At 36.5% G+C, this 249,088-nt stretch overlaps 1 long non-coding RNA gene across 3 annotated transcripts; it reads left to right on the forward strand.

Moving 5' to 3' along the window:
• Positions 1–26,553: 26,553 nt before the first annotated feature.
• LOC149551519 (uncharacterized) lies at positions 26,554–242,892 on the forward strand. 3 transcript variants are annotated; one of them, XR_016353303.1, is made up of 8 exons: positions 26,554–27,301; positions 27,897–27,956; positions 28,179–28,264; positions 28,357–28,419; positions 29,050–29,092; positions 29,301–29,480; positions 191,695–192,125; positions 242,615–242,892. It is a non-coding gene; the product is annotated as an uncharacterized LOC149551519 (long non-coding RNA). The 3 variants fall into 3 exon arrangements; XR_016353305.1 differs by lacking the exon at positions 242,615–242,892 and adding an exon at positions 241,689–241,876; XR_016353304.1 differs by having other exon boundaries at positions 26,563–27,301; positions 29,050–29,144.
• The last annotated feature ends 6,196 nt before the right edge of the window (positions 242,893–249,088 follow it).

Below are 249,088 nucleotides of genomic sequence, written 5' to 3' on the forward strand. Positions count from 1 at the left end.
CAATGGAGTACATCTCAGATGTGTTGACTCAAATCAAGCTGCAAATATCTTGCATGAGTTTCATGATGGTCATTTAGGAGGACATTATTCACCTAGAACAATAGCATACAAGATCCTCCAAGTTGGATACTATTGGCCTAATATTTTTAAGGACAGTCATGCATATGTTAGAAAATGTGCCAAATGTACTATGTTTGTAGGCAAAGAGAGGCTGCCAGCTTTTCCATTGTAGCCAATTAAGACAAAATAGCCCTTTCAAAAATGGGGTGTTGATTTTATAGGTCCTATTAATCCTCCATCAAGTGTAGGTCACAAGTGGATAATTACTGCCATTGATTATTTCACGCACTGGACTGAGGCACCAGTGTTAAAGGATGCAAATGAAACAACAGTCCTCAACTTTTATGATTACATTATGAACAGGTTTGGAGTGCCTAATTCAGTTATTTCTGATAACACACTTGCTTTCATTGGAATGAAAGTGACTAACTGAGAATTCAAACATGGCATATATCTCACAACTAGTTCTACTTATTACCCACAAGGTAATGGTTTAGCAAAAATTTTCAACAAGAATTTGATAAGAATCATCAAGTGAACTTTGCAAGAAAACCAAAGAGATTGGCATTCAAAATTGAAGGCTACCTTATGGGTTGATCAAATCACCCCAAAATAGATTATTAGAAACTCACCTTACCAGCTCGTCTATGGAAAAGAAGCTTGGTTATCAATTGCAACAAAAATACTCACTCTTGATCTTACTACTCAGCTGGTTTTGTTCAAAGAAGGTGATCCTATTCTCGTGTGGTGTGCTCAGCTAATAGAGTTGGAAGAAAGCAGGAAAAAGGCTATGCAAACCATGGAGTTTTAGTAAATGCAGATTAAGAAGAGCTTTGACAGAAAAGATCAAGCAAGAGAATTCAGTGTAGGTGACATGGTGTTGAAGTGGGATGTTCCCAAGAGCAGGCCAGGCCATCACAATAAGTTTGATCATATGTGGGCTGGGCTGTTTCAAATTGTTGAATGTAAAAAACATAATGCTTACTAGTTGGCCACAATAGAAGGAGATATATTATCGATCCCTATGAACGAGATCCACCTCAATCCTTGTTTCGAGGTATGAGCCTTAGTCCTACTTATATATACTAGGTTAGTTTCCTTGTTTTTCAATAAGTGCATATGCATTTTCGTTTAGTTTGGTTTTCCCTAAGTGTTGTCCAAGCACATATTTGTTTTGTTTTTTGTTCTAAGTTAGTGTCCTATTTTGTTTGGTAGTCTAGGTTAGTCTGGTTGCTAGTTTATATTATTAAGCAATCATTTATGCCCATTTTGTTTATGCATGCATAAATGCATGTGATTGAATGCATACTCATATCTAGTATACACATATACATATCATTATAAATAAATATGTCTAGCCATCATCCATACATACATGCATATCCATGCATCCACTACATACATGCATCCATTCAGCCCATATATTCATCCACACATCAACCAAATGGTCGACTATGATGATTTTAACTCCTAAAGTTGATAATTGAGTTTTGACATTTATGAACATATACATGGAGAAAAGCATCATAAATACCATGAAAAACACTTGGAAACAACATTACAATAGAGCTGGAAAGATAGTCATGATGAATACATTAAAGATGTTGACACCAACATTTTGTAAATGATATTATGGAAAAGATGCTTCCATGTGCTCAAGTTGCTTTATAATCAAGTGGATAGAATTACATTGGTACTGAGATTCATGGCTCAAGTAATCAAGATCATACAGACTATGAGAGAGGTGGGATTAGATGAGAAAATCCATGCAGGCTTACCACCTCCCATGGCAGAGAATTTTAAAGGAATTTCTGGCACCTCATTGCAAAAGTTTAGTAATTCTAAATAAAGTAGAAGGAAAGTATAAATAAATTTTAGTAGCATGTACCAAGTTTGCTAATCTAAATAAGCCACAATATTTGCTAGACCATGATGCCTTGAGCACTAGAGAGAGCAAGATTCTTGATGACAATGAAGAAAACATAGCCAATTTAGCAATTTTTTAAGTTTTGAAAAAGAAACTTGAGAAACTATTGACATACTTAAATAACAGGGCAAAGGTTTATCTCATATCACTTCCATCACAATAGTTATATGAACAACATGCAAGATCTATGCACAAGCATTTTCCATATATAATTGATACTAATTGCCTTCAAGGAATAGAGCCAATGCTACAAAATATGATGAAAAAGAAAAGCACTAGTTTGTCTTGTGCATTTACTCACATGTGCGGACCAATTGCTGGTACTTCAAAAGCTGTAAATAAATGTATGAATTCTACTATCAAAGTTGTGGTTCTAGCTAAACTATAGAGATACACAGATGATCATTCTGGTGCAAATCATGAAAAGGGATATGATGCTTAAATGACTAGATGCATATTTGCTCAGCCTTGTAAACATTTTGACATTGACTTCAACAACCTTCATCTTCAATCTAGTTTTGCTTTGGCTGATAAATTTCAGAGCTATGTCAATCATCTTTACAATGGCTGGATCAGGACAATAGTGTTAGATTTAAGAATAGGAGGGAAAGCAGTGGGATCTAGAACTACATTTCAAAGTCACAAACTTTCAAAACTCATACCTGCTAAACTAGTCCTCATCTAGAGCTTTTGAACTGGATCTATTGAGAGTGACTTTAGAGGTCTAGTGAAAAGTGTGCTTGGTACCGTATATCCTATTAAGGGGATTTACTTCTTGGATGCAAGTTCTGCAGTTATCCAATTTCCTAATGAGTAGATGGCAACTGAATTTCTTCATTTAATGGAAGCTAAGATGGAAGAAACATGAATTTTTTTATCATCTTAGAGCCTTTTAACTTCACTATTAGAAACTAAAAGTGTTAATTTTATAGGATATGATATGTATGAATAAATATTCAAGTATGCAAGTCTTCAATGTCCAAATTGCTCTTTGCAGAGTAGGCTAAAACATTGGAAATAAGATGGCAAAAAACAAAAAGTCTTATGGGAAGAGCTTGCAGCTTTTGAAAAGGAATTAAATATTAGTAATAAAAGAATAAATTCATAGTTCCATCAATCATTCAAGATGAACTGGAGTCTAATTCCTTTATGCATGTGGATCTTCCAAGATCGTATAGGTCATAACTTTGTTGTTCATGTCATTGGAGAAATATAAGAAGGGTCACCAAAAAGCATATACTCCCAGCTCATGCCAGGAAAAAATTGAGCTTTATCAAAGAAGCTCTAGCAAATATTCATGGCAGCTCCAAATTTCAAATGTAAATTGAAAACAAGTTACAATGCTTTCCTTTCTAACATAGTGAGTTTTGGAATTTGTGAAAAGATATGACAAGAAGAATACAGCTGACTAGCATAGTAAAATTTTGGCAAAACCCAGCCATAACAAATTTTAAAGGAAAGATTTAGCAAATAATTTCAGGACGGCATATATGGAAAACTAGAAAGGAAAAGAAAAACAATGACATGAGCTTTGCATTTTGCAACATATGTTTCAAAGTAATGCATAGTAAAACCCAGATAATGATCAATATTTAAAAAAAAAAAAAAAAAACCTAAACAATAGATTCAAAGAAGGAAAATCCTAATGGCAGCTTCAAAATAGTAAGATTCAACCAAAAAGCGACAACATACCTTCCAACATCTTTCATAATGGTGGTTTCCCTCTTCAAAAAACCAGTAAATCCATGAAATAATAGTATGCAGAGCACAGGAAAACCTAGAAAAAACAATGGCATCCACCAAAAAACCCTCATGCTTCCCTCTCAATATCTTGAGACTTCCAAAAGAAAAGTGAAAAATGACAACCCTTTAGGGTATTCACCATATATTATGCCCCTTTTTCATTTTGTATATTTTTTTGAAGTTCGCAGGTAGAGATATGGGATTTTAATCCCTTTTAAAAGTTTTATTGTTTTTATTGTGGAAGGGGGGATTTTGTTCATGTTTTATCCTTAGGGTAAATGGGTTATTTTTTTTATTTCTTTTTGCATGAGTATAATATTGTAAAGGAAAAATATTACAATGATAAATTATAAATCATTTAATGTTTTTTCTATTTGTAATGCAAAAGGAGAAATGAGTCATTATATCCCTATGTCATGGTCTTTACGTAAAAAATTAATTTGGAAATATGTGGAGGGAATATAGGGTTTTGAGGTCAAATTTGGCTTTGCCTTGATAGTTGAAAGATATTTCTTGGTTGTTAGAGCATTTTTAGAGGAGTTTTGAGTGAGTCATGAGGTTTTGTATGGGATAGTGGAGTTTTCTTAGGGGTAGGACTTAATTTTGTGAGTTATTGAGTCCTTGTTTTTATGCTCTCTTTCTACATTCGAACCAAGGGGTCTGAGATTGTATTTTGTGAGTATTTTGTACTCATTTTGGCAATTTTGATTATGTAGAGAAGTTGATGTGACTACTATTTTGAGTCCTTAACCTTTTTTGTAGAATTTGTAATTCAACTTGGGAAATTCAATACAGGTGATAGCATTTGTGTTCATGTTATTTTGGTGTTAATTTTTAAGCCTTCTTTCTTCCTAAAAGTTCTATGTGTGTATCAGAATGATTTGATTAAGTAATTTGTGAGTTGTTATTGTTCCTTATTAGTTTGTCTCATTTCAACACCTGGGTGTAGGAAAGTAAGTCTACCTGCAGGTTGTAGTTTGTGTTTTAAAAGGTAAAATTAGTTAAAGAGAGGCATCTGTATGTATTCCTCCTTTTCTTGATTTACTTTCAAAACCTTATTACAAATTATTTATGTAGGTCTTTACAAAAGGATGTGTTTTTTGCATGTAATCCAAGTAGCTATGCAATCTTCCTCTGTCAAGTGTGTTTGAGTTTTCATCATTATTTTGGTGTATCACCATCTCCTAGGTTAGGCTGTAGGTTTAGGTTCATTTTCAAAAAAATTGTCCCTTTTCCCTAAGTTTAAGTTAGGATCTTTGAAATATCACTGAATATCCAATAGGAGTCGGCCTAGAATCTAGAGGTCTCATTTCATTTACATGTCCCACAAAGTGAAGTGATTCCCATGTTAAGTTAGAATTACTGAACTTTCAAAATTTAGTATTGGGTACAAATTTTGATACTTAACAATAATTAGGGAGGATGATGAGTGGAAAACTACTTTCAAGAGAAATGAGGGACTATATGAGTGGCTTGTTATGTCATTTGGGCTATCTAACGTTCCTATCACCTTTACAAGGTTGATGAATTACAAGGAAGTTTATGGTGATATCCATAAATGGCATCCTGTTATTCAGTAAGAATAAGGAAGATCATCTCAAATATTTAGAAAATATCTTGAGTATATTGCATGAGCATAAATTGATGATTAACCTTGAGAAATGTCAATTCATGAACCAAGAACTAGTATACCTTATCTTTGTGATATCAAAAGACTATTTAAAGATGGATCCCTCTAAGATTGATGCTATATTGAATTGGACTAACTCGAGGACTATACAAGAAGTTAGAAATTTCCATTGGATGGCCAAATTTTACAAAAAAAATTATCAAGGATTTTAGTCATATTTGTGATCCAATTATAGAAACCATTAAGGAGGGAATAAAGGTGAAATTTACATGGACAAAAGAAGTACACTACAACTTTGAGTACCTAAAGAAAAAAGTGGACCAATACCTTATCCTAGTGTTACCTCATTTAAGAAGGTTTTTGCAATAGAGTGTGATGAACACAACATGGATGTATGTGCAATTTGGAGCCAAGAAGGAAAGCCAATGGTATTCTTTAGTGAAAGACAATAGTCCTATGATCTTGAACTATATGTAGTGGTTCAAGCCTTGAAAAGTGGAGATATTACTTACTACATAAATAATCCATTATTATACTGACAACTATGCATTAAGTTTCTTGAAGACATGACAAATTGAGTCACTAACATATGAAGTGGTTAGAGACTATACAAGCCTACATATTTACCACTAAGCACAAAAAGAACAAGAAAACAATATTGAAGATTCATTGAGATTAAGGGTATTGATTGTCTAAGAAGTCAAATTGTAGATTATAGGCATAGAATCACTCAAGGGGATGTGTGAGGACAACCAAGACTTCAAGGTAGTATATGAAACTTGTAATATACTTGAAAACTCATTTCATTTTGATTCCTTTGAATACACCTTGTAGAATTATTGATAAACAAATTTGTCACTATGAAGTTACAACTAAAAATGACCCTGTTCACCTTGTGAATAGTGACAAGTGTGCCAACAGTTGGAGAGATCACAATTGATCATTATCAAATTACAATCTTACTCTGTGTTTAAGAGGGTAAAATCCCTTGTAAGATATGGGTATTTGTGATTTCCAATAAAATGTATTCAAAATTGAATATTACAGAGAAAGCTACTGACGACAAATGCACCAAATGACTTCACAGCTTTCTTGAATTAACATAAATTGATAATAAAGATAACCAAGAACTACGCTTGAAGATAATCATTATTACCAAGTTGATTCATAATTCATAAACATATGCACAATAATGTGAAAACATTTAATACAAAAAGAATCAACAATTTGATGTCAAGACAATCTAGATTTTAGAAAAAGAACCCAAACACATTTCCCATTTTATTTTCTTATACCTAGAACATAAGAGAGATTTTTTTTATTTCAAAGACAAAATCTATACATACTTCCCAAAAACTGTCTTCCCATAATTTTTTTAGCATAAGTGTTCCCTTATTCCAAAGTCCCAAAAAATCCTTTTTACAAAGCTAAGATGATTCGTTATATAGGCATGGAGATTAAGAACTACTCTATGGTTAATAACTACCTCCCATTCTCATGTTTTCGGAGAGGTTAATTAACTTCTATAATATTAACCCAAAATGACAAAATTTATTGTCATAGAGATAGGAAATTACAACTTTAACATTACATGAAGGACGAGGTATCAAACATAGATAAATGACAAATCACAAACTTTTTGACTTAATGGAAGCTATGACTTCAATTATTCAAAATAGAAAAACTTGTTGATGAAAATGATTGACATTTTGTCATCTTTGACATTCTTAGAAATGTATCCATATATGCATTTCCCTGTTGAAATCATCCTTCATGAAATTTGTAGCCATCAAATCATACTCAAATTATTTATGCATTATGCTTTGGTAGATGTTCAAACTCTATTTAGAACCTCCTCCCATATTGTCACAAGCAAAGGGACTACACCTAAATATATATTATACTTGTCCCTTATATTTTCTTCAAAATTTATAAGTCTCCCTTGATAAATTTATTATGAACATACACGAGCATCAAATCAGATAAAAAGGTTGTTAAGGAATGGTTCACAACTATGTATTTGAATTCATATTGCATCAATGATAAAAATAAAAATAAAACATTTCTAAACTATGTACGCATGCTCTCAAGCATATTAGATTCATAAAAAAAATCTTCTCATCAACAATATTTTATGGAGGTCTCATACTTTGTCTTTGGCACTCTATCAAAATAAACATGACATTGGCCATAAAACTAATCACCTGTACATTGATTGCATATTGGACCACATAGGTAGTTCTTGATCTTGTCTATCTATTCCATAATCATTGCTAAACATTGATATATACTCATAATACTCTTTCACAAGTTTGATAATATGATTAAATGCAACATTCTAGAGTTTTTGTACATATAATGCCGATACATATCTTAGAATCACCATATGCCATGCAATGGGATGGTTGGAGGCATTTTCTCAACTACTTGGTATGCATCCTCAATGCAGTGTGCTAAGAAATTTATGAGCTTTGGTATTCTTCCTTGCCTCAACCTTCACAAACAACTATCAAATGCTTGGAACACTAAACTTCATTCCTAACCAAATTTATCAATCTCCTAACCAGAGTGATATGTGTGGATCAATAGTTTTCTTGCAATCATATAATCTACCTTCCCATAGTTATTGAGAAAAAATGTGGATTGAATGTGATACTTGGTTTATCACATGTCTATCTGAAAACTTTGAAGTCTTGATCATATTTCCACCTTTCAATTTTTACCCTTTATCAACCTTGGTAGAGAGGTTAATAACTGAATTTAGAACATGTATTTTGGATTCTAATCTTAACCTCTTTTTTATTTATTTTAGAGGTTAAGGTTAATGGTATGAAACACGTTGTTGGAGAGTTTATCTTAACTCACTCATTTTCAAATGAGAGGTTAAGATTTGGGCTCAAAATACATATTCCAAACCCTGAACCTTAACCTTTTTAAAGGTTAGTGGTTAATGATGAGGATGAAAACACATATTTTAGCACCTTCAATTAACTAAAGATATCTTGAGACTTGGGCACTAGAATACAAAAGTTTGAAGTGTTGAGAAGAGCTAGGGGTAAGCTGGTGACATTAAGACCATAAAATCATTAAAACTAAAATTGAATCTCGACTCTTTTAAGGATCAAAATGGGCATGTTTGTAACTTGTTTTGACTCAAAAAGGTGGAAATTTTGCAAATTTTTGGAGTTAAAAGAACTGAGGTAACAAGAATGAATTTTTCTTTAAGGATTGTTAACTTTGTATCCCTAATTATTCAATGAGGGAAAACATAATTAGATAAAATATTTATGGTGGTTTAGGATGTCACTTTGGGTTGAACAAGACCTTATATTTGGTTAGGATATTCTATTTTCAGCCCAAAATGTAAAATGACATCAAACATTTTATGGAATCTTGTACTATTTTTAAAAGCGCTAAAGGTAACTCAACTAATGCAGGGTTATGTAAATCCTTACCTATTCCAAATAGGCCATGGGATAGTCTAAGTATATATTTTGTATTGGGATTTTCAAGGAGAAAAATAAGGATTTGATAGTGTATTTATCACTATGGACATGTTTACTAAGATGGTCCATTTCATACCATAGAAAAACATAAATGATGTCAATTACATCAATGGTTTTTTTTCAAGCAAGTGGTCATAACACATGTGCTTCCCTTAAAACTTGTGTGAAATAGGGACTCTTAATTTGTTGGTCACTTTAGGAAGACCTTATGGGTGAGGCTAAGTACAAACATGGAATTTAGCTTGACATACCACCCTAAGATAGATGGCTAGCTTGAGGAGGTCAAAAAATATTTAGGAAATATTCTCAAATGCTTAACCAAGAAACATGGACATGCATGGGACATGGTGATTTCTCAAGCAAGGTGTGCATATAATGACCCTAAAAATATAAGTTCTAGTAAAGGACCATTTGAAATTGTCTATGAAAGTAATTTAAGAGGTGTTTTTAAAGACCCATGTATAGGTTAGACAAGAGAAGTGGTCATGCTCAATTTGGAGAGGCTATAAAGAAGATCTATGAACAGGTTGGAGAATTTTTTTTGTGAAATTCCAAAATGATTGAGGACAAAGCAGACCAAAGGAGAAGATATGTACAATTTCAAGTTGGTGATTCATTCATGGCTCATCTTATTAAGGATGAGTTACCTAAGGAAAGTTAAATAAGATTAAACATGAAAAGAATTAGTCCTTGTAAGGTGTTAAGAAAATATGGGTCAAATGATTACAAACTAGAGATACCTTCTAATATTCCCATTTCTCCTATCTTCAATGTATATAATATTACCCCATAGAAGAGTCCTTCTGATACAAGTAATAGTAATGAGGTAGAAACCAAGGAGGAGGAAGATTGGGTCAATCAAATGCTAACTAATGAAGCCCTAGGAATGGAATGCATCATAAATAGAAGAGAATCCAAAAAGACAAGGAGAAAAAACCTATCATGAACAACTAGTTAAGTGAAAATGGCTAATCAAAGAAGAAGCAACATGGATGTTAGAGGAAGACATAAGGAAGCAAGGGGAATATTTCCAAGAACTAGTCTCTAAGGGGGTAGAGACTTTTCCTTTTCGAGATAGTATGGTATGTTAGAATTCTTTAGAATAACTGAGAGCGGGGGGGGGGGGGGGTGAATCAGTTATCCAAGGTCCAAATGCCCTATTAATACTTTTTCACTACTTTTAATGAATCCATACACTTTTCATCCATCCAAACTTTAAATCAACCATATTAGCAAGTTACAGTAAATCAACATGCAAAGATAAAACATGCAAGATCAACACATGACACAATGATTTACGTGGAAACCCACTTTGGGAAAAACCACCACTAACATGCTACTTGATTCTCACTCTTCTGAAGTGATGCCCTGTTAAAAGCCTGCCCTATTAAAGGCTTACAACACACTGTTAAATGTGACCTTGTTAGAGGATTTTACCAAACTGTTAGGAATGGGCCTGGTTAAAGGACTTTAGAACATTCACTTGGAATGTCACCCTGTTAAAGAATTTATCTCATGGCTATTAAACCAACCTAAATTCATAGGATTTAAACTTTACTGTTACAATTGCTAGAAAGTAACGATAATGGTCTTTTGATCTGATATAACTTACAACATACTTTGCAGATTTCAGATCACACTTTCAATTCAATCCTAATGCTTGGCTTCAATCACTTCAGCTCTGACTGCTTGACTTCTTCTCAAGCTTTGTCTCCTTGAGTCTTCTAACTCATTGTACCAATGCATCCATATCAGGGGTCTTCTTACTGAAACAGAGTCACTATGCTCTCTTATCTCCTTAGCACCTCCTTCATCATTTCATGCTTTCATGCTTGACCACCTCTCTCTCTTTTTTTATTAACTTATGACTCCTTAAATAGAAATCTGATTTTCCTTTGTTGCTCATTTCTCCCTCTCTAATTTTAGGGTTTCGAATGGATTAGGTAAGATACAATGTATCTACCTCATATCTTGTTCTTATCTTCAAACTTTGTCAGTTGTATAATTAAAACATTTTACATGGTGTTTTGTGCCACCAGCTCATCATTCTTATCTTCCATTTTAATTCACAAACTTCTAGATAACAACCTTGTTGGCTTAGATCTGGTGAATCTTCGATTTTCAAAATAATGTAGCAACTCGGCATTATTGATTTACTAGTGCTCGACATCTCTGTGTTACTCGACACTATTGGTTTTACTGGTGCTTGGCATCTCTATGTTACTCAACACCTATCTCTGCTCAGCACTCAATATCACTCGGTACTTGAACTTGCTCAACACTTGAAGTTTACTCGGCACTTGAACTTGCTCGGCACTTGAAGTTTACTCGGCACTTGAACTTTCTCGGCACTTGAAGTTTACTCGGCACTTACTAAGAATTTGCTCGGCACATACTAGCTTGCTTGGCTCCTTCTCTCTAATGAACTTAGTTGAGCTTTACAAATGTCTTAGCTAAATCCTTACACCTTTGATATCTTTTAGTGTGCCCATTCTTTGTATCTTATAGTATGTCATCAAATACACTTTTTCATCAATGGCTTAGTTGATCCTTGTACTCCATTAAAAATCATAACTTCAACCTTTCTCTAGGTGTTCTAGTTCCATCTTATTGATTGCCTCCTCCTTGACAATCAACTAATTGATAGTATTTGGATCACTAAAGCAATTGTCATTCCTGCAAGTAGCAAGTTTGACATCAATGACAAAACAATGATTGAGAACATTCTTTACCAGTTCCATATATCATTCCAACAACTTTTCTTATGATCATTTCAATCATTTCCAACAATATCCCTCTTTGGTATTGATGGAAAATCAAACTGATCAATTGATCAACTTAGTTACCAATAAGATTGTATACGTTGTTTGCTATATTTCTTTGCTACTGCATCTTTTACTATTGATCTCATATATCTCCCTCTTTCATATATATTGATCAGGTTTTTGCACATTTCTCCCTCTTTGACATAAATGCCAAAGATGTAGCATCTTTATCATGCTAAATATGAGCTTTGGCTTCTTGTTGTTTTCTCCCTCTGTCACCATGCTTGTGACTGATTTGGATTTTCTGCTCCTACTTTCATCCTCTGCATCACTCTTCTGATATTTCAATGATTTGTTTCTGTTGATCCAGGGCAGCATCTTTGTTAGTTTAAATTGCTTGAGTTAGGGGTATTACCCCCAACTTGCCTCTAAGATATTCATAAGCATCATTGGGCAATGGTTTGGTGAAGATATCTGCAGTTTGTTCCTTTTTGTGAATGTATTCCAACTTCACTTGTTTGTCTTCTACCAATTCTCTAACATAATGATACTTGATTGCGATATGCTTGGTTTTTGCATGCATCACTGGATTTTTGGATATGTTTATAGCACTTGTATTATCACAATATAATATCACAGGTTTTGTTACCTCTTCTTTAATTCCTTTCAATAGATGTGTGAGCCATACAATGTTTGTGCAATTGACTGCAACTGCTACATATTCTGACTCTACAGTGGACTGGGATGTACATGTTTGTTTCTTGCTAGTCCAGGTACCTAGCCTTTTGCCTAGAAATAATGCACCTCCACTTGTGCTTTTTCTATCATCAATGTTGCCTCCCCAGTCTGCATCTGTATATGCATTGAGCTCAAATTTTTCATTCTTTTTGTATTATAGACCAAAGTTATCAGTTCCTTTAAGATATCTCATTATTCTTTTTACTGCTATGAGATGATTTTCTTTGGGATTAGCAGAGAATCTGGCTACTATTCCAACTGCTAATGCTATGTCTGGTCTACTATTTACAACATATTGTAGTTTTCCAATCATGGATCTGTACATTGTTTGATTGACTTCAGTTGATTCATCATTTTTGGACAGCTTATTTCCTATTGCCATTGGTGTGCTGACTGGTTTGGATTCCTCCAATCCAAACGTTTTAAGAATCTCTTTGATGTACTTTTATTGTGTCACAAATATACCATGTTTGAGTTGATGTACTTGCAATCCAACAAAGAATTTGATTTCTCCAAACATAGACATCTCAAATTCATGTTTCATTTTGTCAGCAAAGCCTTTGCAAAGCACTTCCTTTCCACCAAACACTATGTCATCCACAAAGATTTTAGATACAATAATGTCTTTATCTTCTTCTGCTTTGATGTACATGTTGTTGTTATCATCAATTCTTTCAAATCCAATTTGTACTAGATACTTGTGAAGTATCTCATACCATGCTCTAGGTGCTTGTTTCAAACCATAGAGTTCTTTATGTAGCTTACACACAATATCCTTGTTGTTTTCATCAAAAAATCCTTCTGGTTGTTCAATGTAGACTTCTTCTTCTAGTATACCATTTAAGAAAGCAGATTTTCTATCCATCTGATAGACTTTAAAATCTTTGTAGGCAGCATATGCAAGTAAAGTTCTTACACCTTCCATTCTAGCAATAGGGGCAAATTTTTCCCCATAGTCTATTCCTTCTTCTTGAGCATAACCCTTGCATACTAATCTAGCTTTGTTTCTGGTAATCTCACCATTCTCATCTAGCTTGTTTCTGAATACCCACTTGGTGCCAATCACATTCTTGTCAGTTGGTCTGGGAACCAAACTCCAGGTTTTGTTTTTCTTTATTTGATCAATTTCTTCTTCCATAGCTTTACACCAGTTATCATCTTGTAATGCACCGTATACTATCTTGGGTTCAGATTTGTTGATCAGACATGATTCATGTCTTAGTCTATTCCTTGTCATTGGTCTTGCATTTTTGTCACCAATTATCTATTCAGCAGGGTGATGTCTTTTTACATATTTGGATAATCTTGGCTCTGTCCTTGTCTCCATGTTTGATCTTTCAGATTTAGGATCACTATGCACTTCATTGTCAGGTTGTTCTTCATCATGTGTACTGTCTTCAGAATCATATTGTACATTTTCTTCATTCTGCAACTCGGCTTCTGAATGCAACTCAACATTCACTGGTTGTGACTCGGCTGAAACTGATACTTCTTGTTGATTTTCAATTTGATTGACATCATCCTCATTAATAGTCATTCCTTCATAAGAATACACAAAGGTTCTGTACTCTTCCATTTTCTTTGGTACTTCAGCTTGGACTTCTGTGTGCTCATCAAAATTTACATTTGCACTTTCCACAATTTTGTTAGTGTTAATAGTCAAACACTTATATGCCTTACTTCTAGTGGAGTAACCAAGAAATATACCTTCATCACTTTTTGCATTAAATTTTCCATTTCTAGCATCTTTAAGGATAAAGCATTTGCAACCAAACACTTTGAAATGTTTTACATTGGGTGAGTGACCATACCATAATTCAAAAGGTATTGTATATGTACCTTTCTTGACTTGTACTCGATTCAGTGTATGAACAACTACACTTACAGCTTCTCTCCAGTATTTTAGAGCAACAGTCTTTTCCATCATTAGTGTTCTGGCACAGTCAATCACAGATCTGTTTCTTCTTTCAGCAATTCAATTCTGTGGGGGGGTTCTAGGACCTAACATTTGTCTTTTGATTCCTTTATCATTACAGAATATCTCAAATTCATTTGATGTGAATTCACCACCTCTTTCTGATCTTAGGCATTTCAAGCTTTTTCCTGTTTTCTTTTCAACTCTAGCCACATACCACTTAAACATTTGAAAAGCATCAGATTTTTGTTTTAAGAACATAACAGTCATCATCTTGGAATAGTCATCAACAAACAACATTATGTATTTATCTCCTCTATAGCTTTGTACTTCCATTGGACCACATAAGTTAGTATGAACTAATTCAAGTACTTCTTTAGATGTATAGTTTTTGCTCTTGAAACTTGACTTAGTCATCTTTCCTAGCTGATATTGTTTGTACATGATATTATCAGGCTTCTTCAATTTTGGTAAACCTCTGACTTTCTTTATTTTACTTATGTTGACCAGATTGTCAAAGTTGACATGACATAATCTTCTATGCAATAACCATTCATAATAAAATTTTGCAGTAAAACAAGAAACATCATCCATATCAAGGTAAAACAGATTACTCTTTGTTTGATCTCCTTTTCCTATCAGTTTACCATCAATATCATAGATTTTTGCAGTTCTATTTCCAAATTCCACTTTGCATCCTATATTGCCTAACTGTGAGACACTTAGTAAATTGTATTTTAATCCTTCAACATAGTATGCATTATCACATGAAATTTGTTCTGTGAGCTTAATGGAACCTTTTCCTTTGATTTGACATGGAGCATCATTACCAAATCTAACACTATTTCCATCATACTGAGTAAAGTTAACAAACTTACTTTTATCTCCTGTCATGTGATGTGAGCATCCACTGTCTATGATCCACCTGTCATTCTTGTTCATACATGTTACCAATGTTGTGGGTTCTTCTTCATCAGATTGATCCTTCATGGCTACATAAACAACTTCATCATCATTTTCATTAGAATTTTCTTCAACAATGTAACACTTCTTACCTTTTTCTTTGTAATCTCTTTTGTCATCATCTCTTCTAAATTTGTTTTTGTTGCCTTCCTTGTAATCCTTTTTCTGTGTACATCTGGTAGCAATACGACCTACTTCATTGCAATTGAAACAAATGATAGGCATCTTACCTTTGAATTCCCCTTTACCTCTGTGAAATCTTCTAGCAAGCAATGCTTCCAATTGTTCCACATCTTCCTCATCAGTGCTGCTATCACTGGATACATACTTCATTTTTCTTCCTTTCTTTGATTTTACATGTTCAACATCTTTTAGTGATAACTTGGCCTTAAAGGAAGATTCAACATTCTCTAGTCTGTAGTTGTCAAAATTAGATAACTCAAATGCAGTGAGTCTACCTATTATACCTTCAAAACTTAGATTGTTTCCCAGTATACATCTTATCTCTTGTATTGTTGATACTCTAATAGCATAGATAGGAAGCAAGGTTCTTAAGAACTTACTATTAACAGTATCTTCATCTAATTGACCACTCAAGCATCTTATTGCACTTACCACTTCCTTTATTCTTGCACCATACTAAGCAACGTTCTCATTTTCCTCCATTTTCATGTCATCAAACTTTCCTCTGAGACTTTCTCTTTTTGCTCTTTGTACATTCTGATCTCCTCCATAGATGTCTGATAGGGCTTTCCACATTTTGAATGTAGTATCACATCTTTTGATATCATCAAATTCAGCATAGCTGAGTGCAGAGGAAATTTCTAGCATTGTCTGATTGTGTTCTTGCTTGTTTTTCATATCTTCTACAGTAGGAGCACCTGTTGGATCTACATCTTCAGTGACAATTGAATTTTGGGCATAATCTCCTATGGATCCAAGATGTAGCTTCATCAAGCTTTGCCATGCAACAAAGTTGTCTTTATTAAGCTTAGGAACTTCTCTCTTAGGCATTTTGATCTTTTCTGCTTATAGTTCCTTTAAACTGAGTCCGCAATAAGGCTCTGATACCAATTGTTAGAATTCTTTAGAATAACTAAGAGGGGGGGGGGGGGGGGGGGGTGAATTAGTTATCCAAGGTCCAAATGCCCTATTAATACTTTTTCACTACTTTTAATGAATCCATACACTTTTCATCCATCCAAACTTTAAATCAACCATATTAGCAAGTTACAGTAAATCAACATGCAAAGATAAAACATGCAAGATCAACACATGACACAATGATTTATGTGGAAACCCAATTTGGGAAAAACTACCAGTAACATGCTACTTGATTCTCACTCTTCTGAAGTGATGCCTTGTTAAAAGCCTGCCCTATTAAAGGCTTACAACACACTGTTAAATGTGACCTTGTTAGAGGATTTTACCAAACTGTTAGGAATGGGCCTGGTTAAAGGACTTTAGAACATTCACTTGGAATGTCACCCTGTTAAAGGATTTATCTCATGGCTATTAAACCAACCTAAATCCATAGGATTTAAACTTTACTGTTACAATTGCTAGAAAGTAACGATAATGGTCTTTTGATCTGATATAACTTACAACATACTTTGTAGATTTCAAATCACACTTTCAATTCAATCCTAATGCTTGGCTTCAATCACTTCAGCTCTGACTGCTTGACTTCTTCTCAAGCTTTGTCTCCTTGAGTCTTCTAACTCATTGTACCAATGCATCCATATTAGGGGTCTTCTTACTGAAACATAGTCACTATGCTCTCTTATCTCCTTAGCACCTCCTTCAGCATTTCATGCTTTCATGCTTGACCACCTCTCTCTCTCTTTTCATTAACTTATGACTCTTTAAATAGAAATATGATTTGCCTTTGCCGCTCATTTCTCCCTCTCCAATTTTAGGGTTTTGAATGGATTAGGTAGGATACAATGTATCTACCTCATATCTTGTTCTTATCTTCAAACTTCGTCAGTTGTATCCTTAAAACATTTTACATGGTGTTCTGTGCCACCAGCTCATCATTCTTATCTTCCATTTTAATTCACAAACTTCTAGATAACAACCTTGTCGGCTTAGATCTGGAAAATCTTCAATTTTCAAAATAATGCAGCAACTTGGCATTATTGATTTACTGGTTCTCGACATCTCTGTGTTACTCGGCACTATTAGTTTTACTGGTGCTCGACATCTCTATGTTACTCGGCACCTATCTCTACTCGGCACTCGATATCACTTGGCAATTGAACTTGCTCGGCACTTGAAGTTTACTCGGCACTTGAACTTGCTCAGCACTTGACGTTTACTCAACACTTGAACTTTCTCGGCAGTTGAAGTTTACTCGGCACTTGAACTTGCTCGGCACTTGAAGTTTACTCGACACTTACTAGGAATTTGCTTGGCACATACTAGCTTGCTCGGCTCCTTCTCTCTAATGAACTTAGTTGAGCTTTACAAATGTCTTAGCTAAAACCTTACATCTTTGATATGTTTTAGTGTGCCCATTCTCTGTATCTTATAGTATGTCATCAAATACACTTTTTCATCAATGGCTTAGTTGATCCTTGTACTTCATTACAACATCATAACTTCAACCTTTCTCTAGGTGTTCTAGTTACATCTTATTGATTGCCTCCTCCTTGACAATCAACTAATTGATAGTATTTGGATCACTAAAGCAATTGTCATTCCTGCAAGTAGCAAGTTTGAGATCAATGACAAAACAATGATTGAGAACATTCTTTACCAGTTCCATATATCATTCCAACAACTTTTCTTATGATCATTTCAATCATTTCCAACATGGTATAGAAGCACCCCATCAACATCAAGGTGGAACATTAAATATCATAGAATGCCATGAGAATAAAAGAGGTAATAGGAAACTATGAGAGGGAATAAGGTCTTATAGACCAAGTAGTTAACTTTTCAAAGTAACAAGGCCCTCCTGTAAGAATATTGTCATGATAGGCATAAATAATTCATCATGCTCAAACTTGGTCACACATCCTAAGTGGTATAGGAATTGGTTAGATAGGATTCTAAATTATTTTATTTCATTTGGGACAAGTTTGGGTGAAATTGAAGTCATATAATGCAAGTTTGTTAAAGTCGTCAAAAAATTTCTTGACAACTTTGACAAGTTTGAGAATACCAACATACAACTTCTTCCAATAGTCATGGAAGTTAAAAAATATGTTGGGTTACAAGTTGAGTTGGACCTATTTTTAAGACCTTGGTTGATTTGGCACCATACTTGAGAGATTGGTTGATGAATGAGAATAAATTTTACTAGTTTTTTCTATAATTCTTGATGTTCTAATTATTGCTTTCTAGTTTTCTAGATTCCTAACATCTTAGACCTATTTGGAGTGTATAGATGAATGAAAAGTTTGAGAATACCAACATACAACTTCTCCCAATAGTCATGGAAGTTAAAAAATATGTTGGGTTACAAGTTGAGTTGGACCTTTTTTTAAGACCTTGGTTGATTTGGCACCATACTTGAGAGATTGGTTGATGAATGAGAATAAATTTTACTAGTTTTTTCTATAATTCTTGATGTTCTAATTATTGCTTTCTAGTTTTCTAGATTCCTAACATCTTAGACCAAAAAGATAAGGAGAAAAAACCTATCATGAACACCTAGTTAAGTGAAAATGGCTAATCAAAGAAGAAGCAACATGGATGTTAGAGGAAGACATAAAGAAGCAAGGGGAATATTTCCAAGAACTAGTCTCTAAGGGGGTAGAGGCTTTTCCTTTTAGAGATAGTATGGTATAGGAGCACCCCATCAACATCAAGGTGGAACATGAAATATCATAGAATGCCATGAGAATACAAGATAATAGGAAACTATGAGAAGGAATAAGGTCTTATAGACCAAGTCGTTAACTTTTCAAAGTAACAAGGCCCTCCTATAAGAGTATTGTCATGATAGGCATAAATAATCCATCATGCTCAAACTTGGTCACACATCCTAAGTGGTATAGGTATTGGTTAGACATGATTCTAAATTATTTTATTTCATTTGGGACAAGTTTGGGTGAAATTGAAGTCATATAATGCAAGTTTGTTAAAGTTGTCAAAAAAAATTTCAACAACTTTGACAAGTTTGAGAATACCAACATACAACTTCTCCCAATAGTCATGGAAGTTAAAAAATATGTTGGGTTACAAGTTGAGTTGGACCTATTTTTAAGACCTTGGTTGATTTGGCACCATACTTGAGAGATTGGTTGATGAATGAGAATAAATTTTACTAGTTTTTTCTATAATTCTTGATGTTCTAATTATTGCTTTCTAGTTGTCTAGATTCCTAACATCTTAGACCTATTTGGAGTGTATAGATGAATGACTTATCTACCCTATAAAGTTTATTCTATTTCATTATGAAGATTTTTAAGGGAAAAAATATTATTTTTACAAGATTGGGTTTGAAACCCTTTTATAGGTTTGACGGGGTTTACACAATAAATTACCCCTTTCTTGTATTTTCACCATTGAATTTCAATGGTCCTTAGGAAAACACAATTAGAGGGCATGTAACATTAAAAAAAATTAATGTAGAAAACCAAGGGGAGATAGGGGAAAAAATGAGCCCTAGCCAAACATATTTATGTAACTAGCTATGGAATTGAGACACATGTGCTCATAGAGGAAAAGAGAGCATGGATGCACATAATTAAAGGTTGGAAAGGGTAATAATAAGTTTGTATATCACTTTTCCAAGAACTTTTTCATAGCTATGGAAGAAATTAAGTGGGTTTATTTTCTAAATGTGCCCAATGAGGTCTATTAGGCCTATTTTGAATTGGCCTAGGTTGACTGAGTCAAAAGTGGAACTTATATCCAATACTCTTGAATCTTGAAGTCCTTCCAAAATGGTACTTGAGTATGTAATTAGGTTGTAGGTTTGTTTGGAAGTAATTTGAATAATAAGAATTTTTTTTTACTAGGATGACTTGTAGGAATTAGGTCTCTTATAGGCCTAAAGTGTGTAGTCTAACTCTTGGAGGAAGAGCAAGGCTTGTAATATTGGTAGTTTACATCTAAATGAATAAGAATGGAGGCTTGAGTGTCTATCCATGCCGAATTAGTAATTTTTTATTTTTCCACTTAGTGAAGATAATTATGCATTCAAGGGGTGAAGACCTTTGGATATTGTCTCACAAATTTTTAAGAGGTTGAACATATAAAAGCCTCAGAGTCTACAATAGAGCTATATGAATTGATTGGCTTCTTAATTTTCTTGAAGAATAATAGGATTTTTATTTGTCATACTATAGGGTATGAATCTAGTTTTCTAGAGCATATTTGGGGGCACATTGTTAAAGTGCACATAATCTAGTTTATTGTCTCCTCATCGCATTTCAAAAACTAGGATTTTTTGGATGGTCCTTAAACTATATGGAAGGCTAAGTTAAGACCTTAAAAATATATTTAGATTACATGGTGGGAAGAAATAGAAAGATGCACATCTTTTCTTCACATACTTTAGTAGAAGAGTGGCAACTAAACATCACAGACTTGATAAGTCACACAAAGGACAACTTTAACATGGGCATTCATGTCTAGACTTCAACCCTTGTGATAGATCTTTATAGAGATCTTCTATTAATGTTGAGAACATGTTGCACAAATTTGTTGTTTATAAAGGAAAAAGAGCTCAAATTTTTTATCAGGTTCCATGGATCAAAGACAAAAATTGAGGGTATAATTTTTTCATTCAATATCTTGATCATAAGCCTAAAATTGAACATAATTTCGCAATAAACTTTGTTAATGAAACCTTGGGAACAAGTGATGACACACTCTTAATAAACATTTCAAAATATTTTATAGATGACACTAAAATGACATACTTCTCTTAATCCTTGACGATAGGGTTGTTGAATGACACCAAAGAAAATAGAGCTAGAATGTAGTAGATATCTTGAACATATTCTTTATATAGAGACAATTTATGAATCCCTCCAATGTATGGCTTTGGAAAATCCCAAGAATCAATGCCCTTCTAGTTTATTTTATAAAGATATTTGGCCACACATTCACAAGGACTTTTATAATGTTTACCAAGAAGGAGTTGAGACTTAATTTTTGTGTAAGACTATTAATCAAGGGATGACTAATTCAACTTCCAAAGGCAAGGATGAGGGCATTGTTAATGGATAGAGACCTATTAGAATCCTCTACACATCTAAAAATATTATTGCTAAAGTTTTATCAAGAAAAAATAAATATATAAAACCCAAGAAATTATATGACCTAAGAAAATTAGCTTCCTTGGAGGAAGATTCATTTTAGATAATATTGCACTTGCTTAGGAGAGTATTAACCTATATCAACAAACATCCCAACATGATTAAATTGTCAAATTGGAATTTGAAAAGGAATATGATCACATTTGGTAGTCCTTATTCTTAAGATGCTAAATTAGCTTCAGTTTGGCCACAAAATTTGTGAATCAAAATAAATTATGTTCTCTCTCCATCATTTTGTTGGAAAGTGATCACTTATGAAGTCTTTGATGTTTTCGTTGATGAAAACTAAGCCAGTTGGTGTGACCATTTGATCTAAGTTTTAGTTTTGGTTATGTTTTGCAAATAGAATGTGCCTAAGTATTATGTAGGAAATAATGAATAGTCAGAATGTTTTTTCAGAGAGGTTAGTAGAATAATTAGTAATGGCCACAATTTTGGATAATGGTAATATGAGGTTTGTATATGTTTCAGATATGTTTTCCTATGATCAAGTAGTGTTTGTAATAATTTATAGATGAAAAATGTGTTGATTGACAAAGATCATAATATTTGAAATCAATTTTGGTAGTTACACAAATTGTCTTAAGGATTTGAATTATTTTACATATTCAATGACTTGGCATTATAGGGATGACATCCTAGATGTTAACTCTTGGATATAAATTTTTAATAATTAGTTTTGGATATTCTTCCAAATGTTTTGTGAAGACAATCTTTATAATATGACTAGGAAATTAATTGAGAAAGGTATTAAATGATGTTGTTTCTCATATGAAAGTATGATTCCTAATTTATTGATGTTTCATGATAGTATTATTATGCAATATTGATGGTCAGGTATGAGCCTTGAAGATTGATTAGATTAGACATGAGCCTTAATAATTGATCATATTAGATGTAAGCTATATTATGTATTAAGTAGGCATTATGATGTTAGAATAATAATTATTTGCACTATAACTATTACTTCTTATATTTGGACAATGAGTCCTCATTGATCAATGAGCTCCTATTGTAATACAACTAACAAGGTTAAGGACTCTGAAAAGGTCAAGTCCTTTAACAAGGACTAATATACTAAATGTATATAATGAATCCTAATAGAGTCAAAAAATCCTATGAGAATAATTTTGGATTAGTACATAGTTGTAGGTATCATCCCCACAAGGGGTATCCCTTGGCCATATTTTCATATAAAAAATAATACAGTGTTATGAGTTCCCTAATGCTTTGTTCTCTACTTTCTTGCATTGTTCTTTTTGGATTTCTATGGTTAAGTTTTGATATTATTATTTGGAGTAAAAGTGTTGTAACATTGATTCACCCTACCGACACCCCCCACAAACACCACCCCCTCCCCGCCCCCCCAACACTCGCTCTCATTATTGCCTAATCCTAACAATTGGTATCAAATTCTAGTTCCTTTGAAAAAGTCTTACAACTTGAGAAGAGTCCTTATGGATATAGGTAGTTTGCAAATAAATGTTGAGGAAATACCTAAAGATTTGGATAATGATAATGAAGAAAATGAAATATTGAAATTGAAGCTTAAGGATGCACAAAATTACATCAAGAAAATCAAAGATTACATTGATATCTCAAGGGTAAAAAGGATAGAGTTGGCTAAATAGATCAAGGAACCCAACTTGGTAAATCAGAGTTGATTATAACTTGAAAAGGAGAATCAGACAGTCAAGCATGAATTTGAACTAGAATAACCTCAAATAACCAAAGAGATTGAAGAAGAAAAGTCACAAAGAGAGAGTGTACCATCTTGAAATGGAACCACAATTATTTATGATCTTTTAGCTCCTACCCTTTAGTGACTTTATGAACCATTGATGGATTTGTGCTTAATTAGCTCTTTCTCCCACTCAATCATGTTTCTTTGTTTTCATTTGTGTAGTTTTTGAGACCTCAAGGTGACCCATTCTCATGAAAAATCTAGAATGGGTTGACCCTATTCAACGTATTCAAATTTGAAAATTGAATGACCCTATTCACTTGCTTTATTTTTGTGCCTGAAAACTAGTATAAAAGGAAGACTAGATATCTCATTTTCACATCACAAGACATAAATACATGCGAAAGGAAACTCAATCTAGTATATTTCCTAAGTCATCTCAAGCATTCAAGATTCAAGGATCCTTTGTTAGCATTTCTTCTTCAAGATCTAGCATTTTATCAACCATCATGAGAGGAGATCTACACTATGACATTCATCTTCTTTTCTTTTGGTGCATAGTTATATCCATGACTTCATGATGTGGTTTTGGTAGATCCATTGTGGAGATTTCCTTCATCATTCATTGCAAATCTAACACCAACAACATTCAAACATTACAACATCCTTATTAACAAGGGTTTAATCAAGCAAGGTGAATATCTACATTTATCTTACTTTATTTCACGGTTTACATTTTATTTGACCAAGGAAAACCCTTTCCTATCAAGGAAAACCAAATTTTCTTATGTGTAGAGCAAGATATCAAGATTGTAACTTTAGATATGAAAACTACTTGCCAAGAGCTTCTGGGAGAATTTGGGTTAATTTTTATATAGTGCCTTGGGGACATGTCCAACTTTCTCTAAACCTTCTAGAAGGATTTATTTAGGTCAACCTATCCCTAGAGATCTAGTAAGATCGAGTTTTTTTTTTCATGATCACAGATGTGTAGTTAGAATTGCGATCACAGTTTTCGATCTATAATTTTTGAAATAAAAAGGCATATTCTCTTGATTATTTCAAGGTGATTTCTCAATCATTTCTTTTATCTCTTAGCATATATCTATTTCCATATCTACCATATTAGATTTAAGTTACAAAATTGCAAGTGAAGAAATGTCAGATAAAATTTAATAATGTGCATACACTTGATCATAAAAGTGAAAGAGAACAACTAGAAATGAAGCACAAAGAAAGGTTGCTAGAGAGTTCCTATATCCTTGTGGTTAGTGGAGTTCAACCATCGAACCAAATTTGATCTATGAAATGATAGGAAATAAGATAATAAATGCCCATGCAATAAAAAAAACAAACCCATACCCTTAGCAAGTGGCAACATAGGAAGAAAAAGTGTTTGCATTACATGTAAAACCCAAAAAATGTAGTTCGAAAATAAGTATTATGTCCTCAAGATTTCTCTTGATCACCAATAAAAAGTAACATAGGTGCAAAAGCACACAATAATCTTGCTAAAATGGTCGAAAATACACAACCTTTTGGCTTCATGCACATGCACACTTAACATTTCTTGCTACTTAGATTTAATATTGAAAGTGTGACAAAATTTGAGCCAAAAATCTCAGAAAAGATGATCAACATTTAAGTCCTTTGAAAATAAAGTAACTTGGACCCGCAACATAGAAAACATACAATCTATTAGCCAAGAGTATAACTATATTCAAGAAACAACAAAATGTTATCCTGATAGGAGCCACTGGGATAACATTTTACATCAATATGGGCCTAAAAACTTCTAGTGATAAGCAAAGCTACACTGATGGTGAAAACACACAATGTTTTTGCCTGCCTGGGAGAATGAAGAAAACACCATGCACTTGCTTCGTCGAAAACATACAAAACTTAGCCCATGAAATGTATCTCTAATTAATTATCTATATTGGGCTATAGGGTGGTGAAAATAGTCAACAATAGGTATGCCTAGGTAAATTATAAATTGACTTGCATTATTTATTTGCCATATCAACATTTGAACTATTACATAAATATGATTTGTCATCCATGTTGCTTTTGATGATTAGTGCATAGTTGGTGAGACAAAAATACTAAAGCTATTTGTTGAGCTTCTAGAACCTTATGGGTTAGAAGAGGAGGTTTTAGCACTTGGTTACAACCTTGTAGATATTAGTGTTTTTGTGTCTTTTGGGAAGCCCATTTATGTGGATTGGCATAGGAAACTTTGCTGTGAGTATTGCTAAATGCAATGACCTAGATGTTCATATGAGGGTTGTGGACGCTGAAACAAGGGAGGTAGTTGAAGGTAAGGTCTTGGGTTAGTAGTCCCAATAGAGTGATTAAGTCATTTTGAGCAATTATGGACATCGATGTTCATTTTTATCTCTTCTTTTAGGGAAGAAGCTATACTAGAATAGGGGATTTGGGACAGATGGTGGCAAAAAATTTATTCGTGACATGGTACACAAATGACATGATATTTGTGAGTGGCAGGAAAGTATGATCTTTAGATGTGGAAAACTATGGAGACTTGCTTAAAATGCATTCGACCTAGGCGTTTTGTAATAATTAAAATTTCTGAAGAGACCTTTTCTTCCAAAGAAATTTTCCTATTGGAATCCTCAAACCATATGGGTCTTGTAGTAATTGAAGAAACTAGAGGCAAAAAATTCATTAAGTTATATATTACAATATATTCGATTGACAATCCATAGTAGCAATAGTCACATATTGCTAGAGAAGCAAGAAGGAGAAGAATTGGAAATAATGTTCCTGTGGAGTAGGTTGGGGGAGATGACAATGTCGAATGCAACACCAACCCCTCTCATATTTACAAATTTTTGCTAATAATTCATAAATTTTCCCTTACTCTTTTTTCCAAAAGCCAATAGCAATATAGATAAGTGACATTTTTTAGAATTTTAAAAAATATAAATTTAAAAACTATAAGAATACATAAACGTTTGAAAAATTTATGTTTGGAAAAAACCAAAATGTTATTAGTTGAATTAATTAGCTTAATGCATCAAAATGTAAAGGAAAATAACATTAGTATATATTAATTTATTATATTATCTCAATCTTTACTTTTTACTATGATATCTAATATAGTAATTTTTTTTTCCCCAAAATTTCATATATCATATATTGATTTGTAGAGCATTTTATTTTTTAAATTTTGATTTAGAAATCTCATCGAATAGTTTTGATAATTTTTAAAATCATTTAAAACAAAATTGAATCAAATTATAAAACATGATAAACATAAAACATGATAAACAGTTTATGGAGCCGACTAAATAAAAACAAACACAATGTGCTAAAATTGGAGGCGATCAGACTTTTCATAGGCAGCAGGAGGGTTGGAGCGTAAATGGTAGCTAGGCTAGCCGTTGGGAGACTAAGTATTCTCTTTGAAAATTTGGTGCTTTTTAAAAATTCCGTTGGAGTGGAGTGGAGCGTAATGTTTTTTTTTTCCAAAATTGCCGTTGGGAGATTGATAGCAATAATATAGTTGGGAGATTCATGCCGTTGGGAGATTGATAGCAAACGAAATCGGAGAGGGCAGAGGACCGAGCTTTGTATTTGTATTGGAGGGTTCATACAAATCAGGAGATTCATATGGCCTTGAAGAGAAGGAAGCCTGAAAAGAGCGAAATGATATTACAGGAAGAGGCTCAAAGGTACCTTGATTCGTACCGTTGATTTTAGTTTTGATTTGAGAGCATTGAGGGATCTTGAATTGTATCTGGCTTTTTAGAAGCTTTTCGGACTCCTCATCCTTCTTTTTAATGGGCCTAGATGTAATTCGTACTCTATTTCTCGTATTTACAAAGCCCTGCACGGCGAACTCGTTTGAGAGAAGGGATAATCTCCGCAATTTTAAACTTCTCATTCTGGGATGAATTCCGTACTCTGTTTCTCACATTTACCACGCCGCCAACATGAAGCTCATGTCCAGCAGGAGGGCTCCTTCTGTCTTCTTGTAGGCATACTTGGACAGGAAGGGATAATTTCGATAATCGATCACTACAGTGCTTCTCTAAGCATCAGTGGTTTACTCTTCTCATGATTCAGGTACAGTAGCACTCTCTATTTAGTGATTTTGGATTTCGATTATTGGCTCATTATGTATTGCGTAATTTAGAATTAAGGTCACAGGGTATACGAAGATCATAGAAAGCACGCAAAACAATCTTCTTTATCTTTTTTCTTTTGCTTGTCTTTTTAACCATCACTCTGTTTTTATGCTTAGCAAGCTCCATTCTAATTGGTTGTGTCCGAAGTCCCTCTGTTTTGCTGAATTATGCTGGGTGTCTGGTATGGAATTGGGCATGTCTTTTTTCATAGGGCTTCTTGCTGTTTGTATTTGAAACTGTCTTGAGTTATTTTCCCTCTTGTATTATAGAGATTTAGTAAGTATTTTCTGGGCGTAGGGTTGGAGCTTGTTTGTTAGCTAGTTGTCTAGATTGAAGGTGGGCGTCGTCAAATGTTTTCTGCCAGGATTTCATTTGTAGATTTTTGCATCTGGGTTTATCTATTTTGAAGTGGGGTGTTCATGTTTTTGATCTTTCATAATAATAAGTAGTCCTGACAGAAATACTCTGAATCATTTCTTGATCACAGAATGATTTGTCATTTTCACGACTGAATTAATGTTTGTCTATCACAGATTCACAAGCCATGGCATGATGTTTCAAGGTGGGATCTGATTGGTGACAGTGTTGGTAAGGTATGGGCATCCTATGGAAAATGTATTGGATTATGTAGATTGTATTTATATTTTTATAATCATTGTGATGCACATAATGGGTTTTTGAATTTGACGAACACCATGATCACCACATCATAAATATGCTCAATAGAGGAGCTTATTACAATAGGCAATAGATGGAAACACAGTAATATTTCATGTTATAGATATTGTGGATTAATGAATTTTTATTTGATCCAGTCATTACCCAATCATTGCTTGGTTGATAGATAATGCTATCAATTCATGTCCCAAGTTAAGGCCTTATCTTTGACAAGGATTCACAGGTAAAGGTGACTATTCTATTGAGTCTTATTAGGAGAAAGCTTTTGATATGTTTCCGTTGTAAAGCTAAAGCCAGGGATTCATTTGGTTTCAGGGTACTAATAGTTGATAATATTCTGTGGGAGTTTTGAGCTTGCCATAAAGCAAGTCCCTAAAGGTATAATTCCCATACAATCAATTCTTTGATACTCCCACATGCTTACAGACTATACTATTTAGAAGATATGTATGCAATTACTTGTAAATCGATTATTATTTTAGCTTTTTTAAGACATTGGACTTAGTGCTCTAATTGCATAATTATAGTGTCTCTGTATTGGATCATATTACCAGATGTAACTTTTCTAAAGTCCAAGTCCAAGATATTTTGTGTCAAAGTTAGAGGAAGTAGTTATGATGAAATTAACATGATCTAAGTGGTAAAATGTGTGACAAATTCCAATTTTCAGCCCTAATGAAAAACATAATGTCAAATATGAATTAATCCAATGGAAACCCTTAGGCATCTATTTCATTATAACTAAAAGGGTAATAAAAGTATTTTGATACTTAGGAAAGTTTAACCTTGTTTCTGGAAACATTTTGTAATCATTATACATTGTTTTGCATTCTTTGATAACTATTCAAGCTTCATGGTGATTTAGTGTGAGCAAGGCAAGGTTATACTCTTTTTGAAGTACGGAAAGATGCAACTTGTAGTAGATATTTTTGAATTTATAAACTTTAATTTTATTAATGATGTGATAATTTTAATTTTTGTCCTTGTGGGTTGGTGGTGATATTATAGGTACATCTCTCATTGTAGCCGCATCTTGAAAGTATAGCTGGAGGCAAGTGATTAGAACTCTTTTGTACTTGCTTTTTTAAGTGGATGCTTTATAGGTAGTATAACCTCTACAATTATTATTTTTTACTGTTACTTCTGAAAAAATGATTTTCAGTGTCAAAATAAGAATCATATCTTTTGTGTTCGTTGTCTGAATGGTGATCCATTTCATTTGTATAAATTTATTGCGAGTACATTTTCAATGCATGCAGTTACCCTTGCATCATTTGGAATTCTCCTCGATTGGCCTGCTGTAACTGTTTCAATGGTGGTTGTTGCTTTTCCTAGTTGGCCATTTCTTTTCTTGCAGCAGGTCCTTTGGTTATGCCTTAGCCACCAGAAGCTAAAAATGAGTCTTTTTGGGTGAGGCAACAACTTCCACTTATGGGATGGTAAGCATTGCTGACTTCTGAAGAGTATATGTCTAATAAAGTTTTGAATTCTTTTTCATAGAGTTTTGCTTGCATAATCTCTTTACGATTCTTTATATCACGTAAAGCTGATATGCTTATTTTGTTTTCAACCATTTCACTACAAGTATTGCATATAAGCAATTTAAAACTCTAATTTTTACATTCTTTGGTGAGTTTTAAAGAAAGAACAGGGACTAAATATGAAATTCTTTTAAAATTTCAGTGAGGCATTAAAAAAAGTGAAAAATGTCAACAATTGTGGGGCTAAGTTTTTGTTGTTAATTGTTTAATCAAAGTAAGAAGGTAGAAAAGGGCAGGATGGGAGATTAACCAGAAACCATTACTGTTTTGGACACGAATAAGGTAGAAAGCAGATTTCTTGCCAAGATAATTGAGTGGGGAGCTGTAATCTCTTGCCTCAAGTTCTCATTATGAGGAATAGTAACATGAGTAAATGCCATTGTGTCAATGACAGTTCTTATCACATCATCTAAAACTGGCAGTATTATTACCTTGTCTTTTTTGACACGATTTTGAATATGGTCCTGGAGGGATGAAATAACATCCCAAACATTTATAGAATCAATTTGGGGGCCTAAATTAGTAAGGCAACATATTCTTAAATTCCCTTCTCTAAATATATGTTAGGCATCTTTTTAAAGTCTTATGAAGATACAATTGAGAATTAATGATATGAAGATAGATGCAATAAACAAATAAGACCTTCACCTAAACTCCTTTTTTCTCATTGGTTCAGTTAAAATATAGAACACCCTAACTCAGGGCTTTTTCCCAATTCAATCTTCCACTGAGCAGTAGTAAATGCTTGCATTTGCAGATAGCTAAGTCACCAACTTCTAGATATATCCCATGCTTGATAGCACAGTAAACTCGACCGAACAACAGATAATTTGCAATTGAAAATTCAGAAACAAGTCATGCAGGACATGGTAATTGGACACCAAACTCCTAGTATGAGCATGCGTCCAATGACAAGGGAAAACCAAGGCATGGTAGAAGATGAAGGATGGAGAACTTTTATGGAGAGAAGACAAAAGGATTGAGTGGATAGATGGTGCTGGGAGGAAGAGGATAGGAGAGAATTCTGAGAACTATGTTCTAATGGAAATAGATATCCATACTAGAGCTAGTGCAATCATGGATAGAAGATGGTAAGGAATACTTAGACGGGAGGACGAAACATTAAGAATATGAATGGTCAAGGAAGTAAGGTTTGGATTCTCCAAAGCATGCACCTATACTTTTTCCTTAATCTTCATCAAGATTAAATTCATTAAAGGTGAAAAAGAGGAAGCTATATGGAAAGGACATGGATGGAATGGATGACTAAATGATATTATGATGTGAATAGGATAGACATGTATTAATGCATGTATACATTTTTCTCCTTGCCTAATAATGATCATAGGATGGAAAAAGATTATGATAAAGAGATATGTATTGAGTACATAAAAAATATATGGTTGTATGCATGGATATTTTTCTTCAAACCTTATCAAGATCAAAGAAAAGGAGGGATGATTGAGCCATATAGGATGATTGAACTAAATGAATGATCAAATAATGACGAAGTGGGATGGAAGATATGCATAATTAAGATCATGTGGGTAATATATGGTTATATAGACATGAAATGCTTATTAAGACTGCTAGACTTGTCAAGATCAAAGGTGGACAAAGGGGATGGACTCAAATAAGATGGTGGATAAGTAGATTATATGAAATGATATGCTAGGACATGCATAGATAGGATGCGGCATGGATGAAGTTTGTCCCAAAGTGTAGAGTGCAAGAGGATTGGTGATGGAGACACGAAGTGTCTGGATTCATGGATATTATTCCCCTAAAGATGTGCTATAGTAGACCATGTCTATTGGACTTCTGATCATAAAATTCTGTAGAATGATGACAAGGGGGATGAAATGGCTGGGGAAAAGGAGATATATAAGGATTTATGCAAAGAATTGGATTTAATAATGTTGGTTGGGGATGAAGGACAAATGGGTAGTGGAAGACTTTTAGATTAATAGATGGACATATTGTCATGACCATGATTGACACGTATCTTGAGGGGAGATGGAGTGATGAAAAAGTGTTTCAAACTAGATAGAGAGGTGGATCTAGATTTTGGGATATAAGGATTGAAAATGGATTTGGAGGATGAGATAATTTTAGGTAGACGGTGAGAAGAATTAGGAGTCGAAGATGCAATTGGATTATATCAAGTTTGGATGCCAATTTCGATTTTGTGTTGTGACGCATCCTTCTATAAGTAATTTGGGATCCCACATCATTTTTAATTTTGGCTTTTGATTTTGAGCTTTCGTGTATTTTTCATTTTTTTCTTTTCTTTATGTGCCTTTTGTGGCCTCTTCCTTCTATTGCACTTTTTATTTTATGTTCATTTTAGATCATATTTTGATTTCTTCATCATTTTGAGTCAATATGTTGATGTTTTGATATATGTCATTTTTAAATTTATGCATTATCTATTTGGCATCCAAGTTGCTTCCATGAGCATTGGGATTTGTGGAAAAACTAAAAATGATATGGTCTTATACATTGGTCAATGTAGCCTTTGTTAATATTGATGTGTGATAAGAGGAAAATCAGAGTCTTTGTTTATATTGATGTATGGTAGGAGGAAAGGATTTTTTTCTAGGCATGATGGGTGATGGAATGTCAGAGCCAAGATGGATTGAAGGGTGAAGGAATTGATTATAAAATATCTGGATAGAAGAGATGGACTAGTATATGAAATTTAAAGGGCCGACTAGAGTTTGGGTTTCGATGTTGGGATTTGGGATGGATGGAAGGAGTGCAAATGCACCAAGAATGAGCTTGATATTGAAGGCCATGGTAATTTTAATTTAATTTGATTTGGTAATTTTAAGTTGATTTTGAGAATATAACATGGAAGCAAAGACAAGCTCATGACGTAATTTAGATTGGATGAAAGTTGAGGAACACAATTTGAAGGTTTCGAATTCATGAATACCTTGTAGGGGATTGGGATCATGCTATGGAGATGAAGACGTACATTGATCTTGAATTGGAGGGGGATCATGAGGAGCATAGGAGAATTGAGATCATGGCATTGGGATGAATGAATGCTTTGATCTCAACTAGGAATAGGATAATGTGGTGGAGTGTGAATATCTTGATATTACTGTAGAATAGAATTATAAGTGGAGATGGAAGGGATATCTTTCTCTTAAGGTGGTGGATTATCATTGGACATGATGGAAGTGACTTATTGATCTTGGTATGAAGTATTACAAAGTAATTGGAAAATATTTGCTTGTTATTAATAGTGATCAAGAGATCAATTTATGCAAGAGATTGGACGATGTTTCCTTGAGAAACAATTGTAAAGAATAGAAACATTTTATTCTAGAAACATAAAACTAAATATTAGAAACATTCTAATATTTACAGAAGATTACAATAGATAACCATTAGATACTAAACAAAGATACTAGAAACTATCTATTATCGTAATACCCTCTCTTAATGGTTTATCTATCCAAAGCACAAAGTTGTCAAAAAGCGTAAAAGGAAAATTCTATCTGCTTAGAGTGCTCCGTATTGTTCGTTGTGGGCTGTGAACTGGATTGCTTAGATAGGGTAGCTAAGTGCTTTCGACATTCAACCTTCATGTGCCCAAAATTGTGGCAATAGTTGCATTGAATGTTTTTCTTCCTAGATCCTTCTGAAGCTGGAGCACATGACCTCTGCTGAGAAGACTGTTGTGAACCAGAACCACCTTATCTTTGTTGTAATACTCGAAGATGTTTAGCATTCACTACTTCCACGTGCCATAATGGCAACTGTTGAACTTCTGATTTCCCTTGAGAAAAATATTAGTTAGAGATGCCATAGCACGTTTTTTGATGAAAAGGTGTGAAAAAATCTGTGAAGGCATGCTCTTCAAGGAAAAAAATAGAAGACGCAAAAAATTTGGAGGATAACCTAGAAGAGAGCTCAAAAAACCCAAAAAGAATATGTTGTTAGTTTTTGGATCTACTAGCTCAAAAATTGAGGCATAAAAATCGACGCACCTAGAAAAAACCATAGTTACACCGGGACAGCAAAACGGGTGGACAAGTTCCCTGTATGGGGGGACAGAGGGGCCTTAATTTGGGGACGGTTGGGGGATGGCAGGGGAATGGTGGCGGGGGACAGGGAGGGGGTTGTGTATACTATACATATGATACTTAAAATGCTAGTTATGAAAAGATGTATTGCAATATAAGATAAAAAGATGTAAACGAGTAAATACTTGAACATTGCATTGAATTGAAACATCGTACATTGAACATAAATAGTCAAATCGGAAAATAGTCAACACCAAGACACTCACGATCCTCGACGGAGGTGACAAAATCTGGTGGTGCTGTTGGGGACGGGGGAACGGAGTTCCCAAGTCCCCGATGCGTGCAAGTCTCCGGGACGTGGGGCAAAAAGAAGGGGTATGCGTCCTCGTGTTGCTATGGACAAAAAGACAACCCAGTTGAGATCTCAAAAAACCCACCAAGAATCTGTAAAAATTGTTTTGATCTAATACAGAAAATTAAGGTTTTGAACAAAAATGACCCTGATGCAAAAAAAACACAAGAAATGGTACAAATGTGCAGAAAAAATAGACAGATCTGGACAAAAATGGGTTGCAGAACCAAACCAGAAGTCGACGGATTATGATCTCTCAGAATAGAAACCCTAGTCAGATTATAGAGAGAGTTGGAAGCAAATATGCATGTAAATAATTTTGAAAATAAAAGATAGATAATTTCAACCAAGAAATTATAATAATTTTCAAAAAAATTTAGTGTATTGGCTTTGATACCATATTACAAAGTAATTGGAAAATACTTGCTTGTTACTAACAGAGTGATCAAGAGATCAATTTATACAAGAGACTAAACAATGTTTCCATAAGAACAATCGTAAAGAATAACAACATTGTATTCTAGAAACAAAAAGCAAAATATTAGAAACATTCTAATATTTAAAGAAGATTACAATAGATAACCATTAGATACTAAACAAAGATAATATAAACTATCTCTTATTGTAATAAGAAGATCATGACATGGAGGGGGGTTGTGTGATGTGTTAGAAATGAGAGTTTTATGAGGTGTAGGAAAAATTGTTCTTGATAAGGAAGGGATCATGAGATGGGATTGACAAGTTGTTTTTGTCATGATTTAGAGAGGGATAAGTCGATGGGGTGGGAGGGATGCCTCAATCTTTATTATGAGATAAAATGAACAATATACCTTGATCTTGACATGGAAGGGTATCTTTGGATCAAGTAGAAGGTATAGTTTTCTCTTTGTTTGGAGGATGATGTGTGCTAGCATGCTTTTACTTTGAGACTGAAAAATTTGAAGTTTATGAAATTTAATGGTTCAAAAGCATTAAAGTAATTATATTGAAGATAGAGGCAAGAGCCTACAACACAATGATAAATTGTGAGCCTCTCATCAGGGAGGTGTTGGGTTCGAATCTAATTGAGATTAACACATAATAATAATTAATCTTAACAATAATAATAAATGAATAATAAATAATCTAGGCTTCGGCTGATTACCTATCAAAAAATATATTACATTGAAGATAGGTTGGTACCTCTAAGGTGTTAGAGGATGGCATGGGCATGGAGTTGGATGTTGTGGGACTATTGGATGAGGGATATTGTCTCCTAATTTGTGATAGGTTACAATGTCATGGAATCTTGACTCCCATAAGTTCAAAGGATTTGTTCATCATTTCAGTCTTATGTTAGAAGGTTTGCAGGTTTAGATCAAGGGTTCATAGCATACTTGGTAGGATAAGTGTGGTCAATAGGGATGTGTTGGTATGGAGGGATATGCATCAATATAGATATAGCATTACTTTGGGTTGCTTGTTGTGTACTATTTGATAATTTGTGCTATTCATTGGTTGGCCAAAAGGAGTTGCATTATACATGTGGAAACTTGGAGAATGTTTACCAAAAATAGTGTTACGAAGATTATCAAGACTTCCATTATCATGATAGGGCTCATAGTCAACAAGATTATCGTCATCTTCAATATGATTAGGGTTTTCCAAAGTCACAAATCTTGGTCTTATTGGAACACAATATGGATATAAGTTTTTTGATTGGATGGCCATGGATGAAAGAGGGGGGTTATAGGTGATTGGGTTAAATAATATAATTTGAGGAATGGGGTCTGGCACAGATGCTTTAACTACCGTAACGATCTGGTCAAACCAGATCACAATGTTTGAATGTGGGTTTTGAATTGAGATTATATGATGTATTGGTTGGGGATTAGATAATGAGCTTTAGAAGATAAACAATATTGGAAGCTTGGAGGTCAAAAATCAAGGTCCTAAAATGATTTAGTTTATGGATTATCTCTAATGTTCCTGACCTTGGATAGGAGGAAAGGCATTCAATGTTTATGATCTTCTATACCTGGTATGCTTGTGCGACCTAATTGCTGCCAATGGGATCCTCACATTGCTGTATGGACGTACAGAGAATAAGCCCACTATACGCAACACTAACTGCTCGACACAACAAACTAACACACTCAATGATGATCTTGGTTGCCCTTCAAATTATGGCACGAGATTATAGTAACCTCCTTACGGCCAACACAATAGAACTAGCTCATGCCTTGCGTTGGTCTTCTTCATACTATGTCATGCCTTCAAGGATGCCGTGCAATGGACTTGGTTCTAGTCGAACAATGATATGCAACTGAAGTTCCTCTTAGCTAGGATGTATGATAATAATCGCACAATTGTCAACCCTCTGTCAACCTTGAATATCAGAGTATGCTGCAATGGTTATACACCAATTTCTAAAAGGAATTGCCAAAATTTCCACAAGTTGACACCAACAATAGAAATTTAGATTTGATTCAATAATGATAGCACTTCATATTATAATGATCTTGGACCGAGAGTAGACCACAGTAGGGTGAGGAGTTACTTCGATAGAAACTATGGATGCCAATCAAGGGGGTTCTTTCACATCCAAAATGGAAGAGTTCTGAACTCCAACTAATAGTTCTCACATAGAAAGAAAATATCAAATTCCCATACCTACACCAACTAATCCGAACTTATATATGGCTTCAGAGAGACTTCCCGAAGGATTACAAAGATTGTTGACACAACCAGCACAAGTTGACAATAAAAATAAACAAGTGCACGCAAGATAAAGTAAATTTAATGGCCCTACTTACAAAATTATAAAACTAAATTATTTAAGGACATTGAAGACATCACATTATGATTCTCTATACTTAAGATAGATTAATGTTCTGAAGAAAGGGTTGATATTTTATTTCAGGAACCTCATTAGAACCTCAACAAGTTGCTTGTAAAGAAAAAATAAACTATCTCTGTCCAAAACACTTTGTAGTCTACTAACCTTCTTGTCACTTATAGGGAATCTATTCATGCCATTTTTGTAATTCTTTTTTCACCTTCTTTAAAATATAAAACCCTTCTAGAGAAAGACCAAAGCTGTTTCTATTATTTCCATGGAGACTTGGAAGGAATTCCTAACATAAATAATTTTGGCTTTCCTCGAATCAAACAATTATGGTATAATCAAGGTGTTAGAACCTTTCAATTCTTCAATCTAGGAGATATGTTTTCTCTTGTGAGGTTTGACTTGACCTCTTTATCATGTTTTATGCTTTCAAAGTTTTTAGGCTTTGTCAATAATAAGTCTCCTCTCATGAAGGCCAAAAGTTACAAAATTAAAGTAAGAAGGTAGAAAAGGGCAAGATGGGAAAGTAACCAACTACCATTATTGTTCTTGACAAAAAAAGGTAGAGATCAGATTTCTTTCCAAGAATAATTGAGTAGGGAGTGATATTCTCTTGCCTTAATTCTCAATATGAGGAATACTAACACAAGTAAATTCCATTGTGTTAATGAAAATTCTTATCACACATGTAAAAAGGGCAGGATTATTACCTTGTCTTATTTTTGACACCATTTGGAATATGGTCAGGGAGGTAAGTACTAATATCCCAAACATTTATAGAATCAATTTAAGGGCCTAAATTACTAAGGTGACCTAGTCTCAAATTCCCTTCTCTAAATATATGTTAGATTCTTTTTAAAGTCTTATGAAATGAGAATTAATAATAATGAAGATAAATGCAATGAACAAATAAGACCTTCACCGAAACTCCTATTTTCTCTTTTGGTTCAGTTCAAGTACAGAGCATCCTAACTCCACTTGGTTTTCTCTTTTAATTAATTGATTGATATCCTCTCGCTAAGCTAGCGAAGTGCGAAGGTATTCTTTTTTCGTGTTTTTTGTTTGTTTGTGTGTTTTTGCAAATATATGTATATAGAAAATTGAAATACTGAAATATGAACTGATGAAACATACAATATGACAAGATGCAACTTGAACAAGATATAATTTAAGCTTGATCAATTCAATGCTCCAAATACATAAAGAATTATAATGATAATAGTGTGAACCTATAATTTATTTCTCATTGACCAAATATCACTTGTAGGCCTTGAACATTGAGCCGCAACAGTCTGAGGTTACACCAAAGGTGGCTCTCTACAACGTTGAATAAGTAGGACTTTAAACAGCCCGATCTACCTCCCAATTGTTCAAGAAATCACTAGTTTACATACCTAGTATTTTTTTCCAATTTAGTTCGCGAACAAGTTGTAGTAAGGGCTCGAATTTGTAGGTAGATAAGCCACCAACTTCCAGGCAGTTCGAGGTGATGCCAAAGATGGCTCTCTACAAAGTCAAATAAGTAGGACTTTAAACAGCCCGATCCACCTCCCAATTGGTAAAGAAATCACCAATTTACATTCCTAGTATTTTTTCCAATTCAATCTGCCAACAAGCTGTAGTAAGGGCTCGAATTTGTAGGTAGGTAAGCTACCAACTTCTAGATATATCCCTTGCTTGATAACTGTTAGATTAGGTGAAAAACTAATCTCCCAAGAACACTTGCATGCATAATCCTGTCACATGGAAAAAGCAAAGAATAGAAGCAAGAAAAAATTATGGAGGCCAAAAGGCCAGAGACATCTTATGGACATGCAAAGAGCAATCTCTATTATGATCCAATAAGTGAATGAAAAAATACAAAGAGGTGAATCCTTATAAAAGGAATCACGAAACCCTAAAAAGGAAACCCTAAGGAAAGAAAACTAGGTTTGCGCATTATAATTAATATAAAATATTAATTATGTGCACCTAAAAGCAAGCTTAAGAACTAGAGTAATAAACTACTTAATTAACTAAATCAAGATGATCTAATTAATAAGTGAAACAAAATAATTACTTTAACACCCCCCCTTAAGCGAAGCTCGGGAGGAAGCTAACCTAGCAAAGCTATGAAAGCAGGAAAATGGGTCCCGGCAACAAGGCTTGATCAGGTACCCAATACAAGGAAATCTCTATAAACCAGAGACAAAGGAGAAAACCCAATGGGAAAAACCCCTCTCCAAAAAGAGATAGCAAAGAAAGGAACAAGAAAGAGCATGAAGCATCTCTGAAGCATGAAGCTGCTAACACTGTCAGAAGAAACTGTTGGAACCCCCACTGAAATAGTGCATGACCAGGTAGAGAAGACAAAGTCTGAAGAGCTGATCAATCGAAGAGGTGACCTCCAAAAGTAGGAATGAATGAGTGTCTATATAGTAGATGAACCATCTCACCGAAATGCATAGGTGCCTAGCCACTGCATCCGCCTAGTACATAGGAACAAAAACTGAATACGTAGATCACTCAACCGAACCAAGGAAGCAATGGAGCCAACAGGTGAACACCCCCATAATGCTGAACAGGGAGAGGGGTGACAAGAACACTGAAATGCAATGCTAGAAACATCTGCAAGATGAAGAATCAGGAACACCAACAGTGCAATAGAAGTACAAGCACAAGATAAAGGGCGGTGTCACCGACACACAACATGGGCTAATGTCGTGGAAGAAACATTCACTTGACAAAAGTGGATGAGCACAAAATGGCAAAACATCATGACCCCCCATGACACTTTATAACTAAGTGCGAGTACAAATACAAGGTGTACAAGATCCCAGATATGCAAAAGCAGGTACTTTATCTCAGTGCGTTTACAGAAAAAACAATGCAATAAAAGAGAAGCATACAATGCTCAGAAGTCAAAAGGAAGAGTGAGCCAAAAGAACAGAAGAAGAGATCCCAGGACCTGTAGAATCTAAGTAATCCGCCAGAGTGCGAAAGTGCAAAACTTAGAGAAGAAAGAACCTGGAGCATAATCTGGATAAAAGACCTTTGCAACTGAATAATCACAGAACCAGCTTTCCAACAATATTTGGCGAGCCCAAAAAGGAATCCAGATGAGCGAGAAATGGCTCCCGAAAGGGAAAAAAAAATCACCGTTGATAGCAAAAAACACTGTCAAAACAATAGAGCCAAAAACCCTAACCTCCATAATCAAAAAGAGCTCGGAAAGAGCTTTCCGACGATATAAAGAAGTCTAAAAAAGATCCCCATATGCTCCAGATAGAGTGAAAATAGTGCGGGAGGGTTAGAAAGGCTCTACAAGAAGAATTTAGAGCCCCTAGGGCTTAAAAAATGGAGCCTCTGGCCGCATGGCATGTGTAGGGGGCTGGATCTGGGGTTCCCGGTCACCCATGTGACCACCGTGGGGCTTAAAAACCCGCCAGGCTGGCAGGGCAGAGCGGAGTGGGTCCGGGAGGCGGTGCATAGCGGCAGGCGGAGCGCGGGCCGCGGTGGGCGGTGTGCAGGGTGGCTCTGCAGCGGAGCGGAGCAGAGGCTGTGATGGGCGTAGCAACATCGGGCGGAGCGTGGGCGGCGGCGAGTCTCTTGCAGCGGTGGGCAGAGCGCGGGCGCGTTGGAGGCACTGCCGATGGCAGAGGAGCGCCGGTGGCGCCTTTCAAAATACACTGTCTGCGTTTAAAAAACCAAAAATCATTAAAAAAATGATTTTAAAAATATTTTTTTCTCGATTTTCGTGCCCGTACGACACTGAAAACCAATTTTTTTTTGCCTCAGAGCCACGTTGTCCAAAATGGACAAGTTTTATATGGATTCTAGGGTTTTTGGGCGCTCTGAACGCAACAGTGATGTCCGTTTGAGCCCAAAAGGACCAGAAACAAAGGTCCCTCCTAAATCCACATAAAAAGCTTCTGAAACCCTTGAAAACCTCCTGCTTCTAAAACATTTCAACAAAACACAAACAGTGAGCAGCAAGATGGCTCTGATACCATGTTAGATTAGGTGAAAAACTAATCTCCCAAGATCACTTGCATGCATAATCCTGTCACATGGAAAAAGCAAAGAACAGAAGCAAAAAAAAATTATGGAGGCCAAAAGGCCAGAGACATCTTATATACATGCAAAGAGAAATCTCTATTATGATCCAATAAGTGAATGAAAAAATACAAAGAGGTGAATCCTTATAAAAGTAATCACGAAACCCTAAAAAGGAAACCCTAAGGAAAGAAAACTAGGTTTGAGCATTATAATTAATATAAAATATTAATTATATGCACCTAAAAGCAAGCTTAAGAACTAGAGTAATAAACCATTTAATTAACTAAATCAAGATGATCTAATTAATAAGTGAAACAAAATAATTACTCTAACAACTTCACAGATTGCCAAGATCACCTGCATGCAAATAACTTGTTGAAGAGAAACCGAAAAAGAAGGAAAAAATAGAGCTTGGAAGAACTCAACAAGATGAGAGAAAAACTGTATTCCCTGATTGATGAATGAATGCTTGTAAAAAGAATTACAAGAGTTCAACCTTAAAGGTGAATGAAAGCCCTAAAGTCTAAAAAAGCTAGGTTGCATAATATAATTAATATAAAATATTAATTATATGCACCTAAAAGCAAGCTTAAGAACTAGAGTAATAAATCACTTAATCAACTAAATCAAGATGATCTAATTAATAAGTGAAACAAAATAATTACTCTAACACCCCCCCTTAAGCGAAGCTCGAGAGAAAGCTAACCTAGCAAAGCTATGAAAGCAGGAAAAAATGGGTCCCGACAACAAGGCCTGATCAGGTACCCAATACAAGGAAATCTTTGTAAACCGGAGACAAAGGAGAAAACCCAGTGGGAAAATCCCTCTCCAAAAAGAGATAGGAAAGAATGTTCCAGAAGATAGGAACAAAGAGAAGATCATGAAGAAAACCACTGAAGCAGAAGAAGCCGCAAACTCTGTCAGAAAGAAACTGCTGATCTGAAGATCCTCCACGGAAATAGAAGGCACGAACCGAGAGTGTCTATATGGTAGGTGATCCATCTCACCGAAATACATAGGTAGCCAGCCACTGCAATCGCCTAGTATATAGGATCAAATACTGAATACATAGCTCACTCCAACGAACCATCGAACCAAGGAAGCATTAGAACCAACAATATAAACCCCCCTTAATGCAGACGGAGTGAGGTGACAGGCAACTGAAAAGATGGGCCAAAAATCTCCTACAACATAGGAACCAAACACATCGAGAGTGAGGTACAGACACCTATAAAGGCACGTGTCACCGACATTGCATGAGGCAAAAAGAGGAAGAGGGCACAAAACTGGCAAACAACTATCCCCCCTCATGGCACTTTATAAAATAGTGCGAGTACAACAAACCACAATGATGAAAAGGATCCCGAAATGCAAGAGTGGCACTTTATCTCAGTGCGTTTGCATAAAGATGCTTACAATGAATATCAACAATGATCAAAACAGGAAAAAAGCTGATACAAAAGATAGTACAGCCCAAAAGAAGAGATCCCATGCTAAGAAAACGATCCCCGGACCTGAAATACCCAAGATATCCGTCATAGAGCAAAAATGCCAAAAACATGATAAAAAGAGCATGGGGCAGAATCTGGAAGAAATTACATCATTTCTGAAAAGTAGACAGAACCAGCTTTCCAAAAATATCACGTTTTCAAAAAACGGAGATGGGACGCACAAGAAACGCTTGCCGGAGTAAAAAATAGAACTTCAGACTTCAACTGCAAAAACAAGAAGCTAAACTGCATCAAAACCAAAAAACTCCTACACCACTGTCTCCGTCTCGGAATCGGCTTTACGGCGCTTCTTTCGGATCGGAAAAAGACCTCCGTATGCTCAAGATATGGCCAAAAAATCGCGAGTAGGTCAAAAAAGGACCTAGAGTGGTGGCAAGGGTGCTGAAATTGTTCAAGAAATCACTAGTTTACATACCTAGTATTTTTTTCCAATTTAGTTCGCGAACAAGTTGTAGTAAGGGCTCGAATTTTTAGGTAGATAAGCCACCAATTTCCAGGTAGTTCGAGGTGATGCTAAAGATGGCTCTCTACAACGTCAAATAAGTAGGACTTTAAACAGCCCGATCCACCTCCCAATTGGTAAAGAAATCACCAATTTACATTCCTAGTATTTTTTCCAATTCAATCCGCCAACAAGCTGTAGTAAGGGCTCGAATTTGTAGGTAGGTAAGTTGCCAACTTCCAGATATATCCCTTGCTTGATAACACAGTAAACTCCAATGCCTAGCAGATAACTAACAATTGAAAATGCACAGACAACTCACGTAGAGAAGGGTAATTGGATGCCAAACTCCTAGTGTGAGCATGGACCCAATTGCAAAACAAATTACCTTAAACTCCAACACCTACTGTCTCCCAAGCAATAGTATTGACAGTAATGGAAGACCTCAAGATGATTTTCAGAGCTTAATCGGCAATACCTCTGCTATCGATTAAGTGCACAATTTCAACTTCAAACCCTCAGCCATAATATCAGAAACAAAATAATAATTAAGAATGGTCAATTCTCAAAATGAGAGTCATATTTATGATCTCATTTTTGTAACTTAGCTTCAAAGCACCTTTTACTAAAGAGGCTTCAACTTCACACACCATTTTATAACCTATAATAAGGTAAAGTGCATTAACAATAATGAAGCCTCATAATAATGTAATAAAAAATAACTGCATCAATAAATAGCTCCAACCTTGACAGATGACTAAGTAGATAAATACCAACAATTGTGCCCAAACTACACTGGCAAAAAAAGAAACTAACCAAAATTAAATTAACTATAAATAGCAAATTTACAACTAAGACCATCAAATCTCACTGTCAACTCACGAGGCTCGCGATGATAAGATGCCCAACCTTGGCTACAGGAACCGACTAAATTGAGGACATTACTTAACATGACTAAAGGATTGCTAGGTTGAATGATCAATAGGTAGTTCGATGCAACGAGTAATTTTAATGGTAGATTACATATAAGTTATTGTAGCATAAGGCTATCTAAAATGACTTAGAAGATCGAACAACATAGCATTAGGTCAAATGAAAATGTTCTAATAGGATGAGATTTATGCATTTTAGAGAATTCCCAAAAGGCATAATCAAAGGATGGGTTAGATTAATGAATGGATGGCTAAGATTAAATGAGAATTAGTAAGGCCAAAGTTGTGGTCATGGGACAAGTGTCACATGATGTTAAAGGGCCAGGGTCAGTTAATCTAGACAACACTTAGTTAGATATGTGATGGGTGCAAGCTGAGATACTTGTCAAAAGAATGTGAATTTGTATTGAATGGGCAAAGACAAATGGGTAAAAGTGAACTATGAAATTAATTAAATAAATAATTATTTAGTCAATAGGCTGAAGTGATGGGAAAAATAATTTAAATTAATGAACATGTACACTATTAATGTCTTAGGAAATAACAACATAGTTGATAGATAAATTAAATAAATAAAGTCTATTAAATTAATGGCTTAAGATAGGTTAAACTTAGGTGGAGTTAGGTATGGACAACACTTGGATTAGGCATTGTTAACGATACAAAAACACTTGAGTTTGGGAAGGATACATCCCTAAAATGGTAATTGATCTACAATGCTCAAATGGGTCTTGAGCTGATTTGAGTTTCAATAAATGGATTGCATAGTGACAGTGGGCTAAGTTTAGAGATTGAATTGCATGCATTAGGATTGATTGCGATGGATTGGATCCATGATAAAAGGAATATTAAGATGGGAGAACGATACATAAAGGGTATGAATGGTGGACAAAGCATGCACATACATTTTTCCCTTTATCCCCATCAAGATCAAACTCGTTAAAGTTGACAAAGAGGAAGCTAGATGGAAATGATATGGATGGAATGGATGACTGAAGGATATTATGATGTGAATAGGATAGACGTGTATTTATTTATGTATTATGATGTGAATAGGATAGACGTGTATTTATTTATGTATACATTTACTTCTTGCCTAATAATGATCATAGGATGGAAAAAGATAAAGATAAAGAGATATGTATTGAGGACATAAAAATTATAAGGATGTATGCTTGGATTAAATGAATGACCAAATAATGAGGGTGTGGGATGGAAGATATGCGTAACTAAGATAAAGTGGGAATATATGGTATATAGACATGAAATGCCTATGAAGATCGCTAGACTTGTCAAGTCTAGAGGTGGAAAAAGGGGATGGACTGAAATAGGACGTTGGATAAGTAGATTGTATGAAATGGTATGGTAGGATGTGTGTAGGTAGGATGTGGCATGGATGAAGTCTGCCCCAAAGTGTAGAGTGCAAGAGGATTGGTGATGGAGACATGAAGTGTCTCTATTTATGGATATTATTCCCTTAAATACATGCTATACTACAGCATGTCTATTGGACTTATGATCATAAATGTTTTTAGAATGATGACAAGGAGGATGAAATGGATGGGGAAAAGGAGATGTATCAGGATTTAATCAAAGACGATGGTGGGGGTGAAGGAAAAATGGGTATTGGAAGAGTCAAGACCATGATTGGAACATACCTTGAGGGGAGGTGGAGACATGGAAAAATGTTTGTCAAATTAGATGGAGAGTTTGACTTGGATTTTGGGACATAAGGATCGAAAATGGATTTGGAGGATGAGGTAATTTTAGGTAGATGATAAGAAGCATTATGAGTGGACGATGCTATTGGATTAACAAGTTTGGATGCAAATTTGGATTTTGTGTTGTCTAATTTCTTCTATGAGTAATTTAGGATCCCATTTTATTTTTAATTTTGGCTTTTGATTCTTGGGCTTTTGTGTATTTTTCAATCTTTTCTTTTCTTTATGGGCTTTTGTGGCCTCTTCCTTCAATTGCGCTTTTTATTTTTATGTTTATTTTGGATAATATTTGGATTTGCTTGATAATTTTGAGTTGATATTTTGATCTTTTGATGTATGTCATTTTTAGTTCATGCATTGTTTATTTGGCATCCAAATTGCTTCCAAGAGTATTGAGATTTGTGGATAAAGTAAAAATGATATGGAGGTCTTATACATTGGTTAATGTAGCCTTGTTAATATTAATGTGTGATAGGAAGAAAATGGTAGTCTTTGTTTATATTGATTTATGGTAGGAGAAAAGGATTTTGTTCTAGGTATGATGGGTGATGAAATACAAGGACTTAAGATGGATTGAAGGGTAAAGGAATTGACTTTGAAATATCTCGGTGGAAGAGATGGACTAGAATATGAAATTTGAAGGGCCTAGTAGAAGTGGAAGGTGGGAGATGGGGATGTTCTAATTTCGATGTGGGCATTTGGGATTTCGGATGCATGGAAGAGGTGCAAATGCCCCAAGAATAATCTTATTAGCCGAGTACATGGTAATTTTAATTTAATTTGATTTGATAATTTTAACTTGATATGGAGAATATAACATGGAAGCAAAGATAGGCTCACGGAGTAATTTAGATTGGATGAAAGGTGAGGAACACATGAATACCTTGTAGAGGATTGGAATTATGGTATAGAGATGCAAATGTACAATAATCTTGAATTGAAGAGGGATCATGAGGAGCATTAGGAGGATTGAGATAATAGCATTGGAATGAATGGATGGTTTGATCTTCACTAGGAATAGGATAATGTGGTGGAGTGTGAATATCTTGATCTTGATTTAGAATAGGATCATTGGTTGAGATCGAAGACATCTTTCTCTTAAGGTGGTGGATTATCATTCGACATGATGGAAGTAACTTCATGATCTTGGTAAGGGGATCATGGCATGGAAGGTTGTTGTGTGCTGTGTTAGAAGGGACAATTTTATGAGTTGTAGGAACATCATTAGATTGAATCTGAGTGACAAATTGATCTTGATAAGGAAGGGGATTATTGGATGGAGTGGGAGGGATGCCTCAATCTTTATTATCATATAAAATGGACAATATACCTTTATCTTAACGTGGAAGGGTATCTTTGGATGGAGTAGAAGTATAGTTTACTCTCTGTTTCGAGTATTATATAGTAGCATGCTTCAAATTATGGGGTTGAAAATTTTGCAGTTGTATGTAATTTAATGGTTCAATAGGATTAGGGTAATTTAATTGAAGAGAGGTTGGAACCTCCAAGGTGTTAGAGGATGACATGGGCATGGATTTAGATGATGTGGGATTGTTGGATGAGGGGTCATGTCTCTTAACATATAGGTCGCAAACTTTTGGAATCTTGACTTCCACAAATTTAAAGGATTTGTTAACCATTTCTGTCTTATGTTTAAACAAGGGTTCATAGCATTCTTGGTAGGATAAGTGTGATCAATTGGGATGTGTTGGTACAGAGGGATATGCATCAATGTAGAAATAACATTACTGTGGGTTGATTATTGACGTGCTATTTGATAATTTGTGCTATTAATTGGTTTGCAGAAAAGAATTGTATTATAGAAGTGGAAACTTGGAGAATGTTTACCAAAATTAGCATTATGATGATTATGAAGACTTTTATTATCATCACATTGCTCATAGTCAATAAAATTATCATCATCTTCAATACGATTAGGGTTTTCCTTAGTCACAAATCTTGGTCTTATTGGACCAGAATATGGATACAAGTTTTTTGATTGGATGACATGGATGAAAGGGGATTATAGGAGATTACATTAAATGCTAGAATTTGAGTAATGGTGGTTGACATAGATACATTAACTACCATCACAATTTGGTCAAACCAGTTCATGATGTTTTAATGTGGGTTTTGAATTGAGATTAGATGATGCATTGGGTTGGGAATTAGATGATGAGCTTTGGAGCTTGTAGGTGGAAAATCGAGATCGTAAAATGAATTAGTTTATGGATTATTTCTAATGTTCCCGACCTTGGACAGGATGAAAGACATTCCATGTGTACGATCTTCTATGGTCGGAATGCTTGTGCAACTTTTTCCTTCTTGCCAATGGGATCCTCACTCTGTCATATGGACATATAGAGAAGAGGCCCACAGTACGCAACACCAACTACTTGACCCAACAACCTAACACACCCAACGATGATCTTGGTTCCCCTTAAAATTATGCCTGGTAGTACGATAAACTCCAATTTCCAACATATAATTGGCATTTGAAAATGTAACTTACGTAGAACAGGGTAATTGGAGGGCAAAATCCCAGTGTAAACATGCACTCAACTTTAAAACAAATTGGTTTAAAGTCCATTACCAAATCTCCCAAGCAACAATATTGACATTAATGGAAGACCTTAAGATGATTTTCAAAATTTAATCCACAATACCTCAGCCATGGATTGAATGCACAGTTTCAACTTTAAACCCCCACCAATAATATCAAAAAGAAAATAACAATTAAGGATGATCAATTCTCAAACGAGAGCCATCTTTATAATCTCATTTGTGTAACTTAGCTGCTACTTCACACCTTTCACTAAAGAGGCTTCAACTTGACAACGCCATTTTATAACATATAATTAGATAAAGTGCATTAACAGTAATGAAGCCTGTTAATAATGCAATAAATACAAACTCCATAAATAAATAGCTCTAACTTGTGCAGATGATTGAGTAGACTACAATAACTACGCCCACATTGCACTGCCAAAAATAGAAACTATTCAAAATTAGACTTCCTATAAATAGCAAGTGTACAACTGAGACCGTCAAATATCATTGCCACTTAACAAGGGTCACGATGATGAACTGACCAGCTTTGGCTATAGAAACCTGCTAAGTCAGGGACATTACATAACATGATTAGAGGATTGCTAGGTTGAATCATCAATACATAGGTGGATGTGATGAGTAATGTTAATGGTAAATTAGATAGAAACTATTGTAGCGATTAGAGGATTGCTAGGTTGAATCATCAATAAATAGGTGGATGTGATGAGTAATGTTAATGGTAAATTAGATAGAAACTATTGTAGCATAAGGCTATCTAAAATGACTTTTTTTTCTATTAGAGATAGTATATCAATTGGAATACAAAAGTGAAGTCGGAAACATCACAAAAGATGTCATGCAGTTCAATCTAGAATTATTGTGAGACTGGAGATAAAATAATTACAAGTATAGTAGATATACAGTATTGGCTTATAAATAAAGAAAAGTGATGTGTATGCTTAACAAAAATTAGTTCCAGCCATCAGTGTAGTTTCTCCTATAAATGAGGTTACCCCAACCATATTAATGGAAAGAATCTTCTTCTTGGGTACTGTTGATGTCAATCTCATGAGTATCACTGATCAAGTTTGTAGTAGTTTGAGTGTTCTGAATATTACTGTCACCTTCCACATTGTTAGGACTTGGTTCCTGTTGAGCACCATCATTGAGGGAACTGGTATCAGATTACATCGCCACAAAGTTGGAAAGTTGAATGTCCTCTTTGAAGATCAACATGTTGCCCAATATGATTAATGAAAGAAACCTTTCTCTTGGCACGTTTAGGATAACAATGACCTAAGACATTATGTGAAAGGGTGAGTTTCATAGAAATTCCAGTAAGGTCACGCTTTCTATGCTGAAAGATTTCGTCATTCCCTTGCTTCCAAACGAACTGCAATATTTCGTTAGTAAGAGAAAACCAAAAAGTATTGAGCTTAGCATCAAACTTATCAAGAAAACCAGCAAGGATTTCGTGCCAAGACAGACCAGATTTATGCTTCCAATTAACAGGGCTATGAAAAAACATAGATCATATCTTGCAAGCGAAAATTTAGATCAAGGATCCACAAGTTCAAAGGATTTGTTCATCGTTTTTGTCTTATGTTAGAAGGTTTGTAGGTTTAGATCAAGGGTTCATAGCATTCTTGGTAGGATAAGTGTGATCAATAGGGATGTGCTGGTATGGAGGGATATGCTTCAATGTAGATATAACATTACTTTGGGTTTCTTATTGATGTGCTATTCATTGGCTGGTTAAAAATAATTGCATTATACATGTGCAAACTTGGAGAATGTTTACCAAAATTAGTGTTATGAAGATTATCAAGACTTTCATTATCATCACAAGGCTGATAGTCAATAAAATTATCATCATCTTCAATACGATTAGGGTTTTCCTTAGTCACAAATCTTGGTCTTATTGGACCAGGATATGGATACAAGTTTTTTGATTGGATGGCATGGATGAAAGGGGATTATAGGAGATTGGATTAAATGATATAATTTGAGGAAAATGGGGTTTGACATAGATGCTTTAACTACCATAACAATTTGGTCAGACTAGTTCATGATTTTTTAATGTGGATTTTGAATTGAGATTAGAAGATGTATTGGGTTGGCAATTAGATGATGTGGTTTGGAAGATTAACAATAATGGAAGCTTGGAGGTCAAAACTCAAGATCTTGAAATGCTTTAGTTTATGGATTATCTCTAATGTTCCCTACCTTGGATAGGATGAAAGACATATTGGTTGTGGACGATCTTCTACACTAGTAATGCTTTTGTGACTTGTTTACTGCCATTGGGATCCTCAAACTTTCATATGGACATACAGAGAACAAGTCCACTGTACGCAACACCAACTATTCGACGTAACAACCTAACTCACACAACAATGATCTTGGATGCTCTTCAAATAATGACAGCAAAACTGTAGTAACTTTTGTATGGCTAATGCAATAGGACTAGTGCCCTGCCTGGCTATTCCTCTTCGTTTCGTGTTATGTCTCCAAAGATGTCATAGGGTGGACTTGGTTGTAGTTGCACTATGATGTGTCCTCGAGTATGCAGTTCAGTGTACGATATATACCACTAGGCCATACAACCATTGTTTGTCTTAGATATGGTGTACAATTATAGCCATACAACCACCAATCCTTCGTCAACCTTGAATATCAGGGTATGCCACAATGATTACACACCAATTACTAAATGGAACTGCCAAGATGTCACTAGTTCACATCAAAAATATAAATTTAGATTTGATTCAATAATGGTAACACTTCATATTACAATGCTCTTGGATTGAGAGCATAGCACAATAGGGTGATGAGTTACTGTGACGGAAATTGCCAATGGCAATCAGAGAGGGATTTTCACCTCCAAAATGGCAAAGTACTGAACTCCAACTGGTAGTTCAACATAGAAAAAAAATATCAAATTTGCATAGCTACACCAATTAATCCGACCTTATATATGGCTTAAGAGAAACTTCTCAAAGGATTACAAAAATTGACACAACCAACACACTGACAATAAAAATATAAAGGGCATAATAGATAATAAACTAAATTTCATGGCCATACACAAAATTATGAAATTAAATTATTTAATGACATCGTGTACATCACATTATGACTCTCAATACTTAAGATGGACTAATTTTATTCCGAAAGGGTTGATATTTTATTTCTACTTAAGATAGGCAAAGTTTATAATTAGGAACTAAACAGATTTTATAACATTGATATTCAAGGGATGAAGTGTGTGTATAAGGATGTAATGCTTATTGAGAAGAATAATGGGTAACTAACTTTGGATTAGAGGTAGATGTTTGTTGGAAGCAAATCAGGTTGACAAGGGGATTGGAGTAAGATGATGATGAAGGACAGGTATTAAATATTGCTCACATATGGTTTCTAGGATTTACAAGGTAAAGTAACGATATCCACCATATACTATAAGGGAATGTGAAGCCTAATCTCTAGATGAAAGGGAATATTTTTGAATAGTAGGGAGTAGATGCTAACCCCCTCTTGATGTGGAGACAACATGCAAACTAGGTTTCTTTAATCCACAACCACTATTGTCAAGCCCTTCTACACAAATTAGCCACTTTGATTGGATCTTCTATCAGTTCATCACGATTTGCTTTTGATCAACAAGTTACAATGATACATTCAACATCGGTGAAGGATATTTCAATAGGTTAGGCATGGATAGGAACTTAGTCTCAGATCATAGTTCATTTGGATCGAAGTTGGTAAGGTTTCAAAACCCACTCTTTGTTTCACGAGGATTTCAATTGGTAATATGCCTAATAGGGACTTATTCAATTAGCTCTCCAAAGCCACTTTTTTTCTCCTAGTTTGAAAACCCTTTAAACAACCTTACTAATAATCAGAGATTCAAATACCCTTTTTGGAGGACCTAACAAATTCCATAGTTTTATGCTTGGATCCCATGTTTGATCTGGTTGACCAGTACCATTTGTGAGTAGATCTAATAGGCCTAGCTTGATTCATTTACAAAGAAACTACGTGGAAATGCTTGAATCTCTTCAAACAAATGGTTGGGACAGTTTTGTTTTAACATAAAAGTAAGAATTCCATATGCACATATTACCCATCCATGCTTTCTTGAATTCTAAATGCACATTTTTATTACTTTACAAGCTAGTCACATTGAGATGGCTGGGTAGAGCTCAAATGTTCTTTCAAATGCACTTGAATGAAACCTTTTGCAACCTATTATACGTTCCCTCTTTTTGTGTTCACAAATGGCTAAGGAATTCCAATGTTGAAAACTGAAGGGAGGCATTTTATTGACCAAAGCTTGGTAAACAAAAGGTTTTAAACCCAATTTCAGTAAATTGAGGATATCTCCTCAAAACTATACTAAATCAATTCAAACTCAATTGAGGCTAAAGCTAACATAATTCTCTATGCATTCCAATCGGTCTCAAACTTCTACCAATCTGCAAAATGAAATGGCAAGCAAGTCAGCAATGTAAATTATAGGAAAACCAATGTATTTTAATTCATCAACAGGCAAACTCTTCAACAACTTCCCCAACTGATTCTTGAACTCCCATGACGTTAAAATGTTGTCAACCAACATTTTTGAAAACTTTTAAATTATGGTTGCAACTTTGACATTTTGGCATTACACCACTCCAAATTAATCACAAATTTCTCCAACACGACTAAAAACATCGTAAGGGCATACTTGGACACAACTAAACCTTCATTGACTTGTTGACAAGATTTGATCGTATTGGCTTGTACATGCCTAACGTATCAATGACCTTACAAAATGGGTCTTATTACATTGTGATAGCAACATACTTGGTCCATATGACCTTATGAGCTTTAGGAAAACTTGATTACATTCTTTTACCCATGGCATGCCATGGGCCTTCATGTTTCATCTCCATTGTCTTCGGATGCTCCTACACCAACTTTCCACCTTGAATTCTTTAGAATATAAAGCCTGCGCAATTTGAGAATATAACACTTCCAAGAGGCATGCCATCCATTCATCGTTTATCCTTTATACTCCTATAGAACATGCAGTTGAGGTCATTCTATAGGGCGATCAATTTTTTAGGTGGACCATTAAAAAAAAAAAAAAACCAAGATTAGATTATTTTTATCCTCAATTTTACTCTAAGGTGCAAGAGGACAACACATACGTGAGTGATTCTTGGGGATTAAATGTAGACCCTGTACTTGTCTTTGTCAAAATTGCTAATAAAGAATCCTTTTTTTTTTTGATTTATTTAAAGTTTTGATTTTATATGCTTTTTTTGTTTCTTTTGAGATATGGGAAATAAATCTACACATACAACTACCACATTTATTTGCTAGCAACTCCAACTGATTGCAATTTAACAATATTGTAATTAAAAATTGCATGAATTTATTAAATATTTACAGTGGGAACATGAATAGTTTGTCACAATCACCCAATAGCAACTATAACTTGTGAATATCGTGTATGCTCTTTGCAATAGTTCGCAAACTTCAAATGATGGATGATTGTGCAATTTTCTCAACATGGGCCAGCCAACACATAGTATAGACCCTAGAAATTCCCACTCAATGCTTAATTGCAAGCCTGCAATTGTGATCGAAAGTTCCCCAACTTGGATCGCAAGGCTTTGAAGATGATCACAAGCCCCAAAACAAGATCTGTGATCCTTGTAGAATGTCTGCAGGTTGTTTTGGGAGACCAATCAGTGCAACATGGATTAATGACAACCTCCTAGGTGCATTACAAATTCACCAAGAAATACAAACGTAGGTCTTCTAATTTCATGTACAATAAATAAATAACCTCCAAAATCAATCAATTTTCCTTGGCATCAATCCATTGCTCATGCACAATAAGGACAATAGAGAAGCAATGACAAATTGCTATACCTCAATAACAATTTACTAAAACTGAAAAATACTTGTAAAACAATTATTAGAATTAAAACCTAGTAATAACAAATGCAAAAAATATTCAATTTGGATGCCAAATCTTTAAACGAGAGCTATATTTATAGTCTCTTTTGTGCAACTTGGCGTCGACATCACACCTTTTACTAAAGAAGCTTCAACTATACAACATCACTTTATAACATAAAGTGCATAAAGCCTCAAAACTAAAGAAATTAATATCTTTTTGCCAAGGAAGGAATCCTAGTCTTTACCTTGTCCTCTCTCTTCTTGTTTGTTCTTGTTGTTTCTTGTTGTTTCTTGGACACCGTTTGGTGCTCTTGTTGTTGTCAGCTGTCTAGTTTTAAACTCTCAGTCCCATAGACCTTTTATGGTCTTTTGTTGGACATTAATAATTTTATCTTATCTATCTTATCACTCTGCCGTTAATTAATCTCATCCTGTGTAGAAGACTGAATAAATGTCAATAGCTATGGTGTCGACTCTACACTGCCAAAAATAGCAATTAGGCAAAAACAAACTTATTGTGAATAAAAAGTCTACAACTAAGACCCTCAAATCCACTATCAACTCACGAGGGTCGTGATGATGAGCTTACCAGCCCAACATCCTAGAACTTGTTAAATTGGGAACATTACAACCCTCCCTCCCAAGATTGCTTGTTCTCAAGGAATCATAGTCTGGGGTGCTGAACAATACCTTTAGGCTCCCAAGTGGCATCCTTTTCTGGTAGGCCTTGCCACTTGACCATAAACTCTCTGATAGTCCTTTGCAACTGTCTCTCCCTCGTGTCAAGAATCACCTTAGGGATCAACTCAAGTCTCCCCTCATCATCTAATGGTGGCAACACAGGGATGGGGTCACATATATGCTTAACACCTTCTTGAGGTGTGAAACATGAAACACATTATGCAACCTGCTATTCTCTGGTAGATCTAGCTCATAAGCCACCTTATCAACATGTCTCACTACAGGGAAGGTACCATAATACTGAGGCTTGAGCTTCTCAACTCTACTCTTCCTGATGGAAGGTTGTCTGTACGACTACTGCATCAAATAAACCGTATCGCCCACCTGAAAGGAGTGATATGTCTTCCTTTGATTTTGTGGTCTCTGAATATCATCTATTAGTGACCTCACAATGTATTGACTATCATGTAACATATCACTTATGTTGGGCACTTTGCTATAGCTGCACAACAAATCCATGAAGCTCGGAAGATCATATCCATAAAGTGTTCTGAAGGGCGACATTTGTATAGTCATATGGTGAGTGGAGTTATAACAATACCTGCATAAATGAATCCACTTCAGCCAAGTGCTTTGTTGAGAAGAAACATAGTTCCGTAGATAACCCTCAACCAATTTATTCACAACCTCAGTCTAACTGTCAGCTTGTGGGTAGTAATTGGTGCTCAAAGTCAACTCTATCTCACATAATGTTAAAACCACTTGCTAGAAGTGACTCATAAATTTTCTATTGCAGTAGCTCACTATGGTCTGGGGTAAACCATTCAACCTGAATACCTCTTAGAAGAACAATTCAACTAACTGCACAATTGAAAATGTAGTAGTGATAGGGAAAAAGTGAGCATAGTTAGTGAGCCGGTCAAGTACCACATAAATGCAATCCTTGACCTTGGCCGTAGGCAAGCCCATAATGAAGTTCATAGATATACTCTCGCACTTCCGCTCAAGAATAGAAAGGGGTTGTAGCAAGCCTGCAGGATAGGTGTGCTCCTATTATTCTGCTAACAAACAAAACATTCAAACATAACACCACACATCCCTTTTCAAGCATTTCGAAGTAAACCTCTCCCGAACTTCGCGACATGTCTTAAAGAATCCAGGATGACCAACCATAGGGGAATTATGGAAGGCCCAAAGAATGATCTCACAAACACTTGATTTTGGGACAAGGTAAATCCTCCCCTTGTAAATGATCAACTCATCTGCAAGGGTATAATTGTTGTCTTAAATACTGCCATTAAAAACACTAGTTGGGCACTGAGCCTTGGTATACTCAGCTATGATCAAATGCCTCCAATTCTATGCAATCTCAATAACCAAGCATAAGTAGGGTCTCCAAGAAAGGGCGTTAGCAACAACATTTTGTGTACCCTTCATTTAGGAAATGTCAAAATCATAAGATTGTAGCGTACTGACCCACTTTTGTTGTCTCTTATTTAGGTCACGATGTCGTAGGAAATGCTTCAGGCTATTATGATCAGTCTTAATATAAAATTTACCGCATGAACTTTGACAAAGGATGCATGAGGGCCAATATCTCCTTATGACAGACACTGCATGATCTCTTAGGACCTCCTAGTTTCTTGTTCTCGAAAGCTATGGGATGACGATCCTGGGACAATATTGCTCCAGTATACTCTCTTGATGCACCACAGTCTAAATCAAATGGCCTCGAGAAATCTAACAAAGCTAGAATAGGGCATGAATACATCATCACCTTGAACTTCTCAAAGCACTCCTATGCTTGAGGAGTTCATTGAAAGGCACCCTTACAAGTTAGATCTGTAAGGGGAATGACATGTCTCGAGACACTTGCCACGAAGCTATGGTAGAAAGCACAAATTCTAATGAACCCTCTCAACTGTGTCATGTTCTTTGGTGTAGGTCACTCTAAAATATAATAGATCTTATTAGGATCTATGTGAACATCCTCTGCCCTGATAGTATGACCCATATAAAGCAACTTTTTCATACCAAGTGCATACTTGATTCTTTATCATGTTTTGTGCCTTCAAAGTTGTTAGGCTCTGCCAATTACAAGTTTCCTCTCGTGAAGGCCAGAAGTTACAAAATCAAAGTAAGAAGGCAGAAAAGTTGGGATGGGAAATTAACTAGCAACAATTACTATTCTTGACAAAAAAAAGGTAAAAAGCAGATTTCTTGCAAGGAATAATTGAGTAGAAAGCTATAATATCTTGCCTCAAGTTCTCATTATGAGGAATACTAACACGAGTAAATTTCATTGTGTCAATGACAATTCTTATCACATCATCTAAAAAGGGCAGGATTATTACCTTATCTTATTTTTAACATGATTTGTAAAATGGTCAGGGATATGTGGAATAATATGCCAAACATTTATAGAAGTAAGTTAAGGGCCTAAATTACTAAGGTGACCTATTCACAAATTCCCTTCTCTAAATATATGTTAGATTTTCTTTTTAAAGTCTTATGAAGGTAAGATTGAGAATCAATAATAATGAAGATAAATGCAATAAACAAATAAGACCTTCACCTAAACTCCTTTTTTCTCTTTTGGTTTATTTAAAGTACAAATCATCTAACTCCACTTGGTTTTATCTTTTAATTAATGGATTGATATTGTCCAGCTAAGCTGACAAAGTGCAAAGATATTTTTTGTTATTTTTTTTCGTGTGCATTTTTGCAAATATGTGTGTAGAAAATTAAAATACTGAAATATGAACTTATGAAACGTACAATATGAAAAGATGGAATTTGAACAATATATAATTTAAACTTGACCAATTCAATGCTGCAAATACACAGAAAATTATAATGATACTAGTGTGAGCAGTATTGACAGTAATGGAAGACCTCAAGACGATTTTCAGAGTTTAATCCTGTAAGAATTTGGCTTAGGCCAGAATTCACCCAAGAACTAAAGAACTAAACACAAGCACACAGTAGACCAAAATAGACAGAGTATGATTAGAATGACGATATTCATTCAATAATTGGATGAGAGTACACTAGGAGTGCCTGAATATAAAGGCCTCAGGAGAGCTTCTAGAATGCATAGAAGTCAGCATCATGATATGTCATACAACCAGGCACATGTCCACCAAATATGGGTTATCCTCCATTAAGCACGGGATTAAGTGCGATGATGTGAGGATAAGCCTACAATGGTGTAGCACGCAAACCAGTGGTGTAGACAACATGTGCTAAATGAGGAGTGCAGATAACTGTGTTGTCAACATGACAACTCAGTGAATGATGCATACTCCTGTGTTGTAGACACCATGTGCATAATTAGAGTTGCGTAACTCAATGAGATTACACAAACTCCTAAGTGTCTCACCTAAAATAATAATAAAATAATGCAAAATAATTAAATAATGCATTAACCTAAGTAAAACTTAAGTAAGTGTAATAAGTAAATACTTATTTACACCAACACCCCCACTTAAGTGCAACTTAGGGGAATGCCCTTAAGCTTACGAAATCTAAGATGCAATGCAGAATGGGTCCTGGCTACTAGGCCATGTTAGGTACCCATGTACATAATGAAGATGGAATCTCCCATAAAGCAGGGGAAGAGGAAAAATCTCGTGGGAAAAACCCTCCCCCAAAAAGAGAGATAAAGAAGGATGCATCGATGGATGGAGTAATCAAGACCCCCCCATTATGACATACATCCAGTATATACATAAGAGAATGATGAGAAGAGGAAGAGATACAGGATGGGTTCCCCCCCCCAAAGAAGAATGCCGAACAGTGACCGCTCCGATGAAGAAACTGATCCAAGACTGCAGAATGGTGTTCCTCCCCTTAAGAAGAAACAATGCCAAGGGTACAAATGAGACGCTTCTGCTATGTATGGAAAGAATCCCATGGATAAGTGATGTCTCTGAAACCTACTCAATTGGTTGAAGAACCTGTCCCAAAGAACTGTCTGTCTCTGTAACTGATGAAGAACCCTGCTGCAACTGCTGATCATAAGTATCCACAATCACTTCAACCTATGAGGATCGATCATGTAGAGAATGAACAAGAGAGTCTGATGGAACCCTCGTGACAACTGAAGAAGGTAATTTTGCATCAAGAAGAAGAGGCAGATCATTAATACTGTCCCCCAAATCTATTACTAAACCTATATCTGGAAGATTGGATCTGGACCTATCACTGTGGTGATGTATGCATGTGGACTAAACTGATGAAGTGACCTCTCACTGTATTTGTCGATAGAACCCCACGTGTTTGAATCTGTTGAAGCACTATCGCTGGTGTCACTATCAGTTTCCACACTGTATGATGTGCGAAGAGGAGTAGAGGACAAGCTCGGAGAACTTTCTTCAAAATGTACATCCTTCTCCACAAATATCTGATGTGTCTCAGGATCTAGAAGTCTATATGCCTTCACAGTGTCTTCATAACCAATGAAGGTACAAGGCCGAGGTGACTGTGCCTTGCAACCCTTGGAAGATCTCTTTGCCCATGCAAGACAACCGAAGACTCTGAAATGTGCCACAATAGGTTTTTTGCTGCACCATGCCTCAAAAGGAGTTTTGCCATCTAAAGCTGGATGAGGAGAACGATTAAGAATGTGAGTGGCACTAGAGATTGCTTCGACTTCTAATGATGGATCTAGAGACTTGGCATGAATCATACAACTTGCCATAGACTTAAGAGTTCGAATCCTCAAAGCTGCAACATTTGTCTTATGAGGACTGAATGCTAAAGGAGTCTGAAGATCAATGCCCTCATGTCTACAAAAGTCCTTAAGTCTTCTGTTCACATCCATGTTTCCATTGTCCATGCGGAGTACTTTGATGGCTTTCCTGGATTTTCGTTCTACATGAGCCTTGAAGTCTAGAAATTTGTCCAACACTTCATTCTTGTTATGCAGAAAGTAGACCCAAGTAAACCTTGAAAAGTCATCAACAAAGGTAAGTATGTAGCGACCCTGGCTGAATGCTCTAGAAGAACACTTGTTGCTCTAGAAGACTTCCCTCTGTGTAACTTCCCCTCTAGATGCATATCCACTGAATCTGTTGAACATTCACCTTTAGAAAAGTTGATTCGAGGTAGACCTTTGACCATGTGGTATGTGCAAAGTTGCTGAAGGTAGCGGTAGTCAAGATGACCATACCGCTCATGCCATAATTCCATGTTTGGATTTGATTGAGTTAACAAGGTCTTTGAAGGAGACTTGGGCACAAAATGAGAGAAAGAGTACAACCTCTTGTGATCATTCACTTTCCCTACTGCAACCAAGGAATTATCTTGAAGACTGTGCACCTGAACTGAGTCTGGAAGGAACTCAACTCTATGTCCATCTCCGAGGTGAGTGATTTGGTAGATTGAGAGGAGATTCAAACTTAGGTTTGGAACATAGAGAACCTCTTGAAACTCTCCATTTTCCATCTCCACGTGTCCTTTTCCTTCAACTTCCATTTTGCTATCATTCCCCATGAAGATGTGCGGTACCTTGGACTGCTTCAATGAAGAAAAATCCTCCTTTGAAAAACCCATGTGATATGAGGCACCTGAGTCAAATATCCATTCCTTTGAAGAGTTTGCATTTTCCATGAATGCCTGTCCTTTGCCCTTAGAATCTGAAGATGATCCTTTCTCCTTGTAAGCATTAGGCAATGGAACATTATGTTTCTTCATGATGTTGGTCAACTAATCAATCTTTTTGAGATAACACTCATGCTCTTCATGACCCGATTTCTTGCAATAAGCGCACTTTTTCTTCTCCTTATTGTTGTCCCCCTCCTTGTTGGAATTCGAGGACTTGCCTTGTTGATTGGATTGTGGTGTTGTCTTTTCTGCATCCTCAGATTTATCTTTCTTCCATTTCTTCTTACCCTTTCCTTTATTTGAAGATTGTGTAGCTGAATGTTGAGAACCCTCATTGTTGGCCACCAATGCTTTGGACTGAGGTGTTTTGAGAATCCCCATTGATTTCAACTTCTTTTCTTCATCATCCAACATTTTAGCATATTCATCAAAAGTGACTTTCTTGTAGGCAAACCCTAAGGTAGTCTTAGAGGTGTTAAAAGAAGATACAAATGTGGAATACTCCGATGGCAGCTTGTTATGAATGAGATAGATCAGTCTGTCATCTTTGATAGAACTGCCACAATCAGTAAGCTTTGTCCTTAATTCATTCACCTTGATGATGAAGTCCTGTATTGAGTCATATGACTTAGGATCTAAGGAAACAAGCTCATCTTCAATTTTGAACACATCCTCTTCAGACACTTTACCATATAGGCATTCGAGGGTATCCCAAGCTTCCTTGGATGTAGTACATTTCTTGATTTGATACATGATGTTATCATCTACCCCCAAACATATATCACCTAGGGCTTTCCTATCCATGGCTATCCAATCTGAAATTTCACTTGTTGATACATTATCACCTGCTGGTTTAGAAAGATTACCATCTACATATTGTGAAACTCCATTATGCATTAAGTTATACAACATTTTGATTGACCACGAAGCATAGTTATGAGGAGTTAATTTAGGAAACTTAAAGTTGCCCATAATGCAGAAAATGAAAGAAAAGTGCAGAAAAGAGAGAACACAACACCAAGAACACCCCCTCTTTTCACTAAATCAAGAAACCCCCCCAAAATAGATGCTTTGGGCACTTTATCAGTATTGCGATCACAATGGGCCACTTGCCAATTTTGGCCTTCTTGGACTTTTGATTTTGCTTGTTACAACCTCTTAATAGAGTACAAATCTGAAACTTTACAATGTGCTACAATACTGAAGCATTACAAAGTAAAGAAAGGCCCTATTGCTGAAAGTGACAATTTTGTCCATACAACCCTACAATCTGATGCCAGATCTGGAAAGTAGACGAAAAAATACGCACTTTCAAAAGAAACAGAACTTGTTTTCGACATCAGATGTGCCCGTACGGAGCGTTTGAAGTTGCAAAATGCAGGATTATCTAGGTACATTTGCCAAAAAATGCAATTTCTGAACAATCCGTGCACCAAAACCAGAAAATAGCTACACCACTGAAAAATTTAGGAAATTGTACCCAATTTAAAAAAAAATTGCACCTAAATTGGAGTCTGGATGTGCGAGTTATAGCCTCTTGAAGTCGGACTACAAGAACCAAAATGAATCTGGAGAGGGGTTGCATCAGCGAAATAGGAGGCTAAATTTGATGGTCATACGACTGTCGCAGTAGTCATTATTTGCCCAGTTTTGACGTCCGGATGGGCGTCAATTTTAAGATAGCAAAAAGATGACGTCAGCAACTCCAAGGCTTGAGTTGACGTCAGTGGCTGATGTGGCGTGTCGTACCGTATGGAATTGTACGAAATTAGCAGACGTGTCCGGTGACTCAGCGATGACGTGTCGCTGACTGGCTGTCCACGTGTTAGATCTGACTGTGCAGGCTTAGTACACGTGTCAGATGTCTATTTGATCGGCAAGTACGCTGACTCTAACTGTATGTGGAGCTGATTGGGTGGGTGCGCAGGGTTTTTGACCTGCCGCGTGGGCAAGTTGAGAGGTGCCATGTGTCCTTTCGTAATTGGTCCACGTGGTTGTCATTGGAGTGAAGTTTGCGCTGCCGAATTCCTTCCTGGGTTGCCGGAGGTCAGGATTTTGACTCCCCGAAATTTGTGCTATTATCGCATATGCGTGGGTATAACAGTCTGCAGACTGTTTAAATAACAGTCGTCGCAGTGTTAAACGCAAACGGCCGCAGGTGTATTGGGCAATGCCTTCGGTGAAGGGAATAAGCCCGCTGGATGTTTGATGTTATGTAATTCTGATGCTAGAATTATGACAACAATCGTCGGGTAGGTTGGTCGCCGTCTTGTGTGCGCAGTTATGGTATATGCGTAGTGTGATTAAGGAGCCCGCCAATTAAAATATAAGCCCTGTGAAATTAATATAACACCCACCAAAAATACAAAGCCGAGCCGGGATGTCACTGCCCGGTTCGACAAAATTTTTTCTCTGCTAGGTAATTGAATAAATCCGAAAATAATAATTCTAAAATACCCAAAAAATTGCACAGAGAATTAATTCAGATTTGAAAAATAATTAAATAATCAGATTGATGATCATACCCGGACTGCAAATTGGGGCCTCAGGGTTCCGATTTGCAAATTTTTTTTGCCTCACGATCAACTTTCACCAAATATAGGCAAATTTATAGTCAATCTTCACCAAATCGACGCTCCGGACGCAACGGTGAGGTCAGATCTGGCTCTAGACGCTCCCAATTTCTGCGGATCCTCCGGATTCATGTCAAGGTGCTGAAGCATGAACAGTCTCGAACGGCTACGTGATGAGAATCCTCCTTGGCTCTGATACCATGTAAGAATTTGGCTTAGGCTAGAATTCACCCAAGAACTAAAGAACTCAACACAAGCACACAGTAGACCAAAATAGATAGAGTATGATCAGAATGATGATATTCATTCAATAACTGGATGAGAGTACACTAGGAGTGCCTGAATATAAAGGCCTCAGGAGAGCTTCTAGAATGCATAGAAGTCAACATCATGATATGTCATACAACCAGGCACATGTCCACCAGATATGGGTTATCCTCCATTAAGCACGGGATTAAGTGCGATGATGTGAGGATAAGCCTACAATGGTGTAGCACGCAAATCAGTGGTGTAGACAACATGTGCTAAGTGAGGAGTGCGGATAACTGTGTTGTCAACATGACAACTTAGTGAATGATGCATACTCCTGTGTTGTAGACACCATGTGCATAATTAGAGTTGCGTAACTCAATGAGGGTACACAAACTCCTAAGTGTCTCACCTAAAATAATAATAAAATAATTCAAAATAATTAAATAATGCATTAACCTAAGTAAAACTTAAGTAAGTGTAATAAGTAAATACTTATTTACACCAACAAATCCTCAATACCTCAGCTATCGATTAAATGCACAGTTTCAAGTTCAAAACCTCACTGGTAATATCAAAAAGAAAATAACAATTGAGCATGATCAATTCTCAAAATGAGAGTCATATTTATAATTTGATTTGTGCAACTTAGCTTGAACTTCACACCTTTCAGTAAAGAGGCTTCAACTTCACAACACCATTTTATAACCTATAATAAGATAAAGTGCATTAGAAATAATGAAGCCTCATAAGAATGCAATAATTAATAACTTCATCAATAAGTAGATCCAACCCGTGTAGATGATTAACTAGATGACAATCAACAACTGTGCCCAAACTGCCACAAAGAGAAACTAACCAAAACTAGACTAACTATAAATAACAAGTGTACAACCGAGACCCTCAAATTTCACTGTCAAGTCACGCGAGTCGCGATGATGAGCTGACCAACCCTGGCTATAGGAACTGGCTAAGTTGAGGACATTAGATAGCATGCTTAGAGGATTGCTAGGTTGAATCATTGATAGGTAGGTGGATGTGATGAGTAATGTTAATGGCAGATTACATATAAATTATTGTAGCATAAGACTATCTAAAATGACTTAGAAGATTGGACAGCATAGCATTAGGTTGAACGAAAATGTCCTACTAGGATGAGATGTATGCATTTTAGAGAATTTCCATAAGGCATAATGGATAGGTTAGATTGATGAATGGATGGCTAAGATTGAATGAGAATTAGTAAGGCCAAAGTTGTGGTCATGGGACAAGTGTCACATGATTAAAACATGCTAGGGTCAATTAATCTAGACAACATGTAGTTAAACCTATGATGGGGCAAGCCGAGATACTTATCAAAGGAATGTGAATTTTGATTGAATGTACAAGGGGTAAAAGTGAACTATGACATCGATTAAATAAATAATCATTTAATTAATAGGCTGAAGTGATAGGAAAAATAATTTAAATTAATGAATATACACAATTAAAGTCTTAGGAAAAGCAACATAGTTGATGGATAAATTAAATAAAGAAAGACTCTTAAATTAAAGGCTTGCGATAGGCTAAACTCAGGCGTAGTTAGTTATGGACAACACTTGGATTAGGCATATTTAATAAAATGAAAACACTTGAATTTGGGAAGGATACATCCGTATAATGGTAATTAATTTACAGTGGTCAAATGTATCTTGAGCTGATTTGAGTTTCAATAAATAGAATGCTTACTCGTGCTTTGCTAAATTTCAAGATTGAATTGGATGGATTAGGATTGATTGCATTGGATGGATTGGATCAAGAATAAATGGATTAAGATGGAATGAGATTCAATAGGATTGCATAGACAATATGATGACTAGAGCTTAGGATAGAGGAATAGATGAAAACCAATGACAAAGGAAAACCAAGCCATGGTAGAAGATGAAGGATGAAGAACTTGTGTGGATAGAAGACAAAAGGATTGATTAGATCGATGGTGCTGGGAGGAAGAGGATAGGAGGGAACTCTGAGAACTATGTTGTAAATGAAATAGATATCCCACACTAGAGGTAGTGCAATCATGAATAGCAAATGGTGCCATAGAGGTAGTGCAATCATGAATATCCTTTAATCTTCATTAAGTTTATACTCATTAAAGGTGCCATAGAGGAAGCTAGATGGAAATGATATGGATGACTAAAGGATATTATGATGTGAATAGGATAGACATGTATTTATTTATGTATACATTTTGATTCTTGCCTAATAATGATCATAGGATAAAGAGATATGTATTGAGGACATAACAATTATAAGGATGTATGCTTGGATATTTTCCTCCAAACCTTATCAATATCAAAGAAAGGGAGGGATGATTGATCTATATAGAATGATTGGACTTATTGATTGATCAAATAATGAGGGTGTGGGATGGAACATATGTGTAATATTTTGTATATAGACATGAAATGCTTATGAAGATCGCTACACTTGTCAAGTTCAGAGGTGGAAAAAGGGGATGGATTGAAATAGGACGTTGGATAAGTAGATTGTATGAAATGGTATGGTAGGATGTGCATAGATAGGATATGGCATGGATGAAGTCTGCCCCAAAGTGTAGAGTGCAAGAGGATTAGTGATGGAGACATGAAGTGTCTCTATTTATGGATATTATTCCCCTAGATACGAACTATAGTAGAGCATGTCTATTGGACTTATGATTATAAAACTTTGTAGAATGATGACAAGGAGGATGAAATGAATGGGGAAAGGAGATGTATTAGGATTTAATTAAAGAATTGGATTAAATGATGATGGTGGGGGGGTGAAGGACAAATGGGTATTGGAAGAGTCAAGACCATGATTGGAACATACCTTGAGGGGAGGTGGAGACATGGAAAAGTGTTTGTCAAATTAGACGGAGAGGTTGACCTAGATTTTAGGACATAAGGATTGGAAATGGATTTGGAGGATGAGGTAATTGTAATTGTAGGTAGATGATAAGAAGAATAGGAGTGGAAGATAGTATTGGATTAACAAGTTTGGATGCAAATTTGGATTTTTTGTTGTCTAATTTCTTCTATGAATAATTTGGGATCCCATTTTATTTTTTATTTTGGCTTTTGATTCTTGGACTTTTGTGTATTTTTCAATTTTTTGTTTTCTTTATGGGCTTTTGTGGCATCTTCCTTCAATTGTGCTTTTTATTTTTATGCTTATTTTGGATAATATTTGGATTTTCTTGATAATTTAGAGTTGATATGTTGATCTTTTGATGTATGTCATTTTTTAGTTCATGCATAGTTTATTTGGCATCCAAATTGCTTCCAAGAGTATTGAGATTTGTGGATAAAGTAAAAATGATATGGAGGTCTTATACATTGGTTAATATAGCCTTGTTAATATTAATTGGATAGGAGGAAAATGAGAGTCTTTGTTTGTGTTGATGTATGGTAGGAGGAAGGATTTTGTTTTAGGTGTGATGGGTGATGATGTGCCGGTAGTCAGGATGGATCGAAGGGTGTGGGAATTGACTTTGAAATATCTGGATGGAATAGATGGACTAGTATATGAAATTTGAAGGGCCTAATAGAAGTGGAAGGTGGGAGATGAGGATGTTTTGATTTTGATGTGGGCATTTGGGATTTGGGATGGATGGAAGGGGTGCAAATGCCCCAAGAATAATCTTAATAGCTGAATACATGGTAATTTTAATGGGAGGAAAATGGGAGTCTTTGTTTATGCTGATGTATGGTAGGAGGAAAGGATTTTGTTTTATGTATGATGGGTGATGACGCGCAGGGAGTCAGGATGGATCGAAGGGTGTGGCAATTGACTTTGAAATATCTGGATGGAATAGATGGACTAGTAAATGAAATTTTGAAGGGCCTAATAGAAGTTGAAGGTGGGAGATGGGAATGTTTTGATTTTGATGTGGGCATTTGGGATTTTGGTTGGATGGATGGAAGGGGTGCAAATGCCCCAAGAATAATCTTAATAGCTGAGTACAGGGTAATTTTAATTTAATTTGATTTGGTAATTTTAAGTTGACATGGAAGCAAAGATAGGCTGATGGAGTAATTTTGATTGGATGAAAGTTGAACACATTTTAGGCTTTGGTATTCATGAATACCTTGTAGAGGATTGGGTTCATGCTATGGAGATGAAAATGTTCAATAATCTTGAATTGAAGAGGGATCATGAGGAGCATTAGGAGGATTGGGATCATGGTATTGGGACGAATGGATGGTATGATCTTAACTAGTAATAGGATAATATGGTGGAGTGTGAATATCTTGATCTTGATTGAGAATAGGATCATTTGTTGAGCTCGACGAGATAACTTTCTCTTAAGGTGGTGGATTATCATTGGACATGATGGATGTAACTTCTTGATCTTGGTAAGGGGATCATGACATGGAAGGTTGTGGTGTGATGTTTTAGAAGAGAGAGTTTTATGAGGTGTTAGAATATCATTAGATTGGATGTGAGTGGAAAATTGATCTTGGTAAGGTAGGGGATCACGAGATGGGATAGAAAGGGTTTGTCATGATTTGGAGTGGGGTCATTGGATGGAGTGGGAGGAATGCCTCAATCTTATTATCAAATAAAATGGACAATATTCCTTGATCTTGATGTGGAAGGGTATCTTTGGATGAAGTAGAAGGTATAGTTTTCTCTTTGTTTCTCGTATTATGTATACCAGTATGCTTCGGACTATGGGATTGAAAAATTTGCAATTGTATGCAATTTAGTGGTTCAACAAGATTAAGGTAATTGCATTGAATAGAGGTTGGAACCTCCAAGGTGTTAGAGGATGGCATGGGCATGTGATAAGAGTTAATAATGGCCCATTTTATGGCACGTTTTAATCTCATTTTATATATTGGCCCATTCCATGCTTCTCTATTCCATTCCCATTCTATTCCATCTCATTTTACCATTTCATGTTGCATATGGTTTAATGTATGTAAGTAATATTTAATCAAGTTGTTAGATAGAATAATGTGTAAATAATGTTGATTGAATTTACTAATATCTAATTCATGTCAAAGTGTATATACTTTTCGACATGCCTCTGTCACATGAAGAAGATCAAGCATGACATTTATATCATGTGATTGCTCTTTCAAGCAAACATTCTCCAGCTAAGTGAACGATTTAGATGTTCGTGGTCGAGATAGGGGTTCTGCAACACAAGGACTCAACCTATCGACAACATGCACTCAGTTGAAGATCCGGAGTTGCCACAGTACTGATCAGACAGGGGTCTACAGGAAAAATCCCTAAAATTCCATGGGGGCATCCCTCGATTTGGAACAAACTTATAGAACTGGAATGAGGCCCCCAAGCCCATATAGTTGAGTTTAGTTGCTAGGGAATGGCCCTATTGCCATACAAAATAATGGCTAGTAAGGAATATATATATATATATATATATATATATATATATATATATATATATATATATATATATATATATATTTAATGATGAAATTAAGGGAGGAGAACCATTCAGTAATATTTCTAAATGAAACGGCTCAAGTATGTAACAAAATGCAAGCATATTCAGTAACAAATCATTGTCATTGAATTCAACCAAACCCAATGGTCTACTGTTGCAATATCAATCCATAAGATCTATTAGTTAATGGGAACATGAGACACATTACCATCTAGGCTTATGGCATCATGTTTTAAACTATTTTTGTGGCTTGCCTTCCATTCCATGCTGTTAGTTTGGTAAAGATATATGCTAATATGTAAAGTCACAGAATCCATTGGGAGTCAGTATTTTGTGATTCACATAAAATGATAGCCTTCGGAAACTACCAAGAAATAAATCTATGGTATACATAGATAGATCTACGTGGAGAAATCGATCAGCATTTTTCTATTCTTACCAATAGTTGCAAACAGTAAATGATGTGGCCTTTATTTTGTTACATTTGCTTGGCCATAAACTAATGGTGTAAATATTGTATATGCATTCCGTTACTATTCTTTGTAAAAAAATGACCTATTTATATGGTTGAATGTAATAGCAAGAGAGGACAAAGTTAATTATCTGCAATATATTCATTTCTGAGATTGCTTTAAGCAGGTCTGAACTATGTTACTCTGTAATAAATAAAAGCATCATTCTTGCATGGTCATACCAGTGTAGAAACCGTTTTCCTCTGTGCATCGTGCAAGCTAAGGAGTCAGGGCCTGCTCGTTGGCGAAGCACGATGGTATTTCTATTTAGTATGTGTTTTCTTAATATATTATTTAAGCATTTAATTTCGTAATTAGTCTATTTGATAAATTGGATTTCCACGTTTTTTTATCTGTTTATTGAATGTATTATTTCTATAACTATTAATGCTATTGCTATTTCTTTCATACTTATTATTTTTAAGATTTGATAGATTAATGTTTATTTTATGTTTCTAATGTTCTTGTCGCTAGGAAGTGACTGTTCCTGTTGCTTGGATTTACTTGGTTTTTCATAGATTTGCTTTGGTGTGTGGTATTCGAATTCATAATCCCTCATCTCACAATTAACAGCCCTTGATAGCATATTGCTCGGACACCTTTCGCAAGCTTACACTCTCGGATTGACACGTATAGACCAGCCGAACTTCTTAATTATTTGCCCCAGTGTTGGCCTATCAGCATGTGGTTTGATGATGTGAAATTGTTGGATCAGGGATCTTGTCTTCTAATATTTGATAGGTCACAATCTTGTGGAATCTTCACTTCCACAAGTACAAAATATTTGTTCATCATTTCTGTCTTATATTAGAAGGTTTGTCAGTTTAGATCAAGGGTTCATAACATTCTTGGTATGATAAGTGTGATTAATAGGGATGTGTTGGTATGGAGTGATATGCATCAATGTAGATATAACATTACTTTGGGTTGCTTATTTAGTGCTATTTGATAATCTGTGCTATTCATTAGTTGGCTAAAAAGAATTGTATTATACATGTGGAATCTTGGAGAATCTTTACCAAAATTAGTGTTAGGAAGATTATCAAGACTTTCATTATCATCACAGGGCTCATAGTGAATAATATTATCACCATCTTCAATACAATTAGGGTGTTTCTTAGTTGCAACGCTTGGTCTTATTGACTAGGATATGGATATAAGTTTTTTGATTGGATGGCATGGATGAAAGAGGATTAAAGGAGATTAGATGAAATGAGGGCTCATAGTTAATAAAATTATCACCATCTTCAATACAATTAGGGTTTTTCTTAGTCACAACTCTTGGTCTTATTGGACTAGGATATGGATATAAATTTTTTGATTGGATGGCATGGATGAAAGAGATTAGATTAAATGATGAAATTTGAGTAATGCGGTTTGACAGAGATGCTTTGACTACCATTAAAATTTGGTCCAACCAGTTCACGATGTTTTAATGTGGGTTATGAATTTAGATTAGATGATGTATTCTGTTGGGAAGTAGATGATGATCTTTGGAAGATTAAGAATAATTCATGCTTAGAGGTCAAAAATCAAGATCCTTAAATGATTTAATTTATGGATTATCTCTAATGTTCTTGACATTGAATAGGATGAAAGACATATTCCTTGTGGACGATCGTCTACACTCAGAATGCTTGTTTGACCTTCTGCTTGCTTCTAATGTGATCCTCAAACTGCCACATGGATATACAAAGAACAAGTCCACTGTACGTAACACCAACTACTCGACACAACAACATAACACACCGAATAGTGATCTTTGTTTCCCTTAAAATTATGCCTCGTAACTTGGTAAACTTCAATGCCCAACAGATAATTGGTGTTTTAGAATTGCAGAAACAACTCACTTAGAACAGGGAAATTAGAGGCCAAACTCCTAGGGTGAACATGCGCCCAATTGCAAAACAAATTGTTTTAAAGTCCAGTTCCAAATGTCTCCTAAGGAATAATATTGACATTAATGGAAGACCTTAAGATAATTTTCAGAATTTAATTCACAATACCTCAGTTGTGGATTAAATGCACAGTTTCAACTTTAAACCCTCACCAATAATATCAAAAGGAAAATAGCAATAAGGATGATCAATTCTCAAACGAGAGCCATATTTATAATCTCATTTGTGCAACTTAACTTCAATTTCACACCTTCAACAAAGAGGCTTCAGCCTCACAACACCATTTTATAACATATAATAAGATAAAGTGCATTAACAATAGTGAATCCTCTTAATAATGCAATAAATACTAACTCAATTAATAAATACCTCCAACTTGTGCAGATAACAACTACGTTAATACTGCACTACCAAAAATAGAAAACTAACCAAAATTAGACTTACTATAAATAGCAAGTCTACAACTGAGACCCTCAAATTTTATTGTCAACTCACAAGGGTCACGATGATGAGCAGACTGACCTTGGCTACAATATTGACTTATAAACAAAGAAAGTGTATGCACAACAAAAATTAGTTCCAATCATCATTGTAGTTTCTCCTATAAATGGGGTCATCGCAACCATGTCCATAGAAAGAATCTTATTCTTGGGTATTGTTGATGTTAGTTTCATGAGTGTCATTGATCACGTTTGATGGAGTAGTTTGAGTGTTCTGAATATTACTGTCACCTTCCATATTGTTAGGACTTGGTTCCTGCTAAGCACCATCATTGAGGGAACTGGTATCATATTCTGCCACCACGATGTTGGAAAGTTGAATGTCCTCTTTGAAGATTAACATGTTGTCTTCCTTGATTAATGAAAGAAATCTTTCTCTTGGCACCTCTAGGATGGCAATGACCTAAGACACTATGTGAGAGGGCGAGTTTCATAAAAAATCCAGTAAGTTGAATGTCCTCTTTGAAGATTAACATGTTGTCTTCCTTGATTAATGAAAGAAATCTTTCTCTTGGCACCTCCAGGATGACAATGACTTAAGACACTATGTGAGAGGGTGACTTTCATAAAAAATCCAGTAAGGTCCTATTGTCTATATTGAAAGATTTCCTCATTTCTTTACTTCCAGATGAACTAGAGTATTTGATAGTAAGAAAAAACCAAGAAGTATTAATCTTAGCATCAAAGTTATCAAGAAAACCAGCAAGGATTTTATGCCAAGATAGACAAGGTTTACTTCCAATTAACAGGGTTACCAAAAAAACATAGACCAGATCTTTCAAGTAAAAATTCAGATCAAGGGTGCACATGTTCAAAGGATTTGTTCATCATTTTTGTCTTATGTTAGATGGTTTGTAGGTTTAGATCAAGGGTTCAGAGCATTCTTGGTAGAATAAGTGGAATCGATGTAGTTATAACATTGCTTTGGGATATTGATGTGCTTTTTAATAATTTATGCTATTCATTACTTGGCTAAAGAGATTTTTTTTATCATTTTGGAAACTTGGAGAATGTTTAGCGAAAGTAGTGTTATAAAGTTTATCAAGACTTTCATTATCAGCACAGGGCTCATAGTCAATAAGATTGTCATCATCATCAATATGATTACGGTTTTCCTTAGTCGCAAATCTTGGTCTTATTGAACCAGGATATGGATATAAGTTTTTTGATTGGATGGCATGGATGAAATGAGATTATAGGAGATTGGATTAAATGATATAATTTGAGGAATGGGGTTTTACATAGATGCTTTAACTACCATGACAATTTGGTCAGACCAGTCTATGATGTTTTAATGTGGATTGTGAATTGAGATTAGATGATGTATTGGGTTGGGAATTAGATGATGAGCTTTGGAAGTTTAACAATAATGGACGCTTGGAGGTCAAAATCAAGATCCTTAAAATGATTTAATTTATGAATTATGTCCAATGTTCTCGACATTGAATAGGATGAAAGACATATTACTTGTGGACAATCTTCTACACTTAGAATGATTGTTTGACCTTCTGCTCACTTCCAGTGTGATCCTCAAATTGCCATATGTACGTATAGAGAACAAGTCCACTGTATGCAACACCAACTATTCAACACAACAAAATAGCACATCCAACGATGATCTTGGTTGCTTGTCAAATTATGGATGCATAACTGTAATAACCTCTATACGACTAATGCAATAGGACCAACTCTTGCTTTGCCTTTCTAGTCTTCTTTGTATCGTATTATGCCTTCGAAGATGTTGTAGGCCGAACTTGGTTGTAGCTAGACTATGATGTGTCCTCAAGGATGTAGCTCGGTGTACGATATGTAACACTAGGCCATACGACCAATGTTAATTTGAGCTAGGGTGTATGATTAGAGCCGTACAACTACTTATCCTCCGTCAACCTTGAATATAAAAGTATGCCACAATGATTATACACCAATTACTAAAATGGAACTGCCAAGATTTCACCAAGATCCAATGAGTGCTAAGTGTTCCATTTATTCTCATGAGAGATGGATTCATGTTGAATCACTACTAATGAAACATGGGTCAATGAGTTTGACTCAAAATCACCCAGTTAAATCTTGATAGCAATATCACAATTTGACTTGCTATGGAAACTATCTCCTACTTATCAAGATTTCACCAGTTCACACCAACAATAGAAATTTAGATTTGATTTAGTAATGATAGCACTTTAGATTACAATGATCTTTGATTGAGAGCATATCATAATAGGGTGAGGAGTTACTGGGACAAAAACTGTGGATGGCAATTAGAAACTGGTTTTCACCTCCAAAATGGCAAAGTATTGAACTCCAACTGGTAGTTTTCCCATAGAAAGAAAATATCAAATTTGTATAGCTACACCAGCTAATTCAACCTTATATATGGCTTCAGTGGAACTTCTCGAAGGATTACGAAAATTGTTGACGCAACCAACACATACCGAGAAAAAAATATAAAGGGCATGAGAGATAGTAAACTAAATTTATCGCCATATACACAAAATTATAAAACTAAATTATTTAATGATATCCACCATATACTATAAGGGAATGTGAAACCCAATCTCTAGATAAAAGGGAATATTTTCAAATAGTAGGGAGTAGATGCTAACCCCCTCTTGATGCAAAAGCAACACGGAAACTAGGTTTCTTTAACCCTCAACCACTCTTGTCAAGCCCTTCTACACAAACTAACCACTTTGGATGGATCTTATGTTAGTTCATCACCATTTCCTTTTGATCAACAAGTTACAATGATACATTCAACATTCAATGAAGGATATTTCACCCTACGGGTGTTAAACATTCACTAGACTTGTCCGTGACAAATAATGTTCTGAATAGGTTAGGAATGGATAGGAACTTAGTCTTAGATCAAAGTTCATTTGGATCCAAGTTGTCAAGGTTTCAAAATCCACCTTTTTGTTTCACAAGGATTTCACTTGACAGTATGCCTAATAGGGACTTAATTCGATTAGCCCTTCAAAGCCACATTTTTGCTCCTAGTTTGAAAACCCTTTAAACAACTTTACTAATAATCAGAGATTCAAATACCCTTTTTGGGGAGCTAACAAATTCCTCAGTTTTAGGCTTGGATCACACGTTTGACTTGGTCGACCACTACTGTTTGCAAGTAGACTTAATTGGCCTAGCATGGTTCATTTACAAAGAAACTACCTAAGAATGGTGTAATCTCTCCAAACCAATGGTTGGGATGTTTTTTTTTAACATATAGACAACAATTCCATAGACACATTTTACCCATCCATTCTTTCTTGCATTCTACATGCACAATTTTATTACTTTACAAGCTAGTCACATCGAGATGATTGGCTAGGGCTTGAATGTTCATTCAAATGCACTTGAATGAAACCTTTTGCAACCTATTATACATTCCCTCTTCTTGTGTTCCACAAATGGCTATGGAATTCCAACTTTGAAAACTGAAGAGGGGTCATTTTATTGACCAAAGCTTGGTAAACCAAGGGTTTTAGACCCAATTACAGTAAATTGAGGATATCTCCTCAAAACTATACTAAATCAATTCAAAACCCAATTCAGAAGAAAGCTAACTTAATTCTCTATGCATTCCAATCGGTCTCAAACTTCTACCCCTCCTTAAAATGAAATGGCTTCCAAGTGAACAACATAAATTATAGGAATACCAATGTGTTTTAATTCATCAATAGGCAAATTGTTCAACAACTTCCCCAATTGATTCTTGAACTCCCATGACGTTAAAATGTTGTCAACCAACATTTTTGGAAACTTTCAAATTATTGTTGCAATTTGACATTTTTCCATTATACCAGTCCAAATTTATCACAAATTGGTCCAGCACGACTAAAAGCATCGTAAGGATGTACTTGGACCACAACTAAACCTTTATGGACCCATTGACAAGATCTGATTTTATTGCCTTATACATGCCCAATGTATCAATGATCGTACAAAATGGGTCTTATTACATTGCAATAGCAACATATTGGGTCCATATGACCTTATGATGTTGAGGAAAACTTGATTACATTCTTTTAGCCATGGCATACCATGGGCCTTCACGTTTCATCTTCATCGTCTTGGGTTGCTCCTACACCAACTCTCCGCCTTGAACTCTTTAGAATATAAAATTTGCCCAATTTGATAATATTCCACTTCCAAGAGGCATGTCATCCATTCATCCTTTATCCTTCATACTCCACTAGAACATGGAGTTGATGTCATTCTGTAGGGTGATCAATTTTTTAGGCGGACCACTAAAAAAAAAAAGAAACAAGATGACATTATTTTTATCCTCAATTTCACACTAAGGTACAGGAGGACAACATATATGTGAGTGATTCTTGGGGATTAGATGTAGACCTTGAACTTGTCTTTGGCAAAATTGCTGTTAAAGAATACTTTTTGTTTTGTTGTTTTTTTGACTTATTTTGTGTTTTTACTTTATATGCTTTTTTTGTTTCTTTTGAGATATGGAAAATAAGTCCACATAGACAACTATCACAACTATTTGCTAGCAACTCCAACTGATTGCAATTTAAGAATATTGTAATTCAAAATTGCATGAAATCATTAAATATTTACAATGGGAACCTGAATAGTTTGTCACAGTCACCCAAAAGCAACTATAACTTGTCAATATCAGTGTGTATGCTCTTTGCTATAGTTTGCAACCTTCAAATGATGAACGATTGTGCAATTTTCTCAACATGGGCCACCCAACACAAAGTATAGACCTTAGAAATTCCCATGTAGCTCCGCAATGCTTAAACACAAGCCTAGAACCATAGTTGGAGCTTCCTCAAATTGGATCGCAGGGCTTTGATGATGAACGCAAGCCCCAAAAATGAGATCCCTGATTCTCATCAAATGTCCACAGCTGTTTTGGGAGACCAATTGCTGCCATAGGGATTAATGACAACCTCCTAGATGCACTACAAATTCACCAAGAAATACAAACATAGGTCTTCTAATTTCAGGTACAGTCTATAAATAATCTCCAAAATCAATCTGTTTTACATGGCATTAGTCTAGTGCTTAGGCACAATAAAGACAGAAGAGAAGCAGTGACAAATTGCTATACAATTATCAGAATTCAAACTATTAGTAACAACAAAAGAAAATAATACTCAATTGGATGCCAAATCTCAAAATGAGAGCCATATTTATAGTCTCTTTTGTGTAACTTGTCTTCGACATTACACGTTTCACTAAAGAAGCTTCAACTATACAAATCACTTTGTAAAATAAAGTGCATTAATGTTATGGAAATAGTGTCTGTCAAAGACTGTAGATTATACATGTATGTGTGTATGTCTTACATAAACTCACATACATATATAATCCCAATTTGATAATGCATCTGAAATTTGATCGAACACTAAATATCAAACTAAGATAAACTCTGTACATGTATATTTGCATTTGATTCCTTACATAATGCTCTTGTGATTGATCCAATGTATATCTCTTCTGTTTAACACTAGCTTATATATTTATTTAGATAATATCTATATTAAATACTTCGATCGATATCTTTTCGAGGCACCTATAGTAGTTGAAGGGTTAAAATGGAGAACTGGAGTTGTCAGCCACAAATATTTACTTTTGAACTGCAGTTGTCAGCCTAAGTAATATATGTCTAACTATAGTTGTCAGCAAGTATTTATTTCCGAAGAAAGATCATTGGAAACTGTCAAACTGTAGTTGGTATTTATCGAAGAAAAAAGATCAATGGAAAAGTAAAATTGTAGTTGGTATTTATCACCAAAGAAAGATCATTAGAAATTGTCAAACTGTAGTTGGTATTTATGCTGAATAACCATTGTATTTATCGCAAAAAGATGAATTGAAATGTCAAACTGCATCAAACTGCAGTTGTCACTAGCAAGTATTTATGACTGAATAAACATGGACACGGAATATTTGATGAACTTCTTCCACTATAGAGGATGCCTATCAGCGTAATAAACAGTCACAAATTAGTTAGTACCAACTAACTAATCTGATCGTGTGGACCATCAAATTAGTTAGGTAATACTAACTACTCAATTTGAAATCCCGTGACTTTTGATAGTGAAGGATCGTGACCTTTCTTGTATAGCGTCCATTGGAATCAATATATATGTACACCAATGCTTGTAGTATTGACATCGGAATAAATAAATGCTCAATACCTTCAGCGGCAGATCGACTTATATCATATTGCTCATTATTGTTTGTATCCAATCTGACATTATCATATTTATATTGCATATGCAATACATAGTAGCTAACATATTGCAGATTGAGTCACAAGGATAATTATATTGCAAATTGAGTTACAAGTTTGCAAATAGAGATCCTCGCTATTGCAGACTGGGGTTTCACATACAAAGCAAATCATTAATCTGAAGGTATAATATATTGAACATAACACTCATCATTAAAGAAGGTACATCTACTCTCTCTTACCTACAAGTAAAAGTACAAATTGGTTGATAATCCGTGATTAAAATTAAAAGAAACATACAGTCTGATAGAAGCTTAATTCATTTACAATTAATAATTATAAAGTGCATTAATAATTATAAAGCCTCATAACTAAAGCAATTAATATGACTTCACCATTAAAAATTCTCATCCTTTAGAAAACAATGAACAAATGTCAATCACCACTGTGTTGACTTTACATGCCAAAATACCAATTGGCCAAAACTAGACTTACTATAAATAAAAAGTCTACAACTAAGACCCTCAAATCCCACTATCAACTCACAAGGGTCGTGATGATGACTTGACCAACCCAACCTCCTAAAACTTGCTAAATTGGAAACATTACAATCCTCCCTCCCAAGATTGCTTGTCCTCAAGCAATCATAGTTTTGGGTACTAAACAATATCTTCAGGCTCCCAAGTGGCATCCTTTTCTTGTTGGCCTTGCCCCTTGACCATAATCTCTCTGATAGTCCTCGGCAACTATCTCTCCCTCATGTCAATAATCACCTTAGGGATAAACTGAAGTCTCCCCTCATCATGTAATGGTGGCAAGATAGGGATGGGATCTCATGTCGGACTAACACCTTCTTGAGGCGCAAAACATGAAACATATTAGACAACCTGCTATTATTTGGTAGATCTAGCTCATAAGCCACCTTACCGACATGCCTCACCACAAGGAAGGGACCATAATACTGAGGCTTGAGCTTCTCAACTCCAGTCTTCCTGATGGAAGGCTATTTGTACAACTACTACATCAAATCAACCATATCGCCCTCTTGAAAGGAGCGAGCTGTCATCCTCTAATTAGTATATTGCTTCTGCTGATTTTGTGCTCTTTGAATATCATCTCTAAGTTACCTCATAATGTCCCGACTTTCATGTAACATATCACTTGCACTAGGCACTCTGTTATTGCTGCACAACAAATTCATGAAGCTCAGAAGATCATAGCAATATAGAGCTTTGAAAGGCAACATTTGTATAGTCATATGGTCAGTGGAGTTGTAATAATACTCGCATAAATGAATCCACTCCAGCCAAGGCCTTTGCTGACAAGAAACATATTTCTGCAGATAGCCCTCAACCCATTTATTGACAATGTTAGTCTAGCCATCAGTTTGTGGGCAGTAACTGGTGCTTGGAGTCAAATCTATCTCACATAATTTGAAGATCTTGTGCCTGAAGTGACTCATATATCTGCTATCCCAGTCACTTACTATGGTTTGGGGTAAACCATTCAACTTGAGCTAATTGAACAATTGAATATGTAGTAGCGATAGGGAAAAAGTGAGGATAGTTAGTGAGTCAGTCCAGTACCACATAAATGCAATTCTTGACCTTGGCCTTAGGCAAGCCCATAATGAATTTCATAGATATACTCTTGCACTTTCGCTTAAGAATAGAAAGGGGATATACTCTTGCACTTTCGCTCAAGAATAGAAAGGTGTCCTGTGGGATACTTGTCCTCCTGTTTGTTCTACTGGCAAAAAGAACACTCTCGAATATAACACTGCACATCTCTCTTCAAGAATTTCCAAGTAAACCTCTCCTGAACCTACTTACATGTCTTAAAGAATGCAGGATGACCAACCATAGGAGAATCATGGAAGGCTCAGAGAATGATCTCACAGATACCTAATCTTGGGACAAGATAAATCCTTCCATTGTAAATGATCAACTCATCTTAATTAGGTCATGATGTCCTAGGAAATGCTTTAGGCTATTATGATCTATCTTAATATAAAATTTATCGCCTGAACTTGGTCATAGCATGCATAGTGGCCAACATCTCCTTATCATAGACACTGTATAATCTCTTAGGACCTCGTAGCCTTTTGCTCTTGAAATCTATGGGGTGACGATCCTGGGACAATATTTCTCCAATGTCCTCTTGAGGCATCATAGTGTAAATCAAATGGCTTCGAAAAATCTGGCAAAGCTAGAACAGGGCATGAAGTCATAATCACCTTGAGCTTCTCAAACCACTCCTATGCTTGAGGAGTCCATTGAAAGGAATCCTTACGAGTCAGATCCATAAGGGGTGCTGCATGTCTCGAGAAACTTGCCACAAAGCTACAATAGAAAGCACGAAGTCCAATGAACCCTCTCAACAATGTCATGTTCTCTGGTGTAGGCCAGTCTAAAATAGCACGAATCTTATTAGGATTCATGCAAACACCCTTTGCCTCAATAATATGACCCATATAAAGCAACTTTTCATACCAAGTGCGCACTTGAATCTTTATCATGTTTTATGCTTTCAAAGTCGTTAGGCTCTGTCAATAACAAGTCTCCTCTCATGACTCCACCTTTACTAATGTCCTCTTGAGGCATCATAGTGTAAATCAAATGGCTTCGAAAAATTTGGCAAAGCTAGAATAGGGCATGAAGTCATGATCACCTTGAACTTCTCAAAGCACTCCTATGCTTGAGGAGTCCATTGAAAGGAATCCTTACGAGTCAGATCCATAAGGGGAGCTGCATGTCTTGAGAAACTTGCCACGAAGCTGCAATAGAAAGCACGAAGTCCAATAAACCCTCTCAACAATGTCATGATCTATGGTGTGGGCTAGTCTAAAATAACACGAATCTTATTAGGATCCATGCAAACACCCTCTGCCTTGATAATATGACCCATATAAAGAAACTTTTCATACCAAGTGCACACTTGAATCTTTATCATGCTTTATGCTTTCAAAGTCGTTAGGCTTTGTCAATAACAAGTCTCCTCTCATGACTCCACCTTTATCATTACTGTTCTTGACAAAAAAATGTAGAACAAAGATTTCTTGCCAAGAATAATCGTGTAGAAAGCTATAATGTCTTGCCTCAAGTTCTCATTATGAGTAATACTAACATGAGTAAATGCCGTTGTGTTAATGACAAATCTTATCACATCATCTAAAAAGGGCAAGATTGTTACCTTGTCTTACTTTTTTACACGATTTAGAATATGGTCAGGGATGTGTGGAATAATATCCCAAACATTTATAGAATCAATTTAAGGGCCTATATTACCAAGGTGACCTATTCTTAAATTCCCTTCTCTAAATATATGTTAGATTTTATTTTTGAAGTCTTATGAAGATAAGATTGAGAATTAATAATAATGAAGATAAATGCAATAAACAAATAAGACCTTCACCTAAACTCCTTTTTTCTCTTTTGCTTGTTAAAGTACAGAGCATCCTAACTCTACTTGGTTTTCTCTTTTAATTAATGGATCGATTTCCTCTAGTGAAGTGGACAAAGTGCAAAGATATTTTTTTCATGGTTTATTTGTGTGTGCTTTTGCAAATATATGTATAGAGAAAATTAAAATAGTGAAATATGAACTGATGGAACATACAATATGACAAGATGGAACTTGAACAAGCTATTTGTTAAAACGTAGCTTCTGTAGAAGTGAAATATACATTAACATTACTCATAATTGAGTAATGTTAATGTATATTTCACTTCTACAGAAGCTACGTTTTAACAAATAGCTTTTTCAAGTTCCATCTTGTCATATTGTATGTTCCATCAGTTCATATTTCACTATTTTAATTTTCTCTATACATATATATATATATATATATAATATTCTCAATTATATATAATGTTAATGTATATTTCACTTCTATAGAAGCTACGTTTTAACAAATAGCTTGTTCAAGTTCCATCTTGTCATATTGTATGTTCCATCAGTTCATATTTCATTATTATTTTAATTTTCTCTATACATATATTTGCAAAAGCACACACAAAAAAACCATGAAAAAAATATCTTTGCACTTCATCTGCTTCACTAGAGGAAATTGATCCATTAATTAAAAGAGAAAACCAAGTAGAGTTAGGATACTTTGTACTTTAACAAGCAAAAGAGAAAAAGATCAGACTAGAAAAAGAGTAATGTATAATAAAGAGTTGCTTGATATATATATATATATATATATATATATATATACACTCATATATACTTTTACTATTTTATAAGAGTTGTTTGATATATATATATATATATATAATGTTCATTAGGCTCTTGTTGTTTATATTGGTAGTCTGCCGAAAGCTAGTAGAGGACAAACGTTAGTAATAATTAATGAGTAGTCATGTCCACGTATGGACGTGACCCTACATGGCCATTGGCCACGTAGAGTCGTGTCCCTACAGGGACATGATCTCTTATATTAATACTTAGTCATGCGGGTGCAGATCAATATCAATCACAAGGCAATATAAGATCTCAGCAGCATTTGATATCTTCAGCACTCAAACATATTAATACAGTCAAGTCTATTGTTGAGATAGTGCTGTTATTTCTGATCTTTATTATACATTTGGTGATTATACACAGCAGTTGCAGACATATAGATATTTCAGTCTGGTACATATTTAAGCATATCAAAGCTGCAATATTATTATATTAGATCTCTATTAGAGATCCTGTTCTTTTACATGGTATCAGAGCCACCCTGATAGAGAAATTCAGATTTATAATAACTTCTATATCAGAATCTATATAACCTTAAATCAAAATGGTGAATCATGTAAGACTAGAAGGTAGGCTTGAAGGAGCCTCAAATTTTGCATCATGGAAAATCAGAGTAATGATTGTACTATGTAATGGAGTTAGAAGAATTAATAGAGGAAAATAAATCTATGCTAGAAAATGATCCAGACAAAACTAATTGGAAAAGACGTAACAAAAAAGCCATGAAGATCATCATAGATTCAGTTAGAGATCACATTCTTCCATCCATAGCAAATCTTAAGACAATCTTTGAGATGTTCTCCGCTATAAAGAATATTTTCGAAATTAATAACACAAGCAGATTGGTAACATTGAAGCAAGATCTACTATACATCAAGAGGAAAAATGGAGAATCTATTACGTCCTATTTCCTAAGAATCTCATAATTGAAAGATCAACTTGCGACCATTGGAAATCAAGTAAATGACAAAGAACTCAGCATTATAGCCCTAAAAGGACTACCACTATCTTGGGAGACATTTATTCATGGACTAAGTTCTCGACTTGAACTTCCTAAGTTTGAAGTACTAAAAAAGGAATGCACTCAAGAAGAGTCAAGATTAATTACAAGAGGAATCATTTCAAATCAAGAGGGAGAAATTCAAGCTCTTCAAATCAGTACCAATAATAAGGGAAAAAGAAAGGGAATTCATCAAAACAACAAGGAATTCAACAAATCATACAAGAAAAGAGATTGGTCCAAAGTACAATGCTTCAAATGTGACAAATTCGGTCACACTCATCAATTCTGTTTGGAATTGGAGAAAATTCAAGCAGCCCTAGCGGATGTTAATGATGAAAAAGATGAAAATGTTGCATTTTAATTGTTGAACAAAGAGATAAAGTGGATAAATTTAAATAAATCCGGAAGTGAGGAATCAAAGGGAGAGTGATACATCTCCAAAGTTTGAATACATAAATGATGTATGGAATGTTGTACTCAGACCTAAAGATAAATCAGTTATCTATAAATTGAAGTTTTTCTCATCAATACAAGCATATTGAATCAAAGATATGGTATATCGAGATGTCCTCTAGTTGGTTTGCATAAGCACAAATGAGCAAACAATGAATATTCTTACTAAACCTCTTGCCAAGGTTAAATTGGAATATTTCAGAGGTAAAGTTGGTATGATCAAATTGTAATTTTTGAATATTGAACTTAAGTTTCAATTTTATATGTGTGTTTATGCTTCTAATTGAATAATTGCATCAGATATGTAATGAAAGATGACGATCTTTCATAGACATATATATTTAGAAGGTAATCATTGTAAGGTGACAATCTTACAAATGATAGACCTGCTATCATGACAGTTTATGTTATTGTTCCAGATACGCTGAAAGTCATTGATAACGAACGCACTATGATCATTCTTGTTGTTGATCCAGAATGCCGGAGATCATAATACATGTTATGATAGTGTTCATAACATTGTGACTATAGTTATTTGACAAATCACTATTTCAGAGTGTTAATGTCCGATAATCTGTTGATTGTATGGATATCATTAATCTTGATATCATGTTAAGAGTTCATGAGAAATTTATCACTTCTCCCTTGCTAGGAGGGAGTGTTAAAGCATAGCTTCTGTAGAAGTGAAATATACATTAACACACTCAAATATACTTTCACTATTTTATAAGAGTTTCTTCATATATATATAATGTTCATCCGGATCTTGTTTATATTGGTAATCTTCCGAAAGCTAGTCAAGGACAAATGTTAGTAATAACTAATGAGTAGTCATGTCCACATAGGGACATGGCCCTACGTGGCCATTGACCGTGTAGAGTCATGTACCTACGGGGACGTGATCTCTTATATTAATACCTAGTCATGCGGCTGCAGATCGATATCAATCACAAGGCAATGTACGATCTCAGCAGCATTCGATATCTTAAGCACTCAAACATATTTATACAGTCATGTCTATCGTTGAGATAGTATTGTTATTTCTGATCTTTATTATACATTTGGAGATTATACACAGCAGTTGCAGACATATAGATATTTAAATCTGATACATATTTAAGCATATCAAAGCTGCAATATTATTATATTAGATCTCTAACAGAGATCCTGTTTTTTTACACTATAATTTAAGCTTGATCAATTCAATGCTGGAAATACATAGAGAATTATAACAATAATAGTGTGAACCTAGAATTGATATCTAAATGAACAAAGTTGACCAAATATCACTAAATTGCAGGCCCTAAACATTGAGCCACAACAGTCCAAGCTGATGCCAATGATGGCTCTCTACAACATCAAATAAACTGGGCTTTACACAGCCCGATCCACCTCGCAATTGTTCAAGTAATCACCAGGTTACATGCCTAGTATTATTTCCAATTCAATCCGTCAATGAGCTGTAGTAAGGGATCAAATTTGAAGGTAGATAAGCTGTCAACTTCTAGATATATCCCTTGACTTGTAACACGATAAACTCCAATGCCTAGCAGATAACTGGCATTTGAAAATGCAGAAATAACTCACGCAGAGCAGGGTAATTGAACACCAAACTCCCAGTGTGAACATATGCTTAATTGGAAAACAAATTACCTAAAACTCGAACACCTAATGTCTCCCAAGCAGCAGTACTGACAGTAATGGAAGACCTGAAGACGATTTTCAGAGTTTAATCCTCAATACCTTAGCTATTGGTTAAGTGCACAATTTCAACTTCAAACCCTCACCAATAATATCAAAAAGAAGATAACAATTGAGCATGATCATTTCTCAAAATGAGAGTCATATTTATAATTTGGTTTGTCCATCTTTACTTCAAACTTCACACCTTTCAGTAAAGAGGCTTCAACTTCACAACACCATTTTATAACCTATAACAAGATAAAGTGCATTGACAATATTAAAGCCTCATAAGAATGCAATAAATAATAACTCCATCAATAAATAGATCCAACCCATGTAGATGATTAACTAGATGACAACCAACAACTGTGCCCAAACTGCACTGCCACAAATACAATGATGTTCTTTTACACTATATCCTAAGCTTGATCAATTCAATGCTGCAAATACACAGATAATTATAACGACAATAGTGTGAACCTAAAAGTGATATTTAAATGAACAAAGTTGACCAAATATCACTAAATTGCAGGCCCTAAACATTGAGCCACAACAGTCCAAGCTGACGCCAAAGATGGCTCTCTACAACATCAAATAAACTGCGCTTTACAAAGCCTGATCCACCTCCCAATTGTTCATGTAATCACCAGGTTACATTTGTAGTATTTTTTCCAATTCAATCCACCAACGAGCTGTAGTAAGGGATCAAATTTGCAGGTAGATAAGCTGCCAACATCTAGATATATCCCTTGACTTGTAACATGGTAAAGTCGAATGCCTAGCAGATAACTGGCGTTTGAAAATGCAGAATTAACTCATGCAGAGCAGGGTAATTGGATGCCAAACTCCCAGTGTGAACATATGCTAGAATGCAAAACAAATTACCTTAAACTCCAACACCTAATGTCTCCCAAGCAGCAGTATTGACAGTAATGGAAGACCTCAAGAGTTTTCAGAGTTTAATCCTCAATACCTCAGCTATCGATTAAGCTCACAATTTCAACTTCAAACCCTCACCGATAATATCAAGAGGAAGATAACAATTGAGCATGATCAATTCGCAAAATGAGAGTCATATTTATAATCTGATTTGTGCAACTTAGCTTCAACTTCACACCTTTCAGTAATGAGGCTTCAACTTCACAACACCATTTTATAACCTATAATAAGATAAAGTGCATTAACAATAGCGGAGCCTCATAAGAATGCAATAAATAATAACTCCATCAATAAATAGATCCAGCCCGTGAAGATGATTAACCTGTGAAGATGATTAACTAGATGATAACCAACAACTGTGCCCAAACTGCAATGCCACAAATAGAAACTAACCAAATTTAGACTAACTATAAATAGCAAGTGTACAACCGAGACCCTCAAATTTCACTTTCAAGTCACGAGGTTCGCGATGATGAGCTGACCAACCCTGGCTATAGGAATTGGCTAAATCAAGGACATTAGATAGCATGATTAGAGGATTGCTAGGTTGAATCATCAACAGGTATGTGGATGTGATGAGTAATGTTAATGGTAGATTACAAATAAATTATTGTAGCATAAGACTATCGAAAATGACTTAGAAGATTGGACAACATAGCATTAGGTTGAACGAAAATGTCCTACTAGGATGAGATGTATCCATTTTAGAGAATTTCCAAAAGGCATAATCAAATGATAGGTTAGATTGATGAATGAATGGCTAAGATTGAATGAGAATTAGTAAGTCCAAAGTTTTGGTAATGGGACAAGTGTCACATGGTGAAAAAGGGCTAGGTTCAATTAATCTAGACAACAATTAGTTAGACATGTGATGGGGCAAGCTGAGATACTGGTCAAAAGAATGTGAATTTGGATTGATTGTACAAGGATAAAGGGGTAAAAGTGAACTATGACATCAATTAAATAAATAATCATTTAATTAATAGGCTGAAGTGATAGGAAAGATAATTTAAATTACTGAATATGTACACAATTAATGTCTTAGGAAAAACAACATAGTTGATGGATAAATTAAATAAATAAAGACTATTAAATTAATGGCTTAAGATAGGCTAAACTCAGGTGCAATTAGGTATGGAGAACACTTGGATTAGGCATTGTTAATGAAATGAAAACACTTGAATTTGGGAAGGATACATCCCTATAATGGTAATTAATTTACAATGATTAAATAGAGCTTGAGCTGATTTGAATGTCAATAAATAGATTGCTTAGTGATGGTGGGATAAATTTCAAGATTGAATTGGATGGATTACGATTGATTGCATTGGATGGATTGGATCAAGGATAAATCGATTAAGAGAGTATGGGATTCAATAGGATTGCATGGACAATATGATGTTTAGAGCCTAGGATAGAGGAATAGATGAAAACCAATGACAAGGGAAAAAGAAAACCATGGATTAAATGACGATGGTGGGGGATGAAGGACAAATGGGTATTGGAAGAGTCAAGACCATGATTGAAACATACCTTAAGGGGAGGTGAAACTAAGAAAAGTGTTTGTCAAATTAGATGGAGAGGTGGATCTGGATTTTTGGACATAAGGACCGAAAATGGATTTGTAGGGTGAGGTAATTTTAGGTAGATGATAAGAAGAATTAGCAGTGGAAGATGCTATTGGATTAACAAGTTTGGATATTAATTTGTATTTTGTGTTGTCTCATTTTTTCTATGAGTAATTTGAGATCACACATTATTTTTAATTTTGGCTTTTGTGTATTTTTCAATTTTTTTCTTTTGTTTATGGGCTTTTGTGGCCTTTTCCTTCAATTATGCTTTTTGTAATGTTTATTGTGGATTGTATTTGGATTTTCTTGATAATTTTGAGTTGATATGTTGATCTTTTGATGTATGTCATTTTTTAATCCATGCATTATTTATTTGGCATCCAAATTGCTTCCAAGAGCATTGGGATTTTTGGATAAAGTAAATATGATATGGAGGTCTTATACATTGGTTAATGTAGCCTTTGTTAATGATGTGTAATAGGAGGACAATGATGGTCTTTGCTTATATTAATGTAGGGTAGGAGAAAAAGTTTTGTTCTAGTTATGAGGGGAGATGGAATACACGGAGCCAACATGGATCAAAGGGTGAAGGAATTGAGTCGGAAATGTTTGGATGGAAGAGATGAACTAGTATATGAAAATTGAATGGCTTAATAGATTTGGAAGGTGGGAGATGGTGAAGTTTGGATTTCGATGTGGGCATTTGGGATTTGGTATGGATGGAAGGGGAGTAAATGTGCCCTAAGAATGAACTTGATAGCCGAGGCCATGGTAATTTTAATTTAATTTGATTTGTTAATTTTAAGTTGAGTTGGAGAAAATGACATGGGAGAAAAGATAGGCTGATGGAGTAATTTATTAGTAGATGAAAGTTGAGGAACACAACTCTAATGTTTGGGATTCATGAATACCTTGCAAAGGATTGGGATCATGATATGGAGATGAAGATAAACATTGATCTTGAATTGGAGAGGGATCATGAGGAGGATTGAGATCATGACATTTGGTTTAATGGATGCTTTGATCTTGACTAGGAATACAGTAATATGCTGGAGTTTGAATATCTTGATCTTAATTTACAATATGATCATTGGTTGAGATGGAACACATATCTTTCTCTTAAGTTGTTGGATACTTCTTGATCTTGGTAAGGGGATCATGACATGTAAGGGGGTTGTGCGATGTGCGATCATTGGATGAAGTGGGAGGGATGCCTCAATCTTTATTATGAGATAATACAGACAATATACCTTGATCTTGATGTGGAAGGGTATCTTTGGATGAAGTAGAAGGTATAGTTATCTTTTTGTTTCGAGGATTATGTATACTACCATGCTATAGATTATGGGATTGAAAAATTTGCAATTGTATGCTATCTAATGTTTGAAGAGAGGTTGGAACCTCCAAGGTGTTAGAGGATGACATGGGTGTGTAGTTAGATGATGTGGGATTGTTGGACGAGGGATCTTGCCTCCTAATATTTGACAGGTCACAATCTTGTCATATCTTGACTTCTAAAATTTCAAAGAATTTCTTCATCATTTTTGTCTTATGTTAGAAGGTTTGTAGGTTTAGATCAAGGGTTCATAACATTCTTGGTAGGATAATGTGACCAATACATGTAGATATAACGCCAATGTAGATAGAGCATTACTTTGGGTTGTTTGTTGACGTGCTATTTGATAATTTGTGCTATTTATTGGCTGGCTAAAAAGAATTGTATTATACATGTGGAAACTTGGAGAGTGTTTACCAAAATTAGTGTTATGAAGATTATCAAGACTTTGAATATCATCACAGGGCTCATAGTCAATAAGATTATTATCATCTTCAATATGATTAGGGTTTTCATTAGTCACAAATCTTGGTCTTATTAGACCAGTATATGGATACAAGTTTTTTGATTGAATGGCATGGATTAAAGGGGATTATAGAAGGTTAGATTAAATGATATAATGTGAGTAATGGGGTTGACATAGATGCTTTAACTTCCATAACAATTTGGTCAAACTAGTTCACAATATTTTAATGTGGGTTTTGAATTGAGATTAGATGATGTATTGGGCTGGGAATTTGATGACGAGCTTTGGAAGATGTATAGTAATAGAAGCTTGGAGGTGAAAAATCAAGATCTTAAAATGATTAGTTTATGGATTATCTCTAATGTTCCCAACCTTGGCTAGGATGAAAGAAATTCCATATGTACGATCTTTTGCACCCGAAATACTTGTGCAAGCTTCTATTTGCTGCCAATGGTATCCTCACATTGCCGTATGCATGTACGAAGAATAGGCCTACTGTACACAACACCAACTACTCGACCCAACGACCTAACACAGCGAATGATGATCTTGGTTTCCTTTCAAGTTGTGCCTAGTAACACAGTAAACTCCTATGCCCAACAGATAATTGGCATTTGAAAATGTAGAAACAACTCAAGTAGAATAGGGTAATTGTCATGTCCCCTAATCATGATAGTGAAATAAAAGAGTTATAATATAAAATAATATATTTTGGCATAATAATAATACGCTACTTAGATAAATATTTAATATTGAATGAAATAATAATACTATATTATCTATCAATAATAATATATGATAATTGTACATATAAATATTATATAGGATCATAAATTTAATGTCATAATATCAAATGCAACATCTGAAAGGAGACTTATATAAAAATATAAATAAATAATATACAAGTCATTATTATATAATATGATATTACATTATAATTGTAATATTTAATAGAGAAATAAATTGTATATGATATGATTCACCTATTTAATAATATTTTAATATTAAAGTATTAATATAAGTAAATGATAAATATAACAAAACTAATAGACACATCCCCTCTAACAATGGAATATATAAATGAATACAAACACAAAGGAGAGAAATCATCGATTGTCGATGAAATAAAGTGGTAAATATTTAAAAGATTGGGGAGAAGGATATGACAATGGTATTAGAGCTGTGCATCTTGCCAGCCTGTGAAATTTCATAAGAAGTAGAAAAGTAGGGTATTTGTAGTTCTAGAAATTCTTGTTTTTGAAGGCACTGAGAAATAAGAAAAAAGTCCTTGAAAGGACGTGGATCACAATTATTCACCCTAAATCACTTTCTTGATGTTCGCCTTGGATGAACAAAACAGTTGATAGCAAAGGTTGTCGAACTTATAAGAACACCTTCAAAAATCGTGCATACCTAGTAGTTATGGTGGTTAATGAAATGAGATCGCATGAAGGCATAAAACTAAATAATCCTAATAGAAAAACCAAGGCCACTCACCACAATATCATTTCTTCTATTTTAGCATGGACGGTATAAAAATTAACAAAGACTAATTGTCTCGATTCTCTAACTAGTCAAAAAGGGATATTATAACATAATAGAAAAGAAAAATTTTGCTAAATGAGGAGATATCCTCACAGTCATCCTAATTAGTTGGACGCTACATCAAGCCTTCAACTAGAATATTAAGGAAAACAACTCCAATAATTCTAAGCATCTGAGTATGATAGACATCGCAACAATACTGTACAATATCGGGTGAAAATAATGTATCAAAATGTTATCATGTGGTGACCATAGAGTCTAGACTAAGATTCCATGATTATTAAGATATCCTTCTTAATAATAAACCAGCATTGTAGATTGTCTTTACTAGTGAGTGTCTAGCATGACTCTCTCTTTACATCTACTACTATCTACTGACATTATAAATCATAAAGGAGAGCAGTTTTTTTAAATTATCAATCCAATTTGAAGCATTTAATCAACCGATAGAAGCTCCAAGTTATGTATGCATGAGGAGTCAAAGGAAAAAATTATGGATGACGATTAGAGAGAAATTGGTTTTAAAGATGGTTAGTTCAATCAGTTATCACCAAATAATTATTAAAAGGCAGCAATTAGCATATAGTTCGAAGGAAAGATAAGAGAACCTGAACAAAAGATAGTAGTATATAAGGAGATAAACGTGGATTGATAACAAAGAGCCTAAGCTATATACTAGTGAATTAAGGCAGAGTAGAACCTTAGAGAAATGAAGCAAAACCTATAGTCAAGAAAAGACTCCACCCTTGTAGATGCACGTGGTAGGAAATATGCCGACAAAGGCATCATGGACACGAGACTCACACATAGAGGAGAATTGGTCAAAGGATATGATAGAAACTAGGTTCAAACAAATATAAATAAAGAATGAGAAGAGATAGCAAAAAGGAAGAAATGAATAAAAGATATAGTGAGTGGAAGAATGGAGGATTAAGGATAATGAACAAACAAAAAGAAGAAATAGCATTCAGGAATGAATATTCCCCTTGCGCTAAAAATGGAGACAACTCTTGCATAGAATGAGGGGTGAGTAAAGGAAAATATCCAAACATGCCATGATCACCGCAGGCAAGGTAAGAAAACGTAAGAATCAATTATTATATATAAATATTAAATTAGTGAACCAATCCATATAGAGGGAAATATAAATAGCTAAGGTGTACTAAAATTATATAGTAAGGAAAGGTGAGTTTTGTTTAAGGTATACGGTTAATAAATTGAGAAACATGAAAATACAAAAAACATTAGTAACATTAATAATACGAGGAAAAATATAATATGATAAATGTTATTAAAATGAGGAAATAATATAATGAATTTCTTATCAAATTCATTTAATTATTTGTTTGATTATTTTTGTTAATTATTCTAAATAAAATGACTCAATATAAATTGAATACACATGTTGAATGGGGAAAAGACTACGTAGCTAAGAGGGTAGGGCTGATCCCTGAGGCAAGAGGGGTATGTATTCCACTTTTGGGTTTAGGCTTATCGAGCTATGGGCCCCCACTACAATACCCGAGTACTCTAGTAAGGCAATCATTAAGAAGTAATGATTATAAAATGATTCCAAGATTATGTTAATCAATAAGAAACTAGGTGGGTAAGAGGGTAGGGCTAAGTCCTAAGGCAAGAGGGGTATATGCCAACTCTTGGGTTTAGGTTTATCGAGCTATGAGACCCCACCACAATGTTTCGAGGACTATGGTATGGTATAGCATCGAGGCATGGTGAGGGATGAAAGGTATCCATCTGAAAGGCGAGGACCAAGGTCTTGTCAAGCCTTTAATGTGATTTCCTTGTCCAATCCCCGAGTAACCTTGCCTATACATACAAATGTAATCGATGGGATATGAATATATACATATATGAAGAATTATTTTGATTAAATAATGCAATGATAATCTTTTAATTGATGAAAATAGGACAATATTATAAGCCCTTACAAGTAGGGACATTACAGTAGAGCTATTTTTCCTAATTAAAACTATTAGCTTCTTTGAAAGTATATGAATATGTACTAACTTGTATTCCTTGGTATAGGTATATGAATGTGTACTAATGATTTTGTGGTTGCAGGTTCACAATCTAGGAATTGCATAACATGTGTATTGTGTGTTTACATCGTGACTTCATTTGTCTGCATTGTGTATGCTTTGTGTCTTCATGCATTAATGTGTCTTCTTTGCGTATACTTCATGTTTTCATGCATTTATGTGCCTTCTTCATGTATGCTTCATGTTTGCAAGAACTCATGAACACTTTATTTTTTTTCATGCATTAAGATATAAAATTCATGTATGTCTTATGGATTCTCGCATCCTAGTGGATACCATATATGTTGACTTTGTAAGAAAACATAGGTGTAAGTGATTATTGCTTGAGGACAAGCAATTTGAGGAAGGGTGGATTGTCATGTCCCCTAATCATGATAGTGAAATAAAAGAGTTATAATATAAAATAATAAATTTTGGCATAATAATAATACATTACTTAGATAAATATAGTAATATTGAATGAAATAATAATACTATATTATCTATTAATAATAATATATCATAATTGTACATATAAATCTTTTAACATTAATAATATAAAGTGCATTAAGAATAATCAATCCTGCTAATAATGCAATAAATACTAACTCCATCAATAAATAGCTCCAACTTTTACATATGACATATGTATATGAGATAGTATATCAACTTGATTATAGAAGCAAAGTCAAAAAATCACAAAAGATGTCGTGTAGTTCACTCTAGAATTAGTTTCAGACTTGAGATAACATAATTACAAGTATATCAACTGTACAGTATTGACTTATAAAGAAAGAAAGTGTATGCACAACAAAAACTAGTTACAACCATCATTGTAGTTGCTCTTGTAAATGGGGTTACCCGAACCATCTTGATAGAAATAATCTTTTCTTGGTACCATTGATGTCAATTTCATGAGTTTCACTGATCAACTTTTTAGTAGTAGTTTGAGTGGTTTGAATATTACTGTCACCTTCCACATTGTTAGGACTTGGTTCCTACTGTGCACCATCATTCAGGGAACTGGTATTAGATTCTAGCGTGACAAAGTTGGAAAGCTGAATGCCCTTTTTGAAAATTAACATGTTGCCTTCCTTGATTAATGAAAGAAATCTTTGTCTTGGCACCTCCAGGATGGAAATGACTCGAGATATTATTTGAAAGAGGGTGAGTTTCATAGAAAACCAAGTAAGGTCCCGCTATTTATGGTGATAAATTTACTCATTCCTTTGCTTGTAGATGAACCACAATTATTCATTTGTAAGAGAAAACCAAAAAGTATTGAGCTTAGCATCAAACTTATCAACAAAACCAGCAAGGGTTTCATGCCAAGACAGATGTGGTTTATGCTTCCAATTAACAAGGTTACCAAAAAACATAGACTAGATCTTGCAAGCAAAACTGTATTCAAAGAAAAGATAGGAACCTTAGTCCACTGGTGACCTTTCTTGATTCTAGCTCTTGAAATGTTGTTTTTGATCAGCACTTTCCATGGTTGACTACCATTTAGGGCCTTAATAATCCACTTGGAAGCTAACACAATGCCTTGTAAATGAATATTCCTCATCCCAAGGCCCTCAAGCTTCTTTGGGAGGCAACACCACTACCATTTCACTCAATGTCTCTTTTAATTACCAATGCCATCTTGACCAAAGGAAGTCTATAAAGTTTTTTTTGCAATTTATTGTATTAATTATTGACAAACATCCAAGGTGAAGCATAGTAAACTGCATGAGAAGAAAGAGCCTTTTGAACTACTTGGGCTCTTCTAGCCAGAGAAAGCATGTGTCTACAACTTACCATGCTTGTTCTCAGTTTTTCTATATATCCAATTCCACACATCTTTAAGAGAGGGATTCGTAGAGAAAGGTATGCCTAAGTATCTCACAATCTTGTGAGGACCCACCGATTGCCAACCCATTCAGGAGGGAAATCATCCTATCCAATAATCAGAAATTTTTGCCCTAGAGGCTCTACAGAAGAAAAGGAGTCTATCTATCATGTTGTCAAAGTTATATTTATCAAGAGTAATAAACAAGGCAATGTCATAAGCAAACTGTTGTAGAATTAATTCATCATTGTTAGGAAGCTTGATACCTTTAAGAGGAGGGTCCAATTCATTTTCTTTGAGCATATAGAACATAGCATCTTCTGCCAAAACAAACAGAGAGGGGGCAATAGGGCATCCTTGTCAAATGGATCTTCCAAGAACAATAGACTATAGAGTTCACCATTGAACTCTATGATTGTAGAGGCATCCTTGAAGAGAATGTTCACCCGTTTGCAAAAGAAGGGAGGAAAACCCATGGTCTGCAACACTCCTACCACAAATTGCCATTCAATTCTGACATTGTCTATTTCAAAATTAAGGAGAATCATCTCAATGTTTTGACCACTATCTTTAGTCCATTGCATGGTCTCCCAATTGGTAATCAGATTTTCAAGAATGTATCTCCCTTTGATAAAACCATTCCGTGAAACTAAGAGAATCATTTTAGCATGTTGGCAATCATTTTAGCTAGGAGTTTGGCAATAATCTTGTACGAAAGATTTAGGAGAGTGATTTCTCTCCAATTTTTAACCTGAGATTTATCTCCTCCTTTGGTTAACATCTTGATCACTCTTCTATTGATATCTTTACCAAGGGAGCTCAATTCATTGGCCTCATCATATAACTGAAGCAATTCTATGTCAATCCAATCTTTGTTCTTCTTGTAAAACTCAGCAGGAATACCATCAATACCAGGTGACTTCCCATTAGCCATGGAGTTAATAATGTTCTTAATCTCCTGAATGTCAATGCTCTAGCTAAGAATTTCAGCTTGGTCTCTAATGACTTTGTTGGGGATGAACTTCAAGCAATTTCTAAAGTTCTCCAACTTGTCATGATCCATTTAAAAAGTTATAAGATCTTTTTAGTATTTATGAAATGCATGTAGTATCTCCTTGTTGTCTCTAGTAAGACCATTATCAATATGGATAGACTCAATGTTTTATTTAGAGTGTTTAGCTTTGATAAGGTTAAAGAAATATTTAGACCCTCTATCACCATCCTTCAGCCAATTGGCCTTAACTCGTACTTTTTACCTTCTAATTTCATAATTTTGGATTTTCCTCAATTTTTTAGGATTAATCAGATCAGTTTCAAGAGCAACATTATTTCCTTTATCTTGTAAATGTCTTTCAATTATACCCTATCCAATCTACAATAAATTCTTTTTCTATTGGCTTTTTAGTTTCACCAAGTGAACAAAATCCCTTCTAGTTCTTTCCTGCACTTCTCAAGAGGATGCTTGAATTTAAATCTTCTTTTGAATTCAGACCAAAAGAATAGTTCATTAGCTTTCCAGTCATGTCTTATTCCACCTCTCTTGTCTTGGCTATCTTCGATCATATTAAAATCACCCGTGAAGATCCAATTACTCTTTGGAAGGTTATCAACTAACCAGTCCCACAATCTAGATCTTTTCTATAGTTATTGGGAGCACAGATGTTGCATATGCTGACATTTACTTCCTTATCCTTAAAGGTAGCCCAAAGGACAAGGAGAAAAATTGTAGGAGACCAATCTGTCTACCAAATTGGGACCAATCAACAAAGCCACACCCCCCTTACCTCTTTGATGGCGAGAATATAAATAATTGGCTTTATCCCAAAGAAATTTGAGGGTATTAAAACAATGGTAGCCCAAGACTTTGATTTCTTGTAAGCATAATATCCTTATTATGCAACTTATTGCACTAGTTTCTCACAATGTATTTTCTATCAAGCATTACTCCTTTCACAATTCTTTCCTTTTATTAGTCTTTTTTAATTTTAATTTTTTGTTGTTATATTCTGTAAAAGCTTCCTCACCAAGAGGTTGAGGTATCGCAATATCGAGTGTCAAATCGTTCAATGTCATGGTCTTTGTGTAAATAAGCTTGGAGCTAGGGCAGGCATCATTAGGTTCTAGGGATGCATTGTTTAACTCAGTGTTCATCTTATTATTAATCTATTTCCTAGATAGATGCTGGATATTCAATCTAGGGGCATTATCATCATTGACTTTCTCTCTACTAACAGGGATATACTGTGGTTTAGAAACAAAAAGGTTGGGAGAACCTATTCCCTGATCATGACTGGCATGGAGAACAACATAATCATTCTCATATATAGGATTATTAAAAGTGACAAACTTTGCCGGAAGGCTATTTGGTGTACCTTCCCCAGAATTGGTAACACCATTCTACGTTTCAACATGAACCCTAGCTTGGGTAACACTATCGATCTTCTCTCCGACATTATTATTAGCATTTGGAATGTTAGTATAATTAGGGGGGCTAATTGTTTTGTGAATATTCTATAGTAAAGGACAATGTTTATGATTATGGCCATTCAATTTGTACAGTGAAAACAAACCCCCACAACTTTGAAAATTTCTAGCAATAACAATCTTCTTCAAATTTCAAAGAAATTTCATTAGGAAACACAATATCAGGGTTGAGAGACACGGGAGCCCTAGCATTGAGATGCGGTAGGGTAATTTTTTACTCCTCAACCTAGAGGACTCTCGCTAGTGGTTGGTTTCAACATATGTGAAATGAAAAACCAAAATTCAAGTTGAACGCCCTTAATTTCAACCCATAATAGAGAGGAGGACAAATGCACATGCTTGGGTTTTCTCTTGGGTGCCCAAGGAAAGGCCCTAAACAATTTTTGCGCTATATTCCATAATTCTTTCTTTAGCACTTTTTCTTGCATCACATGATTCTTCAGAAAAAAAACAAACATTTCTTTTTGAACCATTTGGCTAAAATTAAGCAAAATTTGTAATTTCTTTCCCCACACATTATTAAACCAATCATCCAAGATTTCACGAGCACACACAAAGAAAATAACAATATTTTAAAGTATTTCTTGTTGAACTTTAATAGCTTTTACCATGTCATCACTCAACTCAATGGTGAGGGTCTCCACAGCAGACAACGAGACCTTACCTTCCTTGTTGCCACCATGCTCCTTTCCTCCTGTGGGTTCATTTCCTTCTAGTCTATCTCCATTGGGACTGGTCTTTCCTCCTCTTGGTTCCAACTCTCGCCTTTGAAAGGTTCCACCAAAAGTAGCAGAGTCTGATAATTTTGGCAATGAAGCTTCTGCAACTACAACTTGATACGAAGGTTTCTGCACCATATTGTAATTAACATTGTTGATTTTGTTTCTGTTATTACTATCCTTCGGCCTTTGTTTGCCATCATTTTCCATTGGTAAGGCCATCAATCACACAAACCCAATACTTAGAGCAAACGACGCACCAAAAGACTCAATATCTAGGACAATCTAAGCACTCACATGCGAGACCAACACGGTAGATTGAAACTGTAACCCACAAAACAAAAAGGAAAACAAAAGCAAGGCCAAAAAAAAAATAGAAGCCACTAGAAACAACGAATGCAAATACTCAAAACCATGACACTGGACACTGCTCCATATAGTCGAAAGCACACCAAGAATCCACCAAGGCAATTTGAAGATTAGGTGCAATGGTGATGACAGTGCACCCACTTGCAGACCGCCCAAGTTCTCAATCTTGGTCTAATTTTTTATCTAAAATAACTTAGAAAATTGGACAACATAGCATTAGGTTAAATGAAAATGTCCTAATAGGATGAGATGTATTATTTTAGAGAATTCCCAAGAGCCATAATCAAGGGATAGGCTAGATTGATGAATGGATGGTTAATATTGAATGAGTTAGTAAAGTCAAAGTTTTGGTCATGCCACAAGTGTCACATGATGGAAAAGGGTTGAGATCAATTACTCTAGATGACACTTAGTTAGACATGTGATGGGAGAAACCTGAGACACTTGTCAAAAGAATATGAATTTAGATTGAATTGACAAGGATAAAGGGATGAAAGTGAATTATGGAATTTAATTAAATAAATAATCATTTAAATAATGGGCTGAAGTGATGGGAAATATAGTTTAATATAATGAATATTTACAGAATTAATGTCTTAGTAAATAACCACATAGTTGATGGATAAATTAAATAAATAAAGACTATTAAATTAATGGGCTTAAGATAGGCTAAACTTAGGTGCAGTTAGGTATGGACAACACTTGTATTATTCATTGTTAATGATACGAAAACACTTGAATTTGGGAAGGATACGTCCCTACAGTGGAAATTGATTTGCAAAGGTGAAACCGATCTTGAGGTAAATTTCAAGATAGAATTGCATGCATCAAGATTGATTGCATTGGATGGATTGGATGAAGGATAAATGGATTTAGATAGAATGGGATTCAATAGGATTAAATAAAGGATATGATGGCTGTAGCCTAAGATAGAGGAATAGATGAAAATCAATGACAAGCGAAAACCAAGACATGGTAGAAGTTGAAGGATGAAGAACTGGATAGGATTGAAGACATATGGATTGAGTGGATGGATGGGTGCTAGGGGGAAGAGGATAGGAGGTAACTCTGAGAACAATGTTGTAAAGGAAATAGATATCCCAGACTCGAGGTATGGATAAAGGAGATGCACTCAAATGGGACAGTGGATAAGTAGATAGTATGGAATTGTATAGTAGGACATGCATAGATAGGATGTGGCATGGATGAAGTATTCGTCAAAGTTTAGAGTGCAAGAGGATTGGTGATGGAGAGATGAAGTGTCTCGATTCATGGATATTATTCCCCTAAAGATGTGCTATAGTAGACCATGTCAATTGGAATTATAATCATAAAAATTAGTAGAATGATGGCAAGGGGGATGAAATGGATGGGGAAAAGGAGAAGTATAAGGATTTATGCAAATAATTGGATTAAATGACGATGGTGCGGGATGAAGGACAAATGGGTATGGGAAGACTTTTAGATGAATAGATGGAAATATTGTCAAGACCATGATTGACACATATGTTGAGGGGAGGTGGAGTTATGAAAAAGTGTTTGTCAAAATTAGATGCAAAGTTGAATATGGATTTTGAGACATAAAGATCGAAAATGGACTCGGAGGATGAGGTAATTTTAGGTTGATGAGAAGAATTAGTTGTGGAAGATGCTATTGGACTAGCAAGTTTGGATGCAAATTTAGATTTTGCGTTGTGACTCATTGCTTTAATATGTAATTTGGGATCCCACATTATTTTTAATATTGAGTTTTCATTCTTGGGATTTTGTGTATTTTAAATTTTTTTTCTTTGCTTTATGGGCCTTTGTGGCCTTGTGCTTCAATTGTTCTTTTATTTTTATGTTCATTTTGGGTCCATTTTGAATCTATATTTTGATCCTTTGATGTATGTCATTTTTAAATTTATGCATTATCTATTTGGCATCCAAATTGCTTCCCCGAGCATTGGGATTTGTGGACTAAGTAAAAATGATATGGAGGTTTTATACATTGGTTAATATAGCCTTTGTTAATAATGTGTAATAGGAGGAAAATGAGAGTCTTCGCTTATATTAATGTATGGTAGGAGAAAAGGATTTTGTTCTAGGTATGAGGGGAGATGGAATGCAGGGAGCCAAGATGGATCTAAGGGCTAAGGAATTGACTCAGAAATATCTGGATGGAAGAGATGAACTAGTATATGACAACTGAATGGTCTAATAGATTTGGAAGGTGGGAGATGGTGATGTTTGGATTTCGATGTGGGCATTTGGAATTTGTTATGGATGGAAGGGGAGCAAATGCCCCAAGAATGAGCTTGATAGCTGAGGCCATGGCAATTTTAATTTAATCTGATTTGGTAATTTTAAGTTGATTTGTAGAAAATGACATGGGAGCAAGGGTAGGCTCATGGAGTAATTTATTATTAAATGAAAGTTGAGGAACACAATTTGAATGTTTGGGATTCATGAATACCTTGCAAAGGATTGGGATCATGCTGTGGAGATGAAGATGTACATTGATCTTGAATTGGAGAGGGATCATGGGGAGGATAAAGAGGGTTTAGATCATGATATTGGGATGAATGGATGCTTTGATCTTGACTAGGAATTGGATAATGTGCTGGAGTTTGAATATTTTGATCTTAATTTACAATAGGATCATTGGTTGAGATGTAACAAATATTTTTCTCTTAAGGTGTTGGATTATCATTAGACATAATGGAAGTAATTTCCTGATCTTGGTAAGGGTATCATGACATGGAAGGGGGTTGTGGGATGTGCGATCATTGGATGGAGTGAGAGGGATGCCTCAATCTTTGTTATGAGATAAAAGGTATCTTTGGATGAAGTAGAAGATATAGTATGAAAGACATTCGGTGCATACGATGTTCTACAACTTGAATGCTTGTGTGACCTTGTCCTTGCTGCCAATAGGATCCTCATACTGCTGTTTGGACTTACAGACAACAGGTCCATTGCACACAACACCAACAACTTGACACAACAACAAAACACATGCAACAATGATCTGTGCTCCCTTCAAAAAATGGCATCGAAATTATATTAACCTCTTTATAGCCAATGCAATAGGACTATCTCGTGCGTCACTTGGTTGTTCTTATTTCTTGTGCTATGCGTCTAAGGGTGTCGTGCGATGGACTTGGTTCTAGCTGTATAATTATGTGTCCCCAAGGATGCCTTATGGTGGTTTCGGTCCCACCCACACAGTATGTACCGCTAGGCCATATGAAAAATGTTCTTGCTAGCTAGGGTGTACAATGATAGTCGGTCAACTGCTAACCCTCTGGTAACCTTGAATATTACAGTATGCCACAATGATTATAAAACAATTACTAAATGGAATTGCCAAGATTTCACAAGTTCAGACCAACAATTAAAATTTCAATTTGATTCAATAATGATAACACTTTAGATTAGAATGATCTCAGACTTAAAGCAGAGCACAATAGGGTGAGGAGTTACTCCCACCAAAACTACGAATGCCAATTAGAGATGGTCTTTCACCTCAAAAATCATTGAGAACTAAAGTGCAATTAGTAGTTCACACAGAGAAATAAAATATCAAACTCATATACCTACACCAACTAATCCCAGCTTATATATGGCTTGAAATAAACTTCCCGAATGATTACAAAAATTGTTGACACAACCATCACATGCTGAAAATAAAAATAAAAAGTGCACGATAGGTAATAAACTAACTTTCATGACATTGGGGACATCACTTTATGATTGTCTATACTTAAGATAGACTAATGTTCTTGAGAAAGGGTTTATATTTAATTTCTACTTAAGATAGTTTGTAAGTAGGAACTGAATAGATTTGATAACTTTGATATTATAGGGATGATGTCTGATTAAGGATTTGATGTGTATTGAGATGAATAATGGTTGCCTATCTCTGGATTAGAGGTAGATGTTTGTTGGAATTGAATCGGGTTGACAAGGGGATTGGATTAAGATGATGATGGACAATGGAGATTAAGTTTGCTAATAGATCTTTTCTAGGAATGACAAGGTGAAGTAATGATATCCACCATATACCATAAGGGAATGTGAAGCCTAATCTCTGGATGAAAGGGAATATTTTTGAATAGCAGGGAGTAGATGCTAACCCGCTCTTGTTGCAGAGGCAACATGAAAACTAGGTTTCTATAACCCACAAGCACTCTTGTCAAGCCCTTCTATACAAACTAACCACTTTGGACTGATCTTCTACCAATTCATCACCGTTTCCTTTTGATTAACAAGTTACAATGACACATCCAACATTCCATGAAGGATATTTCACTTTATAGGCCTCAAACATTCATTATACTTGTCCTTACAAGTATTGACAAATCATGATCTGAATAGGTTAGGCATGGATAGGTACTTAGTCTCACATCAAATTTCATTTGGATCCATTTGACAAGATTTCAAAACCTACAATTTGTTTCATGAAGATTTTACTTGGCAATAGGCCTAATAGAGACCTAATTCAAGTAACTCTTGAAAGCCACTTTTTAGCTGCTATTTTAAAAGCCCTTTAAACAACCTTACTAACAAATCATAGATTCAAATACCCTTTTGGGATACCTAATAGACTCCAAAGTTTTAGGCTTAGATCTCACCATCGACTTGGTCAACCGGTATTGTTTGCAAATAGACCTATAGGCATAGTTTGGTTCATTTACAAAGCAACTACGTTGAAACTGTGAATCTCTTCAAGGCAATGGTTGGGTTAGATCTGTTTCAACAGTAAAAGAACAATTCCATACACACATTTCTCTCATCCATGTGTTTTTGCATTCTACATGCACCTATGCATTACTTTTCAAGTTAATAATATTGAGATGTTTGGCTAGGGCTTGATTATGTTGTCAAATGCATTTGTCCAACACAAGTGATGACAAAAGTGATCCACTTCGACAAAGTATGCTAAGTAAAGTCCGTGTGGGTAGATGGACGCCAAGAAATAAGGAATGCAATTAGGCCAGTAAGAGGTTTTGGCCAAGTCAAAAAGGCGAAGTATGAAGCAAGATACCTATGACTACCTAGTCATGTAGAAGGAAGGAGTGTACTCAATGTTGCATTTAATGGTGATGGGGGAATAGATCAAGGAACTGTTGAAAGAATTCAAATTCAAATTTGAATTCTTTTGAACAAGAGAAAGTCATTGAGGAAACATGACACTCGTGAGTCCTATTCAAACATGCTATATGTCACAAGAATGATGCACTATTAAAACGAGAGCCGAGCTGGTAGGGGTGGAAATTCAAATTTTGAATTCACAGATTAGGGTTTCTAAGCAAAGTTAGAGGAAAGTATAAAGGGAGATAGAGTTGAAAGAGGTAAGGTTCGATTGCCAAGTGAATAGCTAGAGAGCTAGAAAAGCCAAGCTAAGGGGAATCTCAAAGTATGAAGGAGAGTAACAATAGAGAAGTCACCCTCAAAGAGATATCGTTTTGAGGGGAAGGAAGTAAGACCGAATAGCATAAGGTTTATCATATTTATAAGAAAGGAATGCCAAGCATGGAAGTGATCAAAGTTTGAAGTAGAGGAGCTAACGGAAGGCAAAGCACATTTCAATACTATTCAAAAGAGCTGAAGAAGGATCTATTTAAAGCTAAGTCAAGTAGCTAAGTTAGATCATTCTTTGTTGTTTACTAATCTTTGCTACAGTAAATCTTGTTGAGGTTGGACCCTAACAGATTCTTTGTACAATTCCCCTAATAGGATGAAAAATTGACTTGTGTTTTAAAGTCCTTTAACCAGGTTGCTCCTAACAAGGTAAGACTCTAATAGGTCTTATCAAAATCCCTTAACCAAGAGGTACCTAACAATTTCTTTATAATCTTCGAACAAAGATAGGCTCCTTACTGGGCACACTTCAAGAGTGCAAGCTTTGTGAGGATCGACTCACAGTCACAAACCGCTAGACAAGTGTGAATCGTGATAAAGAGTAAAAAGTTTGAATTAGAGAGTATACTGATTCAATCCCCACTAGTATATTGAGCTGTAGTAGGACCAAAAAACGGTATTAGAGCCTAGGTCCTCAGTAGACAAGAGTTTAAAAGATGTTCAAAAGAGATGCACTAAAGCTTTTCAAGGAAAACTACAGCTCATGGTGTAAAAAGATGCATCTACATTTGAGAACTCTTGGTAATGCTTACTCGACCCAAATAGAGGTCACATGTGTTGAACCAGTTGGGCAACTTAGCTTGGACCAGTTGAAGGAGAAAGAAACTCACACAACCACTATGGATACTCTAGCAGGCACACTGTCCTACTCTGAACACAAATATGTGGAAGATATGGAAACAACATATGAGATGTGGGAGAAGCTCAAAATCATCTATGGTGGAGATATGCATGTGAAGAAGGCAAGAGCTTAAAGACTAAGAGGAAAGTTTGGTGATACGAGGATGAAGGAAGGCGTAGACATTGAGACCTATGGGAAGTGAATGAAGGAAGTCAGGTTAGTCATTAGATTTGTTGGAGGTATAATGACTAAGGATGAGTGTGTGAGCAAGGTACTAAGAACCTTGGTACCCAAACACATAATACGAGTGTCAGCCATTCAAGAGCTGAGAACAATTGACTAGATGGATGGATCCCTTGATGCCCTGATAGGCCAGCTCATTGCATTTGAGCTTAGCAACTTTATTAATAGTCAACCACCCAAGGTTGAAACTGCATTCAAAGCCTCAGTTGCACCAACTGCAACACAAAAAGGATGGGAGGAAGCAAGTGCATCTAGATACAACAGAGAACTGGTGAGCCTATATGCTGAAGAAGTTGAACAAGTAGATCTCGAAGTTTTGTTTACAAAAATAATGGTCAAAGGCAAAGGGAAGTACAGAGGTAAGCTCCTATTGAAATGCTTTTACATAAAAAAGGTAGGACATTATGCATCTAGATGTCTAGAACCTGTTAGAAAGGAGACCAATGATTGGAGGGAGAATAACAATTGGAAAGGAACCAACAAAAGGTGGTCTAACTCTAGAGTAAAGGAGAGGAAGCGATGATGAATTGTTGAAGGTGTGACTGATGAAGAGTCAACCAGTAATGATGACAAGGACTAGGATACTTTATAAAGCCTCTTTAGAAGGATACTTTCGAGTATCTAAGATAAAGGTTACGAGTCTTACCCCTATCCAGCCTAAATTTAGTGTAGACAAGACGAGATCAATCCATGATCAAGAAACAAAGAAGTCTAAAGGTGAATTGATGAGAACAAGGGACTACTCCATTGAGGGGACAACTAAGAGAACAAAAGAAAAAAAATGATGGTCACCTTGAGCATTGTTGTCAAAGGGGGAGAAGTTGAGAAGACAAGAGAAGAAAAAGAAGATGAGAGGAGCCACAAAACGGTCTAGGCATGTAGATGCAATATTTTAGGGGAAGACACTGAATGAAGAAGCAGGGCACCAAAATAGAGAATGCACAAATGACTAAGTGTTGGCATCAATGCCAAAAGGGGAGATTGTTTGTATGTGTCTTGAAGACTGATTGGTAAACTAAGTTAACAAAGGTGTTGTCGTTGATGTCAACACACACAAAGATATCAAAACCAGTAGAGAGGAATGATTGGCAAGGAACGTTGATGTACAACTCTATACGGGTTATCAGAGAAAAGAAATGAGGGTCTAGCAGAGGCAGGGACAAAAGTGATCCACTTAAATGAAGTATGCTAGGTGAAGTCTATGTGAGAAGAAGGATGCTGAGAAAAAAGGAATGCAAATAGACCAATGACAAGGTTTGGCCAAGTCAATAAGGCGAATTATGAAGCAAGATACCCATGACTGTCTAGTCATGTAGAAGGAAGAAGTGCCTCAATGTTGCATGTAATAGTGATGGGGGAATAGACCGAGGAACTGTCAGAAGAATTCAAATTTGAATTCTTTCTAACAAGTGGAAGTCATCGAGGACACGACACCCATGAGTCCTATACAAACACGCTACATTTGACAAGAAGAACGCTCTATTGCAACGGGAGTCGAGCTATTAGTAGGGATGGGAATTCAAATTTTGAATTTGCAGATTAGGGCTTCCAAGCAAAAGTGAAGGAAAGTATAAAAGGAGACGAGTTGAAAGAGGTAAGGTTAGATTGCCAAGTTAATAGCTAGAGAGCTAGAAGAGTCGAGCTATGTGAAATCTCAAAGTGTGAAGGAGAATGACAAGAGGGGAAGCAAGTAAGCCCAAACAACAAAGGTTTATCATGTGCATAAGCAATGAATGCCAAACACACAAGTGATCAAAGTCTAAAGTAGCAGAACCAAGAGAAGGCAAAGCATAGCTCAAGATTTGTCAAAAGAGCTGATGAAGGATCTATTTCAAGCTTTAAGTGTAGTAGCTAAGTTGTTAGATCATTCCCCTGTTGTTTACTAATCTTCGCAATAGAAAATCATGTTGAGTGTGGACCTTAATCTTTGCCTAACAGGGAAAGATTGTAACAAGTCTTATCAAAATCCCTTAATCGAGTGACACCTAATAGTGTATTTGTAATCTTCTACCAAAGATAAGGTCTTCATCGGGCACACTTCAAGAGAGTGCAAGCTTTGTGAGGATTCACTCCCACTCTGTTGTCTTTAACATAGTTGGATTTCCACAAGATAAATACTGTGTTATGTGTTGGTATTCTTATGTTCTTTGCTTTTGCGTAATCTTGACCTATTAAGTTATAGCAATCACTAACCCATAGACGAGTGTGAAGTGTTTTAAAGAGTTAAATGTTTGAATTAGAGTGTATGCTAATTCACTACCCCCCTGCCAAGTATACTGACCTGTAGTAGGAGCAATATAAAACTAGAGAAAAGGCCATTTTATTGACCAAACTTTGGTGAACTAAGTGTTTTAGACCCAATTATAGTAAATTGACAATATCTACCTCAAAACTCCAGTAGATCAATCCAAACCAAAATCAAGAGAAAGCTAACTCAATTCTTTATGTATTCCAATTGGTCTCAAACTTCTACCAATCCCTACAATGAAATGGTAAAGAAGTGAACAATGCGAATGATAGGAAAACCGATGTATTTTAATTCATCAAAAGGAAAAATCTTCAACTACTTCCCGAACTGATTCTTTAACTCTCATGATGTATGTTGTCAATGTTAAGTAACATGGATCGTATTCTGCAAATGTACTAACATTGCCAATGTGATTGATGTCCTCTAAATGCAGATTTGAAGACTCATAAATATGAGAGGAGAAATGTCTCATGAAGAGACATGTCTCTATAGTTAATCGTCATTAGTTAATATAATATAAATAACCATATGTATAACTCATCTTTAAGCATATATGTAATATGTTATTATATTATTATATAATAATATATAATGTATAATATATATAATATATATTATATTATATATATTATATATATAAGATATTTATCTTAAAGATGATTTACCATCAACAAGGAATCTCATGATAAAATCAATCCGACAGAAGCTACAACATTAACAATTCCTCTTAGTTAGGGAGGACTTATAGAACACATTGTTCTCTCAAGAGTAAGAAGAGATATCATCTCAGTATGATATTCAATTTACTATGAGGCCAAATTTCTCAACTTTCATAACACACAATTGAAGCAATTTCCATAACTTTAAAAACAACACCTTAAGTGTGGTCTATATGGTGTCTGACAAGATCTGGCCTAAAGAACCACAAAAGTTGGTTATCATGGTTTCCGGCAAAATCCGGACCAAAGAACCATTATAATACCTCTACGATTTTTAAGATCGCCACCTTACAATGGTTACCTTTTGTCTTTTCGTTATCATGATTTCCAACACTTTTGGACAACAATTTAATGAAGTCTGTCATGATAACAGGTCTACCATTTATAAGGTCGTCGTCTTATAATGGTTAACTTTTGTTTATATATGTCGATGAAAAATCGTCACCTTTCATTACATATCATAACATCATGTAGTAACTTACATGATATCCACCATGAACTGCCATAGCTGCTACTAGAGGGTGGAACAAGGATTCTCAATTCAGACTTCTCTCTTATAGAGGAGAGCACATTATCACTCATCCACAAGGGATTGCATCTCAAAATTTCTCCTTCTGAACAATGATCTTGGGAAGTGAGGTCCTATAGTTACTTCGTCAGAAAATCTCTTCACCGAAGGATGCCTATCAAACTCACTCTGAATCTTATATTAATCTTTTGATTTTCTAGTGATAAGTCAATAATTCCTCATGATGCACTCAAGAGTAGGCCCATCAAAATCATGCAATCACACACATGTATTTTTAGACTCCCTCTGAGTATTAATCTTCTTAGCTCCTGCGTTGCCTTCGAAGAAGTGTCATACTCCCTCTTAATGTAGAAGGATACTCGTAATCCCAATTATTAAAGATATTCACTTCAACATCCTCACTTTATCTTGATCATGAAATGACTAATGAATTCTCATCTACACAATATTTGATATCATGTGTAAAGTACCAACCTTGTTCTCCTACAAGAACATCCTTAGAGGAGTACTTATTTGCCCATGAGGATCATGGAACATCTCCTTACATAAGATGGTTCAAGTGGGAATGAAACATTCGTTATTATTCCCCCACAATGTAAAATTTCCACTCTTATATCTTTGAACACTTTTGCATCACATCAAATTTGATTACTTCTTTCTAAGTTCCAACTTGCTCTTTTCGTCCATTGAAGCTCCAAGCATTCATTAAGATTTGTAGTAGAAGCAACATGTCCTTCCATTTTCTTAAGCTCATCCACAATTCTTAATCTCCCTCTTTTTCCTGCAAGACCATTTTCGGAAGAAAGATCAAGGAAAAATAGCTCCTACAACATAATTATATTTCTCATTAATATTATCATGATTCACATTGTAACTCATATTAATCGTTTTATAATTTCCAATATAGTACCGATTAAATAAATATAAAATTTAAATGAATATTTAAATATATACATATATTTAATATATATATTTTAATCTACACTTTAAACACATTATTTCCATAAATAGAAAGTACAAATAATAATTTGCATACCTTATCGGGCCCCATTGTCCATTACTGATGGGAACACAACCCAAGAACCAAATAGACACAACAGAAAAGGGAAAATTATATTAACTGAGAAAATAAGCTAGTACAAATAGTACAGGAAAATAAACTTCAAAACAGGCCCTAAGGGCTTACAATAGCATAAATCTGGAGATAATTTCTCCTTTCAGTCCCTCCTCTCAAACTCCACTCCGAACTGCCTTTTACAATGCCAGAAATCTCCTTAAATAGACCTCGGAGGGTTAAGGACTAGGAGTACATTCTAGAAAGTGCTAGTAGGCATCCACCGACCAAATAGAAGGTTCCAGAAGCTGCGTTAGAAGTCGGCACAAATCTAGAAGAATCCAGAAACGTAACCGAACTTCCGGGAGGCATAACTTTTGAACCGTAGCTCTGATTGACGAATCGTTTACATTTCCGGAAAGCTCTCGAAGCGCTCTATAGCCCTATGGACCAGCTTCGCTCGTCCCCCATTTTTCGGCCTTTTTCGAGGTCATTTAATGCCCCTAACCTGACTTTGAAGCATTCTTAGGAGGTCTCCAAAACTCGAAAAATTGCAATAACTTTCAAACCGTGGGCCTTTTGACCTGATTCTTTTTCTGGAATGCTCTGAATCACAATTACATTCATTTGGCCAATTTACACCTCCTAGTTCACCAAAATGATGGCTCAATTACATACTCCTATTTTTTTCGGGATTTACACGAACACTGATAGTGGAACTGTGAGAGTTGGAAACTTTATTTGACCCAAACGAGTATCCAAAAATGAAAACACATGAAACAGAAACTAAGTCTAAGTATTTTTTTTGGGTGACACAGGATTGCCCTTATACCTCTGGATGCTCCTGCATCAGACACCCAGGGTAGATTGAAAAGTGACCCTGTCACTTTATGAATGGTAGAGGAAATCCCAAATGGGAAACCTCAGTTGCTGAAATCCAAGTTGAGTCCTCGATCGGTCGTCCTTTCCATTTGACCAAATACTCTTCATACTGCCTATTTCTGGTACTCCTACCCACACGATGATCTAGAATGTCTTCGATCTCCTCCTTCTTAGAAGCAGGAATCGGACATGGCTCTAATACCAACTCCTCATCTGCACCATCATCATGATACTCTGTTAAATCTGCAATGTTGAAAATGGGAGAAATGTGAATACCATCTGGTAGCTCCACTTCATATGCATTTCCTGAGTCATGTTTCTTCAAAATTTTCCAGGGGCCAAATTTCTTCATTTTCAGCTTGTTGTAAGTACCGGCTGGAAATCTTTCTTTTCGTAAGTGCACCATGACTAGATCCCCTACTTGGAATTCCTTATGTCTTCTCTTTGGATCAACCCTAGCTTTATACTCTTGATTCATCTTGGTAATGTGTGCCTGAACCTGCTCATGTATACGCTTGATATGTTCAACAAATTCTTCTGCTTCAACACTTGTCCTCTCCCCTTGCTCTATCTTCCTCAATTCTGGTGCAGTCCTTGGGCTATTCCCATATACAATTTGGAATGGTGATTTTCCAGTACTCCTATTTATAGAGTTATTCTAAGCAAACTCTACTTGTGGTAGAATCAAATCCCATCCCTTGGGCTTATCCCCAACTAAACATCTCAGCAAATTGCCCAGACTTCTGTTTACCACTTCTATTTGGCCGTCAGTTTGTGGGTGATGCGGGGAATTGAATTTCAAGTCTGTTCTCAACTTTCTCCACAATGTCCTCCAGAAATACCCCACAAATTTAGTATCTCTGTCAGAAATTATGCTCCTTGGAAGACCATGTAGTCTTACCACCTCTTTGAAAAACAAGTCTACAATATGGACAGCATCATGAGTTTTGTGACATGGAATGAAATGTGCCATTTTGGAGAACCTATCAACCACCACGAATACTGAGTCATTACCCCTTTGTGTCCTTGGCAATTGAAGAACAAAATCCATACTTATGTCCTCCCATGGCCTTCATGGAATAGGCAATGGCTGATATAGGCCAGTATTATGACTAAACCCCTTGGCAACTTGACAAACCTGGCAACTCTGTACAAACTTCTTCACATCCTGTGAAATTTGAGGCCAAAAATAATGTTCTCTAAGAATGGCAATGGTTTTATCTCGACCAAAATGTCTTGCCATCCCTCCACTATGTTTCTCCTTAATCAAATTTTCCCTCATGGAACTCCTTGGAATGCACAATTGACTACCCTTGAACAACATGCTATCCTGAATCAAATAGTCTAACCACTTGGTTCTATCTACAGCAATAGGTTCTTTACAAGCTTTCCATGCTTCAGCAAAATCAGGATCCTCAGGGTACAAATTCTTGAGTTCATCAAACCCAACTACTTCAACCTGCATTACTGTAAGCAACAACTGTCTCCTACTTAGTGCATCTGCAATCTTGTTAGATTTTCCACTTCTATGCTTCAACACAAATGTATAACTCTGCAAGAATTCTACCCACTTCATATGCCTCTGATTCAATTTACCTTGGCTATTTAGGTACTGTAATGCCTGATGATCAGTATACAAAACAAATTCCTTTGGCAATAAATAATGCCTCCATTTCTTTAAGGCTTGAACTATTGCATAGAACTCTTGATCATAAATAGAATACTTCTTCTTTGCATCATTCAATTTTTCACTAAAATATGCAATAGGCTTACCTTCTTGGCTTAATACAGCTCCAATAGCGCTGCCATTGGCATCACAATCTACCTGGAAAACCTTTCTAAAATCTAGAAGTGCCAAGACAGGATGTTCCGTTACCTTCTTCTTCAGCAATTCAAAACTTCTCGCAGCTGCTGCAGTCCATTTGAACTCTTTTGTATCCCCTCTTATTGTATCAGTTAGAGGTGCACATATTGCACTGAAATTCTTAATAAACTTCCTGTAAAAACTAACCAGACCATGAAATGATCTTACCTCAGTAGCAGACCTCGTGGTGGGCCATTCCAAGATGGCTTTTACCTTCTTTGGATCCATTTTGAGACCTACAGGTGATATAACAAACCCCAAATAGACTAACTCCCTTTTTGCAAAGATACACTTCTTCAGATTAATTAACAGTTTCTCTTCCCTTAGCCTTTCAAGGACACTACGAATATGCAGTAAATGTTCTTCCAAAATCTTGCTGAAAATTAAAATATCATCCAAATAAACAATAACAAATTTTCCCAAGAACTTTTTAAGTACCTCATTCATGAGCCGCATGAAGGTGCTTGGGGCGTTTGTCAATCCAAAGGGCATGACTAACCACTCATAAAGCCCCTCCTTGGTCTTGAAGGCTTTTTTCCACCCATCTCCTTCTCGAATCTGTATCTGATGATAGCCACTCTTAAGATTTATCTTTGTGAAGTACTGAGCTCCACTCAAGCAGTCCATAAGATCATCCATCCTTGGCAAAGGAAACCGGTACTTGATAGTTATCCTATTTATAGCTTGAGAATCTGTACACATCCTCCACTCTCCATCCTTCTTTGGTGCGAGTACTGCAGGTACTGCACATGGACTCAGGGTCTCTCGAATCAAGCCTTTCCTCAACAACTCCTGAACCTGCCTATTTAGCTTCTCTGTTTCAGTAGGAGTCATCATGTGAGCAGCCTTGTTAGGCAAACTAGCTCCTGGAATCAGATCTATCTGATGACTGATTTGCCTTATTGGTGGCAATCCATCTGGAACATTATCAGAGATAATATCTCCAAACTCCCCTAGTAAATCTGAAACTTCAAGTGGTATTTCACTACTACCTTCTTTATCTTTCTTTATTTTCCAAGGAGGGTCTTTAGGAGTGGTTAGTCATGCCCTTTGGATTGACGAACGCCCCAAGCACCTTCATGCGGCTCATGAATGAGGTACTTAAGAAGTTCTTGGGAAAATTTGTTATTGTCTATTTGGATGATATTTTAATTTTTAGCTAGATTTTGGAAAAACATTTATTGCATATTCATAGTGTCCTTGAAAGGCTAAGGGAAGAGAAACTGTTAATTAATCTGAAAAAGTGTATCTTTGCAAACAGGGAGTTAGTCTATTTGGGGTTTGTTATATCACCTAAAGGTCTCAAAATGGATCCAGAGAAGGTAAAAGCCATCTTGGAATGGCCTACTCCAAGGTTTGCTACTGAGATAAGATCATTTCATGGTCTGGTTAGTTTTTACAGGAAGTTTATTAAGAATTTCAGTGGCATATGTGCACCCCTAATTGATACAATAAGAGGGGATAGAAAAAAGTTCAAATGGATTGCAGCAGCTACAAGAAGTTTTGAATTGCTGAAGAAGAAGGTGACAGAACAGACCGTGTTGGCACTTCCAGATTTTAGAAAGGTTTTCCAGGTGGATTGTGATGCCAGTGGCAGTGCTATTGGGGCTGTATTAAGCCAAGAAGTAATGCAGGTTGAAGTAGTTGGGTTTGATGAACTGAAGAATTTGTACCCCGAGGATCTTGATTTTGCTGAAGCATGGAAAGCTTGTAAAGAACCTGTTGCTGTAGATAGAACCAAGTGGGTAGACTATTTGTTTCAGGATGGCATGTTGTTCAAGGGTAGTCAATTGTGCATTCCAAGGAGTTCCATGAGGGAAAATCTGATTAAGGAGAAACACAGTGGAGGGATGGCAGGACATTTTGGTCGAGATAAGACCATTGCCATTCTTAGAGAACATTATTTTTGGCCTCAAATTTTACAGGATGTGAAAAAGTTTGTACAGAGTTGCCAAGTTTTTCAAGTTGCCAAGGGGTTTAGTCACAATACTGGCCTATATCAGCCATTGCCTGTTTCATCAAGGCCATGGGAGGACATAAGTATGGATTTTGTTCTTCGATTGCCAAGGACACAAAGGGGTAATGACTCAGTATTCGTGGTGGTTGATAGGTTCTCGAAAATGGCACATTTCATTCCATGCCACAAAACTCATGATGCTGTCCATATTGTAGACTTGTTTTTCAAAGAGGTGGTAAGACTACATGGACTTTCAAGGAGTATAGTTTCTGACAGAGATAATAAATTTGTGGGGTATTTCTGGAGGACATTGTGGAAAAAGTTGAGAATAGACTTGAAATTCAGTTCCACGCATCACCCACAAACTGACGGCCAAACAAAAGTGCTAAACAAAAGTCTGGGCAATTTGCTGAGATGTTTAGTTGGGGATAAGCCCAAGGGATGGGATTTGATTCTACCACAAGCAGAGTTTGCTTAGAATAACTCTATAAATAGGAGTACTGGAAAATCACCATTCCAAATTGTATATGGGAATAGCCCAAGGATTGCACCAGAACTGAGGAAAATAGAACAAGGGGAGAGGACAAGTGCTGAAGCTGAGGAATTTGCTAAACATATCAAGCGTCTACATGAGGAGGTTCAAGCACACATTACCAAGATGAATCAAGAGTATAAAGCTATGGCTGATCAAAGGGGAAGACATAAGGAATTCCAAGTAGGGGATCTAGTCATGGTGCACTTACGAAAAGAAAGATTTCCAGCCGGTACTTACAACAAGCTGAAAATGAAGAAATTTGGCCTTTGCAAAATTTTGAAGAAACATGACTCAGGAAATGCATATGAGGTGGAGCTGCCAGATGGTATTGACATTTCTCCCATTTTCAACATTGTAGATTTAACAGAGTATCATGATGATGGTGCAGATGAGGAACTGGTGTTAGAGCCATGTCCAATTCCTGCTTCTAAGAAGGGGGAGATAGAAGACATTCTAGATCATCGTGTGGGTAAGAGTACCAGAAACAGGCAGTATGAAGAGTATTTGGTCAAATGGAAAGGACGACCGATCGAGGACTCAACTTGGATTTCAGCAGCCAAGGTTTCCCATTTAGGATTTCCTCTACCATTCATAAAGTGACAGGGTCACTTTTCAATCTACCCTGGGTGTCTGATGTAGGAGCATCTAGAGGTATAAGGGCAATCCTGTGTCACCCAAAAAAAATGTACTTAGACTTAGTTTCTGTTTCATGTGTTTTCATTTTTGGACACCCATTTGGATCAAATAAAGGTTCCAACTCTCACAGTTCTACTATCAGTGTGCTAGAAAATCTCGAAAAAATAGGAACATGTAATTGGGTCATCATTTTGGTGAACTAGGAGGTGTAAATTGGCTAGATGAATGTAATTGTTATTTAGAGCATTCCAGAAAAAGAACCAAGTCAAAAGGCCCCACGGTTTGAAAGTTATTGCAGTTTTTCGAGTTTTGGAGACCTAAGAATGCTTCAAAGTCAGGTTAGGGGCATTAAATGACCTTGAAAAGGGCCGAAAAATGGGGGACGAGCGAAGCTAGTCCATAGGGCTATAGAGCGCTTCGAGAGCTTTCCGAAAATGTAAACGGTTCGTCAATCGGAGCTACGGTTCAAAAGTTATGCCTCCCGGAAGTTCGGTTATTATTTCTGGATTCTTCTAGATTTGCACCGACTTCTAACGCAGCTTCTGGAACCTTCTATTTGGTCGGTGGATGCCTACTAGCACTTTCTAGAATGTACTCCTAGTCCTTAACCCTCTCGGGTCTATTTAAGGAGATTTCTGGCATTGTAAAAGGCAGTTCGGAGTGGAGTTGGAGAGGAGGTACTGAAAGGAGAAATTATCTCCACATTTATGCTATTTTAAGCCCTTAGGGCATGTTTTGAAGTTTATTTTCTCTGTACTGAATGTACTAGCTTATTTTTCAGTTAATACAATTCCTCTTTTCTGTTGTGTCCATTCTGTTCTTGGGTTGTGTACCCATCAAGTATATCTCAGACCTTTTTTTTAATTGTTTTCTTAGGTAGGTGTGGCCGTCGGCTATCTTTGTAAATCCTCAGAAAGTTTCTCTGACAGGTATTTAAGCATGGCATGTAGGTAGTAGTATGTATGCGATTTGGTTTATTATTCTTTGTACTGCAAATTCCCGTTGGGATTCTTTGTTGTTTGCGATTTCAGAAGTGAAAGATCTTCCCTACTTGGCTTTCCAGTTTTGGTGGGATCCAAACTTCACCCTATTTTGTCTTTGTATTACTTGCTCGGATCTGGCGAATCCATGCACCATCATGTTTGCTGATTCACATATATATCTCTAGAGATTGGATTGAAACATTTGTATTGGCATCAATTGGTGTCTTCGATGAATGTATTATTCTGGCATCTGGTCGTAGTTAATTTTACATACACCGCATGACCCTTTGCAAACTCCGTGGCCAAAAACCCATATCGTATAGTTACACCATACGACGTATTCACCACTCCACTGTACGATTGCCCCACACATTGTACGACCATACCGTATGGCCATTATACACTCCCTCCGACTGTATGACTTTTATTCCCCACGTACGGACATCCAGTCCCTCCCACCGTACGGCTTCCATTCCTCCGTAGAGACATCTAGTCCCTCACACCGTACGACTTCCATTCCACTCTGTATGGACATCTAGAGGTTGCTTTCTTATTGCTCATATAGTATGGTTACTCATTGCGGTTGTTCGTATGTTGCATTTGCAGTTGCCCCACTTACAACGACCTCCAAGCACGTGTCACAACCTATACACCATACTCTCAGACTACCGTGCGGTAACTGAGAGACCCTACAATTGATTCCAATAGAAGAAATTCTCCTAGGCTTACTCAAAGTTTCCCCTCCGCTCAGTTAGGAACATTACATACTCCATTAGAAGATGGAGTTGAGTTCATTTTGTAGGGTGATCAATTTTTTAGGTGGAACTTTAAAAAGAAGAAAAAAAAGAAGGAAAAAGATAGCTATTTTTTATCCTCAATTTCACTCTAAGGTGCAAGAGGGAAACATATGTGAGTGAGTATTGGGGATTAAACAACACTTGCCTTGTTTTCAGTCCTGAATCCAATGTTTGGAGGTTTATTTTAAGCGCTATTTTCAAATGTGAGAAAAATACCAAAAAGGAATTTATAGAGGAAATCTTGATAGGAAAAATGATAAATTCAATAAATTTTTAGTTGATCATGTATTTTAAAAATATTTTCTAATAGATTTAAAAAAGTGCTAAAAATTGATTTTATAGGAAGGATTTATTTGTGTTTGAAAATTGATAAATATTGGTATATATGGAATGTGTGCATCAGAGTTTCTGGGATTTATTGGGAAATATCATTTGGACCATAAGATAGAGTTCAAATCAACTTTCCAGTGTCTTCTAAAATTTGAGAATCTGATACGTTATGCTAATGTTATCTATTGTTTTTGACTTTTGTTTAGCTTCTTCTTTAGAAGAATGTAGACACACTTAAGCAATATACATGCTACTGTTGGATATGTATGCCCGATTTTATTAAATGAAGTGCATTTTTGAAACGGAGGCAAACTGGTATAATGTTTATTTATCCAATTATTGAGTGATTACAAATGGAGTCCCCTTATATAGAAAAATAACGAAGAAAGAAAATACGAATAATCTAGCTAAGAAAATAAAATTTACCTAATAAATTAACTGATAAACTAAATATGCCTAAATGATCATTAATTACTTTATTATTCTCCCTTCATGGTTATTACTTTACTAGTTACTTGGACAAAAGATAAAACCTTTTAAGGCATTTTGCCATTCAAACATAGAAGGTAGATTACTCAGAATGCTCTGCTACATGAACCTTCTACTAAGATTCCTAGTTTGGGCTTTTGGTCAACAAATTGCTTTCTGTACATGACCAAGCCTCTCATATTCTTCTTGATGCCCTCCTGAAATGTGCATTGTCCTTTCTACCAAGTGGACATACACTTGCTTTTATTTTTTGTAGAAAATGCTTGTTGCGCACTGACCATGTCACTAGTGCTACCAAACTACTATCTCCACCTAGCTTATTTTAATAGCTTATTGCACAACCCATCGAACTTCAAGTCAAAATTAGTTGAGGTAATGTTGAATGTCTCAATAAAGTATTTTCAACTACGAAAGAATCTTTTTTTTTGTTTCAAATGATCAAAACCAAAATAACCTTAAACATATGGTCATTAGGTCAAACATAGTATAATGATCTTGGCATAGATCCCAAGATAAGTTTAGTTAGAATAAAAAATTTCTTTTTTTTGTAGAAAAATACTACAACCCTTGTTTCAAGAAGTTGATTAGAACAAGAAAACCCTAATTTTAATTTAAAATTGGAGAAAAGAAAAACCCCAAAATTATGCAAAAATGCTTCTAGGTTAAGGTAAGAATGACATGAGTTTATTTATTATGAGTGAAAGGATGTGCAAATGTGTTGAGAAGCCTCTATTTTATACAATTCCAAATAGGTAAAATCAAGGGCTTGTATAGATTGATCAAGGAATGATTAGTATTTAATGAGGATTAACATTAACCTCAACGTTGTAGTCATGTGAAAAGTGCCACATGATGGATAAATGCAAGCATTGGAGTAATATCCTTATATGAATGGGTAGGATTAACATGTTTAGATATGAAATGAATAAATGAGATGAAACATTAATTTAACGCTTAGAAAGTGTCTAAATGTAGTGAATCTAGACAAAACATAGGTATTTGAGGTCAGATAATTGTCACAGGATCATGAATTTAGGTTATAATCCTTTTGAACAAGTTTACATGATAAGATTGAATGGACAAGGGTAAAGGGCAAAAAGTGAATTTTGAAATTGATTAAATAAAAAATGATATTTATTTAATTGCATAGGACGGGCTAAAGTCGGGTGTGTCGGGCCATTGACATTTTTCAAGTGTCTGCATCTTGAAGTCTAGACATAGGCTTGCCAATGATCACAGTATAGGTCCGACTAGGTTTAGTTGCTGAACTCAAACACGTTAATGCCTTTTCCTCTATTTGTGGTAGTAGATACTTTTTGTGCACTGACCATGCCATTGGTGCTACCAAATTACTATATACACCTAGCTTGCTACAAGAGCTTATTCCACAAGTCATTAAACTTCAACATTAGTGGAGGTCATGTTGAGCATCTCAATAATATGTTTGTAGGGTCATGGTGGACTCTTCACTGGAATCACTACCATGCCCTCTTCTAGTTTGCAGAAATATCTTTCCATTTATGTTAAGGGACATAAAAATATCTTTCAAAAATAAATGTCAACTTTTATTTGATGTTTCATGGAGACTTCTAAGGTGCGCCCAAGTCTTCACAACAATCTTGCCAAATGGCACTTCAGGAAGCATTTCGTTAGTCGCTAAACTTATTCAACAAAACAATGGGACAAGTTCGCATACCTATAGAAAGTTGGTCTAGGAATTGATATTCAAAATTGAGAGTATCCTCTACTTCTAGATATTGTACTTTCTGTTTTTGAGCCATTGATTTCACTCCAAGATGTTGTTTGATGTCATCCATCCCATTTTCTTATACCGAAAAAATTAAGCAAACTCGAGATTCTAAATAATTTATCTTGTCAAAATCTGAAAAAACTTTGGTAATAGCTGGTACAAACTTCAAAAAATTTGAATTTCAGGTCAAAATAAGCCAACCAGCATGGCACTTATCCAAGACAATATATCAAAGACAATTTTAGTCAGAATACACTTCACTAGATCCCTTGTTTTGACATGTTGGGCAAACAAAGTTACACCCAAAAAACTATGCACAAATGCCTCTAGGTGTAGGTAAGAACCATGCTTTGTTTTCTATTAGAGACAGTTCATCAATTGGATACAAAAGAAGGCAGTGAAAAGCTACTACAACGTTATCGTCCAAAAAGTGTTGATCAAGTTTAGAGTATGAGCCCATCAAAACGAGGCAAATTGCCTTAGGTCTTGACTCGATCGAGTCCTAGCCAAGTCTTGGCTGACTCGCTGAGTCCTGATAGCCTGACTTGGCCGGTGGGCAGCGTTTGGAAAAGACAAAACCAATTTTTTGATTTTTTTTGGTATGTTAAGCATGAGTAAGACCTAAAAAGGTAATTCTATCACTTGCAAACACAAAGCATAGACAAACAAGAGTTGAGGGAAGAGTACTGGGGTTTTGGGAGATAGATTAGCAAATCGGTTGGCTCTTATCTATTGAATTCTGATTGTTTGTGCCACTTTGTTGCTTGCATATAAGCATTGAGAGGAGTCAAAAGAAGCATTTGGAGGAGGCTTCTTCAGACTTGGGTTATATTTCCATTTCTACGGCAAATTTGAAGAGGTAACCCAATTGGAGTATCTTGAGCCAACCATCTAGTGCTTAAGGATGCGAACACAATTGGAGTATGTTCGAGCATATACACTCAAAGAGGCATAATAGGCTGGTAGTAAAAACTTTGAATTATCTTGTTTTGTTCACTGCAACCCTCGCTTCTGCCACAAATGGATTTTGGGCACCGACACATCGCCCATTGTATTAGAGAAGGTTGATATACAAGCAGGGTGGAACAAAGAGGTTGATGATCTTGTCTTTAGTAATGAAGACTTAGAGTAGGTTGATCAAGTGGATCGAGAGGCAAAGGCAGTGGCGATGGAAAAGAAGGCTAGAGCACGAGGAGACCTAGTGTAGGACCCTGAGATCGAGAGTGATGGATTTGACTCTGATGATAAGGATTATGAAGATGAGTATGAGGATGATCATGATGACCATGTCACTAAGGTTCAACCTCAGACATAGGGAGAGAGGATGGCTCCTAAGGCTAAGAGCGATGGATCAAACTCTAATGATAAGGATTATGAGGATGAGTATGGGGATGAGGAGGATGATCATGATGAGCAGGTCACTGAGGCTCAATCTCAGACATAGGGAGAGAGGATGGATCTAGAGTCTTCCATGACCTAACTTAGACGTACTCATAGGACGACATAGGCTACCATGAACCTTTCTTTTGATATATGTTTTGAAGTTTCAATTCCATGGATATTGTAGACATTTGACTGTTACACTATATTTCAGATATTTATTATGTTATTCAGTTTAAGTAATTTCTTTTAAAAATTCGCATTTATATTTAGTGATCTATGAAAAGTTGTATATGTGTGCAAAGTAGCTTCTATGTATCTCAATTATTGTGTATTTGATGTTAATTGGCTAAATGATGCATGAAGAAAACTTAAAATCCTTAAAAATCTTTGAATGTTAGGTTTTTAAAAATTTGCTAAGTCCTTGCTGAGTCCAACCGTCGAGACCGACTTCAAGCCCAATTTGGGTCTAACCGAATTTGACCCGAGTCCAAGGCTGGTAACATTGATGGAAACATCCATCTGATATGAACATTATATTCTTTATACCAAAAAAAGAAATCAGCCTATGTTGTATAATCCCATCCATTATTGTTGCTTTTGACATTAGTAGTATTCCAGCTATCTCCAAATAAAGAATCTCCCTCCCGAGTACCACTGGCCTCGTCCCTTTGAATGCTATTGTAATGTTCTTGCAGGATCCCTATTTGAGTTTGGTTATGAACAATAGATTTGGTTTGCTCAATTTGCTGAAGTGGCTGAGTATTCGGATTCAACCTATCCCTCTCTTTCTCTTCAAGCACAAAATTGGAGAGTTGAATGGCATAAAACCATGTTTCCTTCTTTGAGTAGCTCTGAAAACCTCTCCCTTGAGACTTCAATGATAGCAGTGACTTGCGACATGATGTGAGAGTGGGCGAGTTCTAGAAAATCCTCAGTAAGATACCTTTTCCTTCCTTGCAAGTGTTCCTCATTCCTTTGTTTCTAGATAAACCATAGAATTTCACTAGTAAGAGCAAACCATAAAGCATTAAGTTTGAAATCAAATGCTTCCACAAAGCTAGCAAGGATCTCTTGCCTAGACAAACTAGGTTTATGGTTCCATCTTATATGATTGCCAAAGAAAAGAGCCTAGATATAATAGGGAAATTCTCATTCAAAAAAAAAATGCTCAAAATACTCTTTATATTGGAACATGGAACAAGAAACAAGCTTTTTACCATTGGAAGAAACAAAAGACACAACAACAAGGTTTTTTCAGAAAAAGCACCCACCTAAAGCAAACCTTTTTAGGTTCAACATGAGAATGCCAAAACAACTAAAAAATATATTGCCATCTAGAACTAGACAATCTAAAACCCTAGACCTGGTTGATTTTGATGCAGGAGCATCCAGTGATGTAAGGGCAATCTTGTATCACCCAAAAATATGCTTAGTTTCAATTTAATGTGTTTGTATTTTTGGATACCCATTCGGGCCTAATAGAGATTCCAACTCTCATATTCTTGTTATTACTTTTTTGGGTTAGTGTTTTTGAGGACCTCGGGACATGCGCCAGTGCAGAAAATGGATTATTTTGTAATAGAGCCATAATTATGATAAGTTAGATGGTGTAAGTTGTAGGGATGGTTGTAATTGTGATTTCAAGCACTCTAGATAAAGAATCAGGTTAGATGTTTTCATTGTTTGAAAGTTATTGTAGTTTTAAGCTGCTTGGAAACTTACGAATGTTTCAAAGTTAGATTTGAGGCATTAAATGGCCTCATACAGGCCTGAAAAATGGGGGCAAGCAAAGATGGCCTTTTGGCATAGAGAGTGCTCAGAGAGCTTTCTGGAAATGTAAACGGTTCGTCAACTAGAATCTTGGATCAAAAGTTATGCCTTCCGGAAGTTGAACTACCAATTCTAGAATCTTCTTATTTTGCACCGACTTTTGATGTGTCTTCTAGAACCTTTTATTTTGGTGATGGATGCCAAATGACATAATCTAAAGTGTTTTCTTAACCCTAAATATAATTGGGGATTTATAAGGTCAATGCTTGTGATGTAAAGGCAGTTCTAGTGGAGTTTGGGAGAAGGTATTGTGAGAAGTGTTTTTCCCAAAAATTGATAATATTGTAAGCCCGCACGACATGTAGTTGAGGTTTTTTTCTTTTTTTTTTGTAATGAATATAATAGAATATCATTTCTGATAATAAAATTCTCATTTTTTGTTGTGTTTATTTTGTCTTCAGTTATGCCCCATCAAGTGTATCAGAGTAGGAGTTCTTGAGTGTGTAGATAGATTGTCGATTGTGAGGCACTTCGCACCAGAATTGTGTGGTTGTGGGTTTTGAGAGAGTGAGAAAATGCCTCCACAAAGAGAACGTGGTGGAAGGGCTAGAGGTGTTCCCCTTGAGGTTCGAACTCTCCAAAGACAAGTTCAAGCTTTGCAAGAGATTTGTAGAGGGATGAATCTTGTTGTAAGAGATGAAAGTGAGGATGAAAATGAAGAAGCAAATGTTGTGTAGGAGGGTGACGAAGAAGGCAAAGTCCTGAACCAAGAGGAGGAAAATCTTTTTAAGGCCATTGCTAGGCTTGGAAAAAGACCTAAATTTGAGGTCTCCATGTTTTTGGGAAATTTGAACCTGGATTAGATCAATGAGTTGGAGGAATATTGAGTATGAGGATATTGAGGACCCTGATATGGTTAATTTTGAGAGACCCGACTGAAGGGTCATGCCAAAATTTAATGGCAAGAGATTCAATTAGAGAGGAATGGAAGAGGGAAGGAGAAAATCATGAGGTGAGATCACATGGTAGACAAACAAAAGAAGGTAGATTTAATCATCAAGTTAGCCAAAGAATCAACTATGGTATTTGATTCCCTGTAGTCACATGAAATATAATGTTTTAGTTTATTAATGTTAGTAGATTTCTATAATTCTTGAGTTTAAATGTTGTTATTTTAGGATTAGATTGTGTGTATATTTTTGCATCGACATCTTGTATCACACCCTATGATTTATCAGAAAGATATTAGAGAACATAAGAAGATTGTGCATTGTGGTAATAGATCATGAATTATAATAATAAAAAATTAATACATAGAAAATACCTGCACAATATAATCAAAAGCAATAACAATATTTTAAACTCAAAACCAAAAATTCAAAACTTGTTAATCAATACAAATTCGCATACTGTTATTATTCAAATAGGAATCCATCCATACCATATCAACAAAGGTGTCGCTAATCTCAAGAAAAAATGGAGTAAAGATAAAATAAAGTCAAGCTTGTGATTTTTTTCTTTTTTAAAAAAAATTGTTTTCTACCATAAAATATGTAGATTATAAAGAATAAATGTTAAAAATTTCAAAAAAATCTAATATATTGTCTATTTTAAAAAATTTGGTCCATAGTACAAATCAAATATATAATAGATATATAAGTAATAAGCAGATACATGGATGGGATATATAATAGATATATAGGTAATGCTTATTGCTTTTGATGGAATAAGCTTGAATGCACTATCCTCGATTTTATGACTCTTGCACTAAGAGACGACTAAGGATTTAGGTTTTTCACCTCTAACCACATCATTATTGAAGTTGCACAAACCATTAGAGCCCATCGAATCGGCATGGACATGCTAAAGTGATGCGGAGTAAGTAGCATATGGCGAAATTTTCCAAAACACCCTTTTCCTATTCCTCCCATTTTTCATCCTAACTTTGACCTTTATACATGCCACCATTAATGGCCCTACCCTCCATGTAATTTGTCTATATACAACCCCCATTCTCAAGTATTTCTAAGCTTATAAATAAATTGCAACCATTTTGCAGTTTCAATCGAGGAAAGAAAGCAAGGATGTTCTTTGCAGCTCAAGTTGGAAATTGTTAGAGCTAGAAGTTCCTCTTGATTGGGCTTGATTTGTTCAAGAAGATGCAAGGATTAAAGCAAGCAGGCAAATCTGTCCAGGAACACACAAAGGAGTTTTATCGAGTCATTATTAGGATGGGAAATGCATAAGCTAATAAGGAGAAGGTCGTCTATTACCTTAATGGGTTAAGACCTAGCATTTAGGAGGAGCTATGTTTGGTTAGAATGACCATTGTTGAAGAGACATACCAATTTGCCTTGTGAGTTAAGAAGTTAAATAAAAAGTTCAATGTAAAGTAAAGAGGGTAAGGTCAAGGAGGAAGGGGCAGTGGTAGGTCTTGTGGCAGCCAAAATGAGGAGCAGAAGAAAAGTAAAGATGTGGATACTAGACAAAACTAGAGGAATGAAGGTTTAAATCGCCCTTGTGATCAAAATTCTGGAGACAAAAGAGGAAGGTGAGGCTTCGGCAATACATGTTTTCACTGCAGAGAAGGCCATCGAGCCTATGAGTTTCCTCAATGCCAAGGAAGGGGGATAGTTGAATGTCAAGCAAGGGTTGAACATGTGGGGAATGATTGCTAAGTCATCAGATTCAGAGGGTGCAAAAAGAGGAGAGGTCCTAGTTAATAAAAGGGTCTTGTTGAGTGGTGCGAGTGAACTTGAACAAACGAGGAGTTTGTTTCATACTAGGTGCATGTGTGAGGGTAAATGTTGTGCTGTGATCAGTGATGGTGGGAGCATTGACAACTTGGTGTTAGAGGAGACAACTAAAAACTCAAGAGGGAGAAACATCCACACCCTTCTTGGATTGCCTAGGTGCAAGATGACCATAAGGTACTAGCTAGTGAACAATGTTTGGTGAAGTTCAAGATTGGGAGTTACCATGATGAGGTACTCTGTGACATCATACCAATGGATGTGTGTCATTTGTTTTTGGGAAGGCCATGGTAGTATGACTGGCAGTACATGATGGTCGTTCAAGCACCTATTTTCTAACAAAAGATGGAGTTTGTCACAAGCTCAAGCCCTTAATAAAGGAAGATGAAAAGGTATGCTATATTGCTAGGGTTTGTCTTGTTGATGGAAGAAAATTTCTGGGTGTCATGAAACATTAGCATGTGTGTTGGGCTTTAATTCCTAGAAACACATGTCAGTGCATAAAATGGGTTATTTTGTAATAGAGCCATAATTGATGAGTTAGAGGGTGTAAGTTGGAGGGATGGTTTTAATTGTAATTTCAAGCAATCTAGAAAAGAATCTGGTTATTGTAATTTTATGCTGACTAGAGACCTCCTAAAAGTTGAATTTGAGACACTAAACGACCTCATATGGGCCCAAAAAGTGGTTGACGAGTGAAGCTGGTTCATAGTGGCATATAGAGCACTAAGAGAGATCTCCAGAAATGTAAATGGTTTGTCAATTGGAGTCCCAAATCAAAAGATATGCCCCCTAGAAGTTGGACTACCATTTCTAGAATCTTCTAATTTTGCACTGACTTCTGACATGTCATCTAAAACCTTTTGTTTTGGCGGTGGATGCCAAATGACATAATCTAAAGTGTATTCCTAAACCTAAACATAATTCAGGTTACCTAGGGTCACTTCTTGCGATGTAAAGGCAATCTTGGTGAAGTTTAGGAGAATGTACTAAGAGAAAGGTTTTTCTCCAGAAATTGGTAATATTGTAAGCCCGTGGGACATGTAGTTGAGGCTGTTTTTTTGTTATTGTAATGAATGTAATATGATATTATTTTTGATAATAGAAGTCTCCTTTTCTGTTGTGTTCATTTTGTCTTGGGTTGTGCCCTCATTAGATTCTATCAAAGATATTCAACTTATAATTAAGCAACTTATAAATTTTCTTACAAGAGATGTCACCAAGAGGCTTACCATCTGTCCACCAAACCTGCTCCAAAAGCTGCTGAGAAATAATGTATTTACCAAGGAAGAACTTACCCACTGCCTTATTGATTAAAATGTAAGTCTTCTTATGAGAATTTGGAATGTTAAATTTATACCTCATCTCCTCCCAAGGACCTATCCGATTATCCATCACGATATCTTGCACACGAGAAATGCCTTTTTTGTGTCAAAGCTTAGCCGAGTAACACTGAGTTAGGGCTAGGGGTTTATTTTTAAGATATAGACCCCACTAAATAGATTTGTCTTTGACAGAGTCATAAGAAAGATTCTTACCCACAACATACCTTGTGCAAAATAAGTGTTTGGCCTAATCCCATGCTTTCTAGATAGAGTGGAACACTTTTGAGCATGCAAGCCTAACCTCAAAATCGCCAAAGACTATCCAAAAGAGGAACATCTCCACATTGGTTTCCCTTCTTGATTTTAGATCTAGTCAGAATGTTTCTAACGAACACATTCCTTGGTCATTGCCATCAAGGGCCTTAAGAATACATTTAGATGCCAGAGCAACTTCTTATTTTTAATATCTCTCATGCCAAGACCTCGTAACTCTTTGGGGTAACAGCACCATTCCCACATCACACTGTGTCTTTTGCTATTACCCAAACCATTAGAGCACAAAAAATTCCTTAGAATCCTTTCAATGTTGAGGCATAGTAGACAGTGTGAGATGGAAGTACATTTTGTATCTCCTATGTGTTTGCCATTTAAGGTGCTTGTTTTCAATTTTTTAATAAATCCAAGTCCACATATCTTTCAGAGGAAGTTCAGTAGAGAAGGGAAACCCCAAGTATCTCACAATATTGTGAGGTCCAATCCACTGCCACTCTTTCTCTCTAGCCCAAGTAGGAGGAGAGTCATCCCATCTAATGATGTAGAATTTTATGGGAGAGATCCTAGCACCAGAGGATTTGCAAAAGAACTAAAGTCTACTAATAACATTATTAAAGTTAGCCTCGGAGAGATCCACAAAAAGAGCAGTATCATGTGGAAATTGCTCCACAATGAGCATATCAAGATTAGGTAAGGAGATAGCCTTGATTGGTGAACCCAATTCCTTAGCCTTTAGAATAGGGTTTTAGATTTGAGTGTTGGGTTTTAGATTCCAATTTACAATCAATCGATTGGCGGTCGGCAAGTAGGGTGTGCTATTGTTACCTGTACTTGCTTGCAAATTGTCCTATCTTCAGTATGCTCCTTGTGTGTACCTTTTGCCTAATCTTGGTGTGTTTATGATAGTCATGTGTCCTTGCTTTGTGTGCATGAGGTGTGGTCTTTATTGCTTGTAGTGGGTTTTGTTTTCCAATATTTTCTGCAACCTGGGTTATGGCTCGCATTTTTGTGCCCTAAACTTCTTCATTAATTTTTGTTGTTTAGTCCATAGCCAATCTTGGCCTTAGTCTTGCTTGATTGATGGCTGCTGATGCTAGAAATGATGGAAATGAGACACAAGAGAAGAGTACGGTGGATTTAAAGGAACAAAAGGGAGCTGAGAATGTTAACCTTGAGAATCCCTCTTATAGTGTGGGGGTTGCAGACTCGATTCTTTTGTCTTTGCCTACAACTGCATGCTTTAATGGAGTTTTCACAAAGAGAGATGTGGGAGAAAACCGAGGGCGTGATGCCAATGGAGATCAACGTGGAGGAACCTTGTGTGGAAGAGGCGATAGCGGGGGAGCCAACGAAGGTAAGATCTCGTTGCCTTCTGTGAAGACCCTCAATATGGAGCCGAACGATGACATGGTAAAGAGCATTAGAAATGAACAAACTAGACTTATGAATGTTGCTATATTGTTTGTTTGTATGGATATTAAGTTTTTACGCCACAAAATATATGGATGATTGGATTAACAATGTTTGGGGAAAGAATCTTGGAATAATTGTTAATTTTAGTAGACTGATTCAGAAAGGGATGTTTGTTATTTTTCTGAAAAATCATGCTATGCAAGATAAAGTGTTAAAGAACGGAATTTGGAATGTTGGGCAAACAATTTTTAGGACCTTTCCTTGGTCGCCTACTAGTAAACATAAACAAGTCCATGCTAAATCTTCTTCTTGGGTTGAGCTACATGATATTCAACCGGAATCTTGGTCTTTTCTGCCCTTAATGCTGGAACCCCTTGGGTGTATCTTGCTGATTGCAGACTCTAAAGTGAACTTACTGCACCTCAATTCCCATGCCCTAATCTCTCTTAACCTAGATATAGTCTTTCTGGAAAAAATCTAGTTTATAATTGATGAAGCCGTCCACTGTTGGAAATTTTTTGAACTTAGTAATGGTGGTGCTTGTTTTCATTGCAAATGAATTGACATAATCGAAAGGACTGCCCATTGTTGAAAAATATTTAGAAATATTTTAACAATACGACTCAAAAAAACCCATCAAATCATGAGAATGTTGATAAGTCTGTTGATAACATGCATATCAATAAAGGAGTGGAGGAAAATAATAGTGATATTCTCTAAAGAAAATCTTAATGATGGGTTTGTTACTATATACAACCCTCTATATGATGATGCTGAAGTGTTTCTTGTTGCTCCCAAAATAAATGGTGTGTTTTGTATCCCTTTCAATTCTCGAGCACAATACATTGGTGTTGATAGAGAGAAATTTAACAATGATTATGCCTTGAAACTTACTGGCCAACAATTGACTTTGCAAAAATAAATTTAAATAGTAAGTTGGATTCAATACTAGGCCAATCTCCCTTAGGCCAAAGCAAGGTTTGTTCAAGTCCCATTGCTTCCCCAAATGCATAGTTTGTGACAATTATAGAACCCATGCCTCTCCCAAATCCTAGATGCAAAAAGATGGTTTCATTGAAGTCATTGGCAAGAAGAAGAAAAGGAAAACTATGAAAGGAACAATAGTGCAAAGGTCGGTGAAAGGAATAATAAGGCCTAGAGCAGTGATACTCCATATTGTTTTAATAGACTATTCAAGAACACTCCCCTGTGTTAAACGTGAATCTACACATCCATAATTAGATTCTTTGAGGGCTTCAAATGCCTGAGAGGTCGCAACAAGACCCATAATAAGAAAATTGTCTATCTTCAAGAAATCAAAGTTACTGGGTAGCATGCTTTCAATACCCTTAAGTTTCTTTGGGACAAGGCTAAATGTTTATTCTTTGGTCATCAAAGGGGGAAGTGTGGCCTAGCTGTGCTGATTGGCCCCATTTGGTGAGGAAAACTACCATATCATAATTCTTCCCCTTGCAATAGAGCTTTATGGGCTATCTGTAATGATAATGAGAAATTGGTGGGTGAACTTGTAATATATATGCTCATAATGATTACAGAGAGAGGGCAGGGCTCTGGGATTGGTTAGTCAATAATCTTCTGGGGGGAAATTGGATCTTTATAGGAGATTTTAACATGATAGAGAATAAGAAAGATAAGGCTGGTGGTTCCAGACATGGATGGAAAGACAATTAATTCTATTACTGGTTCAAATTCAAAAGAATATTCCAGGTTAAGGATGCTATGGATAACAGGAAAGAGGAACTGGAGGGAATTTGGTATACTTGGTGGAATAATCAAGCTTACAATAAGAGAATCTATTGTGGACTTAACAGGATTTACTTAAACCCTTTCATCTTTGATATTAAGAACCAGTCTGGGAAAGCTCCTATTGTGGTCTCCCTTGTCAGCATGTCAGATCATTCCCCTATCTTTGTTTGCATCAACTACTTTGCAGCCTCCTACAATGAACCCCCCATTAGGATGAAGTCCTTTAAGCTCAACACCTTCTTGCAAGATGCAGATATTGTGAACACCATGAAAATGGTATTTTCTTTAACTAAGTTGTGTAATAGTAACTCCTCTGCCAGGGCCAGTTGGAGGTATATGGTGGACAATTGTAGAAAGATCTTTCAACTTATAGGGTGCAAAGAAGCTAAGAATAGAAGGGGAGAGGGCAATTTATATAAAAAAAGTTTAATAAAGCTTAATAAAGTTGGGAAAGATATGCAAGACAAAGTTAAAAGACCTTGATCTTGAAAGGGAGTTGATTAATACGAAATGCAGCTTAGGAAGATCCAAAACTATAAAATTCAAGGGTAGAAGGTTATAGATAAGGCTATCTGGCTCAGCGAAGGAGACATTGGTATTAAATACTTATTTAATTTGATTAGGGCCAAGCATAATAGAGAACACATTGAAGGTATACTTACTGATAGTGGTCTCAATAGTAGCACTAAAGAGATTCTTGAAGCCTTCTACAAATTCTACACACATCTTTTCAGTTCTGAACATGGTGAGGACAACAGTGTTGCCCTGCCAAACTCAATCCCAAAAAAATTCTACAGACCAAATCAAAACTTTGAGTAAGGATATTGATTCTAAAGAAATCAAAGATACAATCAGCTCTTTAGCCAATGGATAGTTGCCAGGAGTGGATGGTATCCCAATTGATTTTTATAAGAAGAATAAGGAATGGGTGGCAGATGAGTTGCTATTGGTCTATGAGGAAGCCTTTGAAACTGGATCCCTTGGTAAAGATATTAACAAAGGTATCATCAAGTTGTTGCCAAAAGCGGGGGACAGGTCTCAGGTTAAAAATTGGAGACCAATTACTCTTTTGAACTTGCCTTATAAAATCTTAGCTAAAATCTTGGCTAGAAGAAATCTTAGTGTGCTCAACAACATTGTTTTTTTCACTCAGACAAGTTCATTAAAGGCAGATACATTTTGGAGAATCTTATTACTAGTTGGGAGGTTATGCAATGGATTAAGGATACTGGTCAAAATGCAGGTATGTCGCTTCTTGATTTTGAGAAGGCATATGATAGAATTGAATGGAAGTTCGTAACTGTCATTCTGGAAGCCCTGGGGCTTCCACCATCCTTTTGTAAATGGGTTAACAATCTGCTTGAGGATTCCTCAACAATTGCTGATGCTGGTGGAGTACTCTCAGAGTGTATCCCTTTGGGTAGATCGATCAGACAAGGATGCCCTTTTGCTCCTCCTTTATCTTTTCTCGCTGCAGATTCTATGAATTTATTCTTAAGGATAAGAACCATGCTTTTCTTAAAATCATAAAAGAAATTAACAAGTTGTCACGAGAATTGAACATAGGTGCCATTTTGTGAAGTGTAATTGTGGGTTTTTGAAACAAAGTTGTCATTTTGTGAATTATAAACACGGTCTTATGAAAAAAGGACAAGACTCCATAAGAAATGTAATTCTTGAAAGAAAGGCATTTTCTAATAGAAAACTAAACATAAGCACCATTTTGTGAAGTGTTAGCATGGTTCTATCTAGTAGAAGCATGGTCCTTTAAATTTTTTTCAGATTTTGCATTATAAAGGCAGAACAGGTCTAAACAAAGACACTTGAATATGAAACATAGACGCAAGAATATGAGCCATAGGTGCACAAGTAAGTTGGACTAGACATAGGTACAATATTTTGAAGGAAATATTCCGAAAACAGTGTAAGTTACAGTTTGAGAAGTGTTAGCACAAAAACAATGTTTGTAATGCTAAATAAAACATTGTGACTAGATTTCAACAAGAAAATCACAAAAAGGTCAAAGAGGGATCTAAATTCAATTAGGCATTCCAAAATGAAGGAAATAAAGATTGAAGATAAATAACATAGAAGATAAATGCAATAAACATATAATACCTTCAACTAAAATACTTTATTGCCCCTAGATTGAGTTGAAGCAAAGTGCATCGTACGTCCACTTGATTTTCTCTTTCGACTGATTGAATGTAGTTGCTTATGAGGCTAATATGATGATAGGATTGATATGATTAATTATCAAATAGATAGAATGAGGATGTTATCAAGATACAGTGAAGGAACATTAGATATCAAATTTTTCAACAAATGGCTATGAAAGAAGACTTAATCAGAAATTTGGATGACATAACCTTATGATTGAAAAGATGTGTAAATGGGGTGAGATGGCTTTATTTAACAATATTCTTGATAGGCGAAATCAAGGGCTAGAATAGATTGATGAATGTATGGTTAGGATTGAATGAGGATTAAGGTTAGGCTAAAAGTTGTGGTCATGTGACAAGTGGCACATGATGGATAAGGGCTAGGGTTAGGCTGTGCATTAGGTAAACATCTTTGTGTGAATGAATAGGAATAAGATGTTTATTAATGGAATGAATGGATGAATTTAAATTCTAGTTTGAATTTTGTGAACGGTCTAGATTCAATGAATCTTGACCATGCTTAGTTAGATGTGTGGAGGAGGCACGTTGGGACACTAGTCAAATACTATGAATTTGGATTGAATAGACAAGGATAAAGGAACGTATTAGATTTATTTAATAAATAAATATTTAATTAACAGGATGAAGTGATGGGAAAAAGTAAATAAAAATATTGAATATCTATGTAATTAACGAGTTATGAAATGGTATAATAAATAAAGACTTGATAAAATTAATTGCTTAGAATAGGCTAAAATTAGGTGTGGTTGGGTATGGACAATATTTGGATTAGGCATTGTTAACTATATAAAAGACACTTGGCCAAGGAAAGAGAAATATCTATAATGATAATTAAAGTACAATGGTCCAGTGGATAATCTGTAAGAATCCTTGCTGGTGGTAACTCTGGAAACTCAAATTTAGATGTTTGTCATTCCATCATACAGTTGTCCTACAAAGAGTTTGAACACTGCAAATGGTGTCTTGCAATCAGCTTTAACAATGAGTTGACATACAGTCGAACACTTCCCATGCATCTAGGAAAACAAATATCTATCTACAGAAAAGGGCATCTTTACAAACATTTGGCATGCAATCTAACTTGCACACTAACTTCATTTTGGAATTGATAAATAACAAGTATTAGCAAAGGCTCATACACATCTAATAAACCTAATAACTTAAAAAACCTATATGATATAGAAAATTATTTGGGTGCTGGAAAGTATCTTCAACATCTGGTATAATCTTCAGCTGAAAATGCTACTCCTTGAAATACTAACTGCAGACTTGAGATAGGCCCCGCCACCATATATGAATAACTTCAGATGTATAAGCATGAAACACTGTTACAGCAGTGAGATCACAGCACCATATCAGTGGACGCAGGTCTGTTGATGCCACCAATCAACACCAAACCCAGACTTGAAATGCAGTAATGTAAACCCTCATCAAAGACTTCACTTCTGCAATCAGTTTGCAACCAGTATAGTAATATATTGGCAGATCAATATGTCCCAGACTATGATCAATTTGCAGATAAAATAGCAGAAATTACGCATAATTCATTGGCAACTTGTGCCAATTCAAAGTGCTTGCAGATTAGAGGAAAATTCAGATTTCCTCAAGAGTCATGCCAAAACCCTTGGTCTCAACTTCTCATTGAAAAAAATGCAATTAACGCATAATTTGATTAAGCAATACAGTTGCAATTCATAGCAGTATAAGGCACAATTCATTGGTATGAGAATTCACCAACTCAAAGTACATAAGCTAGAAATAATTGCCAATTCTTTTCTGCTTCAAAATTTACCAAACCCTCAACACAAGAAATATGTTCCTTTTTGAGGGAGAAACAACGTGCCGATAGAAGACACAACAAACACCTACAACTTGAGAAATAAATAAATATAGAAATGGGTCCCATATATGCTAAATAGATTGACCCCATAAACAAATTTTAATATTTCATTCATTCTATTATGGGAACATTCCAACCCTCGCATCCCAAAATTTGCTTGTCCTCAAGTAAATACAGTACTGGATGTTGAAGAACTTGATCCCCTTCCAAGGTAGAGTCGTCGAGTGACAAATGTTTCCTGTATACCAAGTTCTCCTTTAGGGTGCAGTTTCTTAGGTTCCTTTCCTGAATGTCCAAGAATTCTACTAGTTTTAATACATGCTTCCCTTCTTTATTGAGAGGTGGCCGATTGGTTTATGTGATGATGTGCTGTACCGCTACTTTCTTCAGGAAGGATATGTGGAAGACATTGTCGATGTGACTTCCTCTGACAACTCAAGTTTGTAGGCAGCTTCACCTATGCGTCGAGTTATACGCTACGGACTGTAGAAGCATGCTCTTAGGTTTTCTTTGTCGCTTTCTTTTAGGAATGATTGTCTGTGCAGCTAGAGCTGGAGATAGAGTAGATCACCTGTTAGAAATAGATAATACTGAGAGGGGGGGTGAATCAGTATTCTACAAACTTTTGCCCACAATTGAATATTGTTAATTAATTTATAACTTGCATATGAAAGTAAACCAACAATGCTGAATAGTAAATATAACCATACACCTAGAGAACTCATGACACCATTATTTGTTAACTAGGGAAACCTTGGCTAAGGGAAAACCCCGTTGGGGATGATACGAACAAGACGATTCACTAAACAAAAGCATCCTGTTAAGGATATTGACCCTGTTAGGAGTCTGTGATGTACATATAGTGTCTCGAGTCCTCGATAGAAGCTTCAACCTTGTTAGGAGTTGCTTCAACCCTATTAGGAGTTGGTAGATCAAATACAATGTATGCAAGAAGAACACATTGCTCTAACATGAAATTATACAATTCAATTCTTCACAAGAATAGATATACATACCATACTTTTTATCTGCTGTAATTTGCACTTGCTTTGATCATACATCATATGTAGTTCGCATGTCATCTCATTGACTTAACATCAATCACAAATATCGCATAAATCATACATATGTTGGACACTTATCTTCGCAAGATAAGATCTTTACTTATACCTCTCACATTCATAATTCATTGCTTAGTCGGCCTTCATGCTTTCACACACTTGGCATGATATAAAATAACTTATGGAATAATATCCACATAGAGGGCTCATCATGACTTAGTAATTATTTTGTCACCAAAATAATTCCTCAAGTCGTAGAATCCAATTCTATGCTATGCTCTGTTAAATACCCATACTAGTATTTCAATCAAAACTTGCACCCTACTGTCCATACACACCTGTGCACTATTACACATCATCATGACACTTTCATAGAACTTTTCTCATTGCGCATAAGCTAACTCTAAATGAGTCGTTTGTACACATCACATCTCGTCTTTGTGCTGCTGCAAACTGTCTAACACTTGATAATCTCCTATCTAAAATGCATAGATGAAATGTTGAATATATGTTGCTATAAATGAAAGCTCTCAAAACATCTATCTGACCATATTGCCGACATCACCCACCTCAAAACCTCTCTCAGTTCAATGTTTATTGGGATATATTTTTTGTTGATCTTGTTGCCTTTGTAAACCCTCAAAATATCCTGCCCTTCTTATAGCTAGTCCTTAGTCCTATGCGTATGACTGTCTCCCAAAACTATGTCCACAATTGAAAGGGGCACGTAACCATAAAGTGCAATCCCAATTGACATGTGATAAGTTGTGTTGTAACAGTATTCCCCTAGATGCAATGTAATTTTAGAGGTACCCCTCCAACCACTTGTTCACAATCTGTAATGACCCCTCTTGTAATCTCTTAAGACTTGGGACTATCTTTTACTGCAAAAGTCTTCTTTTTTTTAAAACCAATATAAACATCTCAAATATACAAGAATTATATCCTTGAACTGAATAATTCCTTGATGTTGTTTCTTAATCTTAATATTTGTACTTATGCGTCTAATATAAATAACTTATTTCTTCAATCGATCAATTTTTGAATCTTATTTGTTGATATTCATATCTATGTTCACTTACTATTGAGTGTATTCATTGTAGTTGTTGATGCTAGATTGCTAACTAAATTAACTACATTGATTGAAATCTCAAAACCTTCTATGAATGGTAAATTCTAACATTATTTTGGAGTTGATGCATACAAGATGTAGACAAGATGCATACACATGTTAAAAATCTTTGGTAGATTCTTTTCTCTAATTATCATTTTCGTGCTATTGGAGTTAGTGGTGACTAACTCCTTGACAAATAAACCTGCATCATATGTTAGTACTCCAAACCCATGATAAGAACATTATTCAGTCTCGCAAGTCATTTACTTATAAGATCCTAATTTCCAATTTAAGCCCTTCTTAAGGAGAAGTTGTGATCAGATGGTTAGCTCTTGGGGGAGTGCTTCCTAGGGCTCTAATTAATAGAATAGCTCTCCACTAAGCACCATCTTCTTACGATGCTTCTCTTTAAGACCTTATGGATAATCAATCTTGATATATCAATCCTTCCTAGGAGGGAGTTCTTCCTCGTCCTAAGCCTTATGGATACCCACTCTGGGTGTATCCATCCTTACATATGCATATGATTTTCCTTAACAATATGTACTGTCCTTTAGAGAACACCCAATTCTCTGCCTCATTTCCTTAAGGGTATTCAATTATAGAATATCTTGTGAAGTCATTTAGAAAGGTTAGTTCTCTGCCCTAATTCTTTCTAGGAATTCTTATGGTTTATTTTCCTCTTATTAGTGGCTACTTGGAGTAGTCTATCTCTTCTTCCTCTCGATCTAACAAATTCAATATTCTGCAAGAATTTATCATTAACTGTAAGAGATCACCAAATCGATGATTGGTCTTATATATATTTGATTAATATTCTTGTTGTGTCAGTTTGAATTCCATTAGGACATTGTTGAATTAACTATTCCTCTTATTTGAATCCTTCCCCATACCACTCATTTCTATTGATTTTCTTCCTTTCCTGATGATGACAAGAACATGTCATGTCTAGTTTGATCTGAGATGAATTTTATTTGTTTAGATGGTGATCAATCCTGAATGAGTAATGTGTTGATGGTCCTCATATTATTATTTTCCAAAGGACTAGTGTTCACCACTTCTTCCACAAGTTTGTTAAAAGGTTATCCACAATTCTGCTATCATGTTTTGTATAATTCAATCATATGTCTATCACAAAATATCCACAATCTTTTCACATACTTCACCTTCATTGATGATTCTTTGTTCTTATATGCTGATTTTAAGACTCACCCTATAGGATGGCAAGATCATGCTCTGATACCACTGTAAGACCCCTCTTGTAATCTCTTAAGATTTGGGACTATCTTTTTCTGCAAAAGACTTCTTTTGTTTAAAACCAATATAAACATCACAAATATACAAGAATTATATCCCTAAACTGAATAATTCCTTGATGTTGTTTCTTAATCTTAATATTTGTACATATGCGTCTGATATAAATAATTTATTTCTTCAATCGATCAATCTGTGAATCTTATTTGTTGATATTCATATCTGTGTTCACTTATTACTGAGTGTATTCATTGTAGTTACTCATGGTAGATTGCTAACTGAATTAACTACGTTGATTGAAATCTCAAAACCTTCTATGAACGGTAAATTCCAACATTATTTTGGAGTTGATTGACTGTAGTATAAGCAGCGATGTATGACAGGCACACTCTATTCCTACCTTCCTCTCCCCCTTTTTAATCTTGAAGTGATGTCAAATATATATATATATATATATATTGTGTTCGGTAGTTGCATCCTTAGTTGATGAACTGATGTAACCTTTCACTATTATATGTTATTTTCTTCCAAATTTTTATAATAATTTTCTGATTAATTGATTCGATATTATAGCATCGTTCATCTTAAGATATAATAGAACTCTTGACATCTGTGGAAGACTATAATTTCCTAGTCAGCGGCAGATAACTATTAGGACGATCATGTATTGTCAACCATTTTATGATTGTTCCTTCCTCTGTTCCACCGAGCTCTAGAGTAATACCTCTTGCACGTCGTCTGTCCTCTCATAATAATATTTGGCATATATATCAATCTCTGCGTTTGTGTAGAATTCAATACCTAGTATGTAACTTATCTCTGTTCAGAACTGATTATTATTTTTTTCATCCTAATTTGCTATTTGATTAGAATTCCTGAGTCTGTATGATCCATCTTCCTTCTTAGGCGTTGTCTGGTCTTCCAATTCGCTCCTTCTAGAATGACGACTTGGGAAATATCCATATACCTCATATCTCCTTATCGTATCCCTATAACTTTCATGCATTTCTGTACAAGTTTCTTGAGTGCTGATTGATGTTTACTTAATCATTTGAACTGACTGATTGCTTGATTTGGCTTCTATGTATTCATATCCATTCAGATTATTAATTCTGCAGAATGCAGATGAAGACATCTAATGCTGATGGCATACATAATCCTTCGTAATCGCTCCTGTTTATTTTTTTATATTACTTTCCTTTTATTCATATGTCTGGCTATTCAATCTGACGTTTAGAGACTTGATAGTCTACTTTACATAGACCCATTGTTATGTTTGTATTATATTATACAATGCTTACTCCTATTTAGTTCCAGATCTATGTTCTTAGTTTTCCTTAGTTCTTTAAAAAATGGTATTGCCCCTAGTTTGCATTCACGCCAAATTCAGTGCACAAGGAATATAAAGTATTGTTGGGATTTGCTTGTTCGACTTTTATGTCTCTGCTTGGTTGATAAACCTCCTAATATAAAAGATCTCCCTCTCCATCCCCGTTTTTGGTTCCTCCTCTTAATCTTAATACTAAGAAGAATGAAGAGATGCGTTTCTTGACTAAATGTTACTTTTTAATATTATATGATAAAACATTATATTGATATTTCATATTTCATATTATTTGTTCTATATAATATTTAAGTAAAATATTATCATTAGCCTTTACTTTTTAATATTATTATTTGTTTGTATATATTAGTATAATAATACTCTTTCACTATATCGTTAATAAACTATAATATACTTAATAATAATTATATTAAATTATCTTTTTCAAACATTAATAATTGATTATATCTAATCATTTATTTATTCATTTTATTTTTTTAAATCTTTCAACTCTATTATTATTAAAATCAATCTTGAAAATGGGGACCTTATAGTCTACCCTTCGTTAGATTGCTTGTCCTCAAGCAATTCAATATTCTCTCAATGGTCCTGCAACAAGGATTTCAACTAGGATTAGATAGCTATAAATTTAAATATCACAAGATGAGATTTAAAGTACTAAGAATAATTTTAGTTAAGGAACTTATCTCAATTTGTTGTAGCATTTGTGATTCGCCTCTAACTAATTGTTGCTTTCTTTTATGATGACTAAGTCTTTAGAGGTGTTGAGTCTTTGTCTTAATTCCTTCCTAAGAATTTCAGCATTCTTTAGAATGTCCTCTTAACTTCAACACTCACAGAGAATGCCCTTGATCCAAGCTTGACAGAATCTCCATTTGTCCATTGGTCTTGGGGTGGTAACTAGTACTTGGTGATATTTGTATTCCAATCAACCGAAATAGTTCTCTCTAGAAGGTGCTGAGAAAATGACTATTCATGTCACTAACAATGTTTTGGGGTGATCTGTGCCGGCGGAAAACCTCCTTGAAAAAAATGTCTGCCACTTGTGCGGCTTGAAAATTCATGGGAATTCTGAAGAAGTGTGTGTACTTTGTGAACCTATCAACTAACACAAAAATGCAATCCCTTCCTTTTACCTTTGGAAGTCTTACGATGAAGTCCATGGAGATTCTATCCCACTTCCGATCCGGTATTGGCAAGGCTTGTAACAATTTGACAGGTAATGTGTGTTCAAAATTGTTTTGTTGACACCACGCATTCTCTCCCATACTACAAGACATAATCTATAAGTCCTTTCCACGAAAACCTCTCCCTATGCTGTCTATAGGTCTTGAGGAATCCAGGGAGGGTGAGGAAATGGTTGTTGCTACTTCAAGAATTCACCTTCACCATTATTGTGTAACGTGGGAAGAGCCACATCATCACAGATCAACTATCTTGGAACAAGTTAGGGGAGCGCCAAAAGGAGTTAACAATGACTTCCTAAACATACACCTATTTCATATGGCTATTCTCCCAAAGTGGTACAGAAGTATTGGAGAATATCTGTCAACCTCATAGTTTCCAAAAGAAATGTCAGTGTGTGAACGATAGGAGCTAGTAGTGAGGAGTAGGACGTTTTAGTTGATCAATGGAGTCTTGTATAAAATGGGCCTAGTGGGGCATATGGGACCAGACAGGACGACACAAAAAGTACTCTTGTTAGGGCTATGGTGGTGTACCTTGTACAATGGCGTCAAGGAGTGGGTGGTCATTTGCAATACTTGTCATCGTGCAAGGAAACTCTTGAAAAGAGATTTCATGCCACTCAACCCCTCACAAGCACAAGATTTGTTTGAGCATTGGGGCTTAGACTTCGTGGGACCTTTGGAGGCAAGTAGGGCTTAGAGATGTCTGTATCTTGTGCTAGCAACTGAGTATCTGACAAACTGGGTGGAGGCACGAGCACTATCCAGTTGGCAAGTGACCAGGGAGGTCACTTCGTCAACAATGTCATTCAATTACTCACAACAAAATTAAAAATTTTCCATTCCTTGTCAAGTCCACACTACCCATGAGCCAATGGCCAAGTGGAGGCAATGAACAAGATCCTGGTGTCTGTAATATACAAATTGTGTAGGGTGGACCAAGGTGACTATTAGGGAAAGCTACCGTCATCATTGTGGGCACACCGCATGACCTACAAAGTAATAATGAGACAAACTCCATTTCAATTGATGTTTGATTAGCAAGCTGTAGTTCCATCACAACATATGGTACCCTACCTCTGACTTGTGATTGAAAGCACACATGGAGATATGCAAATCCTCTGGGAAAGATTACACAAATAAATTGGACAATCTGAGAATGATAATGCAGTAGGCTACAAAGGTGGCACAATAGAGACATAGGACATAGGACATAGGACATCACATGATAAGCACCTTAAAAGCAGTCGGTTTACCCTTGGCCAACAGGTACTGAAATACAATGGCAAAAACGCGGTCGAACCGGAGAAGTGTAAGGTAAATTGGCTGTGTCCATTTCACGTATGGGAAGTGGGTGACAATGGTGCCATCAAGTTATTGAGATTAGATGGTGCAAAGATCTCGGAAGCCATGAGGTTCAAAGTTAAAACCTTACAAGGAACGACAAGTAGAGCAACTTGATCAGAAGACCACTATAAGAAAGTCTAAGAAAAAAACGAAAAAAGAAAAGAAACAAACAAAAATAAAAAATATATAAAAATAAAAATAAAATAAAATAAAACTAGTGCGGCAAGCAAATAAAAGAATTTATCGCGCACATTGTAAGGCACATAGAGGCACCGACTACCATATGACCAAAAAAAGAGCACTGTAAGGATCTTTGGAGGAGACAAAAATGGTTCCACCGTATCTAACGCATGGTCTTCAAAGACATTGTACAATAGAAGAATAACACCATTCGAAGCTAAATAATGCTGATAGAGAGCATAATAAAAAATGGTGAACTTGTAGGAGTAACTGAAGGCACCTAAGAGGTGGTAAATTTTCAGTGAGTAATGACTTAGAGATATAGGTGCTATTTACATCGGGCTTTGTACGGTCAAGAGGAGATTCTGCGCAATTAAAAGATGGTGCGGTACAACTATACGACACAACTTGCTGACTGTATCAATGGATTATCAAAAGTTGGAAGAGAAAATTTATCAAATAATCTAAATCCAACAAGAAAGCAATTGAGAGATTGTATGGAGTAGAGCATTCTCATCATGTAGAAATACGTTTTTACCATACAAACATGAAAAAATGAAACTGTAAAAGTGCATAAATCGTAGATAGAGTGGACATGGTGGAGTGATTCTAACCACCAAAGGCATACACCATATGCACGGGATGTCCCAAGCTTGGAAGAAGCATGGAAAAGCACCATATAAACCTCTGTAGGCAAGAGAAAAAGCCACATAGTTATTGCGCACATTCACATCACACATTAGAGGACATGAGTAAAAATGGCTAGATTACTCTTGTGTAAGATGACATCACAAGGAACCAAGACACCTAGCAAATTAGAAGACACAATATAGGCACAAGGGGAAAAAGAAAGAGACAAAGTATATTGGATGCATATGTACTTTGGTAAAAAAACAAAAGGATCTATGGCAAAGTGGACAAATGAAAGGGTGTAACCCCTATTGTGAGATGTGGGCAACTAGAGGGAAAAAGACAACGTTAATGTTGTCTAAGGAAGCAAACACATGTCGTACAATAGGATTTAGATCTGGGGTATAAGCACCATAAATATCAGATCCGTAATCATTTTTTGTCTTCACAAAAAGCCAGAAACGGTTATGGATTTAGCCAGGAAAAATAGTTGGAAGATTAAGTTGTGGGCAAGTGGCTCAGGCTCGAGGAGTAGCATGATAGAACACATAGGTTCTACCTTCTGGTGTTCGAGTTGTAGGGTGCAGTGATTTTGGAAGAAGAAAGTTAGACGAAAAGTAGCAATGGCGCCAAAAGTGACTTCCAAGGATCACGTGACATTGCAAACCATATAGTTTGAAGGTTTGATTGGGTAAGAGTGCAAGAAAAGGTGGCTTGAGACACCTTAGAAGAATTATATGAAAGCCTATTGTAGGAGAGGGCAGGTACATTGGGCCATTCAAATGCTTGTCTTTTGTATTAAGGACTTCGAAGGCCCCTTGTGTGCAATAATCTAGATGTATGTTAGTTACTTAGAAATCAGTACTCTTCTATCTGGGTTGCGATGTCTCGATTTCATTCACAGTCGCAGAATTTACAAGGGTATTTGACATACTTAGAAAGGCGCACAATATTGATTTGAAGGCGAAGAAAATGAGTCCAGAGGCAAAAGAATTTTACATATGACTGGTATGTAACGACAACCTGTCGCAGTCAAAAAAGGATTCTGTTAGGAAGTCTTCGAAAAGAAGAGAGGTGAAGAAGTCTTTCCTCAAGAAGGGAACTAACAATTCCTCATGGACGTGGTCAAAAGCAAGGTTACAAGATTAAGCCGTGCTTAGGATATTTCCTTTCTGCAGATAGGTCTAATGAACGACTTAACGGGGGTTAAGGTGTATGACTAGGTTGGATTGTTGTTTGAACGAATGAATGAGTTTATGACCCTGTTGCGCAAAACCTTCTACATGCCACATTACACAATTAGATTGTTTCTAGATGCGACACTTAGATAGATTCCACTAGACATGTTGACCAATGAGGTCAAACTAGGACCCTTGGCACTTGGCGAGCCTTCTATCATGCGATGGTGCTACTTAGACACACCTATAGGACAGGAAGCGATTACAGTGCACAAGCGGTCAAGTAGGAGGTTAACTCAGGATTTGACCATGGAGAAATAGATAGTGGACGTTAGGCCACATTAGATAGTGATAGTGCCACAATGGACAGGGATAACATTCAAGTAGGTAGAGAGGATGACGTAGAAATTGTTACTGAGCCTGCAATATTATTTGCACAACCCATCCTTTGTGCTATTGCACATTTCACCCTCACAATGAGCACTATTCCTATCCCTGCTTACAGAGAAGTTAAGGCACCCATTGGTATCACCTCTACTGTAGTGATGACTTAGTTGGAGGCAACTACAAAGGATAAGTGCATGTTGAAGGCATAGTTGGCCAAGGCTAAAAAGGATTGTGAAGGATAGGAGGCCGAGCTCAAGGATATTACAGTAATGTTGAAAGAGTCAGTGGAGGCTCAGATGCAACTTGTAGAGGATTCAAACGTACGGACTCATCATGTGTACCAATTGTGGGCAATATTGAACCCCTCAACATCTCAACCAAGCCCAGGGACGATCCATCAACCGCCTTCATCTCTCTCGTACTTGTCTTCTATTATGTGTATAGTGCAAAACATTGTCTCCATTTTGGTTGTTGTCATCAGGAGACGACATTCTTTTGGGGGGGGGGGATGATGTTGTCGGCTAAATTATATTTCATGAACAACTAATTTTGTGTTAGGAAGAGTTGGTTACCTAAGGTGTTATGTCACGACGGTTGAGTCACAACCTTTTAGACATTATATGTATGCTTGCCGTGAATGGGAAAAAATATCATCATATCATATCTCCTATCTCGCGTTACATTTGGATGCATTTTCATATTATGTAGCTGAGAAGATATTAGTGGAATGAGCAGCGTGGTTTCCTGAATATTGTGTTACATTCGCTTCAGCATTATGCTTGTCCATTACTACAGTATCATGTATTGAAACTAGTTTACCCGTTGATGGTAAACAAGAATCTTCATAGTATGCCAACATAACTGGGTTTACTTTACCCTTAGGCCTTAAAGGTTAATCACGGTTTGCATCATAAGGGCCCTTGTTGTAGAAACACAACTTTTTCTTGCGTAGGTATTTAAGTGTTTCCTTGTCAAATGGAGGTGCTGGTTTCCCTTCTGACCCCTTTTGAAATCTGATTTTCCTTTATTATTGGGAAAAACTGATTGTCTCTATGTGAAGAGGATCCCTTGTGTGGAAACCTACTTTGACGAGCTCCTAATTCTATACTTCTAGCTTTCTTCATTACGTCCTACAATGTTTCTGGGTCAAATCCTTTTACCCACCCTTTTAAGGGTTCGACTAGGTCCTTAGTAAATTGTATGACTGGCCTCTGCATTGAAATGTTGGCAACAATAGTTAATAGCATCTAGAAATTGTTGACATCACTGTCTAAACTCCACACTTGTTTCAATTGGGCAAGATATCTAAAATGTCTCTGGGTCCTTATAAAAACAGTCAACCAACCTACTTACAAACTCAAAATGTGTGGTGATCATGTTGTAATGTCACCATGTCATGATACAACCAATCATGGGCTGCTCCCTCTAGATGCTATGTGGGATAAATAATGGCTTCTTCTCAAACATAGGTTGAAGTGACTAACTTGTGAATCCAACACTGAGTTGTTACCTAGCCGCTACCATCAAAATAAGGGAATGTGATTTTACCAGTGGTGTGCTTTAAGTCCTTGTTTTGAATTTGGGTCTATGCCTCTATTGAGACCCAAAGTACTCAAGACTCGAAGTAACAAACCTTTAAAATGCATCCCTTCATGTAATTGTGGAGTCAATAACTCGCAATCATCATTGGCTGCCATAAATGCATCAACATATGCCAGATCCTAAGTTTCCTCAACATTCTCTCCCAGTTGTGGTTCCCTCAGAAAAGTGGGCCAAATAGGCCTATTTGCTGTTTGGAAGATGCGCTCTATACTCTCTGTGATCGAGCTGCACTGCAATCATCACCCTTATCATGGGGGTATCTCCTAGACACTCTCAATTTCTGCCAAGCTGCTGCGAGATGTTGTAATACCCCAAGGCACCTGTTGTTGGCCAATCCAAAAATTTCTCAGAGTCTCTCACTTCCCTGTCAGGATCTATATTCTCATTTCCTCTATCATTTATCAGTGTAATTTGTTTTTCCCTTACAATCGTCATACTCTATTTTTCTGTGTGTCTAATATCTACATTGGCTTTTCATGTGAAAGCTTGACCCTCCAACATGGGAGGATTAGGGCTTTGATACCAAATTAAGAACCCTTCAAGGCTCTAATGGCTGAGGTGACTATGGTTAATTTTTAATTTTTTAAGTTTTCCAAATTTTCTGTGTTTTGAGATGGTTTGATATAAAAAGCAATACTAATGCTGAAACAAAACTTCTGAAATTTTTTAACTAAATAATAGGGAACGAAAGAGAAGATATCAATTCTTCTTCTTTATTTTTTCATAGAGAAAAAACTTCTTAAAATCAAATGGCATACCCAGATAGTGGAAGAAGCTCTTGTAACAAGTGCTGGTCAAGAAAGCAAATAAAAAATATAAATCTCTTAACTTGTCAGCTAGTGTAAAACTTCATGAGATGATGGAAAATCCTACTGCAGCCCTAGTCGTTCATTCTTATAGATTTTATTGATTTTTTTGTGCCGCTTTCACCAAAACCAAACTGTATATTCAAGTGTAGGAAGGACAGAAGGAGAACCAACAAAAAGGTAATGATTTTGAACCACTATAACCAGCCAATTACTTCATAGTTTGATGCCCTCAATATGTCATATAATATGCCTTCAATCTATCAATAAACTCTGAAATTTATTTATCCAATCACTTAATGCTGATCTCTATATGAAGCCCATCTGAATATGCAATATTGGGTGAATATTTCACACCCTCTGTATGAAGCAACACTTTCCAATGCCAATAAGCTTGGAACTCTACTAAAACCCTTGGTTTCTTACAATTTGTGATGCAGGAGCATCCTAGGTGTAACGACAATCTTGCATCACTCAAAAATATTTTATATTTTAATAAGGGCTATTAGACAGGGTGGTTACTATTTATGGGAACTTGATTTTTTAGTAAGATTCTCATATGAGCTTGGAATGATCTCATTTTCCATAGAAAGGTTCATTTTAGAGATATAAGTCTACCATTAAAATCTCATTGCTCTAACTTAAGTATCAGAGAAGTTATTACGGATTTTCGGTGGAAAAATTTATAAAAAAATCTTTAGGCTCACCGTTGGAGGCCTTAGAGTGCCTGGATGATGTCCAAAAACTCGATGGAAGGGCTCTAGTGCAGTTCTAAATCTGTAGATCAGGACTTGGCGTTTTTGAAAAGTGGTGATAATAACCAATCGGAGAAAGGTTCGTGAGTTATGGCCTTCTTGAAGTTGAGCTACTCGAAATTTCTAAAATAATTGTCAAAGATGTATTTGGCTGATTTTATATGTTTTGTTACGGTCTGTCGGCCCTAGGTATTAAGTTTGAGCATCTAGAACCTTCTCGGATGGCATAAAATTGCTTATTTAAGGAAGACCCGAACAATGTCTAGAACAACTCTGGGTGTTAGTTTGTAGCTTGTCTTGCAAATTATTGTATTGAAGGCGCCCATGGGGGTTAGAATATTCTACTTGTGAATTCTGTAATACTGCACTTGCGGCGCAAATAAGAAATCCATATTTTGTTCTCGTATTTGCTGTTGTTTCTTTGTTTTTGTTATGGGTTTATGGTAATAAGGGGAGCACCCTATATCAAGTGGTATCAGAGCTAGAGTTCTTGTGTGTGTGTACAGATCACCAACTGTGAGGCAGTTCACATCAAAACTGTGGTTTGGGCTGAGCGTGTATATAGATCGCCGATTGTGATGTAGTTTGCACTAGGGTTTCAGCGAGAGCGCAAAAAAAGATGCCTCCACGAAGAGAGTGTGGTGGAAGAGCTGTACGTGTTACACTTGAGGGTTTTCGAGCCCTCCAAAGGCAAATGCAAGAATTGGAAGAACAAATGCGAAGAGGAATAAATCTTCCTATAAGAGATGAAAGTGAGGATGAGGACAAAGTAGAAGAAAATACCAGAGCAGAGGCAGTTCTAAACTCAGAGGAAGAGAGGCTTTTTAGGGCCATTTCCAAGATTGGAAAAAGACCTAAGTTTGAAGTTCCCACATTTTCGGGAAATCTTAATCCAGAGGAGCTAATCGATTGGATCAATGAACTAGAAGAGTACTTTGAATATGAAGATTTTGAAGATCTTGATAGTGTCAAGTTTGTGAAGGCAAAACTGAAGGGACATGCAAAGATTTGGTGGTAGGAGGTTCAGTTGGAGCGAAATAAAAAGGGAAAGGACAAAATCAGCATATGGAAACGAATGGTGGCTAAATTGAAGCGACAATTCATTCCTGTGGATTATTTGCTTGATTTGTTGAAGAAAATGCAAGGGTTGAAGCAAGCGGAAAAATCTGTTCAAGAGTATACCGAAGAGTTCTACTGAGTTCTCATTATAACAGGCCATGCAGAAGTTGATAAGGAGAAAGTCGCCTATTATCTTAATGGGTTAAGGCCAAGCATTCAGGATGAGCTGAGTCTGGTTTGAATGAACAGTATTGAGGAGGCATACCAGTTTGCCCTAAGAGTTGAGGAGAAACTGAGCAAGAAGCTTGACAATAAAAATAGTGGAAGAGGTCGCTGTGGAAGATCTAGTGGACAATCTTATGGTGGTCGTAATGATGATCAAAAGAACAAGGATGAGACTGGAAGTAGCGGTTAGAACCAAAGGGGAAACAATTTCAATCGTTTGCATAATCAGAACAATAGAGATTAGACAGGAAGAGGCAGAGGACAAGGATCTGGAAGAGGAGGCTTCTGTGGGAAATGTTTTCACTGCGGAGAAGAAGGGCATAGAGCGTTTGAATGTACCCAGTGCCAAGGAAGGACAGATCGAAGATCAAAAGGCTAGGCCAGAGCTGCACATGTTGATGAAGATGTCGGATCCTCACATTCTGAAGATGCTAAAAGATAAATCCTAGTTAACCGAAGAGTCTTGCTGAGTGGTGAGAATGAACCTGAACAAAAAAGGAGCTTGTTTCGCACAAGGTACAGATGTGAAGATAAGTGTTGCGATATGATCATTGATGGTGGGAGTACTGACAAACTGGTGTCAGAAACGATGGTCACCAAGCTGAAGTTGAAGAGGCAAAAACAACCACGTCTATACCGTATTGCTTGGGGCGCAAGATGACCACAAGGTCATGGTCAATGAGAAATGCTCAGTGAAGTTCAAGATTGGAAGCTACGAGGATGAGGTACTATGTGATATCATACCTATGGACATATGGCATATGTTGTTCGGTAGGCCATGGCAGTTTGACAGGCATGCGATACACGATGGGCGAGCAAATACCTACACTCTAGCTAAGGATGGAGTGAAACATAAGCTGAACTCGTTGAAGGATAAAAAAGAAAAGGTATGTAGTGCTGCCAGAATATGTTTTGTTGATGGAAAAGAGTTTCTTAAAGGTATGAAGCATGAGCATATTTGTTTTGCTATAATTCCTAAAGATAGTTAAGGTAGAAGTAGAGGAGGTACCTACAGAAGTTGCAAATATGTTGGAAGAGTTATCTGATATTATATTAGATAATGTACCTGATGGATTGCCCTCAGTGAGGTAGATTAGTCACCAGATGGATTTGGTTCCAGGAGCCAGTTTACCAAACAAGGCAGCGCACAGAATGACACCAGTGGAAAGTGAAAAGTTGAACAGACAAGTTCATGAGTTGTTGCAGAAGGGGTTGGTTCGAGAGAGTCTGAGTCCATGTGTTGTTACAAAAGAGTCCTTTTGAGTGGTTAGAATGAACCTGATCAAAGAAGGAGCTTGTTTCACACAAGGTGTTGATATGAAGATAAGTCTAGTGATGTGATTATTGATGGTGGAAGTTCTGATTATTGATGGTGGAAACGTTTTTGGATGGCAATGAGTTTCCTTGCTTCTAAAATGGATTCATTTGCCTTAAAAACAGTTTTGAAAGCTTCATAATGAATCACGTTTTTGCTTAAAATGCCCGGAAAATTGGGGTTTTAATCTACTTTTATGCGTTTTGAAGCCACTTTTTTGCATTTTGATCCATGTATATGCATTTGGGGAAGTTGTTTTTGCATTCACAAGTCAAAAATGACTAAAAAAATGCATTTTTTTGGCCACGTTTTTGCAAAAACGGCTCCGATTTTTGCATAAAAAAATGATGTTTTTGTTCAAAAAACTCAAAAAATGACATTTCAGCCCATACATATGGATCAAGAGGGGTCATTTTTGAGTTTTAATGCGTGCTCTTGTCATTGGAGACCATGTTTTTGGCCTTCTCATAAGTCCATAACATATAAGTGCAGAAAAAGTCGAAAAGTTGTTCAAAAATCCGGATTTGAAGGAGAATTGGTCTTCAAGTCTATAAAACTTGCTATTTTGGCTCTTTTTCCTTCATTTTTGGCACTTAATTTTCATATAAGTGGACTCTTTCTAACTTGTTCATCAATTCATGCTTATCTTGCTATTTCCATACATATTATTGCTTGATGATTGCCATTTGTCCATATATATGCCATGAGAAGTGCAATTTGCCTTTAAAAATGATTGAAACTCTAACTTTCACATTTTCAGAATTTCCCCAAACTCCAAATTCAAATTTGCATGTTGAAGTGGCTTCTTTGTTGACATTTTTGAGTCTTTTGCCACAGGCATGTGTTTATTTTGTGTTTGTTTCTGTATTTTGCTTGTTTGCATTACGGTTTTTTCTCCATTTTGGAAGAAATTGCAAGTTCTTTCCCAAGAACTTGATGTAGGAGCATCCAGAGGTATAAGGGCAATCCTGTGTCACCCAAAAAAATGTACTTAGACTTAGTTTCTATTTCATGTGTTTTCATTTCTGGATACCCATTTGGGTCAAATAAAGGTTCCAACTCTCACAGTTCCACTATTAGTGTTCTGGGTTAGAGTTTTTAATCACCTTGGGATACGTGTAAATGCCAAAGAAATAGGAGTATGTAATTGAGCCATCATTTTGGTGAACTAGAAGGTGTAAATTGGTCGGATGATTGTCATTGCAATTTAGAGCATTCCAGAAAAAGAATCAGGTTAAAAGGCGCCATGGTTTGAAAGTTATTGCAGTTTTTTAGTTTCTGGAGACATCCTAAGAATGCTTCAAAGTCAGGTTAGGGGCATTAAATGACCTCGAATAGGGCCGAAAAATGAGGGACAAGCAAAGCTGTCCATAGGGCTATAGAGCGCTTCGAGAGCTTTCCGAAAATGTAAACGGTTCGTCAATCGGAGCTACGGTTCAAAAGATATGCCTCCCGGAAGTTTAGTTACCGTTTCTGGATTCTTCTAATTTTGTGCCGACTTCTAATGCGACTTCGAGAGCCTTCTATTTGGTCGGTGGATGCCAACTAGCACTTTCTAGAATGTATTCCTAATCCTTAACCCTCCGGGGTCTATTTAAAAACATTTCTGGCATTGTAAAAGGCAGTTCGGGGTGGAGTTTGAGAGAAGGTACTGGGAGAAGAATTTATCCCCAGATTTATGCTATTGTAAGCCCTTAGGGCATGTTTTGAAGTCTATTTTCTCTGTACTGAATGTATTAGCATATTTACACAGTTAATAAAATTTTTCCTTTCCTGTTGTGTCCATTTTGTTTTTGGGTTGTGTCCCCATCAAGTGGTATCAGAGCCGGTTTTCCTGAGTGTGTAGACAGAGCGCCAACTGTGAGGCAGTTTGCATCAGGATTGTGTGGTTGTGGGTTTGAAATAAGAAGATGCCTCCACGAAAAGAGCGTGGTGGAAGGGTCGGAGCTATTAATTCTGAGGAGGTTAGAGCCCTCCAAAGGTAGGTACAAACGTTGTAGGAGGAGCTCCGTAGAGGAACAAATGTTATTGCAGGTGACAAAAGTGAGGATGACAATGAAGAAGAAGAAATTGGACCAGAAGGGGAATTTGACAGGGAAATTCTGAATCAGGCAGAGAAAAGGCTTTTTAGGGACATCACTAAGTTTGGGAAAAGACCTACAATTGATGTGGTTGTATTTTCAGGAAATTTGAAACCAGATGAGTTGATCGACTAGATTAATGAACTAGAAGAGTACTTTGAGTATGAGGATATTAGGGATTTAGATAGGGTTAAGTTTGCAAAGGCCAAACTGAAAAGACATGCCAAAATCTGGTGGCAAGAGGTTCAATTGGAAAAAAATAGAAGAGGAAAGGATAAGATCACAAGGTGGGATCGTATAGTGGACAAATTGAAGAAGCAGTTCATTCCTATTGACTACGAGCTTGATTTGTTCAAGAAGATGCATGGGTTAAAGCAAGCAGGAAAATCAGTCCAAGAATATACAGAGGAGTTTTACAGACTTCTGATTAGAGCAGGGCATGCAGAAGCAAATAAGGAGAAGGTTGCTCGTTATATCAGTGGGTTGCAACCTAGCATCTAGGAGGAATTAAGTCTGGTAAGAATGACCAACGTTGAGGAGGCATACCAGTTTGCCCTACGAGTTGAAGAAAAGCTCAATAAAAGGTTTGAAGGGAGTCAAAGAGGGCGTGGTCAAGGAGGAAGGGGTAGTGGTAGGTCATTTAAAGGCCGAAATGAAACCCAAAAGAAAAATGAAGATGTGGGTACTAGCAGGAACCAGAGGAACGAGGGTTTCAACCGCTCCCGTGATCAAGACTTTGGAAATCAGAGAGGAAGAGGTAGAGGACGTGGACAAGGAAGAGGAGGCTTCTGTGGTACCTGTTTCCATTGCAATGAAGAAGGTCATCGTGCCTTTGAATGCCCTCAACGACAAGGAAGGACAGATAGGAGAGCTGAGGGTCAAGCTAGGGTTGCTCATGTAGATGAGGATGCACAATCATCACATTCAGAGGATGCAGAAAGAGGAGAGACTTTAGTAAATGAAAGGGTCCTACTAAGTGGCGAGATTGAACCAGGACAAAGGAGGAGTTTATTCCGTACCAGGTGCAAGTGTGAGGATAAATGTTGTGATGTGATCATTGATGGTGGTAGCATTGATAACTTGGTATCAGAGGAGATGGTCTCTAAGTTGAAGCTCAAGAGGGAGAAACACCCCCAGCCCTATCAGATTGCTTGGGTGAAAGATGATCATAAGGTCCTGGTAAGTGAACAATGTTTAGTGAAATTCAAAATTGGGAGTTACCATGATGAAGTTCTCTGTGATGTTATTCTAATGGATGTTTGCCATGTATTGTTGGGAAGACCGTGACAATTTGATAGGCATGCAGTACATGATAGTCATGCAAACACATACTCTCTAACAAAGGATGGAGTTCGCCACAAACTAAAGCCCATGAAAAAGGAAGGCGAAAAGGTATGTAGCAGTGCTAGGATTTGTCTTGTTGATGGAAGGAAGTTTTTAGATGACATGAAACATTAGCGTATGTGCTATGCTTTGATCCCTAGGAAAGATAAAGAAGGTAGTAGTGAAATACCACTTGAAGTTTCAGATTTACTAGGTGAGTTTGGAGATATCATCTCTGATAATGTTCCAGAAGGATTGCCATCGGTAAGGCAAATCAGTCATCAAATAGATTTAATCCCAGGAGCTAGTTTGCCTAACAAGTCTACTCACAGGATGACTCCTACTGAAACTGAGGAGCTAAATAGACAGGTTCAGGAGCTATTGAGGAAGGGCTTGATTCGAGAGAGCTTGAGTCCATGTGCAGTACCTGCAGTACTGGCACCAAAGAAGGATGGAGAGTGGAGGATGTGTACAGACTCTCGAGCTATAAATAGGATAACCATCAAGTATCAGTTTCCTTTGCCAAGAATGGATGATCTTATGGACTGCTTGAGTGGAGCTCAATACTTCACAAAGGTAGACCTCAAGAGTGGCTATCATCAAATAAGGATACGAGAAGGAGATGAGTAGAAAATAGCCTTCAAGACCAAGGAGGGTCTTTATGAGTGGTTAGTCATGCCCTTTGGATTGACGAACGCCCCAAGCACCTTCATGCGGCTTATGAATGAGGTACTTAAGAAGTTCTTGGAAAAATTTGTTATTGTCTATTTGGATGATATTTTAATTTTCAGCAAGACTTTGGAAGAACATTTATTGCATATTCGTAGTGTCCTTGAAAGGTTAAGGGAAGAGAAACTGTTAATTAATCTGAAGAAGTGTATCTTGGCAAAAAGGGAATTAGTCTACTTGGGGTTTGTTATATCACCTGAAGGTCCCAAAATGGATCCAGAGAAGGTAAAAGCCATCTTGGAATGGCCTACTCCAAGGTTTGCTACTAAGGTAAGATCATTTCATGGTTTGGTTAGTTTTTACAGAAAGTTCATTAAGAATTTCAGTGGGATATGTGCACCCCTGATTGACACAATAAGAGGGGATAGAAAAGAGTTCAAATGGACTGCGGCAACTGCGAGAAGTTTTGAATTCCAAAAGAAGAAGGTGAAAAAACAACCTGTGTTGGCACTTCCAGATTTTAGAAAGGTGTTCCAGGTGGATTGTGATGCTTGTGGCAGTGCTATTGGAGCTGTATTGAGCCAAGAAGGTAAGCCTATTGCATATTTCAGTGAAAAATTGAATGATGCGATAAAGAAGTATTTTGTTTATGATCAAGAGTTCTATGCAATAATTCAAGCCTTAAAGAAATGGAGGCATTATTTATTGCCAAAGGAATTTTTTTTGTATACTGATCATCAGGCATTATAGTACCTAAATAGCCAAGGTAAATTGAATCAAAGGCATATGAAGTGGGTAGAGTTCTTGCAGAGCTATAGATTTGTGTTGAAGCATAAAAGTGGAAAATCTAACAGGGTTGCAGATGCACTAAGTAGGAGACAGTTGTTGCTTATAGTAATGCGGGTTGAAGTAGTTGGGTTTGATGAACTCAAGAATCTATACCCTGAGGATCCTGATTTTTTTGAAGCGTGGGAAGCTTGTAAAGAGCCTGTTGCTGTAGACAGAACTAAGTGGTTAGACTATCTCATTCAGGATGGTATGTTGTTCAAGGGTAGTCAATTGTGCATTCCAAGGAGTTCCATGAGGGAAAATCTGATTAAGGAGAAACACAGTGGAGGGATGACAGGACATTTTGGTCGAGATAAGACCATTGCCGTTCTTAGAGAATATTATTTTTGGCCTCAGATTTCACAGGATGTGAAGAAGTTTGTACAGAGCTGTCAGATTTGTCAAGTTGCCAAGGGATTTAGGCACAATACTGGACTATATCAGCGATTGCCTGTTCCGTCAAAGCCATGGGAGGACATAAGTATGGATTTTGTTCTTGGATTGCCGAGGACACAAAGGGGTAATGATTCAGTATTTGTTGTGGTTGATAGGTTTTCCAAAATGGCACATTTCATTCCATGCCACAAAACTCATGATGTTCATATTGCAGACTTGTTTTTCAGAGAGGTGATAAGACTACATGGCCTCCCAAGGAGTATAGTTTCTGACAGAGACACTATATTTGTGGGGTATTTCTGGAGAACATTGTGGAAGAAGTCGAGAACAGAACTAAAATTCAGTTCCACACATCACCCGCAGACTGAGGCCCAAACAGAAGTGGTAAACAAAAGTCTGGGCAATTTGCTGAGACGTTTAGTTGGGGATAAGCCCAAGGGATGGGATTTGATTCTACCACAAGCGGAATTTGCTTACAATAACTCTGTAAATAGGAGTACTGGTAGACCACCATTCCAAATTGTTTATGGAAAGGACTGCACCAGAATTGAGGAAGATAGAGCAAGGGGAGAGGACAAGTGCTGAAGCTGAAGAATTTGCTGAACATATCAAGCGTCTACATGGGGAGGTCCAGGCACACATTACCAAGATGAATCAAAAGTATAAAGCTAGGGCTGATCAAAGGAGAAGACATCAGGAATTCCAAGTAGGGGATCTAGTCATGGTACACTTAAGAAAAGAAAGATTTCCAGCCGGTACTTACAACAAGCTGAAAATAAAAGAATTTGGCCCTTGCAAAATTCTGAAGAAACATGACTCAGGAAATGCATATGAGGTGGAGTTGCCAGATGTAATTCACATTTCTCCTATTTTCAACATTGCAGACTTAACAGAGTATCATGATGATAGTGCAGATGAAGAGCCGATGTTAGAGCCATGTCTAATTCCTGCTTCTAAGAAGGAGGAGATAGAGGAGATTCTGGATAGTCGTATGGGTAGGAGTACCAGAAATAGGCAGTATGAAGAGTATTTGGTCAAGTGGAAAGGATGGCCGATAGAGGACTCAACTTGGATTTCAGCATTTGAGGTTTCCCATTTGGGATTTCCTCTACCATTCATAAAGTGACAGGGTCACTTTTCAATCTACCCTGGGTGTCTGATGCAGGAGCATCCAGAGGTATAAGGGCAATCCCGTGTCACCCAAAAGAATGTACTTAGACTTAGTTTTTGTTTCATTTGTTTTCATTTTTGGATACCCATTTGGGTCAAATAAAGGTTCCAACTCTCACAGTTCCACTATTAGTGTTCTGGGTTAGAGTTTTTAATCACCTTGGGATACGTGTAAATGCCGAAAAAATAGGAGTATGTAATTGAGCCATCATTTTGGCGAACTAGAAGGTGTAAATTGGTCAGATGATTGTCATTGTAATTTAGAGCATTCCAGAAAAAGAATCAGGTTAAAAGGTGCCACGGTTTGAAAGTTATTGCAGTTTTTCGATTGTTGGAGACATCCTAAGAATGCTTCAAAGTCAGGTTAGGGGCATTAAATGACCTCGAATAGGGTCGAAAAATGGGGGACGAGCGAAGCTGTCCAGAGGGCTATAGAGTGCTTCGAGAGCTTTTCAGAAATGCAAACGGTTCGTCAATCGGAGCTACGGTTCAAAAGTTATTCCTCCCAGAAGTTCGGTTACTGTTTCTGGATTCTTATAATTTTGTGCCAACTTCTAATGCGACTTTTAGAGCCTTCTATTTGGTCGGTGGATGCCAACTAGCACTTTCTAGAATGTATTCCTAATCCTTAACCCTTCGGGGTCTATTTAAGAACAATTCTGGCATTGTAAAAGGTAGTTCGGGGTGGAGTTTGAGAGAAGGCACTGGGAGAAGAATTTATCCCCAGATTTATGCTATTGTAAGCCCTTAGGGCATGTTTTGAAGTCTATTTTCTCTGTACTGAATGTATTAGCATATTTACACAATTAATAAAATTTTCCCTTTCCTGTTGTGTCCATTCTGTTTTTGGGTTGTGTCCCCATCAGAACTTGAGCACGTTTCACTTAACTCCACTTTCCATTTCATGTGAGAGCATCGTCACATTCCATTTTCGCCTTTCCATATGCATTCGCGCCTCCATGAGAAAATACATGTTTTCACATCTTTCCATGGTTTCTATCTCATCCTTTATCCCTTGTTGCATGTTGCATTTACATGTAATCCATTTTTCGTGCAATGATATCTTGAAAGCCCAAGTCACTTTTTGAAAACCAGCAATCTCCATTTGCACGCATTCCCATGTGCCAAGCACTTTACTTCAAAAAAGAAAAAGAAAAAAAGAGCTAAAGGTGCTGATGGAATGTTATTCCGAGTTTACATCCGAACATCGTCAAGAAGATTTTCAAAGTGTCAAAGACTCTAGTTTGTGCTGATCTACAAAGGAGAATTCGTGACGACTTGAGTGAGAAAAGTTGGATCACGTCAAGTTTCCACATGATAGCAGACAATTCATCAAAGTCAAAGGTTGTTAAAAGACGCGACACCACGGTTATCAACGTGAATGCAGTGATACAAAGTATAGGAACTCTCGATCCTATGATCATCCGGGATAGCATCACCAAATACAAAGCCTTTCAGAACAATCCCTAGGATTGTTTCCTTCTCTTCTGTCTTCTTTCATCTTCTTTCATATTTGTAGTTGGAGAGGATGCCTTACATGAAGATGTGTAATTACATATAATGTGAGCTATTTGTGTATGTAAAAGATGTAATGCGAGTTGCATGTGCAGTTGCATATAACCCTTTATTTTCTTCTGTAGTTCGACTAGCTCAAAATTGGTTGACTTGCTCCCACTTTTTCCTCCACCTTTTTCTCAAATTCTTTGCCTATATAAAATAGTGCCCCCTCATTGTAAAATAACCATTATCTTGATGCAAGAGAGCTTTGGAGAAATTGTGCCGGCAGAACCTTGTTTGTGTGACCACTTTTTTGAGAGAAAGCGAATACAAAGGAGCATTTGAGACTTAATTTTGATTAAGTGAGATTGTTATTTGTGTGAATTGTAAGCTTTGTCTATAATTCATCCAAGTTATCTTTGATTTGTATTATCTTGTGTTATTGGTAATTGTTATCTTATAAATTGAATAGAAAAGAGTTAAGAAGCAATTGAAGCCAGAGCTTTGACCATGAGCAATAGTGAAAGTGTATAGCTAGAAGCTTTGTCTGTAGCTTATATTTTCTTCTTAATTCACACAATAGTTGAGTATTCTTACTTTTAGGAGTCTTTTTGCCCTAAGTGTAAAAGCTTTTTCCATATAGAAGTACGACCAAACTTAGAGCCAAACGGTACATTTTTAGCTAGCCTTTGAGTTAGTAAAGGTTTATTGGTATCACTGTTTCCAACTCTTGATAGAAGTGTAGTTAGAGATTCACCCTGCCCATTACTTGCTCCAAGAGTAAGTGGATTTTTTTTTAAAGTTAAGAAGAAAGGATATTGATAACATTCTTTTTACAAAATCTCTCGACTTCTTGCTTACTTTGGGTTGATCCAAGGAACGGTGAGAAGGGGGAGCCTTCCTTTTAAGGTAGGAGAGACTTTGTCTCACATGCTGTGGCTGGTCATCCTATTTTGCAATTGGATTTTTACCCTAAACTGTCAGTTGCAAAATATTCACCCAACACACCTTCTAGTAGGAACGATGCCAGTTCATGTTGGATATCATGCAAGTTACTACATGATGTTGTTATGATATTTAATGAAAGGTGATGATCTTTCATTGACATATATATAGCAATAGCATTTTAAGGGGCAACCACTACGAGGGCACATTACGACTTTGTGATAAAGGGATGGCCTTGGAGAGATAAATCTATCTGGTAGGAAGGATGGGTATGCCAAATGTTGGATATCCCTAAGGCCTTGGGAGGAGACAAACGTAATGAGATGGTGACATAATCATATGATAGCTGGAGCCATGGGAAGTCCTTCCTAGAGACCTTTTAACTTGTATCCGTACGTTTTAGAGTTCTGCAGTACATTGAGATAAGTTCTCTCTTGGAACACTCAGTATTTTAAATTAATATTATAATCCTCGCACTCGATAAAATATATTTTTGAAAATATTATAGTTCTAACCTTATGTTGAAATTACAATTTCTGGATCACTGGATGTTGAATGAAGACTTGTGAGTGGACACCACTCATGTAGAAGCTTCATTGCTTGAGGACAAGCAATTTTGGGAAGGGTGGACAAGCAATAATGAATACTCTTAAAATACGTGAATATCACATTAATATAATAATTAATAAACAAATATATATTTTAGTATAAAATTTCATCACTAATATAATTATCAAATAATTAAACATAACTAAACTAATATGATGAATGACAACAATAGGACAAAGTCCTAAATTCCACTTTGTTCCTTGGCTGAAGACACTCACCTGACGTAGAAAATAGATGGAACATCAAACCAGTACCAAGTATGGTCTGCAATTCAGAGGTTAATGAGCCAGCTATAATCTAATCTTGATATGTATAATTGTAGTCATTTTTGGCATGGATGATTGTATTTCATGATCGATTGGATCACAAGGAGGGAGCACGATATACAAAGAATATGTTAGTTGCAGACAAAGCATATATCACTAAAAATAAATAACATCCAGAATATGACAATGAATGACAATGAATGACAATGATTAAAAAGGAGGAACGAATATTCAATAATATAATCATAGTGGAGGAAATTATAGTAATCAAGGCATGACCTGTAGAAATCAAAGGGAATAGTTAGCAAGAAGCATCAGCTGCTAAGCATGCTAATAAGACATAACAAATCAGTAATGAAGTGTTTAACAATTAAGAAGTTGTGACGCTAGCCATCGCGTCATATCACAAGATATAAGAAGGAATTATTCACGTAGAAGAAAGCATAAATGAAAAGGAATACAACTCATTGAATCAACATTTATTGTTCAGCGAGCTCATACCAAGAAAGTACGTCAAACCTATTTATTAGAACCACACATACAGTCAACAAGATAGCTATGCACACACTTCATAATATGTAATTGGAAGAACTATTACCTCATTCTTATGCAATTGTGAAAGTGAAGAAGTCTACCATAGGGAAACATTTAAACACCATTGACAAATACAATACTATAGTCGATGATCGAAGAAGTATATTTAAATATATTAAAATATTTCCCAAATAGTGAACTGATAGCCCAAAACACCTCTACAAGGTGAAATTGTTCTCCTCACCTCTTGTGATTGATGTCGGATAATCTGAAATAACTGACAGTCTCATCCCTTAAAAATAGGGATACTCCTAAAAAATAGGAATGCCTTCGAATCTCCCGAAATTGAAACCATAGAATGATCTCGTAGAGACTCAAGAATGTAACCTATCTCCACCTCCTAAAATGTAGGAAACTCCTACAATTAAAGAACTACTCTAAACTGCTCTCTTACTGTCTGAAACTCCAGATCCGAACACTGTGTACCCTGACTGTGTCCCTAAACATCACTGCCAGCCTACGAGACTCTGATGATAGGCCAACTCTATCATCTTTGATGTCCACTCTAGAAAGGGGACATGACAAATCAAAAGTTCAAAACATATATGAAATATCAGCTAGAGTGTAGAAGACTAAGGCTCATAGTAGCCTATGCCCTCCTACAAATACGCCTAAGATAAGTCATGGAAGACTTTAGAGCCATCCTCTTTCCTTGTGTTTGAGGCTGAACCTCAGGGCATCCTCATCCTCATCCACACCCACATAATCTTCATCATCAGACTCAGATCCATCACTCCTAGCCTCAGGGTTCTACACTTGGTCTCCTTGCACTATAGCCCCTTAATTGCCATCGCTACTGCCTTTGCCTCCTAATCCACCTAATCAACCCACTCCACTTCTTCATCACTGAAGACAAGATCAACAATCTTTGTGTTCCACTCTGCATGTGGATCAACAATCTCTAACACAATCAGTGATATATCGGTGCCCTACATCTGTCTATGGAGAAGGCAAAGGCTGTAGTCAACAAACTACAAAAACAAGGTCATCCAATTTTTGCACAAACAATGGAAACGCAAGTAAGTTTGTAGAAGCCTTTTCCAATGCTTCCTTTAGCTCCTCTCAATACTTAAGTACAAGCTACAAAGTTGCACAAACAATCAACATTCGAAATGGGAGAGCCAATCGGTTAATTTCTCTCTCAGAACACCAATACTCTTCTCTAACTCTTTTCTCTCTATCACAAGCATTAGTAAAAGATGGAATGACCTTTCTAGGTAAGATAGATGTTATACAAAGCACAAACATTTCACTTAACCCTTTATTTTATTATTTTTTGCACTTTATGAGTCATGTTGCCAGAGAGTCCAGAGCTCAGGACTCCGTGAGTCGGGAGAGTCCTTGGACTCAGCGAGTCCATGCTGACTTTGCTGAGTCCGAGTCCAAAGGCGATTTGTCGCAGAAATGTGGACTCTGTCTTGGACTCCCAGAGTCCCTTTACTATGATATAAACATTAAATTAATCAGAGATTTTAGACTAGGGATCATATAAGATCTAAAATCTTATTAGATTATAGGCAAGTTTGTAATTGACGACTTATTGAACCCTATTAGATATGACAACCATCGAATATCATTATCAAAATATCACGATTTAAAAGAGCAGTATATCGAATAAGAAATTATGTTGATCATAGCGAGATCATTTGCATAATTATATTTGTGTTATCAACAACAACAATATCATTATATCACTTCATAACTATGGTAAAGATCATAATATCTCACTCATATCAAAGGATATATATATATATATATTTGATGATTGTTAAATTATTATCAATATAGTCCTACCATCTTGTATACTAAAAAATTCGTATAGAAATGATCAATCATCAAGTTGTGCTTTGAACTACATTGCCTATATCTAAAAATACATATGAATTCCAAAATAGTTACGCTATTGGCTTAATCATTACCCCAAAGTTGATCATCAATCTGTTTATGCATATATTGTTAAGGGAATTCACGTCCAGACATCAACATTTAAATAGAAAGAAGTCTCATACAATTGTCCTACATGCTGATTGTCTCCGTCAATTTCTGTAATTTCTGGCTGGTGACCCATATCCTCTAGTTCTCCTATTGTCATGGTTGGGGAGGGTAATGGCCTATCTTCCACTCCCATCTAAAATTTGGCCAGGAAAGTGTCAGCTTCATTCTCTATGTCCATCCCAATGGCGCAGTTATGAAATTCTGAAGGCAATGAAAGTTTAAATGATGTAAATGCTATCTGCTTTGCTCCCCAATTTGGAAGGGATGAAGTGTTTCCAACCCGTTTCTTGGGCATCATGGTTTTCGCAATGATTTTGCCAATTGGGCTGATTGGGCTATCTGTTATACCAATTTGCCAACTTTACTAATAGTACCAATTGTGCCTATTGCCATATTCCCTTCCATGTTTTGATTTGTACGACTACCATCCATACAAATAACCTTCGTATGGGTAGGGCCTATACGACTTCTCTGGCTATGTCTCATGGCCTCCTCTGATGCAGGAGCATCCAGACGTATAAGGGCAATCCTGTGTCACCCAAAAAAATATACTTAGACTTAGTTTCTGTTTCATGTGTTTTCATTTTTGGATACCCATTTGGGTCAAATAAAGGTTCCAACTCTCACAGTTCCACTATCAGTGTGCTAGAAATTCCCGAAAAAATAAGAGCATGCAATTGGGCCATCATTTTGGTAAACTAGAAGGTGTGAATTGGCCAGATGAATGTAATTGTGATTTAGAGCATTCTAGAAAAAGAATCAAGTCAAAAGGCCCCACGGTTTGAAAGTTATTGCAGTTTTTCGGGTTTTGGAGATGACCTAAGAATGTTTCAAAGTCAGGTTAGGGGCATTAAATGACCTCGAAAGGGGCCGAAAAATGGGGGACGAGCGAAGCTGGTCCATAGGGCTATAGAGTGCTTCGGGAGCTTTCCGAAAATGTAAACGGTTCGTCAATCGGATCTACAGTTCAAAAGTTATGCATCCCGGAAGTTCAGTTACTGTTTCTAGATTCTTCTAGATTTGCGTCGACTTCTAATGCAGCTTCTGGAACTTTCTATTTGGTCGGTGGATGCCTACTAGCACTTTCTAAAATGTACTCCTAGTCCTTAACCCTCCGGGGTCTATTTAAGGAGATTTCAGGCATTGTAAAGGAAGTTCGGAGTGGAGTTTGAGAGGAGGTACTGAAAGGAGAAATTATCTCCAAATTTATGCTATTGTAAGCCCTTAGGGCATGTTTTGAAGTTTATTTTCTCTGTACTGTTTGTACTAGCTTATTTTCTCAGTTAATACAATTTTCCTTTTTTGTTGTGTCCACTCTGTTCTTGGGTTGTGTCCCCATCAAGTGGTATCAGAGCTAGTTTTTCTGAGTGTGTAGACAGAGCGCCGACTGTGAGGCAGTCTGCACCAGGACTGTGTGGTTGTGGGTTTGAGTTAAGAAGATGCCTCCACGAAGAGAGCATGGTGGAAGGGCCAGAGCTATTAATCCTGAGGAGGTTAGAGCCCTCCAAAGGCAGGTACAAGCATTGCAAGAGGAGCTCCGTAGAGGAGCAACTGTGGCCGCAGGTGATGAAAGTGAAGATGACAATGAAGAAGAAGAAATGGGACCAGAAGGGGAATTTGACGGGGAAGTTCTGAATCATGCAGAGGAAAGGCTTTTTAGGGCCATTACTAAGTTTGGGAAAAGACCTACAATTGAAGTGGGTGTATTTTCAGGAAATCTGAAACCAGATAAGTTGATCAATTGGATCAATGAACTGGTAGAATACTTTGAGTATGAGGATATCAGGGACCCAGATAGGGTTAAGGTTGCAAAGGCCAAACTGAAAGGCCATGCCAAAATCTGGTGGCAAGAGGTTCAATTGGAAAGAAACAGAAGAGGAAAGGAGAAGATCACAAGATGGGATCGCATGGTGGACAAATTGAAGAAGCAGTTCATTCCTGTGGACTACGAGCTTGATTTGTTTAAGAAGATGCATGGGTTAAAACAAGCAGGAAGATCAGTCCAAGAATATATAGAGGAATTTTACCGACTCTTGATTAGAGCGAGGCATGCAGAAGCAAATAAGGAGAAGGTTGCTCATATCAATGGATTGCGACCTAGCATCCAGGAGGAATTAAGTTTGGTAAGAATGACCAGCGTTGAAGAGGCATACCAGTTTTCCCTACGAGTTGAAGAGAAGCTGAATAAAAGGTTTGAAGGAAGACAAAGAGGGCGCGGTCAAGGAGGAAGGGGAAGCGGTAGATCATCTGGTGGCCGCAATGAAACCCAAAAGAAAAATGAAGATGTGGGTACTAGCAGGAACCAGAGGAATGAGGGTTTCAACTGCTCTGATGATCAAGACTTTGGAAATCAGAGAGGAAGAGGTAGAGGATGTGGACAAGGAAGAGGCGGCTTCTGTGGTACCTGTTTCCATTGCAATGAAGAAGGTCATCGTGCCTTTGAATGCCCTCAACGACAAGGAAGGACAGATAGGAGAGCTGAGGGCCAAGCTAGGGTTGCTCATGTGGATGAGGATGCACAATCATCACATTCAGAGGATGTAGAAAAAGTAGAGACCTTGGTAAATGAAAGAGTCCTACTAAGTGGTGAGATTGAACCAGGACAACGAAGGAGTTTGTTCCGTACCAGATGGAAGTGTGAGGATAAATGTTGTGACGTAATCATTGATGGTGGTAGCACTGATAACTTGGTATCAGAAGAGATGGTCTCTAAGCTGAAGCCTAAGAGGGAGAAACATCCCCAGCCCTATTGGATTGCTTGGGTAAAAGATGATCATAAGGTCCTGGTAAGTGAACAATGTTTAGTGAAATTCAAAATTGGGAGTTACCATGATGAAGTTCTCTGTGATGTTATTTCGATGGATGTTTGCCATCTATTGTTGGGTAGACCATGGTAGTTTGATAAACATGGAGTACATGATGGACATGCAAACACATACTCTTTGAAAAAGGATGGAGTTCGCCACAAATTGAAGCCCATGAAAAAGGAAGGTGAAAAGGTATGTAGCAGTGCTAGGATTTGTCTTGTTGATGAAAGGAAGTTTTTAGATGGCATGAAACATCAACATATGTGCTATGCTTTGATTCCTAGGAAAGATAAAGAAGGTAGTAGTGAAATACCACTTGAGGTTTCAGATTTACTAGGGGAGTTTGGAAATATTATCTCTGATAATGTTCCAGATGGATTGCCACCAGTAAGGCAAATCAGTCATCAGATAGATCTGATTCCAAGAGCTAGTTTTCCTAACAAGGCTGCTCACAGGATGACTCATGTTGAAACAGAGGAGCTAAATAGACAGGTTCAGGAGCTGTTGAGGAAGGGCTTGATTCGAGAGAGCCTGAGTCCATGTGCAGTACCTGCAGTACTCGCACCAAAGAAGGATGGAGAGTGGAGGATGTGTACAGATTCTCGAGCTATAAATAGGATAACCATCAAGTACCGGTTTCCTTTGCCAAGGATGGATGATCTTATGGACTGCTTGAGTGGAGCTCAGTACTTCACAAAGATAGATTTCAAGAGTGGCTATCATCAGATATGGATTCGAGAAGGAGATGAGTGGAAAACAGCCTTCAAGACCAAGGAGGGTCTTTATGAGTGATTAGTCATGCCCTTTGGATTGACGAACGCCCCAAGCACCTTCATGCGGCTCATGAATGAGGTACTTAAGAAATTCTTGGAAAAATTTGTTATGGTCTATTTGGATGATATTTTAATTTTCAGCAAGACTTTGGAAGAACATTTACTGCATATTCGTAGTGTCCTTGAAAGGCTAAAGGAAGAGAAACTGTTAATTAATCTGAAGAAGTGTATCTTTGCAAAAAGGGAGTTAGTCTATTTGGGGTTTGTTATATCACCTAAAGGTCTCAAAATGGATCTAGAGAAGGTAAAATCCATCTTGGAATGGCCTACTCCAAGGTTTGCTACTGAGGTAAGATCATTTCATGGTCTGGTTAGTTTTTACAGGAAGTTTATTAAGAATTTCAGTGGCATATGTGCACCCCTAACTGATATAATAAGAGGGGATAGAAAAGAGTTCAAATGGACTGCTGCAGCTGCGAGAAGTTTTGAATTGCTGAAGAAGAAGGTAACAGAACAACTTGTGTTGGCACTTCCAGATTTTAGAAAGGTTTTCCAGGTGGATTGTGATGCCAGTGGTAGCGCTGTTGGGGCTGTATTAAGGCAAGAAGGTAAGCCTATTGCATATTTTAGTGAAAAATTGAATGATGCAAAGAAGAAGTATTCTGTTTATGATCAAGAGTTGTATGCAATAGTTCAGGCCTTAAAGAAATGGAGGCATTATTTATTGCCAAAGGAATTTGTTTTGTATACTGATCATCAGGCATTACAGTACCTAAATAGCCAAGGTAAATTGAATTAGAGGCATATGAAGTGGGTAGAATTCTTGCAGAGCTATACATTTGTGTTGAAGCATAGAAGTGGAAAATCTAACAGGGTTGCAGATGCACTAAGTAGGAGACAGTTATTGCTTACAGTAATGCAAGTTGAAGTAGTTGGGTTTGATGAACTCAAGAATTTGTGCCCTGAGGATCCTGATTTTGCTGAAGCATGGAAAGCTTGTAAAGAACCTGTTGCTGTAGATAGAACCAAGTGGTTAGACTATTTGATTCAGGATGGCATGTTGTTCAAGGGTAGTCAATTGTGCATTCCAAGGAGTTCCATGAGGGAAAACCTGATTAAGGAGAAACACAGTGGAGGGATGGCAGGACATTTTGGTCGAGATAAGACCATTGCCATTCTTAGAGAATATTATTTTTGGCCTCAAATTTCACAGGATGTGAAGAAGTTTGTACAGAGTTGCCAGGTTTGTCAAGTTGCCAAGGGGTTTAGTCACAATACTGGCCTAGATCAGCCATTGCCTGTTCCATCAAGGCCATGGGAGGACATAAGTATGGATTTTGTTCTTGGATTGCCAAGGACACAAAGGGGTAATGACTCAGTATTCGTGGTGGTTGATAGGTTCCCCAAAATGGCACATTTCATTCCAACCCACAAAACTCATGATGCTGTCCATATTGCAGACTTGTTTTTCAAAGAGGTGGTAAGACTACATGGTCTTTCAAGGAGCATAGTTTCTGACAGAGATACTAAATTTGTGGGGTATTTCTGGAGGACATTATGGAAAAAGTTAATAACCGACTTGAAATTTAGTTCCACGCATCACCCACAAACTGATAGCCAAACAGAAGTGGTAAACATAAGTCTGGGCAATTTGATGAGATGTTTAGTTGGGGATAAGCCCAAGGGATGGGATTTGATTCTACCACAAGCAGAGTTTGCTTACAATAACTCTATAAATAGGAGTACTGGAAAATCACTATTCCAAATTGTATATGGGAATAGCCCAAGGACTGCACCAGAATTGAGGAAGATAGAGCAAGGGGAGAGGACAAGTGCTGACGCGGAAGAATTTGTTGAACATATCAAGCGTCTACATGAGGAGGTTCAGGCACACATTACCAAGATGAATCAAGAGTATAAAGCTAGGGCTGATCAAAGGAGAAGACATAAGGAATTCCAAGTAGGGGATCTAGTCATGGTGCACTTATGAAAAGAAAGATTTCCAGCTGGTACTTACAACAAGCTGAAAATGAAGAAATTTGGCCCCTGCAAAATTTTGAAGAAACATGACTCAGGAAATGCATATGAGGTGGAGCTGTCAGATGGTATTCACATTTCTCCCATTTTCAACATTGCAGATTTAATAGAGTATCATGATGATGGTGCAGATGAGGAGCTGGTGTTAGAGCCATGTCCAATTCCTACTTCTAAGAAGGAGGAGATAGAAGACATTCTAGATCATCGTGTGGGTAGGAGTACCAGAAATAGGCAGTATGAAGAGTATTTGGTCAAATGGAAAGGACGACCGATCGAGGACTCAACTTGGATTTCAGCAGTTGAGGTTTCCCATTTGGGATTTTCTCTACCATTCATAAATTGACAGGGTCACTTTTCAATCTACCTTGGGTGTCTGATGCAGGAGCATCCAGAGGTATAAGGGCAATCCTGTGTCACCCAAAAAAATATACTTAGACTTAGTTTCTGTTTCATGTGTTTTCATTTTTGGATACCCATTTGGGTCAAATGAAGGTTCCAACTCTCACAGTTCCACTATCAGTGTGCTAGAAAATCTCGAAAAAATAGGAGCATGCAATTGGGCCATCATTTTTGTAAACTAGAAGATGTGAATTGGCCAGATGAATGTAATTGTGATTTAGAGCATTCTAGGAAAAGAATCAGGTCAAAAGGCCCCACGGTTTGAAAGTTATTGCAGTTTTTCGAGGTTTGGAGACCTCCTAAGAATACTTCAAAGTCAGGTTAGGGGCATTAAATGACCTCGAAAAGGGCTGAAAAATGAGGGATGAGCAAAGCTGGTCCATAGGGCTATAGAGCGCTTCGAGAGCTTTCCGAAAATGTAAATGGTTCGTCAATCGGAGCTACGGTTCAAAAGTTATGCCTCCCGGAGGTTCGGTTACCGTTTCTAGATTCTTCTAGATTTGCGTCGACTTCTAATGCAGCTTCTGGAACCTTCTATTTGGTCGGTGGATGCCTACTAGCACTTTCTAGAATGTACTCCTAGTCCTTAACCCTCCGGGGTCTATTTAAGGAGATTTCAGGCATTGTAAAGGCAGTTCGGAGTGGAGTTTGAGAGGAGGTACTGAAAGGAGAAATTATCTCCAGATTTATGCTATTGTAAGCCCTTAGGGCATGTTTTGAAGTTTATTTTCTCTGTACTGTTTGTACTAGCTTATTTTCTCAGTTAACACAATTTCCCTTTTCTGTTGTGTCCATTCTGTTCTTGGGTTGTGTCCCCATCATTCTCAGTGGATTTTCTGTGATGGCTTTTGATAAGGGCTTTTCCACCACTACTACATATTCAATGTCTTATAATATTTCGTCTATAGTATCTCTCCTAGTGTTGATGGGTGTCGCGCAAAAATCCTCCCTTCCTTATGAGATGGGTTTTGAAATGGAAGATGTGTCCTTTGTAATAGTCTCCTTTTCTTCTTCTTTGTCATCACCTCGTTTGTCTTCCTGTATGCTATTAGTGTTGGTTGACATGTTTGGCCTTATCTTTTTGTTTCGTAGTTTTGCGTTCTTTCTGGTAATGGTATCTTAGTGCATCTAGTAAGACATATTTGGTTTGTAGGGTTACAACCGATTGGCTAGGATGGATGTTCCCTAAGATTGTGGTGCTACCTGTGTGCACAGTGCATCTAAAAAGAGGGCTATGACATGCTGCAACATATAAAATATTTTATGCTTTATCTGCAGGAACTCTTTTATTGTATTTGGTAAGAGTTGTACTCAATTATAAACCCTACCACAATTCAAACTGTTTGCCTGTGGGAGCATTGTGATAGCTACGTCTGAAGTTTGGTTGCCTCTAGTAAGCTTATTTTTATCAAGTCCACAATGCACCTTCAGTTTGCATTGGCAATGAAAGTTTTCTGCACACCCCATTGTTTCTCTGTTAAGTCTCGCCTACATATAAGCCCCATTAATTGTTTCTTACTGCTTGTGCTCATCTTGGAAGAGGGTTTTTCGGCTTGGTGCCCTCTGTTTGGTACCACAAACACTTTGGTGAAAAGACTTCTACATTCTACTATAAATACTTAATGGAAACTTTGTATCTTTTGTCATACCGATGCACCATGTTTCTTATCAATGGTTTAAATTCCTTTAAATAAAAAATGGGCATACAAATGATTTTCTCTATCTTAGCCTTTCGTAATGCAATCTTCAATGGACGATTATTTTCATCTGTTTCATCCCACTAGATCTTGCATTCTGTTCTAGCAACTCCTTTGAATGTGGAACTTGCAGTTGTAACTCCTTACACCTTGCCTTTGCTCCTCTTGTTCTTTCTTGCGGTTGTAATTAGCCCTTTTATTGTTTTCTTGGCCTCTCCTAGCCTTTTATAACCCACCTCAAACATACCCTTACCAAGGTCTCCAAAGTTGCCTTTCATCATCTTCAAAATTTCTTCTACAATTGTCCTGCACCAGATTTTCACTACGGCCTGAAATGCTACTAGAAGAGGCAATAACCATGTGGTACGAGTTGTACAACCTACGTATGAGTTGTTTTACAAATGGTGTATGATCTCTTTATGCTGCCACTCCCTTTTGCGTACGTATAGGATATCCTAGTGGTCGTATGGGTTGCTTTACAAAAGCGCACATGCCAACTTCTTATGGTAAAACGTACAAAATGCTTAGGGTGGTGTATGCTTTGTCTATGTAAAATGTTCCTCCTTTGGTGTACGAATGGATTGTTGGCGGACTCCATACACAAAAATATCTTCATCTTCCTTCCACTGTCCTACTACATACAACCTTCTATCATGCGATGTTTTGCCTCTTTGTTCGAACTTCCTTCTACACTGCTGCATACTAGCTCAATTATATCATTCATTTGAGGTTCTATGTTCTTATAATGGCCTTCTCCTAGGGATAGGTTACTTTTGATACTTTTGTAACCTTTAAATATATTTCCTTTCCCTTCCCTTTCTTTTTCTTTATAGAACATACCTTGTCTTTTCTTGTGCCTTAGAAGCTTTTTCTTTTTCCTTTTAGTCGTCAAGCCATTCTTCCATCCTTTGTTTGTTTCATGTGTTTTGTGCAACATCGTTGTTGGTGCTTCCAACATCTCTACGTGTTTCCTTTTTCTTCCTTTCTCCTTAGGACTTTGGACTTTTATCTATGATGCATACTGCCATATACAAGTGCCCAAAAATGTTTGGTAGCATTTATTCTCACAACATGTTTCCAAATATTCGAGATACAAATATTGTCTACCAAAGACACAGGTCCCATGTCATCAAAACTCTTGTCTACATACCTCCCCCCATATTTTTGATAACATACAACTTCTTACCTATTTGTTGTTGGATAATTTGCTAGAGTAGGGATAATCCACCACAAAGCATTAGAATTCTTCTTGTTTAGTGTTTCTTCCTCTTCATTCTTTCACTTATAGTTATCCATCATCTCGTTCACATATCCTTCTCCTTCACAAATGAATAGGTTGTAGTGTTGCAACATATTTCTCTGAATCTATTTCCTCCTCTATGTCTTCCTTAAGTTCATTCTCCTTTAGTGGTTGCTTCTTTACTTGTTCTTTGCTTCTTTTTCAATGTCACATGCAACAAATCCTTCTCTTTTCTCCTTGTAAGGTGACCTTAGTTTTTGATAGCAGTTAATCATTACCCAAAGTGCAAGAGGACCAAATAGAGCATCTGTAAGGCGTTTGTGTATTTTTGGAATTACTATTCCTTTGACATATTATCTCACTAGTCTTTCTTCAAAGTCTCTCATAGGTTTCTTTCTAATCTTCATTTGGGCTAAAGAATTCCTTACTGATTACTGAGTCTTCTTCTATCATTCCTTGGTGGCTAATCGTCCAATTGCCCTTTGTGGCTTATCCCATCATGTTAATCTTCACTGTGCGGATCGTTCTTTCTTGGTAAGCCTTAAGTTTAGATTCATTCACTTGTTTGTTGATAAGTTTGTTGTCCAGTGTTAATATGTTCATTGCCCTATTGTTTACCAGTTCCTTGATTTTATAGGGTCCTAATCAACGGACTTGAAAATTACCCTTTTGGATTCTGTTACGATCATTATATTTGAGAACTATGTGGCCTTGACAAAAGTTTATTTTGCAAAGGTGTTTGTCCCGCTAGAATGTTTTCTGGCATTGTATAAAGAGCCTAGGCTGGCTCTTGATGCTCAAGTAAAGTAACAATATTGTTTCCATTTAATTATGATATTTTTAGAGGAGACAAGTGAACGACCACAACATACAAAAGAATATCCACAATTGAACTACCAAATGCTATAATTAAACTATAGAATATCAATTTGGACTTCTTATTCTAGTATCTACAATTTTCGAAGAGGAATCATGATATGCGCCTTATTCCAACTTATTCAATTGCAAACCTTGCATATGTACATACTAGAATAAATGAGTGACAACAATAGGGAAGTAACTCTCACAATACAACTATGCCCTAGCACAAGTTAACATCTACTAAATACAATGCAAAAGCTTTTCGTATGTCAACCATGAAATAAAATAACCTGATGGTTATGATGTGGTTCGTCTTGCGGTAATCAGTAATAAATGGCAGCAGGGGCAAGTTCCAAAAGGGTCGGTGTTTTGTAAAAGTTCTGATGAAGGGTGCTCCCCTTAGTACAAAAAAATATAAACAAATAACAATTTGCAGGAACAAAATATGGTCTTATTATTGTCGCAGATGCGGAATTATAGAATTTAGAAATACATTATGAAAACCGACTTGGGTGCCTTCCTTATAATAATTTGCATCGCAGAGTTGTGGACTATCACCTCGAGTTGTCCTAGACAATCTACGAGCTTTGCTTATATAGGCAGTTTTTGTTGATGTTTAGCGTCAGGAGAAGTAAATCTGAATCTTCTATGATGTTATTATTTATAATTACATTTCACAGATATAAGCAATTTGTGTTTTGACTTTGATATCTGTCTTAGATTACAAAGAAGTATCCATGCACCACTGTCTGATATGCATGACAAAGGCATATATATATGTACATGTATTCATACTGATGTATGCATACATGTACATATACATACACCCCTGTTATGTATATATATATATATAAGTTGCGACAGTAAATCTGCATTATGATCGACTGGCTTAAGTGGTCAAACTTTGTTATTATTTATGACAGACCTTGCTATCGGGTGTCACATTATTCACAACAGATATCACCGTTGGGATTCATATTACCCATGACTAAGATTAACTCTGGGCTTCTTGTTATTTCCGACTGATGATATTGTCGGGGTGTTAACCTGCGCCAAGTATTCTTTCTTATGCCGGGTCTCCAACCCGTGTTTTGATGCTATTAATACCATCATGATTATGCCCAATGTTATCGGTAAACAAAACATGAATAGTTATGTATTGAGTTAAACATGCCTCCAAAGAGGCATGACTCTTCGGAGTCATGGCTGTTCATCGTGTATATAATTGAGATCATTCAAATTGTAGTGAACATATAACAAGAAGCATACAAGTACCTACAGAGTTATATTCATATTATAATATCATTGCTATTATCATTCACAATATTTGTCTTACAATGATCCAGTAAAAGCTATCAGTGCTAAGGAAGGAAGAATTCAAGAACCTACTACAAATATAGAGAAGATAAGTTATTCTGTTTATTTGATTCAGAATTTATAGACACATATTTGTAATTGTTTATCTATCAAGGATCCTTTACTTTTAACATAGTATCAGAGCTATACTGATAAGGTAACCATTGCAAAATATTAAATTCTGAGTCTAATTTAAAAGGAAAAGAAAAAGTTTTTTTTAAAGGCATTAAGATGGTGAACCATGTAAGAATTGAAGATAGATTAGATGAAGCTTCTAATTTTCATCTTGGAAAACCATGCTATTAATAATTCTAAGAGAGATGGAATTAGAAAATCACATTTGAAACTAATTTACCTATGCCTGAAAATGAATCTGAGAAAGCAACATGGAAAAGGCACAATAATAAAGCAATGAAAATAATCATAGATTCAGTTAAAGATCATATACTTCCTTCTATAGCAAATCTCAAAATTGCATTTGATATGTTCTCTACAATTCAAAGTATATTTGAAATTAATAATACAAGTAGATTGCTCACATTGAAACAAGATCTATTTTACATAAAAATCAAAAATGGAGAATCCATTACATCTTACTTCTTTAGAATTATTGAACTAAAGGATCACCTGGCTACTATGCAAAATCAAATAGATGATAAGGAATTAAGTATGATTGCCCTTAGAGGACTTCCACTATCATGGGAAACTTTCATAAGAGGTTTAAGCTCTCGTCCTGAACTTCCAAAATTTGATCAACGAAAGAATGAATGCACTCAAGAGGAGTTCAGATTGGCATCCAGAGGTTTAATTTCAAATCAAGATAGTAACATCCAAGCTTTGTATTCCAAATCAAATAAGAAAAGAAAGTTCAAACACAACAAGAAGGAAAACAATAAAAATCACAGATCTCACAAACATAGAGATTGGTCCAAAGTAAGATGCTTTAAATGTGATAAGCTTGGTCTGTAATGGGCACCCTTGGATTTCCAAAAAAACTAAACCAAATTGCTGAAAGGAATTATGTCAAACAGTTTGCATTCAACTTCTTAAAACCCCTTATAACTCCGGAAATCAAACGTTTATTTGTTTGTTGTGTTTCATGCATGGAATTGGTATCATACAACATAAACAAGAAAGAAACTACAATAATATGCAAAGTGGAAATGAACTGCTGCGAATAAAATGTTATTTTTAGAATTCATAAAACCAAATACATGGCAGATTTATCAACTCACTAATTACTTCAGCAATATTGTCATAATACTCCAGCCCATGCTTACGAACTTGCTGCTGCAATACTTTGTCCTTCAATCAGTCCACTACCTTCGTAATACCATTCCCTCAAAGCGGCATAAGCGTCGGACAAGTAGTGAAGAAGATATGAGCAAAATACCAAATCTGCCTGTAGCCGGAAATGCAACTAAACTGCCTGATAATGAAGCCAAAAACAGAGAATTCCAAAGGCCAAACCCCAAGGGAATGACGTCTAGAATGCTACAAGAGAGGATAGACGTCCTCAAATGCCAAGAACTGAGCTGCAACTCACATACCAATTTCTTCTCATATTCAACCTGTCTAATGAAGCCACAAATGCTTCCTTTTATTCTATTCCCACGGGTCCCCTCAACTCATATGGGCAATGTGGGATAAAAGATGTGTAATATAAAACATATATTAAAATACCCCTTATGTCTCCCTTGGGTACACATCACCATAAAATATATATTAAAGTAACACTTTAATATTTTACAATTAAATTAGATGTTACTTTAATAAAACTTCAAGCATTAAAATGTATTAGCAATCGGACTCCGAATAATGCGAGTGATAGCTCATCGGAAAGCTCTCACCGAGGAGTATCGAATCCAATCACCAAAATTGACCTGCACTGTGTCCTGCCGACTTACTAAAAATAGTAAGTATGCCTGAAACTAAGTAAATCAACTTCGTTTTGGCCCAAACTGGAAATGACTAGGCCAAAACACTCCAAGATCCCATTAAACCCTTCGTTAGCCCTCGGGACCATGTAGAACAAGGCTAACGCGCACACACTTGGTCAACTGCTAAAATGGGGACATTACATGGTCATTCCTACTATGTGTGTCCTGAAAAACAGAAAATTCAAGCAACGTTGGTAGAAGTTAAAGAAGAGAATAATGAGAAAACAAACAAGGAAAATTATGCATTTATAGTAGCTCTCTCAAGTGAGTTAAGCTCTAATCACAACACCTGGATCATAGACAGTGGAGCTTCTTTCTATATCTCCGGATTTAAAGACAAGTTTGAGACTCAAATCATGAATCAGAAGAAGTTACTATTGGAGACAGCTCCTCTCATCCAATTAAAGGCATTGGTACTTGTTCTATTCAACTGAATTCTGATATCACTCTTCAACTAAAGAACATCCTTTATGTGCCAGGGATCAAAAGAAATCTTGTCTCCATCTCTGGACTTGCCGATCAAGGGTACCACATTGCATTTCAAGGAGATAAAGTTCTATCAAGAAAGCCATGACTAAGAACTCATCTATCAAGAAAGCCATAACCATAGGGGTTAGGGATGGAAGCCTTTATAACCTATGTAATTATCAAAACCCAAAGTTAAACTTAACTCTTAGTAAAGATAAGACAAACTTCATTGAAATTTGGCATAGAAGATTAGGTCACCTTAATTTTCAAGCCTTAGCATCTATAAGTACAATTGTAAAAGGTCCTCCAAATCTTAAATCAGATCACTCAAGTATCTATAAAGGGTGTGCCTTAGGGAAAAACACTAAGCACTCCTTTCCCAATTGTTTTCATAAATCTAAAAACATACTTGAATTGATTCACACATATCTTTGTGGTCTTATGTCAGTTCCCTCTCTAAATGAATGTCAATTCTATGTAATTTTCATTGATGACTACTCTAGGAGAACTTGGATTTATTTTCTGAAACATAAGGAGTCTTCTGAAGTCTTATCCAAGTTTAAGAAGTTTAAAGCTCTAGTTGAAAATCAATCAGGACAAAAGATCAAAATCCTTAAGTTTGATAATGGGGGTGAATTCAGTTCTGATATTTTAAAAAACTTTTGCATTTTTGTTGGGATTAAAAGGGAGTATACTGTACCTTATAATCCTCAACAGAATGGAATAGCTGAAAGAAAAAATAGATCCATTGTTGAGTCAGCCAGGGCCATGTTACATGATCAAAACCTTCATTACTCTTTTTGGGCTGAAGCTTCCAATACAATTGTCTACATTCAAAATCGTTGTCCTCACTCTATAATGGAAAACACCACTCCTGAAGAAGCATTTATCGGAGTTAAATCAGATTTAATTCATTTAAGAATATGTGGATGTCCAGTCTACATTCATATCCCAAAAGGAAAGAGAACCAAATTAGAGCCTTCTGGGTAGAAGAGGATTTTCATTGGTTATAGTGAAACTTCAAAAGGGTACAGAATCTACATTCCTGGACAAAGAACAATTGAGATTAGTAGAGATGTCATATTTGAAGAAGACACTGCCTTCAAAATTTCTAGTAATAGTGATGAATCCATCCTAGAAGAAGATCAAGCTACAGAAATTGAGAGGGAGGAAAATTCTGACATCTCTTTCATGTCAAATCATACTGAATCTGAAAACGTCAACCATACCAATAAGAAAAGACCTCTTTGGGCTAGAAAGATGTTAGCCGAAAAACAAGTTGAACCAGATGATGTAATTCAGGAAAGCAAAAGAACTAGAAATCAATCCTGTTATGTTGCTCTATTATTTGAACTCATTAAATCTGAAACTAACAATGTTAAGGAAGCACTTTCACATCAATCTTGGAAGGACGCCATGATTGAGGAATATAATTCAATATTAAAAAATGATGTTTGGGACATTGTACCAAGACCTAAAAACAAATTTGTTGTTTCTTCCAAATGATTATTCAAGATTAAACATGCTGCAAATGGCAATATTGAAAAATACAAGCCAAGATTCGTAGCCCGAGGTTTCTCACAAAAGGAAGGCATTGATTATGATGAGACTTTTGCCCCTGTTGCCAGATATACTTTAGTTAGAACAATCCTAGCTATTGCTACATCTAAAGGATGGAAAGCACATCAAATGGATGTCAAAACAATGTTTCTCAATGGAAAGATTGAAGAAGAAGTTTATGTTGAACAACTAGAAGGGTTCAATATTTTTGATCACCAAACTTATGTTTGTAAATTGAAAAAGACACTTTATGGTCTTAAACAGGCTTCTAGAGCCTGGTATGAAAGAATAGATAATTATTTACTAAAATTAGGATTTGCCAAGAATGAAGCCGATCCTAATCTATACTTCAAAACTTAAGGTGATGATATGGTTATCTTTGTATTATATGTTGACAATTTACTAATCATAGGTGATGAACACCTGATAGAAAAATGTAAACAAGATCTCTCTGTTGAATTTGAAATGAAAGATCTAGGGTTACTTCACTATTTTTTGGGATTAGAAATCTGGCAGCTAGACAACTGTATTATACTAAATCAAGGAAAATACACAGTTGACATATTAACCAAGTTTGGTATGATGGAATCCAAACCGGCTGCTACACCTATGGAGATAAACTTACACAAACTAAAAGATGATATGAATGAATTTGAAGATGTGGATCCTACTTATTATAGACAAATTATTGGATCCTTAATGTACCCGGTTAATACTCGCCCTGACATTTGTTATGCAACTCATACTTTGAGTTAGTTCATGTGTGCACCTAAGAAGATACTTTTGCAGGCAGCTAAATACATAATGAGGTATCTAAAATGTACTATTGGAGTGGGAATCAAATATGACAGAGTTAATCTTGAGCTATTTGGATACTCAAATTTTAATTGGGTTGGAAGTTCTATTAAGCGCAAGAGTACTTCAGGATACTGTTTCAGCCTTGGATTTGGTATGATTTCTTGGACTAGTCGGAAACAAACTTTTGTGGCCTTGAGTTCTACTGAAGCCGAGTACATTGCATCTTCCCTATGTGACAGAGAAGTGGTATGGCTCCGAAAGTTGCTCTTTGATCTCTTCAAAAGACCGTTGAAGCCCACCGTGATTTATTGTGATAATCAAAGTTGTATCAAGCTTTCTTCTAATCCTGTGTTTCACAATCGCTCTAAACATATTGAAATTCCATTCCATTCCATCAGAGATATGGTTAATCGAGGAGTTATACAATTGGAATATATATGTACAAATGATTAATCAGCTGATATTCTTACCAAACCTCTTGCTAAAGTGAAATTGAAATATTTCAAGGAAAGACTTGGTATGATTATTTGTAATGGAATTTTTTTGAAATAAAAGAATTGATTATTTGTTTCTTCTATGTTATATGTAATGAAAGGTGACGATCTTTCATGGACATATTCAGTAATCTAGAATTATTTACAAGGTGACGATCTTGTAAATAGTTGATTATATTTGGGCTTCTGTAGACATTGCTTAAGTGCAAGTAGAGATTATTTTTGGGCTTCTCTAGACATTTCTTAAGTGCAAGTAAAGATTATTTTTGGGCTTCTCTAGACATTGCTTAAGTGCAAGTAGAGGTTGTGTGTGTCACCTCTAGACATTGTTTAAGTGCAAGTAGAGATCAGTTACTGTTCATGCAGTATTGCTTATTAAGATGACTCTTACTAATGTTTTTCTTCTCCTTTGCTAAAGAGCGAGTGTTGATATTTAATGTCAAGAGAAGTGAATCTGAATCTTCTATGATGTTATTATTTATAATTACATTTCAGAGATATAAGCAATTTGTGTTCTGACTTTGATATCTGTCTTATATTACAAAGAAGTATCCATGCACCACTGTCTAATATACATGACAGAGGCATATATATACCTACATGTATTCATACTAATGTATGCATACATGTACATATACATAGACCCCTGTTATGTGTATATATATAAATTGTAACAGTAAATCTGCATTACGATCGACCGACTTAAGTGTTCGAACTTTGTTATTATTTATGACAGACCTTGCTATCGGGTGTCACATTATTCACAGTAGATATCATCGTTGGGTTTCATATTACCCGTGACTAAGATTAATGCTGGGCTTCTTGTTATTCCCGACTGATGATATTGTCGGGGTGTTAACCCGTGTCAAGTATTCTTTCTTATGCCGAGTCTCCAACTCGTGTTTTGATGCTATTAATACCATCGTGATAATGCCCAATGTTATCGGTAAACAAAACATGAACAGTTATGTTTTAAGTTAAACATGCCTCCGAAGAGGCATGTCCCTACGTGGCCCTTGGGCCACGTAGAGGCATGACTCTTCGGAGTCATGGTTGTTCATCGTGTATATAATTGAGATGATTCAAACTGTAGTGAACATATAACAAGCATACAAGTACCTGTAGAGTTATATTCATATTATAATATCATTGCTATTATCATTCACAATATTTGTCTTACAGTGATCCAGTAAAAGCTATTAGTGCCGAGGAAGGAAGAATTCAAGAACTTGCTACAAATACAGAGAAGATAAGTAAAGTTATTCTGTTTATTTGATTCAGAATTTATAGACACATACTTGTAATTGTTTATCTAGCAAAGATCCTTTACTTTTAACAGTTTTATGTCCCTCGGGAAGTTTCTAGAAATCAAACGCTAACCCTTGAGGCCAACCAACCCTAAAAATACATATAGAGTTGGCCCAATACACTTTTGACATTTATTATGGAAATTTCGGTCAGCCCAACTTCAGAAGACCATAACTTTTGTGTCGTTGCTCCATTTGGCTATTATAACGCCATTCCAAAATCCTCATCTTGTGATCTTTAGAGTGTGAGTTGTGCAAGCTCTTGTCAACCCCATTTCAAAGCCCATTTGGGGCCTCTAAGGTCTTCATAACTGATCCTGAAGTTTTTGTAGCAAAATTGCACACCAAAAATCCATAATAAGTTCACGAATACTCATGATACATAACTAAGCCTCGACTGGCAGGCTGATTTATCCAAGATGAATATTCACCTCTGAAATTAGGACATTTTGAGCTCGTATGATGGACTTACTAAGTAGTACTAAGTAGCAAGCCTCTAGAAACAACAACTCTGCACTGAGACAACCTTTATTCAAGAAACTTAAAGGAAATTTTTTTGGTGATGTAAGATTTCTCTTACATCCAGTATTCTCCTAAATCAAGTTCAACTCCTAATCTGTGTGCCAATATCAGATATAGATCGGTACCTAGAACCATTATCCATATTGCAAATCGATGCCCAAAACATGTGAGTAGTGGCCTCCAATTATATAGAGTTCCATATACAAATTGAAATAAAAAATATTTTAGATATCTAACTTTTCCTCACCTTTAGATGATGAAGTAAAATAACATCATCAATTATATCTCTAAATCACAATATTATTTCCATCAGTGGATGATAGTATCATAGTAGTATCAATTTAAGGCAAACAAGATTTATGACCAGCTGTTGATTTAGTAGATTAAAGTTAACAATAGGTATTAGTAGTCGTCTAGTCAATCTGGCAATGAAGACAGACATAAACATTGGGATATCCACCAAATTAGGTATTCACAGGTGCAACTCATATGTAAAGGGCATCTCCCCTTCCATTCAATGCAACTCATTGAATATTTAAGGAAGGCCAAATGCTTACTTCAAGGGTGGACTGTCAAGGTGTTAAAGCATGTAGCTTTGTTCTGGCATTAACTGTGATCAGCATATATATACATATGTATATATGTGCATCAGTGCACATACTGTTATATATTTATTCATATGTATTATTGCTGTATGTGAATCAATGCACAATTGAAACTGATGATCATATATATATTTTATGAGATCATTTAAGGCATTATCGAAACTTATTCTGATTCCTTTGATTTTTAGATCACTATCGATCTGTACTTTATATTGGGCTGTAGACCATAATGATTGGTAATACATTATTAGACTCGTATTAAGTATTTAACAAATCGGACATGATTAGTTAACACCGAACAGGTGTGAGGATGAATGTTCATGTCTTCATTTGGAGACATGACCATTCACACCCACACCCTTCCACATGATATGGATAATTGATCCGATCGAATAAACAAGGCATCGAAATCAATTAATGCAAGCACGTCAAAGGATCGAAGGACATTTCAAGTTAAAGACTATTATATTATCTCTATTATTTCTCTACTAACTTCTACAGATTTTGGAGAAAATCTGTCCTTTGTCAACAGTGTTCATACCTGCAATAAAAGTTGTGCATCACCAAGCCACGATTTTGAAATCTAGTAAGAAACTTTATATGGTATCAGAGTGATGGGGACACAACCCAAGAACAAAATGGACACAACAGAAAAAGGAAATTGTATTAACTGAAAAATAAGCTAGCACATTCAGTACAGAGAAAATAAACTTCAAAACATGCCCTAAGGGCTTACAATAGCATAAATGTGGAGATAATTTCTCCTTTCAGTACCTCCTCTCAAACTCCACTCCGAACTGCCTTTTACAATGCTAGAAATCTCTTTAAAAAGACTCCAGAGGGTTAAGGACTAGGAGTACATTCTAGAAAGTTCTAGTAGGCATCCACCGACCAAATAGAAGGTTCCAAAAGCTGCGTTAGAAGTCGGTGCAAATCTAGAAGAATCCAGAAACGGTAACTGAACTTCCGGGAGGCATAACTTTTGAACCGTAGCTCCGATTGACGAACCGTTTACATTTTCAGAAAGCTCTCGAAGCGCTTTATAGCCCTATGGAGCAGCTTCGTTCGTCCCCCATTTTTGGCCCTTTTCGAGGTCATTTAATGCCCCTAACCTGACTTTGAAGCATTCTTAGGAGGTCTCCACAATCCGAAAAACTGCAATAACTTTCAAACCGTGGGGCCTTTTGACCTGATTCTTTTTCTGGAATGTTCTAAATCATGATTACATTCATCTGGCCAATTCACACCTTCTAGTTTACCAAAATGATGGCCCAATTACATGCTCCTATTTTTTCGGGATTTTCTAGCACACTGATAGTGAAACTATGAGAGTTGGAACCTTTATTTGACCCAAATGGGTATCCAAAAATGAAAACACATGAAACAGAAACTAAGTCTAAGTACATTTTTTGGGTGGCACAGGATTGCCCTTATACCTCTGGATGCTCCTGCATTAGACACCCAGGGTAGATTGAAAAGTGACCCTATCACTTTATGAATGGTAGAGGAAATCCCAAATGGGAAACCTCAGCTGCTGAAATCCAAGTTGAGTCTTCTATCTCCTCCTTCTTAGAAGTAGGAATTGGACATGGCTCTAACACCAGCTCCTCATCTGCACCATCATCGTGATACTCTGTTAAATCTGCAATGTTGAAAATGGGAGAAATGTGAATACCATCTGACAGCTCCACTTCATATGCATTTCCTGAGTCATGTTTCTTCAAAATTTTGCAGGGGCCAAATTTCTTCATTTTCAGCTTGTTGTAAGTACTGGTTGGAAATCTTTCTTTTCGTAAGTGCACCATGACTAGATCCCCTACTTGGAATTCCTTATGTCTTCTCCTTTGATCAGCCCTAGCTTTATACTCTTGATTCATCTTGGTAATGTGTGCCTGAACCTCCTCATGTAGACGCTTGATATGTTCAGCAAATTCTTCCGCTTTAGCACTTGTCCTCTCCCCTTGCTCTATCTTCCTCAATTCTGGTGCAGTCCTTGGGCTATTCCCATATACAATTTGGAATGGTGATTTTCCAGTACTCCTATTTATAGAGTTATTGTAAGCAAACTCTGCTTGTGGTAGAATCAAATCCCATTCCTTGGGCTTATCCCCAACTAAACTTCTCAGCAAATTGCCCAGACTTCTATTTACCACTTCTGTTTTGTCATCAGTTTGTGGGTGATGCGTGGAACTGAATTTTAAGTCGGTTCTTAACTTTTTCCACAATGTCCTCCAGAAATACCCTACAAATTTAGTATCTCTGTCAAAAACTATGCTCCTTAGAAGACCATGTAGTCTTACCACCTCTTTGAAAAACAAGTCTGCAATATGGATAGCATCATGAGTTTTGTGGCATGGAATGAAATGTGCCATTTTGGAGAACCTATCAACCACCACGAATACTGAGTCATTACCCCTTTGTGTCCTTGGCAATCCAAGAACAAAATCCATACTTATGTCCTCCCATGGCCTTGATGGAACAGGCAATGGCTGATATAGTCCAGTATTGTGGCTAAATCCCTTAGCAACTTGACAAACTTAACTCTGTACAAACCTTTTCACATCCTGTGACATTTGAGGCCAAAAATAATGTTCTCTCAGAATGGCAATGGTCTTATCTCGACCAAAATGTCCTGCCATTCCTCCACTGTGTTTCTCCTTAATCAAATTTTCCCTCATGGAACTCCTTGGAATGCACAATTGACTACTCTTGAACAACATGCCATCCTGAATCAAATAGTCTAACCACTTGGTTCTATCTATAGCAACAGGTTCTTTACAAACTTTCCATGCTTCAGCAAAATCAGGATCCTCGGGGTACAAATTCTTGAGTTCATCAAACCCAACTATTTCAACCTGCATTACTTGGCTTAATACAACCCCAATAGCGCTGCCACTGGCATCACAATCCACCTGAAAAACCTTTCTAAAATCTGGAAGTGCCAACACAGGCTGTTCTGTCACCTTCTTCTTCAGCAATTCAAAACTTCTCGCAGCTGCTGCAGTCCATTTGAACTCTTTTCTATCCCCTCTTATTGTATCAGTTAGGGGTGCACATATGCCACTGAAATTCTTAATAAACTTTTTGTAAAAACTAACCAGACCATGAAATGATCTTACCTCAGTAGCAGACCTTGGAGTAGGCCATTCCAAGATAGCTTTTACCTTCTCTGGATCCATTTTGAGACCTTCAGGTGATATAACAAACCCCAAATAGACTAACTCCCTTTTTGCAAAGATACACTTCTTCAAATTAATTAACAGTTTCTCTTCCCTTAGCCTTTCAAGGACACTACGAATATGCAGTAAATGTTCTTCCAAAGTCTTGCTGAAAATTAAAATATCATCCAAATAGACAATAACAAATTTTCCCAAGAACTTCTTAAGTACCTCATTCTTAAGTCTATCAAACTGCCATGGTCTACCCAACAATAGATGACAAACATCCATCGGAATAACATCACAGAGAACTTCATCATGGTAACTCCCAATTTTGAATTTCACTAAACATTGTTCACTTACCAGGACCTTATGATCATCTTTTACCCAAGCAATCCAATAGGGCTGGGGATGTTTCTCCCTCTTGAGCTTCAGCTTAGAGACCATCTCTTTTGATACCATGTTATCGGTGCTACCACCATCAATGATCACGTCACAACATTTATCCTCACACTTGCATCTGGTATGGAACAAACTCCTCCGTTGTCCTGGTTCAATCTCATCACTTAGTAGGACTCTTTCATTTACCAAGGTCTCTCCTCTTTCTGCATCCTCTGAATGTGATGATTGTGCATCCTCATCCACATGAGCAACCCTAGCTTGGCCCTTAGCTCTCCTATCTGTCCTTCCTTGTCGTTGAGGGCATTCAAAGGTACGATGACCTTCTTCATTGCAATGGAAACAGGTACCATGGAAGCCGCCTCTTCCTTGTCCACGTCCTCTACCTCTTCCTCTCTGATTTCCAAAGTCTTGATCATGGGAGCGGTTGAAACCCTCATTCCTCTGGTTCCTGCTAGTACCCACATCTTCATTTTTCTTTTGGATTTCATTGCGGCCTCCAGATGACCTACCGCTTCCCCTTCCTCCTTGACCGCGCCCTCTTTGTCTTCTTTCAAACCTTTTATTCAACTTCTCTTCAACTCGTAGGGAAAACTGGTATGCCTCTTCAACGCTGGTCATTCTTACCAGACTTAATTCCTTCTGGATGCTAGGTCGCAACCCATTGATATAACGAGCAACCTTCTCCTTATTTGCTTCTGCATGCCCCGCTCTAATCAAGAGTCGGTAAAATTCCTCTGTATATTCTTGGACTGATCTTCCTGCTTGCTTTAACCCATGCACCTTCTTAAACAAATCAAGCTCATAGTCCACAGGAATGAACTGCTTCTTCAATTTGTCCACCATGCGATCCCATCTTGTGATCTTTTCGTTTTCTCTTCTGTTTCTTTCCAACTGAATCTCTTGCCAGCAGATTTTGGCATGGCCTTTCAGTTTGGCCTTCGCAAACTTAACCCTATCTGGGTCCCTGATATCCTCATACTCAAAGTATTCTTCCAGTTCATTGATCCAATCGATCAACTCATCTGGTTTCAGATTTCCTGAAAATACACCCATTTCAATTGTGGGTCTTTTCCCAAACTTAGTAATGGCCCTAAAAAGCCTTTCCTCTGAATGATTCAGAACTTCCCCGTCAAATTCCCCTTTTGGTCCAACTTCATCTTCTTCGTTGTCATCTTCACTTTCATCACCTGCGGCCACAGTTGCTCCTCTACGGAGCTCCTCCTACAATGCTTGTACCTGCCTTTGGAGGGCTCTAACCTTCTCAAGATTAATAGCTCTGGCCCTTCCGCCGCACTCTCTTCGTGGAGGCATCTTCTTAACTCAAACCCACAACCACACAGTCTTGGTGCAAACTGCCTCACAGTCGGCGCTTTGTCTACACACTCAGGAAAACCAGCTCTGATACCACTTGATGGGGACACAACCCAAGAACAGAATGGACACAACAGAAAAGGGAAATTGTATTAACTGAAAAATAAGGTAGCACATTCAGTACAGAGAAAATAAATTTCAAAACATGCCCTAAGGGCTTACAATAGCATAAATGTGGAGATAATTTCCCCTTTTAGTACCTCCTCTCAAACTCCACTTCGAACTGCCTTTTACAATGCCAGAAATCTCTTTAAATAGACCCCGGAGGGTTAAGGACTAGGAGTACATTCTAAAAAGTGCTAGTAGGCATCCACCGACCAAATAGAAGGTTCCAGAAGCTGCGTTAGAAGTCGACGCAAATCTAGAAGAATCCAAAAACGGTAACCGAACTTCCGAGAGGCATAACTTTTGAACCGTAGCTCCGATTGACGAACCGTTTACATTTTCGGAAAGCTCTCGAAGCGCTCTATAGCCCTATGGACCAGCTTCACTCGTGCCTCATTTTTCAGCCGTTTTCGAGGTCATTTAATGCCCCTAACCTGACTTTGAAGCATTCTTAGGAGTTCTCCACAACCCAAAAAACTACAATAACTTTCAAACCGTGGGGCCTTTTGACTTGATTCTTTTTCTGGAATGTTCTAAATCACAATTACATTCATTTGGCCAATTCACACCTCCTAGTTTACCAAAATGATGGCCCAATTACATGCTTCTATTTTTTCAGGATTTTCTAGCACACTGATAGTGAAACTATGAGAGTTGGAACCTTTATTTGACCCAAATGGGTATCCAAAAGTGAAAACACATGAAACAGAAACTAAGTCTAAGTACATTTTTTGCATGGCACAGGATTGCCCTTATACCTCTGGATGCTCCTGCATCACAGAGCCTTGTTAAGGAGAGATCTCATTAAGTCTAAGAGATCAGATTTCACATTAAATTGCAGTCTCTCATATCTCTGCAAGATGACAAACATGTTAAGATTTGAACACCACCTTACAAGCACTAATAACTTTGAATCTTGGAAACTTCGTATAATAATGTTATTAAAAGAAAACAAATTGGAATCTTTTGTAAGAGGAGAAAAGAAAGAACCTAAAGATGATCTAGAGAAAACTGAATGGATAGAAAATAATGAGAAAGCCATTAAGATAATCGTTGATGCAATTCGAAATCACATAGTGCCTATCGTGGCAAAACATGCTACAACATATCACATGTTTAAAGCTCTTAAAAATGCATTCATAGTAAATAACACTGGCACAAAACTTGCTCTTAAAAGACAAATAAATAATATCAGGATAAATAAAGGAGAAACAGTGAATGCCTTCTTCATGAGAATCACAGAATTGAGAGATCAATTGTCTTAACACCAACTCTCATAAGAAGGGAAAGAAGAAGAGCAACAAAAGGAAAATAAACTTTCATGTAAAAGGACAGTCAAAACAGAAGAAAGACTTGTCCAAAATTTAATGTTTCAGATGTGATCAATATGGGCATTATGCACTAAATTGTCCTGATCGATCTATACTTCAAGTGCCATTTGCCAAAACTGATAAATCAAATGAAGATCATGAATCTGAGAAGTATGCCTTCTATTCAGCATTGTCTAATCAAATATCAACCAAATCCAACATTTGGATAATTGACAATGGATCTTCAAGACACATCATTGGATATCAGGATAACCTAGAAAGCATGCAAATAGAAATGGATGAAGAAGTTACAATTGGTGATGATTCTGCACATTCCGCAAAAGGAATTGGGACCTGCACCATCAAATTGAAATCCAGAAATTCTATTCAGCTTTCTGGAGTTCTTTATGTACCAGGTATTAAAAGGAATTTAATATCTATATCTGCATTTGAAGATGATGGTTATAGAATTGCATTCATGGAAGGTAAGATACTAGCATGGCCTAAGAATTCAACTATAAAGAAGGTTCTAACAATAGGAGCACGACAAGGACTACTAAATGAGCTTTGCACTAAGAAAAATCTTAGACTTTAGATTCAAATGAAATATGGCAAGGAAAATTATAGAGGAAGGAGATGAATTTGCAACACCTTTATGGACTTTTAGAGAGAGCAAAAGACCTCGAAAATTAACATACAATGCATTCATGTGTCAGAGTCCAAACTCTGAACCTTCAAATGTTTCAGAAGCACTTAAACATCAAACTTGGAAAGATGCAATGGTGGAAGAATATTAGTCGATACAAAAAAATGATGTTTGGGATATAGTTCCCAGACCTAAAGGAAAATTTGTGGTTTTTTCCAAATGGCTCCTCAAAGTTAAGTATGTTGTCGATGGGAGCATTGAAAATCATATAGCTCATTTTGTGGCTAGAGGGTTTTCTCAAAAGGAAGGAATCGACTTTTAAGAAACTTTTGCACTAGTTGCCAGGTATACCTTAGTTAGAGCTGTAATAGCCATTTCAGCAGCTAAAGGTTGGAAAATCCATCAAATGGATGTAAAAACTGCTTTTCTAAATGGAACAATTGAGAAGAAGTATACTTGGAACAACCAAAATGATTTGTGACTCATGATGCTGCCTCTTATGTATGTAAATTGAAGAGGGCTCTATATGCACTCAAACAAGCTCCTCGAGCTTGATATGAAAGGATTGATAAATACCTTCTAAGTCTTGGATTCACAAAGAATGTTGCTGATCCAAATCTTTACTTTAAGTTAACTAAAGGTGATATTCTAATTCTTTATGTTGATGACATTCTGATTACAGGGGAAGAACATCTCATTAATCAGTGTACGAAAGATTTGGCTTTTGAATTTGAAATGGACATAAGAATTCTTCGTTACTTCCTTGGTTTGGAAGTTCGTCAAAAGTCTGGGAATATGTTTTCCTGCATCAAAAGAAGTATATTGTTGATATTCTGAAAAGATTTGGAATGTGGAATTGTTGACCTATGTTAGCACCTATGGAAACCAACTTACACAAGCTAAAGGAAACAAGTGCTGAATCCAGACTAGTTGATCCCACTTTATAGAGACAGATAATTGGGTCTCTAATGTATCTTGTAAATACTCGACCCGATATCTGCTATGCTATGAATGCATTAAGTCAGTTCATGTGTGAACCTCGTGAAATTCATCTTGTTGCTTTGAAGCATATATTAAGGTATGTCAAAGGCACTATTGCGTATGAACTTAAATATGAGAATACCAACTTGGTGTTACATGGATATATTGATTTTGATTTGGCCGAAGATGTAAAAGACCAGAAGAACACATGAGGATGTTGTTTCAGCTTAGGATCAGCCATGATCTCTTGGATCTGTAGAAAGTAAGCTTCAGTTGCTTAGAGTTCTACTGAGGCAGAGCATATTGCAACAACAATGGGAGCTAGAGAAGTAGTGTGGCTTTGGAAGTTCCTTTTTTTTATATGAGCCTATGAAACCTACGACTATTCACTGTGATTCCCAAAGTTGTATCAAGTTATCTTTGAGTCCGGTATTTCATGATAGATCCAAGCATATAGAAATTTGTTACCACTACGTAAGAGACATGGTGGAAAGAAGAGCTATTCAGTTGGAATATATTAATACAGGTGATCAAATAGCTGACATTCTCATTTCAGAAAGAAACTTGGTATGGTTGAAATATAAGTTTATGAGATTGAGTCTCAACTTTGTAAATTTTTATTATTTTAAGAAAGATGTTTAAAGTGTAAACTCTTTTGTCATATGTGTGACTCTATGACTTATGGGCCTACAATATGTACATTATTAAAAGGAGACAATCTTTTATAATGAAATGTTGATACTTATAATATAAGATGATGACTTTATAATTTTTAGATTACTATAACGATGAATATCATGTGACTTGATATTCATGGAAAAATCATGATAGTTAAAAGAGCATGTTGACAGATATCATGTGAATTGATATCTGTTGAAGATCAATATGTTCAAACTCATGGTGAATATTATGCGACATAATATCTATGGATATACCATGAACTTTTATGGTAGATATCATGAGACTTGATATTTGTGTACACACCATAACTGGAAAGAAATCATGAGACTTGATTTTCTTAAATATATCTAGAGGATATCATTTTTAAATAAATAGAACTTATATATATGCACTTTGTCTTTCCTAGCTAAGAGGGAGTGTTAAAGCATGTAGCTTCGGTTTGACATTAACTGTGATCAACATATATATACATATGTATATATGAACAACACTATGATGCGCACGCACACACACACACACACACACATATATCGTTGCTGTATGTGAATCAATGCATAGTTGAAACTGATGATCATATAGATATTTTTTGAGATCATTTAAGGCATTATCGAAACTTATTCTGATTCCTTCGATTTTTAGATCACTATTGATCTATACGTTATATCGGGCTGCAGATCATAATGATTGGTAATACATTATTAGACTTGTGTTAAGTCTGTAACAAATCAGGCATGATTAGTTAACACTAAACACGTGTGAGGATGAATCCCCACACCCTTCCACATGATATGTATACTTGATCTGCCCGAATAAACAAGGCATCAAAATCAATTATTGAAAGCACATCAAGGGATCAAAGGACATTTCAAGTTCAAGAATGTTATCTCTATTGCTTCTGTACGAACTTCTACAGATTCTGGAGCAAATCTATCCTTTGTCAACAATGTTCATACCTGCAATAAAAGTTGTGCATCAGTAAGCCACGAATTTGAAATCGGGTAAGAAACTTTACAAAAAGAACTGATACAAAATTGAATCAGTTTAAGTAACCAACATGGAAGAAGCATCTCCAATGAAGGGAGGGACAAGCAGTATCGTGTCAAGGAGAGAGTTAAAGACAAGAACCGTGGATAGCATTGTCCTTGAATCCGAAACTAAGATATTTAAAAGACCATAGAAATAAGATTCATCTACCATGTAGATTGAGCATAGTGTTTCTAATTATAAATTGCTTTGAAATCGACTATCCATCTCTGAATTGTGCATAAATCTTATTTTATCACCGTATTTTTTGTGCTTTGGTAAGGTAAAATTAGTGAATTGAGAAAATGTGCTTAAAACAGCTGTCACAATTCTGAAATGTTTGTCTCCTAGCATAAAATTGAGTTACAGTGAGTTGCCACTTACTGTCACGACCCCTATATTGCTCATTTGTTGCAATTCCAATAAATAATTTGTCTTTTATTTTAAATATAATTTCTTGAGATTTATTTATCAAGTTCTATTTGAAAATATTTAATGTGTTTTCTTTAGAGGTAATTTAATAAAAAATAAATAAATTTTGCGATTATTTAATGAAATTATTATTATTATTTTTATCTTGCTTTTTAAAATTCGGAAGTCATTTTTATAGTAATTAATAATAAGAAAGTTTTATGTTTATTTTTAGATATTAATTAAATAAAGTGATATTTGTTTTAAGCAAATTAGTTTTGTTTTTATATTAAAGTACTAACTAAGAAAATTTCTTAAAAGTGGAATTTAAAATAATTAAAAAAAAAAAACATACATTTACAAAAGAATAATTTCACAATTTTGGAACTAAGCATTTAACTAATGATTAAAGGTAAATGTTGAGGGGATCGAATAAAGGTCGAAGGTAAAACAAAATGAGCCAAAAAAGCTTTAAATGTGATGCATCGATTTATATTAGATAAGGAGGTTACAAATGTTTTGTTTCTTATTCATAACAAATTTAAAAAGTATAAACATTGTTTTTTTTGGGTAATCTAAGACTTAGGTGGCTAAGTTAATGCTATAAAACCCACGGGAATGGAGCATATTTCATTTTGAAGAGGCATGTGCAGGAAACGGCAAGGCTGGATGAGGAGATGTGTCGAACCAAGAGGGAATGGGAGACAACGTGGCTGGTACAGGGGTGGCCTCCCATGCAGTGGCAACGTGGAAGCTTGGGGAAGAAGCCAATCAGATTTGGGTCGATCCAAAAGAGGGCAGTGTGAATGTGGAGAGAGTCGGGCCATAGGTTTTTTGCCGCCACAAAAAATGGGGATAAAAAGTGGAGAGTCGTTCTCTTGACGGGGCATAGGGAGGATACTTGCCAGGAGTCTCAGGAAATCAAGAATAACTGAACCTTAGTTAGTCTTTTGTTCCAAAGTCTCAGTTTCATACAGAATTTGCAGCAAGGAGAACAGTATTAGTCTATAGGTAGCTGCTTGGTATCACAGTAACAAATTCCCACTTATTCTTTTCCTCATCTCGACTCTTTCAGTCAAACCAGGTATGTAAAATTTATTTGAGGAAAACATTTCTTTCAGTTGTTTTGGTTATGCACGGAGGTTGTTGCACAAGAATTACAGCTGAGAGAATACTAAGAAAACTTATTTAGTTATATTTTGTTGTTTTGCTTTCTTATGGTAGTGTTACAGCTGAATACATATTTGGGGTAGTCTTAATTTGTTTTGTTGATAAATGTACACATAAACTTTGATTGGTGTAGATGGTTCATTCTAAGTTTATATTGCAAAGTTGTATTACTTCTTGATACTGGGAGCCATCTGTGATTAGGAATGTTCATATATCAATGTTTGTGCTGTTAGGAATGTTAGCCAAAAATAGTTTGATCAATTGGATATAAAATTGTCACTATACAGCAAACCCTACTATTTGGTATATTCTTGCCTTTATTGTATGTTCTATTAATGCATTACAATTGGAGTGACCTGCTGTACCTATTTGTTAGTATAGCAGCAGAATAGTTAAATTGCCTTTTTTATTATTCTTCGCTCCTGCCAGTCATTGGATTAAGTGATACTGAATTTTTCTAATTCCCCGTGTTTGGAAGTTTTGGGTTGTTAAGGAATGGCTTTGGAATTGTGTCATATGTGACTTGGATGAGATCTGCATTTGGAATTTGAAGTGTGTCAATATAGAGTTTGCTGAAGTTTAGTGTATTCTAAAAATTTCAATTCGCTGCACTTAATACAAAAGTAAAACATTGATTTGAAATTTCTACGTATATTTGCAAACCTTGATTTTACTTGGAAACTGAAACCTCAAAAATCCTTAAACAATTGCTAGAATTTGTTTTTTATATTTAATTAAAATAGAAAAGAATGGCATTTGTGTAATGTTACCTTTTGTTTGAACCTTGAAAATAAGTTAATGATTAACCTTACATGTCAAACATTATCCTTTGGTGCAAAATAAAACTCAGAACCCATTTTGCAGTATAGGCATAGTATGTTATCTTAGCATGGTATGTTATAGCTGTTGGGAAGTCTTTACATACGATAACTAACCAAGTGAGAAATTAAAGTACATACGCATAGGTGAACATTGTACACAGACAAACTAAAAATCTCTAAAAGCTAGTTTTATACATAATATAGTGGATGTTTAGGATTGTCGCTTGATTCGCCTTAGTAGGTGTATGACAGTGAAGAACTACTTGGAAAACGAAGACAACCTCACAAGGGTTGTTTTCACATTGGTTACATCAAACTTAGTTCAAATAGAACTACATATCGATAGCGAGTGCACGTCCATTGATATCTTGATCCCGTGGATACGAGTATGTAGGCAGCCTGGAAGGTGAAATATACCTCCTGAGCATAGATACTTTGGACATAGGTTTTGTGGTTACTTATCCCTCGTTAGATTATAATTTATTCCAAGCAACAAAAAAAAAAACATAAAATTTTTGGTAACAAAAAAAAAACAAACAATTAATTAATTAAAGAACCTCAGGAAGGTACCTATACCTGGCCAGGTGCCCGAAACCCAAAAAGGGGTATAGGACTTAGTAATTTCTCGGTGGTCTTACACCTAGCTAAAAGCTCGAAATCCAAGGAAAGGTGTGGATCTATTGGTATTGATAAACCTTGCAAAGAACCTTGGCTCAGTTCTAGGCAGACTGTGTAACTTCTTGCAAGCCACCCGGACCCAGATTGGTCCCGAAGGGTGAAAGACTCTGATCAGAGCAATGTTTACTTTTGTCCTCTATAATAACCCATCTCGGTAAGATGGAGGTACGAATTTTAGGTCACTTGTTATTGTTAACCTACCCCATAGAGGTAGAGGTATGACCAAGAAGGCCGCTTATGTGTTCATCGGGTTCCCATCCTGGATAGATGGAGGTACGCCATCATGGGCACTTACTTGCCAACCTACCTTGTCTGAGTAGAGGTATGACCAAAGGTGGCCGCTTAAAATGCTTAAGCACCTATCTCGGTGAGGTAGAACTCTAACCCGATAGACCGTCTAATTGGCCCATGAAAGAAGAGCCCGGATTGGCTAATTAATACTAGGCCTTATATGGACAATATGAGGACACAAAAAAAAAATCTCCTGAATAAATCTAGTATAATTTAAACAAAAAAAACAAGACTGGTAAATTGTGCTAATAAGATGGGTTATCATTCTAAATGTTTCATATTTTATTTTAAAGACTGGAGGGTCCTTACATGTGGTATCAGAGCTAGGTTCAAACACTTGGCCTGAAGGCCTACTACTCAGCTTATGACTGCTTAAGCTTATAATGTACTGATAAAAGGAATTAAATATGATATTTTTTTATTAGAGGGACTTCTAACAATTGTTAAATAATGTCATAGAGTGGCTGAAAAGGATTATGTGCGAAGGAGGAGAAAAACCCCTACAGTCACAATACCCGAACCTCAAGTGCAACAAGCGAATGTTCCCTCATCATCACATATAGGCATTTCAGAAACAAATAAGAACAAGGGGGCCAAGGTAAGGCAAACACAAAGAGCAATGAAATCTTCTGCTGTGCGGGATTTTCCATTTGGAACAGGATGTAATGCCCCTACTATTAGTAAGGAAATAATGGAGCATTACAAACAAGTGCATCCAGGGAATGTACCCATTGTTTCCAACTCTGAGGAGGAACCTGAAGGGGAAAGGGAAGCATAGTAGGTTCCCTGTTGAAAAGACTTGTATATTTATATATATAGAAAGTGTAAAGAGTTGTGTATTAAAATGTAAAGTGCATTGAGTGGTGTGTAATTGTAAAACACATAGCAATGAAAACTATACCTATAAATTGCATCTTTGTAACATTTTGTATATAACATAAGTAAATAAATAAAAAGATGATCTTGCAAAAGCAAAAAAATAAATTGTACTTTGTTGTTCCTTGGTAGTTGAAAACTCTCTCTATAGATTAAAGAGTGGGATTGAAATGTGAAAATATTGCATATTAATGAATAATCATTATGACATGTATATTCCAGGGTACCGATGGCTCGAACTAGGGGTTTGCATGGTAGAAGGGAAGGCAGAGCTGCAACCTTTACGCTGGAGAAAAATCCAAGCTGAAAATGGGATAGAGATGCTCATCAACTTGTTAACGGAGCAACGAGATCAAATTCATAATCTCCAACAAACTGTGAATGATCTTAGTAACCAACAGGGGCAACTAGAGAATATTATGGAGAACCCAAAAAGAAATGAGGAGCACCATCATCACAGAGTTGAACAGGAAATTTCACCACTCATAAATGTTCCCCCTAAACAGAACACAAGCGATAGAACCAATAAATCCGGAATGATATTTGATACTTCCAAAGATATACAAAAGATTGCCCCACCTAAATTTGATGGAAGACATGTCGGGGATGCAACAAAAGATTGGTTGACAGAGATGGAGAAGTACTTTGAACTGAAAGATTACCCGGCTAGCATGAAGGCCATATGGGGAGCTTATCAACTTATAGGAGAAGCAGCTAATTGGTGGACCAATATTAAGGAGCAATTCAATTATACTAAAGCCACCTTGAGCTGGGAACAATTTGTAGAACACTTTTGGGAACGATGGCTTCCTCAGCTTTACTATGATGAAAAAATGACAGAATTCATGAACCTGAGGCAGGGTCAGTTGTCCGTACAACAATATTCGGACCGTTTTGCTAAATTGATGAAGTTTGTCCCTATTTACTAGAAGGATGAACGAGCTCAAGCCAGGAAGTTCATTTTGGGTTTGAACACTGAGAGTGGAGCTGAAGTGGATATGTTTATTCTCAAAGGGATGAATTGAGTGTTGGAAAAGGCACGGAAGCAAGAAAGTAAACTTCGATCTTTAGCAGCTAGTAGGCATTCTATTCAAGGTAAGAAACCTCCCTTCAAAAGAAGAGTAGAACATAGTGACTCTGGAGGGCAAAATGATAACAACAAGAGAGGGTTTACAGGGTCAACACCAAACTGGAATCAAGGAAGTAACTATAATGGGAATGCACAACAGAATAGGACAAATGCACAGCCCCAAGCTCCCACCCGACCTGCTAGAGGATGTTTCACATGCGAGGGAGACCATTTTGCTAGGGATTGTCCAGGGGGACCGAGAATAGGTCCTAAGCCATTGCCATCACAACGCCAAATCTATGCTGCAGTAAGAAACCGCCGAACCCGTCATCAAAATACACCTTTTGAGGCTATAGGTACACTTTTTGGCAAACCTATTTGCATCTTGATAGATATTGGTTCATCAGAAAATTTCATATCTCCAAAACTAGTTAAAAGAATGTTATTACCAGTAACAGAAATGGACACATCATGGACGGTCCAATATGGGGATAAGGCTGTTAGGACGGTTGAAAAATGTCTAAAGGATGCACTGGTTGAGTTTCCTAGGATAAGTACTAGGGTGGATTTATATGTCGCTCCCTTGGGAACCTATGATGTGATTTTAGGAATTAACTGGCTAACTAAACATAAAGCCACAGTGGATTGTCTCCATAAGATAGTATACTGCATAGATGATAATGGGTACCAAGCTGAGATTTATGGCATATACAAACCTATAGCCATAGGGACTATTTCAGCTATGCAATTAAAGAAAGCAAGGCGGAAAAGGGGAAACCAAGTTTTTATGGCAATATTAAACGAAAATGAGGAAAAAGAAACTCCTACGTTTGAGAATAGCCCCTTTCTCCTTGAGTATCAGGACGTATTCCCCGAAGAATTACCAGGGATGCCACCTAAAAGAGAATTTGATTTCTCAATAGAATTAATGCCAGGGACAGCTCCAATCTCTAAGGTCCCTTATAGGATGAATACTACAGAACTGCAAGAACTGAAAATACAATTGCAAGAACTATTGGACAAAGGGCTAATTAGACTGAGTGTATCCCCATGGGGTGCTCCTGTAATATTTGTCAGAAAGAAAGACAGAACCTTGAGGCTATGCATTGACTATAGAATGTTGAACAAAGTAACTATCAAGAACAGGTACCCTTTACCTCGAATTGATGACTTATTTGATCAAATGAAAGGAGCGTCAATATTCTCAAAAATTGATTTGCGATCACGATACCATCAATTAAGGATAAAGGATGAGGATATACCAAAGACAGCATTCCGAACTAGATATGGCCACTATGAATTCACAGTAGTACCTTTCGGGCTAACTAATGCACCTGTTGCCTTTATGAATCTGATGAATAGTGTATTTCATGATTACCTGGATAAATTTGTGATAGTGTTTCTAGATGACATTTTGATTTACTCTAGAAGTGAAGAAGAACACTTAGACCACTTGCAATTAGTAATGCAAAGGCTTCGTAAACATCAGTTAAATGGAAAGTTATCCAAGTGTGCCTTCTTTGAAAAGAAAATTCATTACCTAGGGCACATTATATCTGCCGAAGGCATCTCTGTGGATCTCGATAAGATCAAAGCTATAACAGAATGGCCGATTCCTAAGAATGTATCTGAAGTAAGGAGTTTCATGGGTTTAGCTGGGTATTACAGAAGGTTTGTTAAGGACTTCTCAAGAATAGCCAATCCTATTACCACATTGCAAAAGAAGAATAAAAGATTTATATGGATAGAAAAATGCGAAAGAGCATTCCAGATTTTAAAGGAAAGATTAACGTCAGCACCTATTTTGAGGGTACCTGACCCTAATGGTCACTTTACAGTAGTCACAGACGCATCTATAGAAGGTCTTGGAGGAGTCTTGATGCAAGATGAAGGTGTAGTTGCTTATGAATCCCGAAAACTGAAAACTCATGAAATAAACTATGCTCCACATGATCTTGAATTAGCTGCCATAGTGCACACTCTACAAAAATGGAGGCACTTTTTGCTGGGAAAACCTTTTGAGTTGAAAACTGACCATCAAGGATTAAAGTACATTTTTACTCAACCTCTTTTAAATGCAAGGCAAAGAAGATGGTTAGAAATTTTAAGTGAGTATGATTTTGAAATTGAGTATATCAAGGGGAAGGAAAATCGGGTAGCTGATGCTCTAAGTAGAAGAAGGCATATCTTGGCAATCTCTACCTTACAAATAGATTTGAAACAACAAATTTTAAAGGAGCAAGTTAAAGATCCATGGTATCTACAGGTTAACGATGCGCTTGAAAATTCTTCTACTAAACCCAAGTATGAAGGATACACTCTGGAGCCCTGTGGGATGATGAAATATCAAAGTCGGATATATGTTCCCAATCTTAGAGGATTAAGAGAAACTATTTTAATTGAAGCCCATAGTGCTCCCTACTCGGGATACCCTGGAATGAACAAAATGTATGCTGATCTAAAGAAACTCTACTACTGGCCAGGTATAAAAAGGGACCTAGTCACCACAATAGCTAAATGCCTTGAATGTCAACGGATAAAAGCTGAACACTTGCACCCGGCAGGATTACTTTACCCACATAGTGTGCCACAATATAAATGGCAAGTTATAAGCATGGATTTTGTTCAAGGGTTACCTATGACATCCCATAGACATAATTGTATTCTAGTGATTGTAGACAAGCTTACCAAAGCTTACAAAAGTCCTCTTTGAATCATCAATTTATGAGGCTTGTAATTTAACTCCCAAATGCTTTCAACTATCTTAAATAAGATCAAAACTGCCTCCTCAAACTGCTGAACTTCTTGAAAAGTTACCGATCTGCCCTATATTCTTTCCACTTGTTCAGTGCATCCCTTTGTTTCTCTCAGTTGCTAGCAATTCTATTTCTCTTATGACAGGGAACGCGTTTGCTAAGGCTTTGAAGGCTTGAGAATAGGTGGATAGAAATTACAATGACAACTTCCAAGACTATTAGATAACTTATCAAATAGCTTTGCAACTGCCTTCTGAATGACTTACATACCCATGGAAAATAGTTTTACATGTAAAATAGGTAGTATAATAATCATAGCTCCGTTTTGCTTGGACTGAAATGAGCATCATCAGTTCTCTTTCCTGTAGCCGTGTCTTCTTTTCATGATACTTTTCATTGCCATTCCTTATTCTTTGTGTCATATTCATTATATTGTAGCAAACCAGGTTACCTTCTTCAAAGCCACTATTTTTCAATTTTTCTGTTTTACCCTTGACTGATTTGTCCTCTTCTTTTATTCTTAACCTCTTGACTAGTTCTTTGTACTACTATTATGCTACTTTATAGAGACCATCATGCATTATCAACACACAATCTTGTCTTCTATTGCTCTTCTTTAGTCATTTTTTTTATTGTCATCATTCTATCATTTATGGAGAGCCTACATGTCACTGTTATGTTGGACTGCTCATAACTGTTTCTTAGGTTATCAATTATGAGGATGACTTTAGCATGAACGTTTGACCATTTCGACCCTTTCATCTCCATTGATATCTTTGAAAATATTGTATAAGGTTTTCTTCTATGCTTCTATCACTTGTCATATCCTTATTACAAAAGAGAAATTTTATTTACCATTCTCTTGCTCTTTTTCTGCTCACATGTTTTATTTATTGTCTACAAACTATAGGACTAACTGATCTTTTCTATTTCTTGCTGTCCTCAAGCTTTCTTCTAGGTTATTGACAAAATAACTTACTCCTTTATCATGTCTCTGTCTCCTGCTTTGAAATATGCCTTCAAATTATTTCAGTAACTGTATTTAGGATGGACTGGTCTTTTCTATTGCTTACTGTCCTCAAGCTTTCTTCTAGGCCCCTTGACAAAATAACATACTCCTTTATCATTTCTGTCACCTGCCTTTGAAATCCCTCTTTTGGAAATAAGGATATTCTCCAGGAATCTTGTCAAAAGATTAAGTCATGTCTTCCTCAATGGCATAAGTTGACATCCATCAATTGTTTTTTTGCTGCTGATATATATAGCTACCATGCATTTAAGAGAAATATTTGTTTCATTTTCTGAGTTAAATTTATTATCAGATCCTTTATAATAAGAAGTTGTGTACACAATTGGCATTAACGTAATGTCCCCTTTTTGTGCTATGAGGGATTACAGGATGATTGTGTTAATCCTGTTTTCTTACTATGTCAAATGAATATGATTTAAGCAAGTAATGGAAGATATATCGATATCGAATATGATCTCTGATATATTCGATAGAAATATAATGCAATGATGACATTTATATGGCAATTGTAATGTCTGATATGTAATTGGATATATATGCAATATGAAAGATGAGTCCTATCACTTGCAGTCATTGGTTGATTATACAATTTCTGATATACAATGGAAGTATGCAAATGATATTAATTGCTTGGAAGTGGTTATTGCTATATCTAGTTATTGGTTTATGCTTGCACTTTAATGGATGCTATCTCTGATATACAATCTGAACTGTGCAATCCCTTAGATACTGTCTCGGATATATGTTGTGAACAATTGCAGTAGTGAAATCGAATTAGCTTACTGATCAAAACAGAGCATATCTCAGAGGATAAGTAAACATGAAATATGTAGTCAATGCCCTTGCAAATGATTAGGAGCATATCCCTCTGCAGATTTCTAATTCTCCATAGTCTGACTGATCATAATCCTTCAATTCAAATTGTACGTTACAAATCTTCAATCAACTGCTGTATAGCAATATGTATACTCATACTCTGCTTGATACGATTGCTATAATTTTCTAAGAATACACACACACACACACATATCCTTTCTAACAGCGACACTAAACACAATCGCACCTTCCACAACTTCTATTCAAAAAGCCCCAATATATAGAAGCATTTGAATACATATGAAGAGGTTAATTCAGTTGTAAACTGATTTTCCATCGTGTCCTCCAATCTTCCAGTTACCACAAATTCTGTTTCGTTGGTTCTTTATAACATACAAATGTTGTTTTGTTTATTATCGTGAGTAATAGTTCAGTTTATAAATATGATACGATTAGTACAGGTAGACATAATATCTATCAAACAAGTACTCCCGTCTTTTCTGCAGTTTGAAGTGAACCCCGATAACATCAGCAATCTTGTATTTTTCCTTTTCTACACCTTCATTGTATTGTCTGAAATATAACATCGACTCCATATACAAGAATGTCTTTACTCATAGTATCGCTGAGACTCAGTGGACTGCACGCGTGGAGCATGAATATATTAAGTTCGACATTTATTTCCTTTGAACATCGATTCCATTTATTGCGTTTGCAGCAATGTAAATTAATACTATATTTTTGCGGCGACAATAATAAACTTTTCTGTCTCTGCAGGCTCTTTCGGCTTCACAAACTTTTTTGATACACAACACATAGACACTTTCAGCAATGCTCGAAAGATACAGTTTTCTTATATTTTTATTCCTACGTTTGTGTGCCAGATATTCTTTGTCCATGCAATACTGTTTTAATTCAGAATTTCAGTTCTGTGAAGTCATTGTATAAGTTGTGAAGACGTAGATAGGTTTTGCTTAAAGATAGGAATATATACAATCTGTAAAAGTCTGTGGTTTTGACATCATGACATCAATAAGTCTAACATAGAGCTCAATAAACCCAATTACATTTTAAATTCAAAACGCAAGCAAAGTGATTTCAGTTAATTGACTTTGGGTTTTAAAAGTCTGAGCACTAGGAAAAAAATTTTCTGCCTAAACACCTATAATTGGGGTTTTGACTGCAAAATGCACATGCCTGAGCTTGCCGCTAGGGTTGTAGAACCCCAAGATTGAAGGCCATGGCATTACCAATGTGAATCGTGGCAAGAAATTTTTCATTGCGAATTCTCTCAAGTTCTGCCATTTTTTAAAAATGTTGGTCTGAAATCACACATAATGGTGGAGGTTTTTCAGTTTTCTTTGACTTGTGATGCCTTCAACACCTATATGAGAGCTCCCATTGGATTTTCTCTTGTGTTTTGGAGTCTTAATGCAGGTTCTTTAGCTGTTTTTCTTTCATCATAAGAAGCTACGTTTTCTTTTATTTTCTTCCCTAACATTCTTGGTGTTCAAAAATCAGGTTTGATCATTAGAATATTTGCAAGTCATTTTTATTGCACTTACACATGTTTAATATCTCCATGATTTACAAACGCCGAGTGTTTGCATATTTTGTTTTGATTTAATTAGGTACTTTTGGTTTCCATGAAATTACATGGTTATTGATCCGCAGGATTTTTGTGTATGGAGATTTTTGGCATCGTTTGAAAACTGAATGTGATCATACATATTCGAAAAATAAAATGCAAGATTTACAAAAATTTGGTCTTCCCAAGCATGTGTTCTTCCCTACACAATCAGGATTTTAAATCTCGATCACAATTCCTGTTTTTCAAGAAAAGGCAAAGTTATTCCCCTGCTTGCAATTGGGATTCTTAAACCCGAATGCAAGTGTTTGTTAAGCAAACAATGGAAGTTTTCCCTACTTTCAGTCAGAATTTTAAATCAGGAATGCAAGTAAAATTACTTCCCAAAAGTGCTTGTAATCAGATTTCAAAATCCCAATTACATGAATAAATGACCTTTCATTTAATATATATGCATTTCCGCGTTAAGCTTCCCATTTTGATATAAAGTGTATATGTTTCATCAACCTGCAAAGCTCATAAAAATCTCGACATTCGGTATATTCCTCATTCCAAGAGGTGGTTCAACTCCTTTTACTTCAGTTTCCACTGCACCAATCCTTTTGTTTATATCCTGAATATACACCATTCTAGATATACAAGGTCTTTGGTTTAAAGGCTGTCTTGTGGATTCTCTGATACCTCAGGAATATGTTCTTACTTGCTGGAACTTTCATGTTATGACTTCATCTTCTGTAGTTTCGCTTGCCAAATCACAATCGACCCAACAACAAGAAAAAGATGAAGTATCAAATATCCATCCTGCCTTCACAAGTTACCTCAAATGAGATTAGGGATATAGAGATAGGGCAGCTTGACATATTTGAATTCATCCAAAGGGTCAATACATCTACTAAGACAAAGATGATAATTTTTATTCAAAGCAACATTCATCTGGTTTCCACATTTCCAGTGGTTGTCCTAGAGTTACAATGTGTGTTAGCCTATGCAACTCACTTCGACTATAAATCCAAAACAATCAGAGATGATAAAAATATTATCATCGATTTAGATCCGAAGACCATAGACAAAATCTTCAAGATTCCTCCTACTATAGATTATACAGATATCTCAAAGGAGAAGGCTTTGAAGACACAAAATGGAAAGAAACAAGATTGTGTTGTGTTTATGATTGAAAACTAGTTTGTTAACAAGAGACCCTATTTATCCAGATGTTTTAAGATGTTTAGAGTTGATTTTCAAGAGGAGATCAATGATTTTATCACTCTTCTCAGCAGGATCATGAGATTGAGTCAATCCAACGTTTTTGAACTTTCGATTTATAAATTCATTTCCTTGTCTGTGAGTTCCAAGCAGAAAATCTTCTCTGTAGAAATCATTAGTGATGACTTATGTGAGTAGTTGGCTCATGTTTTTACCACTCTCACCTTCTACATGCATTCCTACTTGTTGTCGGTAAAATGTATAGTGTAGCCGACAGGTAGAGTAGCATCCGAATGGGCGCGTGATGCTTGAGTCACCCCTTTGGAAAGGTATATGTACATGTCCGAGATGGACTTTGGAATGAGGAGTTGTAATCATTGTGATCATTGTAGTCATTGTATTTGGATTGTAATCAGCAAGTGCATATATGAATAAACTATCTGTTCTACGTTGAATCGTATTACACGTGTTAAGCTTTTACCTTGTACAGTAAACATTTGGCGCCGTTGCCAGACGGACCTGGAACAAAGGAATGATATGAAGATTAATGCTGAATTTGCTTAATAAGGACAAGAATGAGGTGAAAGATAAGGATGAACTACGTACAACGCAAGAAGTTTTAATTTTAGCACAGCAGGCAGAACGCAGGTAGAAACTTCAATAGATTGCCGAGGGGCACTGAAGGGGTGAAGGTGCACAGACGGAGGGAGTGCACTCACCTAGTAGGCTAAGGAGTGCCGAGGAATTGCTAGAGGAGACTCGACAACACTTAAATTTGGTGGAGGAAACAAGGGAAGAGTTCCTTAACCTGTACACGCCAAAGGGAAAGTGTCCGAACGGAAGGGAAGCAACTAGCACGGCTCGGAGTGCTGAGGGAGCACAAGCTTGGAGTGATCTCTTCGTTCTTGATACACCGGACGAACGGATATAGGTGGAGAATAGAACATCACTTGAAGACCTTTCACCAGACAACGCGGTTGTTGGAAACAAGACTATCGTACAGAACAGCGTGGGAGTGCAGAACAGTGTGGGTACACAAGTACCTCAGAATCAAAGGAAAGTAATGATGGTAGGTCCTAAAGAAAAATTACCTAAGTTTTACGGTGATGGTTCAACAGACCCTATCAGACATTGTAAAATGTGTGAAACCATATGGATGGCAAATGGTGTGTCGGATGAGGACGACTGGGTCAGACAATTCCCAACGACCTTGTGGGGTGTGGTGATAGATTGGTTTTTCGATACCAGTCCTCAGAAACTCAATACATGGGAGAATGTTAAAAAAGAATTTATTGCAGAATTCAGATTGCTCTGAGATGATAATGAAATAGTGGCAGAGATATATAGTACTAAACAAGGAAAGAATGAAACAGTTCGAACTTATGTCAGACAATTGAAAGAACTGATTGGAAAGATAGAGAATCAACCAGCAGATGGTTTGAGAAAACGGTGGTTTGTGGAGGGGCTACGACCGGCTCTTAAAAAGAAGATGAAGATTGTACCACTGGTGTCGTACACCGACACGTATACTTGTGCCATGGATTTGGGAAGTGAACAAAAGACTAGTAAGAAGAAAAAGCATAAATCCTCTAATTCGGAGGATTCATCCTCGGAAAGTAGTGGTGGCGATGAGGAGTCAAATAAGAAGGTGAAAGCATTACAGAAAAATATGCTTCGAATGATGAAAGAATTCAAGAATTTGAAAAAGAATTCGGACACAGTGAAGGGAGAACTGTGGTGCACAGATTGCAAAGAGGATGGCCATACAAAGGGTTCATGCCCGAAGTAGTTTTGTGACATGCCAGGTAGTGGGACATTCATTGAAGGAGTGCCCGTTTAACTTGAAAGCAAAAGGACACCAGCAGGTATTATTAACAAAGGAAGCGTCTAATAAAAACAATAACACAAGCAATGATGCAACTTCGGGTGGATATCGGAATAATAATAGACGCGGAAGGGGTGGAAACAATAATAATAACGGAGGCCAAAGTAGAATACAGTATGATGCGAGTGGATGGCCAATGATATAGTGCGGGCATACAATCTTTGGAGTCACTTCGTGAGGGACTGTACTGTGAAGGAGATGCCACAGCTACTGTGCATATGGTGTGGTCCAGGGGACCATGAAGATTCAAAATGTCCAAAGCAAGGCGTAAATTTATTAAGTATTGAAATGTGTGATGAGAAGGTACTGGCTATCACACAGGAACAAGCGAGGAAAGAAAAATATCTAAATGCAGAAGAAGAGAAGGAGAGGTTACAAAAAGCCTGAATGGAGATAGAAAAGCAGATGAAAGCAGAGAAGTTACAAGTGAAGGACATTGCCGAAACATCAAAAAGAAACTTGGTGGAACAGAGCATGGTGAAACAGATAATGCAAATGGAAGTACCAGTTAAACTAAATGAGCACCTTCTCATGATGCCACAGTTGCGTACAACTATTATAAATATGATGCCGTCCCCAAGAGTGATAGAGGAAGCAAAGGATAGTAAGGAAACAATGGTGGCAGCAACGGACCCAATGTTGTTGGCACTTATGACAGGTAGACACCCGACAGTGGTGGAGATGGGCATTTTGGGTACTGTGTTGACGGATACAATAGTAGATGGAGGATCGGGGGTGAATGTGCTGTCGAAAGATGTTTGGAAAAAGCTTGGACAACCCACACTATGGTCACCTACTTTTTAGTTACATCAGATCAGCATGGGATAAAGCCGTTGGGAACTTTGATGGCACAGCTGGTAACAATTGGGACACAACCCTTTTTACTGGATTTTGTGGTCATTCCATTAAAGAGAAGAGGGTATGACACCATCCTAGGATGGGGGTGGCTAGTGCAAGCTAAGGTAAAACATGATTAGAAGTGGAACACCCTTCCATGGAGAAAGGAGGTAGGAGATTTATAATTGATTTACATACATAGATGATAGGTGAAGAAGCAGCATCGTCAGACTTAGAAGGTGAAGGCGAGAGTGACGATGAAGGGAAAAAGAGGATGGAACCGGATGAAGAAGGGGTGCTAAGATTAGGAGGGTCAACTGATGAAGACCTAGATTCCGTGAATGGACTGCTACACTGGCAAATGGAAGATTATGAGGTTTCTCCAAGCTGCAACGTCTTAAGCGTTGAAGCAGGCAATGAGTTCCCAAAGGAGTATAGTGAACTGAAGGAGGGAGAAGCGTAGGTGGATGAAACATTGGCCCATACGTTCAATACAGATAAACTGATGAAGTATGAGGAGCCGACGGTGAAAACAATGAACTTAGGTGATGAGGAAAATCCAAAGAACATTCTTGTAGGAGATGATTGGAACCCAGTGTTGAAGGCGGCAGCATTCAGAATATTCATGGAGTACAAAGATGTTTTTGCTTGGACGTATAAAGACTTAAAAGGCGTACCACCAAAGCTATGTGTCCATCAGATACCATTAATCAAAGGTGCGGTACTTGTGCACAAGCAGTCGTACTAGATGAATAAGAACTATATAGCGCGGTTCATGGAGGAAATTGACAGGATGCTAGAAGCAGGAATCATTTTTAAAGTACAGACAAGCGAGTGGGTATTGCCGATCGTGATATCCCTGAAAAAGGACACGACATAGATAAGAATATGTGTGGACTTCCGATGTTTGAACGCTGTAACAATTAAAGACCCGTTTCCAATACCCTTTACAGATAGCATTTTGGAGGAAGTAGTAGGGCATGAAATTTATTCATTCATGGATGGATTCTCAATGTATAATCAGATATCCATTGCCGAGGAGGATAAGTTAAAAACGACATTCATTGTGGAGGATGGAGTATATGCATACAACAGGATGCTGTTCGGATTGTGCAATGCCCCGACGACGTTGCAAAGGATTATCCTATACATTTTTGATAAAATGTCAGTTGGAAGTTTTAAGGCGTTTCTAGATGATTGGTCAATTTTTAGCATGGAGGACAAACACATAATGGCGTTGGGAGAATTTATGGAAAGGTGCAGACAAGCAAGATTGGCGTTGAATCCAAAGAAGTGTAGATTTATGGTGCCATAGGGAAAGCTACTCAGACACATAGTTTGTAAAGAAGGATTGAAGATGGATCCAGACAAGGTCTGCGTGATTTTGGAGATGCCACCCTCGACGGATTTGTCAGAAGTGAAGTCATTTTTAGGGCACATCGGTATTACCGGAGATTTATTAAATACTTTGCAAAAATTTCTTATCCACTAGACAAACTCACCTGCAAGGGTGAACCTTACAGATGGGAGGCTGAACAGAATGAAGCCTTTGAGGGATTAAAGACAAGGTTGGCTACGACTCCGATTGTGGCATATCCGAATTGGGATAAAGAATTTCATGTCCATGTAGATGCATCAAATTATGCCATCAGAGCAACACTGGTGTAGACGAGTGACCACGGGTTGGACCATCCAGTGTACTTTGCAAGTAGATTGTTGTCGAAGGCAGAGAAAAATTATAGTACCATGGAGCGAGAGGCATTGGGGATGGTATATGCAGTACAAAAGTTTAGACATTACTTGTTGGCCACTCCCTTTGTATTCTACGTAGATCATCAGGCATTGCTATACTTGGTGAATAAGCCGATTATTCAAGGAAGAATAAGTCAATGGTTGTTATTATTATAGGAGTTTACATTTAAGATTGTGGTACGACTAGGGAACAGTCATGTGAGTGCAGATCACCTGTCAAGAATAAAATCGGGGGAACCACCGAAGGGGGTTAATGATGATTTTTTAGATGTGCAACTATTTCACGTCACTGTACTACCAGCCTGGTATACACGGATCGGAGAATACCTATCGATGGGGCAGTTTCCAAGTGACATGCCACCAAATGAAAGATGGAAACTGGTACTAAGGAGCCGAATGTTCCAATTAATCAATGGACTATTGTATAAGATGGGACTGGATCATATCCTAAGGCAGTGTTCTTGAAGAGGAAATTTTGAAAGTACTAAAGGAAGCACACGAAGGCCTGGCAGGAGGACACATGGGGCCGAATACTACTGCGTGGAAAATACTTTTGGCAGGTCTATGTTGGTCGACCGTATACAACGATGCCAAAGAGTGGGTCATGGCATGCGATACATGCTAGCATGTTGGAAAACCATTGAAGAGAGATTTTATGCCTCTGAATCCCTCGCACGCACATGAACTTTTTGAAAGATGGGGACTGGATTTTATTGGACCATTGAAGGTGAGTAAAAAAAGGTACCAATACATTGTGGTAGCAACAGAGTACTTGAGTAAATGGGTGGAGGCACGTGCATTACTAGATAATTCGGCAATAAGCACAACAAGATTTTTATATGAGCAAATTATTACAAGGTATGGGATCCCCCTCCAGTTGACAAGTGATCAGGGAGGACACTTTGTCAACCATGTTATCAGAGTACTCACTACGGAGTTCAAGATTTACCATTCATTATCGAGCCCGTACTATCCAAGGGCTAACGGACAGGTTGAAGCAACGAACAAAATTCTGGTTGGAGTAATCTATAAATCTTGTGCAATTAAGGGAGAGGACTGGGAAGAAAAGTTACCATCCGCCCTATGGGCATACTGTACTTCATACAAAGTAACTACAAGACATACCTGTTCTAGCTAATGTATGGACAAGAGGGAGTGGTACCGATAGAGTTCATGGTACCAAGTTTAAGGATAGCACTGGAGAACAAATTGGATGACATGGAGAGCTTACGAGGGAGACTGTACAATTTGAACAAACTTGATGAGAGACAGCTGCAGGTGCAGTGGACCATCGAAGTAACACAGAACAACCGGAAGGCATGGCACGAAAAACACTTAAAATTAAACGACTTTCAACCTGGTCAGTTAGTACTGAAGTATAATGGACGGAATGAAACCAGGCCTGGGAAGTTCAAAGTTAAATGGGTCGGACTGTACAAGATATAGGAAGTTGGATATAACGGGGCAATTAAACTATGGACACTGAATGGAAAAGAAATACTAGATGTAGTAAATGGATCGAAGTTGAAAATATACAGGGAAAGAAATGATCCTCCACCGATAGACAATTGACAAACGAAAAAACGACTGAGAATAATGTATATATGTAGATAGTGTATAATAAAATATCGAAGTTGGGATAGGTTTTTAAAAAAAATAAGAGTATGAAGTAATAAAGTAATAAGGAGTGTTAAGAAACGACAAAGTTGAAAACATGATTTTAAAAAAAAGGAAAAAAACTATGTTGAGAAATATATTTGGATGTAAAAGAAAAGTAATAAAGTAAAGAAGTATTTAAAAAGATGTCGTACGGCCTGAAAGGAATATAAAATGCAAGCCATAACTCAAAAATAAAAGATTTAGAAAAGTCTTGTCTGTATGAAGAAAGCAGGAGGAAGCATTTGGGAGCCGTACGGTCAAAGGGAGAGCAAGATTCAAAACAGGAAGTAGATGAAAAGGCTGTCGTACGAAGGACACTTCAGAGAAACACAATTAACAAGACCGTATGGCCTCAAAAAGACTTATGTATTGAAACATCTTAAACATCATAAAATTGAGACCGTACGTAGCAGCACAAACAACAAACACTGTACGGACAGGGACCGTACGGCCAAGCATCTAGAAGGAGAGGGAACATTGCATGGTGATTGAGACATATAAAGGCCATCCGCTTAAAGAGCAAATACAGGGTTTCCAGAGGTTGAAATGGGGGAGATTAGATAATCGAAGAGTAACAAAGTCTCTTGGATTGAAGACTTGTAGCAATCGTAGCAAGCCAAGTCTCTAATAAAGATGATAATCTGATTATCAAAACATTGAATACCAATAGGAAACAATGAACTAGAACAATTGGAAGAAAAGGAAATAACAACCATCAGAGAACGAAGATATTCTTTTTAATACTCAACAACATCATATGAAGGAGATATATTAGATAAAGTAGATGTCGAACAATAAGGATAATCCATCATACGACATACGGCGTTAAGGAAGGAGGAGACAAAATACGCAATCACATTATAGTCTATGCAGACAGAAGGAAAAAGACCGTACGGTTTCAAAGAAAATAAAAGTAGAATTCACCGTACGGATTGGTGACTGTACGGAGATAGGAAGTGGAAGGAGCAACCGTACGGACGGCTGGGAGAAAATTAAATAAAGGTTGGAAGTAGCTAGAGTTCGTAAGGTGAAGACAAATAGGATTTCAAACAATTAGCAAACAAAGTCAGGACTGTATGGAATAAGAGTGTGGAAACAATATAAGGAAGCAAGGCCGTACAGTACGGAAAGGTTGTTCGTACGGTGATAGTAGAAGGAAACACAATTTGAAAAAAGGAAGACTGTATGGTTTGAAGAGATTGGAAACAAGAAAGTAAAACTGTACCAAGATAGTCGTACGTGACCTTGCGGTGAGTTATTCATCCAACAGTTGATAATCATACGCTGGAAAGGATCAAAGTCTGAGCCGTACGAATTTGGAGATCGTGTGAGAAGGAAAAGAAAGCCGTACGATGTATGGTAGGAGAGTTGAAGGAGTTAAAAAAAAACTCAAAAATTAATTAAGAGTCGTACTGTGGACAGAGCAGATTTCATACCATAGAAGTCATACCATTAAAGGAACTAGCCGTACTTCACCAAAATCAAGGAAGCCGTATAGTACAAAAGCCAAGACAAGAAAGGAAATTGTGAAAAGTTTGTACAGGAGGTAACTGCCCTAATGGTTTTTGACTTATTCACAAAACGATAAAAGAGTGACAGTTATGCAGTCAGTTGGAAAGAGGGCTTGGAAGAGAAAACTAGACGAAGACACTGCCATGAACAAGAATGCGAAGACACTACCATCTGGAATTCGGGTAGCAGGAGGGACTTATGCAGGGACCAGTAGTGCAGGTGCAAGTAAGAAGAAAGCAAAGCAAACAAACTAGACGGGAGACATTCCTACAATATAGAGTATCACATTCGAAGGGTTAAATGGTGCAGAGTGTTGGAAATGGTGGCAAGAGACTCCAGACAACCACCAGGTGAAGGCTAGTATTCGAAGAGCATAGGTGGAATGGGTAGTGCAAATGCCAGTATTTTTCACTAGAGACTACGAAGGGTTTTTACGCATTATGATTGAAACGTATGACAGGTTCTCCAGAACCAACACGTCGAATATCTTGGTTGCAATTTAACAATATCATTCAGACTGGCTGATTTTACACGGGTATTTGGCATACTTGGTCATGCTTAGGGTGGGAGAAAAATAGAAAGCAAGCCGAAAAAGTTGAGCCGTAAAGTAAAACTAAAATTGATACAGCTTGTGTGCGGAGACCTGTCGTAGGCAAAACAAGAGGCTCTTTTAGATTCGTCCAAGGGTAGAAGGCTAAAGAAATCTAGTATCCAGGAGGGGCATCGGCGTTGTTTGATGGACATAGTTAAAAGTGACCTTACAGGTTTGAGCCGTGCTTCAAATATCTCTTTTCCCCATGTAGCCATGATGAACGGAATTTTGCATTGTAGGGTTTATGATTGGGCAGCAGTGTTGGCCGAGCGGATGTCAGAGTTTATGATATTGCAGCACAAAACGTTCTATATGCCACATTATGCGATTGGACTGTTCTTGGATGTGACGATGCGGATGATCTCGAATGATGCACTGGAGGCAAAACCGGGACCACTCGCGCCTAGCGAACCACCTACTATGCAATGGAGGCATTTGGATACACATGGCACCAAAACTGTAGGACAAAAGCGACCAAGGGCGGATGGTGGAAACACAGATAGTGGCTGAGAGGAGACATCTTCAGAGGAGAGTGGGTCTGAGGGGGAAGAAGAAGAGGATGAAGAGGTAGAAGTGATCACGGCTACGCCTTTGAGATTTTTGAGGCTTGTACTTTCGACCACGACACACTTGGTTCCTATAGGCATACATGGTATCCCAAGGTTTGGATAGCTCAGGCAGCCAGTGGTGATGGCACCAGTTTCAGCGACGACGCAGCCCACCCTTGAGACACGAGTTGTAGAAGAGTCACATCCGACACTGACGGAGAGAGCAGCTCTGGAGGTACCGAGGGAGCTGGCTCATGAGACTCTACCAGATACAAGAGAGACTTTGGTACTTGACATGGAGATAGACACAGAGACAGGGGTGATGGAGGTAGCGACAAGCGAGGAGTTGGGGGCATTAGTTGTCTGATTGGATGTGGTAGGTTCTGATGTGCTGGTCACAATAGATACAACCTTGTTGGCATCATCGGAGCGAGATAGAGAGAGCCAATCCCAGAGGTCGAGTGCTTTCCTGAGTACAAAGTTCCACCGAACCCTCGCACCTCAAATGACGTACTTGCTGACACCCACACGGGAAGCAGTTCCAGAGAACCCATTACAGGAGGTTGGGCAGGCACAGAGTGAGGGAGTACCGCATAGCGCTATTGAGCGTATGGCGGAGGCTGTGGAGAGGGCTATGGGTGCACAACAGGAACACCCAGTAGCATAGGAGACAGTGATGACAAAGGCAGTTTTTCTTGATGTCGCAGCTCTAGCATCTCAGGCTCGCCAAGTGTTAGCTTCGGCTAAGACTCAAGCGTTGGAGTTAGTGGTGAAAGAGTTGGAGGGAGTCATAGCCTTCATGAGGTTGGGATGTCCAGCTGCGTTTACAGTCTGTTTTGAGGAGAGGGGATGGCCAGATGTGGAGACCACGAAGATGCGGCAGGACTGGTCCACGACACGAGACCCTGAGATGGAGAATTGGATAGAGGCTCTTATTCATGAGATAGAAAAGTTATGTAGGGGGGCGTACTACACTCTTCGAAGGAGTGAGGTGGATCAGGTAGTAGCTAAGAGAACTTGGGAGGAGTCAGCTGCTAGGTTAGTTTCAGAGAAAGCAGCTTGGGAATCAGAGAGGGCAGCCTGGCAATCCGAGAGGACAGCCCTGTTAGTAGAAAAAGAATAGTTAGCAGCAGAAAAAGAATAGATGGCAGCAGATAAGGAGAAGGAGTTGGGAGAAGTCGGAGAGATGATGCAGTCAGCCCTAGAGCTTCAGATAGAAGCAAAAGCAGAGCTGAAGATCAGGAAAGAACAGGTCTACAAGTTACGCATGGAGCTGAACGAGCTAAGGACGCAGACGCATCCCTCTGCCTAGTACTTATGCATTGATGTATTTTGTTTTGAATTTTGTTGTAGTGTCGTCTGGAGACAACTTTTCTTTTGGGGGGGATGATGTAGTCGGTAAAATGTAAAGTGTAGCCGATGGGTAGAGTAGCATCCGAACGGGCGTGTGACGCTTGAGTCACCCCTTCGAAAAGGTATATGTACACGGCTGAGATGGACTTTGGAATGAGGAATTGTAATCATTGTGATCATTGTAGTCATTGTATTTGGATTGTAATCAGCAAGTGCATATATGAATAAAGTATCTGTTCTGCGTTGAATCGTGTTACACATGTGTTAAGCTTTTACCCTGTACGGTAAACACTACTTGGTACACATTGTAGCTTCTCTTAGATACTATGAGAAACTAACTGTAAAGCCTAGCATGGCACATTGTAGGAGGGTACATGATGCATTCGATAGACTCTACTGTTATCTCTAAAAGTTGTACACTAAGTTCCAAGAAACAATCACTTCGAGAAACATTGAAACACTCTTGGGTTTGTGGGTTCCATAAAATTGGAATGAATCTCTGGATTCTAGGCCGGTTCCTATAACATACTTCACCTGAAGTCTCAAAAACTTAAGTTTTCTTTGGAAAAGGGATAGAAAGATAAGATAATTGAAATCTAAAACCTACGGTGATGTACCAAAATGTATCCTTGAGCCTTAACGGATAACCAACACTCAACATAAACTAGTGAGACAAGAGCCTTAGTGCACAACACAATAACATGACCTTTGCATAAACAACTTATAAGAAGGCTGAATAAGCTCCATACTTAAGAGGAGAAAGATCCTTTCTCACAAATTAAAACTATCTTAGGACCAACACAACCCACAACCTACAAAGAATTGTATATTTTTGTATAAAAGCACCAATACAACTCAAGGAACAAAGAACATCACAAGTACTTGTATTAACAAGGACACACAATATAAAGAAAAGTAGAATGCACAAACTATGTATTACTACTCCAAAGTTATAAGAATTCGTCAAAAACGAGGAAAAGGATAGAAAAATAACAAGTCCCAAATCTGCATAAAACCAAAACCTTTTACAAAAGAACCTTTAACTCATACTTATTCTTTTTTTAACCAACTGCATTTTGAAGAGTAACAACTCCTTGGTCGAAATTAGTCTACAAGGCCAATCCCTAAAAGTCTTCGAAAAAGTTTAATAGCGGCCTAAAAGTCACAACCCCAAAATATCATCGTAAAGGCCCCCTAATGAATGGAATCCTATCCCTCAAAATATCCCATTAAGATCTCTGAAATGCAATAACTTTATGACTTTAAAATCCAATTACTACAACTTTAGGTTTTTCCATAACTCTACAAAATATGCTCTCATTGACTTTTTTAGGGTAAAAGAAAATATCTTATTTTTATAACAAATATCAAATGATTTGTAATTTGTTTGTCTAGTCAATATTAATTAGATAAAATGAATTACAAGACATTTAATACTTTTATTAAATTAATAATATTTTTTTATAGTTTATAATTTATTATTTTTAATAAATATTAATTCTATTAATAATATTTATTAAGTGATAAATTAGAAACCACCTAATAAATTATTAATTTAATGAGTGTTTAGTAGAATAATAAATTATATATTATATAAAACGTGTTATTAAGTGATAGAAATAAAATATTTACAAAGCTTACAAGTCTACCTTTCTATCTCTTGCACTATTGAGCCATATTAATAGTGATAAGATACATCACTTATTAATATTGTGTTTTCACATTTTTAAAACCATGCAAAGAAATAATACTTAAGCCCATCTCTAATAGCAAAGAGATATCCCAAGGCATCTTGAATGATTCAAAATAAATTGAGGGTCCTCCAAGGCATATTCAAAATGTATTACATTTTCGGAAAATATTTGTGAATATTAATTCTATGTTATGATTTTTGCCTCATGAAATGTAACAATTTTGATTTGCATGTAGTAATTTCATAGTTATTGCATTTGATTGGTAAAGGACATGATGTAGAAATGCACCCTTTGATTTTACATGACTATGGCTCTACTTGAATTGATTCGAGTGGGAAATTTAGGTAACATTTTTGGTGACATTCGCTAAATGTTTTCCTACTAAACATCAAAACCAGAAGCCTAAAACGGTCGATTAGGTATAGAGTCAGTTAACTCAAATCTGATAAAACTTTGAAATTTAGATTGTAAATATAAGATAACCCTTTGCTAATGATTGATTGTATGTTTATGGTTTGTGGCATTGAAGTAGTTGATCTTTATTATCACTAATCATAGATGTATGTTTGATCATTAGGCAAAGATTGTGAAGCTTGACTTTTCCTCTTTTGGACAACAATACAAGTCCCTTTGCAACCCAAAACAACCTTGAACTTGGACCAATTGTTGAAATTGGGAAAATTATAGATGAAACTAAACTAATTGTGCTTGACAACACTTAGGGGAACTAGAAAACTAACCTACCCAAGTTAACCAAGAGCAACACATGCTAATCAAAACCATTTATTGGTTGGTTGTACTAGCTGTCCATTCTTCTTAATTGCAATGGTCAACATGCTTCTTATAGGAAAAATCAGGAAGAATGGAAAATGTAAAGCACTTCACTAGGCGATGCAACACTTCTTGACGAATGGAAATAGTTTTACTTATTGCATGAATAAATTGACAATTTGCAATAAATCAGCATGTTGAATTTGGTCTTTTTCATCGGCATCTTCATACTTATGTGTTAGCATGTTTGGGTCCTCCTCACTTGCTTCCAACTAGGATAGATACCTAATAGCAAAGCCTTTAGAAAGCATGGACCTTGAGCACTTCGCTGATTTCTTCAATGTCTTTCTTTGTCTCTAATTCATCATGGCTTTTCTGTACTGTTGACATCCATGTCAGCTTCCCTTCTATGGCCAAGGGACCATCATCCTTCATTAGATCAGCTAGGAGTTTATCACAAGTATCTACTCGTTGAAAATTCTTTGTAATTGGCTCCATCTTGGGTTTAGACACATAATCACAAAATATCTTCTTATTGACTTTTTGAAGGTAAAATAAATATCTTATTTTTAATCACAAATATCAAATGATTAGTAATTTGTATGTCTAATCAGTATTAGAAATATTAATTGGATAAAATAAATTACAAGATCTTTAATACTTTTATTAAATTAATATTATTAATAATATTTATTAAGTGATAAATTAGAAACCACCTAATAATATTATAAATCTATCTAGTATTTTTTAAAATAATAAATTATATATTATATAAAAGATATTATTAAGTGATAGAAATAAAATATTTACAAACCTTAAAACTCTACCTTTCTATCTCTTACACTATCAAACCATATTAATAAAGTGATAAGATGCATCACTTATTAATATTGTTTTTCACATTTTTTTAAGTATTCAAAGAAATAATACTTTGCACATCTCTAAAAGCAAATAGATATCCACAGCCAGATTGAAAGATTGAAAATAAATTGGGGGTCCTCCTAGGTAAGATTTGTTTCCATTTTTCCTGCTTACATATGGCCACACTTGTCAAATATCATGACACTTGTGTGGATGAAGGAAATGAAGTTTGTTTTATAAAAATAAAGGGCAAAAGCCACTTCATTTTGGCATTGAGGATATAGGGTGTTTCAAACCATAAGAGGACTTTATCTCATTGAAAGAAAACTTCCATTTGTAATTATGGGTCATTGCTTATGGAAGTCACCATGGAGTTTTGAAGGATTTTTTCTTTGTAGGATTTGCAAAAACATGGGCGTTGTTGTTCAAACATAGTCTTGAACTGTGTTGTTTGATGGAAGTATTGTTAAAGATGGTAGCTGCGATAGAGATCTTTATATCTGAAAATTGTTACCCTCAGTTGAAAAGGACACTTATGTCTGAATTGTAATATCAAATGTAATGACATGTGTCATTCAACATGGATTGAGGCATGGAAATTCAAAGAGTTTTTATTATAATTGTAATAAAGAGTCTTGTTTTGGGAATTTGGAGAGACCTTCAGTTGGAATGTGAAGAGTCTCTCCTTAAGTTATTTATATCGCATCAAGCAACAGGAATTATACGCTTGAACTTCTTTATCAATAAAATGATATTTTTGTTGTGGCTAGGTTTTTGCCTTCATTCTAGAAGGGTTTTTGCAAGGATATTTCTGTTGTTTTTGTTTCAGTTTTATTTCTTTCCTATTGCTGGTTATCTTAATTGATTTCTGGGCTCTAGTTTTAACATGGTATCAGAGCCAGAGTCAAGTTATTGGCTCTCTTGGTATATGTTCCTTGATGGAAGTAAATTTCATAAGGGTATATGTTTTATGTAGCATATTTATTTAGATGCAATCAATGCCATTATTGAGTGTTTTCCTGTTTTCATTAAGTATCGTGGACTCCTTGTATTCCCTTCCTCTTTTCGTATGATGGAGGTCTCTTTGTTCTATATGCTTTGGTTATCATTTTTTGGTTAGTATTCCTATCTGTAGTCTCTTGAGTTTCTAAGTGTGTCACTCCTACCGATTCGTGAGATTGAGAAATCCATGGCTTCTGGTGGCTGTAGTAATTTTTGGGTTGTTCATAGTTTTCTATTCATTCGCTTTCCACCTTGTTCGTTTTCACGGGATCTTGCGTGCTCAGAGTTTCGTTCTAGTGATTACCGTGTTGTGTTTCTTGTTTCCATTGAGCATCTTTTTTTTTGTTAAATTTGGTTAAAGTTCAATAGGGATCAAACTTCCTACATTATGTTTAGATGCGTCTAAATTTTCTTTCACTCTTCTCTACCTATTTATCGGCTCGTCAGGTTGTTTATTCTTTGTTCACATCCTACATTATGTTTAGATGCGTCTAAATTTTCTTTCACTCTTCTCTACCTATTTATCGGCTCGTCAGGTTGTTTATTCTTTGTTCACATCCTACTCGCACAATAGCCAAAGTCATCACTATGTAACAGTTACACAATGAATTATCTAGGTTAGAGACTTTTTTGTTTTTACATGTCAGAGATGAATAGAAATTGGCGTCAAAATAATTGTGCATATATGTGGGATCCATGTTTATTTTTAATTTTTATGTCTTGATAACATTCATGTGTCTGTTGATATCCTGTGTAATGGCACAACATTTATTTTCCTTATTCATCGTTGAGGAAATGTTCCTCTCAGCATGCCTATTTCAGTATCCATTTCATCGAAGGAGGCTTTTATGTGGAGCTCCGAGCTTTTCTTTTGTTCTAGTCATCGTGCGTATGATGATCATCAATTTTATGTCTTGGCAAAGCCATCAAAAAGAACTTTCAGTCCGGATTCCACCATCAATGTCTTTTGGACACTGAGAAATGGTTTATGCTTTCATCATCAATATTTGTTCAGATATGTCTTGCTGTGTAGAGTATTTTAATCGTTTGTGCATACTAAGATTTTGATGAGTATTTATCTTGAATTTTTGGAAATAATATATGAAATGGTATTTAGAAATTTGTGAGGTAAGTGAAGTTGCAGGAACATGCTGGCATACTAATATGATATGATTATATGAAAATTTTTGAGGTTGAAAAAGATAGCCTCTTGGTCATGGGCATGGTGCTCATAGTAGGATTGGTAATATACGGGATTATGGAAGAAGTGTCTCACAGGAGATACTTGCCATTCTTTTCCATGATCATAATGAAGTTCTCGACCTCTCATTTGGACTTCTTTTGTTCTTGTATTGACCTCTTCGTGAGATGTAGATGGAGCACATTATCGCTTTTTATTTATTTTCTATTTAGCAGAGGTTCAAAATTATTTTGATGAACCGATGGAGTTTGGGAATTGACTTTGAAATCTGGTTTTCATATCATGGACATCTACAGTGTCGATTTGGTGGATTATTATTATCCTATGAGAGGTGAATGTCTCTGCCAGATTTGACAAAAACTATTGTGAACAAGGAATCATATGGAATCAAAAGATAAGTTTTGATATTGATTATAAATTAATATATGCAGTTTTTTGGGGGTTATTTTTAGATTTATCCTCTTGGTTGCAAGATGCAACAAGATAAGGATTATAGCTCCAGAGAGAGATGTTGAGCTTTAGCAGGAGATTTTCGCTTCAGAGGGAAGCTTCATAATTAAGAGGGAGTGTTTATGGAATCCCCTTCACTCTCATATATGCTTGTGATGCTTATGGTATTTGTAAAATTTGAGACATAAATGGAACTAAGTCTTTCTTTTATAATGTTCTTTTCTATTGTTTTGTAAATAAATGAGATTGTAAGATCAGCTATGATAACTCTTTCACTATGCGATAGTGAACATCCTGTTGAGAGAGTCAATGATATCATCATGTTGAGAGATTCCATGACAGTTCATGTTGAGAGAGTCCATGATTAAAGGCTTAGTTGCAACTCTTACAAATCTTTTCATGTCGAGTGATTCCATGAATATGAGTTACAAATCTTTTCATGTTGAGTGATTCCATGAATATGAGTATTTGTTAAATGTTTTCATGTTGAGTGATTCCATGAATGTGAGTAATTGTTACAGGTTTTTATGAATCTTATAGGATATATGGGATGATAGTTTATCATTGACATTCTGGTTGTAGTCTTGTGTGATTGTTCAGCTAAAGATCTCTTTCTGGCTAAAAGGGACTGTTGAAGATGGTAGCTGTGATAGAGATCTTTATCACTGGAAATATTGATGTTATTACCATTATTGTACCCTCATCTGAAAATGACACTTATGTTTAAATTGTAATATTAATGTAATGACGTGTCATTCAACATGCATTGAGGCATGGAAATTCAAAGAGTTGTTATTATAATTGTAATAAAGAGTCTCGTTTTTGGAATTTGGAGAGACCTTCGGTTCGAATGTGAAGAGTCTCTCCTTAAGTTATTTATATCACATGAATTGATAGGCATTATACACTTAAATTTCTTTATCAATAAAATGATATTTTCGTTGTGGCTGGGTTTTTCCCTTAATTCTAAAAGGGTTTTTTTCAAGATATTTCAAGTGTCTTTATTTCAGTTTTATCTCTTTCCTATTGTTGGTTATCTTAATCAATTTCTGGGCTCTAGTTTTAACATGGTATCAGAGCCAAGTTATTGGCTCTCTTGGTATATATTCCTTGATGGAAGTAAATTTCATAAGGGTATATGTTTTATCTAGCATATATATTTAGATGCAATCAGTGTCTCTATTGAGTATTTTCCTGTTTTGATTAAAGCATCGTGGACTCCTTATATTCCTCTGTTCTTTTCGTATGATGGAGGTCTCTTCATTCTATATGCTGGTTATGATTTTTTGGTTAGTATTCCTATCCGTAGTCTATTGAGTTTCTAAGTGTGTCAATCCTGCGGATTCATGAGATTGAGAAATCCATGGCTTCTGGTGGTTGTAGAAATTTTTGGGTTGTTAATAGTTTTCTATTCATTCGCTTTCCACCTTGTTCATTTTCACGGGATCCTGCATGCTCAAAATTTCATTTAGAGGCCTCTTGCTCTTGTTTGAAGTTTCAGATCCTTGTTCTTATTGGCACTATCAGCTATCACACTAGCAAGCTTTGAGCTTGTACATTTGAGGAGAAAGAAGGTTGATAGTTCCTCAAGTTCTACTGGATCATTTTGGGCTCAACAAGCTCATTTTGATTTACTTACTAAGATCAATCTTAGAGCCAAAATGAGAGATTTTGAAAGGGTATTACTAATATTCTTTCCTCTTAGCTTTCAAAAAAGAATCCACTTACTCGCATAGCATGTAATGGACAAGATGGAATCTCTAACTACACTTCCATCTAAAGATGTAAAGGGTGGTACTGATAAACCAACAGTAACTCAAAGGTTAGTTGAAAGCATACTAGTTTGGCTCTAAGACTGATCTTAATCTATGCTATTAGAATAACTTGTACTATTGGGGCACAAAGACTTCCAGAAGTAAAGAATTATAACTATTTTGTGAATTAAGAAGGCGACACAAGCCATAGCCAAAGCTTTTAGTCTATGTATCATCACAATTTTTCCCAGTCAAAGCTTCAACTCTAGTCGCTTCTTAATTCTTTATGCTCAATTACTAAAGACACAAAAAACACATAAATCAAAGATAACAAATGCAAATCATCGTCAAAAGCTTCCAACTTACATTAGTCACAATTGCACTCAATCAAAGTTCAGCTCCATTTTTTTCTTTGTATTGATTTTTCTTTCAAAATAGTACTACACAATCAAAGTTACGCTTACACAATTTCTCTAGAGCTTTCTTACATATAATAAAAAATGATTTTTACAATGAGAGGGAACTCCTTTGTATAGGTAAAGGAGTTGAGAAAAAAGAGGAAAAAGTGGGAGCAACTCAACAAACTTTGACCTTTTTTAACTAAACGAGAGAAATTATTGGATTACATGTCATAAGGTCATGTAAATCGAATTACATGTAATTACACAATTTCATGTAATAAATCCTCTCCAATCCACAAACATGAAAAAGGAAAGAAAACAGAAAACAGAAAAGGTAGAAACAACCCTAAGGATTGTTCTTAAGTGCCTTGAACTTGATGATGACATCACATGCTGTAGGAAAATTTGAGATTTCCATTGTCTTTGATATAGCTTCTATTATGACTATATCGACATATGCTGATTTTACAACTTTGCAATTTGCCGTGAGAAAATCATGTAGGTGTTTTGCTAATGATTTGTACAAAGAAAACTTATTCATTGTGTGGAAACCAAATTCTTCAAAATTTAGATGAGCATTAACTCTGACTATATATTCTGAAGTCATCTCCTCCATTGTGACCAAGCTGTCATGTTCAGTGAGAGCTTGACATCCCTTTTGTTCCAAGTTGCACATGGTCTCAATTTCAATTTATTGACAGTCTTCTAAGGCTGCTTGCAACTTTGTTACGATTTTCCTTAGATCTCTTCTTTGTAATCCATGAGTTTGTGGCATCTGTAGAAAATTTCACAAGATGGGACAACATCACATGCAACCATGTCGTCGAAATCAGAATTGACGATTTCATCCCAATCACATAGAATTACCTTGAAGGTGTTAGCTTCTTGATTTTAAGATGCAATTAGATCATGCAACATCTCTTCAATACCTCTGATATGCTCAAGAACTTTGAGTGCATCTTAGATGGACTGAACTCTTTTTAGAGACAACTTCTCCAAACCAAGTCTTTGTTGCTTCTATTATTCGTTTCTCCCGAGGTGTCTGAGATGTAGTGACTACATGTTGTGAAGACTGTTGTCGAATGACCTCATTTAGGAAAGAAAACCTCCTCCTTGATTTGATTCTTCTTCTCCCATAACTCATGATTGCTCTTCGATACATTAGCAAGTGCATCTTGAGCATCTTGTAGACAATCCACCCATGATTGCTTACCAAGTTCAATTTTGGTGAACTTGTAATACGAACGGTTAAGTTCTTTAGCTTGTTTGTCCACCAATGGTTCAACAACCTCTACAAACTTAGTCTTTTCAGTATCTACTACAATTCTTGAAACAATCTTGTCTTTCAAATCTTTAGACTTAGTTCTCTTGATAGGAAGATTATATGGGGCAGCACAACCTTCCTTCTCTTCATAGTGATCTAGCCCAACCATGTAGGCAAACTAAAACCTTCATCTGTTGAATCAAGAACAGTGGAAACCATTGCCATTCATCCTGATTGTATTTCCCTTGCGATTGAGAATGCTTTAGTTTGCACGACTGTACCGAGAGGTGCCAGATGAGGAGATTTTGTCATGATGCTTCAAGACTAGTCATCAAAGTATGGAGTTTGGAAACTTGACCTTCCATGAGTGTTGGGAAACCTTCAAAGACATTTCCCAAATTCTCACCCTGCTCAGTTGTGAGAATAGGAGTTGTGGAAGATATAAGAAGTGCTAATGTGTTTACTTTCGAGGCAAGGATGGTAGGTGTGAAAATAGTGGAGAATGAATCCACATCATCATCTATGATATCTTGAAAAGGTATTTCCTGAACGGATGGACCTTGATGGTTTGTTGAATGTGGAGGGGAAATGATCATAACCTCTCCTTCCTCTTCATCCTCATCATCAGGTTCTTCTCCAGATTCCTCCTCAGGTTTGAGCTTGCACAAGTGCTTGTGAGGGTTTTGGAGATGATTTAGACCTCTTTGCACCTTTCAACTTAAATTTGAGGGATTTAGCTGAAATAGAGGAAGATGCACCATCTTTGCTTGAAATTTCCAATTGTGATTTCCTTCCAGGTGGTCCAAAACTACTACATTCTACCTCGAGCTTAGGATTCACTCTCTTTAGGCCTTTGATCTTTCACCATTTGTTGGTATTTGCCAAGATAGACTGAAACCTATCAAAAATAGATATGCCTTCTTTCTTCTGCCAATGTATGTGAAAAGGGCATTGCTTGTCAAAACCAAAACGATGGTATTCTGGATCAAGAATATTGCTATCACCTTCAATCTATAGATTGGATGGTATTTCAAGCATGTTAAGATCAATGATCTACTACAATGTGAGCCTGCAATAGTCCATACTCATGATGTCCAACTGTGTGTGGAAATCAATCCATATATCTTTTATATGATGAACATCGGTGAATGCTCTTTTGATCCTTAAATGCATTCCGCAATAATCAAAATCATACCTAGCTTTGAACTTCTTCAACGTGATAAGCTGAATTGTTGACTCCATACTAAATTGATCATATATTGACCAATGAGCAAGGGCTTGGCAATAGTGATACCAAATCTTAGCCTATGTTGTGTGTTCTAATAAGACTACACTTCCATGAGTTGTATGGCCAACTCCATCAGTATGATTCTGTTGATAGCATACTTTGGTAAGTTATACAACTCTCCTTTGAAATACTCAACTCTCAAGTAAGTGAAAGTTGGAAATTGTAGCAAGATGCAACCATATTGGTCTACCTTGTCTTAGGCTTCATTAGACACTCTTTTGATTACCAGTTGCTTATTAAATAAACATCGGAGATGTCCAAAAAATGCATCTTGGACTCTCCTATAGTGATATTTGCTATGCGCCAAGGTGATTTGATCATAATATTCCCAAATAGGAACTTGAAGTTGATCTGCTTTGGTTGAAAGCCTTGAGAAAGATCCCATGGATGCAGCTATGTAGACCAAGTAGGAGTTCATGTAGAATTACAACCTTTTATAGGAATTTTGTCAAAGGTTTCAGTGGGTTTTCTGCTCTTATACTCAGCACCATTAAGTGTAAAGTCAAATGCAAATTTGAGTGGACTAAAAATGCAGAAGATAGTTTCCAACTCCTAAAGAAGAAGGTATAAGAGTTGCCAACATTAGTGTTGCCTGATTTCAATAAGGTGCTCACAATGGAATGTGATGCCATTAAACATGCCATTGGAGTAGTTTCAAGTCAAGAAAGACACCACACTACATTCTTTTCTGAGAAGTTGAATGAAGCTAAGAAGAGGTATAACACTTATGACCTTGAACTCTATGATATGGTCCATGCTATGAGAAAATGGAGACACTACTTAATGCCAAGTGAATTTGTGGTATTCATTGATAATCATGCCTTAAGCTTCCTAAATAGATAGGAAAAGTTAAATCATAGAAATGTAAACTGGACGGAGCAGACAAAATATTGATACAAGTAACAAGGTTCTACTACTTGTCCAAGTTGCACTTTGATGTCAGGTAAAATGTTGAGAGTGGTGTTATCTATAATGGTCCTAAAAAAAAGGATAAAAATTTATGTTAATCAATTGTCAAGAATTTATCTCATCATTGTAATTCATAATTCTAGAAAAATATTAATAAGACAAATATATATCCAATTCATATAATATGTTATTAAGTAATAAATAATTATTTATTACCATTATCCATTATTAATTAAATAATAATCAAGTAATAATAAATTGTTCTTATCAAATTATAATAATATTTTATAAATCAAAATGATACTAGTTTAAAATGTTTTGATTTGGTATCAATAACGTTTCTAAGTATTGAAAATAATATAACGAATCAAGAGAGCTGCGAACATATAAATTACGGGTAACACCTTATAGATAATGCTAATAATATAAATATATGGAGGAATCATCGAATAGCTGGAGAAGATATAGTGGAGTAAGGAAGAAGTAAATCAGTAAGAACGATCAGCTAGAGATCGACCAGAATCCAATTTAATAGCACCCATGTTTGCTAGTAGATTACTGTTAATGTGTAGCGTCAGAAGAAGCAAACCATGAATTACTTGATATACTGATAATATTGTTGATGCTGTATATTACAGGGATCTACATGTGCATACATCCATTAATTATAATATCTGTTATCGACATCACTGAGATCATGTTATTGACAGACTTCATTGTGTTTAGGCACTTATATTATCATGCCTTGTTATCGGGCAAATATTCCCTATCGTGCCTTGTGTTGTAATCAACACTTATGATACATTTGTTATTTGTTTGTTTGGATTAATTAACATGCCTCCGAAGAGGCATGTCTGTACGTGGCCACTCTTTGGAGTCATGTCTGTCCACAATGTTTATATGAGAATTCGTTGTCGGAGGGAAAGTATCAATCCCACGGCAATCAAGTAACTGCAGTCAGCGACAAACATAATATATATTGCTCTTTGTTATCATTAGCATCTTATCTGTTACGTAGCATTTCAATAATGCTGTTGCTGCTAAAGGAAGAAGATAATCAAATTCATATTACTGAGATCACTGCCAAAGTAAAGCAAAGTCATTTTGCATTGTGCAAGTAAGATACTCTCTGCAAGTATCTATTTGTCATTGTTTTATCTATCAGAGATCCACAAAAACTTAACAATTACAAAGACTGAGATGATTAAGAAAAACAACGAACTAAGCCTGAGTCAAAGAAGAATTTACAAGACGAAATAAGAAATGATGAACAAGCAGAATATTTTGTCCAAGAAGCATACACATTCATCAAACATATCATAAGCAGCAAGTAAAACCTAACAATAAGTTGAGAGGGCAAGATTGACAGAAGAAGAGCTACCATGCACATTCCCACTTAGTAAGGAAATAATCGTTTACAAGCCGCTTGAGTGATAGTAGAGATTGGCGACATTAGGAAAACAAAGGATTGTCATTGTAGCGTCTAACACTGTAGAGTCGTTGACCAAATCAGACGAATTGGACAGAGAGTATCGTCCAGACATCCATATGAAAATTTGATCAACGATTATAGTTGACAAGCCCCGAGATTTATACTTATTCTGCAGTCATAAAGAGATCTTTCATGTGTATTGTGATAGTGGAAATAAGATCATTAAGAAAGAGAACAAAAATATATATATTAGGCTTGGGTGCTTAGCCACTCTGTAAAGAATCATAGCATTGAGTTGCAAATAAAGGAAAGACACTTTAGTGAGTATAATAATTCCTATCTTGGAATTAAGGTAGAGATACTTAATCTCTGAAGGTCAGTATATGCTGTAAGGCTTCTAAGACATGCATATTAAGGATGAACATACCTATTTGGTAGTTCATAAGGCTTAGTTTGAGTAAAATCTCCCTTAAGAAGGATGGATACATGTGTACTATTATACATAAAGGCTTATTGAGAGGGAGTATCGTGAGAAGACACTTAGTGAAGAGTTGCTCTAATGTTAGAGCCTCAAGAAAGAGTACTGATTAGGATATAGGATTTTATTAATATTGCATATAAATTGTAGTATTTGGATATTGTTTTATTAGAATTTGTTAAATGACTAGCATATTTAAAGGATCATTAGCTAGGAGATCATACAATTTCCAACCTAAGGATAAGAGACATTACATTATCTATTAGAGGGCTAATGGAGTTTTATCCAACTCAGGTCTGCACCAGCCTTTTCCAATCCCAAACAAACCATGGGATAGCTTTAGCATGGATTTTGTATTAGGTTTACCTAAGGCAATTAGGGGTGTGGATAATGTATTTGTCATTGCGGATAGATTTATTAGAATGGCCCACTGTGTACTATGTTGCTCAAGTTTCAGTTCATATCTTTTGCCTTAAGGTTTTGAATCAAGTGTAGAAGTCTTGAGTGTGAGTCTAGATTGCCTATAGGATGATCTTTCTTCTCATCATTCTGTGGAGTTAACCTAGTGCGGGAATCACATGAGCAATGCATCAGTCCAAAGCTAGGTGACTACATTTTGGGAGAGTTTGTTCATGCTTTATCCTGATGAGAAAAAGGTCTAGATATTCTACTAACTCATATGTTCCTTGTTCCCAATCATGTAAAAAACAAAGATTTATGTTGAGAGGCAGTCGCTCATGAAAGTATTTCTACAAATCTCTGAGAAACCCTAATTCTAAGATCAAATGTTCCATTAAAGGCATTGATGCAAATAGAATGAAGAAATCACGTGCATATATAGAGAAAATGCAGAAGAGAACACTAAAGAATGAAGGTGAAGATTGATATACAGATCATGAGAACAAACCAGAAAGCAAGATTTGTTTGATTCAATACAGAACGAACACTCAAAATATAGAAATGATGAACAATGCGGTCAAAGGTGGCAAAGACCAAAGTTGGAATCAATTTGACGAATCAAGCACGTTTGATCATCCACCTTACCAAATTGACAAGTCAAACGAGTGAAATAATGCATTTCATTGGTGAGTTGAAAAGTCAAAATCTTACATGTCAGTTGGGTCCCCTTTTTTTAACATAAGATCATGCATGTTCCAAGTCGTCAGATCTTCAAAGAGCAATGCACAACTTCCCGCATTCTGGAAGTGCTCGAGAAATAAACAATGTGGGGAAGTGACAATGAGACACGTGTTCAGTGGGCCATCACTTTTCACGAAGCACAGTCAGAATCTAGTCATGAGGTGCCATTGAGTAAAGAGGTTCAACGTCAGAATTTCTAAGCAATAAAGTAATGCCACATGTATGCCACGGTGTACCTAGCTGGAAAGAGGGATCCGCGTTGCAAAAAGAGAGACTTAACAGTGATTTATTACTACCGTCAAATCTTGGAAGATCTATGACATGCACTTTCCTGCTTTCCAAAGTTGCGCGAAGTTTAAACAATGCGGTAAAGTGACCATTTGACATGTGGAATGGCAGACCTGCGAAGGAAGTTATGAAGGAAATTTATAACATTTTAATTTTAAGCGTCGATTTGAGATCAACGATGGGAATTCAAAGTTGTGATGACTGTTGGAATATGAAATATATGGATTTGGCGCAAAACGACAAAAAATGAAGAATAAACAATTTTCTACAAGATCTTTTGAGACTGCATGAAGATGAACAGTCATGGTGTGTTTTTTAGGAATATCATGGATTCAATATCATCAATAGAAGGGATGCCACATGTTCATATGACTGGATATTTTCACATTATTTCCCTTTTATATTATGATTGTTTCTTTGCCAGAATTAGAAAGGATAACAACTAGCTATAAATGTAACCTCATTTGATAATACGAAGGTCGAAAAACTTGATGGTAAATAAGTCTATAATTCCATTTACTTTCTGTTTACTGGTCATGTTTTGTTGCCCATTCTTAGATTAGTTCTGCTTAAAGAGTTGAAGGACAATTGTATGTGAACCTGTGATAATCAGGTGGATTCCATTTCATTTTGATGTTTGCACTGAAAGTGATTCCATTTACTTTCCTCATATATGATTATGCTTCTTCTCTTATTCATTTCATATTATGTTAGATAGTTCATTGGGAATTGAAGGATAGATGTGTATGAATCTATTGGTAACTTTCTAAATTCTATTTCATTCAAGTCTAGTAGTCAAAAGGAATTCCATTTGCCCTCATTTGCATTTCTTCTTCCATTCCTCTTTTGCATTTAAATGAGTAATTTGTATTTAGAATAGAATTAAATGTCAGAAAATATCAAGATAACCTACTACAGTCATTCCATTGAGTGTGATAGGTTATCCATATACATTTAGCCTGAATTGTTTGTGCCTACAAACAATTCAGTTATCCTTTACTGCTCTTAGGTTAAGAGCTTATCAGGTTAAAACTTCTAATCTCATAAAAACATATTCATTGCACATCATTGCAAATCATAGGGCGTTGTACCTAATTAATTTAGAGGGCAGTGATAGAATACTTACACTAATCCATTTGTTGGTAAACATCCTTTTGTTTCTCCAAACGTTGGGTATCAAAGAGTTAAGATTATCAAATATAATAGGAGAACAAACTGTTAACCAACATGCTATGTACAAGTAGTCATGATGCTTCTCAAATAACATGCCTATTCTTCAAAGAGGTGGTTAAAATTCATGGGTTTCCATTGGCTATGGTCACAGAAAGGGACACTAAGTTCGTAGGTCACTTTTGGAGGACCTTTTGGAAAAAACTAGGCACCCAACTATCATTTTCATTTTCCTATCATCCACAAAAAAATGGCCAAACTAAGGTAGTGAATATATCACTTGGCAACCTTATGAGATGTTTGACCAAACAACATGGAGCTACATAGGATCAGATTCTCAATCAATAGAGTGCCTATAATGACTCTGTCAACAGATCGAGAGGGAAAACCATTTGAAGCAGTCTATGGGTGTCATCTTAGAGGACCTTTAGAGCTAAGGGATATCCAAAACATGTAGAGTAGGAGTGCCTTGGGAGAGATATTTGTAGATGCAATGGAGACGTTTGCAAGGAAGTCAAATCAGAGTTAGAGAAATCAGTTGCCAAATACAAGGAGATGTAATGTTCTAGACGATTCCAAGTTGAACGAGTTGTAGAAACCCAAATGGTCGTACAGAAATGGCCAAGCGTGCATCGTCTAGGAGGATATACCGACTGAATTGGAGGGGAAAAAATAGACCATATGGTGGATATTTTGTTGGCCGTACACTGGAACCTAAGTTGCCATATGGGATGCCAATGGGGTACGGGCTAAAGGGAGATAGAGGTGGTCGTATGGTGGGGAAATATGGTTCGGACGGTGGGAGAGGAGTGAGCCGTACGGTGGTTGAGGCAACAAGGCAACAATTGGAGGGGTCATACGAAAGACCATATGAGTATGGTGACGCCAAATGTGGGAGGATGCTAAGTGTATGGAGGGTACAAAGCAATTCGATGATGCCACTTTAAAATGTAGAATGCAACACACAATTTGTAGAAGCAGAGTTCAAAAAGATACACCAAATAGTAATGATATTTGCACATACAATTAAGTCTTCAATTTGCTAGATCCAGACCGAGTAGAACACTGATCGAATAGGGTGAGGGTTAAATCCCACCAAAACCAGAATAGCCAAGTAGGGAAGGTCTTTCACTTCCAAAATGGCGAACAATCTAGAACTCCAACAGAAATTCGCAGTACAGAGAAAAATAGTCCAAAGCATGCCTATAGACTTCCTACAAGCCGTGCTTAAATACCCGTTAGAAAACCTTTCCGAGGGTGTACAAAGATAGCCGACAGCGACACAAACTATGGAAACAAAATAAAAATGGGTCCAAGATACATTGAATCAATCGGCCCGTTACAAAAGTTTCATTTATTATTTATTTTACAAAAGTTTCATTTATTATTTATTTTATAATGGGAACATCACAGTCCGCCCGTCTCGAAGTTTTCTTTTCTTCAAGAAAATGCAATGCTGGGTGTTGGAGAATGTGCTTGCCTTCCCGCGTTGCATCGTCCAATGGTAAGTGTCGCCAGTGTACCGAGTATTGCTTCACAATGCGGTTCTGTAGGGTCTTTTAATGTACTTCGAGGATCTTAGTTGGTTTCAAAATGAGCTTTGCTTCATTGACTGGCAGAAGGTCGGTAGCAACTATGACGTTTTGCCCTATGGCATTCTTCAGACAAGAAACATGAAAGACATTATGAATACGGCTTCCCTCCGAAAGTTCCAGTTTGTATGCTACTTCACTAATGCGACGAACCACACGATAGGTGCCATAAAATTGTGGCTTTAATTTTTCCTTTCCTGTTCCCTTCAATGAGGATTGTCGGTATGGCTGGAGTCGGAGATAGACCAAATCCCCTACTTCAAAACTCCTCTCTATTCTGTGTCTATTGGTGTACATCTTCTGTTGTTTTGTGCCCGCTCTAGGTTTTCCTTCAAGCATCTCAATATGTCCTGTCCCTCTTGAAGCTAGTCCCTCGCCCTTGGTGCACGACTGTCACCCAAAACTATGTCAATGAAGGAGAGGGGTTCGTACCCGTACAAAGCTTTGAATGGTGCCATCCCAATAGACATGTGGTATGTGGTATTGTAGCAATATTCCCCTAGATGTAACCATTTGATCCATATCCATCTGAGGGTGGTAACTAGTACTTGGTGATAATTTTGTCCTTGCCATCCAAAAAGGTTCTATCTAGAAGATATTGATGAATCACCCATCCTTATCACTGACGATGTTTTGGGGTAACCCGTGCAGACGAAAGACTTCTCTAAAAAATAGATCGACAACTTGTGCAGCCTGAAGGTCGGAGGGAACAGCAAAGAAATGTGCATACTTTGTCAATCTGTCAACCACCACAAAAATACAATCCTTTCCGTTCACCTTGGGAAGCCCTGTTATGAAATCCATCGATATACTCTCCCACTTATGTTCTGGAATTGGCAGAGGTTGTAGCAGCTTGGCATGTAGAGTACGTTTGGACTTGTTCTGCTGGCAGACCGTACACTCTCTTACATACTGCAACACGTCCCATTTAAGTCATTTCCATGCAAACTTCTCTTGAAGACTTCTATAAGTTTTGAGGAAACCCAGGTGTCCAGCTAGGGGTGAGTCATGTACTTCCTTCAAGATTTTCTGCCTCAATTTGGATTCTAGCACCAAATATATCCAATTTTTATAGTAGATGATGTCATCTAAAACTTTGTACCAATCATCATGAGTATGGCCATTCCTTATTTCACAAGCAAATGTGTTTTTGGAGTATTCAACTAACAGATGTGCCTTCTAGTCGATTGGAATCTGGTTTAGTGAGCAGATGGTGGGTTTTCGGGACAAGGCATCTGCAACCACATTGTTCTTCCCTTTCACATACTCAATGTCAAAATCAAAATCTTGAACCTTGCTTATCCATTTTTGTTGCCTCTCGTTCAAGTCCCGTTGCTCCAAGAAATATCGCAAACTGTTGTGATCCGTACAGACGACAAACTTGGCACCTACCAAATATTGTCGAAATTTGGTTAGTGCATGTACGATGGCCAACATTTCTTTGTCATAGATGTAATATAGGCGTTCTGTTGGAAAAAGCTTCCTGCTTTCATAAGCTATGGGGTGCCTATCTTGCATTAGTACCACTCCAATGCCTTCTTCGAACGCGTCGTACTCCAAAATGAACAATCGAGTGAAATCAGGTAATGCAAGTATGGGACAAGTGCTCATGGCCTCTTTCAACTTATCAAAGGTGAGTTGTGCCTGTTCGTTCCACTGGAAAGACCCTTTCTTTGTCAGATCTATTAAGGGAGCGCTGAGCTGAGAGAATCCCTTAACAAACGTCCGATAATAACTACACAGACTGAAGAATCCTCGCAAATCTTTGAGTGATTTTGGGGGTGGCCAATCAAGGATAGCCTGAATCTTCTCCTGATGCACTTGAACTCTGTGTTTACTGACAACATGTCCCAAGTACAATATTTCTATCATACCGAATTCACATTTGGACTGCTTGGCAAACAAAGACTGTTCCACCATGATACTTAGGACTTCATTCAGATGCTTCAGGTGCTCCTCCCATGTCCTGCTATAAATAAGATCATCAAAGAATACCAGTAAGTACTTACACAATTGTTTGTTGAAGATGTGATTCATGCATGATTGGAATGTAGTAGGTGCATTGGTCAATCTGAACGGCATGACCAGAAACTCATAATGTCCGTAGTGACAACAGAAGGTCGTCTTCTCTACATCTTCCTCCCTCATGCGGATTTGATGGTACCCGAAACGAAGATCTATTTTTGGAAAATAGACCGCGCCATGCAATTCATCTAGCAACTCATCTATCCTTGGAATGGGACATCTATTCTTTATTATTTTTTTGTTCAACGCGCGATAGTCCACACACATGTGCATCGTCCCGTCCTTCTTCTTGACCAATATCATAGATGACGTGAATGGGCTAGAACTAGGGCGGATCCACCCTTTCTCTAGCAATTCATGAATCGTCTTTTCGATCTCATCTTTGAATTGCTTGAGATGGTGATACGGTGTGGTTATGACCGGTTTGACTCCTACTTCCAACTCAATAGTATGTTCAAACCCTCGATGAGGTGGTATGTCAGGAGGAATATCGATGAAAAATTTATCATGTCTACTTAGAATATCCTTGAGTTCATCATCTTGTGGAGGTGTTTAATGCCCTTTTATAGGCTCCGCTGAGATGAAACAACGTGCGGCCTACGCAACATCATCGTGTTGAAAAATTGCCTACATCTGATGCGCAGAAACTTCCTTTGGACCTTCATTTTCCATTCCTCAGAGGACAACCTTCTTTCCATCAACAACAAAAGTGAAGTCCATCCGTTTGAAACTCTGAGTGTATTCATCAAGTGTCTTCATCCACTATATGCCTAGGATAACTTCCATGTCAACAAGGTCCACTATGAAGAAATCCTCAGTCAACGTGTGATTCACCATTGTGATACTTAGCTGAGGAACAAGGTGCGTATAGGGCAGAAGATTCCCTCCGACAACCTTGACTTGAAAGCCTACATACCCCTCCGTAGGTAGACTTTTTCACTTTACCAAGGATGAGTTTATGAAATTTAGAGTGGCTCTGCTATCCAGCATCATCGTAACCCTTTTTCCTTGTAAGGGTACCCCGTACACGAAAAACTGTACACCTTGGGTTGTCGGCCAAGGCAATGGTTCCCCCGCATTGTACGAAAGCTACAATTATCTCCGTACGGTTTAAACTGGCCATGTTGGTGTCATTGTGGGGTTGGCTATCTTTGGCTAGCATTTTTTCCTATTTGTCCTCATCATCGAACACAACCTCAATGTAATGGATCTTCCCCTTTCTGAGGTAGCTATAGCCAGGCTCCCAAGGTCCCTTGCAATTGAAACACGATTTCTTCCTTCGGAGTTCCTATCTTGTAGCTTCATCCAACGACGGCTTCTTGGGCGGAGGTTTGTCCCTCGGAACATTGGCAATTTGGAATGTGAGTAACTTCAAGAAGATGATGTTGATGACGATGCCATACTCCGTGCTTTATTGATTGCTTCCGATAGGGTGGCAAGATTGAACCCCTTTACCCACCCTTTCAGAGGTTTTGCCAGTCCGTCCATGAAGAGCAGTACTCGTCTTCTTTCGAAAATGTCCGTGACCAAAACAAATAGTTTCTAGAATTCCGCAATGAACTAATTGACCGATCCAGTTTGTCTCAGTTGCGCTAAATCTTTGAAATTGAGCTCTGGATCTTTACCATCAAATTGTTTTATCAATCTCTTCGTGAATTCCACATAAGTATTTATTTGATCATGCCCTAATGTGATGGTGTCGTGGTGCCACCATTCATGCACAACTCCTTCCAAGTGCAATGCTCCAAATTTGATTTCTTCTTCTGGCATAGGATTCAGTTAGAAGTAGGTATCGGCTTTCATTACCCACACTTGCGCAGATATGGAACCCGATCCGTCAAATGGAGACAGATTTACCTTACTGAACTTTATTCTAAGAACATCGTTAAAATATCCTCTGTTTCCACCTCCCAAATATCTCATTCTCAAACCCACCTAATCTTTGTAGGATATATCTTCCTCAAGGTTTGTATTCTTCCAGTCTTCTCTCAGTTGTTCTTGCATCTCTTCGAAGGTTGGTTGTTTCCCTCCATGTTGTGCCTCTGTCCGTGGAGGAAAAGTTGGCATGGAAGGTTGAGAGTGTGTTGGATGAGGGTTTGATTTACCCAACACCAAGTTCGTACTATGACCATTTTGTTCTCCAAATATTTTATTGTCCGCCAACTTCTTGAGAGTCTCTTCCATGAGTCGCTGAGTATCACTGATTTGTGCCTAATTCCTGGCAAGTTCCCTCAGTACTGCCATGAGTTCGGCAGTTGTTGGTTCTGGTTCGGCAGCCATTCGATCAATGGAATGTGTTCTTTTCTTTCGACTATAAACTCTCATTCACTTTGCACAAGCTGGCAAGATCGAAGCGCTCGAATACCACTGTAATGTTTTGGACGACTCCAAGCTAAACGAGTTGCAGAAACTTGAATGGCCATATGGAAATGGCCAAGTGTGCACTGACTGGGAGGATGTACGGACTGAATTGGAGGGGGAAAAACAGACCGTACGGTGGATATTTTGTTGGTCGTTTGGTGGAATCTAAGTTGTCGTATGGGATGCCAATGGGGTACGAGCGGAAGGGAGATAGAGGTGGCTGTACGGTGGGAGAGGAGTGAGCTGTACGGTGGATGAGGCAACGATTGGAAGGGTTGTACAGAAGACTGTATGGGTATGGTGATGCCAAACGTGGGAGGATGCTAAGTGTATGGTGATTGTATGGAGGGGGAAAAACAGACCGTACGGTGGATATTTTGTTGGTCGTTTGGTGGAATCTAAGTTGTCGTATGGGATGCCAATGGGGTACGAGCGGAAGGGAGATAGAGGTGGCTGTACGGTGGGAGAGGAGTGAGCTGTACGGTGGATGAGGCAACGATTGGAAGGGTTGTACAGAAGACTGTATGGGTATGGTGATGCCAAACGTGGGAGGATGCTAAGTGTATGGTGATTGTATGGAGGGTACAAGGCAATTTGATGATACCACTTTAAAATGCAGAATGCAACACACCATTTGCAGAAGTTGAGTCTGGAAATATACACCAAATAGTAATGATATTTCCACATACAATTAAGTCTTCAATTTGCCAGATCCAAATCGAGCAGAACACCAACGGAATAGGGTGTGGGTTAAATCCCACCAAAACCGGAATAGCCAAGTAGGGAAGATCTTTCACTTCCGAAATGGCGAACAATCCAGAACTCCAATAGGAATTCCCAGTCTAGAGAAAAATAATCCAAACCATGCCTATAGACTTCCTACAAGCCGTGCTTAAATTCCCGTCAGGAAACTTTTTCGAGGGTGTAAAAAGATAGCCAATGGCGACACAAACTACGGAAACAAAATAAAAATGGGTCTGAGATATATTAAATCAATTGGCCTGTTACAAAAGTTTGATTTATTATTTATTTTATAACGGGAACATCACAGGAGAAAGTTGATCAGAGAAGGAAAGAAGTCCACTTCAAGGTAGGAGACTTTGTTATTACCTATTTGAGAAAGGAAAGACTTCCTAAGGGTCAGTATACCAAGTTGCTAATGAAAATTATTGGACCCTACAAGATCATTCACAAATTTGGATCCAATACCTTTTAGATTGAACTTCCTCCAAATATAGGGTTTTCACCCATCTTCAATGTGGAGATTTAACCTTATTCAAAGGAGACAATGCAGGTACACAATAGAGCATGGCAGAGAATATGAGTGACGAAGTGGAATGGGAAAAGGATCTGCCATAAGCAAGCAGTTCAATTGGAGTACATTGTAGACTCCAATGTGGTCAAAAAGACAAGAAAGGGCACCTATACAGAATATTTAGTGAAATGGAAAGGACTTCCTGATATTGAAGCTATTTGGATGTCAGAGGCAAACATAGTCAAGCATGGAGTCACTCTTCGATAATTAGCAACTCAAGGGACATGAGTTTTCAAGGCAAGGGGATTATGGTAGAACATCAACATTAATGTTCCCCACCATTTCCTTCAATTTTGGCGTGATGGTCAATCTTAAGATGTATTTTCATGTTTGAAATGTAGTTGAGATGGTTCATTTTTGTTGGAAGTCATTTGGTTATGTTATTGTCACAATAAGGCTATGTGAACCACTTGGTCAAACTGGGTTAATGCTAGTCAAAGTTCAAATCTTCATCAATTTTGGTCATGTGCTTAAATATTATGTCTTGGTATGTTATTGTGAACCTTTGGTCATGTTTGTGTGGGTTCAAATTGGTTTGGATTGGAGAATGTAAAATTTGAAAGTTGCAATTTTTGGAATTTCTTGTCAACATGTGAAGGTGAACATCCACCTTTTGGTTTCCTTGTGCAGGCACCTTCATGGAAGGTGAGAAGAAATCTACCACACTATAAAATGTATGGAGAAGACAATTTGAAAAGTTAATGAAGATTGGGACTATGATTTTGGTGGGAATCCGTGTTATACTTACCAGTAAGTTTATTGTTAATCTTGCATACTTACTTATACTCGCCTACTTGTTGGGAATGGATTAAGGATGTTTTGCATTTCATTTTGCCCATTTTGATTACATTTATATAACAATTTGGTAGAAAGATTGTGTTTTAGATTGTGACATAGGGTTTTTCTAGATGGGCTTCTCTCTCCTTGAAAACACTACAACCATGGAGTTACTCAGAGAAAGGAGAGATAGTCCTATGTATTAAATGTCTTTGCTTTCAAAACATTTTCTTCCCACATGAATCATAATGTACACAATCATGTAAGCTAAGCATTTGTTTATGTCACTAGCTAGGGTTTGTTTCTACAATGTTGCAGAAGACTAAGAATGGAGTTAGTTGATTGCAATAACTTTTTTGGAGCATATTTGGAGTGCTCATACTATAAGATTTGAGATTCAACATGTGGGTATTGTCCAAAGAGCCTTGAAACAACATATTCTCTAACTTTTAGGCCTAAGACCCTTAAAACTAGGGTTTTCTGGTTTAGTGACCTAGAAGTGTTTTGGAGACCCAAATATTTTGAATATTGTAGAACTCAAAAATGGGTGTCAGAATATCTATTTATTCTTGGGATGATTTGGAGAGATTTTGACTTAATGCCCAAAAACTCAATTTGGAGGCCTAATTGTTTTAGGTTTGTTTTAGGCTTCTCTTACATATCCTCTTTGTGGGTATTTGGAATGAAGCTTAAAACCTCAAAAGTGGTAGACTTTGAGTGGATTACTAGAAGCCTCTAAAATGCTCTTGGTCATTTTGTGGTAAAAGATCGTAAGGGGATGCTTGTGTGATAAACTTGGAAGGTGAAGAGTCCATTTGGGGTTTGGTAAAGCTTGAAGATTGGTTGAAGGAGTTGGTGAATTGCTTGTGATAGTTGGTTTACTTGGGATCTATACAAAAGTTACCCGATACAAGAGTTACCCGATTCCCTTAGTCTTTAGAAGGGTTTTGGAGTTAACCTTTACATTTGGAGCTTACCATAGGAGTTTGGGATCTGACCTAGCCATTAACATATCTACTTCCATCAGTGGAGAAAAACAATAATTTGATGAATACAAGCATTAGATTTTTCAGAAAAGATTTGCAGAGTATTACTTCTATGTTTTGATTTTTTCCTTATTAAATGTAATAATTTGGATTTGCATGTAGTAATTTCAAAGTTATTGCATTTGATTGGTAAAGTACATGATATAGAAATGCATCCTTTGATTTGCATGGCTATGGCTCTACGTGAATTGAGTCAGGTGGGAAATTTTAGCTAACATTTTTGGCGACATCTACTACATGTTTGCTTACTAAACATTAAAACCAATAAAATCTGATAAAGCTTTGAACTTTAGATTGTAGATGCAAGATAACCCCCCCCTGATGATTGAATGAATGTTTATAGTTTGTGACACTGACAAATTTGAACTTCATTATCAATAGTCATAGATGGATGTCTTATCACTAGGCAAGGATTGTATTGTGTTTGCAGACACTATAACACAACTGTGAAGCACGACTTTTCCTCATTTTGACAGCAACGCAACTCCCTTGGCAGCCCAAAATGACCTTGAACTTGGAACACTTGAAAAGTGGGAAATCTATAGCTGAAACTAAACTAACTGTGCTTGAAAACACTTAGGGGAAACTGGAAAACTAACCTACCCTAACCTGATTAGCAGTAAACCATGCTAAACAAAACCATTTACTGGTTGGCTGAAGTAGCAGCCCATTCTCCTTAAATTGCAATATAGACACGCTGCTTTGAAATAGGATTGTTGAATGAACTATTTTAATGTATAATTGAAAATGATTATTAATATTTTCTTTTAATATCAAATGCTTGAATATTGACAATATAGAAATTAATCAAATAATTAAATGAATGAAATCTATAAAAAAGTATAACTCATTATAAATAATTTTAAAAAAATATTAAATGTTGTGTGTAGTCAAATAATTTAAAACATGAAATATAAAATTATTACTCAAATATGATATTTATAAATCATTATGTTATAAAATTTAAAACAATATGTGTAATCAAATAATTAAAAACATGAAATTTACAATTATTATTCAAATATAAAATTTATAAACCATTAATTATATCCTTATATAACCCAATTTATCAAACTTGATTGAAAAACAATTTCTATATAAATTAACACCCATTACATATGAAAGAAAAAAGAAAAGAAAATGATTTTCTTCCTAACAATATTATAACTAGGCCAAGGGACTTTAGAGTTGAGCCCAAATATAAATGTAAACAAATATAAAACACAACAAAATATGAATTGAACTTCTAGAAGGCCCTCTAATGCATCAAAAGATATATCTGATGTGCAACTTCTTTATAAAACAAAGTCTGGATAGAATATTGCATTCTCAATACTCAGCAAGTCATATGCATCCGAGGCTGAGTGGAAAAGCAGTGTCACAAGGTAGTGTGGCTGCATATGAGGAGGTAGTGGAACATCAGAAGAAATGTGGCTGCCAATAGTCTACATGAAGAATGTGGGGAAAGAGGAAAAAATCAGATTGGGTAGCCCAAGAGCTTGATGGTTGGAAGCATAGGGTGCCCAGGAAAATAAATCAGATTAAAAACTTGTTCATGAAGCCACCGCCAGTTTCCCTTATACCAACAGGGGCAAGTTCAAAAGGGGCAAAAGGGAAAATTGTGAGGGCAGTAGCTGGAAAGAAAATGAGCAATGCCATATTGGGCTAGGCTGAGTCATTTCTAGTTTTCCCTTGCCTCAAATTTGCTGCTAGAAGGCCCAGGTATGTACTTATTGTATTTGTTTATTCTATCTCTATTAATAGAAGAAATCCCCATATTAATCTTTTAGTAAATAGAGGTATTGAATTGAAGTTTCGTTTAAGATATCAACCAATTAAAAAATTTCTACTTTGAATGTTAATAGTGGTCTTCTTTTAGGAATGATATAAAAAAACTCTAAGGAAACAAATTATGATTTGCTAGCTTCATTTCAAGCAAGTTGTAGGCTTTGTGTTGGAAATATTACACCATATCTTTGAAATCGTATGTTAGGTAAAGAAGCTTTTGTGATTAGGAAATAAAATCATTTTTATAATTAAAACTTTCGTTTTGTAACAGTAGGCCACGGTGTATCTATTTCTCTTAGGAGTGATATGGAATGAATGCCAACTGTTTGACATTTTGCCTTACTGTTATGAATTTGATGGCTGGGTGTTATAAAACAATTGTGCACTTGTACGGCATTTACTGTTATAAGTTTGTTGGTTAGAAGTTGTTTTAAATGAGCTCTGCATTCTACACCATTTATTGTTATGAATTTGTTGGATGGAAATGTTCATGTGCCACAGCTCTCAATTCTGGTCATTTTATTGTGATAACACTTAATAATTTGAAAAAGAAGAAGAAAATATCCCAGGCTCATTACTGTGCCTTAGTAAAAGACAAAACACTTATAATATTAAGTTAAATAAATTTCACAATGGTAGGCATTACTGAACAGCAAATAGGAGTCCCAGTTAGTAAATTTTGCTTACTAAAATAAATATATGGTTACAACTCTCTTATGTAAAATCCCTCACCGGCTCACAACATCTAACAGAGGGGATAATTCTTCAATTGGTTTAAAATTGCAGCTTCTCCTCTATCTTAAAGTACCATTCCTCAAGAAACTGGATATATATAAGCAAAGATCTTATACCATGCTTAAACCTCAGATATTTAAATTTGCTTTATAGATTTGCACATTTAATTTTGAATTACATCAAACATTGTCTAGCCACCCCAACTGATATGTATTGCCCAAAGATCATAACATCTATGCAAGTCTAATAATTAGTTCATAATTTGTTTCTGCAACCTTCATTCAATTTAAATTGAGCATAATGATCTTCTCACCCAATTGATAAAATTGCACTGAATTCAATTTATTAGTAACAGGAACCTGATGGGAATTAATAACAAATAACAACAGATTAGTTCTAAATGGAATTGTAAATTGACTTGTAATTGGCTTCCAACACAATACTGATAATTTTTCCAATGTTATTGCAGCTCCAGAATAGGCGTTAGCTGTTGTAATCCTCCAAAATGTTGGTTACAGAATTTCCAACTTAACTGCTAATCACCAAATTTGAATTCTCGGCTAGAATTCCAAATGTAACCTCTCAAATCTAAGCCCTTGGTCTCTGAATATGAACGCAGACTGTAATAGGAGCATCCAGTCTTCAATAATGCCACCGCACCCCTCTCACCAAACACGCAGACTTTGTAGCACAAAATGCAGGACTGTAGAATGATCTCAAGCCTGAACAACTACAATGCTGGCTTCTAGGGAATAAAACACAGGGTCTGAGTTCTGCTCGTAGGAGTGTATAGATGACATGCCACCATACAATACTGTTAACCAGACCCATGTAATCCTCAAACACTGTCCAAACTTGTAGATGACACCCTCAGTGTGCAAAACAATCCCTTTAAATGAGATCGCAAGAAAAGAAATGAAATTGGCAAACACCAATTCCCTCGACATAAATTTCCTCCCTAGACATAGTGATAAATAATAAGGAGAGAGAGCAAATTGCTATACAGCAACAACAATTTGCACAACACTCAGAATTCTCATAATTATAAAGCCAATCTCCCAGTCACAAGAAAACACAGTTAGGAGATTTATCCAATGAAAACCACTATACATCAGCAGTGATTTCAGAAGCTCAAAGACCCTTATACTTCAGCAAGGGCTCACAATTCAGAACTCAGGAAAAAGCCACAAAAGCGACAAAAGAAAATATATCTTCAAGCATACTTTTTGCAATGAAATGAGCTCTCATTTATACTTGTTGTCCCTTTTTTATTTCTTTTCATTTGTTGTGTATATATTGTTTCATTATGCAGAATTGGTTAGAAATGGTTTAAGTTTGTATTCCCGATCTCAGTTATTCATATGACTGACCCATTTTTCTTTGTTGTTTCCATAGGTGGCTGAAACGATGCAAGGACACGAGGACTTCAACAATTTCTTCAAGTCAGCCAACCGCCATTAGGCAATGATGAAAAACACTCTACTCCATTCTTATTTGGTTCTGCATATCTGAACAATGTATATGTATCTTCTATAATGAATTTTGAACATTCTAAAAATGTTATAAAAGAAATTCTAAGTTCATCACAGTATTTCTATTTAGAAAACTATCACAGCATGTGTGAATTGAATACAATGTACTTTCTTCTTGATATAATAAATGAATGTTTTGTACATGGATTTTTTGAATTATCTCTGTAAACTTAAAAACTTACGAATCTCTAATTGGCAAAGTTCCAATTCAGCTCTTTATGTATCTCAACTTAATTCATAACATTTTTGAAAAACTGCAATATTGTTTAATCAGTAATTAACCTCCATAATAAACTATTTTTCACATAATCAATAATGATATACAAACTAGGAAAAGTTTAGATAGGTAGTGAAAAATAGTTAATAGTTGCAACTAGCATTCTTCACTTAACCCATGCTTTGACCAGTTATGTCATTTCCTGATTACACTCAGTTTTATTGAATGTCGTTCTTCCAACATTTATACTAGCAACTCATTTTGTCTATTGACCTATTTTATGTCTTAATGAATATCATATCCTACAACTCTGATTGTTAATTTTCCATGAAAACAAAACAATGTTTGATGTTGCACCTCATTCCTCTTGCTGATCCACGCCGAGTAGACTTGATTATCTCTCAATTACATTTTGATTCTTTGTCTCTTACTAATAAGATGGGCTTGAATCCTTGTGGAAGCCACATTTACATTCACATGCAAATCAAAGATAATTTTCATTGCACATGAAACAAACTAGTTAGGAATAGATTCTTGTTCTTGTTTTGAAGTATTATGCATATGTGAGGTATCGGTGCAAAGTAGGACTAGTTATTGCTTAGGTTATTGGATCTAACCTTCTCACTTTTACACTTTTCAAGACTCCAAACGAGGAGATGGGATAGCTGGAGCACCATCATTGGAGACAACCGAACATCAGCCAGTCATTTACAATGACTGACCCTATTTCTCATTTATGCTTTTCTTTTACTATACACGTGTATACATGTTTTGGATTCAAAATGCATAATTAATTTCTATCTAGTTTTGCAATTTGTGTGGATTAAACAATAATTTAATGATTAAAAGTGTTACATTTTTTAAAAGCTTTACTTTTATATTGTGATCTTTTAAACCTCATTAAATGTAATAATTTGGATTTGTATGTAGTACTTTCAAAGTTATTGTATTTGATTGGTCAAGTGCATGATGTAGAAATGTGCCCTTTGATTTGACATGACTATGACTCTATGTGAATTGAGTCAGGTGGGAAATTTAGGTAACAACTACATGCACCTCTTTGATGAATCACTTCTAGAAAGAATATTGTCAAATGCAACCTAAAATTAGGTGAATGGATGTAGATTATTGTTTTTATAGTTTGCAATCTTTACCCACATGAGGGTTGCTTATAATAATGATGAACCATGCACACTTCCTTCATATCCCACAAACCAAATTATCTTGACGGACTTTTGAAGTTAGGTCACAGTCTTTTAGGCTTGTCAATCATCATGAGTCTGTGGTTCATATCCCTAAAGAGAACCCACTTCATATAGGAAGATATGTGTTGATCGTTACACCTAAGAAGTTCAAATCCGAAAAGCACTTTAGAGTATCAAGGGATGACTAATAGGGTCAAGAGGAGCTTCATATGTGTTCCTCTACTAGAAGATATGTCGATCAACCTATGTATAGAGGACAACATAAGGAGAATGGGTGTCAACACATTCACTTTAAAGTAGATTATAGATTTTAATGTAACCAAAATTCTAGAAGGACTGGAGTATGATGAGGATATTCTTGATCTTGAATATTATGAGCAACAGGTTGAAAATATCCCTATTGCATTTTTTTTATTACTACCTAAGGAAAGCATGTCTATCTTTGATAGGTTTCACCCCATTTTAAACAATACCAATACATGAATAAAAAGGAGCTTAAAAACCATCAAAATTAAACTTGGTAATGACTTTGAAACTGCTAGTTCAATGGTGGATAAATTCAAAATCAGAGCAAAAAAGAAGGGTGCTTCCTCATTAGTATTTATGTGGATACCAAAGCTCGATCTGATAACAAAGAATAGGTACACTATATATTTTAAACATATTAGTAGAGTGTGAAATAGAACATCGAAGAAAAAGAAAAATGAAAAAAAAAACATTTAGTTAAGAAAAGCACCCTTATATTGCTATCATTAAAATCTGAACTATAGGATAGCTAGAAGTGTGTGTAATCTGAAAAATAGTATAGTTATCTTTTAGCAAATTTGTGGTTACGAGGCTCATCTGTACAAGATAATGGGACATAATAGTTAAATACTGTAATGTTGTATTATAGTATTTTTGAACATGAGGAGCAATATTCTTAAATGACTCCTAGAAAAGAAAACTAGACAATATCATAGATTGTGTTATACTATAAGTGAGGACTAACTCTCTATTAATCTACGTTGTTATGTTGACTTGTAGTGAACGATTAGTTAATTCATATAGAGACAGAAATAAACAAAATTGTGACAAGGTGAGGAATAGGATGCATACACATGCAAAACATTACACATGGTCAAACTACAACCTTGAACTTGGTATTGCTAAGGTTATAGTCGACGTTTATGAATGTCGCTTGATTTGCCGAATTGAGTTATGATGATGAATAACTATTTGGGATGGATGAAAACCCCAAAAGGGTTTCATCTCCACAATGTTTACATCAGATAATTAGAAACCAGAACTACATATCGAAAGTGAGCAATTTAATGGTCTTGATCTCCTAGATGGGTATGAAGGTAGCCTAGTAGGTGAAGAGATAGCTCCAATGCAAAGACATCTTGGACATAGTTAGGTAGTATTTAATTATTATTATCACATTATAAGTTAACACAATAAATGAATGATTCTCATGAGGTACCTATACTCGGTCAGATGCCCAAAAGCTGAGGGGGGTCTTGTCATAAGCCTAGATTCAAGGAAGGTTGTGGAGCTTACTTATAATTTTTTCACATTGTTTAACACAGTCTTGGGCAGGTTGTGAAACTTATGATAAGTCACTCTAGACTCGGATAGTCTTGGGCAGGTTGTGAAATTTATTATTTCTTGTCCTTTTAAAAATCAATTCTAGATGGATGAACGAGATGTTACAATGTTCCATATCTCGTATGGATAGAGGTTGGATCTGGATGATCCCCCTTTAGTTGCCTAAGACAAAAAAGCCCAAATGGCTAAGTGATAACATTGTCTCGGATGGACAATATTCCCTTAGTAATCAATAACTAACTCTGGAAAAAGAAAAAGAAAAAGAAAGAAAACCTCGCACTCTAACAAGTTATGGTACTTTTTTATTATCTATTATTTTTCATTTATTAGGATAGGTTGGACCAGCTAGGATTTTATCACAACTATCCACTTGCTAAAATTCTTTGCAATTGTCTCTAGCTTGGATTTAGGTGCAATCCCCAAGAAGAGTTCTTTCAAACGAAAAGACTTCTTTGATAGATACAAACTCTAGCATTCCAACAATGAAATTCTCATAGAAGTCTTTGATAATGTTGTGAAAACATCCTTCTACACTTTGCTCAACTTCCATATCATAAACATTTTGTTAATGTGTTGATGTAATTAGAATCACATCCTTCTCATTCTGATTAACAAAAGAGGATGACTCATCAAAGATGAGCATAACCCCTACTTCCTGCTCAACTTCCTCTCTTACAAACAATGAGTTTTATTCTTCATCTTGCTCAAAGTATTCAGGCAACTCAACAAATAAATATGGTGTCTCTTGACAAGCTCTTCTCTTGACCCTCTATGTGTTCGACAAACTTGGAACTAGCAATATCATTCTTCCCTTAAACTCTTTGATCCTAAATCATCCTACATAGGACAACCTTGATTGATGCAGTGCAAGGCAAGCGAATCCCCAAAGGAGATGTCCTAGCCCCGAGCAAATAACTACATAACGAAAACACAATACAAGATACAAGATCTGATACCAAAAATAACTCTTTATTCATAAAATATTTCATTACATGCAATGTGTTGGGTTGTAAGGCTTTCCCGGTTATAGCCAAATACAATAGCAATTACAATAACAGTTCTACAAGATCCCTCAAAATCCTAGCCCAAACCCTAGCTACTCCAGATCCACACTCTAGTAGAAACCTCCAAGGAAGATCTAAACTTGTGGTTGCAAGCCCACCAAGCAATCTCCTTGTTTCCCAAGCCTCAACTACTAGGTCTTCAAAGTTCTCTCCTCTACCACACCTCTTCTCCAAGCTAGATGATTATAATTAAAGAATCCGCAAGACCCCCTACTTATACCCAACTAAGCCACAAGTCGGCCTAGTATATTACAAATTAAATAAACCTTTACATTAAATACATGTTTAAGCCACAAGTTGGCTCACGACAAAAGTTAAATACATATAACCAAATTAAATGCCAAGTCGGTTGACCAGAGACAACTCGGGCAAAGCCAAGACATGACCGAGCACCAAGGAATCACTGTCAACTATCAGCAAATCCACTGAACATTACTGAGCTACTTGGTCAACACAACAATCGAACCATGCAGTATAAGCTGAGCTCCCCAATGTATGTTGAATTCTTGTCCTTTGGTGATTGAGTCTAACTCGGTCAACACTGTAACCAAGCATCACCAAGATCCCAGTTCATGTTGAGTGCCTTCGACGACCAAGCACCTCTAGGATCGACGAGCACCTCTTCTTTCACCGAATAACACTCCAAGTACTCTCCAAAGAAACCATAGAGCATTCCTCCAAGAACTCCAAATTTTTCACTGAGCAAACCCACGATGCTCCTGCATTAGATTCCCCAGGTAAATAAAAAATTGTGTCCCACACTTTGATGCCCAATGAAAGATCCGTTCCAATCTTCATCTCCATCAAAGGATTCCACTCCAACAAGGACAAGAAAACCAATCTGCACATCATCCAAATTTGCTTCAACCATCCAAACATCAGAAGCATATGAATTACCACTAACCAATCAACATGCAACTTATCACATCCATTCATATCAGAAACAAATGCATCCAACTCGACATCCATAATGACAACATGTAGATCCAAGACCAAATCCACATTAGCAACAATATGCAACTCCTCAAAAAAAATGCCAAACTCTTCACACCAACAATCTCATTGCTCACCACAAGATGCTCTGCAACATATAATTCATCACCCACAACAACCTGATAATCCACGATCAAATGCTCTGCAATCTCCATGTTAGACTCAACCAAGTGATCATGAAAACCAATCTCCATCCCAGCATCAACAAGGTTAGGAACAACCACAAGTTGCTCTATAGCTTTCGCATCAGAATCCACAAACTAATAAAAAAAAAAAACCTCTGCCTTGACCTTGCAATGCCCTTTTCTCTCTCGAACAAGTCATTTAACTGACTAGACAACTCTCTTCTAGATCAATAGACTCAAGCTCCACAAACATCTATGCAAGTCAACCATCCCTTCCTTAACTCGATCGATTAATCTAGCTTCAAACCAAGTCAACATCTCTAAAAGCCTCTTCTCCACCACATCATGGAGATTCACAATCATCACAGGGTCCAATATTCTTGAAGACATCTTCCAAGATCTTCACAAACTCGCTGCAACAAATCTTTCCCATGCACCTTGTGATAACCCAAATTGTTTGCAAGTCAGATCGCAACCTGCCACCTTGCATGAACAACCAGGAATAAATCAAAAGTCCAAGAACATCGATCTACAATACACATCAAACAAACTCCTTGTGATCATGCTCCAACGAGATCAACCTTCCCTATTCGCATCCATCAATCCATCTGCAAGTCCTTTACAAGTGTAGGTTAGATCACAATCTGCCACCTCCCAACCAAGAGATCTAGGACTCTAGAAAGAACATTTCACCACCAAGTCAAGATCTTCTTAGATCAACTTCACCCAATCCAAGGTCCTGGTGCAAATTGTCTCAACTTTGTCGATCTGTCTACACGCTTAGGAACAACCATGCTCTGATACTATCTGACGTAGTGCAAGGCAAGAGAATCGCCAAAGGAGATGTCCTAGCCCCCAACAAATAACCACACAATGGAAACATGGTACAAGATACAATAATAGCCTTCTCGGTTACAACCAAATACAATAGCAATTACAAAAACGGTTTTGCAAGATCCTTCAAGATCGAACTCCATACCCTAGCTAGTCCAGATCCACACTCCGTTAGAAACCTCCAAGGAAGATCTAAGCTTGTGCTTGCAAGCCCACCAATCCCAAGTCTCAGCTACTAGCTCTTGAAATTTTGTTCCTCTGCCACACCTCTTCTCCAAACTGGATGATTATGACCAAAGAATCCACAAG

The sequence above is a fragment of the Cupressus sempervirens genome, chromosome 6 (assembly GCF_028749045.1).
Source record: "Cupressus sempervirens isolate cs-2001-9-10 chromosome 6, ASM2874904v1, whole genome shotgun sequence".
Lineage (NCBI taxonomy): Eukaryota > Viridiplantae > Streptophyta > Pinopsida > Cupressales > Cupressaceae > Cupressus > Cupressus sempervirens.